The following is a 288,358-nucleotide window of genomic DNA, read 5'->3' as shown; positions in this document are numbered from 1 at the left end:
ATCAATATTAAAAAAAAACCCAACTAATATTAAAAAAGCTGAATTGAGTTTCCTTTCTTTGTACTAAATTGTACATTGTCATGTTGAATATGGTTTGTAAAAATTATTATGTAAAATACTTTTTGTTACATATCAGTTGTGATGCTCATCTTTATAATTGTAATTGATGCTCCAGACAAACATTTCTGCACAAACTAAAGTTAGGTTGTTTTTTTTGTTTTTTTAGATTGACCTAAAACATTTTTGCATATACACATTTAAAAAGTGAAATGAGTGGAGTTCCCCTTCAATTTGTGAAGAGTCAATCAGTCATGAAAGGTGCACATTTGCATCATCACAAGTTCATCGACTATAAACCCTCGGTCTTCAAAATAAAAATAAAAATGATCCAAAGTGAGAGTATTCTTAAAGTGCATCTTCTTGTGGGTTGAAAGTTTATGTTGAATTGTCGTTACTGTAAGAGCACCTTGTACAGTGTCAGCCACTTGTGGATGGTCACACATCGCTCCCTTCCCAGGATGCACCTGGCCAGGGACTAGCAGGAGGATGTGAGGGGCAGCTGTTTCCTGAACACACTTCCTGGTTTGCTTTGGGGGGGGGTTATAGTGAGAAGAGGGGGGTACAGAGGAGTACTTAAAGGGGGTGAGATTAGAGCATTTGACGAACCCTTTTCCAAACAGGAAATATTTGCCACAGCCTCAGGTGTGAAGGTGCACAAATATACTACATAAATATACATTTTTAAGAGATCAAAGCCGAGTGGACAGGAGTGTTTGGTTGAAATACATGCGGGGGGAAGTAGTAGAAAAAGTGGGAAAGTATAAGAATTTAAATAGAAAATAATATTGGGGAGACGCAAGGCAGCGGGAGAAAGGGTTCCTTTATTGTGTCCCGTCTCAGAATAGACTCGCCCAGCTGGGGGAGAGAGAGCGCAGTCGGCGAGCTAATCAGAGCATAATAGGTTCAATCAATGGCTTCCTTGATTGCACACATACTGTACATTCCACATCAACACTCACACAGCAGCCACAATAAGAATATAAAACCTGTGACGCAATTTCTCTGCATGATTAGTGAGAGATTTATAATGCTTGGTTTGGCCCACAAAATAAATAATAATTTTAAAAAAAACCTCAACAGGGTTTGATTGAGGAAATAATTCAGAAGATATCAAGGTACGAATCGGCCACTTTGACCTGTAACTGATGGGTCAGTGCGCCAAAAAAAAAAATTTTTGGATTTCCAAGACTGCAGTCGGAAGAAGATTTTTGCCGAAAGCGTAAATATAGGTTTTAACTTCAAAAGTCTGACAAATTGCTCAGATTGGAGTGATGCTCACCTGTGACTGCAATGGCGGGTTTGAGAATCTCCGTTCAGATGATAAACAGTAATGGCTGTTAGGATTGAAAGTTCAGATAAGCTATGAATTTAACATAATATACACCGATTTAGTTTGGTTAAAGTAAACATGATATTTGATCATGTTTTTCTTTGATGTTCAGACAGATTGCAATAAAATAATGGATCTTTTTCCCCCCCATTTTTTTTTTCTGCACCGGTTAACTTGTTCAGCTGCTCCTCTCACATTTGTGATCATTTACCACTTAAAAGAATTTGCAGTATTATATTAATTCTCGTCAAAAACCGCCGTCGTAAAAAGGCAAAAATAAGAATAAAGGCTCCGTGAAAGTCACACCCTGACACCAAGAATCAAGTGCAGTTGTTTTACCGCTGAAGGCCATTTGGATTTGGATGCAGGAAACGACTCCAAGCTTTCCAAATAAAGCTTGATTCTCACATCATTAGGACTGCATTTATGGAAAAGTGAGGAACGATGAGATGAGATGACAGCGTCGAGGGTCTGCTCAGTAACTCCCATCTCCTCGCAGACTGCTCTGACTCATTTGACCTTGAGGCCCCGGGATGACCTTTGACTCCGCCGCGTCAGTACGTGCAGGATTTTACGAGACCAGTGCGGCTCCTCAAACGGCCGACTCGAATCCACTTCCACGTTTGGCAACATCATTTCAAATATTTCCATCTGAGATGAGCGCAGACAATAGCGCGCACATATGCGTGTATCTATGTTTTTTAATAACTTTGGGGGGGGGGACCTTCATGTTTTGATAATTATATTATGCAGACTTTTCTTCTTCATGAGGACAGTTAATATATTTGTACTTGAGCTTTGGAGGCTTTAACTGCACTTTAGGGACTTAAATGTGTTTGCATGCTAATATTATAGAGACAGTCGAGGATGAGGTAATGCCTTTTGTAAATGCAAGGGGCCTCCGAGCCAAGGCTGTCTAAACGTGTGTGTTTGATGTGACAGTGTGTGTGTATGTGTGACCTGGACTTGTGGAACAACAGCATATTGTGTCTTCCTCTCTCATATTTCTCATCATCAGCACTGTGACCGTCCAAATTCCACTGATGGTGTTCACAGTGTGGCGGAGTGACTCGGCCCCGTTGTCAACCTCCATCCTGCAATAATAGGAAACACAGCATCACTTTTCCACTTTCTCTGCCTCTTTTCATGTCTAATTCAAAATATATGTGTTCCTGTTTGCACTTCTCTCTCTCTCTCTCTCTTTCCCCGTCTCTCTCAGGACTCAGCTATTTGTTTTGGATGAAAGGTGCAGTTTGCGTTTTTATCTAAAATGCAGTTATTGCACACAGTGTGCTGCTCTCTTAACTACTGTATATGCAGATGGAGATTGGAAACCATGTATAATTTAGCACCCGTCTTTATTGTTTCCCTGCCTGGTTCAATTCTCTGCCTGTTCTCCATCTGTATATTTTACTCATCCTGAATCATCAGTCAATAACACTGTGTTGTCATTTTCCATTCACATTCCTGGGATTAAGAATATTAATTTAAACTCAAACTTAGAGCAAATTGAATTTTTAGGAACAATAAATAATGTTCAACAAATAATTCCCTACCAGCAGTTTAAAACTAAACTTTTATTACTTAACTAAAAAGTATAAAACCACTTCGTTCAAGTCTTAAAAATCACGCTGCTATTTGGCTGTGTATTTGCTCTCTAAATTAAAATGTTGAACAAATAAGAGGTAGAAATTAAAAAGGGGCATTTTTAAAATCTGATTATTTAAAAAAAAAACACAAAATGTATATATGTTTTTCAGTATAGTAGAAGAGAAAGAAATATTCTTGTATTCAGTTCAAAGAGATGTTTCTGTCATGCATATAGCCACAAACTGTTGATTCTCGTCACTTGGTTACAAAGGCTGGGCTCAATTAAAACAAGATGTTTCTTTAAATAAAAAATAGACCAAATGCTATTTTGTCATTATGTTTGCCAAAACGAACCTTTCTTGTATATGCTAGGTAAAGCAGCAGGGTTATCTATATTTTAAATTAAATAATCCAAGTCAACATTTAATGGAGGTTTATGTCCACAGTGACGTTTGAGAAAAATCCCGAGCTCGTCGGTGATCCAGATGTCTCCACAGCTGAATATCAGACTTGAGACTGATTCCTTGCTTCATTGCTTTGCAGTGAGACAATTCACTGAAATTAAAGTCTGCTGTGTGTTGCTGCAGAGAAAGAAATGGAGGGGGAGGGCGCTATTAGAAAGTGACAAAGCAACTTGTTTATGTGTTTGCACTCCATGGTAACTGCTGGCTTATTATTTTGGGTTTATACAGTGTGTGTGTGTGTGTGTGTGTGTGTGTGTGTGTGTGTGTGTGTGTGTGTGTGTGTGTGTGTGTGTGTGTGTGTGTGTGTGTGTGTGTGTGTGTGTGTGTGTGTGGCTGCGACCTCTGATCCGTTTGCGTGTCTTTCTGCATGAGTTATGGCTTATTGCACTGTTGTGCAAGATTTGACAGGTTGTTGAGTTAAGAAGAGGAGCTGGTCAAAGTAGGAACAAAATCAATGGCAGAGAATTCACCAACAGATAGTTTAAGTCAAATTCAGATGAAAAATTTATTTATTTGGGTTTTTTTTTTTTGCATAAAGAACACTGGAGGAACTCCAAATATCCCTGGTTTGAGTCCACTGGAGGCTTTTCTGTGTGAAGTTAAGTTCAGGGATGGCTGTGGTATTTTAACAATGCTTGATCAATACTGATTGGCCCAATTTCCAAAAATAAACTAGAGTTATTATCTTCTTGATGCTCTTTTTCAGTCATGGAAGTGTCAATTTGAAAATGTAAAATGTATTATTGAATAAATTCTGCTTCCACTTTCATGAAAGTGCAAAAATAATGTATAATCAAAGAGCTGGGAAAGTGTAAAGTATTTTTTACACTTTTATTTTAACCAAGTGATGAATACAGGCGTGATCATTTTAATACCGTAAACAAAATATTTGTTTTCTGTGCTTTGGACTTTTTACCACCAGATGGTGACAAATACAAAGTTTTTGCCACTTTTCAGCGACTTTCTCAAAGCAAGTGGATCCCTTCATATGATTTGTCATAATTATAAACTATTTGTCCATCCATCCTTTCATTTTTCTCTGAAGTTCAAATCAATTTAGGCCCATACAGGGTTTACCTGCCATGAACAGCCACTCACAGGGAAAACAGAAAAGTAACAACTTAGCATATTAACTGAATAAGCAGGAGTAACAGCAAAAAAAAAAAATTTTTTTAATCCCAAAACAAAGTTTTAATTACTGAATAAGGGCTCATGATGAACCTTGTTAATGTTTATACCTTAAGCTTCTACATTAACCTTTAATTAAAAAGGATTAAAAAAACCCAAAACTAAACCTTTTCATACATATATACATTTAAAACTGCTTCAATATGACAAATACATAAAAATCCTTTATTTTAAATATTTTCCCTTAATTGTGATTATTTATTGTTTGGGTTCCTGGCGATGTGTTTCTTTGCAGAGCAATTTGAGAGTTGCAATAGTACTAAAATCGTTTGCACCATCTGCAATTGCCACGAAAATGAAATAGTTAAATACTGGAAAAAATCTTGACAAAACATCAAACCATAATGATCATCACATGTATAGTAGATTTTTCCATCCAGAAGCATTACCACCCATATAGCGTGTATGCAAGGAAAACATTGTAAATGGCTCTTTTTCATTTTCATATTTAATTCTACTTGAGGTCAAATCTCGAAAAGAAATATAACTTTTAACAGGACGGGAAAATCCCATCAGCTGTACATCATTTCAAATAACTATTATACACCTCATATAATCTCAACAAATTGTGTTTCTGTGTGAAAACAAAACAAAAACACTGCTGCAATCAGTGAACTCAAATATTTTCACGCAGATGTTTTTAAAGAGACACTAGTTGAGTTGCAAAGCATCCGAAACGATGACGCAGTTAAGAATAGTAAGTGCCGCGACATTTATAAGCGGCTGTTTGTTTGTGTGCTATTTAGAAACATATAAACAGAATGAAGAATAGTTTGTACACAAATGACTTCGATCCATTTCCACGTGCGTGCACTTCATTATTGCTCCTGAGTGAATCCAAGTGCATTTGACTGCACGGCAACACGCACACGCACACGCACACACACACACACACACACACACACACACACACACACACACACACACACACACACACACACACACACACACACACACACACACACACACACACACACACACACTTTCGCTCTGCTGGTGGGCCTTGCTGCGCTGCTCGGTGTGTGGGTGGTCGAGGCCAGGTGGAGGAGAGAGGGATTAACACCAGGCCTACCCAAAAGGAAAGAGAAAGAGAGAGTCAGAGAAAATGGGAGATGGAGGAGAGACCGACATCTGCCTGCCAGATGTGCAGTGCGGCTCACAGAGGTGGTTCATGAAATAGAGAGCAGGGGAGTAAAAAAGGCTTTCGGGTCATGAGGCTCACGAACAACTGGGCACATTGTGCCTGAAATAACGTCTTCCTCTCCTTGTTCAGTCCGTCTCCGTGAAAACTTCTGTGACTGTGTGTGCGTGTGTGTGTATGTGTGTGTGTCTGTGTGTGTGTGTGTGTGTGTGTGTGTGTGTGTGTGTGTGTGTGTGTGTGTGTTTGGCCTTGTTTGTCTGTCATCTGGTTATATTCATAACACAAACGCATCCACGTACACACAAACACTTGCTCTGTTTCCGTCTCTTCTTCCGTTCCTGCAGGAAAGTCTGCAGGCAGCAATTATAGCCCGTATAAACCAGCGATGACCACCTGTCAAAACACATCCCGCAACTGTGTGTGCTTTAGAAAGGTGTTGATGGGGGGATTAGACAGGCTGGAGAACAAAAGGATGATGGGGGGCTTTAATTGTGCGAAATTACTGGGTTGAGTCTTAGTGGTTAACTTGATAAAAAAAAAAAAAACGGGGGGGGAGGTAGTATTACTTTTTCAGGAGGGTCTAGACCCTGCTAAACATCACCAACATGTATTTTAGAAGGTTGTGTCTGAAATTAAATGCAAATGAAATCAAAAGCTAATACTTAGAAATCTTCAGTAATACTCTTGTTTCTGGAGCTTTGTGTGTTTTCAAAAAAAAATGTTATTCGAGAAATTTGTTATCCCACAATAACATTAACTGGAATCAAAAGTCAACATATAAGTTCTTGTAAACAAAAACATAGTTGTTGCTGACAGTTATAAATAAACCACCCTAAAGATGAGAATAAACAGCAATGTACAATAAAATCATCGTCCATGTATTTTAAATTGCCTTAGAAGACACAAAATCTCAGCTTCATAAATAAAATAAACACCTTTCCCCCAATTTCTTCGCAGCAGAAAGACTGAGGGCATTTTATTTGTTTCCAGAAAAAAAACAAAAAAAAAAAAAACTAGTAAAACTTGCCATAAAATCCAGTCTGAATGTTCAGTGAGAAAAAGAAAAAAAAAGTGATTTAGTTGTAAAGAGAAAACAACATTACAAAGTAAATGTGGAAACAGCTGCAGACATTTTGTTGAAAAGCTTTTGTTGCACTCATGGTCACAGATGACCTGAACATAAACACGAGGTCGACCAGAGAGTGAACATTTGAATATTTCAGCTTTTGTTCACGGTGAAACTTCAGGTGACAAATGCTGCACTGTTTCTTTCTGCGTCAGATAATTTTCCGCGTATGTGACTAAATGTTGAAATAATACTCGAAACCCAATAAACAAGCTTCGGTTAAATCAAGGATGTTATTCTTCGCGTGATTACAATTTGCACCCTGACTTTTAAACAAACCACCATCTGAGGGGGACTTTATTTTCCCTTCCGAGTTGTTTCCGGGTTTCATTTCAGCCTGCTTGTAATATATTACAGGACATTCACAAAATATGAAATACTTCCTCGAGATTCAGCATAGTTTTTGAGCATCTCTTTTTTCTTTTTCTTTTCTTTTTAGCTCCGGTCTCGTGGATTCACCGTTTCTTTTCTCCCCAGCATGTGTGAGTGTGAGTCTGTGTGTGGTTTACAGCTGTTTACATAGCTAACAGTGGGTGCACTCTGTTCTACAAGCCCTACCTCTGGGATTCAGGCTTTTTGAAGTCCAATAAACTCTGGATGAAAGCTGAAGCCAAATTAATAAAGTTTAACTGGATAAATATGTGGCTGGTTGCACAACAGGACATTGAAATTTCCCTCTTAAATGACAAGAAAACAACGTGTATTTATGAGTCCCGGCGATAAAATATTGTATTAAGATCGACGAATTTGCATTCACGTCCTGTTCCTTCCCGTACAAGGCCTTCTTTCTGATTCTTTGTGCTTCTCCTCGCTGGCTGAGCTGACCTCAGCACCCCCGCACATAATGAGATATTAAGTAAAACCAGCGAGCGCGGTGAAGCCAACACGAAAACTGAACCTCCGCTCCACCTAAAGCCACGACGGCGAGGTGTGTTACCTGGAACCGTTTGGAGTTATTTTTGTTGATGCTCTGGTTATTGGGTCCCATTAACTTTCATCCCACTTGGCGTTGTAATCGCCGTTGTTCTTTCGGACTCGGGCAGTGAAACTCCTCTCCTTCAGTCGATACCTGGTTTCTTTTAGAAACCCAGTGTTGTCAGATGCAATTACTTAGATTCTAAATATTGGCTGAGTTTACGAACGCAACATGTGTGTGGGCATTAAGGCCAGCGTGTGTACACATGTGGTACAACGTGGTGGATGACGTGTCTTCAGCACGCCTGCTGGGGTCTGAAAATATACCGTAGAGTGGGATTTTATAGCTCTGTTGCTGAAAACAGCCCAAAGATATGCTTTATTAGCAGTGACTGAGCATTAACAGTGAAGCTGAAGGTCACACGGATGAACAATGATATCCATGAAGCCGAGGGAAGCCACATATTCAGGTAATTATTTTCTTTAGGCTTGCTGCAGCCTCTTTACCATTGCACCTGGATTTCACGACGGCGTTGTGGTTGGTTAATGTGTGACTGTAATGCAGCGACATCTGGCAACAAGCCGCTCGTAATTGATTGCTATAGTCAAATTAGCAAAGCAGTAACAATTACTGCATGTCACTCATAACTTTTGCAGAGCTGCTCAATCTCTCTGTCCTGACTGGTGCCGATTGTTACCAGCATTAGCCAATGCTGTCGTCTCCAGTGAAAAGCAGCTCTGTTATTATTATTACACTAAGCTCCTGTTTACTGGAGGAGGAGCACCTGAAGCAACAAGACGAAGCATTATCATCGGTCTATATCTACAGTACCAATTGATCCATTTGCAGCCTTGAATGAACATTAGATTTTTCTGAATGTTGGCACTTTGCATAGGCGGTTTTCTTCTCATTGATTCAAGAATGTATTTTTGGCCACTAGAAGTCAGTGTGTGCTCATTATTAATACAGACCTGCTTAGAAGGACACAACAGAAATAATAAGATCTCACTTTCCACGCTGACTCAACTGTAAATAAAGTAATTCTCCTGAAAAGTGAAAAGTAGATATAATCAATTGCTCATTTTCACTAACTTGTGTTACACTGAGTTTGTTGTATCGTTCTTGAGAGATGTGATAGCTCCAGCCTACTCAACGGCTATTGAAAGAGAATGGATGGAATTGTTGTGAAAGCATTAATTATAGCTCCTTGAAATGAACTGTTTTTACGTGAATACCCACTTTCACAACTCAAAGACTTGGCCCAAACCCACACAGACTGACCTCTTCACTGTTAAAATCATTATAGAGGTAAAATCAAATGTAAATGAAGGCTTAATATTGAACAAAAAATTTGGGGCAGTCTGGGCAGGTTTTCAAAATGCCAGCTGTAATTTACAACATATCTTTGACAAATGTATATTAGCATGCTAATTAAAGGAAATACCAGACTTGTTCCCTACATATATGAGCACGAGAGCTGGTTCGGGCTGGGAGAACAAATCTGTAGTTTGCTTGAGCCAATAATTTGTGATTTCATTTAATGAACGGTATGACATTCAGCCTATAATAAGCCGGCTCTTTCACTGCTATCCGCGCGTGGATAAACATAGCGTGCAACAGGATTCCTTCCATCAGCTCGCCTCAAAAATGTAATGTCATATATTTTATTTCTGCCTAAATTAGAACTCCCGTTATTTTTAATATTATCTCTCCGCTTTGGCAGACAAATCAGAGTGAGATTAAGGAGCCCTAAGTTGTTATTAAGGTTGACTTGATTACTTTTTAAAGCCTTTTTTATTTGTAATTTTGCTCTCATTTAAGCCCATGAGTCATTACAGCCGCTAACGTTCCCAAATACCGAGCGGAATATTGAAGCATGTGGCTCAAGGACGGGATCTTTCCTTTTGGCTGAAGCAGCAAACTGATAGTTATAAAGCATCTATCACGGTGAAAGGAGCTGCCACTCACCGCACACGATCATACACACATGCAGGCACTTTGTCTGCCACCAGCACTCTGAAATGAAACAGGCTCCTTCACGTCGTTATTCACCTCCCATTCGTCCTCCCTCTCTCTCTCTCTCTCTCTCAAAAAAAAAACAAAAAACCCTGAAACTGTTGGATTTGCATGATCGAAACTCTGGTACAAGTCTGGCAACCATATGCCAGGACACGGTCTACTTTTATGTCTTCAAACACAGTCATTTCTGAAAGAGGCTGCTCCTCCACACATGTGCACGCATCGTTCTGCTTTCATTCTCCATTGTCTTTAAGTGAATCCCTGCGTTGTGTTGCTGCTGACAGTGTGCCGCCGTGCGATTCCCCCCCTCTGCTCTGTGTCTGAGCATTCGGGGGATCACGGTTCAAAGGGGGCTGTGCCGTGCTTGTACACACATCTGTGGTGGGCATTTTCGCTCATGTCTGCTACAAGTTGTCAATAAGCGGTGAATGAACTGCATATGGTTTCCATCGCTCCATTCAGTGGATTCTCTGACTTTAATATTAAGTAGACCACCAGTTATTTCATTGATCCAAAAGATGAGGCTCTGTCTGTTTATGAAGTATTATTCAGAACACAATCAGTGAGCGTTCATCTTATTTAGATTAGACCAAATTTTCCTTAACCTTCCTTAGAATTAAAAACAGGTTTAAAGCGCTTACAGGAAAATGTCACTTATCTTTTTCAATTTTTAAGTTTGGATGTGCCCAACTCCAACCCCCCCCCCCCACACACACTTTCTTTGCAAGGGTATTTAACATTTCCACTGAAATCTGGAGCATTCCCATGCAACACCCATGCATCTTCAACACTTCATCCAACTTAAGATCACAAGGGACTGGAACCAGATCCAGCTGACAACGGATGAAGGAAGGTTACACTATGAACATGTCGGCCACAGAGCAAAGAGAGAGCCAGACACACACACACACACACACAGTCACATTCACACCTACACACAATTCAGCAAAGGTCATTTCTTAACTGCGAAAGCAACACAGAGTGCAAGGGGAACATGCAATCTCCGCAAGGAGAATCTTTTAAAATCAAGAGCTCGAACCACTACATCACCAATGTCCTCTCACACAACATGAATCATTTAATCATCACTTCAATACTTTCAGGGGTTTAGTCAATCAGGTTTGGGGATGTTAAGCTGCTGATATTTAACCAGATATATTTTAAAGCAACATTAGGTAATAATAGTAATAATATAGGAATTATGTGGTGATAAAATTAAGTATTTAATTGTATTCATCAAATATTTAGCTTTACGTGCAAAGTGATCTTGTTTTCCTTTACACCTAATAAAAATGGAGAAAAAAACCCCATTAAATTTGCTACTAATTTACCTCCTGACGTAACTTGCGTGTGAGTTAAAGTGTTTTTACAGTTTGGAGAGAAAACAAACGTGATTTAAATTTAGTGGATTTGTGTGATGAAGGTCTGACAAAGTCATGATTTTCTTTTTTTTATTATTGTAATATAAACAGTGTTGACCAGTAAGTTCTGCATTGATTGTAATGCAAGGCTCAGGATGTTGTCTTTTATACCACAGATGAATCTTTAATTGGGCACAAATGTTCAATATTTATACCCCTGGTCTCGGTATCCATGTTGATATTTAATTTTTTAATAAATGTGTTGAACAAGTGTTTTACGCAGCAGAAAATGCTGGATAATTTGATTAGCTTCAAGAAAATCTACCAATTCAACAAATCTGCCAAACTAAAATGAAGCATTACTGAATTTATATAAAATATTTTAGGTCAACATAATGCGTTGAAAAATGTATTTTACAGTCCTGAAAGTTTTATGGAGTATAATTATTATTTTTATTCAAATGAACAGAAAGCTTGTGTTTCCAGGAGGATTGATTTGTGTGCAGTGGTCAAAGAAGCAGAAATGCATTGGTTCTAATCACATTTAATACCTTACTCTGCTGTGTTTTTTATTTGTGTTTGTTTTTCAAGGTTGTATTTTTATTTCTTGCCTTTTCATCTCTCTAACTCTCTGCCACTGAAATTCACTGTTTATAAATATCACTAAATGTGACTGTAGACACTAAAGCTAAGTTAAGTTTGGGCCAAAAACGATTTAACGATAATCAAGTCTGTTACAGATCCTTTCATCTCCCTCTTTTCTTGCTCTCGCATCCCTGGCTTGGTTCTCCAACACCTGTCAGCTCCACTTTTTTATGAGCACTGGAGTGAGTAGTGGCCACAGAGCAGAAAGAGGGGACAGCACTGCGGAAGGAGAGAAGTGGGAGGAGGAAACGAAAAGGGGGATATTTGTGATATTTATGGGCTGCAGGGTTGTGTTGTTCTGTTGCACTTGGGCACCAACTCAATTTCTCCCTGGTTTTGTTCAATAATGTATCCAGTCCGGATTTCGATAATGACGCTTATTATTCATAAAGACCTCAGGCCAGCCTGTCCTTTCAGTACAAATCTGACCACCAAACACCTGCATACACAGCAGAATTGACTGAGGGTTTCTTCGCTTGTAAACACTTGGGAAGCTTAAAGTTACTCTCCCAGAATCTTGTCGGCAAAAACGAGGACCCAGTTTTAGTTGTTGATGTACATCTCTAATAAATTGTCAATATCTTTGGGAAGGAAATGTGTATTTACCCTCACACAACCACGTATTTCCAGCATTTAAATGTTTGATTGTTTGTAAACATATCGACTTTGGTGTGATTGATTTGGAAAACTCCGGATTGGAAATGTTGAAGTAATGTAGTCATGTAGAAAAAAGTGGTTAATTTTTATTTATTGATTTATTCTCTGCGCAAAAGTAATACATTTTATGGAAAGTATATTTTAAAGACTTTTTCTGGTAGAGTAACTTTGATTGATTTAATTATCCTGTTACGCTGTCCAACAGAGTTGTTTCGTGATTTTTATCACCCATCTTAACAGTAATTGTCTAACATAGCTTTATAATTGTTAAGGAATCGTGGAGAGTGTGGTTTCAGTGTGGGACTAAGCTGCTGCTCCCAGGACTGGCAGACGTTTTGTGGGAGAGGGAAGAGGAAGAACGATTGAACTGAGTCACTCTGTGACCTTAAAGTAATCATTTCTGTGCATTTGCAGTACAGCGGATTAAAAGAATTCATGGGACCACAATCAACGGCTTTTCTCATTAGTTTTAAGGTTTTTCTTGTTTCTGGGGATTCACTTGTTACATGTGCACCTATGTTGCTGTTTAGTTTCGTTTATATTTCTTCCGTGTGTGTGTGTGTGTGTGTGTGTGTGTGTGTGTGTGTGTGTGTGTGTGTGTGTGTGTGTGTGTGTGTGTGTGTGTGTGTGTGTGTGTGTGTGTGTGTGTGTGTGTGTGTGTGTGTGTGTGTGTGTGTGTGTGTGTGTGTGTGTGTGTGTGTGTATTAGGAATCATTCCTTATACCAATGAAATATCCAGTTTGATTCCAGGCCTCTCTGTTTGAACTTTGCATATTCTCCTTGTTCCTTGAGGGGTTTCCTCTGGAGACTCTGGTCCCCCCCCCCCCCCCCCCCATACAGTATGTTTGGTGTAATTGGTGGTGACACTAGTTTGGAAATAATAGGCATGACTGTCTATATTGTCTCTGTGTTTGCCTTCTGATGGCATAGCTAACTTTACAGTTTGTATACCCTTTTGGTCATAGTCACAATGTTTGGAGGAAGAACACGGATGAGGACAACCCAAAGAACACCGTCCCAGCCATGAAACATGGAGGTGGAAACATCTGACTTTGGGGGTGCTTTTCTGCAAACGGGACCAGGCGACTGCAAGGTAGTGAGAGGAGGATGGTTGGAGCAATGCATCGGGAGGTTTTGGGCAACAACCACCTCCTTCCCTCAGTAAGAAGTAGATTGTTGCTGAGGCTTCCAGCATGACAATGACCTGAAACTCACAGCCAGGGTAAGGGTTCTATAGATTTATTTCATGCAAGAATCTCTCTCTCTCTCTCTCTCTCTCTCTCTCTCTCTCTCTCTCTCTCTCTCTCTCTCTCTCTCTCTCTCTCTCTCTCTCTCTCTCTCTCTCTCTCTCTCTCTCTCTCTCTCTCTCTCTCTCTCTCTCTCTCTCTCTCTCTCTCTCTCTCTCTCTCTCTGTTTTTATCAAAGACGTGTGATAAGATTGTTTGTAGTCATCACTTTTACTTCCTGTTGCACCACATATTTTTGGACTGTAATATACAGGAAGTTTCATTCCTTAAGGTTTCCGGCTGCTCTGAGTCATGTGTGATCTGCGCATGTGTGGGAAAGGTTGAGGCAACAGATCACTGAACACAGACACGCACTTGCAGAAGAGCAAATAAATCCCTGGTGAGTTATTTATTTTATCTTGTGCCATCTTAATGCATTGTTTCTGTTGAAAAGTTGATATCACACTACCATTGTCTTTACATGTTTGCAGTCAATCAGTTGAACTTGCAAATCTCTTTTCTAACTGAACTGTGGCGGTGAAGTGCTTGGTTTCCATTATCCATTAACCAAACAATTCAGGACTCGTTTGTTATTTTTGGCATCAAATTCTTTGGGAAAACTCTGACAGCACATAATCAAAAAACACACAACCAAAATCATTGGCCAAACTTGAATGATCAAACAGTTCAAATATAATTTTTTTTATTTGTTGTATTGTTAAGGCACAGACCTTTACCATGGCTATGGTTCTAGAGGCTTCCCAACCTGAAGAATCAGCTGTCTTCAAATCTGGACCATTTTATCGGATACCGGCTCTTTTCTACGAAAGACAAAGCAAAACTCTTCTCGCCTTCGCGGAAGAGAGAAAGGCTCCCAGTGACAATACCACAGAGATGCTGGTTATGAGGAGAGGAGAGCTGAACGTTTCTGAGGGGAAGAAAACTGTCATGGTGAATACTGTAGTCCAGTCTTGTCAAGATTGTGTGCTGTTTAAAAACACTTACTCCTGAACGATTTCTCTTTCAGTGGTCGCCCCATGAACCCGTGAATGAGGCAAAAATGGATGGATATCGTCCTATGAACCCCTGTCCAGTGTACGACAAAAACAGCCAAACTCTCTTCCTGTTTTTCATCTGTATCGAAGGCACTCTCTCTGACTGGGATCAGATAAGACGTGGCACTAACAAGACCCGTCTCTGCTTCATCACCAGCAACGATCTGGGAAAAACCTGGACCAATGTGATTAACTTGACTGACAACCTGAGCAGTGAAATTCAACGATGGGCAACTTTTGCTGTTGGGCCGGGTCATGGTCTTCAAACAGAAGAGGGTAGATTAATTGTCCCAGTCAGTGCTTATCCTATACCTGTCAACCTATTCGGTCTTAGACGGGTTGCATACGCGCTCTCTCTGTACAGCGATGACTCTGGTAAAACATGGGAGTTTGGCACAATGCTTGGGACACAGTCAGGTGAGTGCGAAATGGCAGAGTTTTTCGAGAATGGTCAAAGTTTCATCTACTGCAATGCCCGTAATGTGAGGGGCTATCGAGTGGAGGCCTTGAGTGGTGATAAAGGAAAGAGTTTTGAAACACTTGCAGATGGGATGCTGGTGGAAACGGGTAGCGGTTGTCAGGGGAGTGTAGTTGCCTTTCCAGCTCAAGGATCAGAGGCGGATTCAGGCCAGAACCAAAACAAGTGGCTGCTCTTCAGCCACCCAAACGACAAAACCACAAGGAAGCATTTAGCCGTGTATCTGAACAAAAGTCCCCGAAACCCAACAGCATGGAGCAGACCCTGGATCATTCACAAAGGGTGCAGTGGCTACTCCAACCTGGCTTATGTTGATGATGGTTGGTTTGTGTGTCTGATGGAGTGTGGGAGGATTACTGAACTTGAGCAGATAGCCTGTAAAGTCTTCCACTTCAGTGAGGTTGACAAAGGCATTGCAAAGCCCAACTACTGTCCCATATCGTGACCACAGCCGTAAAAATAATACGATTTCTTTTCAGCTGCTGTGGGCTTCACCAGTTTTTGTTCCACTTGTTCACATTTTGTTTGAATCAGTTCATTTGTAATTATTCTGACCATGCAGTATTTGTCATTGACATAATGATGGTGTGAAACATCCACAGGACCAAAGCAATGGAGAGTTAAATACATAAAAACTGAATGAACAGCCACCACCAACAACACATATTTAGAAGACAACTGATGGTAGACGAAGAAGAATGTTAAATGAAATGGTGATCACAGACACTTATCTATTTGTGAAGATCCGTAACCATACAGCAATCCTAAATACAACAGAGCCTGTTTACACGAGAGCAGCCAGATTTACATTAGATGCTGGGTTATGATTAAGGTGACTTAACTAAGATTAAAATAACAGTTTTGTGTTTTTCTATTTTTAATCCACGCCCCCACCTCCCACATCTTTTTCATACTGTCTCTACTACAAATGACAAGTTATGTTACATCAAGCTTTATATATATATAACAAGATTATTTGTTTTATTTACCACAAATAAATGTATTTAATCTGCAATAAGGATTTAACACATTCAGTTTATCCAAACGTTTAATTCACAAATATGCCTGCTTTTATCATATCCTTTTAATGTCTTGATTTTATTATTTTGTTATGATCTATGTTAATTGAATATATTGTGTATGTGATCCAAATGAATGTGTTTACATATTGATGTCACATATTGAGATTAAAAATTATTGCTAAGGAAATGAATGGTGTGATAATCACTGACGACATGATGACTGAATTATCAGTCCTAAATAAATAAAACAAAGACAACTTTAGAAATGTTTTCACCAATGGTGGGATGAAATGTCAATGAAAACAGGATACTCCCATATTTATATTTACTCCCAAATTGTATCTAAAAATAGAATGAGCCAAAGAATACCCGTAGGGCTTTATAATCATTAACATTTTAGAGAGACAAAGCTTTTATAAGGTAAAGATGGGTAATAGTTTGTCAATCTTTGCAAAATCACTACTTTTTTTAAGAACAATAAAAAAATGTTCCTCAAAGCAAAATAATTGAAAGTGGAATTAATAATCTCGGTGACCAATCGATGACTCAAAAATACAGAACAACCCGCAAAAGGGTGAGGAGAGGTCATTGTTGGATACTGGTGTTTATGAAGACCTCAGATTACATTGCATAGAAACCAGTCATGATTCTGTACTGACAGTTATTGACTCCAGAAAGGATTACTCGTGTGATCAGTCCTTCAAGCAATTTATTGAAAACTCTCTGAAGCACGATGAAAAAGTTTCCCAATACAATCAAAATTGGATTATTACTCTGACAAAAGCAATGGTAAGGGGTTGTAACTGTGTCTTTAGCATGGTAAGCTGACGTAAACGTGCAACAATTGCTCCAATCAGACAACTTGTCTTTTAGGAAAGGTCTTGCATATTTCCGTAGAACAATGAGGACATACTAAATCCATCACAACAGCATGGCTTCCCAGTGGGAGAGGTCCAGAACTCTAGTGAACATCAGATGCTTCATGTGCGTCACTCAGGTTTGGGACTGAGAAAGAGGTACAAAAAAAAATAAATAGAAGCAATATTGAACTTCATCCAGATCTGTCACTTCTTACATATTTAGACACAGAAGACGACATAGTGCACAATGGTCAACATGCCCTGTGCCTACTTTTTTCCCTCCCAAGATATTTCTTTGTCATCAAACTAAATACAAGTTCAGATTCTTCATGGAAAGGAAAACTGAGTAACTTTAGATATGTTGTTTTTGTTCATTCATGCAATCTATTTTTTTTTTTACCTTCTGAATATTGTCCTAACCTTTTTAAATTTTGAGTGCTCCCGATGCTTGTTGTTGATGTGCGACAGGGGAAAATGAGTCTGACTACAGTCTGGACTTGAAATAAGATCAAAGCATCAGTGAATAATGAGTCAATTGCAAAAGAAAAAAAAATGGACTCATTTTTTTTTTTTTCCTCATTTGTAAATAACCACCAAACAAGCAGACATTGGAAGCAGCCAGACAAAACATAATGAGCTCCCGCTCGCTCACCCTGAAACTGATCATTTGAAACATTTGTGTTTCTTAGGGACAACATAGAAGAAACAAGACTTTCAGATGAGAAAAAAAAAAACAGGTCTGGAAATGTAATCCAAGTGAAAACCCCACATGACATTGACACACAGATTTTAAAAGAATAAATTAAAAAACACCTACACTCAAAGTGTTAAAGTTATGGCATAACGAGTCTACTTATTAATGATTAGATCATAGTGAAATGGGCTTTTGTATATGGTCATTCAATCTTATAATAAAATCTTTCAATTTCTTTCCAGATGTGGATGAGAAAAGAGGCTCTGCTGCCGGCCCGGGTCTGAGAGATTGTAAAGAGGTTCACTTGTTACACACTCAAATCATATTTCCTGTGTCAGTGCTCATGCCACAGTCCATCTCAGTGACTCTGGCTCCCACTTCACTGACTGACTTTAATGGGTCATGCTTCATGGAGATCTATAGGCTTTTCTTTTTTTCCAGCGAGGGGAACAGGATTGTAAGTGTGCACGTGTGCTGTAATTGAATAAAACTCAATACGACTCGAGTGTTCCGGGACAAGCAAACTGCTCCCCGAGGGGTTATTTAAGAGGAAGGCAGCTGTTTAAAGATGAGAAAAGACCGGCAATGAGCCATGTCGCACCTACGCCTAAATCCTTGAAGATATTACATCTATCCTTTCCTTTTCCCTCATTACTGTCCTCAATCTTTAACTGGTTAAAGCCGATATATGCCACTTCTGAGTGCTTCTGCTGGAGGCTTCGCCTTCATCAAGAGAGGTTTTTTGCACCTTTGCATATATAGCTTAAGAGTGACTTTTATATCACGTGTATCAAGACAACTGTGCTCTAACCATAGATGAATAAATTAAACAAATATAAGTGAGTTGCAGGGTTGCTTTTCAAAGCAAGACATCTAGTTTAGAAAGTAATGGACTGCAGTCATCAACCATCAAAACATACAAAAAACCTTCATTGAACAATTATTCCACTTGTGTATTCATGTTTTGGAATAGAAGAAAAGAAAGTGGAAGGGATGAAAAGAAAGAACTTGCATAATTATTTGGAGTTGTTTAGTTATGACTTCTGGTCTTTCTGTGAAGTTTGTCATGAACCTATAGAGAAGCAGAGTACAATCATTTCAGGTTTCTTATTTGTTGTTTTTTTTCCAGTCAATTAATGCATTGAATCTTCCTTTTGGGATTTTTCTATGCCTGATGTCATTTGCAATCATTTCTGAATTATTTTATGCGATATTTCTTAAAACCTGAGACAAAAGCTTTACCATTGCTGATTTATAGATGTGACTTTATTTTGTTCAATAGAACTCAAGTACACATTTAAGTGGAAAAGCCTTTTTGCAGAAAAAAAAGACAAACGGTGTAAGTCAGATTGTGTATTTGCAGATTGTTTCCCTCCAAAACTCATCTGTGTACAAACAAACATCAACTTAAACGACACTACAAATAATCCATCACGGTCTAATGCGTAGTTTTAAGAGACACGTGAGCTCTCAGACGTATGTGACAATGTACATGACTGTGTAAAGCAGCATGTGCTGTGATGAAGACCTCCAGCAGGAACTCTATTAAACCTGCAACTTATTATACAAGACAACAAAGGGAGGGGAAGAAGAGAAACTGTGCAGATGTTTTTAATATACATTTATATCGAAAGAAAGAAGGAAAGAAGGAAAGAAAGTCAATGTGTATCGTTTGTTTTTTAAATTGCTCTCGTTCAACTGTTTGGTAGACAAATAAGACGTTTAGAACAATAAACAAATGTTCTAAATTTTATTTGTGGACTATAACTTTTCTTTTAACGTCAAACTTTAAAAATTGGCCCAAATGCTCAGTGTTAACAGAAGAAATAGTATTAGTCTGAAGTTAGCTTTATTGGAGTGTAGCTTGATATAATATCTAATTACATTGTTTTTAATATATATGTATATTTGGTTCTTTTTCAAATACGACATCCTGACACATTTTTCAAGTCTTGGCTACATTATTGTTTTTTCATTATTATTATAATGTTTAAGTTCAGTTAATGTAACAGTTGAAATATCTATGCATCAGGATTACTTCATTAATTTGAATTACATAGAAAGCAAATGTGAATCTAGATTCAACTACAAACAGCAAATGTACAATTAGTTAGAAAACTTCAACCCACGAGGCTTAAACTGTGGAGTTTTGCGCAGAAAAAGGACGTTGTCGAACTGTACCGTGCGTAATGGCAGCAGAAAGGAGGGAAATCTGTTCACAAACATTGTTGGGTTAAATTAAACCAGGCGACAACTTTATGATCCCTGTGGGGAAGATGGGCAGCTGAGAAACCGGGTAGTTGGGCATCATTCCGTGGACCGAGCCGGGGGGGATGAAGCTGGGAGCCAGAGATGGAAGCGCGGCGCAGCGTCGTGCGTCGAAATGTTCAAAAGTCTGACTGGAGGGGAAACTCTTGGACAGGATCGAGGAGAGCGCAGGTATGATGCTGCTGACAGGTGGGATGCTGCTGGGGCAAACGTGGGAGCCCACACGGCCTTCTATGGCCAGATCGCGGTAGAGGTCCAGACCGTGCGGGGCAGAAGCCATCCTGTGCGCTCCGATCAGAGGGAACGCTGCGGGAATGACGTTGCGCTCCGGCGCGCCGGACTCCTTCATCTGTCCCAGATAGAAGTGCTGCCTCTTAAAGCGTTTCCTCCGACGAAGAAAGCTGCCGTTTTCAAACATGTCGGCGGACATGGGGTCCAGGGTCCAGTAATTCCCTTTCCCCGGGTTCCCGGGCTCCCGGGGCATTTTGACAAAGCAATCATTTAAAGACAAGTTGTGGCGGATCGAGTTCTGCCACGCAGGGAACTTCTCCCGATAGTACGAGAACCTCTGGCTGATAAAGTCACAGATCTCACTCAAAGTCAGCCTCTTTTTGGGGCTCTGGAGGATGGCCATGGTGATGAGGGCGATGTATGAGTAGGGAGGCTTTGCAGACGCTGAAGCTGAAGCTGAAGCGCCTCTCCTGGTCGGACCTTCCTGCGGCCGCTCTGCAAAGTCGCCCTGTTCCCGCTTCACCTCTGAACTGAGGGAGGATCGCTCCAACTCCACTTTCCCCCCGTTGAACTCTGAGCAATCGATACCCCTCACATCTTCACCACAGTCCGTCTCGTCCATGGGCTTGCTGTCCAGGGTCATGATCCAGAGTGTCCGGTGGGACGGCGGCCCCCAACAGGCGGCGATCGGAGCCTGTTCAGGACAGAAAGGGTGGACCCCCTTCTTCTCCTTTCATTCACAAAAAAAGTTGCGCATCGGACTGCTGCTTTGACTTTTCAGCCTCCTCCTCCTCCTCCCCCCCCCCCCCTCTCCTCCTCCTCCCCTGCTACTGCACTACTCGTCATATAAACAGTCCTAAAAAACCCTCATATCATCTATCATGTACTCAGAGTAATATATGGATACCAAGGATGTCATTTCAGTAATTCTCCACGGATTTCAAACCCTCCAAAACAGTATTTTCTTATTTAAAGACGCATTTAATATGGATCATACAAACGCACTCTATTCAGGAGATGCCACCTTCTTTCAAATGCATAGCTTTTATTATTCATTTGAAGTATTTTACCTATCTATTACTGAAAGTGATCATGAGCTCCAAAACAAGCCCAAACACTTCTAGTGTGTGTTAGTTTTATAAGATGTTATTAATGTTTAGAAAACTTAAGTCGGATTAAAGTCCATAACTATGATTGGACCCTTAGCTAATTCTAATTAGACTGTAGGGTGAGATTGCTCATGTGAAATTTTAAAAGTGTCACACTGGTGCCACTTCAGTCTGTTCTCAACTCATGGATCATTTCATGCAGATTCATTAGCTTCACAAGTAGATTATGTTTTTAAAAAATTAAAAAGACATGATCACTATTGTCATCGGTTAAATGACTCCAGGAATCAAGATGTTTACATTTAAAATGTGTTGAAGTAGAAATATTAATTACAAAAAAAAAAAAAAAGTGTCAGAAATTGAATTTGTTTAAATACTGAAGTCGAGTTCAGGCGTGGTTACTTGCCATCCTTGATCATTATTATTTACTGTGAAGTGAAATACACACAACAGTCAAACATGTTACTCTCGCCTTAAAATGTATTTATTTTAAAAATTTGGGATCTTTTATCTTTCTTATCATAGTGTTAAAGTGACTTTTTTTTTTTTTTTAACAATGTAAGAATTTCAACAAAAATATCTGAGGCAACTTTAGTTTTTCAGTTTTATTCTTTTGTCCATCAATCATTTTTAGTTCAACCAACTTGTTGACTTCGCCACAGTTGACGTTGGCATGACCGCAGCAGGTGAGACTCTTCTATTACAATACACATGTAAAAATCCCAACAAGCATGTGAATTTTATTGAGCATGTCTTTATCTTTTATGTCCTTGGCGTGCACCGCGCTCATTTCCCTTCTGCGTTCCTGCTGGATGGTTCAAGCACATGGCGAAAACAGGCAACGCTCGAGAAGAAGACGTAATCCGTTTTGAAATAATAGCTGCACTGTATCAATCTGCGCGAGGCCACCCACTTGGCGAGTGAGCCCCCCTTGCAGGGTGGGCTGAGGAAACTGTGGGAAGCCCTATTACTGGAGATTTCTTCCTTCTTGCTCCAGTTTAATGTGACGTGAGCAAACTTCTGAAACAATCATTTTTATCATCCTTGCATTTTTAGGGGGGGGGGAATTTATGTCAGCTGTGGGCCTTGCTGAGACGCACGCGCAACATGAAAGACCAAACCAAACGGGTACATCTCACTCGATTTATTATAGACCCAAACCCATAGAAACTTACAAACACACAAACAGAAGTATTAGATAAATCACTGCACCAAAAACGGCGATCCAAACAAATGATACACTTCAGAGAGTTACAATGACTTTCTTCCTCTGAAAAGCAAACCGAACAAGTGCTGGTGTCTGTCGCACTAAAGCAGTCAAATTAATCTAAACACCTTAGTCGACACCCGTATGTTGCCAATGCTTCTCTCCGGATAATTTATGTATATGCACCTGTAGTGAACTGCACAGAACTGAGAAGCACGTTAAAGCCTGCGCTGGGGTTTCTAGGTGGTGTGTTTTCGCTGCGCTGAGGTCAGCTTCACAAAGTTTCCACACTTGAGGCAGTGTGAGTTGGAGTTGCCTTCTTTCCGAGGGATGTGCCAGCAGTTGACACAGCGCACTCTGTACTTCTTATACCTGTAAAAGCCCGACAAGAGTACAGTGGTGGGTAGGTGTCCTCTGAACATTTGGCTGCAATTATACGTGCAGTGACGTCAAATCTTCGTTAACGGACAGGTTTCTACATTTTCACTGTGGTAGTTTAGGACTGCCTGCTCATAGTAAGTGCCGGCTTCCTTCTCAAAGGTCGAGTTCAGCGTCGTCCGCCGAGACGTTCAAGGAGGGAAGCGCCGGCAAATGAACACAAAGAGTGTTTTGATAAAGTCATCTTCGGAACAATATGTGAAAACATGTGTGTGGGGCATGTTCCTGTAATGGAAGGTTTCTGTCAAGTATAGCCAGATTTCAGTTGATTACATTTCTGCAAGACATCTGCGTAACATGAGCAATGAAAGACGGCATCTTTCCACAGCCGAGGCTGGTAATGGGGCAAAAGAAGAGCAACGATGTCCGTGATATTCTTCTAGAGAATGTTTTTTTTTTTTTTTAAATATGATCAGGGGCCCAAGTCGACACTGCTACAGGACAGTTCTTGTCAAGTGATGCACAATTCGTGGAAATTGTGAAGTTGGAATTGTGCGAGGCTTCAACAGTCTGAGTTGCATTCATTACAGTTCTTCACTGAGGTTTCGTACTCAATTTTTTTATTTTTTTTTTAATTGACTATCATGTACACTATATAACAGATTTCTAATGTTGGAATCACTGTGATACACCAGTTCAGAAGCTCAGTGAATTACCTTATCCCGCAGGCATTGCAGAGTGGAGTCCCGTCCTCCGCGTCTCTCCACATGGGGGTTTTTCTGGTGCAGCATGAAGCGCACACTTTGCCCTCTTGTAAAACAAGAGGTGAAACACGGTGAGTTTGTGTTGCAGTCAATTTTATGAGGACATTCCACCATGTCTTGCTCAGCAGAAAATACGACACAAGCACAGAAATGTATGCAAGTTCAGTATTACTTTCAATGTTTTTTCCATTACTCAGAGACAATTGGAAATCGTGAATAATACCTGACTGAAATGCATTATTATTATTATTATTATTAATATCATTACAACAGGCATGGTTGCAAACCAGTGTGACCATTAATGTACTATTATGAACAAGACAGCTGAGCTGACACACCTGCCCTCACTCCAGATGTCAGTGACCTGTTTTAATGTTGTGGCGACATCTAGTGGAAAAGAAGGGCATTGACACTAACGGTGGAGAAAGACTTCACAGAAGTCAATCAATGCATTAATTATTCGTGCGTAAAGCTTTTTAAATAACAGTACTTAAATATGTATGATACATTCTCTATTTCAGCCGGCAGTAAAGCCTCACTTGACACACATTTGTGCTATTAAAGTTGATTCAGCTTAAATTCAGCATCGTGAAAATCATCTCTGTTACTTGGTCAAACTAGCAGCTTCATTGAAGTGTGCAGGTACTCACTTAAAATATTAGCCGTCGAGTCATTTTCGTCTTCCGAACTGCTTGTTTTATGGAGCCTGTGGGAGGCCCGTGTCCTCAGCCTCGGTTTTCTTGTGCTCTTGTGGACCTCGTTGCTGTAACGGGAACACGCGTAAACTATTCACCATGATTTTGTTGACAGAAAGACGCCCTCCCTACCTGTACTTTGAAGTGATGCAGAGCCGACACTGTTCCCTGGTGTCATCCAGCTGTGTGTCCATCCTGAACGCCACTCCCTGGAAGTCGGGATCGTGGCCGTCGGCACTGCGACAGGGATGGGGCTGCTTCCTGGGTCTCTTGGTTTTCCACTGGCAGGTAGGGGCGAGACCAACTTCTTCATTTTGCTGCTCCCAAATTTGTTTATGTGAAGATGTAGAGGGCAAAGACAATGGTGACCTCTGAGGGGAAACTTCATCAGTGAGAAAGAGTGTGCAGTCAGATGCTGTGATTTTGTCATTTTGTTGTAAATTTGAGTGGCGGCTCTCTGCGGTGCTTAATGCGGGCGTTGATGATTCCAAAAGTGGCGTGACGAAGCTTGGGGGTGGCGGGTGGCTATCAGATGGAGCCCCAGCAGATAAAATGTTTGCATTGTGGTCAAGTGTCATTGCGGGCTTGTACGGAGCTGTAAGAGCCTCGTCATTTTCATAAAGTGTCATCGGGGTATCAAAACACGCACTGTCGGTGTGTGTTTCCAAAGGAACCTGCTCAGTTGCGGAACGGGCCTTTCTGACCTCCTGGTTGCACTCCAGTCGTTTGCTAACAGTAAAATCGTCCCCTCTCATGAACCCATCTTGTGGTTGTAAAGCAGTTGGTGCATTGTCCTCCAGAAACTGTGTGTCCCCAACAGTGTGTGCTTTCACAACAGCCCCTGGTTGAACAACAGTATCTTCGTCAAAGTTTCCTGTGCACTTGTCTGTCACATCATCCACCCAACTGGCAGCCATCTGGTGCCCCTCAGGAGGAAGAAATGACGGCCCCAAAGTACATCCAGTCTCATCACGCTCACTTCTGACTCCTGATTCTGTAACGTCCGGCGCTGCAGGCGACAAACTGGTGGTTGAATTTATCCATTTTGTGGTAGAGCTGTGATTGAACTCCCCTTGGTTTGGATAAAGAAGCCTCTCACAGTGAAGGTTGATCAGACCGAGCACCTTCCAGGGACTGTTGCTTTCACATTGTGGCTCGTCTGAAGTCAAGACCTCGTCATCTCGACTTTCCTCTTTTCCCCTTTTCATCTGGCTGTGGCAGGAAATGTTTGACGATTGAAAAACACATGCGTCCTTCTCCTCGGTTGCAAGTACGACGGGATCCTTCCTCTGTACTTCGCCTGGCCTTTTCAAAGGTGCATCATTGACAGGAAAGCTGCTCTGGGCAGAGGGGGCGAGTTTAGAAACCTCTTGGAAAAGGTAGAAGAGTGCAGATGGAGAAACATCTTGTTCCTCCTGGCTCATTTTTCCATGAATGAAGGTGGCTTGTGCTCTTTGTTCAGTGCTCATGCTTTTAAGCAGTTCCTGTATCACGGGTAAAAACAAAAACAGATTGTAGATCAGGAGTCTCTCAACAGATGTCATGTCTGTGTTGTCCAGTTTTGAAATTAACTTATCAATCGCACCTGTCTTAGTGTACACTGTATCTGTAAATATTGAGACTATGTGTATTTTTTTTTAATGTAGGATCTACACTTTATTATTAAGTTTCTTTTATTGACCTCCCCTTGGTTAGAATTACTCCTCCACATTTTACCCATGTTGAAATGATGGAAAGATGCTGCTCTTCAGCAGCCAGTGGAGCAGCGAAACGTTAAGAGCCTCCTCGGAACTTTACAAAATGCTGCTGTCTGACTTTTAACTGGGACTAAAAAAAGAAAAAAAAAACAGGAGCGCATCACTCCACTGGCATCCTGTCTGCTTCAGAATTGTTTTTAATATTCTATTGCTTGTTTTTAAGGTGTTAAATGAGTTTCTACCTTTATATTTATCTGAGCCTCTACATGTCCATACTGCAGTTTTATCCTTGAGGTCGGCTCATCAGATGATCCTTAAAGTTCCCAGATCCAGACTAAAAAAATAGAGGTTACTGTGCTTTTTTACCATGGCTGCACCCAGGATGTGGAAGTACTTACCTGAAGCGCTCGGTCTCTTGATACCTTACTGAAGACACACATGTACTTTCTGGCTTTTAATTCTACATAATCACTGACAACTTGATATATGGCATTACACCTGTCAAGCACTTTGGCTGTTTTTAAGCGTGCTTTATAAATTAAGCGGACTTGACTTTATGCGATAGGTTTTATCCAGTATGTTATAGAAACCAATTCTTGACTAGATTACATTGCTTGCTCTTATTTTGTCTATCTTTTGAGCATTGTGGTGTCTAGTTTACTGCAAAAAGCAGACAAAATATTGCAAATATTTTAACCAATGCCTCCCAAAAACAGCCTAACAATGGGCCTGATCTTATCTTATAGCTAATTCATCCAAGTTTCATAAACAGATGTTACATTAAGTAAGCTAGTGCTGTGTTTGTTTGCGTTTACAAGCAGGATAGTAGGAAGCAGGATGTTGCACTGTTCCAAACATGAACTCAAGAGTTTGGAAGAACTTCCTTGAGATACGTGGCGTTTTGTTTTTTAGTTTACAAGAACAAACGTTGTAGGTTTCTACTGGACTTACAGTAACATGTCATAAAAAAAAAAAAAAAAAATCCTAATAACTTATTTCATTCAAATAATTTCAACATTCATTTGCCCTGTTGAAAAAAAAGTCACTTTTAGTAACTCACCCGAAAGAAAGTGATAAACTTTCGAACCGTCGGTGTCGTTTGAAGCGTTCCAGAACGTTAATGTAGCAATTTATGTATTTTTTTTCCCGCTCATTTTTAAGTTCAACTGTCACGAGCGCATAATCAGATACTTCCATGTGATGTCACATAAAACAGTAACAGTGAACGTGACATCTGTTTGAAAGTGATATATGTATATGCAAGTCGACCGTGACAAAAGTAAAGCCCCTGAAAATGTTAATAGTTTAGTTTTAAAATGTGACACGCTTAAAATAGGGGCAATCAACAATTTATTTATTTTTTATTTTAAAAAACTGTTTTCGCACTTCATCTGATCATATGTACAATCCCAAATCAAAGTATTCAGCCATTTTAAGATAAAGTGTGCCAGAATTACGTGGACACCGTCTTAAAGTTAAATAGTTTAACCCATGATCGATGATCTTACGTCACTCACTCCAAAGTTTTAACGTGATTTCACATCTTCAAGTTAATCGATCTGTGTATTTAGATCTGCCTCTTTGCTAACGTAGTCATCGTGAGGGCCTGGTGGCAACAACAGTTCAAAATGCACTCATGGCGCGGCTGAGACTTGCAGGAACACGTCCGGTCTGCTGCCACGACTGTCCACCACCAGTTAAAATACTCACCTCAGATCTGGAGATCGATCATCGATACGCGATCAGAAGTGAGTGGATTAAGTGAGAAGTCAAGCCGATGGCGACCTGTCTGTCTCGGGTTCAGGCCTGGGAGGAGCTGCGCAGGTGTTTGTGCTTTTCTAAATGGGATCTGCTGATGTATTAAAGCGTTTCCTACCCAGAGCCAGAGTTTGGCTTGGTAGACGCTGCAGCTCAGCAGTTTTTTTGGACGTCAAGTCTGTAGGGTAAAACACTTTTTTTTTTTTTTAATGTTTAATGTTTTAATCCACCAAGTGTCATCTAAATATCTTGTTCCCCTGAATGACTATAAATGCCTAATGACTGCTCAGGAATGACTCTTTCAAAAGATTTTTTTTTATTGCACAACTTTAAATATTTCTTATTAAGACAAGAAAATCCACAGTTCACTTACATTTGGGCACAGATCTGACAGATACAGTAGAAGCTGAAAATGGGTTGATTTGACCTCGTTATGGTAATGTGAAGTCAAGAAGCCTCAAAACAAACGTTTTCTTCCCCTCCATGATCGTGTGAATCTTACAATTTAACAAGATAACCTGTTCAAGTATCAGTCATAGCCACCAGAGATTAAAATAGGCTTAATCTTAAAATAATTTCCTCAAGTGTTTTGAAATGTTTGTAGTAAATGTGTGGTTTTAAGTCCTAATTCTGATTTGGTTTGTATAAACCTTCAGGCAAAGACACTTTACACTGATAAATGACTTCTGTCTAGTTTAGGCTGTGCTGAAGAGAAGTCCATTGTCTTACTATCATGGCATTATTTTCTTAACAGCCGCAACATGTAAAATGTGATCGTGGTACAAAAGTAAATGCTCTGCAAACAAAGTGAGTTAGGATGACGATAATGAACGGACTAAAATGACTGACACATCTTGGGATGTTTGTGCGTATAATAGCAGTAACAAGGAATGTTCCATTCAATAGCACAAAGAATGACTTCACAACAACAACAAAAAGCTTCTCCATCTTGTGTAACTTGTAACAAAAGCTTTGTGATATTGAACGGCATCTTAAAAGTGGCCCGAGAATGCTCCACAAAGATAAATACATGCTCGGTTAAGCCATCCTATTTGTTCTTTTCCTTTTTGTCCGAGTGGCCAGAGGTATTGGCCACGTGACACAAGTATAGTATCTGACAGTTGCATCTTGTCTGCAGTCAAGTCTTGTCATTAGTTAACTGTTTAAGTGCCACTGAGCAAGACGTCTTGTGAGTTGTTGTGGACTCTATCCTAGCTGTGCCGCTTCCTGGTCGTCCCCTGGCTCAACCAGCACACGAGGTGTGAAGCTCACAGCGATGCCTCGTTTTGTTTTCTTTAGGTCTCTCTCATTCATTCATCAATTGCTCCTCTTATCAGTGAGGTTTGGGAACATGGCCGTCGACATAGAAGTTCCTTGTAACTTTGGGCAGAGTGAGTTCAATGCCATCCAGCTCCGGAGTGAGAACAATCTGACATCCCAGTCGGGAGTTTTCCTGCAGCATGGGCGCCATGTCGAGCATGTCATCCTCCCTGAGAAACACAGATGTCGATCAGCATGTTCTGTAATTTCCTTGTCATAATCATTTGTGGAAAATATGGCTATATAAACGGAAGCAAATTTACCTCTCGTCTGGTTCTGGCAGTTTGTCGAAATGGCCACCACTCACATACACGTGACATGTTGAGCAGGCCAGTGATGCCTCACAGGCCCCTGAATACATCAGATACCAATGTTAAATAATTATTCCCAATAGTATATTTCACTTGCATTGGATGAAACCTCACCCTCCAGTTCAATTCCATGCTTGTGAGCCAGATACAGGACGTTGTCTCCCACTTTGGCTTTAACTGGGATCCTCTGGCCAGACCGATCAATATACACCACATTAACCCTGCACAGAAATAACAGCAGTGAAACGGGTTACAGAGCAATTCCACCGGCAACTGTAAATTACAATTGTGAGATATACAAGTAAATAAAAACATCAAAGATTTAAATCAATGTATTTAAAACGGTAAACAGACAAGGAGTAATTCGTGCTTCAGTGGGGCCTAAACTCATCAGTACAGCAAATTAAGTAAGCAACTATACAGAACATGGGATGTAGTTGATTTATTTACCAAACAATCAGTCTAAAAGTGTGGAATGGTGAACTTTCAAACAGTTTCTCATGATAAACACCCTGGCACGCAACACTAATCATGCTTCGATTCTGAAAACATGCATCTGTATGAGTCCGTGTCCACAGATGGTTGTAAATCTGAGTCTGGCCGTGGTGTCAAAATCCCACTTCGGATGTTTTTAAATGTGCAACAAGATTTAAAACTCCAGGCTGTTAATCTCAATGTGGTCCATTTCTATAGAGCACAAAGGTCATGTCGCAGACATGTCTGCAGGTTGGCGAGTAAAAAGAGAATCTGCCTTAGATCTTAATCACTATACCCTCTGTTTGTCTATGTAAACGGTGAGAGCTTTAAATACTGGCATATCTCATGTCAGGCTTGGGGGTGACGCAGGTGTGGGATGATTGACAGCCACGGCAAGTCAAGGATAAACGTTTCGTCCACAAAACTACAGCACAAGTTGCTGAGTAAAGGCGGTAGAAATCAACTTCGACATGTGCACCGTTTCACTTGACAGCTGTGGAAACGATCGAAGGTGACGGCAGCAGTAAACTCACACATCCTGGGGATCCTCTGCATTGGAGCCCCCCTCCTCACTGTGGTGGAGCCCTGAGAGAAACACAGACATCAAGCCGGGTCAGTGATTCTGATGACTGATATAACCTGATCAAGTGGGCTGCTCAACAGCCGTGGATGCTGATCCCAAGTTACACAAGTGTTATTGAGCGAACTTTGGACTCTTAACAACTACCGACCACTTTCTTCTCTCTGCTCTCACGACGACTCCGTTAAAATGATGGACTACTGACACTTTCGACTCTGTTTCGTGGTGAAACAGTTTCAGAATGAAGATCCAGCCAACGATTGAAGCTAGGCGTTAGCAAACAAACATCACTCACCCATACTCGTCTGCAAATGTCGACTTATCGTCCGGAAGCTATCGAAGGAGCCTCTCCTTGGTAGACTAGCGGTGCTGTTCACGCAGCTCTTTAATCTATAAAAAGGACACGTACTGCAGTCCGGTATAACTCGAGAAAGTCTCAAAGTCAGCCCCATGCTCGACCGGACCGCAGCAGAGGCCGCCATGACTCTATTGTGGTCACATGACACGAAACGGCCAATAGGAGAGAAAGACAGGGTGTGCTGTGGTGTGCTGATCCCGACAGCAGAGGGCGCTGTTGCTCTGATGTTCACTCAGAGGGCAACAGGCGGTTATTTACGACCCTGCAATTTCACTTTATTGATGAAAACATGGGAAAAGTAATGCCATCAACACCTAAACTTTTGTGACAATGTCGGCATAAAATGTTACATAAAGGATGGGATTTTTCATCATCCAAGATGAACACTCTTCATTGTAGAGTCTGCTATATATCAGCTGTAAATCACAGACATCAACAATAGAACAAAAAACACACACAAAACAACAAATTGAGCTCAACCCTTCCACCCTTCATTGAATATTATTGTCATATTAAGTACCGCACAGTGATTACTACCAGAAGCAGGGAATTTAGCCAGATATATTCTTTGCTTTTTATATTTAATGACCAATTTAACTACATTTCTCAGTAGAAGTACGGATTTCACGTATTGGTGTAGTTATTAGTACTCCCACGCCAAAGTATATTACAGAATGTTGTCAGTTGTAGTTTTTTTTCCTGACCTTTCTGTATGGAGTTTGTATGCTCTCCTTGCCATTCCCTCCTCTTACTCCACTTTTCTGCCACAGTCCCAAAACAAGCATGTGAGATTAACTAGTGAACCCAATTTTCTTTTATGCATGAATTAGAGTTTGTGTGGATGTTTCTCTGTGTATGTTCATAGTTAGCTGGCACCTACTTCAGTGAAAATAGAAGACTGATGGATGGATTATTGTGTTTATTCAAGTGAAATGTACAGGGCTCTGAAATTTCAATAAAAAAGTAGTCCTCTGATATATCCACTTGCTGTTTCTGTTCTGTAAGTGACAACTTCTGACATTTCAATAAGACAGAATGTGTAGCCGGTTCTTCATCTGCTTCACCTACCCATTCAGTTATTCATTGGTCTCTGTCAGATAAAGCACATTCAAGTAGCACATTTTCTTTTCAAGTCTCCTCATCGACTCTAATTTACCTCCTTTTGACTTCAGTGTTGTGGTTTTTTATTGTTGTCAGTTTTGCTTGAAAATCCCTCATCAATTTACAAATGGATTGCATCTTCCCTGTATTTTGTCATCCATGTTGGTTGAAATCGCTAATAAGGCTGGGAGTTCACATATTGAAATAAGACAAAATTACATCTCTCTCTTCAACTTCAAATTGAACACACTTTAATGCTGTTTGGACCGTGCGAGGAGTGCAATGTAAATGTTTGTTTTATGACGTTATGATTTTTTTTTAAAAAGGGCCTGTATTTCTTTATAAAATAAGATGTTATTACATTGTTCATTTTATTTTCCTAGTTGTAGATGTGGCCATTCCTAAGATCCCAGTTTGAGTTGGACAAGCCTCTATTGGATTTTAGATGCTCTCCAAGCATGAGTGTAAATATGTGAATACGATTGTATATTTCCATATGATGGACTGGCTACTTGTCCCAGTTATACCCTGCATTTACTCTTTTTTTATCCTTTCCAGTGCTCCACAACCCTTAATTAGAATGACGTAGAAAATGAACGGCTAGAGGTGTATTTGAGATTAGATAAAATTGTAGGTTCTTTATATACATTTTTAACAATTATTATCTTACTGTGGGTTAGGGTTAACCCTATTCATCAAATGTTTTTTGCGTTGTTATTATTATCACTAAACTGCCTCTGGTTCAGAGAGAAATGAGAACCTCTGGTGTGAAGTGGGGCTTTAAACAACACTAACAGAAATGCAAGATTAGCTGAAGTAGCAACAAATTGAAACAGTGAAAAAAAACAACAGGCAAACAGACACAAAAAATAGAAAAAAAATTCAAACCTACCACTAAGATTAGTCACACACCGAAACAGCACAAATGCAAAGTACGAAGATGCACAAAATCCAAAGCATTTAAAAACAACTTTAAAACATCAATTTAGAAATTAATTTGCAGTGATCGCTCTGTGAGTCAGGTTGTTTTGCGTCTTTATAGGACAAGAGAGGGAGCTTTTCACAAGTCTGTGTTCGTAGATCCAATGTCTCATAATCTAATTCATGACTGCTCTTAATTGTTTCCCACCAGGATACCGTTTATATAACCTCCAACCTTTAAAGGCATAATTAAAGAACTTATTGAAGTCTCAGCACAACTAATCCTGTAAGGGCTGTTTGTTTTTTGTTTTCTTTATCATTTATATCTTTGGCCCGTCCAAACATGTCCGAGATGTGTTTCTGGTTATGAAAACAGGCCCGTTAATTCTGAAGAATAATTAAAAGAAAATTGCTTCCTCAGTGAAAGCACCACATCACACAGTGTAATGCAGCAGAAGACTCAATTCATGCCTGGCCATGTTTTTGTGGATTGCAGTGCAAGATGAAATTCTGATAAGAAATCTGATGGAAGCTGAATGACTGAGCGCATCGTGTGGGAAGACAGTGGACTGTTGTTTTGGCTGGAGGCAGGTGAAGAGATCCAGAACTCTTTCTCAATGTCCAGCTCCCTGTGGAAGGCAAGTTATCTTTAAAAACACACACACACACACACACACACACACACACACACACACACACACACACACACACACACACACACAACTGAAACTTCTATAACACATAAGTGTTTTCATTGAGTGGCCTTGTGTTGACGTCTGAGATGTGATTTAGGAACTCTGGAAACCCTAAAAATGAGCAATGAGCGCAGGTATCTGTTGTTTTTATTCACTTATCGTTCTTGCTGTATCTCACAATGAACTGTGCTTTGGGAGAAGCCACATTTCATGTAGGTTTTAAAACGTGTCCTCAACCCCTCATCTGGATGTGGCTGCAGAGGTTCCTTCCCTGTGGATGGTCATAAAAAAGTAAATGGAGCCCTCTGTCTACTTTTTTTTTAAAACTTTATAGCAAGCACAGAGAGTCAACTCAACAGCATATAGATTATTACTTTTTATATACTCCATAATCCTCGTAATGAAACACGTCTACACTTTAGCACATGCATTTTCTTTCTGAAGCACACAAGACTATTATCCAGGGACCGTTTTACCTGTGTGTCGGTGAATATATACCCTGTAGGTGTTGGTTGGTGGAGGTTTTACATGCTTGACTTGGATATAAAGTGGCCTCTCGCACTTTGTTCCCCGATGACTACGCTGCATAAAATCTGTGACACAGACACACGTATATACCTCCACACACCTCCCTCTGCCACTCGCCCGGAAATATTTAAACACAGATGGCCGACACACAGTTAACACTCCTCCAGCTCTTGGAGAACCCAACAGCATTAGCTTGCTCAGATGCTGGAGGGGTGATGTAGTGGTCTGGTGACTCTCCAGAGAGAATACCATGTGTATGTGTATAGCTTGTGTTTCCAAGGACGGATAAAGCATGGAAAAACACAGTATTTCTCAACTGTCCCTTGGGTGCTTTTACTCACTCCTATCGGCACTGTTACCATTGTTGTCAAAAAAATTTTTTAAAAATGACCACAAAATGTTTGCTGGTCGCCTGTTATCATCTAAAGGTCAAACCCTCAATTATTAAAATGATTTAATGCAGCTTGAAAAAACATTTATCTTATGATACAAGGTGAAGTTCTTAATTTTTCTTAATGCCAACCACCTCAAAGTTAGGCAATGCATGTTTTCTACACACATGCATGCATTTCTACACATGCAGTCTTTGTTAAACAAAGACTGCATGTGCCTCGAACTGCCTGCGCCAATCCGGAAGCTCCTCAAACACTACATAGCTTTAAATACATATTTTGTGCCCGTTATACTTTTATCTGTAAATTAAAATTGTCAAAATTGCAAAATAACAACAGCACTCTGCTCTTTGAGGCAATTGCTTAAAATTATGTTGGTTCTGGGAGCAGATATAAACGTTTGGACAATCAGGATTAAATGGGACTTGAGTCTGAAAAACAAATTTTGATTTTATTTTTTTTTACAAACTTAACTAACAAAGTAAAATGCAAAGCAAAGTGGCACTTATTCCTCATCGCTTCTCGATACAGAACAGAAAATGGTAAAAACATGGCAACATGCCTTGTGTGGCAGCAGTGTCTCGTTTCCCACGTCACATCAGTGTTGTTATAGGCTTCACTGTCGCGACATCATCAATTGAGATAATATATGTTCCGGCCACCACGTTGAATGACGGCAGCAGTTGTGTTTGATTTCAAATGTTTTGTTGGCCCCCCTTTGGGAAAAGTCTGGTGAGAGTCATGTGGATGTCTGAAGGGCGGTTCAAGGGAGTGTCGATCTCGAATGATGCCGAGTGAATGGAAAAAAAGGAGATGAATTGACTTCTAAACATTTTAACAAGACGTCATGATAAAGGGAAAGTCCACAAACTTTACAGCTGCTCAACATGATCTGACATGAATCCTGTCAATAAGTAGAGGTATTAGAAATAAATAACTTAAATATGTGCACAATAAGTAGAGATGATACATAGAAATAATAGAGTAAATTGTAATGTATTCCATCTACAAATTAATAACCACCATAAACAAACATTGCAAAGCCAACACTGTATTTTGAGTACACACACACACACACACACACACACACACACACACACACACACACACACACACACACACACACACACACACACACACACACACACACACACAAACACAAAATAACAAAACAAACAGAAAGCAATTTAATTGAAAATGGAGCTTGAACTCTGCAAATTTAATGCAGAATTGTGGTGGTGATGGCATGCTTGCCCCCCCCCCCCCCCCCCCCTCTAAAAACCTCTGAATTACTGTAAATGACTTCAATTTAATCTTATCTGCATCTTAATGTTTGAGGTCATCGTTTGCTTGTGTGTGTTTTACCTGCATGTGCTTACCTGTACGCAAGTGCTGCTGTCGTGACTTCAATTTCTCAGATGAGTCAAACTTCTGAGACTAGTTAATTGGAAACGGGTAAAAAAAAAAGGACAATAAAAGAACACTAAGATGTCACATGTGTGTGGGATTAATGATTCTCAGACAGACAGTGCGAAACTTCCCATAAGTGTGAGTAAACACAGCAGCAGTCTATGAGCTGGCATTACTGCAGTAAAAACAGATTCTTTCTCAAAGTCTTGGCAATGTTTATTCTTCAGGACATGCTTTGTTGCGTCCATGTGAGCATGATTTAGGAATATCCCTGGGGCTCTGCGTTGTGTTGAGTTGCATGTAATTAATGACCTTTTTTCACACGCTCCACTAAAAACAACCGAGTGGCCAGCAAGGAAATGTTTGCTTAAGCTCGAGGTCTGGTTGTGGTTTAGTGGTTTCAAACGGAGGTCTGTGCCACTGCTGTCGTCTGGCCTGTGACGGACAGTACTGACCGCTGACTGCTGACCTCTGACACCAGATAAAGGAAAGTTGCGGTGGGAGGTCAAAAGTATGGGAGGTCATTGAGGTGTTACAAATCATGTCATCAAATCCAAATACACCAAGCAAAGCTAGAGGTCCATTCTCCCTGTGCTTGATATAGTTTCAGGTTACTTATTTTCCTAATGGTTGGAGAACCTTTAAAATGCAAATCTATAGTAGATTTGTGAGAAGGCCTGGTAATGTCTTGATCTCATGCTGCTGGTTGATTCTTCAACCTTCATCAAACATTGCAGGACAAATACAGCAGCAGCTTGTTGTAGATGAAGACACCTTCAATTTAGTGTTTTTCACAGTTTTAAACAGGAAGTAGGAAATATTTGTCCTTTTCTTGTTGTACATCACTGTTGGAGCTCCTGGTGAAAAATAATTATATTAGAAAGCATCTTGAATCCTGTGGATGCACACATTTTGATTGAGGAATTAACTACATTTCCCAACATGCATTTAGTTTTCACAGCAATGTCACCATTTAGGAATGTGGAGCATCACCATGAGTCATTTGCAGGCAGCAAAATGATACACTGTGTTTTGCTGACAGCACATAAAGATAATATAGAGTGCTTGTAGAGACTAATTGTGTGCGGATTAGTAACAAGTGGGAAAGTGCAGATTTCTGACTGGGGAAAAAATACATTTGAACACCGTCAAACTCATAATATCACAGAGAAAAGGTAAAGTTTTGGAGAAATTGAGAAGGCCATTTGACATCAGTCTACCTCAAACCATTTGTCTATCAGTAGAGGGATACATCTATTATGTAATGGTCTTACTTTTTGTCAGTGGTGAAGCATGAAACCACTCCTGCATCACCCTTAAATACCTCTCTCGTTTTGTGTACATTGTTGTATTATTGTAATGGTTCTTTAACCCATTAGCAGAGCTCTCACCATGTGGTTTTCAGCCTTAAACCTAATTTTCTCACAAAGTTAAAAGTCACTTATTTGTTGAAAGGCTCTCAGTTCATGGGGGAGAGATCACATTTGGAGACTCGCATCAATGAGGAGAAGCAGCAGCAAAACAGCTGACATAAGGGATCAACATGGAAAGAGTTGTATAGATAAGCCAACTGTGATTTAAGACTGCTAATGCATCACGGTTACTTTGGCTATAGGTTAATGTTATGGTTCCCTACAGTCGGACACTTTGTTCTCAGCAGTTATCTCAGAATTAATGATGGGCCCCACCGGCAGTAAAGGGGAGTTTAGCAAAATAATGACAGAACTTCTCAATAGAATATTCATGCATTGTTGCAATGTACTGCTCAAAGCAGTTTTCTTGTTGCTGTTCCTGAGACCACTGTGCTGCTGTTTTGCACAACTCCATATAACACTTGAGAGCTGAACAGAAAAAGTAAACGGTCCCTCATTCAGACCAATACTGAGATCACAGGAATATGCAGTCAGTGTTGGATGATTTCCCACTATATTTCATGTATTTTGCTGTTTTTGTTTACTTTTAGCTCCCAGAGCAGTGTGAATTAATACACCGAAGAGAGATTTCTTCATTGAGGGTCAAGTATTGGAGGATTCAAATGTCTGTAAAAACCCATGACCATTTTCTTAACGTCTACTTACTTTTTTTTTTTTTTTTTTAAGCAACCATATGTGTGCCTGCACTTATGTTTAAACGACACAGATTGGCTGACTTCAGCTGCGTGAGCGAGATTTGTGTGCATGTGCAGGAATTTCTGCATTCCTTTGACTTATGGCTGAAACAGTGACTGTAATTGACCCACCATGCTCAAACCTGGCCTCTATAAAATATTTTGTGGAGGTACAATGTCTCTCCAGGGACTGAGAGGTGCTACCTCTGCGACAAACCGGACTGTGTTTCACTCAACATGTTCTGAGTGCACCTTTTCATTACAGTGGTGAATTTGTCTTTATTTATACAATATATTTAAAAATGAACGAGGCCCTAAAAAACGTCAGCGGTCACAGTTAGTTTATTTTACATTTGGATGTAATTTCATTTAATTAGAGGGGGAAATGGATACTGGCCAGTGTGGACATCTTTCTCCGTCCTAAATTAGCAGGATCTAGTTTTAGGAGCATTAGTAAAACTGTCAGATCCTACTGTGTTCAAGACGATAATTTTGCTTTGGCTTGCCTAATACACTGAAGTGAACAATAGTACTTTTGTCTCTTTTGTGCATTTGTGTGATTTCGTTGCTCTACATTGAATTTCTGTATGGTTTCATCAACTCTATGCCCCGTTTACAGTTTTCAGCCACAGGACAGAGAGGAATTAAAGATCTGGTGGAAAAACTGTTGATTATAAAATGATTATTTCTAAATAATAAAAACTCTATAACAAATGAACAATGTAGTCTATACACAGCACTCAACTTGATATGTTCTCATATTTATTAGTAATTTTGACTTGTTGGCATGTTAGAAGTAATATCCTCCTGCCTCCAGAAGGCTTTCAACAGCATCAGTCTGTCAGCAGACACAATAACTTTAAATACATTATTCCTGCTTTTCCTGCCATGTTTCACCTCTTGTCCTCAACGTTTTCCCGTTCAGCTCTTGTCTCTCAGACGAACCCCTATCCCTCACGCTCCTCATGTGACCAAAACAAAATACAAGCAGCACTCGTTCGCTTTTATCAATGTCTGCAGGATAGCCAGTCTAAACAGTGTTATCAGTGCTGCTTGCAGACTGAAACGAGTCGAAGCACAGGGAAGCACACTTTGTGTGGTTCCAATATTATTTTATGGTTACATAACCTGATTGTAGACACTGGAGCATGGGCACAAAAACTGTATTCCTTTAGTTTTCCAAGAAAAGGTTTGGGAGTTTGGGTCGTCTATCATTTGTAAAAGTAACTTGATGCTTAGAATCCACATTGTGAGTTTAAGTTTAAGAAAGACTTGTGACTGTTTGGCACATTCTCATGTTGTTGTCTCCCGCTTTATCATTTTAAAGCGGTTGTGCTAACAGACAACTCCAGTCCCACCTCAGACTGAAAAGAACACTCGTCGATTGTTGAATGCTGCTAAATATGGCAAGTATTTGTATTGTAGTTACCCTCTAGTGGTCAGAGTACTGATGAGTGTGTGTGTGTGGGGGGGGGGGGGGGTTGAAGGGAGTTGAAGAGTTTGTGTTGGGACAGATGGCTTTGCAATAGAAGCCTCCTCGTTACAATAATCACCCAGGAATGACTCTACATGATGTGTCAAACCTTTACATTTATCTATTTGTCTGTCTGTGTGTTTGACCGGTTACTGAATAGCAACCTCCCCAGGATGAACCCTCCTTCCAATTCTGAGTTAGATGAAGCTGTGGAGAATCTACATGAGTTTTCAACCTTGCAAACATAACTATGCAATTATTTTTGAACTAAATTATGGCAATTATCACCTAGACCTCCCCAAACTGCAACCACTTCTACTTTGAACTTTTTTTTTTTTTTTTACTGTCACAATAAAAGCTGGATATGCCAGCCCTCTAAACCAGTGGTGCCCAACCCTTTGGGTCAGAACCTCTTTAAAAAGTAGCAGAGATTACATGGAAGGGCTGAAGCTTTGCCTGGTGAGGTTGTCCAGATTATATTTTACAAAGCAACCCTTAATATGCATTTTCAAAAAATTCACTGTGTACTTGGTGAACTGCTCATTGCTTTTATTTTGAAGGCTACCACTATCACAAGTGTGTCAGTATTTGGCTTCAGTGTAATATTTGTCCAATCCGAGATTGGAGAAGGGGAAGAAAGAAACAATAAGTTGGGGATCACTGTGGATGTGGATTTGAAACAGCTTCAATCATTGTTGGATTAACATTGACACTCGCCAACTATCACAAATTTTGAAATTACCCACTGTGTCAAAATATGGACTGAAAGCGGACTGAAAATATTTATATATGTTGTTGAAAGTCTGTGGATATTTGACCATGATTAGGTTTCAGTATGTTTTGGGTGACTTTGCCTGTCCTTAAGACACATTTGACATTTCAGCTGGTTGAACGTCTAATATGCTCATGAAAAGCACCGCGCAAAAAGCAGGTTCACTGCAATGTTTGTTCTCAGGATATAAATCTTTAAAGTGGTGATTACAGAAGAATTATGTGGGCGGCTTTTTGTCAGCCATCCAGAGTAAAAAGCCATTGATTCAGGAAAGATATATTGTTGCTGAATTTTATGCTGTGAGCGACACAAGTATACTGCCCAAGTACTTTGTATTTGTTTGCAGAAAGATGATTCAAAAGCCTGAACAAATGAATTCAAAGATGATCGGATTTTAATGGAATTTGGCTAAATTAATCCAAAACTCTGCTGACTGACAACGGAGGCGACTCTTGTGAACTAATCTGTATTAATCTTTAGGAAAAACACAGCATTTGTGAAAACATGTTTAAATTCCTGCATAAAAAAAACAACCACAAATGTCCTCCGTGAATTTGTTTTGCAGTTAAGAAGTGAAATCTGACAGAGCTTCAGCAACCTGCAGAGGATTTTTTTTTTCTTTGCGCCGCTGATTTAATCCGGGTCTTTCTCTGATGTTGGTTCCAGTACTGCAAGCTCTGCTGCGGTCCGAGACATGTGAGAAGATTAGCCTCTCCAAGCTGTTAAGAGAGCTGTGATGATTTAAAGATTTAAGCAGCAACTAAGTGAAGTTAAACAAAGCCTTCATTCTTTTTACTTCTACAGTATAAAGGGACAGATTTATAAGGAGATGGATCAGAGAGTCTGCAAGAGAATAACAGAAAAAAGGTTCAATTAAACTCAAGGGGGGTGGTTGTTTGAGCTGGCACCAAACTCATTAAATTGTGGGAATAAATCAGGCATTCCTCGTTTGCGTCCAAAGAACCAACATAGGTTCTTCAAGATTCCATTTTTTTTTTTAAGGAAATGAAGATGATACCGACAATAATTTGTCAGAATGTTTGAACAGACTGGAGATTATCAACCTTGCATAATATTCTGTTTGAAAATGAAGCAACACACACTTGTCCTTCACCAGTCACTTCCTCACGACAGTCTAAACTGATTACCCCCCCCCCCCCTTCTACCACTATCGGGGGCACACATGCACACACCCAAACACCCACTTTTACATCAGGACAAGGGAGGTCACGATAAAGGCTTGACAGGTGGCGGTTAAACTGTCTGGTGGGCTTGTTCCTGGAAAAGGGGGGCAACTGTGAGCAGCTCAGGATAGTGTATCTATACTGGGCATCGCAGCAGCCCCTTTCACCACCCTGAGTTATTGCTCTGGGGTTTCCTGCTGACACAGACATGCACTCACACTGACACTATATGATGTACAGATTTGCTGTAAATGCGTGAAACCGGGCAGTCTTTGAGTCATGTGTGCCTTTGACTCATCTCTCTCGACACCTTACAGTGTAGAAATCCCACAGACATACAGTATATCTGTTTTTAGACCTAATAAAAGACCAAAACTGAAGTCAGACACCTGAGGAGGTGACGTGGTGTGAACAGGTGTGTCTGGTGCTACTGTCTGCCACCATAACATTGGGCACAGGGCAGGTTTAGTCATAAGCATTCCAAGACACCGACGTTCACACCCACAGCAACACACATCCAAACAAGCCGTCAGACACAGACAGACGGAGAAATGACAAACCTGCCTCACGAAAATACATACACATACACATCGTCCTATAATTATCCCAATACTTTTACCTCATTCTTTCTCTCAAGTCTTCAAGGCAGCACCTGGTAGCATTACTTCATATCGTCTGAAATAGACTGGCACTCACATATATGCAAAAAAAACTCTGAGTAATACTTGTTTATTTATGGAGCAAATAATGGGCAATGTATGCTTAAGTCCTTTTATACATTTCTTCAGACACAGTGTAGAATAAAATTACAACAAATTAAGACAAATAAGTCAATTGGAAAGTAATGGAAAACAGAAATTGGGAAAGATGAAAGTGAACAAATTAAAAAAAAAAAAAAAAATGAAAGTAAAGCGTAAATCTTTACCGGATATTGCACCATAGAGATCATCTGCCAGACTTAAGGGTGCAGTCATTTGGCCAAAATCCATGGAATAATCCAATTTAATTGAAGCTGCTCCAAGGGTTTATTTCTCATAGTCTGGATAGATGAGAGTCATGGAGGTCCACTGACACAGATGATGCACAGTTTAGACAGATTTAATACTAACCTTCCAGAGAGTGGAAATTCCCAGTGTGCAAAGAATTCATCTTGCTTTCACTTTCCTTGGGGCATTTCCTCACCATGAGTGCCATAGTTTCTCAAGGTGACTTTACATTTCATCTCAAATTCATATATACATTTCTCCTTCCTATTCTTGACACCCATATTGGATCGTTTAGCAGGCGTCCTGACACTTGACACCACTAGTAGCATTTTCAGATTTTGGCTCATGGTTTTGTGTGTGTGTGTGTGTGTGTGTGTGTGTGTGTGTGTGGGGGGGGGGGGGGGGGGGGGGGGGGGGGCGTGTTGTAGGAGAGAGGATCAATGTGACACTTCCAGCTTCCACAATTTAAGAATTGTTCTTTACACTAAGCGAACTGAACAATTTTTACTTGTTGGGGCACATATCTGTGATAGATATCTCTATCTATTGTGACAAATAAAAATTGGAAGCTAAGTCTACTGTAGTGTACAGCTTATTACTACCTAGTTGTATAAATTAATTGCCAAAAATGTGGATACCAGCAAATCCCAGCTGAGAGAGTGTGAAGGCCACTACACATTTTGTAGATCTAAAGTTAATTACAAGACAATTTATAGCTGCCAATTACCTTCAAACATGTGTTTTTGGACTGTGGGAGGAAACTGGAATACCCAGAGAAACCCCACCACTACACCACTGGGTGGCCTGTTATATATTTCATCCACTGAAATGTTTAGTGTTTTGCTTGATAAAATGTTACTCCTCCTTACACAGGTCAACATCATTTATGGCCAGTTTGTTTTTGTTTCATTGAAGTTAACTGCAATTTTTCTTAAACTACAGGCAGAGTGTTTGAGGGCAGATCTATCATCATCGAATCCTGGGTTCTGTTTCCTGATTGTTAGCACTTTGCCACCCTAAACTTTCCCTCCTGACCTCTCTGACGCAAAAGTCAACTATCATTAGCACAAAGGGGTGGCGGCCTGTCAATCAAAGCGTCAGGCGCATTAAAAAAAATGCCCGAACAGATGGCTGTTTGGATTTTTAACATTGCACATTGATGATGCAAGTTTTCCCTTCAGAATTAAAGAAACCGTTTTGGTTTGGGTTGCCCCCACCCCGGGAGGGTTCAGCCTTGCCATCTGCGTGCAAGATGAGGACATGTTTGATGAGGGGCCACGGTACCGGGCTTGAAAGCAGGAGCAAAAATCTTTTTCACAGCTTCAAACTGTAACACTGTAGAGCGCTTATAATAAAAAGTCCATGTGTGAGAACTGGAGTTGAAGTTGTTCTGTAAACTCTAACTTAATGACTCATATGAAACCACAGTAAGGGAGGATATGCCAGTTGCACAGACAGCCCTCGCTCTTGACTCTGTGACCCCCCCCCCCTTTGTGCTAATCATTATGCCTGCTTTCTTCCCAACTCCCATTTCCACAATGTGTTTCATGTTGCTCTGTTGAAAGGCCTGTGCTGGAAAGCCCCACGTCAGGAGCAGAAGTCAACATAAACAGCCCAAAACACGGGTATCTCTTTCTCTCATCCCCCTCAGTCTTTCTTCTTCTGCCCAATTGATGAATGAAGTGTGGTGCTATATCCATCACCCCCGGACTGATCTTTACATCTGTACTAAACAGATACCATCTATAACTTCATTAGGCAGGCAACATCATCCATCATTGTTATCAACAAAGGCCCATTCCCATTCGTACCTCCCTCACAGACATCAAGAAGAGGGAATCTGCCCTCCCACACATGTAGAATAGTCATAAAGTGCCTGTGTGAGTGTGTGCGTCTCTTCCCTTACATCACAGGGCTCTTCTTCAGTATCGGTTCGTGCAGTTTTCCATTAACAATCCAAAGTCGAACACATATTGAAGCAGCCAAATATTCCCTGGAACAATTATGTGGAGCTACTTGCATTTCATTTCTGTTGGAGAATGAAAGGAAATGGAGGCTTAAGAAAATCAGCATGTGTGTGTTTTTGCTCTGGCAAGTGTCTGAACGTTCATGTGAGTTCGGTTCAGCGGGTTCTGCCTGTGTGAGGTAAATCACTCCGTTTGTGGTTTGTAGGCCCACCGAGCTGCACCTACAAACCACACTCTGGCTGGCTCACACACTCACCGGGGCGCAGGCCCATTGGAGTCCATACATCTTGGCTTCCTGTGTTTTCTCCCAAACCTTCATTGTTTCTCTCTGACATGAACTTTGGCAAAGCCTCTCCTTTAAAAAGAACCCCCCCAAAAAAACAAAACAAAAAAAAAAAACGTGAACGCCCAGTCCTGAGAAAGGAGAGAGGGAAGGGAGGAGGTCAGGGCGTCTTGGAGAGGAAAAATTGAGTGCTGCAGAGAGAAAGAGTTAGCCTCCTTTTTCTGTGACACCGAGCATTCGCCAACTTCAAAACCACAAGGAATGATCTCGAGACTGGAGAGCAATGAGTAGAGGGGCTTATGAAAGCCACTGTGGATGAAGGCAATCTTTAATAAGCAGAGAGCTTTGGGTTTCTGTGGTGGCTGGTAAAGGCTCCAGTTGTCTCGGAGGAGGACTGAACAACACAGTTTGTTTACACAAAGTAGTGGGACGCGCTGATGCTTGCATCACTCCCATAAATGGCGACAGCATAGATTGGATCACCGGTGATTTGTTTTTCCTCTGAATTCTTCTTTACCGAATTTACCAGCACAATACAACACAATCCACATTCTTCAGAAGTATCAGGGTAAGATAGTTGCAATGCACAATCAGGGCTACTGGTTAAAACATGCATAACTGGAAAAAAAACGAACAAAAAAACAAACAAACAGATGTGTGAAAAAGCGATGAAAAAAAACCTACTATAACCTGCATATGGCCTTTCTCAACTCAAATTGCAGTGTTTTAATTTGTTTTTTCTTGTGCTTTGACGTTTTTTGGCTGCAGGTATTGTTGTCAGTGCTTTACTACATGTAAATGTTTAGCCAGTATTGATGATGATGTTCTGAAGTGATAATTGATGTTAGAATTGCAGTGAAGTTATGTCCCCAAAAATCTACTCTTTTTTTATTTTCTAGAGCTAAATAGGTGATTCTAATCTTTCAAGTGAATTTCATGTTTTAAACATTATTGTAACTTGCACTGGAGCATGCAATACTTGCCATTAGCTGCTTTTCAACACTAGAAACCTGCTTGGCCAAGCCTATAGAGAAATACATTGATTTGACAGACTGACATTACTATAATATCAAAGTATTATGCAGTGTTTTTAACAGTATTGTATTTTTTTACTGACCTGCTTATTTGTTCATCATTTTTATTGAGCTATTCAGAAAATATCCTCGGACGCTACATGACTAAATAGCAGACATTTGCATGTCAGAGTTCACAAAAGTTGTTCACAAAGAAGTGGTGACTATGGCCTTCCCAGTCAAATTAATTTAATTAGACCACAGATTGCTGCTGTTGGACATGCTGGAGCAATTGAATCTTAGTGTTTAGCTAATGTGCGGACTCATAAACATCTTGACATTGTGTAGATTTTCTGTGTGTGTTGTGTCCCAGCAACAAGTCTACACCCAACAATAAGCTGCATTTCTGACAATGCAACACTTCAAAACATGTGCAGTTGGGCTATTCTTTGACATATATGGGCAACATGCCTTCATGCATGTGAAAACTGCATGAAAATATCTCAACTTAAAAGCAGAATGTTTTCCTTTTAGTTTAAATAATTCAGTCTGTCTGTGTGTATTTTCCTGAAGGCACATTGCCTCAATAATTCTTTTTTCCCTATTGGCTTCCAAAGCCAAACCCTTAGCACGTGAAGTCAGTGGGGAAATGTTGGTCATGTTGTCAATGTTCGTTACTTTGATGCTTTACTGGGGTTTAAAACTGACTTGTTAGTTGACCAATGGTAGGATTTAGAAACCTGAGAATCTGTAACCAACTCTGCAGCAGGAATGTGAGGCATGTCTCCCCCCAGTCTAATGTGCCTCTCAAGGATTCATTACTGGAGGATATGACATCACTTATAGACTGTGCAGTCTCTTGTCTGTCAACCAGCATGTTATATGCTTCATGTTATTGTCACGGCTTTAAAGCAACATCGAATACATTTGGATTACTTAGAGTGCCGTTAATGTAAACCACGAGTCCTGTGACACCATTACAGTCCCATTGCCTTGTTTAATGTCAGCCACAGTCAGAGGTCATTTGTGTTCTTTGTCTTCCCAAATGATGCTTTTCACGCTAAATGTGCAGACACTTGCAGTTTGTGAGAATAGGTGTTTATCAATACTCACCACCTTCTGCATGGCCATTGTATCACTACTGGGTGAAGAGATATATAAAGCTCTCTCTCTCTCCATAATTCAAGGCTTTCTTTGCAATGTATTTTTCATTTGCTTGGCATGTTGGCTGATTTTCAAAGTGTTTATACAAATTCCTCGAAACACGTCGCAGAAGATTAATTGGGCAGTCGCACTCTGTGAGACGGTGGAACGGAAAGAAGATCGCAAAGCAAGCTGCAGTTTCTGCATTTTATCTTTGTTTACATAAAACACACTGCACTCATTCAGTTCGTCAAGTCGAACAAGCAGATGTGAGCCACACGAGCATCACTAAGCACATAAACCACCCAAATGAGTGGATCATTGAAAAGTCCCCAGATGCCAATTACCTACTGCTCCAGTAGTGATGTGGCCAAACTGTTCTCTAGATTTGAGAGCTGCCTCAAATTTAGGATTTATAGCTGTGCTGGCTGCGTAAGGAGCATTTAGCTACAGAGATCAGAGCCACATAAACCAATACCACAAGAGAGCACAACCAGAAGTAACTAAGCACAGATGAGAAGATGGGCTCATAAAACCCACACACCGTGACGCAGAAAAAAATTGATTGATACTATGGGGGCTTTAAATTGTAAAAATGTCACAGTTATTGTTGGGGTTGTTTTTGGGACTGACTTGATAATCGATACTTTAAAAAAAGTTGTAAAATAGATGTAAGACAAAGATGCAATTTCTACACAGCCCAGGTTTAACTCACAGTAGAATATAAAGGTACATAACCTGGGCCAGTGAGTGTCTGTTCACCTGCACAAACCATATTTTATAACCCTCAGGGCATGCTTTTAAAATAATGCAAAATAACACATTGATTTGAAAATTAAAGACTGATTTACTTCTTGGAATGATTGTTTGTATAAAATTGTTGAAACTGTGATTAAAAACAAAAAGGTGTTTTATCTGTAAAACAAACTGTTTAATCAAATGATAAACTATCATGAGAGTTTATAAAACCATCTTTTAAATACTGAAGCATACTGAGTTAAAAAAAAAACAACAACTATTGATTTGATATGAGAGGTCTATAAGGTGCTCTTGCTGTTACTAAGCAGCCTTAAAATAGCTCTCTGACTCAAATTATTTGAATATCAGAAGCTGATATATATTTTTTTTTAATTACTCTTCTTCCAGTTTTGTTTATTGAAATTTGACTGGTGAAAAGGTAGTTTTACAAAAGTCAATTGTAATGGTCTGTGATGAGTTTCTTTTTTTGAAGATGGAAAACAAACATAACAACACAAGGTTCTGCAGTGTCTTATTGTTTTATCATCGATATATTGGAATTGAGTTCATACGTGCCAACAGAGGAAATAAATGAGTTCTTTAATTACTCGTTTTGGATTTGACAGCCACAAAATTCCTCAAAATAGCATAACATGAGGATTTTTGACCTGATTAATTGCCTACATATCAATAACATGAATGGGCAAAACAAAGATTATTTTCGAGTCTCTTATTGGTACAAATGGGCAGAGGTTCACCAATTTTAGAAAAACTAAGATTTTATGTGTTTTCTTGACATGATATGAGGTTATCATGGTAAAGATTCCATGAGGGGGATCTTTACAAGTATGAAGGCTCAGTTAGTTTAATGGGTAGTTTTCTAATCACAAGGTTCATGGTTTGATCCTCCCTGTCGATATGTCAGTGTCTTTGGGCATTATCCCAATCCCACAGTTTCTCCCACTATGCAGATACTCTGGAAGAAAGCCTCCACCAAGGATATGTGTGTGATTGTGTAAAGTGTGTTTAAACTGCTGAATTTACTCAACAAAAATCAGACCTCAGTGGCAGTGCTCTGGATCACAGGTGAATAATCAACTTCTAATCATGCAAATATGGGTAGATTAGCAGAAACAACAATCAAAACATTGTACAATAATGCATTTATAAGCTTCTTCCTCTTGGTTTACATTAACAGTGTACAACAGCTGGTAAAAAAAAAATAAAAGAAGCACTTAGTCATGAGAAAAAAGTTTGACAAGCTGGATGCACAAATTGAGATGAGGCTCAGCAGCAATAGCCTTCCCTTGAGAACACAGCTGTCTGGTTTGGACATTGTTCACTGGCAGGAAAGTCACATCCGTAGTTTGCATGTTGTTAAGGAGATGCTCATTTCTCTGCACAAACAATCTACATTTTCATAATTGGCAGAAATAAATTCTGCTCTAATCATTTCAGGACATGGCTTTGAGACAGATCCATTAAAAGAGAGAATCCGGAGTCTTCCTCGATCAGCTTTCCTCTTCAACGACCCAATACTGTTTACGTCCCTCCACCACAAACATGGCTTAATCCCAACAAGCATGCACACTTTCCCAGAACTCAAAGCATAACAGAGTCTCTGACGTGTTCTCATTTGGACTGCTCGTGTGCCACGATTAGTCATGAGGATTTGGCAAAGACCAACAGATTCATAACCGGTAAAGAATAAAGCCTCTCTTAAGGCATTTGAAGTCACAAGGGACGATTCTCATCCTTCTCTTGTGACAGAAAACACAACTCCTCTGCTGCCCTGTTGTATCCAGTGAAGATTTTTGTTCGATGCTGTGAGGAACATCTGGATCCAGTCACTCCACCGCTGGCTCGCGAGCGCGGCCTCTAATGGAACATGTGAATGTGCTCCGAGATCCGGCTTGAACAGCTGCGATTAGCTCGATTACATATTTGGCCCAATAGAAGCAACGTGCTAACTCTTCACGCATTCTGATTTAACTGGGTACATTGATGTTTTAACAGCCTTTAAGAGCCAATGCAAAAGGCCACTGAGGAAAACGTAACAAAACAAAAAACAATCATACATGAGAGTTGCAGGAAAAGTGTAACAGGATCTGGGAGAAGGCTACAGGGTGAGTGAGGTAAATGTAAAGAATGCAAACAAGGTCGTGGGGAATTACCATGAAGAGACTCTGGTGAAAGTCGATTGAGATTGCTGCAGAAGTTTCTTTCCTGAGAATTTTTCTTTTTTTTTTCTTCTAAGCCATGACACTACCTGTTTGGCTGGTCTGAGGCAGTGACAGAGAAACATGTCTTAGCACATGCAAACACATTTGCCAATACATGGGCCAAAGGTATCAGTAAACCTCCTTGAGCTCTACAATTTCCTGTAGGAACTTGTAATGTCACCCATGGTGGTGGTTATATCTTTATACAAAGGCCATAGGAAAATTACAATTAGTGCAAGTTTGACCCAGAACCAAAATAAACATGTAGCTTCAATTGGAAAAATACATAAACATTGCCTGGAGATGTAATCTGCTTTGTTCACTTAATCACTCTTCCATGTCTTGCTGGCATGGCGACCTGTATGTCTCAAGCAACCCTATTGGAAATGGGAGCCTAATAGGATCCAAAGCACTGGGGTAGTCTTGTCCTCTGGGGTTTAGCCTTTGTTTTGATAGACTGTGATTTTCGTTGTTTGCACAAGCAGCGATATTAAGCTGAAGGGAAGGATAATGGGATGTTTTGTACTGTACAGAAAGTGGGATAAAGCTGTCCAGAAATGGGCATGAAATTGTCAGCTGTTGTGGAAGAGTTTTTTTGGCAGAAGGCTGGAAGGAGATTTGGTCACCATCTGTACTCTGTTTCCATCGGACACATAGACAGACGTTACCAACCAATCCACTGCAGAGAGAGAGGTACAGCTAATCATTGGACATTTTTCCTCACTGTTTTTGTCTTAGGACAGCAACAGAATGATACGGTTGTTGTATTTCCTTTCATTATCAGGGTTTAGTTCCTCACTGTGTGCAAACAATCTTGAGAACGTATTAGAAAATGCCTGATAAATATGCCTAAAACAATGTGACATCTGAACAGTGTGTTTTGTTTGTTCTTTTTACATTTGTTCTTTTCACACATTGACGCAACAGTAAAAAATCAACAGACATCCTTCATAAAAAAAATTAAATTGAGTGAAATGCTGAAATGTTTGGACACACTGGTCGATAAATGTCAAATATTGGCGAGAATTCAAAAGAAAAACAATTTAAAATTTCTAAATTCCTTGTGTAGGGCCTTTCTGCTCGCCATACTCACTCTGATGCATTGTGTATTGTCAACCAGCAAAATCATATGAAGCAGTTTGAGCTACAACATCTTGTCAGTTTGATCAAATCACGGTCCAGCCTTCACTCCCAGTATTCATCAGTCAGCTTTAGTATTTTGTGACCATCTCTCAGTGCACTTTTAATAGATACAACTTCAGAACATCAACACTACACAAGAGCTGCAATTACGGATATGCTCTTATTCCAATTGTCAGGCCATCTGAACATGCTTGACAAGTTTGCCTATGTTTCCTGCTTGTAACACATCGACTTTGAGGTCAGACTGTTACATTTTTGCCTTATATATCTGGCCCATGACAGCCCTTTGACAGCAGTGGCAATAATGTTGTAGCTGATTGATGAACATGAAAAGATTCAGGAACATTCAAATGAGGTGAAAATAGAGACGTTAAAACAAGAGGAAAGAAATGGTAATCATTATACAGTTTGGTACAGTGTCATTTTTATAGTATTACACTCATTTGTAGACACAGGAAATGTGATATAAAGTGCAGATCATTCATACCTTCAAGATTACTTCAATAATAACAGCATATTGTATTTATAATACACTTTTCAATCCTTCGCGGACGAAAACGACTACCAAGAAATGACAAAAAGAGGATGAGAATGATATGAAATGCTGGAGGAAAGAGTGGGAGTCCATTCTTGAGCATGGATCAAGAAACGCAGCTGAGGGGTGGGGGAATGGGAGAAAGTGGGGCATTTGAATTTTTAAGAGAGAGCGGGATGGGAACGGAAGTATAGTGGAGTAGTGGAGTGTACAGTAAACAAACACTTCCCAACTCCCGATGTGGAAAGAACCCTCCAGCGGGTCCAGCTGAGTTCACACATGCACGCCGAACAGTGTCGCAGACTGCATGTCATCACGGCGCATTCCCATCCAACCCCCCACCGCCATATCGACAGCATCCATCTTTCTATTCCTCTCAAACATTGTGTCTCTGGACTGTTTCTGTCTCCTCTGCACACAGTCTTTCTGGAGGTTTCCAACCGACCATGCTGGAAGACGTCAGTGTTGTAGAGCATTTTTGATTTCCTGAGTAAACATAAACACAGATGTGTAAGAACAGACGTTTCACCCTTGAGCCCGACACAGGGAGTAAAAGCCAGACGAAACTGTGATCACAGAGAGACAAAGTTTTAGTTTAGAAAAAAAAAAAAAGGCACCAGTTGACTGTGTAAGGAATTATTGAAGGATCTTTTGCCCTCTCTTGTCTAAACAAGTTCTAAATAAGATTGCCATTCCTCTTCAAACACTGACATATTCCTGGCTATTTACTGGGAGACAAAGTCACATCTCTTCCCATGTTTTTATTAAAGCCGTTTCATGTGCGAGGCAAGAGAAAAGTAATGTGCCACTGACTTATGTTTAAATCAGCATAACATCATTTTCATTCTGTTTTTCTTTTTTCTGTTTCCAGCTTTCTCCTCTTCCCTCCTTCAAAGTGACTTCCTTTGTACTCGCCTCTAGCTATACTTCCCACGTCCATATACTGCCCCTCTATATCCCTTTTTCTTTAAGAGGAAGAAAAGTCCCAGATGACATTTCCCAGCGGAAATGTCGGAGGCACATCAGGAAACTTGTGAAATCCATCTCCCCTGGCCGCTTGTGCAGCTTCTCAACGTTAAAATACCTCTGTCTCTATCAATACCTTTCAATGCTAACATTAAACAAGGAGGACCTTGCAAACGCTGACTTGGCACACTGTTCCCATTGTCAGTCCGACAGTAAAATGGTTTATAGCCGCTTGCACAGACACTAGCCTCCCTAACATTGTGCCTCAACAGTTATAGGGTGGCCATAGGGACTCATCTGGGACCAGCATGCTGCCCAGTCGCTCGTATAATTGTGCTTCCGTAAACAACAAGGCCAATCAGTCACTGGGGAAACTAAAATACCCTCCCTCATGCAATGCACCCAAACAAAACACCAAAACAAGACATAAGGTTCAAATGCAGAATGACCCGCTGATCTTTGTAGTCCCACTGTGGTGATTGGTACTGACACACAGCTATGTGTAAACACAATGCTAAATATAGGGTTTCAACTATACTGGTCGAAGCTAATCTCTATTTTTTTTAAATAATACGCAGAACTGGTTTGAAAATGAGATGAAGGTGATTTTTACCAACATGGTGGTAGCCGGGGTTCTGCATGCCAACTTTTCCAGCATATTGCAGGACTACATTAGAATAGTAATCCAACTACTTCCTTTTGCATTGTTATAGCCACATTCCAATAAAGTTCAGTCTTGCGATATTATCGCTTGAAATGTTGGTCCCCTGACAAGACGAGAATTTATTGATTTATTGATTGAACTTCCAAAATGTCTGCAGGACTGATGTGTAATCTTTTCAATGTCAGGATGTTTAGTTGAAGCACAGCAGCGCTGCGATCGCCACATGATTTGCGACCCTTCCACTGAACTGATGAGACGACCTTGATTAAAGCTGTGCACTGCTGACAATCGAACAACCAACTGCAGGATTTGGATTTGTCTGCACAGAAAACCGCAAAGTAACTCGATTCCTCCTGTGGTCGTGGATTGCATTCAAAAGAAAACTGTTTAATCAAAAGTCAAAATTCATGAGAACAAATGAGAAACGCGCTGAGGTATGTTTGACTGGAAAGTTTGTGACTGGAGTTTTCTTCGGTCCTCTCCTGCAGTCACCTGGATCTATTTCTGATCTAAACAAAATAAACGAAATATGGCTTAAGAAGAATTTGCCCTGCTCCTTGGTGGAGGTGTGTGTGTGTGTGTGTGTGTGTGTGTGTGTGTACTTGCGTGTCCATGTAAGTTTGCAGGCCATCGTGATCATTCTTCCACTGCAATTTCTCACAGTGACCGTGACCAGTTCAATACGGGAAGACTTTCAAATAAATGAAAACTCTTTGCTTTTACTTCACTTTTCACCATCTGTGCAAATTAGCGCGAGAGGCCAGCTGGTTTCTATCTGTGTACAGTCGGCTGACGTACTCCCCAACTTAATGAAACCTGCGCTGAACGTGCACTGTGGCACACTGAAACAGGACCCAGCTGCTGCAGCACTTGTGACCTGATGTCTAATTGCCTGCAATGGAACAAGGAGCTCGGAAATGTGGTTTTCTGAACTGGGGGAGGTGAGTAGCAATGGTGGGGTAGAGACAGGGGGGCCCAAAGAGAGGAATGACTGACACGCAGACGAGAAAGCTCAGAAACCAAGGAAGACATTAGGTTTCTGCATTCCAGTAATTTCTGCACCGCACTTAATTGTTTGCAAGTCTTGAATGACTTCAGAGTGTCGACTTTCACTAATGGGCTTGCTACAGGAGTCTAAAGTGTCATTGGAAACAAAACACACAATTGGATATTATACATGAGATTTTATGCACCGCTCAGTGCAGACTTTATGAATGTTTGAAAAACAAACATTTGAAGCGTTATCTGGATGGTGTTTTAAAGTCTTTCCTGGCTATCCATTTCAATCTGTTGTCATGTCACGCATCAGCTTGGCAAGCCAGCAGTGTTGGAAACTGTGAGGTGTTTCTCGCACACCAAACTTTGAAAAGTCTTACCTGTACAACTGAATAAACCAGCTTCAATAGAAGAACGCAGCAGGTAATGTTTGCAGATAAATAATCAGCTGGCAAGATGCCAAACTCATAAATTGCATCTGATGAAACACAAGTCTCCATTTTTCTTTTAAACAGCTGTTTTAGCTTTGTCATTTTTACCACGGAGCATTGCTTGAATTAACGTTTCTGGCTCGTGCATTTAAAGATTGCCACTTTATAAGGCCTGTTAAACAGGAACATTGTGTTAACAGAACTAAAACAATTGAACCGTTGCACAAATCCGATCAGTGACCTACTTTCTGTTCCTTTAAAAGGCGCCAAGATGTATTTTCTCGCTTGACCTTATAAGAGGCCAAAATAATTGTTAGGAGTGTTTATCATTCTCCAGGAAAAGTTTGACATTTTTGAGAGATGGGGTTTTTATTTTCTTGCCAAGAGTTACTTTAGCGGACCGCTGGTTGTGTCGTGAGCCATCATTATTTATGAAGTTGTGACATTTCAGTAATATGCATGGTGAATTGAAGCCATATGAGGCACTTTCTGATTGAAATTGTAATCAAAGGCAAGTGTTATATTCACATTTTTAATTAATCAGAAATACATTTTAAAAAAGATAACCCTACATTCTGACAGCAATGTTGTTCTTCAAGGTAATGAAGGTTTGTGTTTGATTACACATACAAGTAACTCCATACATTATTTGGCTTACTTTACGAGTTAACTACTGCAAAAAAAGTCCCCAATTTCTTTGTAAAGTGACATAATAACTCATTTATCGGTGCTGTATGGGTCACCCTAATGACCGATTCACTCATAAAGCTCATGAAGTGAAGCTACATCCGTTTAAAGAGTCTCTATAATCTCAACATTGACACTTCTTGAAAGACCCCACTTATTAATAAGAAGAAGCGACACAACAGCTGAAGTGGATCCCAACAGGCCGACTGCGGCAGACAGTGAATTCTCCTTTAAGCCAAGTAAAAAAAAATGTTAAGATGTGTTGAGGGAACATATATATGGCATAGTGGGTTTTTGGTTTAACTAATTTATATAATGAAAGTAGAAATTAAGGCATGCATTATATTGCATATAGTGACATTTCATTATAACTCATGTGTTGTTCACGTATGCACATGTTTGAGGCTTGTGTTTGACCTTTGAGGCTCGAGTAGGAGGTGTTTTTACAAATGCGATGACTTGGCTGTCAAAAATAACCCACAAGACAGGTGCATTGGAAGTGCGTCGACAAGGGGTTAAACACAGACTCAAGTCAGGGAAAGGGAAAAGAACACCTGTTCGTCAGTCTGCATCATGATCTGACTCAGGTCTATTTCTGTGTGAGAATAACATCCATTTGCCTGAAGCTCTGCATATTTCTTCAGTGTTTGTTCACCAACTTTACTCCATGAGGATTTGTTTTAAGAAATAATCAGTAAAATTATGGTTAAGTGACACTATTTAGCCTTTTTTATGGTAGTCTGTAAGAAAAAGTCGATTTTTCTGCCATCTGTACTTTACATTGCAATTGATATTATTGACAGGTTTTACTTTTGCTCTTTGTTTGAACACAAATCTGTGCTTTCCACCTCTTGAAAAGGAATCATCACTATTTTAACTTTGAGGATGAGTCCCTCAGTCAAAGGATCAAAGAAACTGAGTAACAGTGAAGCTGCACATCTTAACAAATTTAAGAGTGAAGATTTTCAATAATGGTCCAGTACCAAACATTCTTTTTTTATTTTTAGTGCACTGGTGATTTCCCACATGTATAGACTGGGAATTCGGTTCAATTGGGTTCTGACTGCTGAAATTGTTCACATTTTTATTTGGTTTGGTTCACTTTCACACGGCACTTTTGAACGTGGACAAAACCATGCAGATTTCAGGTGTTTTAGGCCCAAACAAACATTCACTACAAATTTAAACATGAGGACAAAGAGAGTCTGGTGTATAGATTGGTGAGGACCAAATAGAAATATATCCCGTTCAGTACGACTCACACGTCCCCAAAAACTCACACACGACAATGGAGCGGATTATAAACATATAATTATTTATCAGGGTGGTCACAAGCACCTTGTCATCCCAGGAAATATTTTCCCAACTATCTTTGCTTTGTTCACTTTCCTCAGGCGAGCAATGTGGGTTTTGTTTTTTTTCTCTCTCCTCAAAATGCACCACATGCTCTACGATAGTTTTCTTTTGGTTGACTGTATATTCCCACGTTCTTAAGTGGACCAGAGTTTGCTTGTTTGATCTGAGCTTCTCCTCCCTGGATATAGCAGACTATCCAAGGAAGTGAACTTTGGTTGACTTATAGTTGCTGTTTTGAAGGCTTGAATGCATTGTGCAGTGTGAATTGGGTTAAGAATTCTTGATTTGTTCCTGATTCGTTTTGTAATAGAAAACCTGCACTTTTTTAATTTTAGGAGAGAAATTGAATATATAGATTTTTTTGTTTCCCAAAACAAGTATCTGTACTTTTATTTACGTAAAGGATATGAGTACTTTTGCCTCTTCTGTCTGATGCAACATCTTGTAAAACTGATTTCTTATTCCTTGTTTGATTAGATTAAGAATGGGAAACGGTAGTGCTGAGATTTTGAACCTCAAAAGAAAGTCTGTATCTGATTTCTGGAGGGTCGTGGACCACTTCAACACATATCGTGTCTTCAGGATGAAGAGAAACTTTTCCATGCTCGACAGTTGTCAGCAGAAAGCACAGAAAAATAGTCGACAATTTGAAAAGTTGTTTCTGTTAAAGCTTCTGAAAGCACTCCTGACAAAAACATCAGTTTAAAAACAAAATGTGAATAATGCTGTTATTCTATCTGTCAGTTAAGCTAATTATGTCATGGTTTTTCCTCTGTATTTGGTGCCATAACCAGAGACTGGTATTGTTCTTTTCATCTCGCTCTGAAAAGAGAGCCAATATATTTTCAATGATTCCATGAAGTGAATGTCATCCGTTTGAAATGACACCAGCCAGCCTGGTCTAAATTCTCTCTGTTAGTTTCATGGCCACATGGTACTGACTGAAGCACCAGGAGGAAAAAAAAAAAAAGTCTTTGAACCGTTGTTCCAGCATCACTTTGGTTTGGTTTGAGGAAAATGTGAGGGGCTAATTGCTCTGCTGAGTTCAGCATTTTTTTTTTTTTGTGCTTTCTTATTGAAGAATAAACGTTACATGAAACAAGGCGATAGAACCAGGCTGAAATTCAAATCACTTTTTGTCACGCTATCCTTATTGTATATTTAGCGTGGTTACACATGCATTTCTGCAGAGCTTTACTTTTTTATAAAACACCTTCTGGATGAGGTACGAGTTAAAGTGTCGGGTTAAAACAATATGAGTTGAGGTCAGAGTTGGGAAATGAAGACCAAAGCAGAAAAAGGTCTCTGGTTGGCGCTTGCCTCATGCCCTTTTTTCTTTTACCTTATCAGGGTCCCGGCTGCACGTTTTTACAAATTATTCTGAGAAACGGAGAGGAAAAGGGAGGCCAAAGCCAGGAGATCTGGCATTAATTTACATTCTTACTGGTTTATGCCTCCCCTGCTCTCTCTCTCTCTCTCTCTCTCTCTCTCTCTCTCTCTCTCTCTCTCTCTCTCTCTCTCTCTCTTCATGAACAGAAAGCAAGATGGAATTTCAATGGGCCAAAAAGAAACAGCGGGAATCGTTCAGGCAACAAATCCCAGAGTTGAGCGTCCCACAGGGATCCGTATGGCTGCCGTGCGGTTGCAATGTCTTTGTCCGCCCATCTCCTCTGATTACCATCGCTTCTCTGGAGAGGTCCATGAGGGCGATATTTGTGTGCATTGGAAAAGATGTGCATCAGCGTGTTGGAAAATGTCTGACAGATAAATCCACTACAGTCACGGTTATGTTGAGAAAGGGAACGGTCCTGTAGGTTTGTTATGGATTTTGAAACATTGCTGTGAAATCTCTTTGGAAATGTGAGATAAACTTGTATTTCAAGATTTGTAGGCCTTTCGCCAACACAACACAAAGGTGATGGAGTTTTCAAACGGTTTTTTTTTTGTTTGTTTGTTTGTTTTGGTTGTATATCAGAAATGTTGTGTGTGCTTAACGTTTGCTCTGGAACCTATTATGTTTTACTTCATGACATAAAATTTGGATAAATAGCAGTTGATTTGAGTAGCTTTGAACATCTAACACACCCACACTATCATAGGCTGTTATACCTTTCAGTATCTTGCATGTTTGAGTTCTTTTTTGCAGCATTATTAGGTTCATGCTTTTCCAGTTGCAAACTTTTTGCACCTCATTTTAGTTTAAATTGCACACTTAGAATTTTGCATATTTTGGTAGATTCTCCTTTTTTTGTAAATCACATTGAGAAAACATGTTTTGCATATTAAATGCTAAATAGATTTGACTTGTACAGTGCTTGTTAATCACATTCACACACATATTGACACACCAGTGGAAGCAGTTGCCATGCAAGCAGTTCACTCCATCCACTGGGAGCAATTTCGCTGTCAATTGAACCTGCAACTGCTCGATTGAGAAGCGATCAGTCTACCAACCGATTCACAGCTGCGCCAAATAGTGGATCCCAGTTTCTGAGCTTTGTTGAACATGTTTTATTGTTTATGTCATGGTCTGAAGGTAGCTTTTTTCCCCACCTTACCTAATGATTATATTCTGGTTTCAAAACCATAACAGATGGTTTCATGTGGTTTGAGGTCACTTGAAGTACATCCGTCAAAATCTACAAATGAATTAACAGCAATTGATTCAGCTTTTTATCAGATATCTAGCCCTCCATAGACAATGACACACCCTATGAAATAATAAAATCCCTACAACAATGAAAGCCATTATCAGGAATATCTCTGATCACAGGAGTGATGGAAATGAAATACTTAATGAAATTTTTTTTTTATCATGATTAACAGGTGTTAGTTCTGCATGCAGTTAAACTAATTTCTTGCATCGTGGACAGGTTGCACAGACAATTAACCACAAAATATTAAAAATGAATTCCACAAGCATTCAAGACGATTTGAAGGTTTATTGCTCAACCCAGATTTTGCCTCCAGCACAACCACTAAACTGAGGAAGCAATGCAAGCTTATGAGCACAATACAGCATTGGTCCCAACTTGAGATTGAATCAATTAAAGAAGGCTTTTAAGTCAATGGGACCCGCTTGAGATGTGAATGGTGATTCAGTCGGTCTGCCTTTGTTGGTGGATCGGGAGACTTTCTCAGGTTGCACTTTTGTGCAAGTTTTTTTTCATTGTTTGACAAAAGGTCTATTTAAAATAGTAGACGCTTTATGCAACACTTTCTCCAAAGTATTAGTTATTTGTCTGATTGACAAAAAGTCCATTCAGTAAGGGATCACCAGAAAAATGGAATTGGTTATCTGTTAATGGCTGAATCGTGTAAGTAAGTAATTTCTGTACATTCGATTAAGGATTTGTTTGAAGGTTTGCCACATATAGAATAAATATGTACTCAGGGTGTGGCAGTTGCATCAGAGTCATGTCTTCTCTCATGCAAAGAGAAAGCTGTGCATGTTTATCTAAAATTGTGAGCATATGGAAAAATTAACTGACAAAGGAGAAGATGTCTGCACAAATGCCCACAGCAACAAACCGTGATTGGTTTTGAAAGCTCTGACATTGCAGGAATGAACATGTCATGTTGATGGTTGAGTGATTTGGTTACAACCCCGTGGAGCCAAGTGGGGTGTCGGTATCGCACTCGAAAGCCAGAGGGTTCTCAAATCTGGATCTCATTAGGCCCTCCAGTCCGCCTGTGCTGAAATGAACACATCCAGACGGCCGCCACCTTCACCCAACAAAGCTGTGGTGCTGAGACACAGCCAAGCCCAGAGAAACATACTGGATCACCAATAGAGAGCTCAATGACCTGAACAACCCCTGCAGCTCGGGATGGAAACCACTGCAAATGGGTTCAGATGTCTGAAACAACACACAGAAAACAGATGGAATGACAATGCATGCACAAGTATACTTGCATGCATGCATGCATGGACACACACAGAGCTTGTCACTGGTTTGTCTAAAGTGTTATCTGCTGTTATCACTGTAATTAGAGCAAGAGGCCGCCATTTCCTGCACGAAAGGCACTTAGTTTGATGATTCACTGCTCATCATTGTATTGCAACTGCACAGTCATTGTCGGACGAAAACCAGGTCACTTGTACCTTTGTTTCCAAAATCCCTCCTCTTCCTCTATTACCTTTTCTCTTTGAACTCATTCCTCAAGCCGTCCCTCGTTCTGAAACCACCATGCCCTGCAAGCACCTCAAACGAGGGCAGACCTTCGTAAATCACCCACAAGTGGCCCTCAAGCCACTGAGAGTTGGCTGGAAAATCCAAACAAACAATACTTTGATGAGTGGTTTGGATGGTTTTGGGTCATGTGACAAGACTGTTGAGTGACTGGATACGTGGGAAGAAAACATTGCTCAGTCTATATGGAAATATAGACACAAGAGAATGAAGACTTTAAGACGAGACACAGGCTGCTGCTGCTCTGTGTGTGAGACAGAAGTAAACCAAAAAAAGAGAGGAATGTTTTCTTATCATAACAGACATGGTCTGGCTAGTCTGATTTAGGGGACTTATCAGTGTATTCAGACTGAAGCCTGAGTGGCGATAGATCGCAGAAGGGTCATCATCGGCATGATAGCCTCAGAGAGACTCCAATCTGAAGAGCGGAGAACTTCACAGGCTTGATCCTTCATGATGAGGTCCTTAAGCCCAGTGTGCCATGCTTGGATCTTTGCCTATTAGATAATCTAAACCTCAACTCCTATTAATGTCTGACAGATGAAGTTTTGAGGAAAAAACAACAAAAAAACATGTGGGTTACTTTAAAGCTTTTATTGCACTGACAGGAAGTATGTGTCAGGTTCATGTGTCGGCCAAAAAAGACCCTTCAGAAAGTGAAATAAATACAAGTATGCCATTACAGTTATGCCTCCCACTCTTAAAAGGTAGGTGGTCCTGATTTCCTAGAGTTTCCGACGGCAGTGAAGACTAACTTTAAACAGCTTCGTCTCTCTACACAGGCTGCAAAACATCGGGGATTAAAAATATTCAGACTGCAGCTGAAATGTAGCCAGCACTGCCAGTTTGAACCGGCAATCTCTCCTTTTGGTAGAACCAATCCATCGGAGTAGCTGTGGTCCACCAAGAATAAACCCCCGTGCACCACAAACAAGTCCTGTTGGTCACAGTTGTCCATAAGGTCAACTTTGTATCCACGCCCAAGGGGAGCTGACTCAGTTGAAATGCATGCAGCATCACAGCAGTGGGTGTGTGACCAACGCACATTCAGAATACCAGAGAGAGAGCAATACATGCAGAGTGTGTTTCCAGTGTTTATGTACAATAACTGGAGCGTGTGAGGGACAGAAACATAGGAGAGAAATGACCTAACTGAGAGGAAATTGTGGGGTTAAAGGGGAACTGGAGATACACAGACAGGACCTGGGCACCCTCAAATGATCAAAAAGAAAAGTTGAAAGAAAACAACTTTTCCTTCCTGTGCAGCAGCAGGAAGGAAAAGTAAGTCCAGTCTGTCTGTTAGAATACTCATCCTCAGTGTTGGAGGCCCTCTTCTCTCTCTGAGACTTTGATGTGAAACTTGTGCCTTCACTCCGGCAGGATATTACTTTTTAATGATCTCCTGATAAGACTCCCTTCTTACACTTGACAGTGCAGACAGCAGGGAGCGTGGGTGAAAACACAAGCAACACACACACTGAAGCACAAACATCACAAGCTGTTATGAAGAAAGTTTAACTTCAAGGCATTTAATAAGTTGGAAGTTGAACAACTAATGAAATTAAATGATGAAGCAGCTCAGCATAGTGTGGGCTTATGTATGTAGCAATAATAACAAGCTGCTTTTATTGTCATTCATTGTGTGTCAGACCATTTACTGTTGGCAAAAAAGACTTTAAAAAAAATACAAAGTCTGTTAGTCATTTAAACAACCTTTCTTTATACATGACATGCTCAAAACAGTTTTCTTCCTCTCTGTTCATCATAATATATAATATCAGTCATATATTACTTGTACCTCTGAGCACACTTGCCTCTCTAATAAATGTGGTGTGACTGACGTGCTGGTTGCCTGATGTGATCAGTATGCTGACAGTCATATTTCACTGACATTATCAGGAGCCTGAGAAGCCGCCACTTGACCCTGTCAAGACACAAACACAAAATCTGGATGGAAAACACGTGATACAGAAAGAGTCGGAGTTATATATAGAGGAAAGAGTGAGGAATGTAAAGAGAGGAGGAAGGAGCAGAAAAAAAGAAGGAAGGATGAAGGAAGGAAGGAAAGTGGCACGGAAAGGAAAAGGACAGAATGAAAGCAAAGACGGAACAAAACTTTTCAGATGCAGACATGCACAAAGAAGCCAAAGAGTCCTTTATATAAAACAGGTAATCCCACACGAAACAGGTTCAGTGGAAGGAGGTTTTTATTTGGATAGTAAAACACTGCAGTGTCATGTTTCAGATGAGCAACCGGACAGAGAGCAGGACTCCCAACTGCCACAAACACCATGGGTAAAGAAACCTTTGTCAGTCTGGGCTGTTTAAATTATCAGTCAGTTTGTTGTCAGATGTGCAAGTGTGTGTTTGAACGGCAATAATATGGGTGGAGGTATTTCAAGCCCAAAACCCCAAAACCTACATCAAATCAAGTAATAGACCCATTCGCTTCTCCCCTGCGTTGTCTTGAACATTCAGCAGTCCCCGCAGGCAAGGTATCACAGGTGAACCGACCGAGCGTGTTGCGGCACGCTACACTCGCTGACGGGCTCTGGGAACGAGGATGTCATCTTGCACATGAGCCCTGTGAATTAGATTCACTTCCCTCTGCTGACAGTATGATGGCAGTTGTAGAATAGAGAACCGTGGGAGCCATAAATTAGAATTTTAAGATGCCCAGGAAATGCAGAACCGCCATGCTGATGTTCCCCTTGGCTCAGGGAATTTGGGGGGGGGGGGGGGGGGGGGGGGGGGGGTGTTGCCGTTTCTGTTCAAAACTTTTTCCAGGAGAAAAAAAAATAAAGGAACTTCAAAACCATACCTTGCATTTCCTTCTTGGGAATTTGAAAGTACTGTTGATGACTTGTTCTTTTGCTTTCTTGCATTTGAAATTGAAATGCAATGCTGATGTTAACTGCTGTTTTATTTACAAGCCTCGAATGTTCTGCAATCTTTTTAGCTCCTCATTTTAATAATCAGCTAGAAACGAAAGCAGGCAAAAATTCTGTGTGTGTGTGTGTGTGTGTGTGTGTGTGTGTGTGTGTGTGTGTGTGTGTGTGTGTGTGTGTGTGTGTGTGTGTGTGTTGCTATCACCCATCTTGACGAGCCTGTTGATCAATGCCATGCCTCAGTGTCGTTATTCAGACTTGAAAAGTTCACACCTGCAACAGTTGAGTAATTACAGGCTGTAACAAGTGACTGACGATCATGTTCTCCATTGTAAGTAATCGACACTATATTTCGATAAGCGTTGCTGTGAGTGCCTGCAAAGAAATATATGTTAATGTATGCAAGTGCATGAGAGAGGAAGAGAGAGGGAATGTGTGTGGGAGAGAGAGGCTCTGGGTTAAGACCAACCCCCCTGAGCAGATGCATGTTTGAACTAAGGTCCCCCTTCACTCTCTCTGCTTTCGTCAGTGTGACTGTGACTTACTCTGCGCTCCTGTTAGGATTCCCCTCACCGAGGAGAAATGTGCGGCAAGAGAGACGCTACAATGATTTCGAGGTAATTTCTTTGTAATTCCAATGTTTCATGTTTCATGACAACTTGTCAATGTCATTTTAAAGTTGTTTATTGGGTGAAAAAACATATGGTTTCAAGAGTCATGACACTGGAGAAAAGTACTATTTATACTAATCAGTTTGAAAACTTAGTTTAGCTTTACTTTAAGTTTAAAACTTTTTTTTAGCTATAGTTAGGCTGCTGCAACTTCTGAATTGTACTTTAGAGGTGTTAAACTATACACAATGTGACAGACAATTTTTACTGCAGCTAAATATTTGAGTAAAACGCAAATGCATCAGATTATAGCAATTTATATCTTGTCACATGGAAATATATGAACAGTGTATGACAATTTAAAGGGTCTATATTTATATTTTTATTCCAATCCAAACAGAGTTGGCTCAGCTGACTGCCAATATGGACCATTTGAGTTTATTTCCCTAATTTGTGGCAACTGACTGAATAGGTGGAGGTTTCCAGACAATTTGTTAAATGTTAACATGTGACTGACAAAGTCAGGAAAACATTCTTTCACACGAAACAGACTCGAAGGAATGCAGGTCTAATCACCTCTGATTGTTCTCAGCCTAACACTGCAGTCCTTTCTGTGTATTTATGATTAAAGTTAACCAGTGCCATACACTTTGGCCACACTCTTTCTGCCTCGAACATTGAAACTTTAGAATGTATTCTCGTGTGTGTGGGTGTATGTTTTTGGGGTGAACTTCAAACATACCTCATCTACACCGTGCAAAGCAGCTGCTTGTGTGCCACATTCAGGGCACTTGTTGTGATGGTTCGTGTCAAACGGACCTTGGAGATTTTTAAGTACAAGAAAAACGTAATGCTTGTTTGACATTAAAATAATCTCTCTGCACTTTAGTATTTAACAGTTTTAGTCACCTGTTTGTAAAAAACAAAGGATCGGTTGACATTCATGACTCATGCCTTAACATTTTGCACAGGATGCCTTCATCCAATCTGCAAAAAGAAAATTTGCCTATGTTGGGAAAAGACAAAGCTTTTTGTTTCAGTAATCACACAATCCTCCTCCTCCCTGTTTCTGTGTGAAATTATGTCTCATGAATTATGGCTCATTGTGTGTTACACTGTCACGGTAATGAGTTGAAAATGTGTTCAACTCATAGTTTTTTTTCAAGTATCTGGTTCTACATCAGTTCTTTCCATAATTGTTGGGTTTTTTTTCCATGTTTTTCTGCAGCATCTGGGACATCTAACCAGCAGAGCTCAAGAGCACCGTCTTCTGGCAACTGAGAAAACATCCAGTGATTCTGACGGATTACCTTATATCAACTTCGTACAGACTGTTCACATATTGAAAGTCATTTGGGTATTTTTGTGTATCTTCACACATTCTTCACAACTCGCACTGGCAGAAGTACAAAGACAAAAATGACTTTATAACCACTGACTGCCGGCAGAACAGGAGAAAAGCAACATAAAGCATGGAGGCTGTGAGTTCTGCTCATGCAGGGACTTCCCCATCCACGTCCATGTTCCTGACCTCACCTACGCCCTCATCGCCAGGATACCTGCAGTTCTTCTGGGAGTATCAGGAAAACTCTGTCATTGTGGAGCATTACAACTTTACTGGCAAGCTGCAGAATGACCGCTACCGTGAAGGGCTCAAGCCCGAGGGCATCGCGTTTCTGGTGGTGTGTCTTCTTATTGTCCTGGAGAATGCTGTGGTTCTCATCGCCATATGGAGGAACAAGAAGTTCCACCTGCCCATGTATTACCTACTGGGAAACCTAACTCTGTCGGACCTGCTGGCCGGAATTACATACATGGCTAATATCATCATGTCAGGACCGAATACTCTGAAACTGACGCCGTTGCTGTGGTTCTTCCGGGAGGGAGGGGTCTTCATCACTCTCGCTGCCTCTATTATCAGTCTGCTTGCCATTGCAATTGAGCGCCATGTCACTATGGTGACGATGAGGCCATATCACGGAGCGAAGCGAGGACGGATGCTGGCACTAATTGGTGCCAGTTGGGCAGTGTCAGGTTTTTTGGGAGTGCTCCCAATTTTAGGATGGAACTGCATCCACAAACTGGAACAGTGTTCAACGGTGCTGCCGCTTTATGCCAAAAGCTACATTCTCTGCTGTGTGTCTGTGTTTAGCGCCGTCCTCCTGGCCATTGTGGTTCTGTATGTCCGGGTTTTTCGAATTGTGCGCACCAACACGCAACGCCAGCGCCTGGGCCTGTCGGGCAGCATGAGGAAGGGCTTAGCGAGGAAGTCACAGAAGTACATTGCCCTCCTCAAGACTGTCACCATTGTGCTGGGTGTCTTCATTGCTTGTTGGCTGCCCCTCTTCCTCCTCCTCCTTTTGGATTTTTTCTGTCCCACTCACAGCTGCAGCCTCCTCTACAAAGCTGACTACTTCCTGGGAGTAGCCATGGTGAACTCCCTCCTTAACCCCATCATCTATACGCTGACCAGTAAGGACATGAGGAGAGCCATTCTGAGGCTGCTCTGTCGGCCCTGTTTGATGACAAGCGACGGTCAGGTGAAAAAGATCGGGATGCCATTCCTTGAGTGCAGTTTCAGTAAAACGGAGGTGGCCTCGCAGAAGTTAGAGGGAGGATTGGAGACAACTGTTTCATCCGGAAATGTAATCACTACGCCATCTCCAATTAAAGCCCTTTACCCCAAACTCTTCAAGTCATGAAGACAGACTGAGACTGACTGAGTCCAAAAGTGTGTGAATAGGTTTCCCACTGATGGGAGGACATGTAGCACATCCTCTGTGGAGAAGAAGCAGCTGCAGTACGCTCAAATGTGGAGCAGAGCCAGGAACAGAGGAGGATATCGCATGTAATAGAGGCACATGTTTAAACATGTGTCAGATATTTGACAAGTCAAGAGTGAAGTTACAGCATTTTTTTTTCTGTATCAACAGACCTAAAACCAGAGTCCATGAAAATGCCGCTCAAATGTGAAGAAGCAAACAAAGTTTGTTAAGAACATGTATGCCAGTGAGATATTTCCTTTATTAATTTGCACTGAGACATCACAATAAGTACCAAGGCCACCTTGAACATGTTTTTCTCCCCAAGTTTAACAGTTTGTGTCACAGCCTGCAAAAAGAAAAGAAAAAAAGAAAAAAGAAAATACTTCTGTCAAATCAAAGACTGTCATTACTGAAAAAAGATCAATTCTGCAGCGTTTCCAGACCTGCTGGATCAGTCATGAACAAGAGCAGCTCATTTTTCCATGTTTCTTCCAGTATTAATACTGGACAAACACACGCTTAATATTTGTTTTGCATAACCTTTGCTTCTGCAGACACTTGGATTTTGCTGGTTCAAAAGACCATTGTGCTGCAGATTTGTTCATATAAAAACATATAGAGCACGTCTGTGCAGTTCACACAGTTGGTTACAGAGAGATAAAGCCCCATTACAGGAAAGGTGAGGGCGACATTTCCTCTAAACCTCTCACAAAAATACAGCTCAGTGAATAACGCTGGGGCAGAGGTGTGGGAGGAAAGGAGCAAAATTCATACTCAATGCAGTTTCGAAATGACAGATGGTTAACCTATCTGCTGTGGTAATAGAACGTGTCTGTGGTCTGTGTCCATTTTTTTTCTTTTCTTTTTTTTTTTCAAATGTCAATCTTGCATTTGCTGCAATGCTGTTCCAAAATCAACAAAATGTCAACCTGCCCATAATGTGGGAAGCTGATATGTAATAGGGTTTTTTTTCTTGATTGTGACCACAGCCATCACATCAGCTGCATTAGTGTAAGCTCATTAATTATTGCATGGGGGGGTTTGAAGTTCAATGTACAAATCAAGTTGAACATATTAATCATCCTTTTTTTTTTTTTTTTTTTTAGCTGCATGATGACTTTTAAGGATCAGACTGCACTTGTGAGCGAAATCATGTGGAAACGAGGTAGAATCATGGTGCATTTATTCCACTTTCTATTTACCATGTTAAAAGAGTGTAAGGTGCACAATTATTCTACCCTGAAATTAGGTTGACCTTTATACAGATTCCGAGCACATTGTTTCCATACCTTAGTTGGCATTTGATGTAGTGTTCTTTGTTTTTCTAATTGAATTCATGTAGTGAACATTTTGTATCTCTGAAGTTTTGTAAATTATATATTTTTTGTAACAAGAAAAGACGAGTAAAACTTTCCTTTTGTAAAAGGAATAAATCATTTTCCATAACTATTCCAGCGAGTTGGGGATTTATTTTCATTGTGCAACTGTAACATTCATCAGTATTCTGTGTATGCTTCCCCTCATGAGACTGTGGTTGCATGAAGAAGTACCACAGGAAGCCAGCCCCCGTGTCTCACATCTGGCAATGGCATTGGCCTACATACACGCATCAAGTTCTGCTCGTCTCAGAGCCGCCCGGGCGGCACACAATGCGCCTTGTATTAAAAACTGCACACTCATTTTTTTTCTTTCTTTTTCCTGTTGTCAACCTGTGGTTAAGATCCGCCATCACCTCACTCTAATCTGCTCTCCACGCCCCATGGCTAAACTAAAACAAAATTATATGAAATTCAATTTCGTGTTATTTCCAAAGGGCTGTATATGAAGACTGGTATATCAGTTTGTACAGCACTGGCTGCCAAATATGTCAATTTGGCATGAAGTGCAATCAAGCTTTACTTGAATTTATAATTCTTTTGTTTTTTTTTAAGTTTGTAAACTCAAATAAAGAGCAGTTTATTTCTTCAACTGGCATCTCATGAAATAAATTAGTATTCACTTTGGAATCCAACAGAGATTGATCTTGGGCCCATTATTTTGGGATTTACATTATTGACTTGCCAATATGTTATTGTCCCCTTCCCCTCGTAATTGCTGATGACACTCACCTTCTACATGATGAATTCAAAGTGTCAGTGATGATTTATCCACTCTTTCTAAATGCTTATGAATGAATAAGCTAACTCAAAGTGCAAAATGCACCTCAATTATCTGTTTGTAACAAAAGTAAATTCTCATAAAGACTAACCCATAAATATTTAAGACATTTTCAAATGTCACATGATACTTCTGAGGGGTGTTAACCAGGTTGGCTTCATGTAAATGAAGCTGCTTGGCATACGCACAAACATTAGTTTGAGCACCTGCTCACTTGAGTTAATTTTTTTTTTCCCTCCCCATACAATAACGTCACCAAAATAGCGAGAATGTCCCTGATTTGAGTCTGTGTTGGGCTTGTGGGCAATTTTTTGAGAAGTCTGCATTTCTTCCTGTACGTTGGTAGGTTTTCTCTCTACTCTGGTTTCCACCCACAGTCCAAAAATGTCCATTTTAGGCTAATTGTATATTCAAAATTTCCCACATCCTGTCTTTCTCTGTATTCATTGTCTGATGGACTGCAGGCCCGTCCACAGTGTATGATGCCTTCACCCATTTTCAAGATGGAATTGGCTTCAGTGCCTCACCACCTCAAGTTTAATGAAGCAGTATAGAAGATCTTCAAAATATGAAAAACATTCTTAAATAGTCATAATTTCAGGTGTATTCCATTTTGTCCATTCACAAACATAATTTTTCTTTGACGTTTGTTCGTGCTTCAACTCATTTTCTTTTTTCAGAACAACTTTCAAAATGTGTTTACTTTTCAATCAGCCGTCATATTTAACTTGACATGGTAAAAATCTAATTGGCTTTTTGATCAACATTCAATCAAGTTACCATATGTATAGGTCTCCGGTGTGACTTGGATGTACGGCTGACCTCAACATTGTCATAAACAACCTTCAGAAAGCTACTTTAAAAACATGACATCTTGTTTTCAATGCTCAAGGTTGTCTTGAGTGTTCATTTAAGAAGTGATTGGCCACAATGTATTCCTTTGAAAGTTATTTCTGACGTTACCTCTTCCTATTTGATGACATGCAATAATTACCCAGCATCGCTGTAGGCCCACTGTATGACTTGACGGGAATAGAGATACATTTTGAGTTTTATTCCTTCATTGCACTGTTTTTAAACATAGAACATAGAATCTCTTCATTTGTACCCATCTTTCACTGATCCAAACATCCAAGTGTGTAAAAACTAGTGAGAGATGACATTAGGATACCTTTGAAGAAGATTTATAGGTGTGCAGGTGTTCCTCCAGATGTTCAATGTATCCAGCAGTAAGCAGTTTGGTCCATGCTGACAAAGGTCAACAGTCAGGGAATCTTTCCTGCCCGGCTTCCTGCTGCTGAAATCATAAGATAAACTACATGTGTACAAGTCATAAGTCAGTGGACATGACCACTGGGGACATTTCCCGGATCTGGCGGAGGTTTGTACAAACTGATAGCTCTGATGTGAGTGATGAAGTGAGCAGCAATGAAGGTTGAGCCTTATACCTGTGCAGTTTTAACTTCAGGTTTGAAAAGCATTAAGGTAATCATGTCTGGCATTGAATATTTAGTTGCTCTGGGCAAAATTCAAAAGATTCCTTGAACTGGATCATCACACAGAGTGAAAGAAGAATCATCGTCCTACTGAGGAATTTAAAGTGAAGGCTTAATCAAGTTATGTGATTATATATGAGGGATTTCTTACACACTTAATCTGAGTTAATAGTGATATGCCAGTGATAATTATTTTGTGTAATCAGGTGTATATTCTGACAATAAAATATTCACTCAAATGTCAAATATTTTATTTAGGCAGCAAGGCCATAAATCCAATTCTCCTTGGGGGCTCCACAAATTGCATAAGACCAAAACAAATGTGGGTTTTTTTTTGCTAGAACTTTGAGTCAAAACCTCCTGGTTCTTATCTTGGATCTCCACCTATGTTTTTGCAGTTAATTTCCAAATGATTAGACCCGATCTGCTTGTGCATGCTTGAGGTTTCTCTGTGTACTTCGATTTCCGCTGACAGTAGAAAGATATGTTTGAGTATATTGGTGACTCTACAAAACTTGATCTATGAGAGGGTGTTGATTCATATCTGAACTCTCAATGTGGAAAATGAAACTCGGTCATATTTTGCAACAAACACTAGAAGAAAATACAAGTTGAAATGAAAGATTTTCCAAAAAGATTTGACTCCCAATGCTTCTCCTCACTTGATTTTCTATTCTATTTCTGTTTCCTCGCATGCAACACTGACGTACTGTTTGGGCTGCAGGCCAGACCGTGGTGTAGCTAACCATAGCGAGAAGGGCCCCGGTGCAGGCTGGGGGCCTTTCTGTATGGTGTTTACATTTACCCCCTCTGTGCATTCTCTCCAGGTGATCCACTTCACTCAAGCAATTGGGGAAAAAAAACATGCATTTCAGGTTATTTCATTACTCTAAATTGCCTGTCGATGTGAATGTGAGTGTGTGTGACTGTCTTTCTCTCCATGTTTGCCTTGATGTCCAGAGTGTACTCTCCCTCCACTTACAGTCACTTGGAATCCGCTTCAGCACCGCAAGATCCTGCGCTGGATAAACCGGTGTAAAAGACGGATGGAGAAACCTGATCTGTTAATGGGAAATACTACTTAAAAAGTGAGTCCTCGTGCACCTGCATTCCCACTGTGATCATTTGTTGCCCCCTTGCGGCAACAAAAGTGGCACGCCAGTCTGCGCTGCATTGGCCTGAATTACGTATTTTGCAATACGGGAAAAAGTTGAGTGTTGTGTCAGCGCCTCTTATGTAGCTGACAGCTGGCAGGAGCCATTCACAAGCAATGCAATTTGTGGAGAAACATGCGTGAACACAAAGGTGAGCTGCACTTGTGGAAATGTATGACATACCGTTTTTGTAATATAATTATGAAGCATAGAGTGTAAATTAATTTATTGATATAATTTTAACACAGGAATTGTGTTGTTTTAAGGGATTTAATTATCTCCTATGCAAATACTGTCCCACTGATTCTGAGGTGAGATGTTTCTTGAGGCGATTGGTTTTAGAAAGTCTGTTTTCTCTGCTTGTTGCTCCTTGCTCCTTTTTGTTGTTGTTGTTGTTGTTGTTGTTGCTATTACTGTAATATTTATTGATGAGGACGCGTTCCAATAAGCCCAATTGGCTCATTTGCTCTCCTGGACATTCAAGTTCTATTTCTTGTTATGGTTTAATCTATTATATTCTTAGTTTTTGTTTAAAGAAAAAAGAAAGGAAGCAGTGACGTTTGTATGTTATTCTAACATTTGTTTGACGTGATTATTTTTATTTGAATGTAATTTGATTGACTTTTACGGATCATTTCGTCTGATAGATAGTTGTTTGTTTTTTTGTAGGGTTTTTTTTTTGGCCCCGAGCCAACGATTACCCTCGTTCATCCTTCGTTCTGAATGCTTCTTCGCAATAAAAGCTCTCACCTCTTTCCGCCGAAACTCGAGAACGGAGGCCCCGACGGAGCGCTCTTATTGTGAAGGTGACAGAAGCTCTTCACAATGCTTAGTCATAGTGAGTTACAGCTCACCCCCCCCCCCCCCCCCCCCACTCCTCTTCCTCCTCCTCCTCCTCCTCCACCGCCTCCTCCTTCCTCGGTGTAGCACAGCTCGGCAGACCTGCGATGGAGGAATTGAGCTACGTGAGTTTCTTTTACTTTAAGCTTTCCCCATGGGGTAAACAGGGCGAAGCGGAGCAGCGGGCTGATATTATTAAAATGTCCCGCTGTTCGCTGTTTGTTCGCATTGTTGTCCGGGGCTCGGCTCTCCGCCGTCACTCCACTGTCTATTATTAGGAAGCCTTATTCTGCTTTCAAGCTCTTATTTCCGAAACGTTCAACTTGTTATTCGCGGTGCCTTTTCGCCTGTTTTACGGCGACACCGCTCGGACATAGAGCCTCGATCGGCGAATCAAAAAAAGGTTTTTTGTTTTTTTTTTATTAATTTTATAACGCGATTACACGCCGTGTGTTCGTGGCTCCACACGGCGGGTTATTTAGATGAAAACAAGCCGAGAGGAAACGAGGCTTTGTGTGTGTGTGTGTGTCAGGTTTAGATGGCGCGGGAATCGAACTTGCCCCATCTGGGTTTATGTAAGGACCGACCGCACTTCTGGGTCATGTTTTGGTACATCCAGTTCCACTGTTTGCTCGGTGAAGAGTTCACGATGAGTCACCGAAGCGACGCTCCGTGCCAAGAAAGCAATACCCGTTAAAAAAAAAAAAAAGAAAAGAAAAGAAAAACACGGCGCGATCGCCGCTTCGCTGCCCTGGGATCGCTGACACCGCCGTGATGATATTACTCAGACATAACTGTTCAAACTTGCCTGAGTCACACTCCTGGTCCCCGCTGAATGGCATCCGGGGATCGCAGGCCCCGAAGGGTGGTTCCCAAACTGGGGTGCAGGGAACATTGGGGGGTGGGGGGCATTGAGCCCCCTACCCTCACCAAGGGGGAAAAAAACAACACTTGACAGCCAGCTAAATCCTGTCACTGGTATTGCAACACAAGAGATCGTGTTTGTTTTTTTCTTATATTCTACCACTTTCTGCTTCATGGATCTAAACTTTGTTTCAGGTTCATGGCCGCAACCGAGAATTACTGTCATCTCTGGTTATTTAATTTACTTGGCTGAAGCAGCGTCTGGGGCTGAAATAACAGACATATTAATCTGTTTGTTTGTTTGTTTGTTTTTGCTTTGTTTTTCGGGTGTGTCACGATGTAAGGCTTTTATCTCAAAGTCAGTGTAACATAATGAAGCATTCCATGGCTATTTATTTATTTACACATACCAGAAATGCAGAATTGGATTACTCTGTCAGCTTATATATGTCTATGATTAAATGGTATACAGATGCAGCAAGTAAACACCAGAATAAGCAGAACTTTGTCATTGATTGTCCTTTTCCCCTCAGGCAATTTTCAAGCTAAATCGTCAATCATTTATTGTTTTTTTGTTCTTGCTTGTCATTCAGGAGGGTGTGTTCCTCTCTCCTTAAGGAATGGAGAGGGAAAAAAGCATCTGTAAAATGTTGTTTACTGTTGCAGAAGAGCAGCACATCTTCATATTTTATATTAGTGCGGAACAATGGTATTGAAAGTTAATATAAACGCTAAAGAAATGTCAAAATATGTAGCTTTAACTTGACAAAATTACAGTAAATTCAAATATCTTCTCAGATTGTACTAATCTATGTCCTCAACAGCACAACTTTTATTACAGCTCAAATGTTTGTATGTTAAGTTGTAGGTCAAATCTTAAACATATTCAGCAGGTGGGCTGAAAATAAATTGTTGGAATAGTTACCCATTAAAGATCTTCTTTATTTTTGGAGTAAAATTAAAAATGCATACTGTTTTCCATTGAGCACGTTGTTTTGGAGGACGTACAGCTTTTGTATCATCGAATATCACCACGAAGGTTTGTTTATTGTTGTATAAAACACAGGTTTTAAAATGAAAAGACTAATATCCATGAAGAAATATCAAAACACGTACTTCAAGTTTGATAAAGCTTAATAATAATTACGGTCAGCAATAAATACTCACAAAAACAAATTTGATTTATCAAGCAAAATCATAGTTGGCTGTTTTAGTTCAAGCTTGTTTGTGAGCATGAACTTTGTTAGGTGATGCTTAAAAAAAACAACAAAAGAAAAACAAAAGTGTGTTTACTGCCGTGCAAGAAAGTTCAAGAAATTGCGTAACTCTTCACCCTTGAGCTGCTTGCAAGACATTTGGGGTGGAACTTTATGTAAAGAATAAATTTAACCTTCAGTGTGATGAAGTGAGGCTATAATGTGAGCTTTGACCTTCCCTAATTGTTCCAGCTACATATTTTTTTATTTTTTTTTTTTTTTTTTTATTGAACTAAATTATAGCCTGTGTGTATGGGGGTAAATAAGTTTAATTGTCAGCTTCCGTCGCACTGAAAACTTTCTGTCTTTAGTTATCAGTCAAACATTAAACTGACTCACACTCCGGTTTGTCAGAGTAGTTTCTGTTCACCTTGTAGAGCGAGCAGGTTGAGCAATATGAAACTATTTTACCCAGGAGCTTGGAAGCGGGGGAGAAAGCAGGCCTTGTGAATTCAAATCGTGGTTTGTTTCACATGAACAGCAGGCCCATGAGCTTTGTGGAGGCCACTGATATGTCCCCTTCTGTTGATTAAATAACTAAAATGCACTGACGCGATCAATACCGTGTTTCCATCCTCTTCACCAAAAGTCAAACACCTTGTCCGGTGCATTGTAAACTTTTATCAGCTTGGGTAATCATTACTGTGTGTGCTGAAGGTGCTTTGTTATGTAACTGTTCACGTGCACAAGCATCGTTGCTGAGTAATCCTGACTGCGAATCACCGATAGATAAGTTCTGATTGATCTTTACAGTGACGGCCTGACAATAATGACAGGAGGGAGTGATTGTTTTCCAGCAGCCTTCTCAATCGGCTTTACATGTGCACCGGTATAAAACTTCTTCGTCATTGACTGGAGCCTAAAATACTCCCCATGGAAGTATTCTTTTCCTAACCAGTCCAGAGAGCCGGCTCCTGCTTGCTTTATCAGCTCCCGCAGTGGTTTTCTCCACGTCGTCCTGCAGGGTGAGAGAAAAAAATGTTGCCCTGGACTCTGATTGAAAGATTAGATTAGGTTTTTACATTTTAATGAAACTGTTACACTTCTGGAATGATCAGTCCCGGGGCTCCCAGATTTTATAGACCGTTGCATAAACTGTTCCACCTGGTCAACTCTCAGTACAGAGTAAAAAGATTGCAGTATTTTTTCATTTTTTTATGTGCAGAATTTGACTCTACATCGCTTCCTCATTGTTCACTCACTCGTGTATATTTTCCTGGTTTATGTGTTATGTCCATGGTCTTGCTGTTTTGCTTTTTTTGTCTTTTTATCTAAATCTAATATTTGTCCCCAAAAAATCACACACAATTTTTCACTTATTCTCTTTTTTAAAAAAAAGAAGTGGCGACACATTTGAGACGACTCCTCTTCGATTTACTGCTTTAAGAAATTTTGAATCCAATTGGAAATTCAGAATGCAGCTTCAGAGTCTCCTCTGAGTGGCTGAAAGTATCGGGCTTGTGTCACACAAATCCAAATCTAGCTGCTAGTATACCAGCCATCCATCCATCCATCCATCAATATTCAAATTCAAAAAGTTGAGACATGGTTGGAAGAAACATATCCATTTTCTTTTAGTGAACTGGACAACACTTGTGAGGTGTGGCTACAAAAAGTGCATTCAACTTTAAAAGAAGGAACTTCAACCTCAATAAACGGAATCAGAAAGGATGCGTGGAGGGTGTGAAGTTCATTGTGGTGAAGAGGAGAAACGGCTGTCTGAATCTCCATGTGTTACATTTATCGTCACACGCTTGTGAACGTTCTGCTTGCCGTCAGCATTGCTGTGTATGTGCACAGAGTAAAAAGGCAAAATGTGTTGTTGTTTTTTCCCTTACTAATACGCGCTCTGTTTTCCTCTCTTTAATTCCAGTCTTCACGTGAATCAACTGCTTCCTGGTGAACCCAGCTGGGCAGCCGACGTGGACGACGTCGCCGTAGCAAACCGCTCGCCTTCAATTCCCAGGGGCTCCACGTTACACCGCGGGACACTTTTGGCACTTCTTGCCTTTGAAGATTTCTATTTTCTGACTCTGCAGCTCTGAGCTAAAGTGTAGCGCCCCCCCCCCCCCCCCCCCCCCGAGAGAAGTTTCTTGTTCTTGTTCTTGTTACTTCTTTCAAGAATGATTTAGGCTTCCTGGAGGAATCGATATGCAACACTGACCTGCACTGTTGGTGAATCTTCCAAACTTTCCCCTTTTTTGTACTTTCAAAGTTGTCCGACGAGCCGCTGCACTGAACACGTCCGGATCAATGTCGATTAATTTAAAACCTCAAAAGAAAACGGTTCAATAGACAAGAGAGAGTAGCTGGACATACTGGATTGTTGTGGGTTTTTTTTTTTTTTGCCAGGGGTGAGTGGCAAGTTTCTGTCAACACACCAAAGTAGTGGAAAGCAAAACAGTCGTGTTTCCAACACAAACAGGAGGTCCCTGTGTGTCCTGTTAACTTTTCACTTTCATAAACGTCTTTTTTCCCCCCCCTGTCATTCTGGAATCTCGGCTCTGGGGATTTAGCCATTTGACAGCGCCAGAGGAAGATTTAACGACAAACATTTCCATTATGTTGGAACTGCAGCATGCGCCAGCGCACGCAGCCATGAGCGGGAACTTACACATAAGTCTGTAGTGATGCCGTAATGAACAGAATGGCTGGACTCAAGTACTGAGAAGAGCATGGAAATCCTCATTTCTTCATAAATCAGCAATAAATCATCCACGCAATCATAAATCAGAGATACCCAGGTGAGCCTGGAGGAGTCTACTTTCACTGTCTGCCACTTTAAAGCACTTTCTTCCATTTTACCCATGGCTGCATGCGGTGCAAGGATGCCCCATAACGCTTCCCGCTGTTCTTGAAGGAGAAAGAGAGAGAGAGAGAGAGAGAGAGAGAGAGGAAACGAGGAGACCGGGTGGGAAATGACAGAGTCTTTGACAGAATGCATAGCGCTGGTGACGCCATCCACGCGCAACGGCCACCGCGTCTTCAGCTACACGCTCGAGAGCCACACGTCGGCCGCCTTCGCCATCATGAACGAGCTGCGTCTGGAGCGTCAGCTCTGCGACGTCACGCTGCGGGTTCGCTACAAGGACCTGGAGGCGGTGGACTTCGTGGCCCACAAGGTCGTCCTGGCCTCGTCGTCGCCAGTCTTCCGGGCCATGTTCACCAACGGCCTGAAGGAGTGCGGCATGGAGCTGGTGCCGATCGAAGGGATTCATCCCCGGGTGAGTCGCCCGCTCTACCTTTTTTTGGAGGAGTTATTGAATAAACGTACAAACCGTGGGCTTCAACTCACAACACAAATGTCAAACCTTCCCTCCGTCCGTCTTTTATACCCTTTCTACACACAGAACACCCTGGACAGGTCGTCAAACACAGAGAGACAGTCACACACACTCACATTTGCTGAGAAATGAATCTAAAGCACGTTTTTCTAGGTTGGGAGGAAACCAGAGGACCTGAAAAATCCCATGCAGGCAAGAAGTGAACATGCGAAGTCCACGCAGAAAGACTCCCAACCACTTTTAAACCAGTGGTTGATGGGCAGACGCGGCCATTTTACATTTAAGGAGATGCGAATCCAACAGGGCAGGAATTCTTTTGTTCTTGAGAGGCTCATTTAATGATTAATGATAATTATTCCGGTTGTCAATCCAAGTAGGTGTTTGAAAACTGAGTCAAATATGTTTTATTTCCCATTTATAAATGATGTTATAGAACAGGATCGAGTCTATTTTTATATCTATATATTTTTTTTTTTTACAGGGTTTTATGAATCTTTATCTAAATAACATTTTCCACAGGCTAGTTCCAGAACATTTTCAGGAGTTCGCTTCAGTCACAACACTCTTTCTATATAGGTGCTTTTCTGTGTCTGTTGTGTTTTTATTAAAAAAAAAAAATTCTGTTTCGTTGTTGTTATTCCCGCCTGTCCGAAAAAAATGAAACAAGTGTGACATTTCAACCTAAACTCCTTCTATATATTTGAGTTCAGAGGGAACCTGTCTCTGCACAAAAAAAAAAAAAAAAACGGAAACAAAACGGGAGGTGTATACATTGTGTGAATCCACTTTTAGAATAAAACACAGTTCTGTCCATCAATCTTAAATGCCGCTTAAATCCAATTTGGGGTCACACCGCTGGGGCTGATTCAATGTGACAATGTTTTCGTGCCACAAGACCAATATTTGGTGTTGCCACCTCTGTCAGTAAACGGCTTGAATTATCCTCGTTCGCTGTCGCTCTAAACGGCTTCTGAGGGATTCCGGAGAGGCTGTGAACTTGATGACCTAAACCCAAATATTCATGTAGGCTAAGGGCGTGTCGGCTGCTTAGTTTGTTATTCCACTAAAGCCAAGCAAGGGAGCTGCTCCCAAAAAAGACAACAAAGAAGCTGCTTCTGCTTTTACATTTTTTTTTCCAGCTAACCTCTGCGTGTTGTAACCCTGATCTTCTATAATAAGTTTAACATTTTGTACATTTGGAAGTATTCAGTTCGAGTCATGTATGTATTTCTTTCATACCATGAAAATACAGCATCTTTAAAATTATATTGAGATAAATTGCACTGCTGGAATCCGTGACGTTGCCAAAACCTGCGTGTTACATTTACGTCCGCTCAAAACAATTTGTTCAGTTTGAAAAACAAAAACACGCGCATGTCATTTTCTGGAACACACCTGGTCTGAATAATCTCTTGCTTTGGTTGAATGTTTTCTCAGGTGATAAAGAGCATTAGTCATCCGTCAGTGAGACGCTAATCCATCTGTTCTTTGCCGTGAGAAATAAGCAAACACACAAATACTATTAAAAGCTTAGTTTGTTTTTTTCTCCTCCTCCATCATTCACTTATTCCTGTATGCATTATTCTAATCCCTCAAATTTAATCTGCTCCCTCTCCCTCTCTCTCTCTCTCTCTCCCTCGCTCATTCAGGTTATGGACAGACTGATAGAGTTTGCCTACACAGCGAGCATTTCCGTGGGTGAGAAGTGTGTCATCCACGTGATGAACGGCGCCGTCATGTACCAGATCGACAGCGTGGTCAAGGCCTGCTGTGACTTCCTGGTCCAGCAGCTGGATCCCAGCAACGCCATCGGCATCGCCAGCTTCGCCGAGCAGATCGGTTGCACTGAGCTCCACCAGAAGGCCCGAGAATACATCTACTTGAACTTCAGCCAGGTGAGGCTGAGGATCCATCCACAATAAGATCACATAGTTGGGAGTTGAGCAGGAAATGTGGAGCCAGCGGTGGCTTGACGGTGGACACGGTGTCCATAACCAGTGTGTTTTAATACACAATGTGACAAACGGCAGTGGACACATGAACGTATAAACTGCTTATTTATTCCGTGTCAATGATCCTCTTTTATGTAGAATTTAGTTTCGCAGTGAATTGATTTGCTCGTGAGAACAATAATATTTAATTTTTCATGTGATGACAATTACGTCCACATTAAAAAAAAAAAAAAAAAATGTGATGCAGCTTAAGCGCTGCTCCTGACATTTAATAAATGTGGTTGCATTTCAAATATCTAAAAGTAAAAAAAAGTTACATTTTCCACAGTCTAATGTGTGAACCTGGGTAACGTTTTTGTATGAGTAAATGCCATTTGACTTGTTACAGTGTGGTTTATGTCGACTGACTTTTCTGTTTTAGACTTGTGGCTTCATGCATTGAGAATGAAAGTGATGAGTCATGGTGACTGGTGTGCGGGTTTTGCTGTGGCCGGTGCATGCCAAACGGCTCGAAATGACTAGACAGTGCAACAAAAGAACTCTTTTTTTTTTTTTTTCATCTCTTGTAGGATGTACAAGCAGAAGCAGACTAGTTTTGAATTACTGAGTTGTGTTATTGTAAGTCTTGTGTTTTTTTTTCTACGTGAAAAAAAAAAATGCACATTTCAAACCTTGTCATTACACACATACCAGTGCCAGGTGTTTTTATCAGTGAACTCAGGAAACCAGCTTCCTTGACTCTTTAACTAGTATGTGACTCTAAATGAACCGCATCTTGTTCCTCTATTGTCTGGTAAAGTATCAGACACGGTGACTCACAGACTGAATAGGATTCAGTCATGCGTCAATGGTAATGTGACGTTTGAAGCTCACACTGATGGATTATTTTGGTTTGGCTTTTTTTTTTTTTTTTTTTTTTAATTTGGGACTTTTGTAATAACTACATGTAGTTCACATTATTTCCTACTGCTTCAAGGTGGCGACTCAGGAGGAGTTCTTCAACTTGTCCCACTGCCAGCTGGTTAACCTCATCAGCCGCGACGAGCTCAACGTGCGGTGCGAGTCTGAAGTCTTTCAAGCGTGCGTCGCCTGGGTGCGCTACGACCGGGAGAACAGGCGACCGTACGTCCAGGCCTTACTGCAGGCTGTTCGCTGCCATTCCCTCACCCCCAACTTCCTGCAGGCCCAGCTCCAGTCTCTCGATTTGGACCCCCAGTGTAAAGACTACCTAGCCCAGATCTTCCAGGACCTCACGCTCCACAAGCCCACCAAAGTCATTCCCTGCCGAACTCCCAAGGTGCCGCAGCTGATCTACACGGCGGGAGGTTATTACCGTCAGTCTCTCAGTTACTTGGAGGCCTACAATCCGTGTACGTCGACCTGGCTGAGGCTGGCCGACCTGCAGGTGCCCCGCAGTGGCTTGGCTGCCTGTGTGATCAGCGGGCTTTTCTACGCCGTCGGTGGGAGAAACAACGCGCCCGACGGCAACATGGACTCCAACGCCTTGGATTGTTACAATCCAATGAACAACTGCTGGCTGCCTTGTGCGCCGATGAGCATGCCCAGGAACCGGATCGGCGTGGGTGTCATCGACTGCATGATATACGCGGTCGGGGGATCGCACGGGTGCATTCACCACAACAGTGTGGAACGGTGAGCAGACCAAAGCCGAGCTGTCATTTATTGTCACATGTGTTCTAATTTCTCTCGGACCCGGTCAACAGGCACGTCACTTTAGTTGATGCTCTGCATTAAAAGTCGACTGATTTTCACCTTATTGTATTGTACAAATAATGATACCCTAGCTTGTTACGCTGCATATCTCGTCTAATTTTCTGCACCTCATCTGGTCATTGTATGGATTCATCGCGTGACTGAAAACAACCCAGGGAACTTCCTGGAAAATAATTGGCAGTGTTTCACTTCCTGCAGTTTATTTTTTAGGATTTATTGTCATTCAACCTATAGAAAGCTAAAAATAGAATTGTAGTGGGGGGTTTTTTTGTGTTTTTTTTGGTCTTCACCGTTTCTTCTGGAAAACATTTTCCTCTTGTGTCACGACGAGAACTTATGGATATTGTGACACTTGGCTAAACTCGCAATAGCAAGGTCTTTAATGTGCTCACCGTCCTGTCTGTGGAAATGTTTTCCAAAATTGAGTCAGACTTGCGGCGCAATCCTAGATCAGTCAGGTCAGCTGTGTTTCAAAATGTATTCAAAGCTCAAAAGTTTTTTTCCTCAACTTTGGGCTTTTGTTCTTAAAATGCAAAATACTTTACCAAGCAAATCACAACCTCTGTGAAAGAGGAACATGTCAAACCTGTCTGGTGGATGACATCACAAAAGGCATTACCACCGCTCGGTTTCACCGTGGAATGAAGCGAGTGGATCGCTGGAGTTTCAGCATCCAGTGGTTTAACGCACTCGTTTAGTAATGATATAGTGAAAACCATGCCACTAAGCTGTCTTGTGTCGCTTCTCCGCAGGTATGATCCAGAAAGGGACCAGTGGCAGCTGGTGGCCCCGATGTTAACGCGGCGTATCGGTGTGGGTGTGGCGGTCATCAACCGCTTGCTTTACGCTGTGGGAGGCTTCGACGGCGCCAATCGCCTCAGCTCCTGTGAGTGCTATAATCCTGAGAGGGACGAGTGGAAAACCATGGCCTCCATGAATACTGTGCGCTCTGGAGCTGGTAAGGAAACAATGGAAACTGCTTCTTTTTTTTTCATGTCATATCATGCAAGTCATTTAAAATGTTTCAATAGTACTCCAGAGAGAAAGCGAAAGAATTGTTTACGTTTTTTGCACTTGCAGTAAAGTTGTAGTTGTTAAAAAAAAAAAAAAAAAATGAAGGGTAATTGCAGAGGCAATTTAGATTGTTTCCAAAATATGGAACATGATGTCTTATTGCACCAATATTTCAACCTTTATGTCCGTGATGACACGTCAAGATTCTTAATGTTTATTGTCACAATTCTGTGAGCGGAAATAGAAAAGCCAGAAGTTACTAAATGAACCTCTTATTTAGGGGAAGAGAAGCTCGGCACACAGAGGGGGTTCAGAACAGTGGAGACGTCGGGAGTTAAAGGGTTAATGTGCTCCATGCGCCTCCATTCCATTCAAGAAGAGCACCTGAGAGCCACGTTGCTTTCCCTCAGTATCTCATGTTGGTTTTTAACGGCGTTTATGAACTTTGAGTTTCAAAAGTCGAGACGCTTAGACTTTCGTTTTATACAATTATCATTTAGCTACAAATTGAATTATGTGCTGAGCCACGTATAAAAGGTATTTTGTGCATTTAGCAAGCGAAGAGAAGTTCAAAGGTTGTGTGTCTTTCATCTGTGTGTGTCATAACAATAGGCGTGTGTACGGCAAGAAGCTCCGTCTGTTTGTCTGCACCTGAAAGTGTTTCATCAGATCTTTGCTAATGCGGGCGCATGCTTTTGAAATGCATATTTTAATCATGTGGACTGACAAAAAAAACCCAACTTTTGTTAGGAGTTTGCTCACTGGGTAACCACATCTTCGTGATGGGCGGCTACGACGGCACCAACCAGCTGAACACGGTGGAGCGCTACGACGTGGAGACTGACGTGTGGACCTTTGCCGCCTCCATGAGGCACAGGCGCAGCGCCCTGGGAGTAACTGCTTTACATGGACGCATCTATGTACTGGGTGAGAAGCACGGCGAGAAAAAGCACCGTGTGTTGTTTTGTCTCGCATACTTTTTTCATAGTGAAAAAGTATCGGCCTGATCTTAAGACTGGATCACATGGAATCGTCCCTAATTTCAGGATTGTTTTAAATACTGATGCAACACATCGGCCAGCTCTTCTGACAAGTGGCTCGAACCTTCAATCGTGTTTAAAGACGACCCGACCAGTCACCTTATGCACGTATATCTTTCAACTTATCCCTGCCGCAGTTTAAATGAGGTTTTCTAGTATGGAAATCAACCACACGAGGAATTTAATATATGCAGTATCATCCCTTCATCAGGTATAACTCAGAACAACAAAGTGATTTTTTGGCAACAGTAGTGATCTCTATTGGTAAAATAAGTCATTTTTTCTTTGAATTTTTTTCACACAACGTGTCCTGCGGGCTCGATCAGCCCCGTGGCGGGCCGGTTTTGAACCCTTACCCTGCTGTGCCTGATTTGAATGTCACTGTTGGTCTTACAGGAGGATACGATGGCAACACCTTCCTGGACAGTGTGGAGTGTTATGACCCGGAGACCGACACCTGGTCGGAGGTGACGCACATGATGTCTGGGCGGAGTGGAGTGGGCGTGGCCGTCACCATGGAGCCCTGCCAAAAGGACCTGCCACAGCGTGAGAAGTCCGAGAGGGAGGGCGGCGCCGCGGCGCCGGCCGGTCAGCCGGCCGGCTCCGGGTTTCACCGCGGTCAGCGGCACAGCGGGAGCTTTGGCAAAGACGCATGAGGCTCGTTGTCTCGCTCCGTCTCATACCTGCGTTCTCAGACGAACACCCCGAACCCCGACTCTGTTGTCCCCAAACAAAATGAATGAAGTCCCCACGAGTAAAACCAAGCTGCCACATCGATTCTGGAGATGTGGAGGGGGGGGGGTATTCAGTAGCATTTTTTTTTTTTTTAAACGTGTTGCTGATATTCCTCTCTGCTGAAGTGAAACTTTAACTTAAAAAAAAATAGTTTAAAGCACTGAAAATAAACAAATCAAGTGCAACCCTCAGACAGTCCAGTTTCTGCAGTTGTAAATCCGATTCATTTGGTTGTCGTAAATTGTGTCGAGCCAAGTCAGACAAACAGAGTCGCATCATCATTCACTGATTTAAGAAAAGGGCTGCATAGTCAAAACATTAGTTTACTGGCTCAGAGGGTCATTGGGGGGGCTCTTAAAGGGGGACGAAAAATCAAACGGAGAAGGAAAATAGATCAAATGACAAGATGATGTTCACAAGACACACACACACACACACACACAAAAAAAGTAGTAGTATTTGTCAGTTCAGGCCGTAGAGTACAAAGTGCCATTATAATGCCTGTGGGCATCCCTGATATCAGTATATTGTTTTGAGGTTCTTGTGTTGGAGCGGCACAGCCAGAGTCACTGTGTTGTCTGGAAATTGATGAAGTGGACCCAGACAGCCACACAGCTGTGGGTCTCATGCAAGACAGTCTTTAGTTCCATGCGAAACTTTGTTACAGATACCCGAGACTCACTTATTCCAAGAGCTATTGATTAAATCGGTACCGATGCCTACGGATGCAAAGATTGACGATTTCGTCGTGCCCGTTGCAAGATTAGATGTGAAAAAATAAAACTGGCTCTAAACTGAATGAGGTTTTCTGTATTTTTGTCCTCAAGTTATAAAAATACTACTTTTTAAGTATTTGGCAAAATTCAAAAGCTGAGTCTTAGGCTTCATATCCGGTTTTTGAGAAACACTTTTGCACAATTTTGACATTTCGATGACGAAATGGCTCAATTATTGAAAGATTCCCTGGTAACGTGAATTGGGGGGGGGGGTAATATAATTAGATATTATTTCAATAATTCTGAATTGTAAAATGAGTCGCGAACCTTTCAAGTCGTGTCACTTTAACATGTGACACACGTCCCCAGGAACATGTTGCTTGCATGAGGCCCACTGTCTGAAAGTGTTATGCTCCAAGAGATGGAGAACCATACAGATGTGTCCTTTCACAAACGGCCACTGTTTGGTTCACAATTGGTGATATTTTATGAAAATGTGTAGTTAAACTATTGTTGACGGAGTCAGCCATCTTTGGTGTGCAGGATGCCAACAGTATGAATAAAGAGTTGAGACTTCATGTGGAGGACACGGATCACTGTAGCATTTAAAAAAAAACATTTGAACATCTCACTGAATGTGTTTTATATTAAAAACACTAATATCTGACCGAACTGATAACCTCTCACCTGCAGTTGACTTGTTTTTTTTTTGTTTTTGGTTTTCACATCCACGAGACCTCGAATACAGAAGTGACCATGTTTGGGCATTAGTGTTCAAATATTGTATGCTAATGGCGCCAACTTGCTTAAAAGAAGTGTATTTGTAACAGCAATTTAAGCTACAAAGGTTTTTAAGTGATGTTTTGTACATTGATATTCTGAGAAGTCTTGTACAGAAATTCAGAGCTCACTTTTTTTATTTATTTGTTCAGATCCTGTTTGGGTTTTCTTGTTCCTCCAAACTGACATCAGCTTTGTATTGAATTGGACTCTGGTGTAGTGTTTTGGAATAACTAGCATGCATTGTAACTAAGTAGGGCTGCCTGTTAATGATAATTTTGAATGTTTGTTTAAAAAAAAAAAAAAAAAATGAAAAGAGAAAAAAAGCAACAACAAAAAAACTTTGAAAGGGACTTTTTTTTTTCCTTTGTCCAGTCAGTGGTTGGAATGGAAATTAGACTATTTAAGGTCTGCTTTGTACATTTTTTTTTCCAGCAAAAAAAAGAAAATACTCTGTACAATAAGACTTGTAAAATAAAATATATGTTTATTGTACATTTGTTCTCTTGTGACCATTTTTTTTTTACACTTTACATCTTTGATCCTCACATCTTTTTTTTTTTAACTGTTGAAGTTCAAGGCAGATGTGGCCACAGGGAGGCACCAGGGCACAACCAAACCTGCTTTCATATTTTAATATAAGAATCTAGAGTTAAACTTCTACAAATGTTCAGTTTCTGAAGCCTCTTTTTTCTTTTTTGAGCGAGTTTAAACTTGCTGCCGGTCTGCCATTAATCGACCACCCATGATAGCTGCTTACACATCTAATTTCCTGACAGGTGGCCACAAGAGACCCATATTATTATTATCCAAGAGGAAAAGGTCTCTGATTATATGGACTTAAATCAGTATGAAGCCTAATCCACCAAAGAGAGACCAGTCAGCCCAGGACGGGGGAAAACACTTTTGTCAGGGAAAATTGAGCTGTAAAATCTATGTCCAACAGGAAACACGATTTTGATATATTTCATATGAATACAGGCGTCTTGAGGAATTTAGGCTAAAATATTTATCTAAATCAGGGATGTCAATTATAAGGCTCTAATCCAGCCAAACCACCAAGTAAATTGTAAAAATGTTAGTGCAACAATCTTTTATTTGAAATTTCGTAATCAGAATATATATCATTTGGTGACAAAAGATTAAAAAAAAAAAAGTTTAGTATTTTACATATGAGATTAAGATAAAATGTGAGTATACTGTACTTGTTTTGTCAGTTGTTTGTACATTCATAACATATAAACTAAAAAAGGTTCCAATATCTTTTAAAGAATGGTTTTCTTGATTATTGCCCCCCCCCCCCCCCCCCCCCCCTTTATGTTTCTCTGGGATTAATAAAGTATGTTCTGTTGTATTCTAGTCTTCCTTATTGTAAGAATGTATTACAATATGGAAAAGGTGCTGTTACCTCTTTTTCCTTGACTGGGCTTTATTATGAAAGTTTGGTCACGGATGTCTCGTCCCATTTCCCTCCACCTTCGCTCCGGTGAGCGTGTCCCGTTCGCGATGAGAAAAACCTTGCAGCTTCTTCCTCCTCCTCCTCCTCCTCTTCCTCCCACTCCTCCTCCCCCTCCTCCTCCCGCACAGTAGAGGAGCGCCCACAGACGCAGGTAGGAGAAACTCACCTGTCCCACGCTTGTTTTTGTCCACTTTATTTCTCTCTTTAATGTTAATCCTGAGACAGAAGTTAATGTATCGCTGCTACCAACACGTTACTCATGTTGTTTTAAATTTGATCTGGTAAAATTTAAAAGGTTTCTATAACTAGAAGAGGAAAGTAACTTGGGAGTAAAGGTTTGTAGCAGTGCTTCGTTTATGTTTGTCAAATGTGTAAAAGAAAAAAAAAACTCCCAAAGTAACTTTAATTAATAACTTGTGGTTTAAAAGGACCTGTGTGTTTGTAGGGTTTATTGACGTTTAATGTGTATCTAAAAAAAAAAAAGTGCTTTCAAGTTCCCACCACGTTGTGTTGGGTGAGTCACTTTTGTTGTCAGACCAGTTTATCCACTTTGAATCCAGCCTATTCAGCCATTCAAAGCCACAGATACCTACAGCCGTGCACTCACTGTATTTACAAAGAAATCAGTATTATTTTTTCAGAATACGCAGATTATAATGTGTGTGTGTCGTGTAACTTTAAAGCTCTTGTCAGGAGATCCCTGTGAGACGGCGCGGCGTTGAAATCGTCAGTGTTTTAAAGCCACTCTTTTCTTCCTCCCGTGTGCAGCAAGCAGCCAGAATGATCCCGGTGGGGGAATTCAGAAACTTCGCCACAGAGCAGAGGGAGAAGTACCGGGTCCTCAAGCCATGGTGGGATGTTTTCACAGAGTACCTGTGCATTGCTATGCTCATGCTCGGAGTCTTTGGCTGCACCTTGCAGGTGAGGCGTGTACAGACCAGCCCCTCCGCGATCATAAGTTTGGTCGAAAGACATCCTTAACACGTTATTGTATTCATCTCTACTGTCAGATGTCAGGGCTGACTTGATGGAGTTTTGTTTTATTCCCACGCCTCCTCTCCTCCCACTTCCTATAAGTCAGACCAAAAACAGAGGCGGTATTACTGAACTACCTCGCGTCCTCTGACCCACTTACTGCTCATCCAGATCACTAACATCCTGCTTAATGTGTCTCCCTCTACCTGATTATCATTTCTGTGTCATATTAAAATAGCACGGAAGAAAAGAAAATGACTCGATGTGCAATCAGCGATAATGATCTTCTTATTCTCCTACTTGGTTGCTTCTAGAGCAGCACCCTGCAAACAGAACTGGGCACACTTAAGTGTTGCTGTGAACACATCTCTGGTGAGTTAGCATGCAGCACAAAAGAAGAACATCTGATATTGTTTTAAAGATGTTCAAGCAACAACATTAGCCCATTAATGCCAACTAGCCTAACTGTAGAGACATGGGGGGGGATGAGTAAGCTGGACCTTAAAAGCCCATGAACGTTTTTTGAAGGCACGTCAGCATTTCCTGAATCAAGAGTGTGGCTGATTAAAAACCTACACAGCACAGGACTCGAACCAGGAACATTCTCACTGTGAGCCGACCATGTTAACCGCTACGTCCAACGCAGCCTTGGAAGAAATACGTCTGTTTCACATGTGTTAATTTGGCCTTTATTTTCAAAATAACAGCATGAGTTTCTTGGCTTCATGCATCGGCGAAAATTTCCTTCAGAAATAAATAATTGTTGACTTCAATATTTCTAAGTAATATTTTTCTCTTTATGCTGTATGTGGTCATCAGAAGGCGAGTTCAGCTGCTCCTAATCTTCAAAGCATTACCTTTAACTGTTAACCCAGTTATCAAAAGTTCTTGAACAAACTGATAGAAAGAAAAAAGTTTGTGAAACACTTTGGTGTGATATATCTGGCTGATGACCTCAAAACAATAAAATAAAGTCAAATTGATATTTTCCTTGTAAATAAGGAGAAAGGCCATGAGCTATAAACACCCCCCCCCCAAAAAAAAAAAATCACATCAATTTAAGGAAATTATCAGTGCAATATACCATGAAACAGTCTTTGCATGGCAGCAAATAAAGCAACACGACTTTCCTTTTATATGCAAGTCTTATTTCACTGCGTTTTTATATTTTTTTGTAGCACAAGTAACAAGAACATATTCTGTGTTTAGGATTCACTGAAAGATCATGAGAACAGCTGGAATAAAGCCCTTAAAGTCTCTGATATTTTCACCAAGAAAGAGACACAGAGAGACGAGACAAGTGGGCCTGGTTGATTCAATAGCTTGAATAAAGTCTGCATGACCTACAAGCACCAAAATACAACCGCTCCAAAAATAAAGAACCACAAACAAAGCAAATCTGTTACCCTGATCTGGTCCTATAGGATCAAATACTCTACAGTTGAATCCCAAGACAAAGCTTGAATACGTTTGAGCAAGTCAGTTGGCCAAACGTTGGAAATAAATACAATAAGTATATTTGAGATTTAGACCTTCATTGACGTATTGCCAGATACAAGCATCTGACAATGACACTGATCAGTTTGTGTCCAATCAAACAGGAAATGAATCTTTGCTCTCCTCTGATTGTCTACGGCAGATCGGACTTCACTCCTCAGAAACTTACAAGTGTCGCTTGTTTACAGTATTTATGCGTCGTACTACATATATCTGTTGCTCAGTTTTCCACAGCACCTGTATTTTATTAAAACTATCAAAGCTGATTGAACAATTGTGCATTTGGATGCACAAGGAGGAATCAGGCGCGTCTCCTCCATGTTGGAGGACATGCATTCTATGATTCTGTGATACAAACTAACATTACAGAGTTCTTTTGGATTCCCAAAAAAATTTATTCTCAAATTTTCTTCCTTATTTCATTTGTCCACAGCTCACCCAAGACAAGATTTCGTGCGTGCCAAGCCCGTTCACCAGCCCCACACCTGAAGCAATCGACTGCAGCCACATCCGCAACTACAGGGTTAATGAGACGGGGCAGCACTCGCTCGCCACCCCTGTGAGCCCCCTCATCCGGGAGGTCTCGGGCCGCAAAAACAACCTGGACATTCACCAGTATGTGTTCGTCAACCACTATTGCTACGAGAGGTTCGTCCACTGGTTTGCAAAGTTCTTCCCGTACCTCGTTGTGATCCACACCATGATCTTCATGGTGGCGAGCAGCTTCTGGTTCAAGTTCCCGGGGACTTCTTCTAAAATTGACCTGTTTGTCACCATTCTGGGGAAGTGTTTCGACTCGCCCTGGACCACCAGGGCCCTGAGTGAGGTTTCTGAGGAGAGAGGGGAGGAGAAGCTGGTGAGTTTGCGGAGAAACACCATATCAAAGGATCCCGCCGAAAGGCGAGCGAACGAGGAGGAGACGGTGGGGCTCCTCCGCTCCTCCTCTGTCAAGTCGAACCCAGAAAAGAAAAGCTTGGAGCCTCAGTCTTCACCTTCGGTACTGGATAAGAAGGAAGGGGAGCAGGCCAAAGCTCTTTTTGAAAAAGTCAAGAAGTTTCGGACTCACGTGGAGGAAGCAAGCATCTTGCATCGCATGTATGTCTTACAAACGTCACTCAAAGTCTTCAAGTTCATAGTAATTATGATTTATACTGCATTTCTGGTACAACACATTGAGATAGTGGTGCGCTGCTATGTCCCGCCTGATATCACTGGTTATGATATCTATTGCTGCAACCACAATAGAGCTAATCTCTTCTCCAAGCTTGCGTACTGCTATATCTGCTTTGTGGGAGTATACGGACTTCTGTGCATCTACACCCTTTACTGGCTGTTTCATCGACCGCTGAAGGTGTACTCCTTCGATCAAGTCCGACTGGAGACCGGCATAAACGACATACCGGATGTAAAGAACGATTTTGCATTCCTCTTTCACCTTGTGGACCAATATGATGCTCTTTATTCGAAGAGATTTGCTGTCTTCCTTTCGGAAGTCAGTGAAAGCCGCCTCCATCAGCTTAATCTCAACCACGAATGGACCGCCAAAAAGCTGCGCAGCCATCTGGCGAAGAACTCCAGTAACCGACTGGAGCTGCACCTATTAATGTTGCCAGGACTTCCTGATACGGTCTTTGACATTGCTGAAGTGGAATCTCTCAAACTAGAACAAGTTAATAATGTAACCATCCCACCGAGTGTAGCAAAGTTGAGCGCTCTTCAGGAGTTATCTCTGGTCTACTGCTCTGCCAAGCTCCAGCTGCCTGCGCTGAACCATCTCAAGCAAAGATTAAAGGTTTTACGGGTCGATTTTGAAAATGTGGAGGACTTGCCGGTGTGGATGTACACTTTAAATAGCCTCGAGGAGTTGCACCTGAACGGCCCCCTAGCCAATGAGGTGTCCAAAAGTGGCAGCCTGGACTCTCTCCGGGAACTGCGAGCATTGAGGGTCCTCACTCTCTGCTCTAATCTTGCAAAGATCCCACCCTCCTTAGCAGATGTTGCATTACAACTGCAGCGATTGCACATCTACAATGATGGAGTCAAGCTCCAAGCCTTTAGCATCCTGAAGAAGTTAATCAATCTGTCTTCACTGGAGGTCGTGGGCTGCGGTTTGGAACGTATCCCAAGTGCCGTGTTCAGCCTGAACAGTCTGCAGGAGTTGGACCTGAAGGACAACAAACTGAGCACCGTAGAGGAGATCCTGAGCCTGCAGCACTGCCAGCGTTTAGTGACACTCCGACTGTGGCACAACAAAATCACTTACATCCCCGATCACATCAGTAAGCTGCACACACTGGAGACACTGGACATCAGCTGGAACAAGATACGGAAGCTCCCCTCTCGGCTGTTCTACTGCACCAAACTGAGGCACCTCGACGTCTCTCACAATCAGATCACCCATCTCCCTTCGGAAATCAGCATCCTGCAGGGCCTTCAGTTCTTTTCCGCAGCATTCAACTCCATAGAAGCTCTGCCAGAGGAGCTGTTCTCATGTAAAAGGCTAAAAACCCTGGTGCTCAGTAACAACCGCTTGTCACATATTAGCTCCAGAGTGGCCAGTCTGGTCCAGCTGGTTCGACTGGATATTAAAGGCAATCCCCTGGAGTCGCTCCCTGTGGAGATAGCGGACTGTCCCCTGCTGACTCGCAGTGGATTGATAGTGGAGGACAGCTTGCTGGATCTGCTGCCGTCAGATGTACAAAACGACTTGGCTCAAGCCTGAGTTGGTCCAGTGGACACTTGTCATGAGAGTGCCTTACATCGGCGTCGCGTGGTGACTGAAAGTGAAATATTAACCCAGGAAAACCTGATGCAATATTATCTGTGTTACTCAGTGCTATAAACTCACACTGAAAAAAGGGTTTTTTTCTTTCCACAGATGATTAAAAAAAGATCTAAGAGGTTTATTGTACATCACAATGAAGGTTCTTGGGAGGTAATTCTACTTTTTTCACCATTAAGCGCCCACTTGAATGCCAAAACAAGGTTCCTCTATTTTTGTGAGGAACTGCGTTACCATGACATTGGGTGGACCAACACATGTTTTATCACTGAAAGGGACATTGAGTCAGTTGGTAATACAGTATATCAAAATAGCATTAGTTTAGCGTTGGTTTAGAGATTACCAATCCTGGTGAGATTTTTGTTTTGTTTCATTTTGTTTTGTTTTTTGAAATAGAATCTACTAAACTCTCACAGACAACAGGATAACCAAACTTACCTGTGGTGACAAATGTCCTGAAATGTATTTTGAGATTTTAGATAGAAAAATGATTTGTACATAAATGTGCATATTTTAATCTTTTTTTATTGATGTGTTAATTTCTGGATTGTGAATACAGAACTGTTGCCACAGAACTTTTTTTGGTAAATTCCAAAGGCATCTCGAAAGTTTTGGTCAGATTCCCATGAGCATTAGCACGATACAAAAATCATCTTCCAATGTTACCAGCATTTTTACTCAGACTCAAGTTTTGTTTACTGGCCATTTTGTGCTGTTTCTCCTGTTGAGCAGGTTGATAGTGCACGAAGAAGTGTTTCCCACGGTGTGGTGGCTCATGTTGCTCCCTTTCAGGCTCCAGCCGAGACGAGGTGGGAGAGAAAAGCCTTTTCATAGCTGCATAAAAGCTGCTCATCTCCCTGTTTACGTTTTCACTCCAACAAGACTTGCCTACATTCATCGGCTTATGAAACAGACAAAAGTAAACTGACAATGTTTAGTGTGCAAAACAGGATAACGTATTTAATCGTCTGCTATGAGAAAACAAAAAAACTGTTTTGTCTGGTTCAGGCCCAGCTTCTTCTTTTTTTTTTTTTTTTCGGAACAAGTTACTGACTTTTCTAAAGTGGACCATGCATTTTTTTGCTCTGTTTTCTGTTCATTTCCAAGCAGATTTCAACGTTTAAAAAAAAAGGTGGGGGGCCATGGAGGGGTTGTATAGGAGACTTGAAAAAGACACAATTTCAATAACTGGAATTAATAAACATAAATTCTCAAAACAATTGTATTTTCTTGTGTTGGATGCTATTTATATGTTTGAAATGATAAGCAAAAAAAATAAAAAAATGTAAGAAATAAGCTCATTTTAACAGGATTCACTTTACCTAACAAACTCATACTTTCAACATTCTTTTGCACTTGACGTGACGGTTTTGGTCTTGAACTCATAAGCTGAACTCCTCTGCAACTCATTCCAGCATTCAGTTGGAGCTGCAGTGTCGTCGTGTCCAGACCTGCAGCAGATTCTGTCTGTCAGTAAACAAACACGCCTCCGTACTATTCAAGCACACACTGAAGGATCCTCATGTCAAAAACTTAATTTTCATAAGAATTTAACTTTTAGAATAAGAGGAAATAATTTGCATGGCAGGAATTAAAGCCAGACTTCTGATACTTGGTTAATCATTTTCTTGTTCCGTGCCTTCGGAGTCAAGATGGCAGTTAAATGTTTCCCCTGTGCTGAATAGCAAAATGTTACCTGCTCAAGACAGTTGCTTTCAGAGGCCATAGTCCACCACCAGACCTGCTTGTCCAAATGTCATATTTATGTTTGGAAAATGAAATCATCAAGTGTCTAGCTGTCATGGTATTGTGGGGGGAAAAAAACAAAACATTAGCTTGCACTTCCTGTGATTCAGTTAAACCTGGTGAAATAAGTAAAAAAAAGACTTCAATAACCAGATTATGTCACTTTTAATAATATCATTAATACTTACTTTGTCCATTGTTTTGGAATTGTTCACTGTTTAGTAAAAAAAAAAAAAAGATCAGCAAAATAATGTTTTTAAAAACATACATAATATCTTGTTCTGTTTGATTAATTAAAAATCCAGGCCTCATTTGGCTACTGGATAACCTTTTTGATAGATGAACATCTGTAAAAATGTCTTAAGTGATTCACAGAATGATGACACTTCTGCATCATAACCTATTTATTGAAGTTCAAACTGGGAGGTAATGACATATCAAAGGATATTTTATTGTAAGCATGTAGCAACCTAACTTATATAAAATATGACCTGTATTATTTAAAAGCTGCAACAAAAGAAATGTAATAACAAAACAAAGCTATAAAAGGGATTATTTAAACTTTACATGACTGAAACTGGCAAGAACCAAACTACTAAGTTGACTGAGTGAGACCAGGGATCCAGACAGATAACAGAAATGGACTGACGATGGTAGAATGGCAGATTCAAGACTTTTATCCACAGGAAGATAGGAAACCAGAAGCAGGTGTGACATGATGGGTGGTGTGAATCACCATGAGGGAGGAGCCCAAGCCCACAGGCGCACACTGGGTAATAGGAGAAGGAGAGACAGGTGACACACGGTGATCAGACAGAAACAAGACTGATCGGAAAAGTACTGACACAAGCGGAAGTGAAGTTCACATAATGCACAAAAATAAAACAACGAAAAGGATGTGTGGATTAGACAATCTGAAAGGAACACGAGCAGGGAATAAACATGAAAAATAATGGCAAATGGGACATTTAGAAAGTGAGTTCATTAAATGTCATAAAGATATAATATTGACCATCTGTGTTATCTCTTAACTCACTAACAAATGAAGCCAAAGAAACATATGTCCAGTTTTTGTTCTTAAAGGAGAGAATCTAGTGATCTACATCTAGAATCTGCTCAAGTTTAAACACTATTCATGACTGTTATAAAATGCTTCCAGCAAATGGGGTTGTTTTTTTTTTAAACTGATACAATTAAACTATTAGTAAAGTGATATTGTCGTGTCGTGCATGACTGTAGTCAGATGGGTGTGTTCAACACTCTGACTTCTCTTTTTGTTGACAGGAACCAAACATTTAGAGTGAAAAACTTTATGAGACGATGATTTCCCTCCTGTGTTTTCATCCTCATCCGTCAACACTGAGTGAGGACGCTCATTGTTCCTGTGTGCTCCTGTCTCGCCGCCGTTGAACTCCCAACCCGCAGAGCAAACCTACTCCAACCGAGATCTTTCAGGAACTACTTCCACAGGCAGCGGCACACCCACAGTGAAGTCACTGAGCTCGACCTCGCGGTGGGGCCTTTGTCGCCAGCGCAGATTGGAGACGGATGGAATTTGTAAGAAAAACAAAACATTTGTCTTCAATGTAAACTGTCGTCGCAAAAGATAAAGAAGCAGAATCCAGAACGGATAACTCAATGCACAAGACAGTATAGAAAAAATATGGGTGGGAAAAGTAAAATATTTTTTATTATTTGTCAAACTGTACTAGTTCATTAAGTGCTTTCACGCAATCATGGCTGAAAACAAAGTGCTGATCCAAAGATTAAAAAAAATGTAATAGACATTGCCAAAAAAGAAAATACTTGAGTGTATGTGAGTGAAAACAGAATAACTATTGTTATTATCCTGCATTCAAAGTTTAAAAAGCTATTTTCAAACATTTTTGGTAGCATAAGTGAGAAAATAATAACAGCATGTTTTAGATTGATCTATAGTCATTTAAGATGTGAATATTTATCCAAGTTACAGTAGAAATGATGCCAATGATAGACATATTTAGTTTAACTTTTGTAACCAGGTGAGGTTAGAGATTGCGATGCTTTCCATTGGGAAATTGTGAGAAGGGCTCTGGGTGGAATCAGGACTGGAGAGATTTTACCTGGAAAACATTGTATGGATGTCGAGGAGCCTGGGCTTCTTCACCACCAGGCCAACATGTGGACTCAGCAGGAAAGAGGACGGTGTGATGGATTAATTGGTGTCAAATTTGTATATACAGTATTTCCTGACAGTGAAATCCAGAACTCGTCAGCTACAAATCCTTTAAAACTGCATCACATGAGCTTCAACTGCTGCTGGCTATAACTCAAAATGGACATTTATGTTTTAAGAGCTCGGAAAATGTTCAAATGTCTCTCAATCAACAAGCTGACATTGTGAGACATGAATACCACGCTAATATCCACCATCTTTCTGTGACATCATCCACCTCCACACTGAACAATGCAGCACAGTAGCCGAACTGTATCTCCGTTCTTGACAGGGGAAGTTGGCCGGCGGAGCACAAGAAGACAAAATAGTCATTGTGCCATGAGAGCCAGAGGATAAAAAAGCATCAGCAAACTGTGTCACCGTTACCTACGGGCCACCGCAAACAGAGCCCTCATTCAGTTTCAGTTAATGTGCTGCTATCTGTTTGACCTTTGAGAGGGTTTTTTATTGTTCTCTGCATTCCAGCACGACAATGAATCACCTGAAGGAGGCGCGGGCCAATTAAAGAAAGCATAAAATCATATTCAGCTCAAAGAAGTACATCGAGGGTCACGTCAGGTGATCACGTTTCTTCAGAGCTTGGCTTTGCCTGCATCACTGTCTGCACTCAACTTTTATCGACTGCCCCTGAGGTTTGCACTGAACTTGGCAAACAGGCTTTTACGTTCTCTGCCCCTGCAGCCTGGAATAACATGCAGGTTGAACTGCAGCTACAAGAACCGATACCGGCTAGGAGTCTTAAAAACATGGTGAAAGTAATGGAGGCAGATCCTGTGGGAGTACATGGCTGCTTTCCTTGCTGCAGGTTTTTACAATACATTTTAAATGTCTGATCTAATTAAATATTCAAATATCAAGAGGAACTGAACTGTTTTCGATCTTAAAGAATGGTGTCGTGGTCAGCACTTTGGCTTCTCAGTGAAAAGGAGTTCGGTCCTGGGTTTGAGGGCCTTTATGTGTCGAGTTTGCATGGTCTTCTTGTGCATGTGTGTTTCATTTTGTGTTATTGGTGACTTAAAACTGTAGGTTTTAGTGTGTCTGCTCTGTGATGGACTGGCACACACACACGCACACACACACAATAAATCCGAGAAACAAATTCATAACTTCAAGTTGAACATTTTATTTTGTGCTTTCTTCTTCAAATAGCAAAGTGAATGAACTCACTTTAGTTTTAAAAGTATTTGTATAAATAACATCTCAACAAATCACAATAAATGTTACAACAAAGGAATATTCATACCTATTCCCAAAATAAATAAAGAAGCGTAAAGTCTAAGTTCATCTAATCAACAGAAACACAACTATGCAAAGCAATCAGGGTGCACCATGTCAAGTTTTGTAAAAATGATAAACATAAGATGAATCAACTGTTTCAATTCATACACAGTGGAAACACACAATATTAAGAAACACTGGGGGGAAATATCTACAAATGTGCACTCCCAGGGAATAGGGAAAACAGATATATATGTATATATAAAGTGCCTAAACTGCACTGTGCAAAAAAGGTGTCTACAGTATATAGCCACCCATCCACTGAACTTAAGCTGCCAAGACAATATGTCCTGTTTCACATATTAATGCTGAGAACCTATCAACACAAAATAACCCTTTACACAGCAATAAATTCAAGTCACCAGGTTTGAAGCGAAACAACTTGTGAGGTTATGGCTGCGAGGAACACACCCAAACGCCCGACTAACTATGAATGTGAGCAAAAATCGACCATATCCGGCACACCCGAGGCCCGCGCCACGTCTATCGCTGTCTGACCGCTGATGCTGGCGTGCTTCAGGTCAGATCGCGGCGCTAAGAACTTCACGACGTCCCGGTGACCTTCCCGGATGGCGATGTGGAGTGGCAGGGCGCCGCTCTGATCTGGGATGTTCACGCAAGCGCCGTACTCCACCAGGACCTGCACAGTGTCGAGGAAACCTGTCCGGGCTGCGTCGTGGAGAGGAGCTATCCCATGATTGTCCTGGATGTTGGGGTTGGCTCCTTTTTCTAACAACAAAGTGGCGATCTTGAAGTTCCCCATCATCATCACCTGAAGGAGACATAAAAGAAATGATGGGATCTTTTACAAAATCCTTAGTGACTACATCTTTATTTCGGCTCACCGAATAACTATAGGCCAAATAACTGAAACATTTCAATATAATTCATCACTTTTGACCTGGAGTGCAAACTATGGCTTTTAAAATGACAGTTAAGGTAATTAAAACAACTTTCATGTGAGGTGTGTACTTCGATATGACAACATAACCACAAAGGCCTAAACATACAAGACAGAAACACACAATTCTTATTCCCAGCCCATGTGACGATCTGTGATATCCTGTAAAGAGACAAGAAACAACCACAAAGAGACACAAAAGAGGAAAAAAACCAAAAGAGACAGGAAGCAGCTGAAGAGGCTACAGAGAGAGATAAAAGCACAGCGACATAATTAAATGCAACTCATATGGCACAGAGCATGGAGACACAAAAACGGGCAAACTTGGGTCACAAAGTGAACCATGAAAGGAGGCAGTAATCGAATATGGTTAGGAGGACAGAAAATTACACACAAAGACAAATGTGACAGAATGAAACAGTGGAAACGACACAAAACGTGACAAAGCTACCAGATCAGACAGGAAATCACTCAAATAAAGCAGAATGTGGAGGTTTGTTGATGGACGAGCAGGGTTTGTACTGGTTTTGTGTCTGGCTGTCTTGGGACAGGGGGTGGGGTGGGGTGGGGGGCGCCATTGAAGAGCCGGTGTCCCGCAGCCCGGCTTTTTTTTTTTTTCTTTTTCCCTCCCTCTCGCCATATTCTACTGATATATTTCAGCACTTGGGAAAAAATGGAGAAGGAGTGACAGTGACACACTGAACAAAAAGCAGCCGTGTACGAACAGCGGTCTCCGTCACCTGCAGCGCCGTCCTGCCAAACTCATTGACCGTGTCAGGATGCACTCTGCATTCCTCCAGGATCCGCTGCACCTCCATCGTGTTCCCTTTGGCCGCCTCCGCGGTTAAAGCTCGCCCGGCGTCCATCTGACTCAGGACCATTCTCGCCCCGCGTCTCTCCGTCTGCTCCGCGCGAGATGCGCCACAAAAGCAACCACAACAACAAATATGACAAAGAGCGTAAAAGAGGCAGAGTACACGGACTGCGGCTAGCATCCGGCTAACGTAAACTGTCGTCTATCCCCTCCCGGCGCCATGCTATCAGACAGAGTCCGTTAGTTACATAGGCTCGATTTCATTCAAGTGGTGTTAAAAAAAACAAAAAAAACACGCAGAAGCCGAAATATTTATTCCAAGTGTCGCGTCGACTGACCGTAACAAACAACTAGCATCCCGGCTAACCGCTAACGCTGTGGCGCTCCAACAACCTACCTCGCGCTCCGTTATTATCCACTCCGTCGTTGGGCTTTTCCGAACCGACCGCGTCTCCGAGCTGGTAATTTTTTCAAATATAATCCAAGAAGAGTGTATTTGGAAACATTTCAAAATACATTTGCGCGCTGAGATCCATACAGCGGTGTCTCCCGACTACAATTTACAAACATTGGCCCCCAGCACAGGTCGACCAATCGCAGCTCGCGCCGAGGGTGTTGCTCGTCCATATATGGTGAAAGAAGGCGGCGCTACAACTGTGTTACTACGCTATCACTGTGGTAACGGTCACCGTCGACCAATCAGCGGGCGCAGCGCAGAAAGCGGGCGATTTGGATTCGTTGATGTCTTCAAAGGCAGTTCATTCAGATTTGTAACCTTAAGTTGTATTTCATGCACAGGCAAGTGTGGGGGAAAAAAAGGCGGGTGGGAGTTTTAATTTTAGGCGGAATTTAGCGACCGGGATCACATAACGCAACACACTGACACATTCTCTACTTTTACATGCTGACACAAGCTCGTTCAAGTGTAATTTAAAAACCACAAATAAGAGAAACAAAAAGGCATTCAAAACTATTATTTTAGAGTTATTTAAGGCAACATTTAAATAGATTGCAGCAGTCTCACATTAAAATTTAGTTGAACACACATTTCACCAACAATCATTAATATTTCAAAGAACAAGTCCTATTTTAAAAACATTCAATTTGTCCTCTTGAAGTGATCATTTTTGCTTCTGTTAAAGTCCTGGAATCGTCGGATGTATAATGAAAAGCTCCCCTGCTTTCACACATTTGTCCTCAGCTGGTAATCTAAATGAAATAGAAAAAGAAAAAAATCATGAGGCCACTAAATTAATCTACCAAATCAGAAATATTATTTAATGCTATTATAAATTACCTCCACTCTGTGTGATGTAGCGCACCCATGGTAAAGCCTGGTAGCCACTTTTTTCTATGATCTTCATATACCTCACCTGGAGCGCAAGAGAAATACGTTGAGGCAAGAAGCATGCAGCATGAACGTTCATCATCAAATTGAATTTGATCCAGTCTGTTGGTGGTAAGCGCTCCAGTTTTTACAGGACTGGAATGTTCAAATGCTTCACAACATATTTACAGAATAATGATCTTCAGACACAAGAAACAGTTGCCACATCACAGCAACTTTGAAGCTCCAGAATAATCAAGAGTTTTCTCCGGCAATATTCTTAGGTCATCCAAATTATAGCAACTCTTACAAACCTGGATTCCTGACACTGTGAAGTAGGGGATTTCAAATTTCACAGTAATGGGAGGCTTGCCCTCGAGCTCATCATTTTCCACACTCGGCAAACCAAAATGAGCCCTCATGAGAAACTCTTTACCTCCCTGCATGGACAGATGCACACACAGAGAGAGAAATTCAACGGGCAAATTGAGAGGCAGAAAATATAAATTTAGGTTGATATCATTTGGATATGAACTGTTGGAATTCCTTACAGGAAAAGACTTGATGGTCCACACAACCACGTTCTTCTCAGGCACATACTTGGCATTGCCTGTGCTGGTTTTAAACTTGGGTGAGTCGGCATCGCTGGGGACAGGAACCCTGACCTCCACATTATTTGCCACAGACTGTTTTTTGAACTGTCCTTTTGCCTGAAAATAAAGTAAAGTTGGATACGTCTTAAAACCTTCATGCTGGCTTAAAGATAATTCATTCTTGGCAATAACCGCTTCAACTGCCACTCGAGAGGCAGTGCAAAGATATCGCTGTTCATTAGCAAACTAAAACTGAACATGCAACTCTGGAATAAGAAACTGCACAAATATCTTTTTGCATTGAAAACCACTTACAGTTCCAATAATACATCAAAGAGGACAACACATAAAAAACAACTCTGAAAAGTCCAATACCTTAACCATGATTTCCACTCTACTGTGAGAGAATTTTTCGATAACCGATTCAATCCATATCAAAGGTTTAACCTGCAAAAGACACGGCGAAAGGTTTTATCGCACAAATACTTTGACAAGTCAAACGAAGCAACAATGTCAACCTTCAAGTTCATTTCATTCATATAGTTCATTTAAAGAACAGATGGACAAAATTATTAATAGTATATAGAACTATAAAACCATAGTATATTGTTTCTTTCCAGTAAAAGGTTGAAAAGGTTTAAGTTGATCAATAATAATGCAAATGTTCCAATTTGTACCGACACTGTACCATCGATAATCAGTCATGAAATATTAACATTTGCACAAAAATGCATTACCTACTTGTATATCAGAATAAAAAAAGTAAGAGACACAAAATTAGGCCGTACATGAGTGTTGATGCGGTAGGACATCAGTTCAGACTCCCCATCTGGAGGAATGAAGGAAATCGTGCGATCGCTCTCGAAGCGCGAGAGGCGAACACACTGATGAAACTTCACGTCCTCCATCACCACTGTCTTCCCTTTGTCACCTGAACAGACCGGAAAGCCTTAGAACCATTTGGAACTATTGCACTTTGAAGAACTGAAATGAAAAACAAGAATTTAGGTGAAGCGGTGGAGGCTGGCGTACGTCCAGTGAGCGCAAAGAGCACTCGGTCGTTGAGGCCCAGGCGCAGTTCTGGCATCCCAGACAGCATGGTCTTCAGCTTGATGCTGCCCACAATGTCACTGCTCATCACGCTGCCATTGGCATTCACCTGAAGAAACAATAACATCAAGTCTCGTCACACGACTTCTTTATAAGCCCATTAAACCAGTAAACCAACAGCTAATGCAATAAAATAATGTAACATATTATATATATATATGTATGCTGAATATATTTCAGAGAGAAATCCTGTTTTATAGTCAATTACCTATAACAAAGCATGCTGCAATTATCTCACAACTTTACTTTTAAACATAGAGCCTGACGAAGTAGTAGTAGAATGAGAACAGATTTGTCATCAGTTTCCCAAATTACAGAAATCCTTCATTAAAAGCGTCCATCTCAGTGTTGTTTCTTTTAAAAAGTAATTACATATTTGTGCTTCTATGACTTTTATTAACTTACAATAATTAATTTAGGGAAAGAAATGTCCAAGCAACAGCTCACATCCTGGAGTTCCCCTTTGACCCAACAGCAACATCTCATAAGAAATCCAACTCATTTTCTCTCTTACCAGTACATTAATCGACTCAATAACATCAATGAAGACTTCATTCTTTTTGTATTTGATGCCCTCCGACCGCCAGGACACGGCGTTGGTGACGGTGGTCGGCACCTTTGTTTTTGCCACCTCCAGCTTGGCTCCCTCCTGAGTGATGTACCTGAAAGAGATGGAGGAAAGGAGCAATGTCATACGGCAAAGGCAGCAGATCACTCTTAAAACAAACACAACTAATGGTATATTTGAATATCCAATTCATATCTTTGCGAGCAAGTGGAGGTGTCTCACTCCTGAAGGATTTTGCTGTCAGTCGTCTGAGGAAATCCAAAGTCCATCAGCTCATCCAGCAGCTCATAAACCACCACAAAATTGTCCTGGATGCTCTCCTCCTCCAGCTCTTTGAAGTACTCTGTGAACACCTAGTGACAGCAGCAGGACGATTTAAGTACTTCTTATTTAATTCTCTGGTGGTTACCTCTCACAGACTCCCCTCGCCACTCCACCACTGGATAAATATCCACAGGTACTTAAATGACAATCCATCGTCGTGTGACGGCACCAGATGATGAGTCACTCACCTCGACCAGTTTGTAGAGAAACGAGTAAACAAGGGAGGCGTTGGAGTTCTTGTTTGTGGTGGCCACAACTGCATAGATCCTGTTCAGGAGCATTTCACACCTTGACTGTGAAATCTTCACACAGCCACTCGGAAAGATCGTCACGTACGAAACCATTATTTGTCTCTTTATCCAGATGGTTGGGGTCTCACCTGTATCAGGCTTCAAGGTGTGCTGTGTTGCGAAATATTACATTTCACAATTACTTTTAATCATGCGATTGTGAAATAAATTAGTTCCACAAACCACATTTTAACTCCAGATACTTTTTGGATTACATTTTTACAGCAACATTTTGCAATAATTCTCAATCATAGTCTCAGGGTGGAAAATATAATCTTTAAGGCATAGCCAAGAAACAACCCATAATTAAGTAAAAAGCATAAAAATGCAGGGATTGCATCAAGGAAATCTTTGAGGTCCTCAAAGTACCCACAACTCTGCACACCAGAAGGACGTTCTCAATGACGCACGCTAAGGAGATGAAAATTCAACTGTAGATGATGATAATGCTCCCGATTAGACGCAAGTTGAAGTCAAAACGAACGAATAATGAAAAGAGAGGAGCGACAACAATAAATCGGCATTCTCGTGTTTTCTGAATGCTGGGATGGAGTTTTACCTCATCCCCCAAAGGTCGAGCCCGGCTAGGGACACATTCTTGAGCCCTGTAATCGCCTTCTGTCACAATCTGACCCACTATCAGTACAAGGATACGGTAGAGGTTGCTGTGTTTGATCCACATGAAGTGAACGTTGCCACGAGACAGCACGGGACACAGCAAGCCTTCCTCTTCATGTTGCATGAGCAACGGCAGGAAGTGGTCGATCTCCGCCATGTTCACATCGCCTTTGTAGTTCCGACAAATCAGCACCTGAACAGGGGGAGAAGACGGGACGGATGATTGAAGCTGCTTCAGGCAATGGTGCGAGATGGTGTTCCAACAACTGATCAAGCATGTGTTTATTTCCATTCAACTCAAGTGAATTTTAGGAGGGCGACCTGCAACTTTTAAACACGTTGGAGCTAAAGTTAATCTGCCAAAATAGGAACTTGTCAATGAGTTTAAAAAGAAAACAACATCTGAAACTGCCACTCCTGTTTCTCTGGTGTTTCGGGTTACAGCTTCTTCTGCCGCAGAAGAAAAGAGCGTTTGTTCCATGTGCAGGCCAAACAGCAGCAGAGGGACAGGTCATGCCTGGAGGCAGAGGGTGGCCAGAATCTCCTCGACACTTTCACTTGTGTCATTTGGGGCAGAAGCCCGCGTTCCCACTCACAGCCAGGTATCCGGAAGTGTGAAACTGGGAAATAGCCAATGAATGAGTCTGTAGCCCTCTATTAATTTTTAACTACGTTTTTTTTTTTTTTTTTTATGTTATACAGTTAAAGGAACAGCTAAACCTTAGATGAGGGCGATTAAGAGTTTGGTGTTAATGCGCAGTCTGACTTGTGAGAGACAAAAGCTGAATATGTAAACATCAGTAATGAGGTCTAATATTGAGCTCACCTTCCCCTTCAAGTCCAGCACGAATATAGCGGAGGCAGACATGGTGGTGGTGCGACCCGAAAAAGCAGGAAAAGTAAAGTAAACACGCTCAGTGTAAAGTTCAGCTGCAGCACTCGACGCTAAAACTTCAGTCTGTCCATAGAAAAGCGAGACGATCTCGAAGCTGGATCGACCGAGGAGTCCAACGTCGGGTCTTTCCTGACGGTGCTCTGACGTCACCGCGCACAGGTGAAACATTTACCAGCTCACCTGAGTTGGATGGAGGCCGAATGGCAGGCTGCGATGATCGGTCTGTCCGGTAGAGGGAGCCACAGACATGTGAATGGAAGCAGCGTCGTCTGAAAAGTATCATCCATGTCCTATTGAAGGCTGTCTTTCTTTCTTCAGCGCAGGAATAGAACGACCTGAGGGCATTAGTAAAAAGACTGTCTTTGTGATGGTTTTTCCACAAATAGTGGCACGTTTGGCCTACTCGTGTGCACTCAAACCTTACCAATAAACGGTTGTGTGTCACTTATAACACCAGTAGCCCCCTAGACCTGACTCGTAGTACCAGAATGCCGACTTGTATCACTCGTAAGGCATTTTTGACCTCACTGCTACTACTAGTAAATGCCAAAATGTCCACAAGTCGAATAGTAAGGTATGTTTTATCTCACTACTACTAAAGGCAAAGATGCCCACTCGTGCTACTAGTAAAGGCCCAACATGTAAACCTGTAGTGCTAGTAGACATTTTGGACCTTACTAGTAGTGCTAGGACAAACACTGATAATAATTAGTACTAGATAGTCCATCATACATCAGTCAACAAATAGCTTTCTCCAGTTAAACTCAATAAATGATCACACATAGAACAGCGGCTGTGTAAGACACACCGGTTTTGTCCAGAACTGTACTGTATATTCATCAGCAATGTCTCACATGTTGGAAGATAAAACATGAGCACGAGCAACATGAGCTGACTTCAGGTACACAATTACAGCCACGATCGAGTTACAGCGAGTTAAACTGTAACATCGTAATACAAAATGAATGTCAGTGAGACAAACATGAATTTCTATTTCTGTGGAAGCACACACATCTCAAATTTGGATAAGCTGGTTTTATGATGTATAGACACTCGTGAATATGAATGATCTGGTATTGAGGAGAGCCAACAGTACCAGAAATCATGCTCTTTTTGAGAATCAACCTTTGGACCTTTAACTTCTTGTACATTTCAATTAATGTGTTCTTTGCATGACCTTTTCTTTGAATCCAAAGTCATATTTTATTAACACAATGCATCATTTTTTTTTTTTAACTGTTTAATAGCTTTACAGTCACAAGTTATATTTAAACACTGGCACCTCATTTGTCCATTTATTTTGTAATCCCCTGTCAAACTCTGGTATTGTTTTTGTGCAGCATGTGTGATTATGGCTGGTATTTTATCTTTAACACACACTTGTGAACAGATTTCAAAGACCTTGTAATGATACGTATCTGTCAGAGGTATCAGTCACTGAGAATAGGTGAACAGCGGTGACCTTGGCTCATTGCGTCATTGCTTGATTATCTAATGGAAAACTTTGCTTTTTGAAGAGAAACCATTTCTATTTTTTTCTGTCACCAGTTATTTAAATAATGGCCCTTCAAATATGGGCCCTCTTATATTGCGTTATCCACAGTGTACGCTCAGATTAGTTTTGAGGTGTAATTTTCCTAAATGCAGAAGTTATTTATAATAGATTAGCCAATGAATCACTCAAGTATCACCAAAGGAACAAGGATGTTCTCCATGAAAAAAATATCAAACACAGGACATGTCGCTGGATGAAGTTTGCATCTCAACATTAAGTATTTTTCTCCATGGTTATGTCGAATACTGCAATAAGACTGAAAACGGAAGGGCTTTTTCTATCTTGAAACTCTGCTTGTCAAGCGCTACAGTGAATAGCTAAATGTACGTGATGTAAATTTCAAAACATATGGAAATACTGTGGAGTGAAACAATGTAAAGTTTAAAGTTGTTTTTGAGTGCACGTTCAAACCATGCAGGACACATTTACTTTTTACAGAATGTAAATGTTAATGGATGGATGGATGGATGTATCAATATGAAATGAAAGGAACCTGGTGGCCTAGATTTTATATTAATCAACATACTGTACATTCCTCCTTCCTTACTTGGCTGAAATAATCAGCAGTTCTGGTAAAACCGCCGCACATTCATGGATCTGTAATCACAATGAAAGCCATCATCTACAAAGGTGAAACAAACAATTGACAATAAAAGTTGATTACATTCGTCTGAACAAAGCAAAATATACAGCATCTGAGTAAAACTCGTTGGCTCTTGACTCCAGCAGAACATTGTAGTTGGGTCAACATGACTGGACAAATGCAGTTCCTGGAGCACAGGAGTTGAATGTCAGTGAAGAAAAACAGCTCGAACAAAAAAAAACTGAGAAGTGAGACTCTAAACAACTCTCTTAGCTGTTAGCACTGTCTATTTTAAAGTTTAAGTTAAACCAGCAGCTTTTTAGCTTAAGAGTCATTGAAACATTCACTGCTCACATGTCCGGTGAACATTTTAAGCCATAAATCCCTGTGGGCCCCTCCGTGAGGTATTGTGCCCCAGATCCAGGACTCAGCTCCTTATCAGCCGTGTGTAGGAAGGCTGTGACTTAGATTAACACTCGATCAAACGAGAGGCGTGTGAATGTGTGTTTCTGAAGGCCAGCTGCAGTACAGTCTTTTCCAAGATCCCCCTCCTTTTGTCCATATAGTTTTGGTGCCTCTTATCTGGGTCCTGTTTACCGAATGAGACATGCCTATCTCAGTGATATAGGGACAGCTATACCTCAGACTTGTTGTCTTCACACAGGATATGAGCTGCAGTAAAACTCATGACAGATCCTTTGGTCATATCCACTTGTAAATATGCTTTTACTCATTTTGTTGGAGACATTTCCCCAAATCTGTCTTCCAAGGTCTGTAGGAGGTTTTTGTTATTTTTGTCTTCTTCGTGTTATCCGGTCTCTTGAAGTGGCCGGAGTCCAACACAAACATAAGAAAATTCTTCTTACACATGGAGAGAGAAAAAAAAAATCTTTACATCTGCAGCTCCTACTCAACTGACCTACATTTGACTTACTGGAATGTTAAACATTAGGTTTCCTATACAATTCCTCAGGGGTGTCCAAGCTCGGTCCTGGAGGGCCGGAGTTCTGCAGGGTTTAGCTCGGTCCCAGTTGCAGCACACCTGATTGCAATGAGGGGCTTGTTACTAGGCTTTTTCACAACCTTTCTGATGACATCATCATTAGATTCAGGTGAAACAGGGAGAGAACTAAAACATGCAGGACAGGGACCCTCTAGGACCGGGTTTGGACACCCTGCTCTATTGTATTCAACTGATTAAGCATTTAATATGATCCCTATAGAAACTGAATTCATGGTATTTTAACAAACACAATTCACAGGATGAATGAAGCAACATCAATCTTTTTAATCATGAAGCTTAAAATACTAAAATATCTAATGATACAGTTTATTTTTATATTAAATGCTGAATGTTTTTCCTTGACTCATACTAAATCTTCTCACGTGTGAGAGGCATTCTGTGGTTGTGAATGAGGTGAACTGGGTTTCTCAAAACATTTTAGAGTTTCAGAAAGTATCGTATAATACAAGACAAAGAAATATAAGACGTTGTTAAGGTTTTTTTATGCAGAGAAAAGAAACACAGGATAGATGGTCCTGTGAAAAAGTGAGCAATGCTTTGATAATCAGAGCAGCAGAGCTCAGTGTGATGCATCTGAGAGAAGAGGATGTCAAGGAAACCTAATGTGATTAACAATACCCTGAGACTGCTGATGTTGGGGCAGATATGTGATGTCCAACAGAGCTGTGAGGTCCAACAGAGAACTTTTAGCATCTTCAGGGCTAGATACGATAGATGTCACACCATACTGTATTACACGAAAAATCAATATTTCAAATATCAGGTGAATCCCCCCCCCCCCTCCCTGCTGTTTTAGCGACCAACCTATTGGTATAACCCTCAGGTTGTCAAGCAGAGGCCAAACATAGCATTGTTTTTATCTACTCATGAGAACAATATGTCCCTTGTTCGTCGACAAGGGAATATCTACTCTCCATCCACATTCTCATCCCCGCCCCACCGTCAGTTTTCAGACACTCCTCTTCGCTTACGAGTCAGTGGTGTGAGATGCCACCTGGCCAATAGGAACAAAACAAACATGAAAGAGTAATGAGAGGATGCCAATGACAACCAGCAGGAGGTAAGTGTCATTTGTCACAGGGGTTTCCGTGCCTCATGGGTATTGCATATTTAGCACACTGTAAAAGTTTCAGAGTGCCAGCGCAGGTGCTGCTCCAAATGAAGAAATAAAATAAGATTAAATTCTCCAACATTTCAAAAAGGAGTTGAGGAAAACTAAGAAAACTAAAGATGATATATTTGAGCCTCGTGGGATGTCGGTCTACAGGGTGTGGAGTTTTTTCTTTTTTTTTGTGTTTTTTTTTTTTGACAGTGCTGTTCCCATTACCTGATAGACGACATACCACAGATTCCCGCACACAAAAATGATGTCCCTGACTAGAGCCAATCACTGACGTCAAACCTGAATCTATCGCTGGAGTGTATCTGCGATGTCTCCAACTTTCACAACTCTATCAACAATTCAAGGACATTTCCTTAAAAAAAAAAAAAAATCAAGTTAAAGTTGATGCTCCACTTTAAACTAACCAAGCAGTTTCACCCATAATTCAAGGCTTTGTGACATTCAAAATTGTGCTTCATTTCTATTTATTTTTAATGAAGACTCTATTGTTCCTAAATGACTTCTTAGTTCATGTTGACGCCCGACCACAGCTTCCTCAACTAGCTATATATTAGACATAGTGTGTATCATAACATGGAGAACAGCCAATACTAGACATGAATTACATAGGATGTTTATGAAACCATACATCAACAATACACCATAATCAGATGAATGAGTCCTCCGTTCTATAGAAAACCTGAAGGCGAGCCACTCATTACAACCAGGTGTGTTGGAGCAGAGAAACATTTAAAACATGCAGGGCCAGGACCAGGCAGCACTTAACGAATGAGTTGTGATATATGCTTAATTTACCTTTGCTGCTATGTATTCTTGTCGGTCACTGTTTGGAAGGCCCAGTCACAACTTTTAAGAGTAGAAACTGCTAAAAAGAAAAAGAAAAAAGAAAAGAAAAGAAAAAAGATCAAATAGAATCATGTTTAGGTGTCAGTACTAAAATCAGTTAATCTAAAAGTCAATTTTTAGATGAACTGTTTATGAAGGAAAAACACAATTACTAGTGATCACCTTCATTAACTGCTGCTGTAATGGGACCAAATCACTGTCTCCATCTCTTATCGTGAATGGAGGTAATTGTGTTGTTGGAATCGTTTTACAATGAAGGCACCAGAATAGAAACCAGATTGATCAAATGATAGGTGAAGTATTGGTTCTTGTTGGCTCAGAAACACAATAAACTCTCATCAGGCCATTGACCAAACAAAACAGAGGAAGGACGAGAGCTTGGTGGTGATTGGTCTGAAGCCTTTGTCCTTTCTAGGTTTTATTGTGCTGCAGATAGAGAGTCATACCCGCGTTTCCAGGATACATAAGGATAAACAGGTTTTATGGACCATTGCATGTTAAAATATTTAGTTTTTCTCACTTTAATTTAATCAATTAATTAATTGAACCCTATTCACAGTGTACTCACTCAATCACTCGAAAGTGGAACATTTTAGCCATTATCAACTTATGAAGGTTCTTTTAAGGGTGATTATTTTCAGAGACTTTTTGAAACTCACAAAAAAGGTTAAAAAAATAAATATATATATATATTCAGGAGACGTTCATTTTTAATGAGATATGTGGAAAAAGTGCTTGAATGACCAAAACAGCAAACGTCATGATTTATAGTTTAAATGGGATATGTTCGTCACTGGATTTTTATAATGTTGTACAATCTCATTAATGCATGTTTTTTTTTTTTTTTATTCATTTATTTTTGGCTACAATGTGTGTATTACTTTATGGTCTCAGTGATCCAATGTGGTGTCACATTTCTTTTGTTGATAATCGCATGTTGAAATTGAAAGCTATTGAATAACCTAACACACTAACTTGAAGCAAAAGGTGATTTCCAAAGGCAAGGAAAATAACCCAAGAGTTCAAATCAACACACAAGAAGTTTAAGCGTCAAGCGATGTAAACAACTCAGTCAAACTAAAACTCCGACACAAGCCTCAAGGCTCATCATTGTTGGTTGGCATCCATGATTGTCTTTTCTTTTAAATGAAGATATCCTCGTGTGTCACGTAAATACTTCCCCATCAAGAGAGACGAGTACTCTTATACTTTTTATTGAAAAACAGAACACAGCCATGAACACGGAGATGTTGAGGCCAACTGCAGTGCTTCACACACTCAGCTGCGAAGAGTAACATTATACTGTTTACACACAACCGTGCATGGTCAATTACCAGAAGAAAAACACCAGAGCAAAAGAAAAAAGAAAAACAAACAAACATTGTGATAACAGAGAAGCAGAACCAAAATTAATTACATGGTGTGCAGAATAGACATTCTCTTCAGGACAATTTGCACAACACTGCAACAGGCTGCAGGAAACCGAGCAGAAACCCGAAGGCTTAATTGACATTCAGTAAATAATGCCTGCACAATGCACAAGCTGTCGGGTACCCTCTTGAGAGCTCACTTACAGTAATCTGTGGCCTTCTCTTATATATTTCCATATTTAAATAAAACAATCTTACATATTTACAATATTTCCTGATTAAAATTTCCACAAGTAAAAAGACGACACCAGAGTGAACTTAAGTGCTTACAAAACTATTTACACAAACTATTTACAATCAATTTAAGGAGATAAAGTACAATCATTTTTTATCTTAATTATCTTCACACAGAAAAGAGCATTTTCTTCATTGTTTTTGTTGACTTCAGAACACTCAGCAGCTTTTAAATTTACAATGTAAACCATGTGCGGTACTCCACACTCACTGACGTGTCTTATTTGGGGATAGAACACAGTAGGAAAACTAATAACACAAGAACATTGATTCAGAAGTGGGATAGGATATGAAGAATGGTCGTAAAGACAAAAAAAAAATACAAAAAATCTGCTGGTCTGGAAACCAACAACATGTCAACTCTGCATCCCAGGTGAGAGAACAATATGAAACATACACAAACAGGATTTTACTCTCTGCACGACCTTTAAACTTCACTGTACATCAGTGTTAAATGAGCAAAGCTTGGAGTCTTCAAGTGTAACTTGTATTAGGTAGTCAACTGCACAAGGTGACATTTTGGTTGCAAACTAATTAACGAACTGCTCCTATCAAGGACCTTCAAATAAACAATTTTCAGACAGCGTCACATAGAGTCAAGGCCCCGAGATTAAAGGCATCATCCAGTGAAACGGTCATCCTTCATTCTACAAAACGGTTTCTTTTTGCTTTTCAGTCCCCTTGCAGACTTGGACGGCACAGTGCTGAGGTCAGAAACACAAGCCACAAAATGAGGTCACTTGAAGAAGGCAAAGCGGTTGTGAAGCAGCAGTAGCAGCAGAAAAAGAAGGCCTTGAGTTCACGTTTTCCTTCAGGGAAGAAAGTTTCACTGTTTTTTCCTTCATATTTAGGTTATGGGATATCCATGTCATCCATGCTCACAATTTGCTTCTGCAAAAAAAAGAAAGAAAATCAAAAATGAAATGAAATGAAACAAAAAATGTCAAACTTGTTGTCATTCTCGAAAAAAATCTTTACTGATTTGATACCTGAGGATAAACATAACCGTCAGAGCCGTTCCTGCAGATGTGCACCTCGTCCTCAGTGGTTTTCTGGTACACCGGATTATCAAAGTGAATAGTGTTGGTGTTCTTCATACGCCAGTGTCGCCACATTAATCCCGCCCCCAAGACCAGCAGGCACATGATCACTGTGGAGCACGAGAGGAGCCGAGGGTCATTCGGTGAGCTCAGAAGGAGCCGCAGTGAAAGCGAAGGCAGATGAGATTACCTTGTATTAATGTCTGCATGGGTGAGCAGAGTAAACTGACAGTAAGAGTACTTACTGAGAGGCACCACAACGTAGAGAGCAACAGGATGGGATGAAGGGGCTTCCTCCGGGGAACCTGCCAATCTTGCACCTGAAAGGAAATAAAAAAAAAAAACCTAAAATATTAAAATACCACCCAAGAGCAAAACTGACAAAACTGTGCTGAATATTGTGTTTGAGGTATTTTGTAATGACTTCATCGAACATTCTAGAGCTTCTTGGTGTACCTGTAGCAGTGGCAGCAGGCGGCTGTGTGCTCGGTCTGGGCCGGACAGACGAGGTCGTCGGCTTTTTCTGAGGAGCCTTAGTCGTTTTGCTCGGAACGCGCTGAGTAGGAGCTTTCGGTGGGAGCGGGGCGTCAGTTTTCTTTTCAGTAGAGGGTACGCTTGGGGTTTCTGAGGAAATAGAAATTACAACAATTGTATTCTCGATGAGAAAAAAAATTTAAAATCCGGTGAAAACCGCCAGGTGCAGGGGGACGAATTACCTCTCACACACTGCCTCATGTCAGCTCCCATGGTCATGTTGTCGGGACAGACGCAGGTGTATTTAGGGGACTGAGCGTTGATTTGAGGAGCAGGCAGACACAGAAACTCGCATCCGCCGTTCATATTGTTCGTTTGTTTGCACCAGTTTGTACCTATCAACAAAACAGCAAAAGCAGAGAACATTGGCACATTGCAGCATGACCTTTTATCTTTTTATGTGGTTGTATCATTTTAAGATGTGCCTTCGTCTATTGGGACAGGTTGAGACTCATTCATATTTTTGTCCACTGCTGAAAAAAAGCGTATGAACAGGTCTTATAATGACAATGTGTTTCTTTACCGATGGGTTGCTTGAGGTTGTGATGCAGCACAATGTCCTCTGGCTGCACCAGGTCCTTTGCCAGCTCGGTGATGTCTTTCCCAGACAGGCGGTTGGCACTGAAAACTGCACTATTTGCCATGTCAGTCCAGAATACCTTTTCCTGTTTGAAAAAGAAATGCAGCTTGAGTGTCGTTTCTCTTTCCGACTAAATGTAAGCAGCTTATTTATTAAATAACAGCCATCCAGTTATGATTTGATGGTAAAACCTCTTTAATATTTCGTCATTATTTAGTCAATATTTCATAATTTTCCGTTGCTAACCTCAAAGACAGTCAGGGATAGGGGATGGGCGAGCTTCTCTGTGTTGTAAATGACGACGTGCCGGGTCCCTCCATTCACGTCAATACTGGAGAGAGTGTGCAACTTGGAGTCCACCCAGTACAAGCGCTGGTTAACCATGTCTGTCCCAAAGAGGAAAAAGCAAAACCCACAAAAGTAGGGTTATTATGATCCTTATGCAGAAAATGGAAATGAAAGGCTCCTATTATAGTCACTTATAAAGTTGTGCCAACCGAGAGTGATGCCATTGGGCCACACAATGTTGTCAGTCACCAATGCGACGCGGTCCGCTCCGTTCAGGCCGCTCTTCTCAATCTTAGCCTTCTCACCCCAGTCTGTCCAATACATGAAGCTGAAAAGGACATGGCAAAACAGATAAGAAAAGACTGAAAAGCACAGTAACTAGTCCAAGTATTGCCACACAAGTTGTCTATTAACTTACTTATTCACTGGATCGACGGTGATGGCTCTCGGCTTTTCCAAGTTCTCCCTGATGAGCGTCCTTCTCTTGCTTCCATCTGTTCTTGCCACGGAGATAGTTTTCAAAACGCTGTCCGTCCAGTAGATGTTTCCATGGATCCAGTCCACGGCGATGCCCTCGGGAGCTTCAACCTCACTGCCAATCACCACTCTGTGGTAGGAGGAATTACCAGCCACGTCAAACTTCGAGCTGTCAGAAAGGAGGCAAGAGGAGATGGATTCACTTTGGAGACGAGACAAGCCAAGACGAAATACGGACATGTGTGAGCGAAACACACGTGTTCGGAAAGTTCCAGACTTTTTCTTACCAGAAGATTTTCTTCAGAGACAGGTCAGACCAGAAGATCATCTGGTTTGGAATATCGACGTCCAAAGCCACCGCGTTTTTCAGCCCCGGGATCAAACGTACATATTCTCTCTGGTCCACTGTCAGCTTCCGCACCTCATGTCTGTTAGTGAAGTACAGGGTGGGTAGCATGCCTGCAGGAGACATCTCAGTGTTAACGGTCCGTAATCAGTTTCTTAGGAAGTAAATATCGACAAAGCTTTCTTTTAAATGTTGACCTGAATCAGCTTTGCAGGTTTTGGTCATGGGGTCGATCGTGTAGCCCTCCTCGCAGTCACACTTGTAAGTTCCAGGCAGATTGTTGCAGATCTGATCACATGTGTCAGGCTCATCGCATTCATTGATGTCTGCAGCCGAGGGAACAGAAAAAACATGGTTCGCATTCAGAATGAGAAGCCAGGACATTGTGAACGATTCTTGTTTTTCTTGGAATAAAGCCTGTAATATTGTGGGCCTCTCACCTTCACAGGTTTTCTTGTCCATCTTCAGGACGTAGCCAGCAGGGCAAGAGCAGTTGTAGCCAATTTTCAGGTCATTACAATGATGCGAGCAGCCGCCATTTCCTGTCAAACACTCGTTGGTGCCTGCGGAGATGAGAAGCCACAGAGTACTCAAACACTATACATGACAAGACAATTTCTAATGGCGCTGAGATCAAGAGGAAACCATATCATTCAAACAACAAACTATCAAGGCTCGTGAGTAGAGTTTGCTCTATTGCTCATTTTTCCATACGGGAACGTGGTTATGATGCTTATTTTTCCTCCAAATTGCAATCCAGCTAAACTTATGCTATTTTTTGGGGGTGAAAAAGAATTGCAGAAGGTGTACACACCACATTCTTTCAAAGGCTCGTCGGACCAGTCCATGCAGTCTTTCACCGTATTGCACACCTTCTCCATGCCGATGCACTCCCCGCTGCGACATTGGAACTTGGTTGGGCCTTCACATACATTTGCTATTAAAAAGAAAAAGGGGTTACAAGCTACTCTATAATCCAAGATTATGATAATGTTGCACTGCTTTCCCCAACACTTTTTCATGGACCTCAAAGAAGAAACAACGAGTGAAAAGTGATTTAATCTTTGTGAAAGTTACCAGCATGGCAGTCTTGCTCATCACTGAGGTCAGTGCAGTCACGCTTGCCGTCACACTGGAGGCTGCCATGGATACAGGAGCCGTCTGCGCATCGAAACTCATCAGGGCGACAAGTAGGGCGACCTAGAACAAGAAAACAAAGGGTTTAAAACATTCTGGATTGCACCAGATGTGACCAAAAAAAAAAAAAAAAGAACGCTATGGTGTAAAGATTGGAGGGGACAAGCATTGCCAACATGATTTACTGTGCAGCTTTTGTCAGCTTTAATGGCACAGAGCATTAGCAGGCGGGGCTGAATGGCAGCAGGATGTATGCTCACGAGTGAACGGACTGTTCGACCCAGCTCGACTTTAAAGTAAACACTGACTACAAGTCAAAGACGATTCGCCGGAGCCTCGGTTTACAGAAGAGACAATCAGTGGAATGAAAAATTAAGAAAGCCCAGGAACTCACTGCAGTTGGCCTCGTCCGATCGATCGTCACAGTCAGCGCTTCCATCGCACAGCCAGTTGTTGTGAATACACGCTCCATTAGCGCATTGAAACTCGTGAACGCTGCAGGGCTTCTTCTCCAGGACTTTCCCGTTGCAGTTTTCTGGCCACTCGTCTGACCCGTCAGAGCAGTCTGGGTCTCCATCACAGCGCCACAGGTTCGGCACACACACAGTGTTGTTGCACTGGAAGGACCGAGAGCTGCAGGTGGGTTTGGGGCAGGAAACCTCATCTGAGCCATCAGAGCAGTCGGCGTCTTTGTCGCAAACAAAGGAGGTGGATATGCACTGGCCACTTGTGCAACGAAACTGGCTAGCAGTGCACTCTTTAGTTGCTGTGGGAAGTAAAAAAAATTGGGAAAATGCCAATTTATTATTGTTGACAAGTAAATTCCTCCTGTTGTCTGCACAGGAATAAAACACATTCAAGTTCTGTTTTCATGTACAGCGATAGCAAATCAGGTAGTTTATTAATCTGTGCCTCACTATACCATAAATGCAGTTTATTTCCATTTCTCTCTTCATGTGAAGTCTATGTAGTTGAGTAAAAGCTCATATAAGATATTTCAATTGTTGTGTATGGATTTGTCCATCCTGTTGCTGATGCTCAGTTACCACATGTGGTCAGCTGCGTTTCTCCTTTTGTTTAGATTAAGCCTGCTTTTACTGTTTACGTTGAAAAACTTACTGCAGTTTTTCTCGTCAGCTCCATTGGTGCAGTCAGCTTTGCCGTCGCAGTGCCATTCTTGAGGGATACACTGATTCGTGGGGGCGCCACAGTTGAATTGGGAAGATCTGCAAATTTTGGCCGCTACGGAGGGAAACATACCTTTTAGTCTGATGTCTCATCAATGTATTACAGGTCAGTGCTGTGCTGCGTTTGGCCATTATTACGTTACAGTACACGTTTCTGAGGAATGTCTTAAAATGACTTCTTTTTCCTTTCATTCACACTTCTTTTCATTTCACGCTTATTACCGGTACTCAATTTTTTTGGCATATTCTCGAAAAGTGCACTTCTATCTCACATGTTAACTCATTTGAATTAAAGCAATAGAAGATACATAAAAAAGCAGACTCAAAAGATCTTTTTTTCATTTTCAAATTCTCTTTTCAAACAATTTTGACAGACAATTCAAAAAAACAGTGACTAAGTGAATGATTTGGGAGAATAATTGTTGGAAAATTATACGTTGATAACAGCTGAAAATGCAGATTTTTACATTCAGTCCGCCTGGAAAAATACAGATTTGCTCGACAATATGATGTACCACAGGTTTCAGGGAGTTCGTCCGTTCCATCGCCACAGTCGTCGGTGTCGTCACAAAGCCACTTGGAGGTGATGCACCGGTTGTTTCCGCACGTGAACTGAGAGTCACTGCAGGTGTAAGCTGCATCTGTAAATGATAAAAACAGGACAAGAGGTCAGTGCGACAAGAATACAAACCAACCTTGTCAGCGTTTAGTGTTGAATCTACACCTTATCCATCACGTGCACCTCGTAGTAAAGTGGGGTCGTGTCAACACACATACACACATAGAAAAGGCACTCCTGTGAAGTTAATGTTTGACCAAAAAATATACACAGAAAAGAAATTACAACCCAAGGCCACTGAAGTTCAGATAAGTGACCGTGTGAAAGCCAAACCTTTGATTTGCCGCTTTACTCAAGGGAGATCGTAAAACGAAGTTTACAATAGTGTGTAGTTCCACAACGGAAGTCAGAAGATGATAAAAAGTAATCAATTAGCAGAGAGAGGAAGTCCAACAACGTTGTTTTTCATTTAATGCACGCAAGTATATATTACAGATATGAGGCATTTTGGTCAAGCTTGTGTGATTTTGAATTTTTTTTGTCTTTTAAATGTTTTTAGTCATCATTATTTTGTACCATCTGGTTTAATCAATATGTTTCAAGGTGGGTTATTATCAGTTATATTTATTGTGATTTAATTAGGATATTTCTTATACATTTTCCTTTCTCTTCGTAGAATATTCCATTTATTCATCAGTCATCCTTGCAACCCAACATTTCTAGTCACAGTTGTGCCGAGTTTCAGTCAGCATTTTGGGGAGGCATCGTTTCCTAAACTTTATCATGTGACTGCATATCTGAATGTAAACACAACATGTTCATAATGTAACTGCACAATCTGCTACAAATTCATTATCATCATTCATGATATCAACATCACAATAGGCTACAATACAAGATACAAGAAGAGGAAGAGCACTGTTATTTGGAATCAGAAAGACATCATATGATGAAGTGTTTGTTTATTCATGAATGTGTCTCTGTGCAAACAGTTTTTCTTTTACCGTTTGTATTAGTCTCTTCTGGTCATGATTCAGCTGTGTTAAAGGTACTATACAAATAAAGATCAATGGTAGAAAGAATCTGGTGATAAAATGAAAATTGACGCCAAAAAAGCATTGAAAAAAAGAATTCTATTTATTATTTCCCCCCGCGAAAAAGAAATGATTTTTAAAAGTTTGTGAAAAAAATCTAGCCAATGCCCATCCAAAGATTTCTTGTGTGGAACTGGATTTTCTTTTTTTTTTTTTAACAGGAATGTAGCAGTAGTTTTTCTACTACGGTACATGTGACCTCGGGGTGACTGTGTGACTGTCGGGTTCAGAGGCCTTCACCCCGGATCTTCACACCTCAGTGAAACAGCCCATCAAACAAAGACTCCATTGACATCAAATCACATGTGAAATTCACACAAGCCGCTCCGGCTTCTATTAGTAGGTGCGTTTCATCCACCCCCCCAACCAACTAACCCACCCACCACCACCACCATCACTTCTTGCACCGTTCATCTCTCCTGTGACCTGGAGGCTGGGGACATTGTCAGACTATCGCTTTAAGACAATAGCATGGGAGGAGTCCGACAATCACCCCACCAGTTGCTCATTGGTGGCAGGGTGGCATTCCTCACTGCAGCATCACCACAGTGACCTGGAGGCAAGAAGCTGAACAGAGGGAGGTCTGTCAACATGAACGTGCCACTGAGTCATGACAGAACAGGAAAGGTGGGACAGGTGACAACTGAAGACTGATATTTGTAAAATGACGAGAGGATGCTTTCTTAACAGTCACGTCCTCTATTTGAAAACTGCATCAAAATGTTTTTTTGTTTTTTTTTAAAACCCAAAGAAACAGTAAAAAACATAAGTGGCAAGTTGACTTTATCTCCTCTTTTGTTTTGTTTTTTCCAGACTTCAGACTGGGTTTTTCCAAAGAGAGAAAAAAAACATTTCCTGTGCAACCCATACGTACGCGTATGCTCTCACCGAAACCACCAAACAGCGGGCGTATGCAGAGGAAGCCAGGCGTTTCAACCAGCCGGGGCTTCCAGGAATACAGTTCACGAAGCATACACGAGCTGCATCACAGGATAAGCAGTGATAAACTAATAACAAAACTAAAAGACTCTCCATTCACTTTCCCTTTTTTTGGACTCAGCCATTTATGACACTTGAAAGGGTCCAGAAGTGGGTCAGACGCTGGCACTTGTTGACCTTCAAACTCTTCACCTCCTCTGGTGAGGCTGGAAACTATAAACTGCTCAGGCCCGTGTTTTCATTTTCCACTCTTAATCTTTCCTGCAATCTCCACATATGGGTCAGGAGCCTCTCTCGACGTCAGTTTGTTGAAATTAGGTTTCTTTTTTTTTTCTCTCTTTACTGTAAATCTTTCAGAGGAGAGAACAAAAAGTAGCTCTCACTTGGCTAAGTGGGAGGTTTGAACATTCATATGGAAAAATCATTTCAAATATATTGAAGAGCAACCGCGTGTATCTGTGATCATCCAAATTTTCAGTTTAAATGTGTCATCAAAGCAGCAGGTCTCTTTTCAACTCCCCGGGAAAGTGAACAGGTTCACACCCAATGACCTGCAACATTTTAATCAAAAACCTGCAAAATTGTTGACAAAGGGACATAAATAACCACAGTTGCGAACACCACCGAACAAGAACAATGAAAACACAATGTGCCACTAACATCAATACCTGCAGAAGGATAACACCACAGATGGCAGGTAAGAGGATGTTAGCAAGGAAATAAATCCTTTAGGTTCCATTTATAGCAGTGTTTCATAGGGTGCACCATGTAAGGTCAAGTTCAGCCTCAAACACAGACACGCTCCTACTATTCAGTTCATATTATGTTTGAATGATGTTTGACAGCAGAAAGAGGAAGAGAAACCAGATACCAATAACGGGTTCAGTGAATTGTCATAGTGCAACATGACAACAATCCTCTCCTGAGACCTGAGACATTACTCTGTTCTCTAACAATGCATTCTTGTCTTTTTATGCTTTTATTCATTGAAACATGCAACTGTGCGTTAATAAATAGCTGGGATTACGAGGGTTGACACCATACAATGGTTCAGTAATTCAGTAAAGTCATCTTCTTTCGCATATTGCAAGACTACCTCATTTCAGGAGTTTTATAAACACAAAATGAATCCATGTCAGATGTTTGAACAAAGAAACACTTGCATGCCAACGCTACTAGCTAATCTAATGACTGTAAGTGAGCACTATCCACTGGAAAAAAGTTTTAATCTGAAACACTCCTGACGGAAAGTGAAAATCGTTTGGTTTGAGAATGTAATGAAGCTCAGTGTTGGTCTTTATTCCTTGATTCACTATGATTTTTGTGATGAACAGAGGGAAATAAATCAGCTATGCCAATTTTGTCTTTGACTGTGTTCATTTGGTACTTTGTTTTTAGGTTTGACTGTTTTTTTAATGATGTTTTGCTTCATTGTAGAATGTAAAATATTAATTTAAGTTTGTGTTTTATTTTTTACCTACCTCACACCCACGTGAAGTGGTTTTATAACCCCCTGGAAGTTATTTTGTCAGGCAACATGTGACGCCCTTGTTCAGTGTACAGTATGAATGCCAAGAGCGCGCGCGCGCACAATTAAATATTCATTATGGATCACGCTGAGCAGCTAAAAAAGAAATGCAGACTTTCCGGCACCCCCCTTTTTTTATCTGCTGCTTGCGGCAGGGAAGAAGACAACTTGGCGTGTCAGCCACACCCTCCCTTCCTCGTTGACAACCGCCTGTTTCTGCGTTTGTTCCGCCCACCTTGAAACTCTAACTCTGCCGGCGAGGGTCTCATCCTGACTGGTTGCGGCGCTCCGGTCTGGGACGCAACGAGCCAATCACAGTGTCGTGCGTAATTCCATCCATTTATCACAAAAATAATAACAATAATAATTATAAAAAAAACCTACACTCAGATAGAACTCCAAATGATTATATGTTCTAATATTCGTTTCTTTTCGACACTCATGATAATCGCCGATTTCACAGGCGTATTTTTAAAAATTAAATCGAGTTAAGTCATCCTGCTGAGTTCATGTGACGCGCAAAAGCCAATTGAAACGTTTGGAAAATGTGTCGTATGAACACACAAATTACAAAGGGGGCAGAATATCACTGACTTTTAAGTGCACAGTTTAAAAAAAAAGAATGTGTGGAGACAGATCTACGAGCAGCAGAAAACAAGAAATGGACACGAAATGAAATGTCCTACCTGCTTGAGCCAGACATTGAATCAAGATGAGCAGACAGCAACATGCAGGCAGCCCAGTGGGTCTCCCCGGCATCCCAAACATCTCCACACGGCTTCTTTTTTCTTTTCTTTTTTGTCCCTTTTGGCAGCTAAAGAAACGTCAGTTCTGGGTACAAATATGAACTTGTGTTGACGTTAATGTCAGAGCCTGTGCGTAAAAGAGGAGTGTGGTCCAGGCGGAGAGGACAGGCTGCAGAGTCACGCTGAAAGTGCGCACAAAAGCCAAATACGAGCAAAATGATGAGGGCTCCGAGGAACTTTTGACTTTTTTTTCTTTCTTTTTTTTCCTGTGATGCTCACAGAAGGGCGGTCCTAGAGTAGTGGTGTGATATTTTAAATTGTACGTGAGCAACGTCAAAGGGAGGAGCCACAGTGTTGCTGCATCATTGAAAGGCTCAATCATCATTATCATCAACCGCATGTTTCCTCCCAAACCGGTAGGTTTTCACATACTTGTGTGTGTGTGTGTGTGTGGCACTGACACACAATTAGGTTATTAAGTCAATTATTGAATTAATCCAAGTTTTACTCAAATATATCCACATGGATAAACGCATACATTAAAGTATGTAAAATAGTTTACACTGAATGTTGGTTTACACTAACCTCCACGTGTAGTCAGGCTTACTGTACAGTTGAGGTTTGGTTTTGTACATTGAAATAGTAGCGGAAACAAAAGCTTCTGCTGCCATGAGACCACATGTGAGCATGTGCTGCCTCACCACACACGCTCGTTTGTAACAGCAAAGCTTTATGAGTGCAAACAGTTACAACAGTAACTCAAGGCTGTGACTCACATGTGGAGTCGCTTTGTTCTGCTATTCAACTTCCTGGAGGGAGGATTTGTACTTAGACCCATAAAATCATCTTCACATGAAACAAAATGAAATAAGGCTTTATTTGACATTCACTTGAAATTGTTGGCCAACATTGTTTTCTCCTGTACTACCCACTTTCATATCAACCAGAGCAATAATGGGAAAACTCAGTTTAGTACAGAGAGTCGAGGAAACAGACACTCACACTAAATATTATTTCTAAATATTAAGTAAAATCAATCCAACCAATGATCCGTCCATCTTGTTTCTCCATGCGCATTGGGAGCCGGGGTGTGAGGAATTTAAATGGAATTATGGTGGATTATGTTAGCTTTATATTGCTATTAGTGGTTGTGTTCCTTGGCCACGTTGTTCACGCTCGTGACGTTTCCACCAATCCAGTAAAGGTGGCTGCAAGCTCCCGAGGCCTGGCCTCGTACTCCTCGTGGTTTGTCAGAGGCTTGGCCACCATCGCCGGTCCATTGCGCCACCTCAATTGACAAAAGCCAGCCGTTCAACTGGGCTGACAACTGTGCAGCAGCTTTCACCCAACTCTGAACAACTCTTACCGAAGCCCTGGTCATGGTTTACCCTGACGCTGAGCAGCACTTCATCGTGGACACGGATGCCAGCAACGTTGGCGCTGAGGCTGTCCTCTCGGGGTGGACATGGCATGACTTCGCTTTGAGATTTAAAATTCACCTGAAACCCATGCAAATGTTAAACATTACGATAAACTTCTTTCTGCAGTCCACGGAAAAGTGAACAGATGATTTGCAATGGAAAATATCCTCATTATGAGACATGCAAATTGTTTTCCTGTGAGCCACTACAGAGAGAACTGCAATTTACAGGAACTCAATGGAAACCTGGGAGGCAGAAGCCTTTTTCACATGTATCTTTTCCTGGAAGTGACTCTCACTGGGAGGTGCTTGACGTTAACCGTCTCCTCATCCCTCCCTTTCACTTCCCAAAGTAGAATATGTGTCTCCAATTGCACAAGAAAGCCATCGAGTGTGTTGATGGTGATTTGTTATATTAAGACCGTGGGATCACAGTAAAACTTGAACAAGATGTGACGAGTTTGCTGAGTGAACGTTTACCGAGATCAAAAGAGCCGTGGTTTTAGTTTTAAATCGTTTGTGATCGGGGAGCCGAGGAGAAAGTTAGTTCAAAGGACACGGAAATGAAAGCATGAGAGTGAAATAGACGGAGACTCTTCGCGTGCTCGTGTGCGTTGTAGATGTGGGAGGCATCCCTGGAATGTCAAACAAGCAGCTGGATTATATATTCTGCACCACACACAATGTTAACACACATGTTGATGCTCACTGAAAATGGAGCTTTATTGTACCTGTGTGCTTTTTTTTCTCTTTCAAACTCCATCTGCCACCTGTGCACAGGTTAGTAAATGATTAACTCACTGTCTTGTGAAGACGGCAGTGAGTCACATGCAAGCCATTCTATTCATGTGTGTTTCCATAAAAGCCTTCTTGTGATATCGGTGATATCGTATGTTTACATTGTCACACTAAATTGTTTGCACTGATACATTTGCCAAAACTAATTTTCTCTTTTTAAGTTTTTCACTGTGAATCGGTTGAGTTGTCTGAATAGAAAAAAACATTTCGAGCTGCATTCTGTTGGTGTTGTGGCACTGAGTCAACTAAAATGTAACAAATAAATTTGATAAAATGTTACCAGTAAAGCTGTGTTACAAAGAGACAAATCTAAGTTATATGTCTTATGGGTTCCCATTTTAAGTAAACTTTTATTTGATCTGAGAGCAGCATTATGGAATTTTATTGCTTGCAATGTATCTTACATTCTTTAAAGGTGACGTGGAAAACATGTTAAATTGCGACAAAGTGTATCTGTTCTGCTCGGCTACCGATCAAAATGTCTTTTTTGCAATATCTGAGGCAAGTTATACAGCAACTTTGAGCCTTTATATATATATATATTCAAGTCAGCCTTCAGGTTGTAACCCAGAATAGAAATCAAACTGAAAGTCATAACATCTTGCAATGGGGCAACACTGCAGAGTGCTTCACCACTTAAACTGCATTGTAGGAACTGATGTTAATCAACAAAAACAATTAAGTTCACAATACTAATTGTGAAAAAGGACCAGTGGCTAAAAGTAGTGAAATACATCTTCTTAATGGAAAAGGTGACACACACACACACTCAAGACTACAAGAAATGGACTGTATACAAGACTGGAAAGGACAATAGTGGATCCTAAACAAATGAGCAATGTATAAACCCATCTTTAAGGCTTGTATAACATGAATACATATCCTATGTGCCTTTGGTTTTCTGGCTTTATGTTTGTATTTATGTTTGTTTAGGAAAATTGTTTTATGTTAAGGAAAAAACAAAGTTTAACGCGACTAAATTGGGCCTCTTTATTGCAAAAGCTAAAATTTTAACTTTCATTCCCCCTTGATAGTGTCCTTGTGCAAATATCAGTCTGTCCGTTACAAACAAGTTGTGAAAATATTCAGATATTTCAAGTATATTACAAGTATGAAGGGTGATATCAGTGTTTGTAAACCAGAGAACAAGACAAATGAAACGATCACAAAGTCACTACAGTATCAGCTCAGACGATTAGAAACTGTCACAGTGTCGCCCTGTCGGATACGTTTGCACAAGCTTTTGTAAAAGGCGATAGTGATATCCTCATGACAGGTTTTGATAAAATTAAAGCCAGGGAATGTAGATACAACCACACATTTCCAAATGAGCTTGCTGTGCTGTATTTAGAGCTCTTCTATTATCCCATCTGTGTCTAAAAGTCTGTACGTCATCGGAGAAGAGAAAATCTGAAGCAAGGCAGATGAAGCCTCTGCCGTCTACAAACACAGAATATCTTCCTTAAAAATGATCATTCATCAGTATGCAGTGTTAATCTGTACATTTAGTACTGTAGCACTGGCATTTTAGGATATTATCCAGGCAGAAAAGTGAAATTAATTCATTTAATTGTTATCTGTAACATGCTGTTTTTCGGTAAAAGAATAGATTTCTTGTTTTACCCTGGAGCAGCTTTACTTCTTATACCAAAGGCCTCCTTTTAAATGTGACATATTTATCACAATGTTCTGTATAGAAACACTGACTGCTTTTCTTTCCCTGCTGCCTCGGTTTGTGCTGTTTTGGGGAACCATTAACGTTTTCCTCCTTGGCCAGATGTTAGCAGCTGGTTTTGAGTATCTGTGGGAGGAGTTTAAGAATTCCTAGAAATCACGAAAGCACTCGGGTCAGTATAAAACACTCGACTCACTGTCCAGGCTGTGTTTACACCCCCTCCACGCTGTACATTTAGCATATTCCTGCCCGTGCCAGCCAACATGTTTACAGAGTAAACATAAACATGTGGGTTAGAGAAATGTTGTTGATGATCTGGATAAAGAGTTACTGTTTGCATTTATCAGTATGACCTTACCAAGAATGGAGTGTGGCAAGGTTTCCCTCCGAGGCCAAATCTAAGTTGGAGGTTGTTGGTTGCTGGATGAATGAGGTCAGACAAGGTCAAAACACTTCCTCGATACCCAAAACATGCTCAAGTTTTGCCCATAGTACTATTTTTTGATTATAAAACAATTACAGGGGCAATTAAAGATAACTGTGGAATGAAAAAAGCTTTATTGATTTTCTGCTACTTGAGATTGAAGGGTATTGTCGGCTTTAGTGGCCCATCTTCACAACTTCTTTGGTATTTATATGAGATCTCCTCCCTGTGGTCAGGCAGCCTCATTACACCTGGTTCAGCTATTGTAAGGTTTTCTGGAGCCAATATTTAAAGGCCATTCGTGTAAAAGTGTTTGTATCAAAGCAAATCCAAGAATAAATATGCTACAGTGTGGATTTGGATTTTTTTTTTAAACTGTCTAAACAGTTAGACTCATTCTCCTCAGTCGTTTGCACACGTGCTCGTCCATTCATCTTTCTTTACTGCTTTATTGAACGTTAGATTGTGTGAAGGTGGAGCTGAAACCAGCAAACTAAGGCAGGGTCCACCCTGGAAATATCACCTGTCTATCACAAGACAAACACAGAGAAGCAACTCAGTGTGACCAGTTAACCTTGTTTTCAGACTCGGGTAAGAAATCCACACAAACACGATTAGATCATGTAAACTCCACAGAGAAGGACCCAGACTCAAGCCGGGATACTCTCACCATGAGACGAGTGTGCTTACCACCACCTCCCTTTGTAAATACTCAAAGTCTGTATTTATCAAGCCTCGAAACACAAATTTCCACTTTAATAAATGCACAACGTCACGTGACGTCATTGTTTTATTGTCTTGTAGCAGAGACAGTGACACAACACGACACACAAGGTTGAGATAATTCACTGGAGGGAACACTGATGCTTTGGTTGACGCTAGTTACCTACCATAATGAGAATAGTACAGCACTGAATGTGAAAAGCTGTACACGCGCGTGCATTGACATTGTACTCTAAAAAATACTCTTTACAGCATATCCAACACCATACAGCCACGAGGCATTCACAAGCAGAGAGGAGCCACTGTCCCTCTGGTCCTTTGTCTTGAAATTGAAAACAGAAAAAAGTGCCAAAGTAGATCAAACAGGTTTGAAATCCTAAAAAAAAACAGGAATCACCACACAACAACTGAATTAGAAGCAAGTAAAAGTTACAGTGTTCATCTGATGAAATAACATCTCATGATTCTTTAAGAGTACAATCAACAGGTATATTATATTGGAAATACAGGGAACAGGAAAGCAGCAGCACGGTGATCCAGGTTGATTTATACCATATATATGATATTAGAGAGCGGCCTGGCCTCAGCTCTGTCAAACCTCAGTCAAATAACTGGCCAGTTGCGAAACGGCCTCGCGGGAGTGTGGAAACACCCACAGGAGGCTGCGTCTCCAACTCAAATAAGGAAGGTAACAAACATGTCATGTACACACACCTCGGCAATCACAGTGGCTCCAAAGAGGCGAAATGTTGCTTCAAAACTTTACCCACAGTGAAGCAGAGGTGAAATATCAGAGCTGTTTATGTCCAGTGGGTGAAAACATTTTCTGTTTACATTCATTATTTCTTCACTCTACGACCAATTCATCCGGTCAGTTTTGTCCAATAATTAGAAAAAACTTGATAACAGGTTTCACAGGTAAAAACATCTTTATAAATGATGGAACGCGGTTACGTCGGGAGTTACATTAAACAAACTCGTCTTTCCGATCAATAGCAAATTTGTCATTTGCTTTTAGAAGCCGCCAACATTTCAGAAATGTTTCATAACACCATATAATGCAGTTGTATTTATGTCATAACTTATGTGGGAGGATGCTGGTATATAAACAGACAATAAAAATGAACATAATTCAAGAAAATTACATGTTCATGGAGAATTTGTGATGACAAGAAAAAAACTGTACCTTAAACGTACTTTAAAGTTTCTGGACACAACTACTAAATATGATGCTATGGACAATTTCAGAAATGTGCAGTTTCTGAATGCTTCAGACGATTTAACAAAAAAGCGATACAGACTAACGATGACATCAGTTATTTAAAAATTCAAATAACACATCACTACAGGGAATTTCCATTATTCATATTTAAGAAACACTTTAAAAAAAACGGCCCATCAGTAGATTTTATGCTGTGATAGGCCGTTTAATTTATCTACCAGCTTCTCATTACCTTTCAATATTCCCAATGACTGTATGTTTTTTTGAGCCACTGTATTTGAACATGTTAACAGGTCATACTGATAAGCAATTATTTTCTTATTTTATTCTTGTACTCATTGATTGATAAGAAACATCAGAAATGGCACAAAAAGATTAAAAGCTCACTTTGATCCCATTGCGAGACTTTTTCGACTTGAGCCTCAGCAGAATAGAAGGAAAACTGAAAACTCATTAGCATGTATGTAGTTTATATTATGTAATAATAAATTATGTGCAAATCCACCTGGTCGGACAGTGTTCTAAATGTTCTTCATTGTTTTCGACTGAGGGTGGATGGAGTTCACTGAAGCATGTTTTATCACCACGTTTGTTGGAGTTCCTTTATTCCTCCTCTCGATCCGACACCCGTTCAGACCTCCTCATCGGTGGCACTGGGGGAACGTTCCTAAACAAGGAGGACAACAGAGAAAGACAGACAATCATTTTTTGGAGGGGAATGAAGAGATTAAGAACAGATCAAAAACTACAGCAACCTGCATTCATGTCTTGGCGACGGCCGACAACAGGAAAAAGCCCCGGATGGCTGAAAACTTAAAAATTACCGCCCCACTTTAAAACTGGACGTGACGTGATCTCACTTTCTCCTGCTTGTGCTGCAGCAGTTCTCAATGTATTCAGTTTGTCATAGGTGTGAGCAGCATTGGCTTTACATACATCTGATCACTGATGCGATAATCCTAATAAATAAAAAGCAAACAAACGTCTTAAACACCTTACATTATACTATGGTAACAAGTTTCTAAGAATATGAAAAAAAAAAAGGGAAACGAGTCAATAAAAGTGAACCTTTAAGCTGTAGTGATTAAACAGGAAATTGCAAGACACCCTCACAACACACACACACACACACACACACACACACACACACACACACACACACACACACACACACACACACACACACACACACACACACACACACACACACACACACACACACACACACACACACACACTGCTTCACCTCTTCCTGCTCGTCCTCAGAATCATCATCACTGACGACAGGCTTGGCTCTGGTGCGTCCTGTTCGCCTGCTGCGCCCTTTCCCCCGATCGCCACCTTTATCTTTTCTGCCCAGACGGATTTTCACTTTGACAGAGCGAGCTGGAATCAAAACGCACACAAGCAAACAACGTGTTTACATCTAAAAACCTCGAGGTAAAACCGACAGACACAATATTTTGGGAGCGTCGTCTTGACTGAAGCGCAGTCACCGCGAGGGAGAGGAACTGAACATCATCGCAACAAAAGCAACACATTTCCAGGCAAACCGCATAGATTAGTTTCTTCATTCTTCACACAAATGAGCTCTCACATTCAGACTCTGATCCTTCCTCCTGCTCCTCCTCCTCTTCCTCGCTCTCCTCTCCGTCACTTTCTTCTTCCTTCTCGATCTTCTGCCTCAAGCTGGTGAACACCGACTGCAGCACGATCGAGTCTTCGTATATCTGTGTAAATGAGATGTGAAACTCAAAAGAAAAGAACGAGACGCGCAGCTTCAACACAGAACAGGGGGTATATGGAGAAAATGCTTTGGCAAGTGTTTTGATAACAAAGATGTGAGTGGCAGCAGAGATGAAGAGGAGCAGCTGTCTGTCTGTGTCTGTGTCTCCGTCCCACCAGTGATCCCTCCAGGTTGAAGGTTTGAGCGTTTTGGAAAAGCAGCATGACGTCCCTCTCGAGATCACCCAGACTGCGGTAGCGGTGACTTCTGATTCTCTCCTGCAAGTGAAGACACAGCCGGGACGTCACAAGAGGAGACGACGCTTTTCCAGAGGAGCAACCTTCCCTGCTCTTACTTTAATTTTCCTGAAATCCACCGGCTTGCGGATGAGCTCGTAGTACTCGGGCAGCTCTTTTCGAGAAGGCAGCTGGATGAACACCTCGCTCAGCTGACGACCACTGGCGCTGCAGGAGGGCAAATCAGAGGCAAAATGTTCAGTTGGCGTTGCTTATCGTTTTAGCCATCAAAGTGAATTTCTTGATTCCAATCCATGTATTCGATACATAAAGTTGTTGGCTCTGAACATGAACTAAAATATTATAAACAACACGCAGTTTACTCCTTATCCTGATACTCCGTATCAGATGAGGTTAGACTTTCCTCATGCCAAAATTACCACAATAAAGGTTTTTAGAAATACTAAGAAAAAAAAATGAAACTTTTCACTGATAATCACATTTTGAGATGATTCTGTACAACAAACTATAGCAGCCGCACACATTTTGTACATGTTTAGTACCAACAAGAAGAACTGATCGAGCTGTGTAATAAACTATATTTACATGATGCTCATTTACTGTTAACACCAAACTGAAAATATTTGGGTTTTTTTTCTCCATTTCGCATTACAAACATGCTGATAACAAAACACGTAGAACGACTCGAAGTGCAAAATGTTCCCACAGTCCGTATCACCGTGAGATATTGTAGTTTGGCTTCAAGATCCTAATACATGCTCACAATAACCTCTTAAACTGCTCCTCGGAGCAGAAACCATGGTTGAGTGGAAATATCATGCAAGACCACAAAATGCATTAATCACGTCTGCTAAGCTGAAATTATATACATATCCAGACACTATAAATGTCGCTAATTTGATATCTTTGTCTTGAATTGAACTGTAAATTTAGTTGAGTATTGCATTTGCGTTTTTATTTCGATTTCACACATCATCTCAACCTTTTGGGAATTGGAGTTGTGATTCAAGTTCGTTGTCTGTATTAGGAGCCTGGTAAGTTTCAAGTGTTGAGCTGTTGTAAGCATTTCTCCTGAATTAGTGGGAAGCCACTAAGTGACGAATGAAAGTGGATTTAACTTGTTAAAAATTTTAAAACAATACTCAAACAGCACATAGATGCTACTCTTGAAACTCAAACTTCTTGCCTGTCTTTGTATTTGATGACCGCATCCACAATTTTCCTCATCTTCTTGGTGAGGGCAGGAGGGTTTGGGGAGAGCTTCTCAGCAGGAGGTCTCCCTCTCTTCCTCTGTCTTTTTCCATCGTCGTCTTTCTCTCCGCGCCCGCGGCTCCCAGAGGAAGACGAGGGCCCGGGGAGATCCAGGTCACGGTCCCTCTTCCTCTTGCGGGTGGTCTTTTTGTGACGTACCTCTTCCTCCACCTCCTCCAGTGTCCCTTCCTCTATCGCCTGCATGCAGAAAGCGCCATGGCAACACATGTACTCAGATGAATAATGAGGAAGCACACTTAAGTATATGAATGTAAAAAAATGAAAAAAAATCTGTGTTTCAATTGGAAGTCATGTTTTGAAATCTGTCCGTCGGCTAGGCTCACAACAACCTTGAGCCACTGCTTCTCCGTCAGCGAGTCGCTGTAGTCCACCTCCTTCCGCTGCCGAGAACCTCGTCCAAACATTTTCTCCTCCTCCTCCTCGCAGGTCAGCCTCTCCACCTCGGCGTCGTCCTTCATGATCCAGGTGGGCAGCTCGTCCTCCTCCATCAGACGAGGCTTCCTGCGTGGGTTGCGGGCCTCCTCGCGGCGCCGGTCCAGGTCCATACGCTGGGAAAGAGATGAAAAAAGGTCGTTCCATTGAGGTTGGAACGACCGATTCATGTTTGAAAAAAAAAAAAACCCAAAACAAAACAAACACTCACCATAAACTGGTCGAACTCCTCTTCACTCCTGGCAATCATCTGGTTGACCGTCTCATCGTCCGGCACCTCGTCCTCCTCCTGAATACAGCAGACACACATTGGCGTGGAGACCATAGGAGAGAACTCACTTAAAATCCTGTGTTGCTGGTGCACGCACACACGTTTATACGTAAACAGACTTCTTGACCCCAGACCTCGTCTTGTTCCTCGTGCTCCAGGATGGCCTGCAAGAAGGCCCTGCGCTCGTGGCTGGACGACTTCTGGTCGAACATGCCGGCCTGGATGACTTTTTGATCCACATTCAGTTTGTATTTAGCTGCTGCCAAAATTTTCTCTTCGACACTGTTGACCGTACAGAGGCGCAGCACTCGCACCTCGTTCTGCTGACCGATGCGGTGGGCTCTGTCCTGAGCTTGCAGGTCCTCAAGAACAGATGAGCAAAGGGATTGATAAATATTTTGAGTCGCAGCACTTCTGTCTGCCAGAGAGGTGAATAAATCGACCGTTCCTGCCTTAAGACTTAACTTTTCACAAGAGCAAACTATTTTGACAGGGAAAATAAATCCTGCTCTAGAAGTTCCTCTTAACCCAATAGACTTCTACTCTATAAATGTTATATTCTCATAATTTGTGGATTCTCCATTTTAATTCGTTTTTTTTTGTAGTTTCTGTGTGTGTGGCATAAATGGACACAGTGTGCTACATGGATTTTCACATCTGGTCATTTATTTGGTTGAGGTTAATAATATCATCTGTAATATCACTATATTTGTACCTGATTATTGTCTATTTTTATCCTGTATATGGGAAAGCTTTGTATGACATATATTGTTGTTCATTGTATATTGAACCGGTTTTTATGTGTCGCTTTTGTAAAACCCTTTGTGTAAATTTAATGTTTCGCACATTACTCCAGTCAAAGTCATGAAAATGTAAATCTGACATACTCTTTTGCAGGTTCTGTTGCACTAACCACTTTCCTTTAATTTGTGGATGGAGGCTAATTAACAAATGTGTTTTTAAAATTTGTGGGTAAAAGCAGCTTTTGTTCATCAAGATAAAGGTTCCTCACACCTGATGTGGGTTCCAGTCAGAGTCAAAAATAACCACAGTGTCAGCAGACTGCAGGTTGAGGCCCAGACCTCCAGCTCTGGTGCTCAGCAGGAAGATAAAGTAATCAGACTCTGGATCATTGAAGGTCTTCAGTAACATTCCTCTGTCTTCAGCTTTCGTAGTGCCTGAACAGTAACACACAAGGAAAGGAAGCAAGTGTGAGAAGTTATGAAAGAAAGATAGAAAGAAGAAACTGCTGGGAGTAACAAATCACATTCGAGATCGTACAAAGAGGAAAAAAAAACGCACAGATACATTCATGTGGCTTACCGTCGAGGCGAAGATACTTAAAGCTTCGGTAGGCGAAGTAATCCTCCATGATGGTCATGAGCGAGGTCATCTGACAGAAGAGCAGCACTTTGTGGTTTGTAGCGTTCAGCTTTGGCAAGATCCGATCCAACACCTCAAACTTGCCCGACGCCCGATACAGGTCAGCGCTGACGGAGAGGCAGACGGACTCGGTTACAGACAGAGCGCGTACGTGTGAGCGTGACCCAAAATCAAATCATTGCTCACCCCTGAACGATCCCTCCAGAGAATCCTAAATGCTCTGAGAAGGATTCCTACAAAAATACATTTAAAAGGACACCAAAAACTACAATTTAATCAATCTGTCATGTCTTTTGAGATCAATTCAGTCATGAGTTACCTGGCGAGTCCTCAGAAAGTCGTCTTTGTGACAAAAATGAAATGATGTGCTCTCGATAGTTGAAACTGGCTCCCCATATACAGAACTCCCCTCTCGATAATGAGCATCACTCAAAGTGTGTCATAAGCAATGCTTTTAATGCCTCGATCTTACCTCTATTTGTTGAAACATATACGGGTGGTTACAGATCTTTCTCAGCTGCATGATGGTGTTCATCAGTGTCTTGGTGCCTCCTTTACCCTGTTAACAGAAAAGATTACAGCATGCAAGCAATTCCTTTACCCTGGATGGGGTACTGTCAGTATGTGACAACTAAACCTAAGCCTGGATGATAATACATTCACCTTCTTGTCTTTTTCTGAACCGTCAGTGAGCAGGACACCCTTAGCCTGCATGTGTCTGTACAGGACCCTCTGAAGAGACGACATGTCACACTTGATCACGTATTCCACCTAAAGCAGACAAAAAAAAAAAAAGGATCCATTAGAAAAGTGTAAAACTTGCATAAATTCTATAATGATAGCGGACTTATTTTAATTAGTCCTCTCTAATATGTGTGGCTATTCATCTGGGCTAAGACCTGGGAAAGTATATTCACAAGAGTGAAAAAGGTTTTAAATTTTTTTCATTATGATCGCAAATGCAAATAATACTCCATATGAAGTTCATGAAAGACGGACTCAGGTTCCGTGTCTTGCTTAAGGACACATTATATGATGGGGGTTCAAACCCACTAAATTGTAAGAGGACCCGCTCTACCAACACAACCAGAGGACAATTTGAACTTGCAACTGCCAAAGGTGGTGGGTGAAGAATTCCTAAAACATATATGACTTAAGGCATGTAAACCGATAATAATTGGTATAAATAGTTAGCTGGGGCTAACTATAGTTTCTTGTGCAGTATGAAACATCTTGGCCAGAACTAACCGTTCCTGATCTTCCAAATTAGTAGGTTTCCACCTTTAATGTCTCTATATATGAGCATGTGTGCTGAATGAGGTTTGGCTTGCCTTCTCTGGAAGTTGTGCTTCCACTTCTTTCTTTAATCTCCGCAGCAGGAAAGGCCGGAGCACTTTATGGAGACGGCGGATAATCAAGATGGTCTCCTCTTCATTGAGGTCCACCTTAATACAGAATCAGAGGGATATTTCACATGCTTTGCGGAAAGAAAGAGTCCTATTGCAACCGACTTAACATTTTTGGGCTCCGTACCTTCTCTCCAGTCATAGCGAACGGCGCGTTAAACCACTGCTCGAAGGTGCTGCAGCTCTTGAAGATGGTGGGCAGCAGGAAATTGAGCAGTGCCCACAGCTCGGGAAGCTTGTTCTGCAGCGGCGTCCCTGTCAGCAGGACTCTTCGAGGAGCAAGGTAGTGTGTGTTCAAGACCTGGGTGAGTTTACAGTGATGGTTCTTCATGCGGTGGCCTTCGTCCACAATCATGTACTTCCAACGGATCTGGATTGAAGAGGACAGCGTATTCAAATAAAGCTACAGATCGAGTGTCCCGCCTCAGAATTTCTGTCCGTCCCAACCAAACTAAAAGCAATCAAGGGAAGATTTCTTGTCCTTTGTTCTCATGAGTCAAACCAGCCCCAAACCAGAGCCTGGAGCCACCACATGGGAAACCCCGGCCTGGACTACAACACCCACCTGAAAGCACAGTCAGGAACCCTATATGACAACATGAGTGTGCATAGCAGCATGATGGTCACAGAGGACAGTGGGAGACGAGGTTTACAGGCCGTGTCAATGTGTTGCAGTACCTAGGGGAGAGAACTGAGACGCAGTACAGCGGGGGGTCAGATTGGCCAAACTCAAATACTTTGAGAGGAATTTGGGGGATTTAGGGAGCCAAGAAACAAACAAACCATGAAAAACCTCAGAGTCAAATGAAAAACAGTGAAATATGATCATCTGCATGTGCGGAGGGGAAAAAAAACACCATCAACCCTCTGTGTATTTGTGCCTGTTTTTGTGCCCGTGTTCCTTCATTCACCTTAGCCAGCACTTGCTTGTCCTTGATGATGTACTCATAAGTAGTGAGAAGTACATTGAACTTTCCACTTCGCAGCTGTGGTACAAAAGCTCTTCTAGCAGCTGGAGACCCCTGAAAGACAAACGAAATCAGAATCACCTATTCAACCATCAAAGTAACAGAAACACACGTATATATGTATACAATTGTGACTGGAGAAGAATAGAAACAAGTGATTCACTTCCTTATGACAAAATCAAAGTCACTTTTCTATACATGGTTCTAATCTTGAGTAACAATAAGCACAGAAAGTCATCAGTCAATGTCAGCTTGTTTTACGAGGCCTAACAGACCCTGAACTCTGACTTCTAATCTGCTCATTTTTAGTTTGTATTAACATTTATGGCATATTCCAAGTCATTACCTTCAGGCTTTCTGAGAATATTGCCTTCAGAAATGACATGTGTGGCCATGGTGAAAATGTCAATCAGCATGGAGAGCTTACTGTGCAGATTTGAGACAACTCCTTGAAAAGCCATTCCTGTTGTAATAATTCTGTAAGAAGAGGATTGAAGGTGAAAGAAAAAAAAAAAATGAAAGGTTGCTGCAATAACTCACCTTGTAGGACACCTTCACGACAGTCGGTGCCCACTTGTCAAACTCATACACCCAGTTAGAGAGAGTTCTGTCAATCAAAGATGGCTCGGTTGTCATTCTGCTATTTCCGTCATTTCATTGTGTAAAGAAATAGCCTCAATGACGACGTAGACAAAACATCTAAAGTATTGGTGTGATTATCTTACGAGAGGGGTACAATGATGAGGTAGGGCCCGTTGAGACGTTTAAGCTCCATGAGGTATGTGATGAGGGCGATCGTCTGGATGGTTTTTCCCAGGCCCATCTCATCAGCCAGGATCCCATTCAGGTTGTTGTTGTAAAGAGAAACCAGCCATTCCAAACCTTTAATCTAAAAGATATTACATATGAGATAATAATAATTTACTGACCTGAAATTCAATGAAAAAATAAATGTAATTGTCCAGAAATATAAATCAATAAACTGGAATTTGGGGGAAAAAAGAACATTTCTTTACAGGTGCATCTTTACCTGATACTGCTTCAGTTGTCCATTTATCAACAAGCTGGACTGTTTGTCCACCCTCTCTGTAACAGCGTGGGCCACTGAGTAATATGACTGGAGTCCTCGAGCGAACGCCGCACCACTATACTCATCGTCCACGTCCTGCTTTGCATTCCTGTAATATAATTAATTCACCCACCTAACTAGATCTTGCAGTTAGGAAACTGGTTGAAGCATTAAAAGTTGGGATAAACTGCCCTGAAGTGGCTAAAGCAGCGGGTAAAATGGACATGCACATACTCAATGATGTGTCGGACATCCACCTCCGACACATCTTCGCTGTCCGGATCGCTAATCTTCTTCTTTTCCTCCACAGGAGTTGCTGAAGGCTGCGGTTCCTCCTCCTCCTCCTGCCAAGCACCAATCACACTCTGCGTTTTCACTCGTTAGAATAACAAGTAGGACAACACCTTCAAATCTGTGCGTGTCTCCGTGTCAGGTAAACCGACCTCCTCTTCTTCCTCCTCCTCGCTGTCTTCGCTGTCAGACCGAGGAGCCACTTCATATCTGAAGAGACAAAAAGCAAAATAAAAATACATGAAAACAACTGAGGCAATCGCCGAATATCTGCTGATGCATTTGCCTTCCAAAAACCCCTTTGTGGGGAAAACTTCAATACTTTTACATTATATCAAATTGTACAAATTGGCATGGTAAAGGGACCAGGCTGAGAAAGATGTAGAGCACGTTGGGCTGATGGAAGGATGTTACTGACAAGTGGCGAGAGACTGTGATGAGAAGATGGCAGGAGGACGAAGAGGACATTTCGAACAAGGACAATGAGAAAGCCAAACAGCAGAAAGTGTAAAAGAAGAAAGTGCAGGCAGGGTGAACTGGGCAGAGACGAGTGTCAGGAGTGATGTGTGACAGCTTGAAATGACATGGCAATTCTAATCCTAACCCTGACATGAAAGTCTTTCCCACACAGATTAATTTACACAAGCAACAGCTCTCCTTCTCTTGAGTCCATCTCACCCAGGATTCATCTCCAGCCAGGTCTCCAGCTGTCCAGCTTTGGGAGCATCCACCCCAGTCAGGATGTTGCCGCTGTCCACATGGATGACTTTCACAGGAAGGTCGCTCATCTGACTCGTCTCGTCCAAGGGCTTGCATGGGGAGGAAAGCATGTTTCAGATTGAGCAAGTTCGACTAAACTCGGAGGTTTTTGTTTCACACATCTGTAGAAACATTTGAAGAAGTACCAAAAACGTACTTTAAGAAGCCAGAGAAAAACAGTCTACCTCAAACTACTGGTCAATATCTAGATGTGCGAAGCTCACCTCTCCGTCAGGCCCCATGGCCGGAGTCTGACCCTCAGCGTTCTCCATCTGCAACAGAAAAGCCCGTTAGCAAATAAAGTACTCGTATCCACATTGTCCGAGAATAAAGTTGACCCGATTACATCGATATCTTTGTCCATGTTATTGGTCTTCTCATCTTGACCAGCTGAAATCACGTTCTCTTTTCATTCTTGCGGCTCCAGGAAAAAGACCAACAGTGAATCCAAAGATGCATTACTTGAATGGATTTCTTTTTAAAGTAAGGAAATAAAAATCCATATTTGACATCTGGAGAGTCAACAACGAGAGCACAAGACCATGCTGGTTTGCAGGGCAGGAGTCTCACTCCAGCTGGAGTTGGTATCCAGGAGGCAATGATGTGCATGTGGAAACCCAGTCATGAATAGAGGAAGAGGTTGGTGATTGAGGTGTTTACAACTGAACACGACGGTTTCTCAATTACTGATGATTATGGTCACATCGGTCAAATTACATCAATCACCATCTTCAGAAGAGATTTTTTTTCCCCCCCAACCATAATATGTCCTCATTATGTCTTTACATTTAGATCTGTGCTTTGAGGTCGAGATCAACGTCTATTCAATTGCCTAAAACACAATCAAGTGTGAAATATACGGTATTTTTGGTAGAGAACCAGTGGAAATCGTTCCTGCTATCCTTACCTTCTTCTTTTTCTTCTTTTTCTTCTTCTTCTCCTTGAGGGCCTGAGCCGCTTTGTGGGCTCTGACGAGCTCTGTGAGGTTAGCGACGTACTCATCCGTCTGCTGCAGCAAGTAGGCCAGCCGCTTGTCCTTCTTCTGGTCAATCAGTTTACGATAGCCCTCCTCATCCTCAGCCTGTTCAAACAAACGGCATTTATATGATAATGAAGAAGTTGTGTAATCGTGTCGGTAGACGTGCATATTAACATGTTGTCGTTGTTGTTTCTACCATGAGCCTCCTCATTCTCTCTTTCTCGATGCGCTCATTCTCCTTCTTCTGCTCTCGTTCAGTGTTGGCATGATACGTGGCCACAGCTTTGGTCAGTTTCTGAATTTTGCCAGTGATTGAACGGTGGTACTCCTTGAAGTCTTTGGCATGCTGCAGGATGCTGTTAAGATATTCCTGGAGGACAAAAAAAAACAAAAAAACACAAGAGTTACTCACAAGAAACACATTCAACAAATCTAAATCAAAACCTTTTAATTATGCTTTTACTACATTCGTATTTGTCCATTCACTTATTTCTTAATTTTCTTTGATTTTTGTTGTTTTCATGGATATTGTTTTATTCACCCTTATTTTCCAGTTGCCATCGTTTCAAATGCATTTATTGATTTGTGCATGCGTGTGTGTGTATGTGTGCATGGTTATGTATAAGGCCTGATATATTTATACAATCAATCAATATGTTGATTGATTAATAATATATGGCTGGAAAATAGAAAGTCTTTCATTTGAAATGAAGGCTTCCAGCATGAACACTCAGTAATTCTGCAGTCGGCCACTCTCCGCTCGTCGTCTACCTGATGTTTCTGTCTGCGTTTGCGCTCCTGTTCGATCTTCTGCTGTTTCTCCAGCTTCTCAGTGATGCGAGCCTCTCGTAGAGACTGACGCTTGCTTCGCTTGTAGGCCTTGGCATCGAGGGCGGTCTCCAAAGCCGTGTCACGCCGCATGCACACCACCACCTCTTGACGCAGCTGTGGAGAGTGAGAAGAGCCACTTCCACTGAAAACACACGCAAGCTGTGAAGGTCGGATGCGCAGTGGCATGAAAGGAGGTTTTTATTGTTGAGGTTCAAGGTGAAGGTGACGTAATATACCTGTCTCTGGAAGTTCAGTAGTCGGAGAGCTTTGAGCTCGATAGTAGCTTTGGTACGTAAATCCCCCGCTAGAGAACCTGGTAAGTTCTCAAGCTCAGCAATGCGATGGGTTATACGAGCCTGCAGCCTGAAGAGAAGAGCACAGTTAGTCATTCACTGGGAATCTAGAAAACTGTTTTTCCCAGTGATTCTTCGTCTCGAAGAACGAAAGGTGAGCAACGTGTATCGTCAGAGGGCCTGCTGTACCTGTACTCCCTCTCCTGCAGTATCTCCACCGGGTCGAGCCCGCAGGGTTTCTGAATGGGGGTAATGCGATTCTGCTTGGCGTGGTAAGGCATCATGGGAGTGGGCTGTGCCGGCTGACCAGGAGACTGCGTCTGTGGGGGCATTACCGGCGAGGCCGCCGGGGGGACCGAAGGGGGCGCGGGAGAGGGCCGACCGGTGGGCTGAGGGGGGATCAGCTTTTGAGGTGCGTTGGACGGGGCTGCTGCATTCACCAGAGGGCCTGGATGAAGGTGAAGAACAACCGTCAGTTAAATCTCAAGCTGAAAGTGGTGATGGGAGTACGGTCGGTACTATAATGTTTAAAGCAGCCAGGACACCAACACTGAATATTCTGCACTGCAATTCTGCAGCTACGAGCTAATCTTGATTAGACTTACTTTATACTGCTCAATATTTTCTCACTATGTGACACCATGAGAGAAGTGTACAGTTGAAATAAATATCTTTATCTTTCAGATATTCTATTCTGTCAGAACTTTATTAGACACATGTATTGTGAATATTACTATTTTTTGAACACTGCAAATAAGAACAAAAATATGAAAGACCAGGTTCATTAAGACTCTTTCTGTTGCTCACTAAGTGTGTCTTACATCAACATTTGAGCGAGGTTTTAACAAAGGGACTCCTACAGGGTTAGATCAGGTTTCATAAGACTTTTCAGCAGCATAACAAACCTTCAGGCCAGGATTTGGGGGGTCCATTGGGGTTTTGTCCCTGCATCCCAGCTGGGGTCCCTGATGGGCCTGGAGGGGGCATGTTTGGACCCATCATTCCTGAAAAATGTTTAAAAAAACACACACACACACACACACACACAAAAACAGTGTAAAAGTTTAGAGGCTGCAAGTCACATTCGGGTTGAGAATATCTGCAAATGAAACGTGTCTTTTCTTTCTTATTCACCCATCAGCCAGTGACATTTTGATCCGTATTTCAGTCACGGTCAGTGCATGCTCACCATGAGCTCGGCTGTAGCCTGATCCCATTGGCCCTGGTCCTGGTCCTGCTGGACCACCTCCCGGCCCTCCTCCAGCTCCTGGAGCCAGGGTGGGCATGGGCTGCTGCTGCTGCATCCCCGGCATGGGCCTCTTTCCCTGGACAGCCATCTGAAGGTGGTCTGGCAGAGGCTGTCCCCGGGCCAGCATCTTATAGGCCATGATCTGGGCTCTTAGTTGATGGAGCTGGTTCTGATTGAAGGGAGTTGGGCCCCCGGGACCTCCAGGGCCAGAGGGCCCACTAGTTTCAAGGCCAGGGCCAAGGCTCGGGACGACAGAGCCAAGGCTGGGTCCGGGGCTGGGGCCTGGTCCAGAACTGATCGGAGGGCCGGGACGATTGCTGGGGCCAAGTGAGTGTTGATCTCCACTGGGGCCATCTAAAGGTGCCGAGGCGGAGCCAGGACCACCAGAGGAGGACGAGGAAGACGATGACGGCATCAGGGGCCCGGAGGGGGGGCCATTTGAAGGAATGGGGCTGGAGTGGTCAGAGCCACCTAATGGAGAATGATAACCTGGAAGAAACAGAAATGTTAAGAGTGTCGCTGTGTTGACGCCCTTAAAATATCAAAAACATAAACAAACAGAGTCATTACATTTGTGTTTAGTTTGTTTCTTTGACTTAACGACCCTGACAACGAAGGTTATGTCACTGAAAGACCTGTTCATTTTCCAAATCTTCTCCTCCTCCTACGCATATAGCGCCTTTCAAAATGGGAACGATCAGGCCTTCCAGGCCTTTTTTGCAGAGAAGCAATTTTATGACAAGGAAATAATTTAATAAATGTCAAGGTTCCTACACTTTGTGCATAGTTTCTTTATAAGCCTTTCAGCTTTCAAACTGAGCACAATGATCCTACTGCATCTGGATAGACACTATTCCCACCTAGAATCCTATTAAAACCATGGCTATTTTTTTATTATTTTTTTTTTACTTTTTTGTCTTGCTAACCTGGACACAATATCCATCTTTATGCTTTGCATCCGTATTCTATACCACTTAATCCTGTACACTGGATGAGGGCAGGATACAGCTTAGACAAGTCTCCAGTCCATGACAGGGCAAATACACACAGACAGACGACCACACACACTCACAGTCACACCTCGGGGCAATTTAGGGTCACCAGTTAACCTCACATGCATGTTTACGGACTGTGGGAGGAAACCCATACATAAACCCATGGACACAAAAAGTTTTTGGGGGTCATTTTAATGAACTTTAAACTGAAGTTGAGAAGATCTCATTTACAGACACGGTGCTGATTTAATCAAAGCATGCCTGTATTGCTCAAGTGGAGTTGTATCGTCTCAAGGAAACAATGTTAAGCTTATTTCCCAAACTGCAAAAGATTTGCCTTACTAGAAGCCACAAACAGACGATGAGTAACACTAATCAAATCCAGCAAGGCAGTCATCGGCACGGCTTTTCAACTCAACTCTGGTTCATAGTTTGAAGCCTCGTCTCTGTCCGCCACGTTTAAACCTCATCACATCTTCACCACTGCAGCCAGCAAGAAGAGGCCAAACTGCAAAGTTCAACATTCAAGCCAGAATAATTCAAGCTGTTCAGCCTGTGACTCTGCTTGCTTTAAAAGATTTGATTCATCAAAACAATGTGAGGAGCTATTAGTTCACCGATTGTGACAGCAGGAACACTCCCCGTGAGGGAATCAGGCCACGAGACCATGTCGCCTCAGATCAACCTCAAAACCACACCAGTTGTCTTACACAATGCTGGAAAGAATGAAATTGCTTATAGAGAATTCCCACCTTGCGAGTGTTGGTCTAGAGGGCTGGGCGGGGGGCCCATACCAGTGTGCCCGCCCTGCCTCATAGACAGTCCCTTCATCTGGCTGAAGCGGCTCTCCTCACTCAAACTCTTCTCATGCAAGCCTTCCATGGGCTATGGGAGAAGACAAACAACACATCAGCTACAATAAAACAAGAAATCTGATATATATATACATGGGAAAAAGGAAAAGTAATCTAATAATAAAGGAAAAGTAATTAATAATAAAACACTGCATATTATTCAAATATAAAGAAATGACAAGAGTATTATAGTATTATTCATGGTAGAAAACTGATATGAGTGCAATTGGCTGTGCAGGCCTCTCACACTATAATTATTTTGTTCATCATTTGTTGTATGTTTTTATTGTCATAGTAAACTGACTGTGCAACATAAAGGGGCAGGTTACAGTTCAATTCATACTTTTGGTCCCTTTCATTCATAAGTTTGGAAACTTTTGCAACGCATTGTATTGATTTTCTCTTTTGTCAATGAATGAAATAAAACTAAACTAACGACATCAGATTAATTAATTTTCTAATTCTACAATGATGATAACAAAATATTTTGACCCAGTCTGGCTTAATTGTGTTATAATAATAATTTGAAAATAGTTGAGGGAAAACATAAAAGATGCAATACAAGAAAAAAGACAGTTCTTTAACTAAAAAAACATTACAGTATAAAAAAAACCAATGTACTGGAATGTCTTGGTTTTCTTCTTGAGATAACATTTCTTAAACTGTAAGACATATAGTGGCTCTTTAAGTAATTAATAAAATACGGCAGTTAAACTACAACATCTTTAAAATGCTGTGTGAACCTTTGACATGATAATAAAAAAAAACAGAAACAGCAGATTAAAGTGAAGAAAAGTGAAGTGAGTGCAATATACTGTCTGCAAGTTTGAGATCTTTCTGAAGCATGAATCACGTTGAATAATGGCTGCGTCCAGGAGGATGGGATCCATCGGCAGAGCTGGATGTTCTCAGCAGGACTGCTGCTGTTTTTAAGGTCCTTACTTTGTGCAAGGGATGCATGTTTTCCGCTCCGTAACCAGATGGCCCTGGCTGGGGGTGTCCAGAGGAAGGGGGGCCAGGGCTGGGACCCATCATGCTGTGAGAGGAGCCTGGGGAGGGACCAGGGCTGGGACCCAGCATTGCACCAGGGGAAGGACCGGGACCAGGGGACGGACCTGGTCGAGGGGTGCCTCCCATGGGGGGATCAGGCGTTGACATCGCCCTGGATCTCCTGCTCCAGGATGAGCAGAATGGACCTGAGAGAGAGAGAGAGAGAGAGAGAGAGAGAGAGAGAGAGAGAGAGAGAGAGAGAGAGAGAGGGAGAGAGAGGGAGAGAGAGAGAGAGAGGGAGAGAGAGGACAAAGGGAAAATATTTCTGCAAAAACTCAGAAATATGGCATGGCATCTCTGCTTATTAGAATAACGTTTTAGAAAGAGGGTTTATTTATTTATTTATTGGGAAATACATTTTAAAATCTCAATGGCAATACGGTTCAATATTTCAGTTCAACTGTGCTTTTCTTATTTGTGAACGGGGAGCACAATATTTGCAGAAATATGGGTGAATTTTGTGCAACGCGTTATCAGAGGAGGATTCTCCATTCTCCTGCTGCGCTGCACCAAAATCACCTTTTGCGCGCATATGCAAGAACGCAGCTGTCCACCACTGGACGTGGCCTGAACACGGGGAAACACAGTAAATTATGCACATGAGTACCTGCAGCGGAGAATTCCCCCATCAAGACCATAGGGGAGGGTAGTCTCGTTAAATATAAAGGATGGAATGGCGGACTGTGCTTGTGCAAACTGACCTACCCGCATCTACAAAAATCGCACTCCTGCGTGAATTTCTGCGCTCCCGGGCTGATTTTTAGGGGATATCAAAGAAGACTGAGCAGTTGTCGCAATTAGTCTACTCACCCTGTTTGTAATCTGCCTTCAAGCGTTGATTTGTTTCACCGACGTGGCTCGAGCGCCCCCCTCCACCGCTTCTATGACCGAATGTCTAGTCACGGCTGCGCGCCACTGCGCATGCGCGCGCGCAGCTCCGGCAAGCCTGTGTGCATCAAGCCTGGACTGTGGCTGGAAAACGCTCTTCTGAAAAGTTACCTTGGATATAAAGTGAGACACTGACCTTAAAGCTTTGGGTGTGTGTACCAATAAACAACATAATAATGGCCGACGACGAAATACCTGTTAATAACGTAAGAATTTTGGCCATTCAAAAGTAAGAAAACCACTAATAAATTAAATGATAAAAGTTACCACCGTAATTGAGTGCTGTATAGTATGTAGCTTTAATGAGTGAATAGGACAAGTATGGTATCCATTTATGCAAAGAAAACTGCCAAATAACTTTCATGACTTTCTGTTTCACGCTATTCGGTGCTGTGATTACAACATACAAAGCATATTAATGCTACTTCAGTAGTGTAATAACTTACTAAATTAGTGGTAAATGTTATAAAATTGTCTAAAATAGTTTGTTATACTGTTGGCAAGTTATTTCATATACCAGTTAAAAATGTGGAAATTATGCTATTGGTATTACATAATTGGTTACTACAGTTTGTGTCAAACTCATGAGTAAGTGAGTTTCTGTCTGAGTGGGGCAGAACACTAAAAATGGTGTCAGGATAACTATTTTTTTCTCAACGCACAATATGATCCCCAGAGAATCACATAAGAATTATGAAATACAAGATCTTTGCCGTTTTTTGTCTGTCATTTCTAAACTTTGCAATGTCACACTCGAGTTGCTTGTTTGACAAGTCTGGCTGAAACGTAAAAAAAATCAGTTTCAATTCAGGGTACACGATGGACAAACACAAAAAGACTGACAATCACACACACTCATACAAAATCAACAGCACTATTGCATTCAACTGTGATCAAAAAGAAAAGCTTGTCGCTGCATCTCTACATACTTGACAAGATTGTTTGTTTTTTTTTATCTTGGAAAAGTGAGCTCCCCTTGTGCTTCAATTATCCTGGAATGCCGAACCAGCTCAGACGCAATGGACATAATCCTCAGAGGAAACGACATCCTCATTATAGCGAGCATGACAAAACGGCACCAACAAAGCAAAAGACAAGAAAAATGCAATTCCAGTGATTGTTTAATCAGACCAGTAAACCCAAACAGTAGTAGTGCAACTTGCAGTAGTATCTTTTTATGTGTATAAAAAAAAAGGAAACCAAAAAAAAGAAAGAAAAGGAGAAACAGACACTGCAGCAAAATGTTTCATGAGCAAAAACTCCATTGAGCTCCCGTCAGTCTTATTGCCTTGGTTGTATGACTGAAAATAAAATCTAAAACCTGTGCCTAACCAGAGAAGATGTTTTGAAGACACGTCCAGTTACCTCTGCTTTTCTGCTTTATGAGACAAGCACACAGCTTCGCCGGTAAAGAAACACTTCTACCTCCAGCCGAGAGGATAATTTCTCTAACAACCAACCGGGGACTCTGATTAATTCTTGAACCAGCAGGAATGAAGTAACAGGAGATTTCTGGGAGCGTTTCATTTTCTTAATTATAAATAACAATGAGACAAAGCTGGAGTTGTGTGGAGGAGAGGCCCTCAGGTCATCTGTGTGATATTCAGGTAAAACCACAACACCTGGAGTGAACCTCTGGCTGTTTGAGACTCCTGCAACACAACAGATGTCAACCCTGTACAATTATAGACAAAACAAATAAATTACACAAACCTGGCACTCACTCGCATACAAACACAAGTATTCATGAACTAGATAAATAAATTTAGAAAGTGAAATTAATAAGATGTACAGCAGATGGCATATAATACAAGTAAAGAACAATATGAGGCAGCCCACCCACTCCATCTGTCCAGTATACTCAGGGAACATGTAGGCGAGATTTTTTTTTTTCTTCTTCTTTCATTTTTGAAACTGAATCACAAACACTTCCAAGTATTTGAAACACTTCAAACCACGATCCATATCAGTATGACCCACAACGCAGTAAAGCAGGGCTCCGCTCGGTAGCCATAAAGTCCTGCTAGCTTATGATTCCAAGTGGTGCTGCGGTGAAGACAGCAGCCGGGACGACCAGAGAGAGGAGGGGGGGGGCACAGTTCAAACAGTCACATCAATCTCACGGCTGTACCATCACTGGATTTGTCTTTTATAGAAGAAATAACTTGTCCACTGCTGCCCCCTACAGGCAGGAGCTGGGAGAGCGTCCCCCACCAACCCCGCCCCATGAACTCTAGAGAAAGACAAACTCGTCGCTGCTCCTTCTGTTGTTACTGAGGCCCAGTTTGCCCGGAGGCAAAATGTGTGCTGGGGGGCTGCTGGGATTACTGCCATGACCCTCAAGTCCATAGTCCTGACTTTGGCCTTCAACAAAGGTAAAGATGGGGTACTTCTCTTTTGATGAGGAGAGAGCCTGAGAGGACGAGAGAGGCAAATTAAAACATGTTGTCGAAAAGCAACACAATGCAACATCTATGTAAGGAAAGACAAGTGAAGAAAAATCTCAACATTTTTTAATCCGCATCGATTCTGTTTTTTGTTGCAAGTCCACAGATTGTTACAATACGTCTTAAAATACAGCCTCACAGCTTTATTGAAATTGCTAAATAAAGAAAAAAATAAAAGGACAAAAACTATCAGTTCAAAAGTATGAGAAAAATCATGGAGTGAACACTTAACACCTTCATGGCATTTAAGTTTTGAGGCGCATTTTCGACCAAGGATGATGAAGGAAAGCCAATATGGCTCTTTGTCATAAAAGCAAAAATATTTTTTTCCAATTACTTCCGGATCAGATGTTGGTTGATCAGTTGACCATCTTATCTCATGTTAAAATTGCAGCATATTATGCCTGGACTAATGCACGGACACAAACACACTTTACAGTGCAATTTTGTCCAAATTGTCAAATATTCCCTTGTTAAAAAAGGTTTTGTATGCAGCCTACAGTTCCCAGAGTCCTGAACTCATTCTTCACAGGCTTCCTGCTTGTCTGGCGGCGTCTATTTGCCTCGGCCATCCACAGCAGCATTTTAAAGTCTTTCCATGGCTTGTTAACAACAATGTCAAGTACCTGTAGCTGGCTTATAGAACATCCAGCCAGTAACTGTTTATTGAAGTGCACCTGATGACTCAGCTAGGTGTCTGTAAATCACAATTAACATGTCCTTGTCGTTTCGGAGGATCTATTGCAGTTGTTGTGACAAAGCTGAAAATAAGACAAGCCCACACATTTGTTTCTGCTCCATTTTGGGACTTGAGGTTGTAAAGACTCACCGTGCTAACAGCAGAGCAAAGCGACTCAAAGTCCTTCTTATTCTTGGCGTAGAAACCAATGGTGCAGCTGGGGTCCATGCGAGTAAAGGGCATCTTTTTAGGAGAGCTGCAGTGGAAAGACTGCAGGATGACAAAAGGAGATTCAGGTTGTATAGTGAACATTTAACATTGTCAGGTGGGCATGATGGACAAAACATAGTCAGATTACTACTGAGTGTGAAGGTCGCCTTGCTGAACTTGTGTAAGGACGGAGGACAGAGACAAGAGTCCTAATAGGAGGAGTGAAAAACGTAATCAGACATTTGGAACGACAACAAACCTCCAGTGAGAAGTTGAGTTGAGACACGTCCACCACCGGCTGGCAGTAGTGAGGGTCCAGATACAACAGCTGCTCATCTGTAAGGGAAGGAGGAATTGAACATTTAAGGTATATAATTAATTCATCCAGTGGCTCTGTGATGCCATCATCCCCTATATTAGATATATATATTAGAAGCAAAATCCCTGGAAGAAATCGCAGCAGAAGCTAAGAAGTGACATTTTTCTTCAATAACAAAACAGTCCTCGTTTTGAAATGTTTTGTGTTTTTTTTTTTTTTTTTAAACAAAAATACTCTCACTTAAAAACAAACAACGTAATCAGGTTTTGTTCTCTAAAGTTGATTCCTTTTTCAGGCCCATTTAGAGAATCATTGTTCCAGGAGGAAGAAAAAACTAAATCATCCATTAGCTGTAGGTTGACTTTGAGAAATGTTTGCTTTGCAGACTGGTTTTATGCAGGTTTCTCCTCCTTTAAGCACAAAATCTACCACAACCATTGACGTGTTTTCTGTTATCTCGGGACAGACGATTGTGGTTTTAACAATATAATGTGCTAGTGCACAAGAACAGAATGTTACTTATTCTGCCTCACAGCTGATTGATCGGTTCAAAAAAGAAAAAAAACCCATCAAGGAACCTTTTCTTCCTGTAATTCATCCGAGAACAAGGAAATGTCTTTTCTTACCTTGGAAGCCGACGAAGTAGAGTGAATGCTTCGGCTTCCCTCCAATTATTCCAATACAACAATCCAGTTTCAGGATGTTCTAAAACGAACCGGATGTTTCCATTTTAAATTGTTTGTATTCCGAAAGAAACGTTAGTCTAGAGCTCACAGGGGGTTGGATGATTAAGAGGCTGTGAACATAGAGAACCACGAACCTTGACACATTCGATGTATGACGGGTTGAGGGCCTCCCCTCCCAGGCGGACCGGCACCAGAATGATCACAGACTTCCAGCCGGGGCTCGACGGATCAGCAGGACTTTGACCTAGTGACGCGTCACACAGACGTGCCACATCCTCTTTGTACACTGGGGGGGGAGACATTCAGGACAGAAATGTGTGAAACTACACACTGGACCGACGAAATGACTACTAATTAATGTGAACACTCAAAATGAATGACTGTGCTGCACAAATACTCCATACAGAAATCTTACCCGTGCAGTCCTGAGCCACATAAACTGTCAGGTTTTGAATCACTGAGGTTTTAGCCATCGCTTTCCTGGCAGAAAAAAAAAAAAAAAAAAAAGAAAGCGGGAAAATATGTGAGAACTTTACAAATGAAATGTGTAACTCATAACTGTGTGGTCGGGAAGTCATCATGATTGTGGAATGTCTGTGCACCTTATGTAGTTTACTACAGCTGGTTTTTCCACATTAGATCACTGTGCCCTGACATGTAAATGCTGTATATCAACTTGTAAAACACAGAGAATTTCTAAAGGTTTTAAAATTAGAAGTGTTGTGTTGTTGTGTTGTATGTGGGGCTGCTGAATGCTTGAATTATCCATCAATCGAAATGCTTTCTGCAAAACCAGCCCCCCCCCCCCCCGAGAACTACATCCTCAGTAAGCAAGAAGCCCTTACCGTAGTATGTGAGCCACTATGGAGGGGCCGTACCAGTCACCAGCCTTCTTTCCTGAACCTTTGCCAATTTCCACCAGCTGGTGAACACCAAAAGGCGCCGGGGGCTGATCTCCAAACCAGGTGAGCAGCTTGGAGTGAACGGGCTCTGCCTGCCTGTCCTTTACAGACTCGGGCCTTTTCTTTTGAATGGTTTTCGGTGCCTGACCGTGCGACTTCTCTGGAGTGTTTGGTGCTCGTATCGATCCAAAGGAGGGGATGGGGACCCCCCCAGCACGGGCTGGAGATCGTGGTCGAAACACCTCAAAGTCCACGTCAGTTAGCTGCTGAGCATCTGGCCACGCCCAGTCTAGACCAAATACAAAAAAGGCTCACATTTAAAAGTTGAGAGAAGGCGGGATATACTTGAACAGCAGGTATTTAAATGTTAGCCAAACAGAAAAGTTAGTAAAATAACAATAACAAAAAAATAATACAGCATAAATGTGTAAATAAAAGTAACAGAAAAAAAATAAATAGAAGATAGAAGCAGTCAAAACCATGCCGGACTATGTAAAGACTCACACCAAAAAGACAAGAACTGGAGTATTAGTGAGAAATACATGAGGGCATTGCTTGATGAAAATATCCAGATTTGTTTAAGCAACAAGCTCATCCTCACCGCGAGACGGCGCTGCCCCTCTTCGTAATCTCATCCCAGCTATCTAACATTTGACTGTACACAAAAGAGAAGCATGCGTGCAAGAAATGCAGACACAAACCTCTGGGCATTAAGTGGACCAGGAGCCCCTGCGCCAGCAGCATCTGCCCGCTGCGCAGCATGCAGCCCCAGCCGCAGTCAGTGGTCCAGGTGGAACCCTCCAGTTGAGGGAACTCCCGCCTGTAGGTGAGCCAGATTCTGGACACAAACGCCAGACGAAACCGCTCCACCTCATCTGAGACAGAAGGGGAGAAACAAAAATAACTTTTATATTTAGTTTACCGAAGTAGGTTCTCATTTGTGCCGTTTAGTTAAAATGACAATACTCAAGTTTCATTGACGAGTCGGCTTGAAATCGAAGAAAAGGGAACCAGTCCATTTTCCGCTCAGTGCTCAGTTTTATTTTAATCCAAATAAGCTCTCACAAAGGAAAGAGTGTCTGTACCACAGTTGTTCCCCTCAACACCTGCTCGTCTTGACGTTTCACTTTTTCACGAGGAATACAGCAAGTACCAGCTGGAGCTCACCTTCACTGTTCAGCAAATAAGAGTGTCCCAGGACGATGACAGGGGAAATCTTATTGAAGGAGGTCTTAGACTTCACTGTCCAACCTGCAGAGCCAGAACGGGAAAACTGAAGGTGGTCAAAGAATCTGCAAAAGCCGCAATTCTTCTTGTACTCCACAGTTCTTATTCGTCATCACCGACTACAAACCATATTTGACGTTATTCCACGCCGACATCAGCTTGGCTTTAAGTTTGTCCATCTCATCTGGCTCTTCGGCCGCCTCTCTGCCGCCATCTGAAGTTTGAGGCAGCCGGAAACCGAAACTGCCCTGCCGCTCCAGAGGCTGCGGCCTCCGGCTCTCCACCAGCTCGTCCTGCATCACTCCCCCGACGTACTGCACCGCACTGGGAGACACCGAGTTCATATCACTGAGCCCTCAGAGCTGGACTCGGGTACTTCTCATTGCAACCCAAAACTGATGGGGGGGGGGGGGGGGGGGGGGGGGCAAAGACAGGAAAGAACAGTTAAAATACATTTTCATTCTTGACCCTAACACTATGACACACTTCAACGCCGCACACTTCTTTAAGCCACGTTGACTTTTTTCTTCCCGATACTTCTTTTGTGAATGAGTGTTTGACCCCCCCCCCCCTGAACCTTCTTGGCGTAGAAACCAATGGTGCAGCAAGAGACTGCACCATACTTTTAAGACAAATCTGATTAGATTTGAATGACTGTGGAGAAGGTTCGGTGTAAAGCACACACAATGATTGATCTCTTTGCACTTTGCACAGGGAGCTTTGTCTCATGAATATTCATCCTGCATCAATCCTTGAACTGCTGGTTAACGCTTCAGTGACGTTAGAGACCAACACTGGGCGAAGGGAAGGGCAGCGGTCAAAGCCTAACAGAAAAACAATAACACTAACTTTGGGACACTTTATGAATCAAAAATGAGACAAACGACACAACATCATACGAGCGTGTCACTGTGTTGACAAACGAAACCAGATGTTAGGAAATAAACTCACTGAAACACAGAAAAAAAATGCAAACCTTAACAGGTGACACTCCTACCACAACATACTGCCACCTGGTCATTGTGCAATATTCAAATATTGATATCAAAGTGTTTTACCTCATCAAGATTGCCTGTCCCTCCCTCCTTTAAAGCTACAGTCAACAGTGGGGATTATTAGCATCTGGACTGAAACTCGGAAAGTAATTATTGACATGTATAATCAAATGTCTTGATCAGTTGTTTGTAATATTGATAGTGGAGACCAAATAAAAAAGTTTTAAAGCCAAAGCTGTGGCTTCCTCAGATAAGTGTCTCCGATGGTCAAATGAAATGTGACTTTTTAACTCTTTGTTAAAACCTCATGAAATAAACTGCAAGTTTCTGTGATAGGGTTGACTTCTTACATCTGCAAGCCAAACTCAAGTCCCCACTTCCTGAAAAAAGTGTGAGCAAACTTCACACAGCCGGTGTCTTAGTGGAGTGATCCGTTTAGAACTACTGATTTCACAATGCGTGAAAACACTGACGGAGAATACAGTGATTCGTTCAGTCTGCACTGAAACTGATGATTAGTGGTTTCAAAAGGGAACACACACACACACACACACACACACACACACACACACACACACACACACACACACACACACACACACACACACACACACACACACACACACACACACACACACACACACACAGTGTGTAGTCAGACAGAGTGAGAGAACAACACACGTCATGTGACTAACATTTGACAACCGGTATGTCAGGCTCTTTCAGTCTTTCTTTCTGACCGTAATTTATTCTTTAGAGTCGATAAAGCTCGGAACATTTGTCACGACAAAGGCAGTGTGTGTGTGTGCGTGTGCGTGTGCGAGAGAGAGAGAGAGATCTTTGAACATGTCAGCTCAATTTCAGATCACCATTCTCACTTGTTAAAGCGCATTCACGCGTGCAACACACCCTTTTATTGCATATTGAACTAAAATAAACTTGCAGAATCCAGAAGGTACGTACCAGAAGCGAAGGCGTGTCAATGTAGTCGCAGTGCTGTCGTATTTTGCCTCATTTCGGAGGAGATTCCCACCGTCTTAATAACGCCGGACCGTCAGGACTGGAGTCACACAGCGAGCCGGACAAGCTAACTTTAGCCCCGGTGTCACCTCGATGACTTTTAAACCGGGCTGCTCGCAGATTTGACCTACTTCACCGCACAAATAAGCTCCTCCCGGCTTGGTACGCCTCCCAGAATTTCACAAAGAAATTAATATCAACGCACTGTGCGGAGATAAGCCTCCACGATAGCTGTCTTTTCCGTTGCTTTTAGCATCTCCCTCTGACAGCAGAGCTTAGTTACTTCCTGTTGTCCTTTCCTGGTGTTCCGTGATTGGCTAGAAAAAAAATCACTATGGGAAAGCTGATTGGTCAAAATTCAGATAATGGCCATCGGCTATGCCCTATTGGCTGATTGTAACTCTTACGGTTATGCAATCTCTCACCTGGGTCGCAAACAACGCGATAGTTCAGAACGAAGGTCTAATCCAGAGACACGTTTAGATGCTTTCTAAGGCTGCATGATATTAGGTGAACATCCCATATTGCAATATGGTGTTTGCGATAAATACCAGCATATAAGCAGATTGCGTTTATGTCTGTGTGATTTGTTCTTTGAAACGACAATCCTTGTTCTCCTGTCTAACAACTTGAGGACTGCAGGCACACAGGCACCTCTTATAAACCAGGCCTTAATACATTATTATTAGCAAAGGCTTTCCAATTAACAATAGACTTGACTTTTTTTTACATTTTTTATTAATAAAGCTCATACTCTATTTATTGTCCTTTTTATGCCTTTCTTCGTGACTTGCATCAATATTTTTCTGAATCCTAATTGCTTAAGATTCAGATTATATTAGATTAAGAGCATGGATACACAGTGCATAGAAACAATTGTATCAACAGTTGTCAGTCTTCAGAGATCTCTTGAACTAAAGTATGATATATACTGTGGAGCTCTGATGTTTTCCCTTTGCTTATCTTTTTTTCCAAGTACTCAGGTTTCATCCTAAAGCCCAAGATGTGTACATTAGGATGATAAATTACTTAAAATTAGCCTTCAATGATTCCCGTGACCCTGACTAAGACATGGCAGGGAAAGGAGATGAATGGATTGATGTTGAAATATGAAAAAAAAATAATGCTTGAATAAAAAGTACACTCATTGTAAATAGTTTTAAAAAAGACAAGGCAAATTTCGGAACAAATCTCTGAATTTTATTCATTTTACTGCACTTCAGGTGTCTGCATTTGAACCACATCACAAACAAAAATGCTCCAGTGGAACAACGAAATACAACCGCAGTGAACAGAGAAATGTGGAATGTTTTTATACTTGGACATTTGTGGTATTCTTTTTTAGTAATCCATATCAGTTTACAAGATAGTAACAATACAAACAATAGCATCAAATGAAATGTTTTTTCAAATAAAGTGCATTTCTCTCTGTCAATCACAAAAAAAAGTTTCAAACATGGAACACTAGTAGAGACAAAGCAGTTTGGAAAAAGGTCTGAAAATGGACAGACCAGCTGTATAATTTTATAGGTGTATTTTTTTTTTTTAATCTGGTGATTAGAGTTGACCTGATGACACCTTTATTATTATACCAAGATATAAAATGACTCCTTCCTTTCAATATAATACATATAACAGTATAATCAAAAATGTAATCCCTATTACCAAAGATAGAATTAACAGTCACGTGAAGACAATAAAACAAACAAAAAAAAGTTTCAAGTTTTGTTGAAACATTTGACTATTACTGCAAATAATTTGTCATCTGACATATAAATGCATATTCAGTAACCCTATGGCTAGTAACGTCCATTCTGCAAAATGTGTGGCCTGAACTTTCAATGCAACAGATTCAAGGTTGTCCAACACTCCATATTCAACACCACTGGGGGGCAGTAGAGTACTATAACGAATTAAAATAATAATAATAATAACTGGCTGCTGTTTGAATGTGAGGGCACATTGTATACAGAAGTCCAGGTTTTTTTTTTTTTTTTTTAGGAAAGATCAAATTTTTCCAGCTCCTGACTTAAAAAAACCCCAAAAAAACAAAGCATCACCCCCCACCCCCTTAAAGAAAAAGCAAAACAAAAACCCAGCTCCCAGGTAAAACTGTACATTGAAAAACCCAGTGAAACACTATCAAGGGCAAAAGCTGCATAAATGACATTTAGCAAGAAATATCTGCTATCCAGAATATACCAGCTACTCGAGGTCCACTTTCAACTTCAAATTTCAGACTGTGAAATGCATCTTTAAAAAATAGCAACAAAAAAACCCCTATCCGTCAATAATGACTTTATACTGATCCATTTAAGAGCTCCCAAGGGAATGTGTCAGAAAACCAGAAAACAATTTCGACTGACTCTTGAAGGCCTTGTCATTTGAAGGCCATTGTCAAGCCTGTTTTCTAACAGGGCTGAGCCGCCCAACAGTTAACACTGCATGTTTGGAATTTAACATCAGCCTCACTGCCTGATATAATATGGATAACCATATGGGAAATGCCAAACTGAGCGTTCACAGCAGCCTGAAGCTCAAGTTTGCTCCTCGGAGTGGTGACTGTAACTGTAGGGTTAACATAAATATTTCTCTGGAAAAATGTAATATGAACATATGTATTATGTGACACATGTAACAGAAGACAGCAAACATAAAAGGCCCCTTTCAAACAGACTTCAGAGCTTCAAATCTGTCCTTGCTGTAAAATGCAAATGCTGTTGATGTGTGAATTTAATTTCCTTTCACATTTATTCAACCTGGAACAGACCCAATAACTCTGGATGAAAAATTGTTGAGCTCCCTTCCTCTAATTCACTCACAGCTATAAATAATTTGCATAAGTTTATGTACATCGGATATTTAGTAAGTTATGAACACTAAGGAACTAATTATGAGCAGTGAGAAAAAACTTAAACTGTTTAGTCCAGTGAACATTTCTTAGCTCTCTGCTGAGACGATTGATGCAAACACCTTTATGAGTACGTTACACAGCAAAGTTTGCGCATTGCAATCATCAATCCTACCTACCTAACCATAAGCACCTAACTACACCATTATTCTGATTATACTGTAAATTACCTTGTTTTTACAATAACGAGTTCACTCTTTATATATGCACAAACTCTACTGTAGCTTTAAAGCCCTTCAACAAATAAATTTGGATATGCTACATCCACGACTGACTGCTTTTCCTACTTTTGGCTCAAAACAACACATGGATTAAACTGTATATGTGCTTCTAACATGTCCGTAGGTCTTCACCTGCTTATGAAAGCATTGATACCTGGGTGATCTGTTGTTCAAGCAGGGGAGGACCTTTTTCCTGTTAATGGATCCTAATTACTTATTTCTGGATGCCATCAGTCATGACCTTCGCTCAGTCAATCATACAGAGTGTGAGGATCTCTATGAAAGACAGATAAATGCTCACAACTGTCTTAACCTGCCTGCTCATAAGCACACTTGTGTCCGAACACGTGAACCACGGGAGTATGGATTTAAATGCATGAGAATCAGCTGCTGACTCCTGCGGCAATATGAGTGTGTTTGTGCATGTGGCTGCAGTTGGTCCTTGGTGGGGGGGTGGGGGTGGCGGGTAAAAAAAGGGCTGTGGTGGCAGTCCTGCAAAGTGTAGATAAGCACTGAGCCTGAGCTGTCAGTCCCGCTTTTCTCTGCAGCAGGACACTGCCTTCAAGAACCATCTGAATTAGGCCCAGAGAGGTCACACGCTCACTCCTGCGACAAACAGCTCGTCATTGCGCACTGACGTCCACAAACGGTTCACCTGCTCTGCCGACCACGGAACTTCGTCCTTCAGCTTCATCCACTTGCTTCCAATTCACTGGAGACTTTTGTGTTGCTTGAGACAATTGTTACGGCTTTACCACATCACTGGCCCAATTAAGAAGCTGTAAAAAGAAGAAAGGGCTCGCAGAGAGATAAGACAGCGACTGATTTGGTCTTCACAGTATTCAGCATGTTTTGATCGGTAAAGCACTTTTTGACCTTCTTGTACTTAATATATACAGTACATACCATATGACATGCGTTCACATAGACCCACACATATACATCTGATAAAGTGTATCACGTTACATTGAGAGTCTTCTTATTAAATTATTTATAATAGAAAATCAACAGTTATTAATGCACCTTTACAGTAGTTTTTTTTCACTCCTGCTTTTAAGTTCGAGTCAGTAAATGATTGGAATTAATAAATAACATTTTATATACTCTGAAACTGGAATGTACATTGTTTTTAAGTGCTTGTCTTCTGTTGCATTGTTCTTTCAAAAAAGGCATCTTCTTCTTTTTCTTACTTTTCCAGTGAAGTCCCATTCAGGGACCCGAGAGGGTCACATTTTTGGCGGGCTGCTGCTGCTACCCGTTGCAGCTTTCTCCAGTGGTGAACCGACAGGACTCTGGGTCACCACTGCAGCCCCGGCGGCCACTCGACCGCCAGCAGGAGTGTCAGACTTCCCCGCTGTGCCTCCTTGTTTCTCTTCTGCTGCCTTAGTCTGCTGCTCTTTGCTCTTGGCCCCCTCCTGAGAGCCAAGCTTGATTGGCCCGAGAACATTTTTGGCCACGGTGGTCAGCTGGCTGACGAAGCTCGTCTTGTCGCCGGGGGAGACGGGCCGCGACTTACAGAGTGAAGGTCCGCAGAGGGAGGGGGTGACCGCAGTTGGGGACGGCGAGGGAGAGGGCGAATGCTCCTCCACCACCTCCAGGCGGCATTTGTCCTCCCAGTCGAGGGTGCCCCGGTAGCAGTTAACGGGGCCGAGTCCTTGTCTCACCTTTCCCAGTGAGAGCGGCTGCCCATGCGGAGGCACGACAGGAGCAAGGACCCGAGTGGGGAGTTTGGGGCTTTTGGAGCCGAGGTCCGGAGTCCTTGAATCATTGCTGTCAGCCTTTCTTAGGCTGTCGCTCATACCTGATGGTTTAAAGGATTTGTTGAGACCCAGAGGACCTCCACTCAGTCCTGTGTTGATGCCAACAGATTTATCTGCAGCAGAAGCAGAGTTCTTGTTGAAAGTGGCACTGGATAAAGCAGACCTGCCTCGGTTTTCTGCATCCTGCTTTGGTTCAATTTTGGTCCCCAGCTGCTGCCCTTGTGCATCTTTACTTTTAGATAACACACTTTTTGCAGCCATGGAGTCTATGTGTTTCGGAGGTATGTCTGCCTGACTATGGGACATTTTCTCGGGTCCCTTTTGAGCACCTAAACTTCCTGTTACTTTGGTGGCGGTGCTGGGTGTTATAGCTTTAGTGGTTTCTGCACTCATTCGGCCTTGTGTGTTTAAGGGCAGATCAGATGAGAGAGGTTTTCTTGCTAAAGATGACTGCGAGGCTGTTGCTCCAAATCGACTCGCACCGCTCTCCGTCTCTCTGTCTTTTTCCCTCTCTCTTCCTCTCTCCCTCTCCTCCCTTTCCCTCCCGGCCAAAAGTGTTTCCCTGCTCAGCGGTGACTCCTGTCTCCCAAGTCTCCTCACAGGTTTCAACACGCCGGTTTCGGGGAGAGTCGAGGATGAGGGCAGGGGTGGAGGATTAGGAGGCAGGTTCTCCCCTTCTGTCTCCAGCAGACTCTGGAGCCCGAGCTCACAGAGGAAGGCGTCCTTGCGGTACTCTGAGTGCTGCACCTCCAGGCTGTGCTTCCTCAGCGGACCCCCCAGCCCCCCTGTAGAGCTGGATTGAGTCAGAGGCGAGCCCAGTTTCTCTGCCGACTGCACCCGCTTGAGAAGAGGCGACCGCGGGGGCTCTGCACTTTTCGGCCTGGGACGGACGACAGGCGGGGAGGAGTGGAGCTTGGCAGGAAAGGACTGGGTGGTGTTGGAGCTTCCGATGGTGTGGCCAGGCAGAGGTGGAGGAGAGGACTGGGTGGGGGATGGCGTGTGTGCCAGCGGGGACAGGGGGATGTTACCAGCTGATTTGCATCGTGCAGAGCGATACTGGCGGTGAAGCTTTGGGGAGAGACCATGCAGGGAGCTGGGCCTCATGTGCTGAGAGGGAGCGGGGGAGTTTGGAGTGCTGGAGGCTGGAGAGCTGCTCTGGGACGAAGCACCTAAAGAGAAGAAGAAGATGAATAAAGATGGAAAGAATCCCTGAGAAAATGGTGCACATTCAATTTAAAAGTAAAATGCATTTTGACTTTAAAAGCTCACATCCCAGGCTACATGCTGTGTGAATCTGATTAGCTTTCATCTATATGTTTAGCATTTATGTGCCCCATTTCTACAGAGCTGTCGTATTCAAGCTGACTCTGTCTCCATTTGTGCAGGCCAGGTTATTTTCAGTACCCAGGTACGAGGGCTCAGGGGTGGACCGGTATCCCTGAGTTGGGGAGCGAGCAGACAGGCTGTGGGTCGGGGAGCCAGGAAGACTCTCACTGGAGGACAGAGAGCGATTCAAAGACGATAAGCTGCGGCTGGTGTGGAGAAGATTGGATTGCTTCGTGATCTTTCGGAACAATGAGTTGCGCTTCTTACTGTGAAGTAGAAATAGAGCAAAAAAAATTAATACAAAATAAGAAGTTGAAATTTAAACATGGGACTTTCTGGAACAAACACCATGCAGATCTTTGAGTCACAGGTTACATAACTTAGCAATAAATTGCTGCTCCCACCTCTCCTGGCCATCTTTCGCAATCGTCCTCTTGTTTCGTCGGGCCATTTTACACTTGTAGCTGGCCTTACGGGCGGGACCCACTTTTATGGAGGTGTTCTCAAAAGGGGTAGTCGTCACGGTCACCTTGTTTCCACTCTGCACACACCAGTCATGGTCATATTTAAACACAAACAAACAGTACTGCACAAATGTTACAGGCAAAAAACGACCAAATGTTGCACAGTAAGAAAGCTCTCAAAAATAGTGTGTCGCAGTTTATTGCTATCCTTTTGCACACTGCGAAGGGAATACACAAAAAAGGTATTCAATATTTTGAGTTGCCACTCTTTTGACCCAAAACATCCCAAACTCAGATGTTTTTTCATTGGTATTACATGAAGGAAAACTAAGTTTCAGAAGACTTTTATACAGCACTGTATATTGTTGCCTTGACAATATAAACCAGTGATTTATATCATCAATGCAGTACTTCAGAGAACAAACAAGCCTGCTGATGATGACCTTGAGGATGAGCTCGACCACTTCGGTATGGACCAGGCCATGGACGGGTTCCCCGTTGACATGAGTGATGAGGTCACCAGCACACAGGCCAGCTTCCTGAGCCGGGCCACATTCCTCCACATGCTGCCGATACACAGAAAGTGTTCAAGGCCACAAGAGATTAGATCATTTACAGGTAAAGATTAGGCACACAGTTTGTAATGACCATGTATCATCCGAGTTGAGTATGTGGGGCTTTTACGTTGAACAGTGGTATCAATTAGATCAGTGTCGTGACACAGGAGCCACCTCTGCTCTGTAGATAACAAAGTATATGTTCTTGGTTGCTTGCTTAAGTAGATGAATGAATGAAACAGAGGATAACAATAACAATAGTTATGTATGTCCACTTGTGCATTGACGTATGTGCACGCATGACTGCTCTCCAACGGCCCTACCATCACGTTAAAAAAATAATATAACATGCTTTTAAAATCCGTATAGTGTATTAATGAAATAATATTAAATTTCAAATTTTGTACTTGAGCCCATTTCAGAATCTTTACATTGTTGTTTTAACTTTCACTTTCACCTCTGCCAAACTTATTTTGAATAAGATTCTTGAAGGAACACAGGACAAACTGATTCAATTTAAACTATTTGAAATCATTCATATACGAACATTTCAATAAGATCAAAATACTAAGTGTACCAACAGCATTAAATAATGATATATTCATGTTGTGCTTAATTACTGAAGACTGTTCTTAGTTGTCTTGTTTCCTTTATAATGCTAACTTCATTTAAATGCATGCTAAAAAGACCAAACTCTTTACCAGAGGTTCAGCAAGATTTAATACAAAAACTTTAAGCTTCAATGGATGGGATTTACTGCAATCTTACCCAAACAATGTGATGTACACTGTAGACATCACTGTCCCCGATGTAAACCCTGATGGCCCTGAGAGTAAAGCCATACTTCTTTCCAGAGCGGTGGATGGTGATGGGGGAGCGCAGCACGCTAACTGCTGGAAAGAAGTCTCTGCTGGGTGAGGAGTCTCGTGACGAGGGGTTGGAGGAGAAGGAGTGGGGAGACATGGGGCTGGCCAGTGGGGAGAAGCCACCATGCTGCTCCACTGCGGGCAGAGAGATGGAAAATAAAGAAGTGCGATACTGGACTTGTGTGTCATACATCAACATTTCCCAGAGCGTGTCATTATCATCTGGAGTCTCACCTGATGGTATGATAACTGAGAGCGCTGTGGCAGACGCTGACTTGATGACTTTGTTGCCTGTCCTGGAGTTTCGTTTCTCTCCATCACCAGACAACTGCTGGTGGCGAGCCCTGCGGAGCACCAGGTCGTTGGTGGCCCGGGGCCCCAGAGGGTCATACAAAGGAGTCATCACATCTCGGCCTGCTGCGGCTGCGGCCGGACCTGAGGATAACGTGGTGACAGCCGAAGTGGCAACTGCCGTCTCTCCTGGTCGCGGGGATTTGTCTGTGATATGTCGAGTCAGGAGGAAATTACAGTCATTTCATTCCTAAGTACCATTAAAGGTGAAAATATTAGGTGAAATAGTGCTCAGCTGCTCACTGACTTAGCAGTAGACATTTCAGGTAGCTTTATCACCTGGTCCTTCCTCAGCACCCTCTTTAGTTTCTTTAATGGCATTTTTATTAGCTGTCAGTTTCAGATTCGCCCTGTCATTTATCTTCTCTCCTTTCCTGCTCACCTTTAGCTGACTCTAAGGTGTGTACCTGCTCCGTTGATCTCCTTCAGGCTGCTCCTCTGTTCCAAAATGTTTGATGACGAGGGGACGGTGGTCCCATCCAGTGAGGTTCCACGGACCCTCAAGGGATTCTGCCGAGTCACAAATTCAGTTTCACCTTCTAGAGGTGAAGCAAAACGATGCGTGTCCATCAGGGCGGAGAAGCGTCGCCGGGCGCCAAGAGGAGGGCTCGCGTCTCCCTCCATGTACAGGGACTCCGAACAAGACAGACGCTTCCTGCGGGACAAACCAAGTCAGGGAGGAGAATTACATCGGTTGCTGCCAATGTAAGAATGATTCATCCAACATGACACAAAGGCCACTGACATGCTGAGAGCCTGTGCTGTTTCTGTGCATAAGAAAAAGCAAGTATACTTACATAGACAAAGATAACATTTGATGTTAAGCAAGCATGATGTTTACCATGGTGAATATGTGTCATTTTTGCTAAATACCATTGAACACACGAGTCTGCAATCTTCATGACAAAAAAACATTTTTTCCCCCCTCTCAACCATGTAAAATTGGTTTGGAGCTACGGAACATATTTAACCGTTAAAACAATGATAACACAATTTTTACAATTTATAAATCGCTTGCAAGAAATACCAGAACTGTAGTTTATGGTACATTTTAAAGCACTCCAAAATGTTATTACTTTTTACATCCAGGCAGTTGGTCATAACAGAGAGTTTTGTCTTATGCACAGTGCAAAACCACAGACGCATAGTTGAAGTAACGAGTAACTAACTTCACTAGTTTCACATGCATACAGTTGTTATTTTGTCCACAAGAGGCCTCTAGATGTAATGAGCCACATTAGCTCAAAACTACAGCAACCTGCATTAATGTCTTGGTGACGACCGACAACAGGAAAAAGCCCCGGATGGCTGAAATCTTAAAAATTACCGCCCCACTTTAAAACTGGAGGTGACGTGATCTCACTTTCTCCTGCTTGTGCTGCAGCAGTTCTCAATGTATTCAGTTTGTCATAGGTGTGAGCAGCATTGGCTTTACACACATCTGATCACTGATGCGATAATCCCAATAAATAAAAAGCAAACAAACGTCTTAAACAACTTACATTATACTATGGTAACAAGTTTCTAAGAATATTAAAAAAAAAGGGAAACGAGTCAATAAAAGGGAGCCTTTAAGCTGCAGTGTTTAAACAGGAACAACAACAAGAATTGACAGCACATGGAAGTGTTTGGTGTTCTACACTTTAGACAGGTGAGTTGTCACATAGTCACATTTTCCTGTCCTCAGTATTGAACTCTATTACAATATAGGACTCTTCAAAATAGCGAAGGTGCTTGCACACCCAGCTCCTGGCTTAATTTGAAATGAAAGCAACTATGCCTTTGAACGAGCAACCCAAATACAAATCGCAAAATTAGTCCTTGATATTCCACAATACATTGAGTTTATACTGTTTCAATGTACAACATGGGGCTCTGTTTTTTATACCACTTTTCATTTATTAATCGTAATCATAAAAAAAAAGGGGAGGCACGTACACAGACATGTGACTGAGAAGATGGAAAAACGACAAGGACTACAAAAGCAATGGGGGGAGTAACTTTGGGGGATTTGAGAGAATAAAAATTCGAGACTCTAGAGGGTTAGAGAGAGATCTACAGAGTTCTTCCCAGAAGAGGATGCATGAATCTTTTTCTGAGGCCAAACTGGTAGACCTGTGCAACTGTAATGATGAGCAGATTCTGATGAGGAGATGAAATCACATGGGGTGATCAAAGTAATGCTATTGCTCAATTATTTCTGAATCAATTCGGTAATGAGGTGGAAGCAAAAGTGAATTGGGGATGAGGAGATGAGTCAGATGACATTTATTTGCCTTGTAAGAAAAGAAAACCTAATATGGAAGATATTGAATGATGAGCCTCCTTCACACCATTTTTATCCCGGTAGAAAAGGTAGAAAATGAAGGATTTTACTTTATATATGAATGTAGGAGTTCATGCTCGACATAGTAAAATGTAGTCATAATAAGGTAATCTGATTTCTCAGTGTGTTCTCCATCAGAAATCGTAGTTCGTGAAATCGCAGTCTGCATGAAGAGCAGAAAATGATATTTATATCAATCCAGTGTTCAGAAAGACTTAATTTCTTATTCAGGTGGATCAAATCTAAAAGGTCTGATCCAAATGAAACATGTGTATCTTCAAGGCTGGAGTGTAGGATTGAAGAAGTCGTGTCTGTTCATAACACAAGTAAAGCTGTGAAACACTCAGTAATTGTGTCGAAAGTAAATGGCTTAAGATCGTTTCTGAGGCAACGGCATATGGAAAAACAAATAGAAGAAAAATCTAATCAGATATGTTTACATGATGTAATGACATTGAATTTACACCGAATTGAATTCATTTGTGTTCAGTTAATCTAGTTTAGGCAAATTAATTGACTCGGTTTCAGAGGAGAACCACATTTCCATTATTTTTCATGAGAAGGATGAGCCAGCTCCTCTTTCCCACTCGAGTTTTCAAACTTTGGCGAAGGTGGATCTGTTGACTCAAAGTGAGTGTGAACTCTCACACAAAGTTCTTTTTATACAAAAAGTGTCAGAATTGGTGTCAGTGAGACAGAAAAAACATTTCTCCAGGAAAGCCGGGACATTTGACACCTCGACTGCTAGAAATAGGGAAAAAAATTAAACCTTTCAGGGAATAACCTTCTAAACACCCTCACATCTTAGTCGTCTGAAGAGTGACCCACCTCGCTGACTCATACATACAAAAAGCACAAACAAGCGTTTAAAGCCCATTCATCCACTGCCGCCCGTCACACTCACATCTCAGGGGATCCGGTCCTCCAGCCCTTGTCCCTCATGCTGAAGCTGCCGAGGCTCTCTCTCTTGGTCACCTTGTCCTCACGTGAGCCCCGGTCCCGACGAGACACGGAGGTCGTAGCTTTTTGCTCCAGCTGAGAGAGATGCTCCATGCTGCTGTACACCTGCAGACGCATTCAGACCAGACATCGATTGATCAACCATCAGTAAAATGCTCAGAGAGCATCAGGAATCATTCATTTACTTATGGGGCCGCACCATGGGGCAGTGGTTAGCACTCTGGCCTCACGGCGAGAATATCCCCAGTTTAAGTTCAAGTTCACACTTGGAGGAATTTCCGTGCAAAGCCTGAATGTTCTGACTGTGCGTGTGAGTTAAGTTTCTCTGGGTACCCCAGTTTCCTCTCACAGCCCAAATAACATGCATTTGAGAGGAACTGGCAACTAAAAATTGCCCAGAGGATTTTCACTGTCTCAGTAGCTTCAAAGAGCTTTACACACACACACACACACACACACACACACACACACACACACACACACACACACACACACACACACACACACACACACACACACACAATGGCAACTGATGAAGGTGGGCAATCTTTATTCACAGGAACTTGGGATTCAGCGTCTTGCTCAAGGACACTTCAACAGCGATCAAAGCTAACTCACCGTCAAATGGAACAAATCTCTTCATATCAATGTATTTTAAAATCCAAGTAAAACCGCAAAACTTCACTTTCAAACTCTGTCTTCACTCTGTTTCAAACTTTGTCTCACCCCATGCTTACTCATCATTATGTGTTATTTCAATAAAAACTGTCATTTTTATTCACCATCTGTAGTTTTCTTACTGCATTTAAAAACTGTCCAGTCCTTTGTTGTTGTTTCTCACAAATTGCACCCTGAAAATGGAGGGGCCAAGGTCCAAACGGAAGCCTAGAACTTTTTCTGTTGCTGTCCCTATAAGCTATGGAACGAGCTCCCACTGCGCATCAGATAAGCCCCCTTACTCAGTGGCGCCGCCAGGATTCAATTTCATAGTACACACACAGTACTATGAAATTGAAGAGGGGGGGTTACGGAGAGCTCGTCGGCAGGACTGCAACCTCGGCCCTTGGGGGCTGTGTATACAGAAACAGTAGACCAGGCTTTAACTGTTTTTTTTTCTTTTTTTCACACCTTCAAAAAAATTGTACACATGGTGCATACAGGATTCCAGCTGGCGGCGCCACTGCCTTCACTGTTCATTTTAAAAACTTATTCATAAAACCTATTTTTATTCCTTGGCTTTTAAACCAGCTGAAGACTCTGCTACTGTCTATTCTGCCTATTCTATTGTTGCAATTATATTTTTTTAATTGTAATTTTTGTTGTTTGCACTTCACGTTTTTATGTTTTAATGCCTATTTATGTTGAGCACTTTTGTTCTGCTGTAGTTGTTTTTAAAAGTGCCACATATATAAACACATATATATTGAGTTGAGTTGAATACAATAAATACACATAAGCAGACTAAAAAGCTCAGATATTTGATTTCTTTCTGTAAACCTGTGTTTGTGACTCGAAGCAGGACACTTTTCTTAAAGGCGAATTCATTCAACTTTGCACATCAAAGTTTGTTTACTGGTCTACTGTGTATAGTGTCAAGAGGAGTCAGTAGGTTGTTGAGATCCCAGCACAAGCCATAGAGACGGGTATAAGGAAAAGACTGAAAGAGAGACTGTATGTATTCAAAATGATTGTAATTTAGTAAAGCTTTGCTTAAAAGGAAAGGAATGATTTGATGTTTGTAATGACTGGAAATATGATTAAATGAAGTGACACACACGCACGCACACCTATGTATATGGTGTGATGTTTTGGTAATGAGATGTTTCTTTGACAAGATGTTTTTGTAATGAGATGTTCTTGTAATGGGATGTTTGTGTAAGAGTCAGTACAGCCTGGGCCTGAAGAAAAGCAGAATTGAAACTAGGTAAAAGGGGAGGCACGTACACAGACATGTGACTGAGAAGATGGAAAAACTACAAGGACTACAAACGCAATGGGGGGAGTAACTTTGGGGGATTTGAGAGAATAAAAAGTCGAGACTTGAGAGGGTTAGAGAGATCTACGGAGTTCTTCCCAGAAGAGGATGCCTTCCCGAAGAGGAGCCAGCCCCTGAGGAATCTCCGGAGAATTGGACAAGCCCAAGGTCCCGGCCTGTCTTGGGTCGATCTCCCTCGGGGGTCGCAGGAACTCAGAACAAAGTTTCAGTCGTCCGAGGGGGAATACTTCCATCAACAGGGAGAGTGACTCAGCCTCGATGCCAATCTCAATACTGCAACCGGTGAGCTGTGATTCTTGGCCGGGTCTGCAAAGTCCCCAGGATACCTCTCGGTGTTGATCTTGCCGTTCCGCAGCGGACCCGCGGAAAGCCCTGGAATTGCCCAACTCGGGCTGTGGGGTCTTCTCCTTTTCTCCTTCTGCTGCTTGGCTGTGACCAATGTTTGGTCAGGGCTCTTCTCCTTGGGTTGGTTGCAGATCGCTCGGGCTTGTCCAATTCTCCGGAGATTCCTCAGGGGCTGGCTCCTCTTCGGGAAGGCATCCTCTTCTGGGAAGAACTCCGTAGATCTCTCTCTAACCCTCTCGAGTCTCGAATTTTTATTCTCTCAAATCCCCCAAAGTTACTCACCTGGTTGCTTTTGTAGTCCTTGTAGTTTTTCCATCTTCTCAGTCACATGCCTGTGTACGTGCCTCCCCTTTTACCTAGTTTCAATTCTGCTTTTCCTCAGGCCCAGGCTGTACTGACTCTTACACGTTATAAGAACATCTCATTACAAAAACATCTTGTCACAGAAAAATCTCATTACCAAAACATCACACCATTTACGTAGGTGTGCGTGTGTGTGTGTGTGTGTGTGCATGTATGTGCGCGTGTGTGTGTCACTTCATTTAATCACATTTCCAATCATTACAAACATCAAATCATTCCTTAACTTTTAAGCAAAGCTTTACTAAATTACAATCATTTTGAGTACATACAGTCTCTCTTTCAGTCCTTTCCTTATGCCCGTCTCTATGGCTTGTGCTGCGATCTCAACAACCTACTGACTCCTCTTGACAATAGGGAAAAGACACGTTAAGCCATATTTTCCCTCAAGTCGAACAACAAAAGAAATATGGCGGTACAGAGTTATAAAGAAAAGTTTCTCAAACTTCTGTAGAGCTGTGTTCTCTGCTTTAGTCTCAAGGCTGCATTAGCTTCTGCATAACAGACCCGAACCTCTAACTAAACTCGTACAATTTGAATACGGTAGGTAATTTTTTTTTTTTTTATTTCAGGAGTGTAATGCCAGTTTGATAAAACAGTCTTTACTCTAGAGGTCCAAATTCATGGCTTAAAATGTGATGTGGAAGCTGAAAATGGTAAAAGGGAAGCATTTTTGCTCTGCTCGTTGCTTCCTGTTTTGCACTGAGGGCTCGTGGGGTTTAGCTTTTCAAACATTAAGCGACTTCTCCACAAGGAGCTCCAAACGGTTCAGGTTTTTGAAGAAGTGAGTTGTAGTGTGAAACAATGCCTCAACATCTGATCTAAATACTTTCACACACTGCGGAGAACATTATGAATTTTGGCACGAAAGTGGTCAGAATCACTGAATTCATTTTCATGTCACCCTGTGTTGTCCATGAGCCACGATAACAGAACAAATATTGACTGTTCTGATTGCAGTGTGTAGTATTTCATCATGCCCTAGTTGGTATAATGTCATCCTGGGTGATGTTGTGTTGTCATTTTATGTAATATACATATTTATTCTTAAGACGTACAACTGATGTCACTATGTTTATAGATGTACAACTATCTATAATCTAGTTCTACACAACTGCCTGTTCAATTCCTTCTATGCCAGACAAAGTGACAATAAAAACAACAAGTGTGACTCTGATTTGAATAAGCGAGACATGACTGTTTTATGACACAGCCCGGTGGTGACTGAGCCTGATGGAAACCTCTTGATTTTGCTGCATTACAAATACAATCGACTGGATTCCAGTGGCAAACCTTGTGACAATAAAAAAAAAATCTCACAATAAGAAAGTGTCATTTTCTTGTATGAAAAGATGGATGATGCAGTTCCTCATAAAAGCAAGTCAAAAACCCTCCCATAATGGTTGATTACAGAAGAGGTTTAAAAACTCTGCTGCTATGATATTAGAAGATGATAGCAGGTGAAATATATTTTCTTTTTCTTCAAAAATGGCTAAGTCTAATTACATAGTCATTGTAATAGCATATTTTCCCTTATACATTCAGCTTTTCTAATACTGGTAATGCCATAAAAACTGTGAAAGAGCCTAAACCGTTTAGTCTGGTGTGCAGACGCAGATTTAAAATGATTTACCAGCTTGAGATGGCTCTGTTAGTGTTTTAATTTTCTATTAAGAGCAGTGTTTGGAAGAAAAGAAGTAGCAGTCAGTATTACCCAGTCCATAATTACTAAATGAACTATGTTTCAAGTCTTCTGAGAGATACAAAAGAACTAACGTGTCATTTTTATAGTATCCTATATACACCACCCATCAGCCAGTCTTTTAGATCACACTGGACAACACACAGTCACACCTAGGGGCAATTTAGATTCTCCAAATAACTTCAAATGCATGCTTTTGGACTGTGGGAGAAAACCCACATGCGCAGTGGGAAAACACGCAAACTTCACACAGAACAGCCCCTAACCAGACTCAATATGGTAATATTCACTGCATGAATCAATGTATTTTTTTTATACTTGTGTACTGTTGGAATACGAGGGAGAGAATCTGTTTAAACCCATCCAAGAGGGATAATGCTGTTAATGCAAACCGGCAAATGGAATGTATTTGCCCTCAGAAGCTCACTCGCAGTCCCACTAATACATTGAATGTGCCTTTTTGTGCAGAAAAGAAAGAAGATGAATTTGACTCCCAACCATCGAATCTGTACCATAACATATAAAAAGATAAGAAAAAAACATGACCTGCCACACCAAAGCAAAACACAGCTTTTATGTTCTCATTGTGCATGCATGTGAGCATTAACACGACACGCACGCAATTACGCTGTACTGCAGGACTCTCATTATGTGCAGAGTAACTGAGGAAAGCTAAGCTCTGTGTGGGGGAGGACAACAAGATGATCTGCGTTAAGGAAAGCCTAAAGAAATCTCAGCAGCGCACCATGGAAACAAGTATCAGCTGAAGACCCAGCTGTCTCCTCTGGAGGAAAACCAAAACATCATGAGCAGTCAGAAACTATTTCACCAAGCTGTGATTTAATTTCATCAAAATAAAGAGGAGCAGAACACATTTAGGAAAGGCTGCTTTAAACTTGGATGATTACTCACGGGACATTTGTGACTTTTATGTTTTGGAGTATGATTATTTGATGGGAATCCTTTGGGGATTCATTACTTCACCTGCACAATGGAGTGATTTACACTTGCCCTTTGTATGTCATGGTTCAATTTCTTCTTTGTTGGCATTACTAGACGACGTGACTCTACATTAACGCAAGACAAAGTCAGTAAATTTACGTGAGGTGATGCTCAATGAACCAACTGATTAAACCACAAACCGTGTCTCTTTTTATAACGAGCAAAGGAAGGATAATGAGAACAAATGTTCTCCTCAGAGAATCATGAAGTACAGCACACACACACCGAAAACAATATGCGTGTGAGCAAACGGGCAATAAAAGCAAGCACCTTCCTGTGCCTTCACATAAACTTTAGGGCACAAATCATTGCTTTTGAATATTTGACGTGCAATAAGAACTCGACAAAACTTCATGAGGTTAAAAAAAACCTTTGAAGTTCAAATATGAAATGAGATGTAATGTCAATATGGTCTTAAGAGTTTCAACAAGGGATATGGGGTGTTTCTTATTTGTTTTGTATTATCAGGTTTCCAAATGACCCTTCAAGAAAGTCGCCATTTAACTCAATGCTGCAGCGAGAGTCGTGACAGGTGCTCACATGAGGGGGTCGCATGTCCTCTTCATTGGCTTATTGTTACATTTTTAAACATACAAAGTTCCGAACAACCAGGCTCTATCAAATCTTAGAAGTTCCTACGTTTTTTTTTTTGAAGTAGAATGGGAGGCAGAGACTTTCATAGTCTCTACTTTTAAGATCAGGACTAAAACATTAATATTTGATCCACATTATAGTTGGAGCTCGTTCAGGCCATCCTGGCCCATGAAGGTTTAGGCTGCTGTGAGACCTTCTTTATTGCAATGATCTTTCATCCTATTCTTAATCTGCATACGTTCATAGAATAGCTTGCAAAAGTATCCATACTCCTTGAATGTAAATGTATTTTATTGTGGCTTTTTGTGATAGATCGACAGACAAACATTTTGAAAAGCATGTTGTCAGAACTATGCAGCATGTTGTGTTGGTCTATTTTGGCAAACCACTGTATGTCACCATTATGTGACACTGACATTCTGTCTGTTCCCGGCAGTCTGCAGTCTCTCCTCTCTTTCCTCTTTGTACTTCCCTGCAGAATCTCTGACAAGGGAACTAGACTGTGGTTCTAACTTCGAGTCTGCAGTGATTCACTCATCTTTGTTGTTTTTCTTTTTGTCCTTTTCTTTCCCAAAGCCCTCGCCTATATTGCTCATGTGGGATTGTTTGTTTTTTCTCTATAAAGGTGCTCTGTTGTAATCAATGCAATACAAATAAAACTCAACAGCTTAAATGTAATGTCTAATAATTTGCACAGCATTGCAGTTTAGTTTTACTTTCAGTTTATACAGCTTAACAAATTTTATGGAACTAAGGTCCCAAATATAATTTTTAAGACCTTGATTTAAATTTTATGCTACATGTTTTTTGTCTTTCTTCATCTCGAAGGATTTTACAATAACCAATGCAACAACAGTTATTTGCTTGTCAATTTCTACAATAAGAGAACTTCATGAAAAATTATTGTCAAATACTATCAAAGTGTTGGGTCTAATACTAGAAAGGTCAGATATTAAATCTTTATCTTTTTTTGTTTCATGATATTGAATACTGGCACAAATTCTACTTGATCACTCAACTACATCCTGAAATACATGTGTTACTTTAGTGTAGTTCTCAATATGTTTGCCACCTGCTAAGATTGAGCAAAGCAACTTAATAATCCCTCCTCCAAACCTCAAACTTTACTGAAATCTGACTCTTAATGAGACAGTTTCAATACACTGCAGAGTTCTGGGCTTTGTCGGTCTCTGTAAAAAAAAAGCCGGAAGGCTGAGTGAGCTCAACAGACAGAAAGTAGAAGTCCAGAGTTGAGTGCAGAAACAAGACATTACAAGCAGAGAAAATCCCACCCGAGAGGAAAAAGTGTGACAGGAAAAGAGTTGTAGAACAGAACTGAAGCCCATTTGGCAAAAGAAGTCGAGGATGTGAAGAAACGCAGGATGAAAAGGCATCTGGGTCATAACACAGACAGAGCAAAAATGTAGCACAAGACCTCAGAGATGAAGTGGCTTCAAATGAAAACTAGAGACATGATAAAAGTAAAATCAAAGTGTTCGAGAACTCAAGTTAGACTTTATTAACTTCAGGTTTAAGACCTGGCTGCAGTCTGTCCTCACATTTTGACCTATTCCTTTTTAACTCTCCTGTCTCTTCCCATCTCTGATCCTGTCAAATAATTTGAAGCGTGCGTGACAGGGTGACACATGTAGCATGAAACCCGCAGTAAATAACAAGGAGAGCAAGACAAGAGATTAAAGAAGAGCGGGGCAAAGTCAGACCTTGCTGAAGCGAGGAGAGCAAGACTGGAACTGTCTGATCTCCACCGGCTCGTCGTCGTTAGTGTCGTCTTCGTCGTAGGTATTGATGTGGTGATAGCGATCTGAGCGGGCTGGCAGAGAGGAAAGTAGAGGAGCGGTGAGTGTAGGACTGTCATTTTGAGAGAAAACATGCAGTCCTGACGGGTGTTTATTTAAAAGAACATATTGCATAGCCCATAAACACATACTGTCAAAGTAGCTGGTGTCTTCCTCTGACTCCAGGTGAGGGATGAACTCTGCTTTCTGTCTCAGCAAACTGTTCCAGTCCAGCTCGGTGAAGAACGGATGCTGCTTCACCTCAAACGCTCCCCCTAGTGGCGGGGGCACAAAAAGCAGAACCATTACCAACTGATATGTGAATGAATGGGGGGATTAACAGAAAGCTCCATTGTACCACATCTACATTCATTCATTAATAATTTTGTTGTTTCGTGCTGTTTCTCATTCTTTGTATTGTTACAGTCTGCACTATTCACTGAGGGATCTTTTGTACCTTAAGAACCAGCTAATCACAGGCATTGTGAAATATCTCAGACTATAAATGCTACAAGCTGTGACATTGATGTTTGCTTCATATTTGATTACCTACTGACTTTTTTAATGTTCATATGAAAGTTTGAATATTGCCTTTCAGCTGCACCAGAAGCACAGACCATAAATCGCATTTGGCGAATGTTTTACATTTTTTTCGCCATAGTGCAAATCAAACCACAAATTCTGACTGCTGTTCAAATGACGTTAGCTCTTTCAAGTACTCTAATTTTATTGCCAAACCTGATGCTTCTAGCTGCAGGTGAACTATTTTATTTGATCAAGTAGATGCAAAGATCAGTACCTGTACCCACTCTGACCATTGGGTTGGTCTGCAACAGGGCAGAGATGAGGTCCTGAGCATCCGCAGGCAAGGCATCATCACCATCTGGCCAAACGATGTCATCTACCGGAGGCATGAAGGAAAAAGCAAAGGTTTTGAAGAACAAAACCGCAAGAAGTGACCTCCTATTTTAAAGGAATAAATTAAAGAAAAACAGCAAAAAAAAATGTTTTTCTAAGATTTCACTCAAGCTGGACCTGCACTCAGAATCGTTTGTGCTAATAATGTTAATAGTGACACTCATCGAGTTTTTTTTTTTAATAATTTGCTGTTTGTCAGGGTCTTGACACGAGTCTCACCTGTGATGACCTGTCCAAACAGCTCCTCAGGCGTGTCCCCAAAGAAAGGTACACAGCCCACCAAGAACTCATACAAGATGATGCCCATCGCCCACCAATCCACCGGCTTCCCGTAGCCTTGGCGGAGAATCACCTCCGGAGCGATGTACTCTGGAGTACCGCAGACCTGTGTCGAGTGATGAGGAGGAGATTGAGGAAGTTAAACATATTAACAGACGCTAAAGAGCATGCTCGCCATAAAACATATCAAGATTAATCATGACTTTGTATCTTTATCTCGACCCACGTTCAACAATATTTATATGGTGTAACACACCGACATTAAAACACTTAATTTTATGGTTTGTTGACTTTTTTTTTTCCATTTGCAAGCCCTTTTGATTATATTAGAAATGCAAAGTGTGTTCTGGCCATACCAAACTTTATTAACTCAGTTAAGTTTGAATCAGGTGAGGTCATTGCTTCTGGTGTCTCAACTTCAAGCCCGTCTGGGACTGGACTTGTGACTATTTTACTTTTTTCAAAGTTGTCAGACATATTTATTGTCACCATTTCTTTAATGGCCATCTTTTTATGACACTATAATGCTCTTCCACTGGCACCATAGCAAACTCCGATGTTTGGTTTGGTTTTACCACAGAGTGTTTATACTGAAAAATGGTGAGTCAGCTTCTCCTCCATGCCTCAAAACATATTACATAACATGGTTTCATGCCTCTACTTGCAGGAAATACTATCCGAAACATCTTGTACCAGAAAATCTCAAAGCTGTGGATCCCCTTCATTGTAGTGGAAAGCAAAATTGTTATCTAATTGCATTGTATCTTTGCAAGTTATGACGAGACCAGGGTGCCCTTGTCTGGCTGCCTTTCCGGACACTGACCTTATCTGGAAACATTTCTAAGTCAGAATCAGGTTTGGTTTGCGTTTCTCTAAAAACACTGATGTCAAATATGACAATAAACCTCTCCCAAATTACTAGATTACACTAAGGTAATTTTCAAATTCATCTACAAACATGAATTAAACACAGTGAAAACAGAGCGTAAAACAACCTGAAATACCGTGGAGGATGCTTTTCTCACATGTTTATATGGAAGCTGTCTGTACAGTCAGGGTTATATTCTAATGTCAGTGTCCTGTATTTAGTAATGATAAGCAGTTAAGGAGCATTTTGTGTGAATGAATGTGTCTGTGTCAGTGTGTGAGTGGCTGCACATGTTCACGAGGTCTTACACAATATTACATCATTACTGACTGAATAGGACATTTTCTCCTCATTAGAACCTCCACTACAAACACAAAAAGCAAAGCTGTGGCCTGTTTCATCTGCAGATGTGGGATGATTATTGGCAAGCAACAAACAGATGCCTGCTTCCACCCAGAAGAGCCAGAGGACATGCGGGCCAATCCAACTGATTATCACTGGTTTAATTCACAGCATAAACAATAACCATAATTGCAAGATGGGATTGTGATGGAGATGCAGCTCATTAACGATTCAGTAACTCAGACTCAACAGGAAACATTGTAATGCAGGGTCTTTATTTGGAGATTATTGATTTTGCTGGATGACTGGTTGAGTTTGCATGCATGACTGGAGAAGATGTTTTAAATGGCCCTCGACTGACGAGGCACCATGTGTCCTGTCTCCCACTACTTCTGCACTGCACACACCTCCTTCATGGGAAGAGATCTGTCATCATTTAGGCAATAGAGATTAAACATAAAGGGGTGTCAATGGGTGACCGACATACCTGCTTGTCCAGAAACTCCCTGGCGTCTTTTTCGATGTGTCCTTCATACAGATTGGTGGTGAGGCTCATGAGACCCATCTTTGACAAGCCAAAGTCTGTGAGTTTGATGTGGCCCATTGAGGTAATCAGGAGACTGTACGGGGAGAAGATAGCAGGCTCTCATTAGATATATTTTCATTAAATCGAAATACAGGCAAATCACCAGAAAAATCCTCAAACTATGTGATGATTTGAAAAGCCACAGTAAAAGTCATGCATTGTTCATATTCAATTCCACACCTTTGTTCTGGTGATCAACCGTTTGACAAGTGGTTCAAATCAATATTATATTTGCTTGGTATGCTTTAATAGTCTAGAAAAACCTTCATCAAATGCTGCCTTGCCTTAGTCACATTCATCCGTTCATACTCAGACACCACTGGCCACAGAGTTGCTGGGTAAGGTTTGACACAATGTGAGTGAGGCATCACTCAAGACAACCAATCTTGGGATTAAAGAAAGACCATCTGACTCAACTTAAAACCACAGCCGGGCCAACATGGAAAGATAACTCTGATATTAAAACCTGTACACTGCTGGAAGTTTTAGCAACTTGTATGAGTCCAGAGCCTCTATGCCAGACCCTGGATATTGATTTATATTGGTTATGAAAAGCTGAGAAAGTTTTATAGTATGAAAATTAAATCAAATTAAAATGTTTAGAAAATTAGAAGCATATAGTCAATACTGTATATCCTTGTGTTCTCGATCCTTGTGGCCCTTGGGTAGTGAGGATAACGATTTTGTGGAATTAACTATAAGCAGAGGTGTCCATTCCTGCTCGATGTGGAAGCATTCTCAAGCAATAATGAATTAACAGGATACTCATAAACACAAGGAAAAGTCCACATTGCTCACTTTTTGAGGTCACCTTTATAAAAACACCATATTTTTTATGCAATATAATAGAGAAAGTTGAGAAAAGTTTAAAAATCTTTCCTTTGATTTTGGGAGGGGTTTATCACTCAGGTGTGACGTCAGGTCTATGAGAAAGACCAGTTGAGAAGCAGCAGCTTAAAATATTTGATCCAGGGACAATTTCCTGTGACTTCATCATTTTAGTAAAAAAACTAAAAAACAAGTAGTTAATTCAGAAAAACAGAGCAAATTCTCTATTTATATGCAAATGCAATATAGATGCTTTCTAACCTTGCAGTGTGCACGTGTTGGCAAACAATTACCAGCATTGGCTCATATCTTCACAGGAGGCGTTGCAGGTGTGCAAATGTGTCTACATGGCAATGAAATGACTCCACTAAAACTCTTTTTGGAAGGGTTTCTACATTGTTGCGCTAACCTACTTCATTATTAAGTCAGTTTCTCTTCCTTAGAAAGAGTCGACTTTCACAAATGGAAGCAAATCGAGAGTTACTTTTAGTGAAATGACTGTGAAACAGCAAAGAATGGTGTTGGAGCAGGTGAGCACTCAGCCAATTGAAGCAGAAGAAGGGAGAAATGAGCAGCTGCAGTGTTAACCACAATCTTTGTGGCTTCGATTGCTTGCGGAGGGATCAGACTATAGAGCAGAGAAGTATATATCAAATTGTACACATCAACACACAAATTATGGCAACAAAATGAGCTGGAAATGGATGTTATTGGATTCGCCTCTGTGTTGGTCTTCAATATCTTGCTTTAGCTGCTAAAAGCTCCCCTGTGTTCACCGCTAATGTCGTCTGTTTATTGTTCAGCGGTGAGCTCGCCGTGTGTTCAGCATTTGGTTTAGCAGAATTCAATCACCAGACAACAACCACTGGGTGTAGCCATGAACTAAATCTGTGAGTCACTTAAACCAACTCTTTCGCAAGCAGTCTTCAGCACTCGCTAATCTAAAAATACAGATTAGTGCAGCTTCAAACACTCACTTGTCGGGTTTGAGATCTCTGTGGACGATGCCGTAGTTGTGCAGATACTCCAGGGCTAACACAGTCTCAGCAAAGTACATCCTGGCCAGCTCCACCGGCAGAGCTCCGATGTTCTTCAGCAGAGTGGCACAGTCGCCACCTGAGAGCACAGAAACATGACGGGTTATTAACTGAGTTCAATTCCTTTGTAGTGAGGAAACATAGAGTCAAATAAAAAAAATAAAAAAATTAAAATAGAGCAGAAGCGCAAAGACTCTGCAGGGTGACTCTGCATGATTCATATCAACAGACCTTTCCTATTCATCAGATAAAACCAGTGATTTTGGATAGTACAGAACTTTTAGTGTTTTATGTTTAAATTTGTTTTTCTGCCTTGTGGTCCAGTTGCACTGCGACTAATCTATGTCTGGCATCAACACTGCACATGAGTCACTAATAAACGCCTACCTATGTTCCCTCGGAATCTCTTTGCACCAAAAGCAAACACAAGCAATGGCTGCAGCCGGCGCCACAACGCTGTCCTGCGCTGCACTCCAGAACAATCAGTTCAAATAGAGATGGAGAGCAACCGTGAGAAGATTATGGGTTCTACATTTGAGAATGACTGATCATTTTATCCACCGAATTGGAAATGTAGGAGAGTGATTTTATTCAAGATTTTATTATTAAAGTCCTTCATACTGTTTGGAAGCCAAAGGTCATTCATTTTTTAAAAAAAAAATTGTGTTTAAGTGCTTAATACAGTTTTATACTGAATCAAGTAACTGAAGAGCGGAAATTCAATAAACCGAAACTTCAAGGTTGACAATACAGCAAAGTAAAAGTAGTTAAAACTGAATAGCTCACGGCTGTATTATGTGGAAGAGTAGAGTCTAAATGAGCCAGGTGGTGAAGTTTAATTCACAGTTGTTGCAGAGGCGATTAGTCAGAAGATGAAAAAAAAAACGAAAAAAGGAGCTCAATTCAATGCAGGCGAGCTGCTGAACCAAGCTGACGATGGGCGAAGGCAGAAGACATTGGCCCTTGACAGTACAGGTTTATGACAGGATAAACTACACTGCATCAGTAATCAAAACTATTCATGTGTTCACAAAGACGAATATACTTGTTTACTTCAGGACAACACACGTATAAAACACACGAGTCACAGCACATTCACCCTCTAATTACTCTCATCTGAAAAACAGTGTACATCGAAAAATTATAAAGCTGAACAATTGATGCGCAGGACAGGAAGAGCAGCATTGATAGGTTCAGGGACAATCTAGTATTTTAATCTGAAATCAGGGATTTACTATTTCTCAAAGGAGGTAAAGTTGGACTTTCTTGCTTTTTGCTCTGTCTCTGTCTCATCCCCTTCTCTCCTTCTATCCTCAAACCTCAACGTGAACAACAGAAAGACTCCACTGCGATTTTTGCTTCCGCAAAGGTTTCTGCCTGCGAGTTTTGTCTTTCCTACCGTTGCTTATGCGTGCTCATTTTAAATAGTTTTTATCTGTGAAAGTGCTTTGAGATGACTGTGTTGTTATTTGGGCTACATAAAGAAAATCAAACTGAAAGAAGAAAATCAGGTACGCGCACAGTACAGCGATTTAATGAGCCACAGTATCTTAATTATAAATGTCATACCTGAGAATCCATCTGGAGTTGAGTAATTCTTTTATGTTTCTGTGATTTTATTAGATTTTTTTTTTTCAACCTCTATTCCCACAAGCAATATCTTTTTTAACAGTTCCTATATCTATTCACCTTCTCCTATTTTACAGAGGTCACCACAGTAAGTCATTTCAACCTTCTTTTGAGTAAATGTGACCAGATATATCTTCCTGCACCATAATAGAGATGCTGGTAGGAAGGCATGCAGGCTTCCATGCAGCCTGCAGCCGTACCTTCAACATATTCCATGACCATGCAGAGGTGTCGCCGTGTTTCAAAGGAGCAGAACATGGAGACGACGAACGGATTCTCCGCAAAGGTGAGGATGTCCCGCTCCACAAACGCCTGCTGGATCTGGTTCCTCAGTATCAGATTCTGCTTGTTGATCTTCTTCATGGCGAAGCGCTGACGTGTCTCTCTGTGGCGCACCAAGTAGACCGCACTGTGAGAGGAAAATGAAAAAAGAAAATCGTAACAGATGAAAGGGGGAAAACACAGCAGGGGGTGAAACAAATAATAGCAAGAGGTAAATACAATCTGCTTTTAGATGTGAACTCAATATAGTTTGTCATGCCACCGTGGATATTAAGACTTAACAACTACTGGCAAAAAATGTCAAGCCTCAAGCAAGTAACCTTTATTTTCTCTTTGATGCTGAACTGAATTTTTGAAGCGTACCTGAGAAACATCCATTTTCTTTATTCTTGGTAGGTAACAGTGTAATAATAGAGGCTTGGCAGGCACCACGCTTTCTTTTTCTGATCTACAGCTTGAGAAAGCTTATATCATGCCGCAGCATGTGCACCAGTCAAGATCAAAAGGAGACTGTATGTTAGTCCAGCTTTTAAATCCCGTCTGACTAATTATTTATTGCGGCGCACATTTTAAATTCATACCACTTTCTTTGGAGTCACTGAATGAACCAGAACCAGAAAGCATGTTGAACACACACACACATCCATCCAAATCCCTCAGCTTCTCCTTTACTGATGTTTTAATTATTCTCTGTGCCTGAAATGGGAAGGAGACCACTGCTGTTACTGTCTGGACCAGTTTGTTTCTTTATCTGCGTCATGTTACATATATGGCCCATCAACACGGCGTGTTGTAGAAGAAACAGAAATCGAACAAGGGATCTTCCACCAACATATCGCAACAATTAAAATGATTGAGTCTCTCTTATCTGCAGCATTTTCTAGTGACGGGACTGAAATCTAAAGAAAACTCCAAAAGATACAGACATCCAGATTTACAGCAATTACACAATCCATCCATCCATCATATTGATTAAACTAACTCAGGGTTGAGGGGGTGCTTCATCTCAGGGCCATCATCCAAAGTCAAATATAGGCCTTTTTTTTTTTAACAACCTACACTCTCTTGTCTTCATTAAAAAAAAAATACAAAATCTAGAAAGCAGTTACATTATTAGTTCAGGTGAAGCGATCGCTGAAGGTTTTGCACAGTGTTGCACATTTGGTTATTGGTTTCATTTTGAGGAAATGAATCAAGAGTGCAATTGCTACTATTTTTATTAAATATTGTAGTAATAGACATTTGGTTAATTCATTTGTAATTTGTATGGATAAATGAACTACTGATAAATCAAGGGCCCCAGTAGGACTGATTAAAACTTGCGCTTTTAGGTGTCATAAGCTTTGGAGGCCGATCAATTTGTTACATCCTCATATTGAATTATATTAGATTTTTGTCGGGAACTAATAAATATGATTTAACTGACTAGTGCCACGTTTGCTGCTTGAACACTCTCAAAATATGTTACATGGGGTTCAATGTCTTGCCCAAGGACACTTCAACAGATGGATAAGGTGAAACAGAGGATTGAAGTGACAACCTTGGCAATGGAAGACAACCTGCTCCATCATCTGAGCCACAGCCTGCCATAAGATAATCACTTCCTGTTGTCATGCAGCTCTTCTGTACGTCTTCAGCTGCGGAACAAGGTTTTCCCAGCTGTGTTTTATTTTTAATGTTTGAACTTACTGCCAACTGTGTCACTTGGAACTCGAAGTGTCCTAGAAATCCTGTTTGATACCGCCTCCTTGTTTGTCGAAATGAAATACATATTTTCTCTTTGCTCTCGAGGCGGCTATTTTTAACTCGCTAATGTTTGCGACTCAGCTTGAACACTCAAGTCATTGATTTCTCAGAAGCATCAGTGCACTAGGATGTGTTACATACCGGTGAGCAATTAAAACCATCAAACCATATGAAATACAATTGGACATGACTAAGAAAAATGCATACTGTCACTTTGAACAATTTCGTTTCTTTCTTGTTTTGCCATTCAAGGTCACTCGAAGGTTTCCCAGTTAATACTAATATAATTTAAAATTTACATTTACATCAAATAAATAATAATAATAATAAACGCACGTTCAAATGTAGTTCGTGCTTATGACCAAAATCTTAAATAATCTATGTATTTAAAAAGCAATGAGTTCAATACTTTCCTTAATATTGTGTATTTTGTTAAGGAGATCTTATTATTTATTCTTTAATTTCCTGAATTCCTGGGTTATGTGGCACACACTAAAAAGATATCTTTAATTGGGTGCATTTTTCTCTGAATGTCATCCTACAAATTTGACTGCACTACATTTGTGCAAAATATGTGCTCGCTTTACAGATTTTATTTGTGTTATTTTGGAAATTGTTATTAACCTACAAAAGATGATTGCAATAAAGAGTTAAACATTCTTTTGGTGACAGTATGTACTGGCAAGAATCTGGAAATGTGATATGAATTGAAGTACATGGTCAAAATGTTAAATGCAAATAAATATTGTGATACTATAAGCATTTTTTTAGATGCACAAACTGTAGGAAAGTATGTTATCTAAGAAGACCGTTACCGTGAACGTGTTCCTGTGTGATCGGAACAATGGGAGATACCCTACGATTTCAGTCTCCCTCAAATATCCAACACTACCACATGTTGTGCCTCAAAGGAAACCAGCTGCCTTTATCAAAGAAAATCACAATGATTCTCCCTTAAGCGTTCTGCTTTAATCTCAGTCATTGTTGTAACAGCAAGTTTTAGCACATCCGGCTAACAAACAACCAGTGGCTGAATTGGAAACAAATCAATAATAGAGATAAATTTCACAATTTGAAAGACATTTATTTATGTGAATCACTACACCTTTATCAAACGCAAAATCCAAATATTAGGCTGTCGATTCTATTTTCTATATCACAATACATTATTACTGTAAGGAAAAATCTTTCTCATCAAACAAACTAAATATTGAATATGTGATGATTTAGGTTTTTATCCCCAGAAATGAACTGAAGTACAAAACCCCTTGATGACGTCTTAAAGTGTGTTGATTACGGTTTTGTTTCTGTGAGAAATCAATGAGATGAAACTTCATTATTTACCCATAAGCTCCATTGCTGATCAGTTTGATGCTCTGAAAGTCCTCCTCAGTCGGTGGCTTGATGGATCTCCCTTTGCCCTGTTGACACCCAACAAAGAAAATTGCAATGCAAATTTAAATAAAGTGATTTTTTTTTGTTTGTTTTGTTTTGTCTGACTTTCTGTAGGTTTATACAGAGATGAGCACAACATTATGACCTGGGACCAGTAAAGTTAATAGCACTCTCTTTGTCACAACACATCTCAGTTGTACTCAATGTTGAAGCGTTAGAAGCAGAAAAATGAACAATTGTAAAGTTTTAAGTGATTCCGATAAGGCCCAAACTGTGAGCATTTTGCAGCTGTTGTCGGGTGTATGTGGTCTGCAGGAGGTCAGTATCTGTTAAAAATGGTCGAAAAGAAAACAAAATACAAATGAACTGACCCATGCGGTCAGACGCAATCTCCAAGCTACTGCAGCTTGAAGAGCTCTAAACATGGTCGCTCTGATGGAGAGGAATCAGAATACATTAGCCTGCTGCGTATAGTGCTGCAAAATGGGGGACTTTCCCAATATTATCCAGGGGTTACAACATTATGGCTGATAACTGCATTGAAAAGAAATATCCAATGAGTGTGAATGTGCATCAGCACAGCTCATGGGTGTATGTCTGTTCCTTACCTCTGTGGAGTCATCCGTCTCTGGAGTGTGTGGACCCTCACTGTCGTAGCTGTCAAGGCTCACAATTTCTGTTGGAAAAAGGTGTTAACAATCAACCCTGGTGTCACAATGAAGCCAAAACGTTCAGCCTCCCCCACACTGCTGGGAGCAGATTAACGATATGTTGCGACGCAGACGTCTTTAAATGAAACAGCTATTCAGGTTTCACAAAACATCTGAAGGGACAAACACGCCAAATCACCAAAAAAAAACCACCCAAAAAAACAAAAGACCAAATTGAAGAATTTAAATAGCTTCTACCCTTTTAAATCCTCTTGTCTCCTTCAGCTTCTCCCCACTTTGTTCTTCCTCCATCAATGAGCAGCACTGGCAGATATTTTCCACTGTTCTCGCGCCCATGTATGTGACAGCTGCTTGAATACACTGATTATACCACTGTTTTGTTGAACCAGGGAAATCATCGAACGATAATTAACTTTGCAAACGCTTTTACAAAGCTGCTCTGTAGATATTAACGTCATGTAAGATAATAATTCAGTGAGCTGAGAATCAAATACCCTGTCAGCTTCTGTTTGACGCAAAAAGAAAAAAAAAACCCCAACTGATCTTGGTCTCCATGAGCGACCGAGAAGAGAAATGATAGTGTGAGAGTGTGGACGTGCAAGCAGCTAATATGTGGGCGTGTATGTGTGTCCATGCATGACAATGTAGGCGCTAAAGAGAGCACAGAGACGAGACATCAGGAGGAACATTGTCAGCAGAGATGAACTCAGAAAAGACCCAATCCGAAATATTTCTCATGAATTCAGACACAAAACTGCAGTGGTTTATTGTCAAGAGTCATTCCGAGCCATTTAACACATCGGTTAATGAGCAGCCCTTGATGGATTAGACCAGGAGCCGACAAGCAGATGTGAATTAGACCTGTGAGTTCGGGGGCCGAATTTAAACCATGATGATTAATGAATGACAGTAATGCCACTGCACCACCGGCCAGCCAGCAGTCCAGACAGTTTAGCCGTTACATCTCAATTTATCTCCTCTTGGACAAACCAGTGAAGACGATCAGCTGATTAAAATGACGATTTCAAAAGTTGAACAAGGTTGTCACTTTAAAATATTTAAACAAAACTTTGAAATGTCACCCTTATTTTTATTTCAGTTCAAATTTTTGAGGATCTATAAGGAAATCACTTTTAGGGATTATTAGTACCTTTAGGTGAATATATGTCGTTGAACTGATGTAAGGCAATGCAGTGCCCATGAAAGTCATGAAAAAAAAGACTTTATATTGCAATGATGGAATATAAAGAAATGGTTCAACACAGAGATTGACTAGATTACATACAGTCTAATACACTGATGAATAAATAGTTCCAAAAGGATTACTTATACTGGCTTAGTATTTCACCAACTACTAATCCATAACCAAGTCAGTAAAACTGCATGAAGGATCTTAACAGATCAGCACCTTTTAGTTCTTTTCCATTTGAAAACCTCCCGTTCAAAGATTCTAGTCTGGTGGCCTAGGAATGCATTGGTTTGCTAAAATGGTGTTTTCTGATTAATTGCCGTGTGACGCCCGTGCAAAGTGGTGATTAGGGTAGCTTAGCTCACAAACTGAAAGCCAAAGAGGAATGGAGAGCCTGGCTCTGATCCTGTTTATTTCTCTGCTCACTCTTCCTTGACTGGGAACATATTTTCCCCCTGCCATCATCGAGGAGGGTTCTTGACCCTTTTTCCTTGGAGCCCCTTTCAGGTTGCCTCCAAGAAAGATGAAGGACCGCCCTTTTCAATTCCTTATTTGCCAAAACATTAGAGAGAAGCGACGCTTTTCCCGACAGACAATTCGTCAAGACCCGGCAAAGAGGCCTTAACCTCAGTTTGAGAACCGCCGTTCTCCCTCAGTACTACATTTGGTGAATCGAAGGTACGAGTATTTCAGTTGATGGCCCACGTCCAATCACACCACACTGAGATAAATGATACAGCAGAGATGGTAAGAGGAGCTTTTTAAAGATGTGCACAATATCCAGAACGGTTGAGGAGACAAGAAGCAGAGATTGGAACCGTTAGCAGCAGGAATTGAAACTGAACCACCACTTGTGGTTTGCAGCTTTCTTTCTGAATTTTCATACTTAATTTCATCTCTCTCATTCAGAAAACTACCGCAGTCTGGCAGCACCACAGGGCCGCAGTTATTATTATCCGGTCTGAGGAGGATATCACACCAACTCCACCTCAATAGATTTAAGAAACATATTGTTTTTAGTATTTATTACAGTTTATATTGCTCCCTTGCCTTTGTTTTGTTCTGTTTTATGGAGTAATAACATTAATAATAAAACACCAGTCAACAGGCACAAGATGCTGCCTTTGATTGTTGCTTGGAGAAACATTTCAAAGTTTGTTTCTACACATTTGCGACAGTTTGGATGTCGCGTATCACAGGCAGTGGCCGTCTCTCCCAAACAACGCCAAAGGCAATACGGGCAACCCGTATGGTGAAAACGAACTCTGAATGGAGTTTCTTCAGTTCATGTATCTTATGCCACATTAAGGGATGGGGGGAACTGAATTGAATACAATATAATAAGAAACAATAAGCAGGTGGCAGTAGGAAATGAATGAAAACAAACTCGGAAGGACGGATGACTGATTGAAGAACTTGCTAAACAAGTTCGCACTACTGTTTTGTTGCTCTTGTAAATCGCTGTTTCCTTCTAGTAAATTGGTCTAAATTACATATTTATGTTGGAAAATATAAGCAATTTTTTTTAAACAAATAATGCATTCTATCGTAGGACAGCAGAGTTTAAAAACATGTTGCCAATCATCTTTTGCAGGACTACACACACAAACAAAATATGTCATTATTTTCCAAAATAATGACATAGTTTGTAAGCACATAAGGGTGTTTTACACTGACTTTTAGGAATGTAAATATCTGTAGCTAACACTATGGAGTGGTATTTCAATTCACTCCCTCCAGAGTCAGGAGTCTGTATCAGTAGGTGGTGGTGGGCTGATCCTTGAAATCATAGTTGGTCTTTGTTTTTTTGCAGTTGGCCAGTGTAAATGTAAGAAAATGCTCCCAATCTTTCACAAATCAAACTTCTTGCATCTAAATAATGATAGCATACAGATAAGACATGTTAAAATTGATTTAAAAAATAAATAAAAAATGACTGCTTCCCACAAAGAGTTAAAGTACATAACTCCTAAAACTATAGTCATTTGTATGTAATCACTTCTGATTGTGTAAATTAACGGTCAGCGTGTTAACCTGTGATGTGTTGCTTGCTGTACATTTTCTACATGGGAAAAAACCAAACCAGCTACTTCCAATCGCTCTCAGCCTTCATTGTGGCTTTTTTAGGTGCTGCGATGCTCCTACCTCTCACTTTTAAAATAATAATAGTTCAAATAAAACTTAATCCAAGTTGTTCTGCATTTCAAATGCTTCTTTCTTTCTCCTCTCTGTACATACAGGTGCATTTCAAAGGAGAATAGGACGATGGGGAAGTGAAATGTTCATATATTTAGATCTATTACACAAAGAATTAGGTAGTGCAAGACTTTTTATTTTATTATATTCTTAATAATTCTAGCTTCGAAATAAAAGTGAAAAACACAGTATCTTACATAGGAAATATGATGTATTAAATGTAAGATATTATTGTGTTTTTTCTTGGAGACCATATTTGAAGAAATACTTGAAACCCTTTAGTTAATTTGTTGCAAAAATGTACTTTTCAAGTATATGCAATTTTTGTTTTTGGATGTCTCTGCATTTTTACATCAAAGGATGGAATCTGAAACACATATTTCTTTTCTTTGTCCTACCCTCCAGAGGGTCCCTGGTCAGACCCAACTGACTGATGATATATCGAGGGATGTCCGTCTTCATCAGTTGTCCCTCCTTGGCGTGGTCCTCTGCCGCCTCCAGCAAATGGTAAAACTCTTCCGGGTTGAACTCCTGTCATTAGAAACACAGAAATATGAGGAATTATTGACTGCTACAATAGAAGATGATGGTTTGAAGTAAAAAAAATCTGGTATCAGGCCCTAAGAGAGACAAATTAGAGTGGGATTCATTGACCGTGTGTTTGGCTGGTGGAGCAATCTGATCCAAATGTTAATTACAGACAATAAAAACAACATAAGCAAAATATTTGAGATTTTAAACTGCTAACTGGTGACTGGTTATGTGCGCTCAGGCAAACAACAATGATGTGCATCAGTGAAACAGAGATAATCATCACTGCTGATAATTTCTAATCAATAATCAATAGACGAGACGAGTGTGCCATATCAGCAGTTTATCTTTTTTAACGTTTCAATATCAATATTTGTACAGATAGCATAGGTCCAGAGTCTGCCATGTGCCAATATGTGATGTTATAAACACACAAGAATGTATTCTGAAATATTGATCATTTTGTGCAGCTGAACAGCTGGATACGAAGACTATTGACCAGTTAGAAGCACCGACTGCATAAATAAAAATCATGTTTGTTGTGCGGAAGTCATGACAAACGATCGCTGGTCACGAACTGGTGTTATGTTGTTTCAATTCACATAAACCTTTCAAAGTTTTCATAAAAGCGTGCCCAACTCATAAACACTAAAATGGAATTTTACTTCAACCTGCAGCCGATTCAGGACCAAACATCTCTACCGGGCTGTCATACAAACACAATCAGTGTTAATACACTTCCAAACTTTAAATTGCTTTCTGGAAAACATCCCTTCTTTTTTCTGATGAAACAGGCTTTTTGTTGTGTCCTTTGGGATTCTGTTTCATTCCTGTTCGTGGAATAACATTTTGATTAGAGAGCCCGGGGCAGCAGGGATCATTTCCTTTCCAGCGCCCTCATATCTTCGACGGGAGAAAAAAGAAGGAGTACAGAGGGGGAGAATTAACCTGGCTCTCTGATAGCTTGCTCTGCTCGGGGATAATATTCCTGCGGCTAACAGCCGACTGTCTGTGTGACATTTTCACCAAATCAGACCTCGCAACTGACTTGAATGCTGAATGAACTCTGCGGGCCGCCGACAACATTTTATCTCCGTGCGTCTCTTCCTCTGTAACCTCCCGGCCACGAGGATCTAAAATCCTCTCAACATCCTGCCTGACCCCATCGACCTCTTCTGACTGTCGCCTTGGTAACAGAAAGATGATCCGGGGGGGGGGATGAGAGGCGGGACGACGCAGACGACAACCATGGGAGGCCATCAATCAGCCGGCTGATATTCAGGTGTGGCGCAGCCGCCTGCGAATACTGAAAGGCTTTCTATTACGAAGTAAGTTGAAGTGAATTATGTTTCAATATGCCAAGGACACAGCTCCATCTCCCACCTGATCCCATGTGCTTCACACTAAACTAGTAAACTGAGGCGCGAGTAAAAGTACAGCGGAGTTTTAAGTTGAAGTTGGAAAAAAAATATCCTATAGCAATAAGCATGCAGTCTGCCACTGGAGAGCATGTCTGCTGTACTGAATGACACGGCTTAAAGAAAACCCGGGACCCTCTGCTGCATAATACAGTGTGTTCCTGCAGCCGAAGTGCATCTCATGTATTAAGAATGCTGAAGGTGAGGAAACATTTAGTGAAGGCAACGAGTGAACATTAGCTGTTATTTCTATATGCAGCATGAACATGTAAGACAAGTGCAGGTTGGGGGGGGGGGGGGGGGGGGGGGGGGGGGGGGCACATCCACCGGATTTCAATGCACTCATTGACCTTGTAATTGGAGCGCAGCGGCCTCATGTCGCCAACCTCCAAGGCATTACAAGCTTTTATAAAGTCTTCTGTGGGTTGGCATTCTGATCATTTATTTCGGATTACACCTGTGTTACGTAATTTTGTTGAATATATGAAAGGTTTATTAGGTGTAGGTATAAAAATTGTTATGTAGGAGTATTCAAATTAGCGTTTTACATGCATTAGGCCTGTTTACATGAAAACAATTTTGTTACAGCATAAATTGTATCCTTATACATTATACGAGAAATGATCTGGTAAGGAATATAAAAGAGAAAATGCATTATAATAAAGTATCCAACTAGACGTCAATGAGAGACAGCTGAGTAAATGTCTCTCACCAATATGTCAGCAACATCTTTGTGTGTGTGTGTGTGTGTGTGTGTGTAAAATTCACAATGCACACTAGACACTAATCTATTTGAATACACTGCTGCCAGTATTTTGCACAACCTGGAACACATGCCTGATATTCCATAAATGATGTGTGAAATCAAAAGTGTATGTTGCTATGCTTTTTCAGACAAAGCAGTGTGTGTGTGTGTGTGTGTGTGTGTGTGTGTGTGTGTGTGTGTGTGTGTGTGTGTGTGTGTGTGTGTGTGTGTGTGTGTGTGTGTGTTTGTGTGTGTGCATATGCACGACCCTTTAGTAGATCAGGCCCACAGTGGTGGGTAATTTATGAGATAACATGTAAATGTTAGCGCTGTCAGTGTAATGTCTTTTGTTGCCTTGAGTCTGCACCAAACCTTGTCTCAAACACATAAAAAAATGGCAAATTGTCTATTTACTTTCATTCAAAACAAGAACAAGTGATGGTAGAAACATTGGAAAAGCTTGAAATCATCCCTCTGCGGAGTGACACTAAAGCTTCCAGCTGTGACACGCATAAAAAAACCCCCCATGTTTCATCAGCTCGGTGCGAGTGCACTGCAGACTCTGCCCCACTTCTGCTCATTCTTGAAAGCCAACTCAGCGTGAAGGAGGTGGCTCTCCATCTTCCACGAGGGAGGACAGGTCACTTTCAGATGAGGGAGAAGGCGCCCAAACATTTGTGATCAAGCCCCAATCTGACGCACAGTCGGGATTTCTTTGACTGGTTAAACAAGCTGGGAAGAGATGTCATCGGGTTGCAGGAGCTCACCAGACACTCCAGCAGCCGAGCGGGACGAGATATGATGATGAAGAGCTTTTTGACGAGCTCGATGACGAAGGTCAGCTCTGAACTCTCCGATCGCTCGTACGCCTGATAAAGAAGGACACAGAGAGACAGACGGGGTCAGTTCGTGAGGCGTGAAGATGGCAGACGTCACCTCAGCTGCATCACCACTCACGTCATGCAGCAGCTTCTCCAGGTTTTCCTGCAGCTCGCAGAAGTAGACGGTGGTGATGAGCCCCTCGCGGGATTTGGTCAGGCAATCTCTGGACAGCTCGGCGACCTGATGGTGTATGAAGCTCAGGACCCCGTCAGCCAGTGGGAGAACCATCTCCGGAGAGTAGTTCTGGATGAACTCTGCCAACCTCTCCTCCATCTGAGCTGTGGCCTGATCAGGGGTTTAATGAAAACCAATCAGGGGAGGACCTTGCAATCACTCGTCGCAGACTTCAAAACACATTGCTGAATATTTATTGATATGATCTGAATCACAGACTTTCTGATGGACACCTCAATATGTGACACTCAACAGTTGTTATTTTCAGTTACTTTGACTGAGATATTCTGTCTTTCTTGCATAATAAACCACTTTATGCAGAGAGCTGTGCTGTGTATGTATCTTTGTATGCCGTGTGCAGCAAATGCTCATGTAAATTTAAGAAATTGAACATCACTTGAATTGCATTCAGGTCTTTGGTAGGTACGATGCAAATGATCCAGCTTATTTAAATACAGTAAAATACATGAAAATTGTTTTTCTTTTTGTCCAAGGACTTCAGAATGCATGAAGGGGTTTTAAAATATCTTCTACAGCTAGAATACCTCATTTGTTAGTTTGAAAAGATAATATCACAATGCATCCCCCATTTAGTTTCCTTTAAACACTTGCTTCCTGTTTAACTTTCAAAGCAGCTAATTCTGCTGGAGAAGCCTGTGAGAGCACAGCGATGTTGAACTTGTGTTCATCATCCCAGGTCATGTACGTGGGATGACTTATTAGTTCTGCTTCACAATGCAACACTGGCAATAGATAAAGCATGGTCGCGTGTGTCTACTTGCAGGTGTTTAACACCTGTCTGCACACTCTGCTCATAAAAATAGCAGTTGCTGCCTGACAGAGTCATGTACCCATGTTTCCGGATACAACAGACGAAAACAAATGTAAGACATGAGCTCTAGTAACATTAAATGATCATAATCAACGTGATCATTTAAGACGTGGCTGACACACAGAGTTGTTGCACACAGCTGTGTGAACGTAAAAACGAGACGTGAGCAGTACATGAAATGCCAAGCGATTACAGACTTGGACTCAAGTGCTGTCTTTAGTCTGGATGTCAGAGAATCATCAGCCTCATTCAGAGTAACAAGTTGCAGAAGGCTCGAGGCAGCCACTTGTTCAACAGTAGACCATCAACACATAATCCACACAGCTCAGTTTCATTCAAATTCAGAAACTGTTACCAAACTGCAAACTTAATCGACATGATATTTGCTGTGATGGTGTGTGAAAGGGGTTATTCAGTAATTCTTCTCCAGTTTCCTTAATGGCCAAATGTTAAAGTGTTCTTGGTCACTGGACAATGGAGGGGCCTCCAAGGTCGGCGAGCACTTTGCATGTCACCGATTCTGTCTTGCTGCCATCAATACAAAATGTTTTCAGGGCTTTTACAGTGATTATATTTTATTTGAAAAACAGCCTTAGGGACTAAGAGAGTCGACAGTTTCCTGTACAAAATATCACCATTAAAAATCGTTGCCCTATAAAACTCTCTGAAACATTATCGACATTAATAAGACGTCAATAAAACCAGAATATGAGAAATTTACAGCCAAATGCCTGCTTTCAGTGCCGGCATTTGGCTATGACAACTTTCTTAGTGTGTTGGGTGGTAGCCTCACACATCCTGACTCAGATAACAACTTGTTTCTGCAGGTTTATGCTTCAGGAGGCAGGTTTGACACCTACAGTTGTTGCTTCAGGCTTCTCTGGGTCACAGTGTCCCGATGTCAAACATTTTCATACAATACACTGCTACTGACATAACCTCAAACACCCTGCCTCATGCCATCTCACCATGGCAATTGCTTACGCAGAAAGAGTTTTCCAGCACCTGCCTAATTCCCAGGCTGTACCGAAACCCTTTTAACTTTCACAATGATGTGCAGCACACCTGGAGTCTTCCTCTCACAAAGGCACTCTCGAAAAACGCCAACGCTGTTCTTTGTTCTTGTAGTTTTTTTGCGCTCGATCCCAGTGGAGAGCTGCAGCCAGATGTCTCATGTGTGCGCAACATAACCTGCTACTTCAAAAAGAAAGTGTGAAGAGAAGATGTGCACTTCACACAGACCAGCCCAAATGGACATCCTGTTCTACAGAAAGCTGCAGGGGAGATTTTAACAAAGACTTCATGTCTAAGATTAAAGAGGAAACCGCTTAGGAAATACTTCTTTAGGATTTTTTTCACCAATTCCCTGACTTCTGGAAATTGTCAGTCAAATGTTGTTGTTTTTCACTCATGGTTTCCCTATTTTTGTTTTATTGTTGTTTTTAAACTGTGAAACACTTTGGTCAACATTGGCTGTTAATGTAAAATGTGCTATACGAATAAAGTTGGATTGGATTGTAAATGTAAAATGTATACAACAAAACTAAAAAACATTCAACACAGCAGATCCCCCCCCCCCCCTTTTAAGCCACGTTTCCATGTATGACTGAACAGATCCGTACTTTATTCGCAGTCATTGTGAAGCACTCTGTAAGAGCACTATAAACTGGTCTTTGATTATCTTTCTGACATTTAACACCAACGTTAGAGATGTCACTGAGATAAGGATTTATAATTATATGTAATAAAAGTGTGATATGAGCTTTATGACTAGCCAGAGCAGTTTGTAATGGCCAGGTGCATTAAATGGTTATCTGGTGCTTCCAGGGTGACATACTGCAAATGGACAACATACTAGACATGGCTTAATGACTGAATGTGACATAAAAAGAAAATGCAAGTCATTAAATCATACACATTTTCTATGCATATCAATGTTATTTGCATCTTGCTCTGATATTAAAGCAAACTCAACATAAAAATCTCCTCCAGGCACATTTACCATGTTAGTTAAAGGTGGCTTCGTTGTATTTAATGCTTTTGTATAAGTAATGAAAGTGTGATGTTGGTACCTCCAGGAGCTGCAGCAGGTTCAATCGGTGATGTTCTTTTAATACTGTACATCATTGCATTTACTTGCCAGATTTGGAACCATGTTTTGTGTTTGGTGTTAACGACTACAAACTAAGGCTTTGTTAGACACACGCTGCTTTGTACTTTATTTTTTGCTGACTGTACATGCTCAAAATCCCTCTTCTGAAAATAGTAATGTAGTAAAGAAACACAACATAACTTTATATCTCACTCAGATAATGTGAAAACAGTGCAGAGTAAACAGTGAAGGGATTTACTCTGCATACATGTAATTCTGCACAGTGGAAAAGGATTTTAAGACCAATTTGGTCAATTTGGTTTGTTTAGTCTTTCTGTCATTATACCCACCACTTCCATAGCCCCTCTGCAAATAAAACTTTGACTTTCAGGATTGAAAAAAAAGGAATAGAAAAATAGGTCCATCCTATTGTATCATATGAAGATGAAACGTGTTCGAGGGAGCAAATTTCAACATCTTTAATTGTTCATAAATATTCCTGCTCTGCTGTCTGAACATATATTTTGCTGTGTACTTTAAAGATATAATTCATGCAAATAAAGAGGCACTTTCAATAAAACAACATATGACCAGAGGTGCCATTCTGCATATTTTTTGTGCAAGCTTGTGTGTGTTCGTGTGAGGAGATACAGTTCACACACTTGTCTATTTGTTTGTGTGAGCCTGACCTTGGGGAAGCGCTCCTTGTAGACATGGTTCATCATCACTATTTCATTGTCATAGCAGGATGGAGAGCGCCCAGGGCTGAGGAGAGACAAACACAGAGAGCAGGAGTGTAATATAAAACACCGACAGAGAAAAATCAAAGCAGGCAGGGCCGAGCAAAACAGAGTGAGGGGAGGCAACCTGGAGGGATGCAATTCTCTATTTTTCAGATGAATGGAGGTACAACTCGCTTTCCTTCGTGTCCATCTTGTTGGTATATTATGTTAATGGACTGATCAGAAATTCAGCACTCTCAGTTTCTCTAATGGATCGAGCCATCTGGTTCACCTCAATCCCAGCCCTGGTTTGTACATCAGAAACAAGCGCTTAACCATTGCAGTCGCGTGTGTCCTTTTCCCCCATACATGCACGCACGTAAGAGGAAGTTCAAGAGATGTGTGGCCTCGACATAGCACAAAAGAAATACTTTCAGCAACTAATCCTTTGCTTGATATCCACATTTACAAAAGAAATTCATGAAAAGATGGTTGCGGGCAAACACAATAAAGCTTGGCTTCACAGAATATTGCAGCGATATGAATGGTGATAATGAAACATGTCAAGGTACACAAAAGAAGCATTGTGTGTGCTGAAACCACAAGATATTATCTAGGTCTACTGCTGAGAAGCTTAATATGGAGACTGAATACTGATAGGAAGTGATATGTCGTATGTAGTTAGGGCATGCTGCATCCAGAGGGGAGGCTATAATAGGTGTGGTTGGAAGGAGCGTACACCAGGGGCTTCTGCTAATAGAGAAACTACAGCACCCAGGAGAGGCTGAAAGGTTTCCGTGGAAGGTGGATACTGATATTCTCAACTAGCCGTAAGAACATTCATTCAAATCCTGCTTGTCCTCCACTCCAACAAGAAGTCGATATAGTACTGTTTACTCTTTTATATACATATATATACACACACACACACACATATATATATATACACACACATATATATATATATATATATATGTGTGTGTGTGTGTGTGTATATATATATATATATATATATATATATATATATATATATATATATATATATATATATATATATATATATATATATATATATATATATATATAAATATATATATAAATATATATATATATATATATATATACAACCCATACAACATTTAATGAACTTGACAAGATTAATCTCGGTACTATCCATCTTCTAAACAAGCTTTATTCAAGCCACATTTCTCCTTTCAAACTCACTGCTTCTTATCTTCATGTCAACATCTCGTAGAAATACATGAGAACAAACCAAAAATGACTTTAAAGCCAATCACCAAGCAGGGGGCGATTTAAAGAGTGGCCCAAGTCTCATCTATAGAAAATGAAGCAAATACAATTCAGAGCCCATTGTTAGTTTAGACATTTTGACAGAATTACAGTATAGTATTTCATGGGGGGGGGAGAAAATGTCCTTCTTGATGCCTGGGAGGGCGACATTCTTGGCACCTTCTATTGGCCAGCTGCCACTGCGTGTAACAGTGAAATAACAATTAATTTATTCAATTTGTGTTTTTACTTTACTTGACTTTTTCTCATGTTGTGGTTAGCACTCTTGCCCGTAACTGTGAATGTGAGTGTTTGTCCTGTGACGTGTCCTGGGTGTCCGTCACTGTTCTACCTTCACACATAGTCAGCTGGGATCAGCAACATACACTCACAAGCTTAGAGCAGTGTGGAAGATGGATGGATGGATGTGTTTCCCTGTTCGTAGTTGCCACATGACCTAAATTCAATTTTACAGTTTTTCAGTCATCTCTTCGACATCTGGATTCTGAAGTGCCAAAGGTTATTTCATTGGATAACTGCCATCATGACTGCTCATGCAGGGACTTATGAGGCTGAGGGTATTTTGTTAAGATCACCAATGTAAACATCACAAGTTTCATATACTCCAGATGTGAGGCTCATTTAGTCTATCCGGTCTCGCTTTCTGTCAACAAAGCTCATTAAAATGTAAATCGCTTATACATCTTGTAACTTTCTCTCACAATCAGGCTTAGTTTTTTTTAATTTTCACTGACATTATAATTAATTGAAATCTTGGCTAACATATTTACTTAATACATTTGTACTAACAACTTCCACAAAAAAGAGCAAAATCAATAATGAACTAAAGCATTAAGCAGGTAGAGGCTGAGTTGCTAATGCTTCGTAGACCTTAATACTCTGAATTATAGTATTTCACTGTTGAATGAGTAACAATGGGGCACTTTCTACTTAGGAGTGCTAAATCTGTATTTATTGGTGATTTACAATACACTGCTGCCCTCCTATTTCAAAGTTACTGAGCAAAGAAAGTAGGTATTTTAATTCTTGTTTTTCCGCATTTGAAGACATGCAGAATTAATTTTATAGAAGCTGTACCACAACACAACTTTGTTATGGATGAATATACACTAAAGAAACAAATCTATTGGTAATATATTTCATTTTTAGAAACAGATTCTCCTATATAGAGCGAACTGGACCTTTACTCCATTAAAGGATAGCTCATGATTTTATAACCATATCTGTATTTACCTGGCTGCTTTTTGTCAATCTCAAATCTTTCCAGTTGAGGGAATCCACAATCCAGCTGATTGTTTCGTTTGAAACTGTAACACCAAAGACACTTTCTTCTTGTCCAGATTGTGATCAGACTGATCAGACAACAGCTTTGAGAGCACTGTTGTGTCCTGATTCCATGAGTTGTGCTGACATTTTTTTAATTTAAATTTTTTTAACCTAAACTACTTTGTGTCTATCAATACTTTTTATGATTTGTCACAATCTCGCACGCACCAGTGGCGTGGGCTGGATTTGTATGATGAGCCACTAAACCAACTGATCCACAGCTGCCCCACATTAACAACATGTAGCAAGTAAATAGTATCCAAAATTGCAAAATGCCAATTTAATATTAAATACAGTCATTCAGCTGAAAAGCAAACATAAAAAAGGGAGTCTCTTCTAATTGAATGGTTGCTACAGTGAGTAAAAGCCTGACAGACCCACGGAAAATTAATCACACAAGATTAGTGCTCTGAATAAAAGATCGAGAGCCCTTTGCAGTTCGTCATTACAGAAGGAAGCTCATCGTGTACATTAATGAAAATGTTGCTTTCATAAACTTGAAGTGCTGCTAAATATCTTTTTATAGCCGCCTGGCCGGTTGAGCCTCGGTGCATTTTGTTTAGTTTCGTGTAACAGATATTCTTGGTTATTCATGTCTTTTCAACAAATTACAAAAAAGGAATAATGAAAATACCACCACATAATTCCCGAGTGTAAAAAGCTAAATATTTAGTTAAAGATGAAGCAGTGGCTTTGTCCTGGGGCTGAAACCCCCCCCCCCTGCAAATACAGAGTGTCCTCATATGACTTCTCCTCGACATTTATAAAAATAAGCGGCATCAAAGTGGGACAGAAGCCTGGCGGTGGGAGCTCCTCATCTGTTTCAGCCTGATTTTGCCCGTGCCCCACCGCGCTCTCACCTGAGGCTTCGGGATCGAGGGCGGACATGCGGCGAGCGCCGCCCCCCGTCGTCGTCTGTAATGCTCTCCGTGCTGCCAAAGTGCTTGGACAGGAAGTGCAGCTCATCCATGGTCGGCTGAAAGGGCAGCTGGTGCAGGCGCTCCTGGGACGAGCTGGATGACTAGAAAGAGAGAGAGAGAGAGAGAGAGAGAGAGAGAGAGAGAGAGAGAGAGAGAGAGAGAGAGAGAGAGAGAGAGAGAGAGAGAGAGAGAGAGAGAGAGAGAGAGAGAGAGAGAGAGAGAGAGAGAGAGAGAGAGAGAGAGAGAGAGAGGCCAGAGACATGAAAGAGAGGAGAGGTTAAAAACTCAAACGTGCCATGTTTGATTTTTGCTTTTGAAAACCTTTGTATGAGCTGCAACATCAATGGTGTAAAAATAGATAGTCATACAGAAGAGAAGAGAAGAGAAGAGAAGAGAAGAGAAGAGAAGAGAAGAGAAGAGAAGAGAAGAGAAGAGAAGCGAAGAGAAGAGAAGAGAAGAGAAGAGAAGAGAAGAGAAGAGAAGAGAAGGCTTACTATTATTTGAGGGGGTGGGAAAAAAACAAAGAAGCAAATAAGTTTAAAGGAGAGAAAAGAGAGGTGGAGAATCAAGGAAAAATATCCAGAAGGAGTTAAGTGTAGGAGGGTAAACAGAACAATGTGGACCGAAAAACACGAAGAAGAAAAAAAAAAAAGACTACGGGGAATGAAAGAGTCACCCCAAGTGAAAGTTGATTGCTGCTTTGAGCGTTTGATGTCTTTGGGGGGGCAATAACGGCAGCTCTACTTGGTCTGAAACAAAAGATTTTTCTTCAGCACAGGAGGGAAAAAAAACAGCCGGATCAATGAGAGGCTTAATGAACACTTCTCCCAATGGGGCACCGCGGCTGGCTTTCGTCACCGAATGATTTCCGTCTATAAAAATCCATTAGAAACTCCATTCAAGTGTTGGCTCGTTGCAAGCCGGAGCAAAAACACTAAAATGAGGATGTGCATTCTGTTTTCGCACATCTGGACTGTTCTTATGAGCTTGAATTAAAATCAACTCAAATAAACTGCATACAGTTAAAAAAAAAAAAATGATATGTGCAATTACAGGTAGTATTGCTATCATATTTCCCCCTTTCCTTGCAAATGGTCGAAGAAACCGTGACATTGAGATCTACATGCGTTATCATTCGTTTTTGCATAAAGTGGAAATTTAAATCAAAATACACTTAAAACATGGATTGTTTGACGAATTCAGCAAACACTCGTCTTCTTGTTTAGAGCAGAAATGAGCTCGAGTGGGACTTCTCTGTTACTGCGGTTAATTTGTGGTAACGTTAACTCTGCTATGCTAAAAGTGATGCCCACCAATCAGAGGCCCCTTGAGGCCTTGATCTGCTAACAAACAAACAAACTAACTGCAGTGTGGCTTCTTTTTTGAAGTGAGAACAAAACACAGAGCAAAGATATCTGAACCAACTAAATACGAGACATGACAGCGGCACGTATTTCATGCCACGATATCTTTTATTTCTCAATCCCTCAGGATTCTGCAATAATAATAATAATAATTCACACATAATCATCATGATTGAACATTATTTGAGAGGCATTGCAATTCCTCCATGATGTCATCAATAAATAACCTGAAGTATATGCCGAACTAGAAATCTTCCAGTAAATATATAAAATATGGCTGCATGATGCAAGTGAACTTTAATGAAAAATTGAGTTTATATAAATACGAGTTTGGAGACGCTGGGGAAATACGGAAAGTTGTGCCAGTAAGATATTGATTATTTATATCTTTTCATTTGTTCTAAGAAAAAGCTGATCTTGTGAAGTGACCTCAACTAAAATGTTTCCCCCCCCCCTGCTTTAGTCAAAACCCCAAGTATGAATCTTCTTTGTGACGAAAAAAATAAGCCACCACACAATTTCAAAGGAGGTTGCTCTTACTTTCTTTGGGTTTCAAACCTTCAGTTAACAGATCAGCTCACTTTAAACTAGTCGGTAACGTGAATCAAACAAAACAAAATCCTAATACGGGAGCATTCTGACAGCTCTGGTATGAAGCTGCTGTGTTGTGCTGGCACAACGTCAAACAAGCACAATCGGCTGCTGATCAATGGATGTCAAAGACAAAAAAAACCCCATTGGAATCGGGATGCTCTGACAGTGTGCAATCTCCTTTAATCACACTTCCTTTATGGTGTACTCCACTTTCAAGTGTTTGCACTCCTGTTTCAGCAGCTTTGCTGCATAAATTTAGCTCACATCTACGTCTTTATATAGAAAACTCCTCCTTACACACACATCTCTTCCTTTCATCTACTCTGTTCAGTATGCAAGGGTCCCGCTGTAACTAATGAAGTGAGTAATGGTCCATGTATGAACCAGCAGAGCACTGCAGACTTTTTGGATGGGGTTGTGATGAAGGTGGAGGAGACTACAGAAAGACAGGGGGGGACCTTCTTCAATCTCATCTACCTGTAAATAGATGAATGGTGCACCAACTGGGTGTGTGTCTGTATATGTACAGCTGTGAGAGGATGCATGGGAGGCAGTTAATGAAGGAGATGACGTGTGAAAGGCAAAGGAGCTGCAGTGTTAGCAGTTGTGCTCGGGACACGGGGAGTAGATTATGAGTCAACACCTCCACCTGAGCATTATACACATTGAGGTCCACGTCACAAATGGAATATTTACTAAATGGTCCTTGGCAGTGCTCATTTTTCTCAGTCGCCTCTTATACTCCAAAATACTTGCAGAAAAGTGAAGACTGCTGTCGCCTCTCTGTTTGCATCAAATCATCTTTGATTTCCACCCACACTCTCTTGTATTTGGCTCCGTAGCCCCTTTTTATCATCCCCCACTGTGGATAGCGTGACGGATTGAGGACTAGCTATGGGAGCAGCACATTGAGTACATTTTATTTCAATTATCCCTGCTCAATATTTCCCAGAAAGTCATAAGTCGTAGGCTGCAGATAAATCAGGTTGATCATATCTTAGCAGCTGATTAGTAATATTTAAATGATGGTTTACATGTGCTGCACGTTCCTGCATCTTAAAGGTTTGAACATAATTGACTGAGACTCAAAACAGTAAGTACAAAGTCAAAAAAAAATGTCGGTCTGAGTGTGTGTGGATGCAGGATATATTGGCCGCAACTGTGGCTCGTGAAACATTTCAAAGCGAAATGGAACAAAACAAACACAACGTCAGAGCGTTTGGATTCACCAGCCCCACAGCTGCCAGACAATACAAGGAAACACTTTTTTTTTTTGCATTCAATCCATATTCATGCAGAGGATACAAAAACCACTTCATCAATTACGCAGCAGATGAAAAACCTCAAATACAGTTTCTGCATAATTTTATGACTTAAAGGCAGAAAAATTAACAAAAAGAGGAATCTCACTTGAGATTCACTAAACTTCCTCTTTCCGTGTAAAGACTGAATGAACAACACTGTAAGTCTTGAACCGCTATATGCTTTCACTCTTATATTGTGGAAAAGGAAATAAAAAATTATATAGAAAAAACATCTTTTGAACTCCCATAGAAACGTGACATTTTATTTCAGTGCAATCACGCAGCTCATACAGCAATATTGTAATATTTATTTGACAGCCACATGCTTTGTGATAGAAGGACACGTTTACACAGCCTCAGCCCACAATAAAGAAGATTAAAGCATTGTAGCAGCTGCAGTGAATTCAAAACCAATAGTTGATAGAAAGTTGTGACAGCCAGGTTTATTGTATGATCCGTTTCCATTTTCCTCACTGTATTTATCCATGGATATATTGCATACACTGAAAATGAGTGTCCTTGAGTGACTATTCAAGCCTACTTAAGCTGCATCGACCACCAACTTGCCATTAATGCTTTTCTCCCTCTGTGAACCGGAGTTGCTGTCGTCACATGATGGTTAAAGCCTCTGTTGTCTATAAATGGTAGATGAGCTGCACTTATATAGTGCTTTTAAAACTTTGTAAGAGAGAAATTGATTCATAATTTGCCTCCTACACTTCTTTCCATATATGCACAGCCATCACGGCACAAAGGCCCAGCGCCAAAGACCGCTTTATGGATATACACGTATATTGATCGCAATATCAAGTCAATGACCTACATTTCAAGAATCTGAGTGCAAGGGCTGAAACATATTTATATTCAATATACTGCTTAAGTGGTATCATGAGTAATGACCGGATGGTCTCCGTGCAAACTATAGATATTATGGAAATATGTTGATTAATTTAAAATAATGTGTTTCAGCTATCACATGAAGTCAAACCAGCCTCTGGTGTCTTTAGGAGAGCAGCACACGTTTTATCCTGCCAGAAGAATACAGTTATTACAGTAGATTAAATCATCTACTGCTTCTTTTTTTAATGGGATTCACGCACTGATGGACTTTGTTCTGTGTGATACGTAGCATGTGAATACATCAAAGCCATGGATACTATTTTCCCTGTCCACCATTAATGATGAATGGGAAATAGATGATTTTCTTAGTTAATGCAATTGAATTTCTAACCTACGTCGAATGCATTTAATGTAGGCTCCATTGCTACAGAACACTCAATATATAGTTGTATAGTGGTACAGTGGTAAATGGTTTTAAGGTAGAAATAGTGAAATCTGAGCACCTGTGGTCAATTTTACCCATGTCAGCATATTTTGCACAATATAAATTAAATCGAAGGTAATCAATTTATGTCACAAAAGTAAAAAAGAAAAGTCTTGACATATGATTCAACAACGTACTAGGTTATAAATGTAGAAATATTTCAATGAGTGCCCTATATAAGGTTCAAATAAGACCTTGATTCCAATGCGCTCCTCTCTATGCTTTCTCACTCCTCCCATTAACATCCTGTCTGTCTCCTGTGGCTTGAGCCATCTTTTCTCTGTCGTCTTGTGCCTCCTACCCCCATCTACTTTGTAAGACAGTGGGTTAATTTGTCACTGAATATCAACTTGTTGGCGTCTTGTCTTTCTCTGAATCTGGCTCTGTACAGTTTTCATCCTGGATCACATTGAGTTTTGCCGCTCTATCATGGCTCTGCTCGCTCATTAGGGATTGTTGCGTTTTTAATCAGTGAAAGTCAGATGACATGACCATGCTGAACTTGGTGTTATATAAACGGAATTGGGTTGAATTGAACAATCCATGTATCCGGAAAGGCCTCATAAGAGAACGTACGTCTCTCGTAAGTGGTAGCAGGCACAAGCACATCTGTTAATGAAAATATATAAACATGCAGGTAAGATGACAGGCGATGAACATCTCACAACTATCAAAGTTAATTATGGCCAAAAAGTAACCTGTGCAATTCCATCTTATCTCCAACAACAGGGCTTTCACGTGAGCTTTTCTCAGGAGTTCAATCTTTTCTAAATGCCTCCATCAGGCATTAATCAAGGAAAGAAAGCAACTGCAAAGGCTCAGGAAAGAAAAATATAGTGGAATGTAAACAACGCTGGGCTTTAAACCATTTAAAATGGGATTTACAAATACATTAAGGGTAAAAGCGCCCGATAAAATTAATTAATAAATGACTTAAATTATCAGTATGGAATTGAAATTGAATTGCATTCAGTAGGTTAGGAATTGTGTTATTAAAGTAACTCCCTGAATCAACTTTTTGTAGTCAACCTGATGTGGTAGCTGCATGGACGTTCCAACTGTGCAGATGACTTCTTGTGGTTTAACATACCGTTGAACTGGGCGTATTGGTGCCATATCCTGAGGAAGGCAGCGAGGCCAAAGACCATCTTCGACCATCAGCTCTGAGAAAAGAGAAATCATGTGTTATAAGAAAACAAGGCAGTTTTTCTTCATTTCTTTAAACAGCCAGAACTCAAATGTCAATTCCAATGTCAGTTTCTTGAAACACCGCAGCAATCCAAGTTAACTTTGTTCCAATCTATCCAATTACACATGTGCTTCTTTTCTTCCCTCCGTCCTGAGACCTCCTACAGCAAACTCTGCGTCTGACACTTCTTCTTGACTGAGTGATGAGGGGGTATGCGTTTGGGCAAAGTCCCGTCACCTCGCCTGATTCATCTTTGGCCCAGTGGGGCACCTGTCACAGTGTCACAGCGGGAGCAGGCGGGGACAGAGACGGGATAATAACGGGAGGTTTTATTTTGCATACGTCTAAGACTGAGTGGGAGCGTTCATTAAAGACTTCCACTGTGTGTGTTTGTGGGCAAAAATACTTGCAACAATTACACTCAACCCAACTGTTCTTGCACCGGCGCATGTGTGACTTATCGTGTGAAACAAAGGAGGAATGCCAACCTTCGGGAGGAGGCGAAAGAGAAGTGGGCAGGTCCGCTTGGTGAGAAGTTGCGCGGGCTGTCCAACGGACTGCTTCCTATTGAAATACATATGGAGAGAAGAGCACGGGAAACAAGACACTGTGGGTAATCAGACTGGATAATGAAGCAACACTCGGTAGGTAAGTATGAAAGTCGGCCTGTCTCGGAAGAAATCCTTCCTTTTCCTCGCAGGTAACGTTCAGCAACATTCGATGGCATAAGCCCATGAGCAGAACTGATGTAAACAACAGATGTGTTTATTCACTGTAACACCTACTTTTGTGACACCTACAGAAAAGAAAAAAAAGTACATCTCAGTGCTGATCCATCTGCTCACAGCTCGATGCAGCAGTATTATGAGGAACAAGCTCTCATTTCATCCGGATGCAGGTTTCTGGGACATTATTCAGTGTTGTGTTCATCATTTGGTGGCAGTGTGACAACCTTTGTGAGTGCAGACTCAAATATCAATCTAACTCCACTGGATCTAAGGAGTTATTCAAAAGTAACATTTGGCCTCCATTTACAATAAAGAAAAAATAGAATTGATTGCGTTTGTACTGACCTATGTGACCAGGCAGTGGCGAATGCGGCCTCGGCAGGGTGGGCGATGTGCTGGTCAAAATTAGGCTTTTCCGGTTACTGGTTCTGCAACTGGAACATAAAAAAATACAAAAATTATGAATTAATTAATGAAAAAGTCAAGTTCAGTATTTCTCTTTGCTGTATCAATAGAAATGTTGACAGACAATCGCTGGCAGACAACTTGGAAACCCCCAGTTTAATAAATACACCGTTTTGAGCCATGTGCTGATTTATTACACGACGTAAATATGGAATAAAACATGTGTCTGCTTTTCATCATATGGACAGTATGTATGTCTGTGTTTATGTGCACATGTGTCAGGACATAATACAGGATTTTATTGACATCAGCCCATTCTGTGGGGAGAGCAACAAAGATTTTTTAATTTCCTCCTGGTCCATCCCCACGACGGCTGCTGCCATAGAATATAATGGCACAGGTGATTGAGGGATGGAGGGAAAGACGAAGAGCACCACAGAGGATAAGTTGAACCCATAATGAATTACTGAGCCATAAAGAGCCTTTACATGCAGCTGCTGCTGCCAGTATCACCACTGGATGTGTCATTGAACAATTTGAAGGAGAACACGTAGAGATGAAACACAGGATATTGTCTTACATAACCACTCATGAAGTGGGAAGTGGGTTTTTTTGCAGGTGTTGTTCCCATTTGTGTTATCAGGTTTGTTCACAGGCCATTGCATGTCTGTGTGAGTGCCTGTCAGACCAAATTTTGCAGAGCAGAACCACATCTGACAAACGGTTTGCTTCACATTGCATCAGCCAACATGCTGCTCTGCATCTGTGCAGGAAGTGGATGAAAAATCCCGGTGCTCGCACACTGGGGGGGAAACCCCCCCCCCCCAAGAAACCAAAAAAAAAGCATGGTCTCACAGAAGACACTGGTTATTTTGAAGTATCCCAAATAACACACAAACCCTGTATCTATAATCTATACCCCTTTCTTGCAGTAGTCCCACACCCTCCGTTATCTTTCCTTCTTTTTGCAGTCCGAGACATCAAACCCCTGGCAAGATTTTTATCGGTGGCAGTGTGCCTCTGTGGGCGCCGGCTGGTACTCAACCTTGCAGAACAGAGAAGGAGCATATTGAAATATTTAAGAGAAATGCATTAGCTTTGGACAGAAGGCTGGAAGTGGCTTCACCGAGTCCTTTGCTTCAGTTCTCAGAAAATGAGAGCAGAGTGGTAAGGAAGGGGGAAGGGTGACGGAGGTGAGATGAAAAACGACGCTCAAGTGAAGAAAGTCGAATAAACACCTTTTACTTTTCCTCATCCATGGTTGCGCTCTCGCGTTCGTTTTAGTCGCGGGGAAAGAATAGAAAGAATAAAAATCACATTTCGTTACTGCTCTTTCTCAATCAAAAGCTGAGTCACTTCAGCATACCCTGCACAAGCTTCACTCCAGAACATATTCTTAGCTTTTGATTCATGATTCATTGCATCCACAGAGCGCCAGTATACCAGCCAGCTGTCAAATGGCAGTGATTCACTTTCAGGTGAAGTGTCGAACCACATCTTGGAGGGAAGGACATTTAATCCTTAATGTCGAGCTTCTGTGACTTTCCCCGTTCTCTCAGTTATTCTCAATTACAAGAAAATTCCTTTAACATCATTTGATGATACATCACTCGTGTGGTTCTCCTTCATTTCTTCCATTTCCCCCCACATTCTGCTTTTTTTTTATGCTCATCATGTATTCTCTCTTCCCCCAAATTAACTCTCTAAATGATGAATAATTGATAAGTGTGAAGTCAAGAAAACTGATTCTTTCTCTCCAACTCATCTTTAAAGCATTATGCACTCGACTGGATGATTAAAGACAGAAACAGAATGGTAACCCACTAAAAGGAAAAGCAATCTAATTTTCCCATGAAGCCAGAAGTCCTTTTGCTTTACAGCATTGTTATCTAAAATGAATGCTGCAAAAGGGCATCTTGCCCAAAGCAATTGGACTGTAAAAAAAACCAACAAGGGTTAAATAGGGCCTCTGCTCCTTATTCTGTATTCGAGCTGCCAGTCACACCAATAAAGGTCAAACTCAGAGCTGTTACTTGATTTCTGCTGAAACTGTAAAGAGCACATACAACAGACACAGCAGGGGGGCAAGTATAAACATCACTCTGTTGGTGATCAATTATAATGCATGTGCTATTTTCTCCTGAAAACTATATTTTTGTAAAGAAATATATCCAGTTTCTTTCAGCCTGCCTTCAGACTCCTTGTTGACTCAGCAATTTAAAAAGCAATTTTACACAAAGCCCGCCTCAAAACAAGCATGACCAGATTATTTTAAGCAGCAGCTCACAGTCGCGAGAATGAAGTTTTTGAGCTTGAACAGAATGAAAATTATACCATTCAACAGAGAACACTGTAACTTTGCTGGGTGCTGATTTAAGTGGTTACTATTGCACCAGAAAGACTGATATGCAGACAACTACGTCTGGAGAGACCTTTCGAATTGGTTTGAGACCTCCTTTTCTCTCAGGATTATCTCACATGCCAAACAGCACCACGAAATGATGGATAGACCTGTTATCTCATTGGATGAGACTGAACAGCTGAAGAAAAGCATTGTAAAAACTAGATTTCTCGAATTATTTAAGTTTCCCTGTTGAAATGTCACGTTGTTGCAAGTTTTAGTGAAAGGTTTGAGCGTTTCAAGGTTCAGCGTGTTGAATCTGCCATGTAACATGATTATCCTCCATTGGGGATGCTCTGGTCACGTCCAGATGGGAGATTGAACTACCATCCTGTGTATCAGAACCACTATACTTGAGCCTTTAATGCCATTACAGTGAGCTGCAGAGCCTGAAAGTGGACAAAGATATAGCAAAGGTTGACAGTAATGGTTGTTAATCTTAAATATCCACCAACTTATTGCAATAAAAATATGAGACAATTATTTAACAGAAAACTACTGATCAGCTAGGGTAAGAATCCAGCTCTGGAAATTATTAGTACTGGACTGTTGGGAAGATAAAATGATCAATTTCAAGATGCAACATCTGGCAAAATATAGAAGACAATATATCTTTCCAAATAATGATAAAAAACACAAATGAACGTCTTCCAGGAACAACAGTTACTGCCCGACTTCAGTTAGAGAGCAATAAAACTCAGAAAATCACAGGAAAGTGAATAAAATTGTGTTTCCACTCACATCCTTCTTCAGCTAAGCAGAGATAAGGTAAGACAGTTTATTTGAACTGCAGGTAACATTAATCTCGCTCATTCAATCGTCCTGCATGTCTGGCACCGAAATCCCTTCTTGATTATTAGCAGCAGTTGGTCAGTGGGGATTAGAGGAGGAGCCAGAGGGGGCTGTCAGGGCTTTTGACCAGTGTGCTACAGATTCACTTGACTGGGAGAGCAAAGTAGATAGGAGTGTGTGTGTGTGTGTGTGTGTGTGTGTGTGTGTGTGTGTGTGTGTGTGTGTGTGTGTGTGTGTGTGTGTGTGTGTGTGTGTGTGTGTGTAGGAAATATGTGCGTGAATCTGACTTTAAATCACTCTGTCACGGTTGTAGCTGTGCAGCCTGGGTTCATCCTCATCCAATCTGGTTAAGAAGGTGAGCATGTGTGCATGTGGGTCTGGGTGTGTGGTGAATTGAAATAGAAACAGTTTGTATGCAGTATGCTGTCATCCTTGAATCATAAATCCAAAGCTGCCTCAGTTTGGTGGTCAGGCACAGACACGTTGTCAGTTTACAGCCCAACAAAACTGCACGACATCATGCGCTACCTTCTCTGCATTCTGACAGATGGTGCTATTTGGACATATTCAGTCATGCACTCATGCATAAATGTATTTTAAAATCCAAAGTAACCCGGAGATTCATTCCAAACAGGACACGTTCCTTTGAAATATGCAAGCCAATTAGATTAATCAAGAACAAAATCTCCGTGTCCATTATGAATTGATCAAGCAGAGGAAAAGATGAATTGCAAACGAGAGAGGAAAGTGCATTGTTACTATAGCAACGCATTGAGAGTTGCACTCACAAAAAGTGAACGCTGACATCTCCAACTGTTTTCTGCTATACCCCGAGCACGCAGCAAGAAACAGACAAGTTGTGTCAAACAAATAATGAAGGTGAGGAGTAGACTGCATCGGCTCAGAACTGCAGCCAGAAAACACAAACAACGTGATCTCACTCTGCAGTGAACCACAACACTGTGAGTCAGACTCTGTTGACCAAGCCAATGAGGGTTTGTGTGTGTTTTGATATGAACGCCAGTCCTCTAATCCATCATAATCCAATGTGTAATCCATCACCCAGGCTCGATCTGTGTGTGACAGGGGAGTTGTGTTGAGGTGTGTGGTGCTGTCATTCACACACACAATGATTCACTGGGGTCAATGGCGCATGCTGGTGTTGTGTGGGCCTCTGTCGATGGCCACAGGAGCCAACGGGAGAGCCGTGAGGGGTGACACAGCGTTTTAATACGCAGCGGCGTGAAGAGAAGTGCATATGGTGTGATGGTGTCAGCTGCATCCGGGTGAGTTTGTCAAATGATGCGAAGCAAAATATGCTTTTTGTGTTTCTTTCGCAGGGTGCAGAAGGTGTTTGCATCCAGGTGGCCTCGAAAACAAGTATCACCACAATGGCAATGGAGAGAAAAGGGAAACGGGTCAGAGCTGTGAGAAAGTTTGCTAATTAATTGTATATATTGTGCAGACCATCATGCCACTGTCACATCTGCTTCATCTTCTAATTCACGGTACCTTAACTAAGGTTGGGTGGCGCTGAACCATCACAGAGACAGAGACGCCTTTAAACATTATAAACTGACAACATCATGTATACCTGTTTTTAATGCGTCACTAAGAGACGAGAGTTACTGCTCATGGTTGCACACCGACACAACTCAGTAAAAGGGACATAGATGTATGTCCACACTCTCAAATATGTTTTCAAGTTTTCTTTTTTTACAAGATGATCACAACAACAACTGGCCACTAAAACTTAAACAAATCATCTTTGACTGAGACAATAACAAAGAACAAAATCTTCAGAGAGCTTAAAAGAAGAGACGAAATGGCTGCATGATTCTATGGCCTTAAAAGGGAAACAAGTATTTACAGGCTGAAACAACATAATATAAGACAAGCAGAAAGGATGAGGATCAAGAACGTCTCTCTGAACTCTTCCTTAGATCTTCTTGCTCTGATTGTGATTCACTGCAAAAGCAAAAACCTACTGAAATGGGCAAAATATGATCACACTCCATCATGAGATAATATCAAAGTATAATGTAAAATGATATTGTGTAATAACTCGCATCATGGTATATCGAGAAGTACTATCACAGAACAACACAAAATAGAAGAATTTATCATTATATTTTAACATCATATAAGTTATTATATTTGTATGAAAAAGAAGAATGCTTTATTTGTCACACATACATTAAATAAGTCGTGACATTTGGGGGATCCCAGGAAGAAGGTGGTAGTCAAGGGCCTGTTACTACAGGTCCTTCATACCAGCAACTGTCCTTTAAAAAAAAAAATAATACGGTTAATTAGCATGATTTAATTTATATTGTTTACAAGTATGTATTTTTTCTGATTATGTAAATAACATATACACAATTCCAGTTTTCACCCACAGTCCAAAAAGGTCAACTGGTCACTCTGAATTGCTTGTGATTGTGAATGTGTCTGACTTTGTCTGACATAGTGATGGATTAACAAACTGTAATTTGCCTTCACCCAGAGTCTGCTGCGATTTGACTCCGGTGATTCTGAATTTGGGTAATTTGGGTCACTTATCTTAACATAAAAAACAAACAACACAACATAATGCAAAGAGCTTTCTATTATCACAGGATGCCAAAGTGTTTTGTTCTGTGTGGCAGCAATGTTAATCAAGTTATTTTTGTTTGCTTTGCCTTTTACTAATAGATTTATACTCCATGACTAAATCTGCAACACGAAGAAGAAAAACAGTTCCATGCAATAGCTAATGGAATCCGTTTGCTGTAAGTTGGGACTAATATACCACAGTAACACTTAACGTGTTGCTGATGTCTATTTTAATTGTCCACTGTATTGTTGTATAATGTATTTTAGTATTTTGTATGAATTTTATGAATCCAGGTGTTGAATTTTAATGGTTATTATTGATGTTAACAATAATGTTACTGATTTTACTGTAGTTTATATTCATAATGTATATTATGTGTTTTTCTGTCTAATGTGTTCCATAAGATTTTTAATATATGTAGTTATTCTTATGAAAGCAGGTGTTACATTTGAATGGTAAGTGCTAATGTTATACATTTTTACTGTATGTTATATTTGTACATATGTATTATTATGTTGTGTGCCTGCCCGGGGACTGCAGATGGAAATAAACTACGGCTAAAATCTGTACGACTCATCTTTTCTTCAAGATGAATGTTTTTGTACATAGTCCCTGAAAAATAAACTAACTAACTAACTAACTAACTAACTAAATAAATAAATGTGTTGTATACGTGCTGTGACATTGATATGTATAAGGTCAACTAGTCTACAAACTGTAATTGAGGAAAAAAATGTACCATGATAGAAACAAAGTGTATGAGGTGCTTGTGTATCGCCGCAATTTAAATAACTTGTGCGCCTGCAGAAGTAAGGTCTAAAACCACCTCAGAAGTTGTTCCACGATCAAGAATGTAGGTTTTTAGTTTCTGCTAAGTGCAAATATTAGTTGTGAAAGAAACACGGAACTCTTCCAGGCAGATGGAAGCTGACAAACACAGAGGGACATTTACCAACTAAAAGGATCTGACAGAAACTAAACAAGTTTAAGTGACAATGTGTAACAAGACACATGACTCCATGATGTGTAAGGAAGCCAATGAAACATGTCAACGAGATGAGCCCACACTACAGACACACAATAACTTCTTATAGCTTCTGATACCGATAACTTGCTTTTTGTCATGGCTGAAGCTGATATACTATCTATACACACCTAATGCTAACAATGGATCAATATAACACTGCTCTTGACTCAGTAATTAACAAAATTATTATCAATATAACAAAGACTTAAAATTAAATTAAAGTGACGAATCCGAATTCAACTACATCACAATAAGTGGAGTATAATCCCCGCAACAATTAGGATGCCCCCAAAAGTATGAGAAAAACAACCTGCGATAACATCAATGTGGTAAAATTAGGATTTACCTCCATTACGACCACCATAAATACAGAGAAACTGAAAAAAAGCCCATGTCCTGCTTTTCCAACAACCCAAACCAACTGCTGTCATTGGTTGTGAGGCTCCACTGCTGTAGGGTCAAAGGTTAAATCTGTGGTAATGACTCGTACAGAAGCTTTGATGTGCAATTATCCCCCCCACAGGCCTCTGGCTGGCGTCAGGCCATTCGTCTCTCTCTCTCTCTCTCTCTCTCACACACACACACACACACACACACACACACACACACACACACACACACACACACACACGCACACGCACACAGTGTGAATGGACACACACACACACACTCTGAGGAAAGCACGAGGTCAGACGCCTCACGCTGCCCCAAAACTGTCAAAAAGGGTCTAACAATCAGTACACCAATAACCATGATACCAACAATAACAAATCCATAAAAGGTATAAAAACAACATTTTTAATGCTTCAGTTGCAAGGACACTCACATGAAGAAACTGTGACACACAAAAGAATTGTCACATATTCTGTGTAATGGTTGTCTGTGAAGGGTAATTTGAGTTAATTAAAATTCTTCACTTGGCTTACGAGAGCACAAAGAGGTCATGATTGAAAACACAACAAAGCAACAATAGGATTAGTGACAACAATGCCTTTTGATTATGATGATAATATATTTTAGACATATAGATCACAGTACTTTTTTTATGTTTCCATATATATATATATATATATATATATATATATATATATATATATATATATATATATATATATATATATATATATAAACAGTTCATATGTAATTGTTTCCCATTTCCAAACAGCTGTAGTGTATATAGACCCACTCCGATAACACATGCCCACATGATAAGAAAAAATATAGAGAAAAAAATAACATTGAACTGTCATAATTTGATTTCATATCACAAGATAAAGGGAATGCAGTAAATACAAGAATTTATCATCAATTCATGAGCTACTCACTCATAAACACAATGGCCCATTTATAACACGAACAATCTTCAGACATATACCATGTTCAAATTTAAGCTTAATATTGAAACAGTAAATATTGTATCTCTTACTTTTCAAATGTCTCCTGGAGTCCTGACCAACAAATAAATTATTTGAGTGTAACAGCCCAATCTCCTTATAGAGTCAGGTGTGGTCGCACCTTAGTGCCTTGCTCGTAGTGAAGCAGATTATCGAGCAGTAGAGAAGAAGGCCTCTCTGCAGAAGATATAGATCCTGTTAAATGTCTGAGATCCTTTAGTAGTTGTCCGATTTTGCTGCTCGGGCTCCTCTGTTGTGAAACTCACTGCTCAGATGGGAAATTGGTCTCTTCTTTAAAATCTCTTCCTAATATTGAACTTTCTCAGATTTTAGGCTGTGTTTTATTTAAAATCTTGATAATATGGGCCTAACTTGTGTGCTCAATTGCACACTCATGTACTTTCAGCCAAGAGCATTTAAATGCATTCCTATGACCCAGTTTACATGACGATGAGCCGCTGGAAGCAAGACAATGTCATTGTTTTGCTTTTTCGTTGTTGCCGGTGGTTACCATAGAGTGATTGGTCAGACGTGACGGTGGTGATAGCAATCTAGCATAACACGCATACTGTGATCATGTCAATAACTATGTATATTATGGAGTTACAGTTGCTGTGCAACATGGAGAAAACTGTCCAAAGTTGAAGTTGAACATGAAGATCCTGCTGTTGTCTGAGAGTACATGTAAACATGTAAAGACACTGCGAGCTACCAGTTCATGTAAAAACTCATCATTCTGCATGCATACCATAACAAAACATTCTGCTATTGACCTTAAACCTGATATGAATTATTCTAGTCAACTCACACTGAATTGACCAGAGTTAGAAATAAAGCGCACTAATAATAATCCTGGCAACACTTTATTCGCAGAATAACCCGTGGGCAAAGAGATGGGTGTAAGTAAGTAGGTTTTAAACGTACCCACTGATTAGTGCTCGATTTAAAAACGGTGCCCTCGATGTTTCCTCATGTACTAAAGCAAAAGCATTTCAAAATGATGAGCTGATTAAAGTAATAACTCTGAAAAACACATTCAGGAAAAGGTTTAAGAAATTACACCAGTGATGTCTTCTAAAGCAGTCCAACGGTAGAGAACAATCTTTAAATGAGGGGTCAAAGATGAAAACACAGCTCCTTATAACATAGCCAATCAAAGGAACAAGCTAATTCTGAAAAAAAACACCCAATACATCTTAATGGTACTTAATGAGAGAAAGTTCAACAACCTGGTGAACAACATGTGTTGTGTGTCGCCCCCCTCCCCCCCCGTGTGTGTGTGTGTGTGTGTGTGTGTGTGTGTGTGTGTGTGTGTGTGTGTGTGTGTGTGTGTGTGTGTGTGTGTGTGTGTACACTATATGCACATGCTGCTGGACCATGACTGATTATCCATTTGCATGCACATGTGAGCTGGAGACAGAGGAGAGCGAGTGCCTGTGCATGTTTAATGTGTTTTACCCCAGCAGATTATTAACTCAGCGAGTGTGCAAGTGTGTATGTGTGTGTTTGTGTGTGTGTGTGTGTGTGTGTGTGTGTGTGTGTGTGTGGTGTCAGTCAGTGGTGTCATCTTCTGCTCTAAGTGCTGACTCACAGGACACTGACCTTCCTGACGGTTACACCATCGATCCGTCCAGTCACACTTCCTGTCAGGTGACATCTTCCTCTCTCTTCCTCTCTACATGTTTACAACTTGGAGAAATGGGATGGGAGTGCATGGGATAAAATGCCAGCCCTTTTAAAAAGTATCCTTCATCAACAAGCCTGGTCCATGTTATTGCATCTGATTGCATAACTTTCGCTGTTCTCACATCCAGGGTCGGAAAGACCTGGGTGGGATGCCAGACTTGGAAACATGTCCAGCTAAAGCCATGTGGGCAGATCTATTAAGCATGAGACATTTAGATGAAGACTGAGAAGACAGCTGGGAGAAGCTGACTCAGGCACGCAGGTAAAGCTAAAAAGAAAAGATAGCAAGATAGCAAAGAAGATGAAAAATGATTAAGAACTTCTAAACTAGGAAACGAGGAGGAGAAACGAGACCACCTTAGTGTTAACTTCAGGAATGCTGCTGGCCTCAGTCACATGACATTATTTCTGCTAAGCCCAGTGGTACAGAAAGCCATAAATAGAGGCTTTTGGTGTTATTCTCAAAGAAAGAGAGGCAAGGTAAGAGGAAGGAACAATGACAAAGCCAAACAACACTGTATCTTAACAGTCGTACAAGGGAGATTAAAAAAACCAAAACAACATAGATAGAGGAAAAACAGAAAAAGAAGATGGTCCGACTGACAAAACACAAGAGCATGTAGAAAATAACCTGTCTTTCTTTTGCAAATCAAAGTGGGACTAAGTGTTCTCTGTGTACAATAAACCTGAGAGTTGATTCAATAACCAAGAAAACATAGTGTGTTTTGCCATTATTCCCACATACAGTAACAGATTATGTAATGCGCTGCTGTGTGATTGAATACAGAAGTTGGCTGCCAAACAGAGAGGCCGACTGCCTGAATTACCCAACAGTTGGCTGAATGATGGATTGACTTCCTGGCTGACGTTCACACGGACTTTCTGGCTGAACTTTTGACTGCGGCTTGCTCACCTGGGCAGCATATTTGAGAGCGAACTGACTAAGTGCTCGACTAATGAATAACAAAGTGAGTCAAGCCTGTCTGAGACCTGGGATGTTGTAAATCCGCACACAAGGGAGGCCATCTCCCATCAACGCAACTTTCCTGAACCGCTTCTCGTAACCACTTTATTTCTAAAGCCTGCAGTGTGGCATGAAGTTTTGTGAGGATGTTCCTGGCGAATCATTTCTTTTTCTCGAACAAACTTTCAATTCGAACTACTAAAGTAGTCTGAATAAAGGAAAACGGTGAAGAAAGCGATAAAAGCAATACAAATTATCTATTTTGAACACTGTCGTGGGCTGTGATGAAGCTTGATAGTCATCATTTTGCATCCCAGCATAGTGTATTTAGGCTCAACATACAGTACTTTACCTTCAGTCTTTACCTTCAACAAAATTGAGTTGAAGCAGAAGTTAACAGCTAAAATGATGTCCAGACGACAGTGAGCCTGGCTCAGCACCGCTCACTGCACCCGTGTGCAGGTTAATGTCCACGCGCAGGGTGGAGTAATACACCATTTTAACGTGCAGACACAGCCAACATGCCATCTAATTTTAATTTCAAAGACAAACTTTTGTTAACTGTTAATTGTTAAACTGCACTGGTATTGCACTTTTTTTTTAAATTTTCAACCACAATGTTGTCCGACATTGTTTTAGCTCCAAACAGTGGTGGACTACTGGATGACGTTTAAGCGCACCTCATACAAGAATATTATTTAAATCACATTTCTGGGGTCCACTAACACTTCAAAAAAACAATCTCTGATTTTGCTGAGACGAAACATAATTGGTCAGCTATTGAAAGACACTTTTGATCATAAAACAGGGTTATGTTTCTCTAAAAACACACTTTAATCTTCATAGGTATGGACTCAACAAGACACCAGGCAATTTGTTTGAGCTTGTGTGCAATATTACTTGACTGCGTCGCACATTTTGAGCAGATTTGTCAAACTGACATCCATGCCACTAATCTCCACCACCACATCCTAATGCCCTACTAAATTCAAAGCTGGCCACTTGAGACAGCACTGAATCAGCCCTGAATTAATTTCATGTCCATAAAACATGACTGTTTTCTTTTCTTTTGACAGTACGCTTTATTATAATGACAGAAATCATTTGGTGATGTGTACTTTCAGGCCATAAAGGGAAAGCAATAACACTCAAGCTGGCAAGAAAACTGATCAATTGGTATTTAGCAACACACAATGTATTTTTTTTTTTAAAAAACATTTTTTTTCCACAATAGTGCACCAAAAACATGGGGCAAGTTGGATCCGTTGATGTACCGCGGTGATGCCAAATGATGAGCCTGCCATCTGTGTGTATCAGCAGAAATGGAGCCTCATCAGGCCGGGCTACAACCGTCCTCCCGCTAATCCCAGGAGATCAGCAGTTCCAATTACTCAAACCAGCCAGTCTGGCACCAACCATCAAAGACTCACCCAATTCATGTGCCATTCTTATATTTCCTGTGAAAATTAACCAGTGATCCATAACTGTATCTAGATGCTGCTATATGATTGGTTAATTACTGTACATGAATTGTCGAAAAGCTCCCAATGAGGTGTTCATTAGGTGCATCGGGGTATTTTCAGTGTCATTTTCAGAGTATTTTCACTCTGATAAAGCTGATAAAGTAATTAGTAGCTGACTATATTGGTGAAATTCCTGGAGTTCAGTGGGGTGGTTGGATGTTAAGTTTGTTATTGTTGATCTGTAGAGCAGCTGTCTCTCACTATTGGCTTCAAAATTTGCATTTCTTTGAAGAAATATCTCCATTGAGCAGCAGCTCTCTCCCACTAAACTGATCTTTGCTCTAAATTGATCCTAATTGAGAGAAACAGCTAGAAATACATTTGCTGTTATTTCTATTTTCAGTGAGTTTAGTTTGTACCTCTTGTAACCGGAATCTACCTAACTTTTGTATCGGCAGGCAAAAGATGTATACTCATCTGAACATGGGTACATTTTGATATATCGTATGTTCTGAAATTGTGTGAAATAGTTTAGTTTAGTTTTCTGTTATTTTAATACGTGGGAGGCTATTCCAGAAAGCGGGTTTTCTGGAATTGAAATATGTAACTTTAATGTAAATAAAAAAATTTTTAGCATGCAGTTTTAGACTATTAACTTATTAGTATGGCCAGTTTTTACTTCTCATTTAGCTGTTGTTTAAACTCCAACTCTATGTACCACATCAATAAAGAAGATCCAATATAAAAGTGCTTCACAAAAAAAATATATAACCTCTCTAACCTAACCTCTCTGACTACTATGTGGCAGTGATTTTACCCAGTTGTATGAACTTGTCAGTCAAGCTGAACTGTGTTCCCAATATTAGCAAACAAGGAGCTGACGGATGAAGAGAAATTGTGCCAGTGCGTTAAATCTATAGTGCTTTTTTTTAATGTATTGATTTTTACTTACATCCTTAAACAGAGGAGAAAAGCTTAAAACAAGGAACAGCACAGCCAAGCTCAATAAAGCTAAATAATTCAATATCTGATGGTGCAGAGTGGTGTCCAAAGGTTGAATGGGCCGAGCACGGATCGTAAATAGAAGCCGTCAGGACACAATAAAACGTCCAGACATCTATTTTAGTCCTATCACTTTCCTGCGGGTGAAGGTGTTGGCAGATGTCCTCGAAAGGTGTGAAAGTGTATCCTCAGGCAGTGGCATGCATCAGGAAGTTGTGTTGACACACAACTTTTCTGGACATTTCTGCTGGTATTCATCAATCTCTGGTTTTCTAGTTTCTTGTTGGCACTGCGTCCTCCTCCCTGGCGTGTGTGTTCGTGTCTGAGTCTGCTTCTTGCCGTCGCTCCTGAGACCGCAGAAGGGCTCTGAATCACCGCAATAATGACATTTCACTTTGTTCCCACCGTGACCTCATTCACATCAAACGATCTGTAGCCATCACCTCATAAAGAGTAAAAACACTTCTTTTACTGCGCAGAACTTATTTGCATAAGTGGAGAGTGTAGCAGCATGGCTGACACACATTAGGAGTGTCCGATTATGGATAATGCATTTGGATTCACAGGCGAGCACGAGGCAGCAGTAGGAGGCCAAACTCAGAAAACTGTCTGATGTGACAACTAACAGGTTTAAACAAACTTCAAAGCCCTCAGCTCCTAAATGAAACGGTTCTGAAATTTTGTCTCTCGATAATCATTTACTAAGTGGCAAATACCTTCTGTGTTCACTTAACACTGGAGCAACACCCACTATAAAGGGTGAGGTGTCATGTGTTTCATATCTGATGACATTAAACAAGCATGTGCTGCCTGCAGATCTGAGCGTAGGCTGCAAACAGGCTCGCACAAGTCTACTTTTAATCCGTATACACTGTCAGATAATGTGAGAGAAATGCAACTCAAAACCCCACGAGTCTCTGAAACTCTGTTTTTTTTTTGGGGGGGGGGTGTTGATAAGTAGAATCAATCCTGTTGCTCATCAGAAAGAACTGGATATAAATGCTTAATGTTACTGCAGGCCATTTATATTGTGACAACACCCACGTAAATCCTGGTGAACAAATAACTGAGTCTGTTTGAAAAGCAGTTCTCTGTCCACCTCCAAACCAAGTGTGGTGAGGATGAAAGTGTCAATATTGTGCAAGCCAATGGCAGAATCCACATGATAGGCTTAATCCTTCATAGGGCACTTTAGGAAACATACTTGGAAATGCTAAACATTTGTTACAGACTGTTATTTGAAGATATTTAAAGTGTAAATAAACTCTATATATGATCAAATATTCTCTAAATCTGATTGCAAAAGACTATCACTGGTGAGTACCACTGTTGTTTGACCTAGATACCTCTTTAATAGAAGCGTGAGGGGAATCCTGATTCAACTTCACATTTCTTGCTTTAGAAGACAGCTGAAGAAATGTGGATGTTACAGAATATTGCCACTTGCTTGGTAAAGTGTTAAGACTCCTTGTGTGGTTGGTGCACATTGTAAATAATGTTCACAAACAAGGTAATCCAGCTGCTTTTTTGACACCTGTACACATTTTATAAGTTGCTGTTGGGTTCTTAGCTTGTTAAAATACCATCCAGTTAATCCAACATGCAGTGTGTTGCGTCTCACCCGGCATAGCGTATTGTGACAGTTATATTGTTGAATTTAGGTCATAACAGCTGTCGTGGCAGTGTTTTATTAACATGTTTTGGTCCAGCGTTAAGAATGCTCATGTCAGTGCAGAACAAATTGGACTTTGGTGAGGTATGGGCCAGGTTTATGAGCAGGAATCCACTTCTAAATTTCTATGTGCTTAGTCTTCTTCTGCATTCCAGGTGTGTTTGGTGAGTCACAGCGCCCCTAAAGGCCTGGCATGTGTATATACATGCCCTGAAGCCTCGTGTTGAGCCGTGTTCATAGTGAGGTGTGGACAGAATTTCTTTGGAGAAGGCTGTTGTGTGGATGTACCCTATATCTGCAGTGATAAACAAGTGTTTGCATCCAAATATCCCAGTGAGATGTTTTATGGATGACGAGGTGTCAAACAAACCAAAAAAAAAAAAAAAACCACTTCAGAGGAAATACTGAAGTGTGCCATGCATTCACATTACAGCCTCATCTGGTAGCAATGGTACAAAACGCGCATCACACATTATGTACAAAACACACTGAAGAAGACAGTCACATCAAGACACTACATCATTGGTAGTTAATCAAATTATGTTTATACAGGAACTAAATATGTGTGTATTTGTCCTACTATGTGTGCATATTCTTTCATGGTGGAAAGCACTTCTTTACCTGAAAAAAGCACATTACGGAAAATCAGCTGTCAGCATGAGTCCATTTAAATTGTTCATTGCCTTGTTGTATAATGTATTTTGTATTCTCTATGAATTTAGTGAATCCATGGAATGGGTTTTAATGGTAATTACTAATGTTAATAATGTATTAATAATGTTATTAATATTACCATAGGTTATAATTATAATGTGTATTGTAATGTGTTCCTGCTCGTTGCCTTGTTTATATAATGTATTGCATAATATTGTTAGTATTCTGTGTGAATGTTAGGAAACCAGGTGATACACTTTAATGGTTATTACCTATGTTACTAATGCTACTGTTGGCTATATTTGTAATATGTATTATAATGGCGTGTTCCTGCCTGGGCACTCCAGATAGAAAACTAGCAAATGACTAAATCTGGCACAAATCATCTTTTCTTTAAGATTAATGTTGTTTCGTCCATGGTCCCTGAAAATTAAACAAATAAAGTAAACTAAACCTCTGGTGTGTGATCCTCGTCTTTCCAATGTATTCACATTGAAACCAACCCGTGCGAACTAAAAGGGCAAAAAATTGTGTGCTGGACCTGAAGGAACATCTACTAATTTCTAAATTCATACATAAACTTTGCCACAAACAGCGACTGAGCTCAATACTCCTCCTCAACTCCATTACAGGTTTTTGTAATTCTGGCATGTAGGGGATTAATAATCGAATAGGTCATTACTGCATGAATTCTTTATGATTACATTAGCAAAACAGGATGACTGAAACTGTGACTTGCCCAAAGCTTTCCTTAATAAAAAGAATTTAAATATTAACTCCAGGATAGATAATGAATAATACATAGACCAGTACAAAAGGAAGACTATATCTGGAGGTTGTTGTTGTTTTTTTTTTCTTCCCATGAGGCCCCAATTTCATTTTTATGCAACTCGTGTTACCAGGTTGTCATCCAACTCAGGGCTGAACATGATTAAGTTGTGTTATCATGTCATGGTAATATCAAAGATAAACCACAAACAGTCTGTGTGTTTTGGTTCAGGCTACCCTGAACACCGGCCAGTAACAGATGGTGCTGTCATGGTACAAACAACAGGAGAAGAGCATAGAGAGGAGTTACCATGTTTAAGGCTGAACATTTTCTCTGCTGTCCTCCATGCTACAGCTCGCTCATTAAAAAGAAAAAAATAAGTTTAAATATATATATATATATTAGATATGAGTAAGAGGGGGAGAGGATATTGGATTTTTGCTTATTTGCGTTCTTTCATTCAGGGAGTTTTTGTTATGAAAACCCCCCTGATTTTTCAGTTGTTTTAAGTAAACTAAATAAACAACAAACCAAGAAACCAGCCAAGCAACACTTCCATTTAATAAGGAACTTAATCTACAAATGACTTGTTTTTATACTGTATATCTGCCACTGGAAAGATGCATTTAAACTAATATATCTACAACATGCCAACCATGCGTTAGGAGAGAAACGTTTGATCATAATCCTGATGATTTTGTTGAATAAATCTCTTCTCTACCCTGACCTTTCCTTACGTTTCATTATTGTGTAAAAATAAAAATAAAAGACACAAGTTGACACAACAAAGGGCCTGAGCTACAAAAGGTTTGCAGGAATGAAAATGGGTGCAAACTTGATATTGCACCCATTTGCGCGCTGATCCAGTATTGTGACATACTCAGAATCATTTCCACTCAACGAACACACACAGTATTCATCAATGCATTTTACTTCATAAATATAGAATATCATACGAGTGCTTCAGATCACGCAAATGGAATAATGTGCAACCCACAATCTGATTTACTATGTCAAATGATTGCAGGTTTTTTTCTTTTTATTCTCTCAAAAAGGAGTTGCATGCTGCTGTTATTGTGGTGAGGAACTATGGGAGGAAACTGGACTCCCGCGAAAAAACAAAAACCAAAAAAAACAAACAAACAGGTTCCCACACAGGGAGAACATGCAGATTTCAAATGGTTCCAGGCAGTTATTCTCACTATGAGGTGAGAGTGCATTTATGAATCTGCTGTCATATTTCCTGTTTATCTATTTCTATTACGTATTTGTTTTGTTTTTTTATTGTATGAAAAGGGCTCTATAAAAAGACAGTTAATTAAAAACAAGTGATGGTATGTTTTATTTTAGCTTATTTGTTTGGTGCTGCCCTTTGTACATTACATTCATTTCCTTTTCTGGGAATTTAACACATGTCCTCATTATGCTATTCATTCATAAGTCTCTACATCTGAAAGAGAAGGAGTGCTTCACTATCAGGTTCGCCAAAGCAGATCATGTTTGATGTGGGAAGTTTGTGTGCTGCATCCTGCTCCTGAAACAACCGGAGCATTTGGGGGGGGGGGGGGGGGTCACAGGCATCGTTCAGGATCAAACAGTGAATTACAAGATTGTTTCTTTAACCTCCAGGCCACCACTGCCCCTGTTATAAGACTTGATATATACAGGCAAATAAATGTAGAATTTCTTTGTTTTATGCATTTGCTGCTGGAAATAGGGACGATATCCATGTTACCGTTTTTAATCTTACATATGAGCCATACACTGACAAAAAACTAAAATGCATGAAGCATTACCCTCATTTACTGACATCTAGAAGCCATAACACCCCTGAGTGTGCTCTTTATTGTAGCTATAATTCATGCAGTGACGCTTAAGTTGATAACTATGTCGGGGCTTCAGTGCCATTAGTATAATGTATGCTGCACTGAAGCTTTATTAATTACCTGTCACAGAGGCTGCAGACACATCAGGAGATGTCAGGTGTGTACAGAATAAAGGTACTCTTCAATGTGGTTCAATAACAATGGGGACAGTGAAAGCGGCAGTCTGTCGTCCAGTTTTACAAAGAGACAGAACAAGTACCGACGCACCAAATGATCATTATAATGGGAAAATACATTCTTATGGAGGCTCTGGTGAATTATGGGTTTTATGTTGCCTCACGACAAACATGAACTATAACAGCCAGGGCGGATTGTAAGTGGTATATAATGTTTTGGTGGTTGTGTAGGTCATCAGTGGGATCAATTTCCGTGCTGCATGTATGAAGGCAATAATGTATATGTGTGGGATAACACTATGCGCTGCCCGTGAGTGGGAATAATGTTCTTGGCAACAAACCCATTAAGAACTCCTTCACTTGTTTGTCATGGAGCCCCGAGCTCTCTTAGTCTCCTCCAGTTCATCTCGTCTTCACCACCCCGAGATTCAAAACAACAAACCAACATTGTTCACTTTCAAGTGGAGGGAACGTGGAAGACGGGAAGGAAGAAAACAAAGACAGAATCTATCGCCATAAGTGCGTTTAACCCCGGCGGGCCACTCCTAAATGTAGGCTGAGGCACTACCTCAGGATCTGCCTTTAATCCCACCCCACTCTCTTCTTCCTGCAGCTCGGCCACTGTCTCCATCTCTCCATCTCTCTCTCTCTCGCTCTCTCCCTCTCTCTCTTACTCACACTATTTTACTGTCTTCCTATAGCTCAATCTGTTTGGAGTGGACACAAAGCATTATCTCTCTTAATTGCAACCACCAGCCAAGAAAAAACACGCACGGTGTGCAGGAAAGCAGAGAGAGGGAAAGAAAGCAAGATCATTTTAAAAAGGCACAAGCAGTGAACATGATTTGATGATATTTATAAACAGTGAATACTGAACGCTGAGTGAATACTGATCAGTGCTGCTGTTGATATGATATCTGGGTTTCAGGCTCAGCACCTGAAAAATGCTCATTTTTGAAAGTTGTTTGAGGTTGATGAATGAGCTTATAAATCTAACCAGGCGTTTGATGCCAGCTCCCAGTATTTGACATATTCCCAAGTTCTGTTTTCAGCAAATGCATTATGGTCAATGATGATTAAATGAACAAACATACAGACTCAGATTAGCCAGTTACATTTGTAAAAGCTACAATTTTTATATTCAATGTCAAAAACAAGTGGAGCAAAAAATAATAACATTTTCTCCTTCCAGCTATACAAATATGAGCATTTCCTCGTCGGTTTCATACAAACGTAAATAGACTTGGATTTTACAACAATCAAACAAACTACTTTAAGATATTGCGGAAGGCTGTGGAGGATTATGGGGGATATCTTTCACTGTTTTATTACCAAATAATGCATCACTATGATACCAAAATGACAGATTAGGCAATAAAGACAATTATATTTGAGTGTTTTGGAACTACAAATATTGACATAAGACTTAATCCTCACACAGGTGCACTATGGATCGATATGATGCTGCAGATCACCTGACCATGTAAACACACCTGCACAGCAGACACATGGAAAGAAAAACAAGGTAATCACACACACACACACACACACACACACACGCACGCGCACTGTCTCTTAAACACACACAGTGACTAGCGTGGCTGACAGTATACAGAGTATCCTGCTGTTCCTTCCACGCACAGTGAGAGTGACAGTGAAGACTCAGACTTAATCCCCCTGAGATCAGATGAGATGAAGACGGCGAACGGCAGGAGGGGACCGTACAGACTGTCCACGTTTGAGAGGCGAGGGGAGGAGAGCGGATGGCAGAAGAGGAGGAGAGGAAATCGAGGGGTGATATTAGTGACAGGAAATAAAGACAGCAGAGGTGGTAGAAGAGAGGGGAAAGAACTGACAGGGAGGAGAGACGGAAACTAAGGACTTGTGCCAGGCAGACAGCCCTCCAGCACTGCCCACTGTTGGCTCCCTGCTCCACAAGCACTCCCTGGGCACTGAAAATAATGCTTTCACTTCATAATGCTATCTCTGACACACAGGCTGCAAACTCAGCACACGCGCACAATCACACACATGCTCTATCCACTGTGTCTGTGCGTGTGAGAGAGACAGGGACTAGCTGAGAAACTATAATCTAATGAGGACTAAATCCTCCTTCCCGTGTACATCTTCACAATAAGAGCATATCTGTCAGGTCTTTTGCTGGACTATGTCAGAATACACAGATGAAGAAATGCACAGTATGCACAAACAATCCAAGCCTGCACATTAAATATGCCAAGTGCATTAAGTTGACAGATCTAAAATCACATTACATGCACACACACACGTAAGGGCACACACCATATTGTTGAAGCTAAATGGAGACAGGGACACAACTGTGAAACAGCATGAGAGCTGGCAGGAACAATGGAAACATCATGGAAAAACACAAGAAGCTCCTCTGATGAATCCACACATACTCACAACAGCACGGCAGCACGCCGGTCACAAAGACTGCACGTTGACAGATTGTTGCCGTTTACCTTTTTGTGCGTCGAAACATGGTGCTAGCAGCAGAGGCTGTGTTGGCAGACGAACATGAGAGCAGCTGATCCTCCACACGTAAGTGCACAGGAATAAACACACACACGCGCGCGCGCACACACACTCTGGCACACGCTCACTCAGACAGTCGAGAAGCAGCGATTACGCTCCACGCTGGCATGTCAGCTTCCTCTGTCCAGTGGAACACAAACACACGCACACGCACACACGCACACGCACACGCACACACACACACACACACACACACACACACACACACACACACACACACACACACACACACACACACACACACTCTCTCTGATGTCTCGCCGTGAGTCTGTACACGAGAGTCAGCCGTCAGGAGTGTGTGTGCAGGAGAGAGGAGAGAGATGTGGAAATGTCATCTGTTATAGAAGGAGAAAATGAGAAATGAAGTGAGAAAAGAAGCACGGAGGAAGAGAGGAGTGATGGAGGAAACAGGCTTCACAGTATACCCTCTCAAAAAGACAGAGGAGTGTGGGGCTGCTCTCAAGGGTATCGAGCAAAGCCAGGAAATGTGCAGCAACAAAGCAAAGGGGGGGGGGGGCAAGAGAGAGAGAGAGACAGAGAGAGGGGGAGAGGGAGAGGGAGAGGAGAGGGGGGTCAACGCATGTATATGCAGTATGAATGAGAGCATGAAAGAAACAGCATGTGGGAGGAATGCAAGCGAGACTGCAAGAAAAATGGAGAGGAAGCCAATCAGAGGTGGAGAGATGAGGGAGCAGTGAAGCGAGGACTAATGTGAATGACAAGACAGAGAGAGGAGGGACGCTGCAAGCTGCTTTAAATGTGCCACACTGTTTCAGCTTTCACATTAGAGCGATTCTAATGACTTTTTTTTTCTTTTTTTTTTTTTGCATTAACAAATGGTGAAACATTCTTCCTAATAACACCACCCGAAAGAAATATAATAGCATCCACATTATGCGTCGCCACTTTTTCACTTGGGAGCACATTTCTGCTCACAATGTCCAACCTTGTACAGTACAGTGTCTTCACACTGGGACACGACTCCAATTATTAAAGGGTTTTTATAGTCATATTTAAGGATCGGCTCGCAAACCTCACAAGCTGAATTGTGTCACAGTTGAGGATCATGTTTTAACACCCTCATAATCCTGCTGACAGGATTTGACACAAGTATTTCTTAGATGTAATAAAATTCCTGGAAGTTATGATTACAAAAAGCTTTGTACCCATACTCATTACGGCGGGCCTGAGGACTTCCTCAAGATCAGTCAATCACAGATCAAATTTACTGTCAGAAACACAGTAATATTCAATTATCGCAAGATTTTGACAGTCGAAGCATTGATGCATTGCACAATTTTTGACAATTCTATCACCACAAACTCTAGATAGATCCTGTCAAATGATGGTGATGATAATGCATGTAGTCACCTTGTTACCCAATTAGCATAAACAAGACCTGAAGACCTTAATTTAAGTTTCTATTTGAAATGGGTTTTTGAGCTTTTGTAGCTGATTATGATTATAATATTATAGTGTATTTTCATTATTATTATTATTTTAGACCATACTGAAGGTTTACGAAAAAAAGTAATAAATAATACCAACCTTGATTTTAGTCTTTTCCTAAATTTATGAGTAGCATGAATATGAACTGATGACAGAAGATGAACACTGTTTATCCACCAAAAGTGGAACAATGTGTCCTCAAATACTCATTTGCCGTTTTAAAAGAGTGCAAAACAAGAATGACTTACTCCATGTTTGCTTACTCCAGCAGGAAAATACACCGTAAAGCCACATTATTAGGTAAACTTGTACATTGTAATGTGATCCCATGCAAAACCTTTGCCATCATTTTAGCCTTTTCAAAAGAAATGTTATAAATTTGCTTATTTCAATTTAGTTATAACAAATATATTTATGACCTTGTAGTTTGCAATGTTGAACTGGACTGCCTGATATTGAATTGAATTAGAAAACCACATCAATCTAATCCTTCCACAAGCACTGAGATATGGTTCTATTTATCGTTTTCTTTTTTTTTTTAAATGCCACATTGGGTGAGCTCTGACATCATCTATTTGTCCTAGATATCCCAGGAACTGCTCTGCGATGCCCATCCAGGAGAGATGTCATTTCTCAGAGTGTGTGTGAGCACATATGTGTTCGCCTCCCCTTCGTCCCTTTGAAACAAATCCACCAAATGTAAAAGCTGACGTGGGGTGACAGTTGCACAGTAGTGCTGAGGGGAGTAATTCAATAATGGATGCCGGCTCTAATGTGGGATGAGTCTGGATGGATAAAATATACATGTGAGAGAAGAGACGGAGGGGGTGGGGGGGGGGGGGGAGGTGATATCACTGAAACACTGTGGGGGGGTCACAGACAGGGATGGGATGGCTGGCATGATATCATATAGAGGACAGGAAGAGACTTCTTGTGTGCCATATGGACAACTTCCAGGCTTTTACAGAAGCATATTTAAGCCCTCTGCTTTTTAGTATTTGGTGACCTGGCTGTCCTTCAGTTCACTTTCTCTCATCCTCCTACAAACCCCGAGTCATTAGCGGCCATAGTGCAAGACACCAGCTCCACCCACAGGAGGAGAAATTCAACAGCAGCACCGAGCAGGTTGTGGGGGGGGGGTTGTGGGGTGAGGGGAGAGAGTGAATCCTGAGCTCCGGCTCCAGTGTCTACCGCACGTCATGCTGTGACATCTGCCACCCCAGCACACGGGTCGAAGGTCACGGGCAAAACACACCAGATGACAGCAGTCAGGGACACACACACGCATTCCTGCTTCACACGCAGAGTGCACACACACACAAAAAGTATGTGGCCAAAGCGTGTATGGCTGTAAATTGTAATTACACATGGATGCAAGATAGACATGCAAATTAAATGCTCCAGGCATGTGTAAGCTTTGCATAGGCTGACTGCTTCTGGCAGACTGTACCTCTGCCCAGAGTGAGACGTGTATAGAATACTAAGCAGACAAGTACACACATAAAGAAAATGGAGTAAAGTAAAAACTCGTTCCACACGGGGAAACGAATGCCATGCTTCATACTTGCAACACTCTGACTTGCAGGCAGCGTCAGTACAAGTGACATGAAAAACCGACATTTGTGACAGTTCAATGATTCATATTTCGCTCACATCGAACAAAAGTGGGAAAGTTGAAAATAGGTGGTGAGGTAAATGTTGCTCTGGACTACAGGGATTGCAGGAAAATGCCAAGGGTTTCAAAACTTGAAATGACGTTGGCAAAGTGTAAGCATTTTGTGGAAAATTACACCACCCTCTATGTTCAAAGGCATCTTCAGACAAGCAGACCGAACACTCTTTGGAAGATCTGCCTTATTTGTGGAGTGCTTTCAGACGCAGGAGCAGTAAAAGAGAGGATGTGGTCAAAATCTGAAGAGTGATTCAGACAGAGCCAAAAGCGTGATGCTTCAAACTAAAGTCCCATAAATGCTTCTACCATGCAGCAAATTAATAATGAATAAAGAGGTAAAACAAGACTCACAAGATCATTGAAATGAAAAAGAAAAGTGTCCTGAGAAGGGACGGATGATACACAAACATTGCAGGGAAAATAAAAGTCATAAGAAGTGATTTTCAGCACCATGGACAGAGTCACACGCGGTTTACAGCAATTTTACACATATTTGATCCAATCCCTCTTCTATAAAAGGCTATTAAAGGTCAGGGCAATACCAAGTCAAAAGCAATAGCCATTTATAATAACATCTCATGTGAAGCACCCTCAGCAATCCAGCATTCAACCCAAACAATTTACAAAAAAATCTACCAATCCAAAATGAAACAAGGGACATGTGATGTGAGAGTTATGAGAGTGGGATTTGTGGGTGAGGAGCCCAAGTTTATCCAAGTTCAGGTTGAGGAGGGGCTGGAGCTAATCCTCAGTGACAATAGGGGAAGAGAAAATGACTCACTTACAGGCGACTCGAGAATCCAAAACTAACTTGACATGTTTTTGGAGCATAAGAAGGAGCCAGGGGAGTTGGACAAAACCAGAGTCAGAGCGTGAACCACTACACCACCATGCAGCTCAGTTCACAGTGGAAACCTCTTTATTTCTTAAATGTGAGCATTTATCCTGCATGCAACACAAATTAAGACACTTTAATCAGTTTTGTCAAACCTCTGTGGATCATTCAATCCCACTCACTCCCGAATGGCACAGAAAACTGACTCCAGAGGCTTCTAATTTAGTCACTGAACGTAATCTGTCGGCGAAGACGCCAGCTGTATCCATCTCTTTCTCTCTTAGAAGTCAGTCATGTTTTGTGAGTCAGGCTGTGAATGTTAATACGTGGCTTTAATGCAGATACTTTGGAGGAATTTCCATTAATCATCTCATTCGGGAGTTCAATCACAGCTGAGATGAAACATGAGAGGTCTGCTTCCTCCTACTTTCTCCTTACATGATGTCATCTAGAAAACAGCACTTAAAATAATGACTAATAATTGGAGGTTAGTGAGGTCAACTGCAACCGTGATTGATTGGACTGAAGCATTCTCAATTAACTTTTAACAGTTCCTGTTGGCATTGCAGCCAATGATGTGCAGCGAAATCAAAACTGAAGAATGATTGTGATGACTTTTTGTCATTTAAGTAGATTAACCAACAAAGCTCATTGGAATAAATAGCTCGACTGTAAAATTATTAACAACACACTGGGGCACTTCCTACTGTCTGGTACCTCATCAGGATGACAGGGCAGAAAACAACACCCGGATCATCATTGGTTCACTCCGTTCACTTAACATTTGATAGCTTAAGTCAGGGGTCTCAAGCTTGCGGCCCGCAGAACGATATTTTGTGGCCCCTCACCTTGATATGAAAGTACAACAGTAGTGCGGCCTGCCAGGGGAGTGGTCCTCTGGCGCGTTATGTCACCCTGACACCACTGGCTGCAGCGATGTGATGTTGGTTGTTGTGAAATGCATCTATCAAGTCGCCTGCACTGGCCACAGGAGGTTCCACGCATTCTAACGTATGTAGCAAACCATGTGCAAGAAAAACTCAAAAAGTTAACTCCTCATAATGCATTGCAGCAATGAGCTCCATGAAGCTCCATTATGTAGCAATCATGAGCTGATCACTCCGATGCAATCACGGGAGTTTTCGTCCATCGTGTTTTAGATGTAATTATTGGGGGTTATATTAGGTTGGTAGTGTTGGTCATGATTGTGTTGTGTTGTGTTTTTGTTGCTTAGTTCATGTAGTTAGTTAGTTCATCTAGTTTAGTTTGGTTTATTAGTTGTGGGTTGGCAACCAGGAGTGAAGAGGGGTTTGTGTGGGGCGTCGTCCTGCCATGGTGTTCCTGCTGTTTGTTGTGTCAAAATGAAAAGCCTCTGCTGTGTACAGCTGGCATAAAGGAAATTCTCAATCTTACAAAGGATTCTTCCTCATTGTGATCGTTATTGTGCAATTCACCATTAGTCATAGTTAAAAGAGTATTTGCCGGACAACCACGACGACCGGGCGGCCCATCCCTGTGCAAGACATTCTGAGGGTCTCAACTACTTCCTCTCTCAAGCTAAATGTGGCTCAGATATGTGAGAAGAAGCACTGCCAAGCCTCTGGCAGCAAGTAGACAGGAGAAACCATGTTCAGAAGAGCAGTTCATGATCTCCCTTCAATGTTCCATTCATGTTCACGACACGTCATGTTCAGAAGAAATCATTAAAACTGCTAATAATAACATTTGAGGATTTTTTGTACAACTTTTGTTGAGGAATCCCTGATGCGGCCCAGCCTCACCCAGACTCTGCCTCCAGCGGCCCCCAGGTGAACTGAGTTTGAGACCCCTGGCTTAAGTCATGTGTCACACACCATGTACTGCTCCGTTCTCGTCTTTGACCCCTCCTTGCCTTCCTCCGCCCACAAAGGGCATCCACGTCACAGCAGCGTTCTCCTGGAGCTGAACTTTCATCGCACAGCTCACTGGTCCAACAGATTGGACCGACAGAGAGGCTCTATGAGCGAAAGGGCTCATGCCAAAGTGAAACAGGCTGCAGTCGAGAGACAAGGCTCCCACCACACAATAGCATCATTGACCATGACGTCCTATAACAAAACTGGATAGACTGAGAAAAGAGGTTATTCCATCCTCTTCCAATGCCTTCAGTTAGAAAACACACAGCACAGAAAAAAAAATGTCTCCAATTTTTTACATTATCCCACATAATTACTACTTCAGCCAGAACTAAATTACATAGATGCCGCAATAAAAACTCCCATAACATCTGTAACTATTAAGAGATATACATAAGCTGCAGATACATAAAAACATAATTTCATCCTCGACAACTTACTTCAATAGCTTTTACTACTCAATAAAAGGAATTTATTTTGATCGTCAAAACATATGCAATGAATGCCTGTGCTCCTTTTTCCAAGATAACTTCATCGTTCACTATTTGCCAGTTATTCAAATATTTCAGTTTTTTATAGTGCTGACAAGGTCATGTTACAAATGTGTCACAGGCTGATGAATTTTATCTGTGAATAGATGATTCTAGGAATTCCACTGACTATGGACACAATGCTCTATACTTCTGCTTTCTTATACTTTCTTCATTTTTAAAGATACCATAAATACTGAAGGGTTTTTAGTTGTGAGAAAAAATGCATGTCAAATTGTGTCAATGGTGACAGGACAGTACTTAGAACAATTGAAATGTTAAAATCTAAAGAAATAACAGTGAGATCTGAAAAAGAGACTTCCAAAAGGAAAGTGGCTTTGCTGGCCTGCAAAACGTCAGGCACGCCCTGGACTGGATGCTAATGCCCAGACAAAAAGGCAGACAATGACACATTCCTTTACAGGCAATTGAGAAGCAGAAATCAACCTGACACCCGAGTCTTGGTAAGAACCCAGAGATGCCACAAAAAAAAAAAAAACCTGGGTTTTTGAATTTAACATCACCATTTACCATTAAATACATGTTTTTTGGACAGCGGTGGCAAAACCCACACACACAGCATGCAAACTCTGCACAGCAAGGCCACGTGTCTCAATGTGAGGCCAGGGCATTAACCACAACACCATACATTGAAATCATTTATGTAGATGTACAAAGGAAGTAAAGAAAACAGACACAAAAAAAAACATGTTGAACTTACCTGCTACTTTTTCGAGGCAGAGGTAGATCCTTCTGATGAGAAAGAGCAACCCGAAGACAGGAGACAAGAAAAAAGGGAAACACAAAATTAGAAAACAGATACTCATCATTCTGCTTGTTTCTGCCGTGTTGTTTATGAGTAGAAAACCTGAAGAAAAGGTTATAATTTACTCTGTGAATGAAATACACATTAGCATAATAGTACCTGTAATGTGTCATTATAAGCACTGTTATAGCAGCAATTCATTTTGAGACTGAATTGTTCCAATAATATAATTACATTACGGAGAAATGCAATTAGTGAGTTTTCTATCACATCAGTGATTCAATTAGATGATTTTCTTTCCACCACCTGCTGTATTTCATTGTTGTGTATTCACTGTTCACTGTCAAAACCATAATTTCTTCTCATACCACAAAGGGTTGACATCATTGTTGGTTGAACTTTAGACTGACAGCGTTGGCTACATGGAAGTGTTTCTTGAGGTCGTAGAAATATATTCAACATGTGGTCATGTGCCGGCTCAAAACCTTTTGTGATCATTTTTAATATTGACAGTACACACACTGATATTCAGCCGAGCCACTCAAGTTCTCCAGTCCTTGGAATTTCCTCAGACTATTTGCATTCAACAAAGTATTTGGACTTCATGTGAAGGACATTGTGCTTTCAGCGGGGTTTGTTTGCAGTTTGATTACTGAAGCATAGGTAGTTTTAAGATTTTGACTTCTGAAAGGTCGAGGAATTGTCCATTAATATTGCAAATAATCCAAATCGCAGAGGACATCCAAGAATTATTTTCATGACACATTTCAGTTCAGACAACTTTAAATATCCCTTTAAGAGGAACTGTTTTGCTTTCTCCGGTTCACACAAACCATCTTTCCCAACAACAATCACAAATCACTGTTGTATGTTATTGAGATATGCATGTTACGATGTTATTGTAATGTAATTCTTTGCATCAACATAAATTACATTGAGCAAACATTGTGAAAATGTCTTTTTGTGTTTTTAATGAAAAGGTCTGCAGAACAATGGTGTGAAATGTATATAATTTGTGTTCTTCCAGAAAGTTCTGTGATAATTAGACACCATACAACGATTTCCAGTGTTACCAGAGGGTGAAATGGTTCTGTGTGCACGAGTTCATGTCAAGGCAAAGTGAAAAGCAGTTTGTAAGCTGATCCTGCCTGAGTGCTCAGAGACTTCAGAGATTCAGGAACCGGCAGGTTGAGTGGAGCCTAAGTCAATTTAACAAATGTTGCTGCTATATTTATGACACTGGGACACAACAGCAAGGCCACTGACGTGATTAAAATCTACTGGGATGAATCTGTTGCCCATCTATTACCAATTTAAAACCATTTAACATTCGGTTTAGGTTAGATCAGGTTACCGTCAATTCCTATCACCAGATCGTCCAGCACTGCTTATCAAGCTATTTTCTACCGCTCGATGGCTTCTCAAGAAAGATATTATCAATGGGCCTTTTTTTTGTTTCCTCTCAAGGGAGGCTTAATGACAAGGAACCATGTGAGTGAACAGAAATAAATTTAAATGACCAGAAACACAATTCATGGACTTAAAATAAGATAATAATGAGACTGCAACAGAGAAACATAACCATCTTGAGACTCTCTCTTAAGTTGTTTTTGTATAAATAAACAGACATTATAAATACATAAACAAAACCAAGCTGATGAAACATAACTTGACAGCTCGAGCTCCTGTTCCTCGAACAGTCTCAAAACAAGCAACAGAAACTCACCCCATTCAAACACTGCGAGTGCATTAATCCTTAGCCACAATATGAATCTAGTAATTACAAAGTCACAATTTTCAATAGTACACATTGTACTGGGATTAGTTTTGGGGTACACACTGGCCAGTAACATAGTCAGTCTAGATCATATAGTGTGTTTTTGAAACAAAGATGCTTGTGTGATCCAGTTTTAATGTCCAGTGACTAAAAACTGAAAATAAACACATCAAGTTTATTCTTTTGAGAAAAGATTTTAAAATCTAAGTTTCACTGCTCACACTTGTGATGAAGACACTGTTTCACAATAAAGTTCCATTCTAATTTCGGATAAATGAATCTTTCTCTGATGTGAGAGGTACTTGTATAATCTTTGTGGCATATGCCAGTTCCACACAGAAACTGACACACTAAAATAGACAACCGACCAGGCTTCAAATCACAAGTGAAAGGTGACACTTCTTTCCCTCCCTCTGTTACGAAACTTCAGATTTCTAAACAGTGGTGACTTTCGAGGACTATTGTGTGTCCGATCGACCCATCAGTCCGTAGTCAAAGTGGCAAAACTGCTGTCTAACAGTGTCCCCCGTAACTTGTCAAGAATTCTCTTCCCCGTCGACGGGTGAACAAAAATGCCCTTGTCTCTGTGTGTTGCCATGACAGAACCACTTTTGCAGATTTGTCAATACAATCTACTCGCTGCTTGTGGCCGTATTTCTATTGAAAAAAGTTGCTACGTTACTGTGTAAAGTTTACGTCTCCCGTCTCAGCTGCTGCTTAGCAGATTCCAACTGGCTACCAGCTCCTGGAAGGTACGCGAGTCAATTGACTGATGTCAAGAAAACTCACTCACACTGACCCCACTGGATAGGTTAAGATAAGCGGGTTGTCTGGCTTGTGTGGAAAACAGCCTGAAAAAGTAAGCTATACCACACCAAGGTAAAAGGCAAATCGCGACAATCGGGATTTGTCCACTTGTCAGATTTGCTCTGATTAAAATGTGTCGCTTTTTGATATTGCTCTATTATTGCAGTCCATTTGTGGAGATTGTTGCCATCTGAAACCTGCTGTGTGGCGGCACAAACACCCAAGACCATCTGATAAGCACAGGTATTGATCAGCCAGCATCTTCTCGTGTTAGTAGAATGAAGACAAAAAAAAGAAAGGAACAGAAACCTCTGTTACGATGTACTTCAGAACATGCAAAGCTCTTTATAACCCTCCTCACCCGGGATACATTTCTTAAACCTGCTCAAGGTTCAGACTGGAGTGAGGATTCATTCCAAACAGCAAGTGGTGTGTTCTCCCATCACAGCAAGACAGACTTCAGTTTAATTCAGGGTTGGCCTTGAGAGCCGTTGGCACCAGCACCCCACGAACTCAGGTTGGACAAAGCAGTTTAGAAAATGGATTGAGAACATATTCAATGCACTGTTCTCTCTTTAACCACCATACCTTTCTATGCCGCTGCATACAAAATACTTTGCCTCTGTCCTATTGTCCAGGGTCTCTGGAGTGGGGAGAAAACCAACTGTAATTAAAAATAAAATCCCACTTATGTGGTCCCCTACTGGCCCTATTCAGCCTTACATTTAATATGACTGATATTTTCTGTCCATTCTTGACTCTTTCAAACCTCGCCCAGACCAGATGAGGCATGCTTCTTTGCTTGTGTAGGAGTGTGCATATATAAGGCGCTTATGTCGCTATTTTGACTTCTTAATAGATTTATTAGCACATTTGGTGAGTACCTTGTGAACAAAATATGAGTCAAAATAGGTATATCTATAATGCACATGCTTCTATAATGTTGTTGCTGTTTTATATTAAGTAGAGAGAGGGTAGTTTCATGTATCTTGATATTAACCATAAAGAAGTAGTTGGAAGTAAAGCATTGGTGTTCTTCATTCAACTACATTTGAGTACCCACATATTTAAAAGAAAATTGAATTGCTGGCCACATCATTTGGAGAGTTTGGATTTCAATACAGTCAAAGCACTCAATTCTTTCAATGGGAATGACATCATCGGTCATACTGAGCTCTGTCTGGAACGGTGCAGCATTATCAAGAGGAAGTGAGCCGGGCCAGGCTGACTCACAGAGCCCCACAGGAGCCTTGTACGGGTCTGTGTGCTTATTTTGTTCTCTCAGAGAGCATACCACACGTGTGGAGTCAGACCTACATGGTGAGTATCAAAATGTGGGACACCACAACATTGAATTTTATTTTTCCCCTGCATATTTTGAAGAAGTACGTTGTGCTTTTAAGGCTGAGATTAGAATTAGGTCAAGGTTAGACAACTGTTTGGTATGGTAAAGGAATATAAGGCTGTATGTCAATAGGCAGGAGTGTGCGTGTGTGTGTGTGTGTGTGTGTGTGTGTGTGTGTGTGTGTGTGTGTGTGTGTGTGTGTGTGTGTGTGTGTGTGTGTGTGTGTGTGTGTGTGTGTGTGTGTGTGTGTGTGTGTGTGTGTGTGTGTGTGTGTGTGTGTGTGTGTGGAGACACGGGGTGATGAGAGTGGCTAATGGATAAAACCTGAACACCTGCTCCCTCTCACTCTCTGTCCATTCGACTGCGACTATACACACAGTTGCCATGTTACTCCAACATTTCTTAAAATGACAATCACCTCAGTCTGAGGTGAATACGACATCCTGTTGAAAGTTGCCAGCAATATCACATTGCTGGTGACAAAAAACATTGACAGTCAATGAAACAATTATATATTGATGAAAGTAATTGACGTAACTCTGGCATTTTGAAGGGCAGTGCAAAGCCTCACAAGTGAAACCTTAAAAACTATTTTAAGATACCAACACAGCAGTAATCTTAGCAGCAGTGAAGCGCACGCACAGCGAAGCTGTATTATGTTCTCAATTGTGAGAGGATTAATTTTTGCATCAATTTATGCCCACAGCTTTTGCTTGACAAATCCAGTAAACAAAATTCTCCAGGTTTTCAGCTTTTCAAATAAAAACAAAAAAATTATGTTTCAGCAAAATGTCACTTTAGCTTGTATAACATCGGAAACTCATTTTAGGTAATTACAGTGTTCCCTCCGCCTGTCATGATTTTGAAATGGGTGTCATTCATATGGGCTCACATTTGATAGCATGAACTACTAAAAATACATTTAGAAAAAGTCTACATATTGGAAAAATTTATAATCTTGTTTCCATTTATTTAATCTCCTTGTCATTCATTTAATGTCCTCATCTTTGAAATTGGTGAGCTTTCTCTCTGGCTGATTTTGTACATTGGAAGTGGACGTTCTGAAGTGAACTGTGCAATCTCAAGATGTGATATGTAAAGACTTTAGGTAGGTGAGAAAAAGTGCTTAAAAATAGATATGTTAGCTATTTTTGTCAATTCAAAACATGCAACCTGCACAAAAGAAGAGAAATCCGTTAGATCAACATGGGTGTGACTATCATTTGTCTCATTTTGCGTCATTATTTAAATCCCTCTGTCTTCTATACTGGCTTAATCCACGTTGGTGCCAGGGGCTGGAGTGAATACCAGCTGGCAATCGCAAAAGACAGGGTGGTTTAGAGTCGCCAATCAACTTCAAACACGTTTTCTGACTATGGGAGGAAAACTCTGTATCCTGAAATAACCCACACGCACATAAGGAGAGCATGTAAAAGTAAATATTAAAAAAAATAAAAAATTACAGGGATATTCTGGAGTTGGGGTGAGAGTGACATTACTATACTGCTCCTTTCGGTGGTCAGCAAAGGTATTCATTTGGTCTCCAGGGATGATTTGGCTCAAGTTTTGAGGCAGATGCCCTTCATGGTGAGGTCTGAGCAGTTTAAGGATTAAGGCCCTTCCTCAAGGATGTAGTAGCTGTAGCTACATGGACCAAAATTAACCCGATTAACTGCTGACCCGATTAAATTTGCACCATATAAACACTTCAATCTGATCATGTTTGCACAATCCAAGTGAGATTTTGATCGGATCAGAGGAGGTGGTGCAGTCCGGGTTTTGATCGGATCATGGTCCATGTAAACAGTTTATTTCAGTTTATTCCCTACAGTCAGAAATTTGTACTGATGTATGTGACGTCAGTTTACCGAACGTCATGACGTGACCACGTACACACGTCAGTGTTTTTGAAAAAGCACTAGCGCGTGGGAGTAGGTGGGACATGCAGAAGCATAATCTGTGCGACTAAAGTGACTCTTCTCTTCCTGATTATACTTTGACCAAGAGAAGAAATGTTTGAAGTCGCAGTTTCGAAAATAATGGAGAAAAAAAAGCCCCACAAGCATAATAACTCTGGCGGCCTTCCAGGTAAAACCTGTAGTGGGATTCTGTGCACATGTCACAGACCACAGACATCACAGTGCAAAGCATTGTGGGATTGATCCACTGAAATTAATCAGGACACATCTTGGTGCACATAAACTGGCACAATTGGTCGCGATGCAGCAAAAGTAAAATTTTGTATTATTTGTGAAATTGTGGCTAATTTCATAACAAAAAAATACACACATACATGCACTCAAGAGCAAAAATGACTTCCTCAATTTCAGGGCTGAAACACTGATTAGTGGTGGTCGAAAATCTATCACTTGGAACACTTCCATTAACAAATAGATTTCTAGCATTTCAAGGATCTTAAATGCTTCTTGCAAAACAATGTAATATTCATCTTGGTAGCCATTACAAAGCTTGAATATGTAATCAATGAAACGATGACATAGCGATGAAAGTAATCGATGGAACTCTTCCATTTTGAAGAGCAGTGAAAAGCCTCAGAAGGTAAACCTTACAAGTTATTTTAAGATACCAACACAGCAGCAATCTTAGTAGCGGTGAAGCAAACATCACAGTGCAAAGCACTGAAATTAACCAGGACACATCTTAGTGCACATAAACTGGCGGAATATTCAGCTTATTTTATTCAGTGCTATGTAAATGGCCCAATCTGATCTTTTAATCAGAAAGAATTTAATCTGATTGACAAAGGTCTCCCTGTGAGGTGTTAGCTTTACTTGGATATGCTGATGTTGGTGATAGATTGGGGATCCATCTAAAGGCAGTTCTCATAAATATGAGTCATAAAAAAGTCATAAATATTCCATGTTTGATAAAGATGTATTTTAAAATAGATAAAATTAGCAAAACAGCAAAAAACTTAGAAGGAAAAAATAACACATCTAAAATTCACATTTCCAATAAGTATATAAGCAATAAGTTTCCAGCTGATGAGGTAAGCCTCCACTACTGTATATTCAGGTCAGCCTAAATGGTAGAACACACTGCAATGTGAAAAGTTTGAGAATCCTCACTTAATGTCAACCAAGATGAGCTCGACAAAATAGGGTCTGGAAGCATGATGGAGGCATGAACTGTATATAAAGAGGTATTTGCTGCAGCTGATCACAGCTGATTACAGACACACTCATTATGTCAGCAATGGAAAAATACATCTTGGAGGAGAGGCTCGCTGCAACATGACTGAGTTTTAACAGTAAATCAAAAGTCGACATTTATTTGGCTTTAGTACTGAATGTGTTGATGAATTTGTCACATGATGCACCATCACAGATAGTTTTGAGTACATTCATAGCAACCCACCAGTTTACAAATACTTGCTGGGTGGTATGACGGTGACATCCAAGGATTGGCTGTACAATAAATATACGGAAAGTAGTAGAAAATATTTTCTCGTGTGACCTGTGTGACCTGTGTGACCTGTGGAGATTCAAATATCTTGATATGTTTTTGCAGTGATCATGTAACCACACAGACGCCTGCACACGCAAGCATCTCATTGGTACATTTAATCCAATTTGCACAACTTCTGCACGACAAGTTAGAGCACATAATTCACGTTGTCCTCACCAAGCATGCTTGTTATGACACGATGGTTCAAACAGATAAAGCTATTGGACAACTTGGCCTGGGAAGTGACGACAGGGTGTCACATGGTTTTTCTATGGGGGGGGGGGGGGGGGGTTCAGTGTATATTTACCCAAGGACAAAGCCAAGGCTGACTGGAAACTAAAGAAAGGAAAAATGTTAATATGCTGCTGCTCTGGGCAGCGTCGTGAGGCTTCTGTTCTGTTTCCATTGCCAAAACTGACAGCAGATTGCAAGGCAAATGTCACATCCTGTATTTTTCAGTTTAACAGCCTTACCAGCCTTCAAGTTAGAGTTGAAAGCGTTGAATTCAGAGGTCTGAGATAATCTCAATGAAGTGCACAGCTCCCTCTAACCTTCATGACTTTCTTGATACGCATGATCGAACAGGTCAAAACTTCCAAGTGCAAAATCTTTCTTAATTTCTGTTTTAGGGATTCATTTGGACACACTCCTTTGTGCTTTATTTGTGTTTGGCATGATAATTCAAGCCCTGCAAAAGTAATTCAAATATTTGAAGCTTTTCCCAAATATATCCGCACGCCAATCTGCTGCTTTGATGTACACTTTTCTCCCTCAGCATAAAAGCTACCCTTTCTGAATGATACTGACATCTGAAGACCATGATGGGGCAGAACAAAGCAGTGGGCATGGCAGTGAGTGACAGGACTTGGCAAAGAAAGCTGGATCTTCTGCAGTGATCACACTCTTATCCCTTGTGCTTAGCATATTGGAAATGGGCACACTGCCCAGAACAAAATATTGGACAAATTATGCCGCTGAGTATGTGCGTGTGTGTGTGTGTGTGTGTGTGTGTGTGTGTGTGTGTGTGTGTGTGTGTGTGTGTGTGTGTGTGTGTGTGTGCGTGTGCGTAGCGTACTCCTACATCAGAGAGGGATGAGGCACGCAGCACGACTTGTGTTTGTTTGTGCGAGTGAGTGTACAAGCATATGGGTTAAGTGTAAGTATACTCCACACACCTACAAGTACAATGGCTTGGGAAAGCACAATAATCTTCACTTAAGAAAAATCTAAAAAAAAAGAAATAAATAACATTCATCTTCATGACACGCTCCCTCCGTCAGCAAACAATGCAGCGACAGACATGCAAAATGGGGCTTTGACAATGCCGACAATAACGACAGTAATTTTTTTCAGCTAGTTGCAGAAAAAAGCAAATGACGTGATGGTTTTGTAGGAAAATTCTACTTTCCTACAAAACCACGGCTGCAGGAAAAGAATGACAGAAAGCTCTTCAACAACAAGCATCCAAACAACCGCGACTATTTAAATTACAAAAAAAAAAAAAGTCACATGCACACAATTAGTTGAATGAACATCTTTCCCCTCACAAGTCAGCGTCAGAAATTACAGAAGTACCATAGAACAAATGCACTTTTTCAGTCCTTTCATGGAAAAAATTGTAAAAACTTTCTAAAACTTTGTGGTCCTGTGACTGGGGGGGCCACGAAACTGCATGTTTTGAAGTACCGTGGCTCCAGCACACCTTTACTGCAAAACTTGGGCTTCTTATCACTCTTTCAACAGAGCTTGAAAAAAGAGACGGTGATTAGATTACGTTGTGCCGTAGTGGAAGAATGTGAACCACGCAGGATGTCGGCTGTTCAGTGCAACACTGCAATAAAAGGTTCACTTCACTGAAAAAGTTGACCTCACGTATTTCGTTAGTGATAACTTAAGGCCATTCTCCTCCATGTTTTAGACGTCTGCCTGCTCCGACACACCTCGATCTAATGATCACAGTTTGAGGGAATCGATAAAAAGAGCCTCTCCAGAAGCAACAGACCTCCAGATCATACAGAACAGTTGAACATACAGAACATACAGAACAGTTAATGAAAGGGGAACCCATTCCTAAATTGCAAGGGTCTTCAATAGTGCATTATATCATAGCATTGCAACTTGTGACTTTTTTCATTCTCAGCCATTTGTTCCTGCGGTCATTGTTAACTGTGTTGCCCACACTTTCTGCCCACATTCAGTGAAGCAGACTAAAAAAACAACAACAATGTATTGATGCACTCATGAACATAGCTACTACAATTCTTCCTCTCATTTTTTTAACATCTGCTGTAACCACCAGCAACCACCGAGACTGTTGGAAGGTGGTCAATAGTAACCATGGAAACCAGTAGATCAGCGACATCGGCTCAGTCACATCTCCGCCACACTTCTTTCCTGTTTACTTGTGACGTCACCCTCTCCACCACACAGCCCGTTTCGGCAATAAGCGCTTTACAGCACAAATCCAATGTTAAAGTTGCTGTCGACACCGTTTCACTTTTTCTCATTTTGACTGCAGCTGCACCGTGACTTGTGTCCCGGAGTCGGACACATCTTGTCAATCAGATAATAGACAACTTACCCACATCCCTGCAATACATAGTAAGCACACCCTCACTGTACTGGCTTATACTAAAAATCTTACCGAGAATAATCAGACCATTCATTCACATTTGAATCACAATTTGATACATTTTCCACCTGTTTTTTTTTTAAGTTTGTTATTACCTCTGATAAGACAAAACATGAAGTGACGCAATCAGTTCACTTTGGGGGTTTTGGAAAAATATTAGAAGACTCAGCTAACTCAGTTCAACCTCAGCATCATTTATTAGATCAGTGTATAGACCATTTATGTATATGTGAAATATACAGTATGTGACATGAACACATGATAGATGCATACAGTCCTCCTCCCTTCTGTCTGGTGTGAAAGTTGATCTGGGCCGAACAGAGATCCACATATCGTAATAGCCACTTAAATGGGGTCTCCTGTAGCCCACAGCTGCTGCCCACTTCTAATCTATGCAGCCCCCCCCCCAACCGCCACCCACCCAACCCCTCTTCCCCAGCCTCGAGTCCTTTCAGCCCGTCCTGCTGCTGGTGGTTGGTCTTCCTCCCTGAGGGTACAAAGGGCTGTTAGGCCACCATTAGTCCTGCTAATGGGCCTGACAACTGCACCACATCCTCAGCATTTAGACCTCCTCTGTCTGAGATATGGATATCGACCACTTCAAGGGAGCTGGAGAGTACAGGCTGGGAGGCTGGAGTCGATTTAATGTGTATATCAAAGTATGAATGTGATGCACATAGACACACACACACACAAACAAGCTCAGACATGATACTCAGCGTAAGCACAGTACTACAGTACAAGCACTAATTAACTAGTGATTTTCCTCTTAATATGTGTGTTAGCTCCTGCTTTTAGTTGGATACGACGTCCATTGTGTAGGAGTGTGGGTGTGTGTCTCAGCATGCACTTTACATTCAAGCCTTTATGTTCACATCAAATTATCCCCTGTTTCCCCTCCTGCCAGACGGCCCGCTTTCAGTCGTCCCGGATGGTGTCGATATTCATGTATGAAATTCAGATACAATTAACTTCTGAAGAAAGATTTCAGTCATAAAAACTATTGAGCTCAGCAAAGTGATTGAATGGCTTCTAATCCACACAGTGAACTCTGCCAAACATTTAGTCCATGAAACTGTCAGTGAGCAGAACTGAAGTTTGATTTGAACAAGCTCTGGTCATCGTTAGCAGGAAATTTACATTTCATAATAGATCTGAGGGTCTTTACTTTTAAATTGTACCAGGTCTATGCCCCAGTTTGAGGAGTGAAGCTAGTTTGAGTCCAGTTTTGAAGTCTATGGAAGGGAATGTTTTTTTGATTGGAGCTGAAAGACTTACAATAGTTTTATGAGGTAATAAGACAAATGTGTTTTGGTTGAAACTCGCAGGGTTTTGTTTCTTTATGCAAATTTAAACTGAGTAGAAAGTATGTAAATTGTGGATGCTTGGTTTGGGATACTTTGATATTTCATTTAATTTTGCTATTGTTCAGACATTTCAACCAACAATAACGACTTGATCATTCTGATTATTACAAATGGTTGCGAGATTGTGCCAAAGATAATAAATCATTTTTGCCTTCAAATATGTATAATTGCTCTTTTTCTTCATCAAATAAAATTTTAGACTGGAAACACTGAATTACTCAAGTGTGGCTTTGGGAAATATGATGATGTAGTTACTGATATAAATTAATGCGTAAAACAATTAATCCAGACAATATTGGGAAAAATAATCAATGTTCAAATAAAAGAATGCTCTGGGACATAATGGCAATTCACTTGCAAATGGAAGATAAACCTCGGGTGAGAAGTGGACACAAACATCATATTACTGCCTCAGGAAAAGTACTGTGTCTTTCCCTGCACTTTAAACAGCTCTGGAAAGGGAGCAATTATCAAATGGCTCAGTCTAAATGTCACAGAGATACAGATGAGTGGAAATCTCCAACATACAGTTCAATAAGTCCAGTTCAATGAAGGCAGAGCTGGCAGAGATAGCCTGGAGTCTTGTCCTGAAAATGACAGTATCTAGACAAACTCCATCATAGATGGGCATTTTATCATTGCATCTTTAATTTATTGCAGCCTTACAGGAAGAGCACAGGACCTGTAGGGATGGAAACTCCAAAGCCTGGAAGATATATTGCTGCACTCTATAAACTGAACAATACAATTTGAGCAGGAAATCCACTGTCTGCATTTCATGAATGATGAGAAATCAAGGAGGGCAGGATATCCTGGCACAATGCGCAGCAAACTACTTGTACTGTCAATTAATTCAATGGAAGCTGAGACAGACTGGCAGACAGTGCCCCGGCATAGTGAGCTCTGCCTGCCTCAATTGATTAATTTCACGCGCCCACCACTGAGGAAAGCCTCCAAGGAAGCTTTACCAGTGCTTTGGCATGTCAGTCACAGTGTACAAAATATAGGCAAATTGATGAACTGACATGCAAATGTGACTGAATATTGTAATCCAAGTACTCACCCCCTTTGAGGTAGCTCACATTCAATATGGGACTGGTTATTGCAGCCTTATGACCATATCAATGAAAATCCAAACGCAAAAAATACATCCACAATAACTTCGGCTATTTGTGCTGCCATTTATAAAAGGCGAAATGTCTACTGCCAAGGATTCCACTAAAACCCTCTAATATTGTTGACACTGTGGAAGACATCCCTTCATCATCTCAGACGTCAGGCTGCAGAAGACAATGTTACACATAAGTAACCAGGATTTCAAAAAATTAGGATTACTTTGAATCTGTCCATCATCAGTTTGTTAAATTAGCCAAGTTGATAAAGTTCTATCTATTATCTCAGCTCGCTCAACTGTTTTTTATACCAATATTGGTTCACCGTCATTCTCACATATAGTATTAAAAGATATCTTGCAACACCTCCCAATAAGAGCGCAGTCCTATCTACCTTGACTTGTAATTTCAATAAAAGGTAGATTTTATGGCAACAGCGTTGAATTTTATCATGTTCCAGTGTACGAGGTGTACATAGTGAAGTTATATGTTAACTTTAACATATACAATGAATATGTGTGGATCCAGCACAGAGTCCTGTGAAGATGTATAGGTCTTCTCCAAACAAATTATTATATATGTAACAATAATCAAATATTTTAGATAATGAACACAGAAAGACAACCACGCAGACACTCATATTAAGGTCGACTGTCAAATTAGAAATACTTATTCACCCAACTAATTCACAGGTCTTTGACCTGTGGGAGGAAACTGAAGTACGCAGAGAAAACCAACACAGTGGCCTTGCGAATAACTACATAATCATGCAGCCTGTTTCTTTTGTCATTATATATTGCAAAATGTTAAATCTTACCTGCATTTGTCTAGTTTCATTTTATAATATAATGCCATTAATGTTAGATCAGGGGTGTCAAACACTAACGTGGGCCAGACCTGTATTATAGTGCCATAATAACATTAAAACTGAAACTTTTAAGTTTTTATGGGTTGTGGTGTGAAGTATAACTGATGAAAATATCTAGATCGTTGCAAAACCCAAGCATTACTCGCAAAAATGACAACAATCTCAACCTAAAGTCAATTTCAATAAAACATTCCGGTGCGAAATACAGTGCAATGTAAAAAAAAAAAAAAAAACCCAACCTGGCTGTTGCATTAAGGATGTTTATACAAACTTAACCTGACAGCATGGCTTTAACGCTTATTTGCAATAAACACAGCAACTGTCTTTCAGGGCTTTCATATTCTTGAGTTGTGTCCACTATTCTCAAGAGATGTATTTTTTGAAACAGCTTTCTTTGAAGATTTTACAATGGGCTTGGTGGTTTGGCAGGTCAGATTGGAGGTCAGGTTCTTGCGGGCCTTGTGTTTGACACCCCTGCATTAGACACAACATTAGCTGGGATGATATTTGTCCACCAAATATTTACATATTCTGACAATTACTCAGCGTGTAAATAGGTCAGGAACTGTCAGAGAAGCATGAGAAATTGACATCGATTTATTTATAAAAAAAATTTAATCTAACCTTTTCATCTGGCTTGTTTTCTATAAAATGCTATGGTGTTATGTTTTTCCTGAGTACTTTCCGTGGTGAACGGTTTGTTTGGAGGCAAATCTAGACTGGAAGAGTAATACAACTTGTGTTGTTTTGTTTGTTTGTTTTTCCTTGTAACAACGTGTGTTGTGTATAATTTGTGATCGCATGTCGTGAAGCGTCCTCACCTGCAGCCTCCTCCTGCGGATGATCCCAGAGTCATCCATGGCGCGTGTCCGGGTCACACCTGCCGGAGCGTCTCGTGCCTTCAGTGGTTTGAGAGAGTGAGGAAAAAAAAAAAACCCACCTAACTATCGCGTGTTTTTCTGCTTTACAATTAACTATCCCGATAAATCCCTAACTTCACTCTGCCTTACAAGCCCAGACCTCCGCTGTGTGAGCAGAGTGGAAGAAGCGGACTCCAGCACACGCCTCATGCTGGGGATTGATGGTGGGAACTCGTGAACTGAAGAAACCCCCCCTTAAGAGGCCAGACCGTCAGACCTCAGGTTATCGCGCCACAGATTAGATAAAGCCGACAAGTTTGCACACATCTCTCCCTCCTCCTCCTCTTCCTCCTCCTCCTCTTCTTCCTCCCAGAAACGACTAACAACGATCTCCTAAACCTGTGAGCAGCTCGATGCACCAGTAACAGCCGAAATAAATCACCTCCACTACTGTCATCATTTGTTAAAACGATTCGGCGACTCAGTGCAGCTCGGAAACCGGAATCCTCCGCATGCCTCCCGGAGTGCACGAGCAGCCAGACCGCATACAGCCGAGGCTACGAGCCGTGAACGCACCGCCGCATGTCCGGGACACGGTCCTTCCCTCAGCGCGAGCACGCCGCACACCGACCGACAGATCGCCGCTGAATGGCACGTCCACCCGCTGCCGTTTCTAAAAAAAAAAAAAAAAAAAAAAAAAGGCACGACCGAGGAGGATCTGCAGCGACTCTACTCCGGTGAAAAATACAAACACATAATCGGTTGGCGAGTGAAAGAGGGAGGGAGGGAGGGAGGGCCACTTCTCCGGTCGTTATTCGTCCCGCAGGGTCAGTCCGTTTTCGGTCACCGGGTGCAAGATGCGATCGGCGTGTTCTCCGCGGGTGTATCGCCGCTTTTCTGGTGGGGGGGGGGGGGGGGGAAGAAAAAAAGAAGCGATCAGCGGCTGTTCTACTATACTGGATCCATCCTCGGCTCCTGCCACCCACCACTTCCTACTACCAGATGAGGGTTAACCCCTCCGCCACCGGAGGCTGCGAGCAACACCGAGACCGTGCCAACTGGCGGGGCTTCACACCTCCATCACTTTGTCCTGGGATCGTTAGGTGGAGATCCGAAGAGGAGGGATGAAGATGAGAGCAGGAATCCTGAATTCACTAGTGTCCCACCATCCTTTTTATTGGATCTGTTTTTTTATTTTGCTGTGAAGCTCCAGATATTATTTTTATGATGATTATGATTATGATTATGATTATTATAGACAATACTGAAGATTTATGACGCAAAGTAATGCTCTTAATCCATTTAACACCACAGCCTGAGCCCAGCAGCATCTTTCCATGACCCTGATTGATAGAAATTCACAGACAGTCACTTGATTATTCTTATATTTTATCTTTATTTTTCACTTTGGTTTGAAGCCTTGGCAGACATACAGCAGTGGCTCGTCAACTCATCCTTACTATTAAAAAAAAAAGAAGAAAACTTGTGTCAAAGATTGTCACCAAAAAAAAAAAAAAAAAAAAAACTATTAAACTTGACCGTTACAATGTGTTCCTTGGGGATATTGAGCTCAACCTTGATGAGGAGTTCAAGTATCTCGGGGTCACTCTGGATTCAACACTCTCCTTTAAAAATCACGTTAACCTCACTGCTAATACAAGAGGAGGTCAGTTTTGGAGCAGCCTGCTGGCAGATATAAGAGAATGCCTGACTTACATCTGTTTAAAAAAAACAACTTAAACATTATATTAAAATAAATAAGTCCTGCACTCATTATATGTAAATGTATTTTTTTCTATAGTTGTTATATTGTGTTATATAATCTTCTATACATTGTATTGCTTGTGTGACCTGCCTCGCTACTACAGATGTAAATGAGCAGTTTTGCTAGGATCTGGCACATTTACAATTTGTGTACAATTTGTACTTGTATATGACTGTTCATTAATATGCATTGTCCTGATGAAATAGATAAATAAAATGAAATAAATAAATATTAAAGTGCATCACCGCAAAGGAAGAGCCGCATAGTTTTGTAGTGATTAACACTCTCGCCTTATGCTTCTGAAAGTCCCCCTTTTGAGGCAAAGTTGGATTCCCGGCCTTTTCTGTAAGGAGTTTGCATGTTCCTCCCTGCATTGTTTTTGTCTAAAATTTAGAAAGTAAAATTACGACTTATATATTCCAATCCTCATTAATATCCTAAATAATTCCAACCCTTCTTTTAAACTAACTTGACATCCTCAAACTACCAACAACTTTCACAATTATGTTTGCCAGCAGTTATTAAGTTACTTTTAAGATTCACGAGTCAGTGGTTCTAGTGTATGAGGCACAAAAACATGCCCATGAGTCAACACATCCAGCTGTCATGTTCCAGTGCTATTCCAATTTAAAAAAAGGCAGTGAGCTTTATGCATTATTCAACATTCACACCTGTCACGCATGGGATTCATTGCCACAGAACATTTCACAGCTCTTCACCCTTTAGTTATCCACATTCCTGATCAACATACCAATGAATGAATGCTGGGATGGAAATTCCCACCACTGTGCTTTTAAAGGGAGACACATTTTGGGATGCAGCCAGATGAACTGAAACCACATGTTTTCTGTTTGCTTAATATTCATATCTTGTGGACTGTTCTGTTCCCGCTGAGTCTGTAAACACGTGGAGTCGCCGTCAATGGAAAGGCTGCACACTCTGATCGACACAAAGGAAATCAGTGCTGCGCCACACAGGAGTAATCACTGACTGGAAGGCAGATTTAAAGGGTAAAGTCCGTGTTTCTGTTCACACAAAGTTTCTGAGTGATTTTACGCTGTTAAACATTCTCACACGAAACAATGCCAGACAAGGAGGAATGGTCAAAGGTGGCCAGTTGAGAGAGAAACTCCTGAGACCCTGCAGCTAGTCCACCTCCTGGGTGTGTGTGTGTGTGTGTGTGGGGGGGGGGGGGGGGGGGGGGGGGGGGGGGCGACCACAATTCAGTGGTTAACTTGTTCTCCTTGTGCTTTGGCTTCCTCCAACATGAAGAAATGCATGTTAGGTTACTTGGTGAATTTGTTTGTTGTTGTTTTTTGTGTTTTTTTACAGTTTTCTTTAAGTTCATGTGAAATGTGATCAGGCTCTCTTGCCACACAATGACAAAATACCCAGTTTAAGTCCGGGGGGGGGGGCTTCCTGTGTGGATTCTGCATGTGGTCCCAGTGCAAGTGTGGCCACTGTCTGGGTCATGAAGTTTCCTCTTCAAGTCTACAAACATATGTTAGAGTTACTCTGAAATTCCCTGTATTGATCTGATATTTGCTTTCAACCATGCCCCACAACAGCCGAGAGCAGCTCCAGCAACTTATTGTTTCGACCAGAATATCATGGTACATGTTGCCCCAAATGAATAATGCTGCTTGTTTTCATACTGCTCACCAATGGATTCAATTGAGAGCAGAGCTGCCATAGACTGCTGTTCACTTACTTTCTATTTTAGATATAAGGGAGAGAAAGGAAAACTTGAACTTAAAAAATTAAGTACATGAAGAATGCATATTAGCCAAATAAATTGCACATAACCCTGTTGCATTTTTTTGTTGAAAGAATACTGTTAGGATTGGACATGGTCATATTGCCCTTAGCCTGCTTCCTACACCCTTTCGCAATAGTGATTAAAAACACACAATTATAGCTCCTATATTTATAGAGAACATTTGCAGTGATTGTCTTTCATCCAAAACCAATGGTTGCTTTGTATTGAAAAGTGTTATTTTTAGGAAATATCATCACAGATAATAAGCAGAGCCGGTGTATCAACAATCAAAATGTGCTAATCCACATCACCTAACACTCCTCCTTCAACCTTCCACTCCTGTCTGTTTTCTGCAGGCATGACACATTTAATTAGCACATTTCAAAATCCAATTTGGTCCGTGTTGGTTTTGTAGGCCAGGGCAGCCCTGCAATGAGCTCATACTAAGAATCATAAAAATCAGTGGCATATTACCGAGGACCATATCTTTCACAAAGAGAACGAAAAAGTGAAAATATCTTTTTCATGTAAATGTGCTTTAAGTGTCAGCAGGTGAAGAATGATGTTTTGGGGAATGACCCAGTTACCGGCTCGCCTGACGTCTCCACCGCATTCAGCTTATGCAGCTTTTTTTTTTTTCTCCCCTCATTAATATTAAATAATGAATGAAGGCACATGAATTTTACATCTTTTTCTTCATTAGTTGCTGTGAGATTTGAGGAGGGGAGGACGTGGCGGCTGACTGAAGCTCGTAAAACGCACCGTTATAACAGGCGGAAACCTTTTTTTTTTTTTTTTCTCATTCGCTCTGCTCAAATGATGTCATAGTTTTATGAAAAGATGCCCCGGGGGAGGTCACGCTGGGTCGGCTCCCTGCAGCCAACAGCTTGGCAGGGCTGGGATTTGAAATATGCCTGCCACTCGTGTGAATCCATTTCCCGTCCCGGTAAGCCAGTCTCACAAGAGCCACGTCAGCTCACATCTCTTCATAGACTGCAAGTGCCTCCCCCTGCATTCACATCCACTCTGCGTACGTGTGAGAGCGGCCAATACAAACTGGAACATGCAGACAACTGATTGTACTGGGGGTTTTTTTTGTTTTTGTTTTTTAATGCGGATGCTTATAGGATATATCATGTTTACTCCAGTTTAAAATCCCTGCAATGAATACTGCAATGAATAAAATTGATAAGGGGCTGTTTTCTGTGTGTAATTATTGTAAGCTTGTATTTGATTTCAACTACTCCTTTATGAGAAAACAGTCCATTAATCATTCTCATGTGATGAGTAACAGTTATTTGGGAGTAAAACCATGAAAAATAGAAATTTTCCTCAAAGAGTCAAAAAGATTTACAAACATGGAAGAGGGAAAAAATCCAAATACGGAAAAATATTTACGACCCTCAGGGTATCAACAGAGCTGTATCCGCAAGAACGTGGTTAATTGATAGGACTTCTGCATTGACATGCCACAACATGAGTTACACGTTTCAGCAGAATTAGATCACATTTCTCCTTCAGAGCTTCCGTTTCTACTTTGTGCCATTCAACAAGGTGCTGGAAACATCCCTCAGAGATTTGGCTCCACATTAGCACGGCAGCATCGCAGAGTTGCTGCAGACTTGAGCTTCACATCAAGTGCAACAATCCTGTGCGTCTCAAAAGGGCTCTGCTGCTGGATTGAGATCTGTTAACCGTGGCAGTAATCTTAGGTACAAGGAACTTACTCTCAAGGTCAAGATACTAGTTTGGGATGGTTGGAGTTTTTGTTGTTTTTTTTTTTTTTTTATTAAACACAGTGTTTGTGAAGAGTTGAACATAAAAAAGCAAGAACACTCAGGTAGGCTGTGGTGTTTTTATCAAGTCTCAGTTGGTACAAAGAAGCCCAAAGCGTGCCAAGAAAATCTTCCCACGTTATCACACCACCAGCAGCCTGCGAGAGCCACTGAGACATGGCAATGTGGATGCACGCTTTCATGGTGGCCATAGAAATAGAAAAATATGATACCATGCAAGGTTGGGTCCCCCCCCCCCACGTGTATAGTGTGATTTTGGTTAGCTTATGTGAACTGTGTAGTTGACAATGACACTGCTGGAGCCTGTTTTCTTCAAGATTTAACATTAGTATTCAGAGATGTTAATGTATTTAATTATATTGTGTGGTTATGCGAGACGTGCTAAAGAATTTCAGGATTCCAGAATATTTTGACATTTTCTGCCCATTTTTTAATGGTTGTGCAAAGCAAATCTTACCAGATCAGTCTGGCATCTACACACACACAATGTGTTTATAGTACCGGGTAACATAAAACACCTTTTTATCCCATTGGGCTCAGTCTGGAGTTTAGTAGATTACGCTGGCCATGTCATTAAAGCACAGTCAGTGTATGTAGCTTGTATCTTGGTGGACAGAAATAGGCTCTGGCTGTCTCCTTTACTCTGACAGTGGAACTCGTGACCTTTTGACATTTCAAAATGACACAAGACTAGATTTATACATCTATCGCAACGGCTGCAGATTATATTTCAATTCCCTGCAGCTGATACTGAGGTGAACAATGTCGCATGTCACATTAGCTTTGCAGCATCAAAGCAGAGAATTAGACTAACTCCTATAATCCTCTGGCATCCCCCTTTCACAAGCACAGGATAAATTGATTGAGGGTCTAATTGCTTTCACTTTACATCGTATAATGTGTTGACATTTCAAGTAAACTGACCTACAAAATACGAAGATAGAAGTGCATTTATTCAAAAACTATTTTGAACAACACACGACAAACCCTCATCAAATCTTCAGGAAAGTAATATCTTATTTGATATCAAATAGGTAGAGGTACTGCAAACATTAACTGAAATGTCAGTGATGTGTTCTTAGACCTCGATTCTTTAAAAAGCCACAGCAGCTCTCACCCTCTTCTCATTTGGAGCTCTCGTCTCCCTGGAAGTGGGTCACACAACTTACAAGCTGGGTTAAAAGCCTCGTCTGGGAAGAGGAGCTTCTCTAAATAAAACACAATCTACAGTCTCTGGGTGAATTATCATACATATACAAACCTACAAAGATGGAAAGAAGAGATGATGTATATGCAGCTTGAATACTTGATTGGTAAAGAGGATTGTTTCTTTTTCTTCTGCTCCTGCAATGAAATATTGAAAGTCTTTATCATCCACCTTATGGGATTTTGTCTAAAAAAACTGTCACAACATGAAAAAAAAAAACATATTGATAAAACATGTCTGAACAACTGTGTTTGCAGAAGATAAAGGTCATAAGTCAGCATCATGTATCACATCACATCAATCTGTTGCAAAACAAAAAGAAAAAACTAAAAAGAATACACCTCAAACTTTCATTGGTTTTGCCTTGAGAAACATTCAGTAGAAAAGACTTCAAAACAAACGTTCAAAACATCCATCCCAGGGAATTATTTCATTATTATTGCACAGTGAACAAGGATGCTTGCTAATGATGATAAATTCATCACACATCTGAGATGCTTTTGTTGTTTCCGTATGAGACCGTGCTGAATATTTTTCTTAACGTTAACCTCCCTTCATTGCTTTAACAAAGATACATCATCATATAAATTCCAGAACATTTTAGCCTCGGGTTCCTTCATTCTCCCTCCGTCATGAATGATACCACACACACACAGACAATCATGCACACGACTATGGGCAACTGACAGTGACCACTTGACTTAAAGAAGTATGAACTTGAAAACTCTTCGCAGGAAGGCACTGAAGCACATAATTATCACTGTGAATTCCTGTTGAAAGAGTTCCCAAAATCTGTTTTCATGTACTTTGCAAGACCTTTAGCCTGTAGTAAATACAGTTGATAGCAGAAAATCAATTTGGAGATCTCACTGGATCAGTTTTGGTAGTACAGTACTCATATTATTATATCAGCTGGTTGCAATGTTGTTCAAACATCTCAAAGGGGCAAATCATTGTGCAGAATGACTCCTCAGTCATCAGTGAATATTAATCCCACTATGGTCTGATCATGGTCTCCTGCAGTGTACAGAAAGGTGTTCCATGTCGGAATAGCATTTAGATTACAGGCCAAGACTAAAGATAATCTAATGAAAGACCATTCAAAGCGTCACAATGCCTTCCTGGTCAATAACAAGATAAGCAACATCCATCTGAACACTTCTGACACTCACATTTGATAGTGAGTATCAAATGTGAGCACACAATACCCTGTGAAATCATTGTGTACTTACACCTTTCTGTGGTAGCGTCTCCATGAGGCCTGCTGCTCCCTGTCAGTCATCTCGCTGTCACAATTTGTTCTTCGACCGGCTCATTTTCCTTTGCCTCCAACACACACACACACACACACACACACACACACACACACACACACACACACACACACACACACACACACACACACACACACACACACACACACACACACACACACACACACACACACACACACACACACACACACACACACACACACACACACCTCAAGAGCGAGGTTCACTTGTTGCCTTATATATCCCGGCCCTGACAGGTACCAGCATGATGAGACATTCTGTTTTATTCAGTTAAATCCATCAGAGGTTTTCTATGTGTGAAGGAATATTATGACATCTGTTTGTCAGATGGTTGTGATATTATTGTTGCTGGTCCCTTAGCTGTCACTGAAAGCTGGTGCTGGATAGGAAAAAAAAAACAAAAAACATCTCTGTAGAGAACTTAAAAAAGGAACTATATTATTAATTATTTATAATAAATAAATAAAAGAAATAACACTGAAAGTATTTAAGGGAGAAGTCCTCCAGTCATGCTGGAGGGGAGGGGGGGGGGGGGGGGGGGGGTGGGCAGCCTACTGATCATTCTGAGGCAATGGGGACACCATGTGGTCAGGACCAGCTATTCCAATTAAAAGGAGCCACCATATGTTGAGTGAGCCCAGTGAAATGCCAGACCTCCCGAGGCAGCCCAGCAGAGATCGTTTAATCTAAGTTTGATGTACAGCAGCATCCACGGAGAACACGGATATCGTGGCTGGAGATCACGATGCGTATTCACAGAGAAGCAGCGGCTTTAAATCAAACGACTCCGGGCTGCTGTGGGAATACAGTGCAGTGTGTGACATTCAGCATAGATTTGATGACTGGCGCAGAAACACCGCTAAAAAAAAATGTAGCGCTGAATTATTTGCAGGTTCATCCTCATGCAGAATAGAGTCTATTAAATATATATATATATATATATCAGGTGATTATTTCTGCAGAGACTTGAAGAGTGGCCACAATTCAGTCGTCTGTACCAGTTGGCCCAATTGTACAATTATTTACTGAAGCATGGGAGATGAATACATGCAGTCAGTGATATCCACCTTAAAATGCATGCATTTTTGCAATATTCACAGAATTTTATTTTATTTTTTTTTAATTATGATTGTTTGATGTCTTGATGTTTTTATGCTCTTAATTCTCTGTAAGGTGACCTTGGGTGACCTGAAAGGTGCCTCCAAATTAAATGTATTATTAATATTATTAGATCTCACAGGCTGAAAGAAGGCAGACGGGGGTCTTAAATGGCCCCCGAGCCAACTGTTGAACCATGTCTGTCCTACAGGGCATTCACACAATGTTTGATATTTTTGGAACTTGCTTATCCTATCCTTTGTCTACACAATAAACTGTGCAACTGTTAAAGTACGCGAATGTACTTGATCAGGAGCAGATGTTCCTATTAAACAGTGTATTTGATCACAAACAAGACAAAATGCAATTGTGGAATTATTATGAGGCCTATCATGAAATCTGTTGATTAAATAGATGTACGAGTATCTACAAGTGGAGCACTTTTGAAGTCATATAACAAATATCTTCCTTGCAATAATCTCTGACTCATTGTCGATGTACAACTCCTGGCTTCATTCATAAAAGCTTTCTGTGTCAGTCGCGGAAAAGAACCGGCGCAATCCAATTAGCAAAAGGAGACACCCTGAAAAGAAACTGGGGCTGTGTGTGACAGCTGCAGGGATTAAGAGACATGCGGACCTCTTTAACCAGATTCACGACGACACCGACCTCGGTGCTAAAAACGGCGCACGCAACACCGCTGATGGGACAAAACCATGTCTTGTGGATGAGATGGGAGGATCATATTCACTCAAATATCTTACCAATGTTAATATAGTTTATGACGAGGCTTTGAATAAATAAATAAACAAACAAATAAAATAAAGCAATTATATTTTCCTGGTATGCATTTTTTTTTTCATTTCAGTCTACAGAAAACAGGCGTACTCTCATCTCGATGTCACAATGAATGTGTGTGTGCATGGCTTTTGTCCACTGTAAATCAGGATCAACTGCATGTGGTACAGAAAATGGATCTCACAACGAAACGGGAGCATGTGTTATCGATTAGTTATTAGAAGTGCTATCGTTTTCTGATGAGGCCCTGCAGACAATCCCCGTGTTATTACACTGAACAATATTTCATCTTTTTTCTTAAAATTAAGCGATTTTACACATGATCACACAAACAAACTCGCAAGAGCAAAAACATAATGTTGAATTTAAAGATGGCAGATGACTTAAGATAGGTCATGTTGTGACCTACAGTTGACGTTTCATCATCATAAAACTTTCAGGTCAATGTGTGTAGTCATCCTGCAGTGTCCCAATCACATGTACTCTGTCCTCCACATGTGTCTGTATCTCAGTGGTCTTTTCACACCATGTGCCGTCTTATCTTATCTAAAAGAACAAACAGTGTGCGCTCAGATAAAAATGCGGCAGCCCTGGCTGGACGCTCGGTGGTGACTCATTCTGGCAGTTCTCCTGGCATCAGCCAGGGACGCTAATCAATGGAAAAACAGACGTGCTGCCAAACGTTAGGTCCTGATCCGCTTCCGCTCCTGTGCACCTTGGTTCTTACTGTCTGCAGACACTTGGTCAGTTCATCTGAATGCTGTTTGTGAACACTTGCTTCGGCAGATATTCCCTCTCCAACGAGTGTTTTTCTGTAAATTTGCAATATTACCCAAAGTGCAGAATATCGGTATATAAAAAGGGATTTGTAGCATTTTGGCAGAGAAACTTGGAAGTATAGAAATACCTGGACAGCTACAAATGCTTTTAGTGTCGTCACTTCTTCGAGACCCTTACTAATTATGTTTACAGAGCAAAGTCAACAAGCCTCTTTCCCATAAACAAGTCTGTTCCTTCACCATGTAATAGTGCCAGAGTGATCTAATAGCATTAGATTAGACCGTCTTAAGCTGAAATAGATCACCACCCGACGCGTCTCGAGGCGTGGACTGACAACTTTAATCCCTTTGACGCAGGAGGAAGCCGGGCTACTCGGAGGAATTAGCTGAAAAGGTTATAAATGGACGTCTAAGAAGGGATGGAGACGTGATTCAGACAGGACACAACGGATCAAGACCTGCTGGTCAAGGCAGAGAGATACCAACGCTTCCTGCAGAAGCTCCAGCGGACAGCGGACCTCCTGGGACCAGCTCACCTCCTGCCTCCAGCTCTCGGACATCACAGCAGCAGCTACAAGCATGGAGCCCATGGCCCCGACGATGACCGCCGCCACCGCCGCCTTCAACGCAGAGAGCTTCGCCAGGAAAGCCCTGCGAGCCGCCCCGAGAGGCGCTTCCTCTCACTTTGTGGGAACCTCCATCATAATTTTGTCCTCGTTCGCCGTCTCCACTTCAGCAATGAACTGTGGGAAGAAGATCCAGGAGTCCAGACACAAAGCCAACGACAACTAGCTACAGGGGACACACGCAGAGACCTTTTATAGCAAAATATTAGAACATTGACATTTTTTTTATGAAGACCTTCTGTGTTCCTGTGATGAAGTTTGTGTCAGCCAGAAGAAAAAAAGCCAAGAGAGTCTGATGAAGACGGAGCCCATCAGGACAGAGATGGGCAAGGACTCAAGATGCTTCTGTGAACAGTTTGTTGGTTTAAACTACATTCCAGAACAAGGAAATTCAGCCATCAAGCATCAATACCATCAAGCTTCCTCTTGCTTCACAACAGCTTTCTTTATTTTATTATTCTTTTTCAATTATTGCTCAATGGTGTAATGTTGCAGCTAAGAGTGGAAAACTATCTAAACATTATTTAGTTCAGAGATTCTGCTGCTGTAAATTGTCAGACATGCTTTTGAAGAATGTAGATGACTAATAGTTACACCTAAGCTTTGCACAAAGTTACTCTAAACTTGTACAAGTGAATGATTGTTGTTATTTCCCACATTGTGCCCAAAGATCCTTCTTTGATGTGTAGTGATAGTGTGCCATCTACTGTCCAGGAAAATTACTTTCAAGATGTATTTAAAAAAAAAAAAAAAAAAGTTTTTAAGAACAAGTCTGGACTCAACATGCAAAAATCCACAGTCTGATTATTTTTAAATTGAGTGGTAGTCAGAAATGTACACAATGATTGTTTTTTTTATTATTTGATGACTGAATTAAATAACAGTTTGGGATTTTGATTGTTTAGTGTGTGAGGCTCCTTTGTTTTTTTTAATTCAACAACCTATGAAGAATAAAAACAACAAAACCATTGCATTACTTTGGCTAAACTCTCAATTCACTGATTTACTGTCCTATTTTACACCAAGAATAGAAATCAAGACCTCACAACGTAACAAAGCAGCCTGAACAAAATGAAAGTTGTTTGATACAAGAGACTCTAATCAAGAGCGACGTGATGATTTTTAACAGCTTTCGGAGGTACTGATGAACAGTATTTACAGAGTTTGTTATAGACACAGCAAGTTAAATGGTGTGAAAGAGCTCAAGAAAAAAAAGCCTAATTTTCCTTCCTCGTTAACAGATTTGAAGTTGTTATGTTCCACATATGGTTTTATCTTCCTGGTAATGGAGCCTCTTTTAAATTCTTACAGCTTAAACCTGTACAAGATGAATACACATTTTGGATTTTGAACTGCACAAATTATTTAAGTGTTTGAAGGCCAAGTTTCTTTGCCATGATGAAATTATGAACAGTTCACCTTTCGTGCTCCTTTTGCAATGCCACCATTAGATGGCAGTATTGGCTTTCAAACTGGCAAAGTGAGCCATTGACTCCCTCTCCTCCAGCCATGAGGAAGATATTTTCTCAGTTTTGATTGTTCCTGATAAGAACTCACTTTTTTTTAACAGGTGCTTTGCTTCAGAAAAAACAAACAAACATTAAAACAAGCTGCTGAAGCAACCGCAAATGACCGAGACGGAAAAACACTGAAGCAGGATTTAAAAAATATAGCTTTCATAAATGCAAAGAAACCGTGTTAAGTAAAAAAATTTTTTATGTAAGCACAATGAGTACAAATAAAGACAGATTATTGTGATCAATCAGGTCACATTTGTTGATACAAAAATGTCAGGAATGGTTAAGGGATTCATATCACCTGCGCCACCGTGTGAAAAAACAGCCGCGAAAGAGCTCACATGAACGAGTGCGTCCTCTGAGTCTTCACAGCGTGTCGAGGCTCTTCAGCCTTCGCTCAGTAAAGAAGCGGTGCATCTGGTGGGTTGGGTTGTGGCGTTTACCTCCAGCGGACGTGCTGAAGTAGGACAACATGGACCTGTTGTTCCGTCGCTGAGCCGCCTTCTCCCCGGTCTCCTCGTCGTCATCGTCCCTGAGGAAAGATTTAACAACTCAAGACGGGTTTTCACACTGCGGTTGAGCCTCGTCCCCTCAGGTCAAAACGATTTACACAGGCATCAAGTGTGATCTGAAAATCAAAGGAGTTGCGGTTTTCACACACCAAACACAGGCAAGCACTCTAATCCACACACAAAATGAAATGCGCTTCATTAAGTTTTCTGTTCCTTTGAGTTCTGAAAACACCTGGAAACCATATTCAAGCTTTGGGAATTAAAAAAAAAAAAAATGTTTTTAAACCTCCATCTAAATCCTTGAGAACAGCAGAGTTGCTCATTTCTTCCGGAGCTCAGTCTACTGTCAATCACGCTTATAAGCTAAATTATGTCCTTGACTTCTTCGAAATCAACCCTCTCATTTCATCCATCCCAGAACTGCAGACACTATGAAGTACGGAGGCTCTTTACCAATTAACGTTCGCTGCCTTGTTGTCCATCAAGGTTTGTGCCGTGCTCCAGCTGAATCGAACAAACTGAGGGTAACCAAACACAGGATCCAAGTGCTTCAGCAGCCATGCTTTAGTCTTGGGGTCTGGAAAGGGGGGGGGGGACAGACATCAGTGTCATTTTATACACATATAGCCGTTTACATAGCGTCTCGCAAAGTTAGGTACACCGGATGATTTAAAACACGTTTACCATTAAATCTTGACAACCTGGGAGTAATCAGATAATTGTAATGATCCAATCTGAGGCTTACAGGTACTTTGGATATGTGATCAGTGAAAAAGCCATGGTTGACATGTTTCAGTCAATTGTTGGCTTTATTTTACAAATCGTGAAGTATGACTTAAAAGTTTCCTGCTATTCCCAAAACACAGTTGTGTTGGCCAAACGCAGCCTTCAATCCAGCCGAGTTAAAGGTTTTCATTACAGTTGACATATAAAATTGGTCTCCTTTCCACTCCAGAAGTGGCTCAACATCGACGTTCCACTGCTGCATGTCATAGTTGTAATTGTTCTTTAGTTATTTTGTTGTTTTAGTACACATTTGAAAGAATGAATTAAAATCAGATTAAATAGTTCACATGCACAGAGAGATTGGAATATTGGTTGAGAAATGTGTCAATCAGATTTTTCAGAATTGTGCCACATTATACTTTTACGTGATCAATAAACTAATAGCTCCCGGATTTAGATAATGATCTCATTATTATCGGCCATGTAAATGGTCTCGCTCTCTACGTAGCCAACACACTTGCTCCACAGAAAGCCAATACACTCTAAATCTATGAAGGGCTGTCGCCCTCCAGGTCTGTTTCGTACCACAATCGTTTGTCCACCTTATTTAAATACTTAAATAGCATTGTGAGGCATACAGAATTTAACCGTGTGGTCAGTAAACGCTTCTTTTGCGCAGGACATCCAAGGATGTTCCTGTGGGACGATTGAATCAGCTGTGTGTTACCATTGGGGTATCCTGACCCGTAGTCTGTATCCACCTCTCCCAGGTCCTCTGCAAACTTCCAGTCTCTGACCACACGGTCCCTGGCAACCTGGAATATAAAGACGGAGACATGAGCAAAACACCAAGTAACTGAACGTAGACATCGAGCTTTTCAACGACAGCAATGTGAAAATGACCAACAAATTTTATTTTTAGGTTCGAAGGGACAAAAAGAAGATCCAGTTTTTTTGTTTGGCCACCTACCTTTGCACAGATACTGGCTGCACTGACAACGGGGAAGAGGGAGTCAGCTTTGGGCCTCACAGTCACCTCAATACCCGGAAAAAGCCGAGAGAGTTTTTCCTCATACTTCTCTGCAGGGCCGACTGTGTCCACAAAAACCTGCATTTTCAGAGAGGACAGGTGGAGAAGAAAGGACAAAAAAAAAAGACTCATTGCAAGCAAATGATGAATAAAAACTATTATAATAATAATAATATGTAGAAAGACTTTAATTTCCCAGTTTTTCCAAAAGCGAATGTCTCTCTTTTAAGAAAAGAATTAACAAAATATGCTAAATCTGGTTATTTAGCACATTTTAATAGACTGACCATTATATAAAGAGCCAGTATATACATGCCCGAGAGAGAAAATGACAGAACATATTGCCTTGTCTGTTCATATTCCTGCAATTAACTCGATGACATACCTCTTTAAGTTGGACGCCACTGTCCAAGGCATACTGCACGAGACCAATGGCGGTATCATGTGAAAGAGCGTTCAGGTTGTATTTCGTCCTTGAGGAACAACAACAGAATAAGTTAGTGTGTGTTTTACAGCAACGGGCATCCCATACGTGCTCAGTGGTCAGTGTGTCAGGTACCTCTGCAGCATGCTGGTAGAGATGGTGTTCGGTGAGAGGATTTGAAGAGCCCAACCAATATAACTTTTGGATTCATCCAATTTTTGGAAAAGATTTTCTCTTTCAGTCTCTGTCAGGGTCTTTGAATCTGGTGAATTAGACACACATTACTGATAAATAAAAAAGCTGATTTACAACTATGCGAGTACACAGGGAATTGGTTTGTATCGTGATGAGAAGTCAGCAAGGAGCTTCTTTTGCCGCTGTATTCCATCGAGAAGAGGATTACCTGCCACTTTCAAGTCCTTCAGCGCCTCTTTTTTTGAAATTGGACAGAAACATATTCCATACACCATGGGACCTGCATCACAAACAACAATAACGCTGTCAGCAGATACATCACAGGGCACGTCGTAACAATAATGTTGAGTTTAGAGATGGAAAACGATTGTATTAGGAAGCGGGGGGACAGGGAGAAAACTAATCAATGCACTTGGACAACATGCAAACTCTATACACTTGGCTTGTTGAACATGTGGCCCTAAATATTTCTATATTAATGTAGAGGCAAACATTGCCCATTTCAGAATCCTTATTAAATTCCAATTTACACCAAGGGGTGTGATCAAAATATAGCCTAATCTGTATAGCAACATGGAATACAGCCATTCATGGCCCATTCATAAACATGTTTGTATGAAGCTTAAAATACAGGTAAAAACCAAAAATAGTGATTGGAGATTTCCACTGGACAATCTAGAACTGAGATATTTCACTATTTAATGACGAACGCAGGTTAATTTTCAAATCTGATCACAGTAACACATCCCAAAACAACGGGAATCACTTTGCATCTTTGTACTTAAGGGGGAATCCGTTAGTCAGCAAAGTATTCTCCATGAATCAAACGTTTAGGAGTGAGTAGCTTGGCATCTGTATAGTTTATAATATCTGATTTGTTTGTATACCTTGTGAGATGAATGAAGTCGAACATGTTTTGTGTAGGAGGGGAAGTTGTGAAGACACATTTTTTTGCAACACACAGCAGATTATGGCTATAGATGTAATAAATGAGGCCGCATACCCAGCACAGGCCCCCGGCCCGCCTCGTCGATGCCCAGACAGCAGTCCTCGGTTCGACACACCTCCGGGATGTCAGAGGCCAGCCGGCAGCTGGACGAGTTGTCCGCTTGGAACGGGACGAGGTCCATGATTGCTGCAAAGCAACGACACACACTTGATCGACAACTGTCTACTTCTTTGTCTGTCATGTCAGAGATAAAGACCCTCCCTGACAACCACTACAAGACACAACACGGACCGTCTATGAATCACTCAGAGGACCGAAACATGTTTCATCTCCGTCGTTCATTTGTAAACACACTCAGGCTTCAGCTAAAAGCGACGGTCTTCACACCACAACAAAAGAGGAATTTGTGACGTGCGCACCCTGATATGTATTGTTTTCACCTATTAGTCCAGGCAGGGGGGCAGCAGATGACTTCGAATATGTGAATAAAGGTATTTCTGACCTGTTTCTGTCTTTCAAGCGGCTCCGAACGTCAACTTCCCACTTCATCGGTCTCACACGCATTTGGCGCCTTTGGCTGACGTCATGCGCTACGACTTCTTCTTCCATTGGCCTTGGTGCGCCGCAGCGCCTTCAGTGGCGTAGTAGGGTAACGCACAGTAAACACTGAGCCAATGGTCGGTTCAGCAAGTACAATCTGATGTAATTCATTGCAGAAGGTCTCCAATAAATTCAGGTAATAACGTTTGACTTCTCACGAGATTCTCTGAAAGGTGTTATTTAAACTATTTGTCCTGTGATGGACTGGTGACCTGCAACAGTGTATCCTCTCTTCAAACATAAGCTGCTTCATTGACCGTGCATCCCAAAGATGGATGAATGGAAGGTGGGATGGATGGATGGATGGATGGATGGAAGAAATCATCAAGAAATCATGTTATAAAAGGCACAATTGAGTTTTGAACCAATATTTTTTTATTGAAACAAATATTTCATGATCTAAATCTTGTACAAATGCAATGAAGGCAAATTACTGTCGGACGATATGTAGAGCAGGTCAAAAAGGTGCAGGGCTTTATGTAAATACTGTATTGTTAATTATCTTTATTTGAGGTTTTAGTATACTTCCATCAGTCTTTCTCAGTCTCCATAGCAGATAACAGTATAATATGTCAGTACATACAGATAGTCTAACCTTCAGATATTTTGGTTTTTTTTTATAATACTGTTTAGAGTTCCTTCGGGAACCTTCACAATGCATGACAATTTCCAGCCCTCGTCTTAATTAAATTTTAAGATTTTTATTTGAATGAAGGGAAGAACATGTACATTTTCCCTCCCCCTTCTTCTATATTATATGTCAAAATACCAAAACAAAGATTAAAAAAGAATAAGTACACAAAGAAAAACTCTTTTTGGTTATGATAAATGTCATTAATAATCATTTATTAATACTTTCTGTTGATGGTTTAGGTTTTTTGCTCATTTTGAGTTAAAAAAAACCCAACAGCAAACATAGTTTTGTTGCGGGACTGATGCTGGTTTAGTGGTGAGCCTGGACGATAAAGCAAATACACCAGCATGCTTTAATGCCGGTGGACCATCAACATACTGTATAAGAACAGAACGTATACACACAATGTATAAACAGTGTGCATCGTTTTCATTGAGCTGGTGCCTATCTATTTCAGCCCTTTTAAGCTTGTAGATTGGAGTGATATTTAGCTGTGTGTTATTATATGAAGAAATGTTGTATTTTGCACATGTGATGGAGGTGGAATATCACAACCACCTCACGCTTGGATGTAGCTCAACAACTGCAAACTTAACTATAAACATATTGTTAAATTCAAACCTTTCTGACGCCTCTCCCAAAAACATGATAGAAAATGGATAACTTTTTCAATTCAAACTTTCTGCCTGAGCTGTGTTTTCATGCCGGTCACTCGTGTACCGTCTTCTGAAATTTGCCATTTCTTGGTTGCTTAGTTTGTATAACACCCAGGAGGCGGTTCAAACATTGGAAAAACAGTTGTGAGTCAGCAGTTTGAGGATTTTATTTTACTCTCAATGTTGCTGGCATAATCTTTTATCAGGGCTTGTGTCATCTGTTTGTATGAAGTCATTCAAGTTCATTGTAGTGCCTCTACTTTTTAAAATTCTCAAATATTGTATTCTATTTGGGAAAAAAAATGTTTTGGTACCTATTTGAATGCCTTAATCCACTCAATAACTTTACATGTAGTCCTTCTATCTCCAAATTGTTGCCTGTAATTTCATCGTGTGTTTTGCCCCGTTTGTTGGGATCGCCACTCAAACACAATGCCAGTAATGAGCCTGACACTTTTGTTTTGGATGCCCCCAGAAAGGGTTTAAACTGCAGCTGAGTGTGGAGGCAGGGAGGGAGCCTCAGGTGGAGACGAGAGGGCAGCGCAAAAGGAAAGCCATGTACAAAAGTCCAAGTGTACACTGGTTACTGAGCTGAAATTGGCCTTGCCTCTGGCTCTTTACACCCACCCCTTCTTTCTGTTTCTGTCCGTCGGCCGTACTGAATGGCTCTCTTTGTCTTTCGCAGTAACACGCAGTCCCCAGCCGATTAAATGTGGGGAATTAGTAGTCAATTTTAGCCTACCACACACACAAACACACTAAACAGCTTAGGTTGGTGGGGCTCTGATTGTGTTGTTATTACAGTTCACACGTCAGCAGCATGGTTTTAATTTATTATTTTTCACCCTTCGCTTACTAACTGCTTCACGTCTTGTCACCGAACCATCACTGTTGCACAAAATAAGTCCAACACAGAATTATTGTTTTTTTTTTTGTTTTTTTTTATAAATAAATTGATTTAATAGATGACAACAATAATATTTCAACATTGCTTTTCTTGTAAGGAAGCAAAAATATGCAAGAGAATGTATAGCAAACACTTTCCAAAACTATCCAGAATTATACAAAAATGGAAGAAGCAAAAGTGTGACACACAACACGTTATTACTTACAAAAAAATAATAACTACAAGGTAAAAGGGTCAGTATAAAATGAAAAAGTATGTGTCACGTGATAAAGGCAACGCCGTGGTAATGACCATTTTTCACATTGGTGAAGAGGAAGAGGGCTGTATAGACAGAAACATAGGAAGAAACTGTTAAGAGGAAAACATGGTTTAGGCCTACATGTGGCGTAAAACGGCTGTACATGTGATTCTAATCCTTAAGTAGAACCCAAAGCTGGCCAATTATCTCAAGAGATTTGTTTGAGACTTTGAACTTATAGATTTGAACTCATTTACTGGTTTATCAAAAGTAAATCAGCAAACTGTTAGGCACTTGAAATGCAAGAAAAGAACAGAGTGAATGCTCTGTAATAATTTAATTAAGTCGATTAGCCCCCCAGGGTCATATTTCTCCTTTTCTAATGGCACAAAATGAATAATATTGAGGTAAATGTCCAAGACTGAGTTGAAATGCATCTCTAAAAGCTCTCTTTCCCTCTCATTTCCCTATTTTTCCCCTTAAAAAGCTTCATTATTAAGTTCACTACAGTCACTGTAAAGAAAGGACAGAGAAACACACAGAGCTATCTACATAAAGAAAATTAAAGATGCAACTATTCTTTTTGCTGGCCATGAAAACAACAACTTATCTTCGTGAAATAAAACATGCTCTTTTCCCCCCCCAAAGCAGTGGTGCTGATGTATACATGTAATATCAAACAGTCACAATAAAGTTACACCCTAGATATCAACAATGACAATAAACTTACTACTCATATAAAATGACAGAAAACATCCTTTAGTTTGGTTAATAAAAACTGATTATGTCAGTTTAAACCCATCACCTCTGAGTCCAATCAGAGTCTTTCATCAATCTGACGTTCAGTTGTCCGTACACATCTGCATACACAAATTTATGATGGCACACGTTTGTCTTATTTACAATTGGCTGTTGTAAAGTCACACTCTATGCTGGGTGTGTGTGTGTGTTTGTGGCTGTTTATCTGACATCTGACTGTGTAAGGTCCCGTGGGCGCGTCTCGCATTGTATTGGCTAAAAAGAAAATGTAAAAACCTCTAATATAACGTCAATATGGCACGGGCACACACACGCACACACACACACAAACAACAATTACATGCTTACATATTTTCGCACACAGACACAGTGATCCACTCACACGCTTCCCATATTTCCTCTGCTCAGCTGGTCTCCCTCAGGGTCTTGTGAGTGTGGTGTAAACAGGCTGCTCCCAGTGTGTGGGGCTGTGAGAGGGGGCCACGCTGGAGGGGTCTCCGATGGTAGTGTACAGAGGCCTCTGTGTAGGACCCATGTAGGAGAAGGCTGAGTACAGCCCCGGGGCCTGGCTGGAGTGGGCATAGTACGCCCCGGGGGCCTGGTGCTCGCCATACTCAAACTGAGCCCTGGAGGCCAGCGAGGGGAAAGCAGAGCCGTAGTGAGGGAGGCTGAGCGGAGTGTAGGTAACATGGGCGCCTGAGGAGGGAGAGGAGGAGGCCTCGGCGTAGTGGCTCGCAGAGGCAGACTCGATCTTGACCTGAGCCTTGGAGGGGTCGGATGAAGACGGCGAGGCCTGAGGCTGCTGCTGCTGTTTGGAGAGCCAGGCCGAGTGGCCGCTGGCGGCGGCGAGCGCATAGGCATAAGACGAGGCCGAGGATCCTGCTGTGGGGGCCCCGGCCCCGCTCTGAGGGTGGCCGTTTGGGGGGAGGTACTGGTCAAACTCGTTTACATCAAATGGTTCGATGTTGGACATCACCTCGTGGCTGATCTCACCGATGTCCATAGTACCAAAGTCGATGTGGGGTTTAGCACTTGATGATGGGCCCCCGGATGCTCCGTCAGCCCCCACTCCGAGGGCTCCCCTGGACCCCCCTGATCCCCCAGCTGCTCCTGCTCCCCCCTCCCGCTTGGCATCTGACAGTTTCCCAGACTGGAGCTCTGTCTTTGGGGTGGTGGGGGGTGTGGGTGGGCTGTGACCCTGACCTAGATACAAAGGAAGAGTCAACACCATTTTCAAATAAACTTATACGTCAGATTTTTTTTCTCTTTCTTTTAGATGGATACATTTTAGGACTCTGACAATTGTATTTTTTTTACACGCCATCCCTTTTTTCTGGATCATACTATATGATAGGCTTAAAAAAAAAAATATTTCCCTTCTGAGTGGAAAATCAAAGCACGAGAGCCACCTACCAGCAGGATGGTGGTGGTGGTGGTGGTGGTGCAGGTCGCTCAGGGGGGACCCTGCCCCTCCGTTGTGTTCCAGATGCAGGGTCTTGTAGTGTGACTGGGAGTGGCTGGCCTCGCCTTCCCCCTGACTGTCGGACTCGCTGGCAGTCGTCAATTTGCCATTTTTGCGTCTCCGGGGCTGGTACTTGTACTCCGGGTAGTCCTTCTTGTGCTGTTTCCTCAGCCTCTCTGCCTCCTCGATGAATGGCCTCTTGTCGTTTTCGTTAAGCAGCCTGAGGGAGAAAATGGGGACTGGTTTAGTCCTACTTGCCTTCAGGCTTGATTGGAAAACTTTTTTTTTTTTCCTGATAATATGTTTGGAAGTGAGAAAATGCTTTTCCAAATGATGCCGTGTGTAATAGACCAATACATTATGCACGGCAGAAAAAGGCAAATCTGCTATTTGCCTTTTTTTTTTTTTTTTTTGACACATATATTTGGTTTGAGCAATACAATTAAACTTATCCTGTTGATAATGTTTTATGAGCTGTGTTTGCTTTCAATTACCACTTTCATCATTTTACATTTTAGCTTTTACGCACGAGCGTAGGGAACGCGTTACTGTGCGGTCACACCGCTGCTCAGACAAACCTCCACAGTTTCCCCAGGGTCTTGCTGAGCTCCGCGTTGTGCAGGTGGGGGTACTGGTCGGCCAGCTTCCTCCTCGCCGCCTGTGCCCACACCATGAAGGCGTTCATGGGCCTTTTGACGTGCGGTTTCGCTTTATTCCCGTTGTTCACGCGCACCGGCATGGGCACAAGTGTCCAGTCGTATCCATCGAGCACCTGGCTCACCGCCTCCCTGATGCCGATCGGGAAGCGATCGTCCTCCTCCTCCGACTTTGCTCCGCTCCTGCTCCTGTCGTCTCCCTCCGCGACGCACAGCGCGGTCAGCTGCTGCGGCGGCCCGACCAGAGGCGAGTCCTGACCGGGCGGTCCTCCCGGATGAGTTGGTGACAGTGAGTGAACGTCGTCTGACCCTCCGGGACTCAGCTCCGCCTCGGACAGGCTGTGCTCCTCACCGGACATCTTTTTTTTTTTTTTTTATTCCTCCCAAAAAATGTAACTAATAATGACAAGACAGCCCTCAAATATTATTACGAGAGTCCAAACTCTTCAGTGTAATTGGATGATTTTAATCAACTTGTGTCGTCTCCAACTATTCCGGTTATTGCTGGTTCTTCTCAGGCAAAGCCATGCTGCGTAAAAGTGTCCAAAGCCTCTCCGTCGGATGAAAATCCTCCTCAGATATAGCAACTATATCTAAAAATCGCACACACACACACACACAACAGAAACGACTCAGGAAACACAGCATTTACAAAAGAACCTATAAAAAATTTTTTTCGTGGGTGTCAGCCTAATTGTGTAAATAACGGGCCACCAAATAACATTAAGCAAATCAAGTGATGAAGCGCAAGCCACCCATACTATGTGTGTAATTTTTGTGTTTGTTAGAATAAGCTAAATCCGGAAAAAAAAAATTATTCATAGATGATATGACTTTTTTTTTTTTCAAGCAAACTTCAATTCAAATAAAGTCTGATTTATTTAAGTAATCTGGGAAACAAATTAGGCGCAGCGAAAATACCAATACAAAATATTCCGATTTGTATTAGAAATTTTGTTTTATAGGTAAAATTACATAACTTACCAATTTAGATGGCCAGTGGTTCAGCATAGGAGTGTGTGTGGCTGACTGTAGAGCCGATGAATGGCTGCTCTGTGTGGCAACACCGGAGCTTAAAGAGCGCCTTGTGAGAAGGACTGGGACGAAAAAAAAAAAGAAAAAAGTGATTGAAAGTGGAAAACATTCCCAGAGAGGCGGCATTCCAATACAGCGTCAGCCCCGCCCCCCGTCCAAATCAGCGCCCCCATTGGTCCGTTAATTATCCAGCTGCTCTCCGATTGGCCCGTGGCGGCGCACAGTTATTGTCCGTCCGTCCATCACTGCAACGTTTCCAACGGAGAAGAGGTGAGAGTTTTACCTCGGAGTGGCTTAAATGACTCTACAGTGCGTCCATTTAGAGGCAGGAGAAGGCCAGCTTTGTTGAGACGTGTTGACATGTTGTATCAAACAAATAAACAATCATGAGGGGAGTTATTGCTATCTGTGGTTACATTCCTGAAAAAAAATAATGTCTTCCGTTACCGGAAGTGTAACTCCTATAAAACTCATCAGACTTATGCGTCGTGCCATCTGAAACATAAAAAAAAAAAAAAAAAAAAAAATGCAGCTTGGATGGGAATTCAAATCAACGATCTCCAAGAAGACCTGGCTTTAAGCTCGCATATTCTCGTCACCTCATAAATTAATCATTACAGCAAAATTAAATGCAATTTTTAGTCATGCAGAAATCACATTTTGATTTTTAAATAAAGTCAGTTTATTGATCTTTGTTCAATACACGATGAATGGATTGACGTTAGTCACAATTGATAAGTCATTATTTATGGATGAAAAGCGTAGATGTGAGTCAATAATGGGGACACACGAGCTCATAAAATCAAAGCGACATTATTTCCAAGAAGTCAAAGCACAAGTGTTTTTATATCAATGAGAACATAATTTATTGATCTTGGCTTTTTAATCACTTTCCGGTCTTTATGTGCATGTGGGCCATTTGTTTATTGGCTGTGATTTTTAAAGCATGGCCTGGTGTGAGAGCCGACTTTAAGCAGCATCTAGCACACACACACACACACACACACACACACACACACACACACACACACACACACACACACACACACACACACACGCACACACGCACACACACGCACACACACACACACAGACACACACCCACGCACGCACGCACGCACGCACACACCAAATGATTTCAACAATGACTCCTGTGTCAGTTGCCTCTCATGTTGAGCCTCACTCCGGTTCTGTCCCTCTCCCTCTCTCTTCTCTCTTTGCTCTCTTTGTCTCCATCTCAGGTGAATTGTAGCCATGTGATCAAACGCCCAAGCCTCTATCCATTAACCCTCGTCAATGAAAAAAATGGGGAACAAAAAGCAGTTTTGTGTGCTGCAAACATGAAAAAAAAAATTGATAACAGAGAGCGATGTGTGCGTCTTTCTCCCCTTATGTCCGAGCATAGACACTAGTCGCGCACACATAGAAAATACCCTGGCGCGGACGGGCCGCATGGATCTCTGTGTTCCTCCAGCTCCGAACCTTTTCTGTCCCTGAACAGACTCTGCAGCAGCTGGATACAGGCTTCGGAGATGCTGATGGTGGAGCGGCTGTGATTGGGGATGAGAGGGTGATGGGTTGTTGTTGTTGGTGGTGGTGGTGGTGGTGGGGGGGAGACACCTACATGCCGCACCCCATTATAACCAACAAGCAAGACTGGGATCCTGCATGAGGCCTCCGAGGTTTGGAAGTGAGTTTTTTTTTGTTGTTGTTTTTTTGAAGAATATGTGTTAAAAGATGTAAGGGGATTGCGCTCGTTTAATCGGCCGAATTCTGTCTGAATTTATGTCTGAATTCTGTGCATTTGTTCTTCAATTTTCACATTAGGGCAGATTGAGGGTGGAGGGATAACACTGCGGTTTTACGCAGTAGCTTTAGTTAGTGCAACTGGATGTGCAAGGCCCCCCAGGGACTGAGCCTCACAGAGCAAGGTGCTTTTACCAAGAAAGTGCCCGATGAGGGAAAAAAATCCATTCGTCGGTATTATTAAGTAACCAAATGTGGTTTCGGTAAAAAAACAAAACAAAAAACAACACGATTGTAATCTTTAAAATGAGTGCATGCTGCATCTTTTTACAACCATAACGTCAAGTGTCTTCAGCGTCACGGTGATTGCGTTTTATTATTATTATTATTATTATTATTATTATTATTATTATTATTATTATTATTATTATTATTATTATTATTATTATTATTATTATTATTATTTGCTGTTATTTCTCACTGTTCTCTTTCAAGTTCGATTTGTTAAAATATTAATACAGAAAGTTTGAAGAAAGTCAAAAAAAGTAAAACATAATAAAATCAAAATTGTTATTATACAAGCTTTACTGAAGTGTTTCTTTCGTTTTGTGATAAATAACGCACAAAACGAAGCTCGTTTTTCCAATCCAACACCGGACTTTTTCTTGCTATTATTTTCAAAAACAGAATCACCATGGAAGAGAACATCGAATCAAAATGAAAATTTAAATAAACAAACAAAACAAACAAACACACAACTATACTCAATATACAGATATATGAAATAATCCTCAGCTTTTTGATCTTTCACCTCTTTGATAATTAAAAAAGAGACCGTCATGGCCTTGAACCCACCCTAAAATCAAAGTTCGGAAACTTTATTAAAATCTCGTTCATGAGTATAAAATCATGTCATTATTATTACTTCTGATATAACTGGTCATGTTTCATATTTTACACAAGGAACATAAAGAAACATGAATTCATTTGACCGCAAAAGCTTCGTATTTTCAAGTTGTATTGAACTTTAATTGTGACTTTGGCCGCAAATTGTTAAAACATCTGAAACGGGCATTATGTATGACACATTTAGTTTCGTCTATAAAGATGTTTCCTTTGATTAAAAGGCTTTGCAGTTTCCTAATTCTAGGCTTATGCCAAATTCTCAATGTTAGCCTGCAGGCTTTTCGACCAGAATAAATAGACAAAACTGTGTCTGTATTTTTTTCAAACGCTTATACAAACATTGTTCTTTTTTACACGATCTAATAGGTTTTATTGACTAACTGCAATGGGAAAACGTGTTGAAATGTATAGAAATAAATGTGTTCACTTGAACGTCTATTCTATGCTATTCTATTCTATTCTATTCTATTCTATTCTATTCTATTCTATTAACAGCCTCAAACACCTTTAATTAGTTCTTTTTTTTAAAGATACACAACATTAGATTTGTTGCAATAAACTGATAACGAATATTAATTTCTTCAAGTTGGTCAACAATTTAATGTTTTAAGATTCAAGCAACTAATTCCATCTTTAATGTATATTTTGAATTTATTTTTAACAACAGGGTTTAATCTTTAAAAGCTTCACGGATGCTTTTGTAAGCCAATAGTTTACTTGTAGTCTCAGAATCTAAGGACATAAATATCACCTGCATATAGGACGAATCAAAAAAGAGAATGGAATTTAATCTCTTGTTCATTTCTTTACTGATTTGAGTTGTGTCCGCCAAAGAGGCAAAATAGAGGAAACTTTATCCCACATGCCATGTATTTTCTAACATTTTGTGCGCCCTGAACCATCATGAGCCTCGGGGCAGCTGTAACTTGTTAGAAAATAGAGCTCACATGGTCGCATCAGTCTCTGCTAACCTGCCATGTGACTGCTGTAATGGGCCTCTCCATGACTGCACAGACCACTGTGTCACAAGAGCGCCTTTCCTGCCGCTCCTGGGGGAGAGCGGGGAGAAGATGGGAGGACAGTCAGTCTCATGATCAGGAAGGAGGTCAAAGATCCTGGTCGCTGGCCGCCAGGGAGGGGGAGGGGGGGGGGGGGGGGGGGGGGGGTCAAAGAGTCAGTCTTCAGGTGCACAGTTTCTCATGGGCTACCAGTTTCATGTGAAACTGAGCCATCATGTGATGGAAAGCATTTTTTTTTTTTTTAATATGAGAGACCTTGTTAAGGAGGAACATTAAATCATTAGGTTGAGGAATGACACAAAACTATAGGAAAAGATGGTCAACACTTTAAATTTGGCCATAATGTATGAAAAGCTCCCAGAGGGAAATTCCTGAAATCTGACGATGGATGGAGAGAAAAGGCAAGAAAGAGGAAAAGAGACAGAAGTGGAGAGTGTCAGAGAGAGAGAGAGAGAGAGAGAGAGAGAGAGAGAGAGAGAGAGAGAGAGAGCGAGAGAGAGAGAGAGAGAGAGAGAAAGAGAGATAAGGGAAGCATGCACTGCGGTCAAATATTCACATGCTGGGTCACATTCTGTATTAAACTGCTGTATAATTGGTGGAAAGCATTCACTCCCATGTCAATAGGCACATTTGACCCGAAATGAATGGCGTCATTTGTTCCAAATGATGACGAACTTGACTAAAAGGATCTGAAATTATATGACAGAAATGGCAGAGATCCGCCCTGTGGCTTCATTGTTCAAAAAAAGAAAAAAACAAAAACAAAAACAAACCTTTTTGTGAGGCTGAAGCTGCAAATACAAAATTAAATGATCAGTTCAGCTTTTCTCATGCTTTTTTCCCCCTGCATTTACTGAACAACAGTGCACATAATTCATAAACACAATTTCCTCTCAAGGCGTCAGCAAAAAGAGTCGAGGTCCAGGCTCTTCCTCGGGGGAATTCCACCCCTCTTAAGTAAAGTCCATCAGTAAAACTGAAGCTCATGTGACTACACATGTTGGTATCTGAAACTTGCGGAGTGATTTCACTCAGAAATGAGACATTTCCAACATCTCGCCATCACTGTCGTTCCTAAACAGGCTGTGAGATTGACTATCATAACAAACATGTTCATGAAGACAGAGAATTGAAGGAGCACAAGGCGTCACGTTGAGTTGATGAAGCAGTGAGCCGACGGGCACCATAAAGTGGGTCAGAGTGTTACTTCTCAATTCACACTGCTCCTGGAACAAACCGCTGAAATCAATGGCCGCAGGTGTTTTCTGGACTTATCTCCCGATTTATCCGTTGTATGCAGACTGTGTAAGTGGCGATGATGCAGCGACATGCCATCCGTGGTGATGAATATAAAAAGATTCTGCTATCTGACCTCTATCACTCCTTTTTCACCCAGTTTCATCCAGTGAATTAGTGCAGCTGCACCACACTTAAATGGGTCCCCCTCTTTTTTCTCTGAGCGCGTATGTGACTGAGTATGAATCCTCTCTTTGTGCTCTGTCTGCAGAGTTTCCCCCCTCTATAGTTTCTTGCCTTCTTCATCTTTTTTTTTTTCTTTCTTTTTTTTTTCTTATTTGGGGAAGAGGGGCTTCGGTTGCGATGGCACTGGCGAGGCGGTGGTGGTAGAGATGGTGGTGGCGGCAGCAGGGAGGGGAGGCAGGGGAGGCGGGTAACTTGTTGGACCACATTCCTGTGCAGCTGTGGAGGCTGGTGCAGGGTTGGGGGTGGTGGGGTGGGGTGGTGGGTGGGTGGAGGGCAGAGCAGGATCATCATTGCATTGCAGGGCATCATGAATGGTCTATTGTTCGGTGGTTTGCTGTGTCCGCATCTCTTCTCCGCCACAGCTTCAGCTTGGCTGAGAGCAACCCAGGAGAATAAGATTAAACAACAGGAGGAAAAAAAAAACAAACAAAAAACAAATCATTTGTTGAAATTATGTAAAAGGGAAATTACCCCCCCGAGAAAAAAAAAGACAAGCTAAGGGTTGAGATAGAGGCTGAAAAGAAGTCATAAACATGTCTGACTGGGATGCTGAACCTCTGAGCGTCATGATGGTGATGAATATGGGGATGATGGTGACTGGGACAATAGTAGCATTCATGTTGTGACTTTACGACAATTTTGCCCTTCAGTCATAGATGCCCCTTGCTGTTTAGTCATGCATTTATGCCGACTGTTAGCTATGCCTTATATTCTGCCCTGCAGTGCTGCGAAACCAAATGTTGTCATCAAATCATTTCTGGGACAAATTAGCTTTCACCAATTAGTTCATTTTATCAGATTTAATTCAGAAATTGGTTCGTATTTGTTCACATAAGATGTCCCCGATGGTTGCTGTGTCTTCACCAGAAATATATTTCCTTTAAAACGAGGATGAGCAGATAAAAACGGACAAAATTAAAGTCACACCACAAGTAAATGGGGGCCAGGTGGATTCAGGTGAAGTCTCAGGTCAGGCCCCTTTTTGTCTCCGAGGCTTTTCCTCAATCAGCATCCAGCCGAGCAATTAAGCTCTTAGTTCTTCATATGAGAGGCTGAAGACAGGCTGATTCAAGACTTCTATAGGAAATACAGACATGGACATTTATTGCATTATGTTTTGGCTGCTGGGAAAGAAATGAGAAATTACCTGCATAAATAGGTAAGCAAATAAAAAGAGATTCACAGGAAGGAAGATTACTTTAATCTTCCTATACTGATATTCCACAATGTAATATGTATTATTAGAAATTAAGTAGTGAGTTGAATAAGGCAACATACAAACCTTTAGAAAAGCCTTTGTGAGCAGACTTCAACTTCATACAAATTCCTCATAACCTTACCACTCTTTTAATTTGTTTTTTTTAATATTTTCTATTTCAATAACTTTCAGCTGTCAGTCATTCATTTCCAGAACAAATTAATAAACTCACCCTGTTATTTTGGATGATATAATTTACCTCCAAAACCTCAAATAAAGTGATGTTTTTAAAAGTTTTAAAGGAACAAAATCATCTGTGCCAATATTTCTGAAATGCCACAAGGGACATTTACTAATCTAGATTTTACAGTATCCTTTTCTTGTTTAAATTTATGAGGGGAAAAAATTTGATAAATAGGGGAAAGTAGCCAGTGTAGACTTTCCAATCATGAGGTCCTCTCCGAACATTTAATTAGTCTGTGTGAACGAGAGAGAGCGAGCTGGAGAAGGCCTGAGGGTCTCAGGAAAAGACAGCTTACATGAAAGAGGCCGTTGTTGTCCGAACACAGGCACAGATAAAAAGAAAAACGGCAGAAAGATGGATGGGACATTTGGCAGTCGAGAGTGAGGAATATGAATTTTTTTTTTTTTTTTACCCTTCTCTGACATTTAGATTGATTCTCCTTTCTTCTTACTTTTTTTTTGAAAGCCAGAATTATTTGAGTCACGCTTTTCTTGATAATAGCAGGTGAAGCTTGTGAGGAATTATTAAAACGTTAAAGACCAAACTCAACTGTCCAACTGAATAACCAGTGACAGTTTGTCAACAATATAGACCTTTGACAGTTCATCCAAACTGCACCTTTAGTATGAAGATTTAACTTTTTAAGTTAGTTCAACTTTATTACTGTAGTGCCAAATACAAACCAGTCATTTAAAGGCACTTTTACAGATAATAGAAAACATTAAGGAACAAAGACAAAAAAAACAATATATGAGTATAAAGAGGCAGAGAGGCCATGTGAGAGCGAGCTGAAGAAGACTTTTATATAGACGTCACAAAATAAGATATATCCTTCTAACATAGCTGCTGGAGTCACATGTGTGTTTCCCTCAGTGTATCCATGCAGCCACTGTCCTACAACAACAGAAGTGTTTATTGTCGGCACCATGGCAATGAATAAATGATGTTGTTCAGTGAAAATAAGATTGCTGTCTCATAAGACCTGGCGCTGAGTCGTCCTTTATGATGAGGGGGTGAAGGTGGAGCTTCCTGGCCAGTAGCAATGGGACTGATATGAATTGACAAAAGTTGAACTAATTAGAAACTCATGCAGAGTTTTAAAATCTTTTTTTTTTTTTTAAAGTCAGGCTTCTCTAGATTCTATGAGTGACTTGTTAAGTGTTGTTCCCTCTAAATTTATGTCAGATAAATGATATAAACCAGAGAAGAGAAATGGTTTACAATAGAAAGCATTGATTCTAAAAGGCATCAGCCCTCCTCTGACAAATGTAGTGACAGAGTATTTGCAAATGTGTTTAAAATGGTCTTCATTGACCCATTATATTTGAAACAAATGACTTTAAAGATATCGGGAAATATGCTTGTTGACTGCAAATAATAGGGATACGGGCTGTATGTAACCTGAGGGCTCAGTTGTCCATGTCTCAGACATCCGACATACCGGTATTCTCTTCCTTGCACTTCAGTGGCTTCCATTCTTGAACCAGAACTTTGCTGTCTTATATCCAAGTAGTAACCTGCATCCATTTGGGCATATATGTGTTATCAGTGAAGATAAAAGTTACATTCAGAGTTTTTGAGTTTTTTTCATATTGATCTGTGGGATTATTTGCCCTTCAGGGATAAATAAAGTAATTGTACTGCTTCTGAGTCTGACCTGTTTTTAAATGAGTGACGCACGCACGCACGCATAGCACGCACGCGGGCATCCAGGAGGTGTTTGCCCTGTGGTGCTTCTCAGCCTGATTCAGGCCTCCTCTGCTGAGCGACACACAATACTCCTCTGTCTCTGCAGTGAGCTGCTTCACAGCTCCACAACAGACAACAGCTCATTATAGAATCAAAGATGGCTCAGCCTCGGCTCCCGGTGCCTGAATACTGTCCCCTGCTGAGCACTCACGCTGTCACCAGCTCCGGTCGCAGAGCCTCGGGCCGCCAGCAGCCAGTGAGGCCAGAGAGGGCACACAGACGTACGGGGAGTCGCGCACATGAAAGCACACGCACACACTCACACACTTAACCTACATGAGGATCAACGCACACCAACTTATTAGGCAGGATCCCAGTCAGCTATTAGCGGCCTTAAAACAGGCCACAGAGGTCACCCAGCTGCTCTCGCTCCTTGACGTTGATGACAGGGGGATGTGACGATACGGATAATTACCCAACTTCTGAAAACAGGCGGAGAGTAGGATGGGATGACAGCAGGGGGACAGGAGCATCTCAATGAGTGGAAATGTCTTGTTAGAGGAAAGGACGCAACATTCAACCGGACCACTTTTCGTCTGCTTTGGTTTCGCTGAAGCAATGTGGAGACATCAGAAAACAAAAAAGACCTGCAGGGATGAAATTAGAGCACTTATGAGCTGTAATTATATTGATCCCACGTCAAGAAGAGTCTTCTAGTGTCCTCTTCTGGGTTTCCTCTACAAATAAAAACTCACCCTCCTTCTGCACTATGCCAATTAGATTTGGAGCTGCGATAAAAATCTTGGCATTGGAAGTCACCTCGGAAATATCCACAGATTAGGTGATGCATGCCTTTTTAAAAAAAGCTAAAATCTGATAAACTTTACTTTAAATTTCAGGCAGTAATATGAATAAGCCAAACTTTCTATATCAGGTTTGGGAACTAAATATCTGTAATCTGGCAAAAAAAAACAAAAATGTCTTAATATCATTTGTTGTAATTTTGTGTTTCATGCACAAATCTGTGGAGAAATTGTACTTTTATCAGTTAATTTACTGAAACACATAATGAGCTGCATACATTCGTGAAATATTTGTGAAAATGTTTTCATGTGTTCACTCAGAAACAAGTGGTTTAAAAATTTTTTCACACCAAATATTTGGAACAAAAGGTTTCAATTGTGAGTTCTTTCAAAACAAGGCAAAAGGCCTTTCATTTTGCTGTTGCCTTTCAATAAAGCAATTGTTTGTTTTCCGTGTATTTAATCCTTGTATTGCATTTACATTGTATTCCTCTTGCTTGAACATTTTTGACTTTTGAATTATTGTATTTCCTTTTGATTGTCAATAGTCATTTTTCTGTATTTGTGATGTCAGAAAACTGTTAATGTAAAGCATTTTGAATTGCCTTGTTGAAATGTGTTTCATAAATAAAGTTGTCATGCTTTAAAGGGTGCAGCTGTGGTTACTCTTTGCAGCAAACATGTCACATGTTGAATAGGCTGACACTTTATCATTTCACAACAACTGTTACATGAAAATGTAGTAAGCATATTTAAATGATTTGTCTAACATTAACAATTTGCGTAAATAGTGATAGTTGTCAATTCAAAACGTTGTATTTAGAAAGAAAACTAATTATTCTTTCTCATCTCATCAATCGCATTGTGGCCATTTTATTCTATGATCCCACACTTTCGGTCACAGTTTGTATGGAGTTTGCATGCTCTCCCTGTGCGTGTGTGGATATTCCACTTTACCTGTAGGAATGAATGGGGTCGTTTGTCTCTGTGTTTGATGGATGGGTGGATGGACAGAGCTTCACTGAAAACCACAGCGCACTGCAGGGTTGCACTTCAGCCACATGGTGGCGGCCTCACAACAGCCAGAGAGTTTATTCTTTGCGCTAAATACAGGCCACTTCATTTCATCATAAATATCCACCGCTTCTTACACCAAAACTTCATTTGGTGAGACTTTTAAATATAGATTAAAGCACATGGAAGTTGTAGTTTTGGGGTTGCAATTTTTTGGGGGGAAAATAAAAACACAATTTCTGAGTCTTCTTTCTTGAAAGTATACATTTGCAGTTCATCTGAAATAAGAACACGAAGATAGATGGATGAGAGAAGTCCATATTTACTTGTGTGGGCAACAAAAATAGCACAATGGGAAAGAAGTTGACTTTTACGTTTTCATTGATATTTCTATTGTTTATTTCAGATCTTCAGTGCTTCTCAAAACAACAAACCTTGCATCAATGAAACCTTTCAGATGAGAGGGAATTCACTATGACCTGGGGGACCGAGAATCTCCTCAGACATTCCTAAAATACTCCAATGTAATACAATTAGAATAATTTTTATACTGTTTATGTTACTTTCGTGACATTTTACTATGTAGCTTTCTGAATTAACCAGCAATATAGTTTTTTTTCCACAATTTGAAATAGATAATGACATAATGACCTAAAATACCTGCCCCACCTCACTCATCAATGCATCTCTAGTAAAGAATGTTATTCTATCCCATCATGATGACCACCATCAATTTTGTCTCGATTGCATTGGATATTTTGTACTGTATAAATAGTGATTGAAAGCAGCAAATGAATGCCTTAATTATTATTTCAAGCTGATACCCTAACGAGAGTATAGCATCTTTTAGGTGGCTGCACAATAATGTGAGGCATTCTCTAAAAAAGTGAGAAAGCAATGAATGGATGAGATGAAAAATACTTAGAAATCTAAGAATTGTATGTAATTTGTCCTGTTTGTCATGAATAAACCATAAACTGCAATTAGCAAATGGCTAACCTCAAAATGTAAAGTAAATGTGTAACAGACACAGAACAGAGATATTTCACGTTTTAACAGTGTTTTCTGTTGTTTATTAGGTGTTTCATTCATACAAAACATAACACAGTTGTGTTTAGTATCACTGATAAAAGTAAAGTGCTTGTACTTCAGTTGCACAGGTTCGACGACGTGTTTGGATTCTGCTGCATGGTTTCTGATTTGTGCTCATTTACTTTGCATTTATAAGAAAGAAACTGAGCGGAACCTAGATTACTTTCAAAATATTAAAAGTGAGAGTACTCAGTCAGAAAATAGTTCATACAGAAATTCAATTTTTTTTTTTACAGAGAAAACACATGTGTTGAAGTTTGAAGCATTTGTGAAAAAGCTTCATTTGTTATGGAATAAATTTCAATACCTTAAGACTTATCTGTTTATGATGTAAAATCCCTTTAAACTTAAAACAAGATTATGTTATATTTACAAAACTGGAAAACAAAACAAAAGTTGTATTATCGACAGGTCAAACTGAATAACAGAAGTATTAACTGAAGGATACCTCATGATTTTAGAGTATTACCTGTTTACCATCAAGTACATGAGCTGTGTGTTTTGAAGATGCTGATGTTACAACATTAACCCAAAACCAGATCACGTTTCAGAGCCGAAGCTGTATTGTTGTTTTGTTTTAAAAATTTCTGGCAGCTCCAAAAAAGGATCCTTCTTTTCTCCATGCATGTACAGTCTAAATTGTGTCCTCCATCTTTTTTTTTTACACAAGTTCAATACTTTGGTTGGATGCACACAAAGAGAGGGAGCAAATGGAAGGGCAGCCATTACCATTGATTAGACCCCTGACTCTCTGCTGATGTACAAAGGTAGGCTGGGCTGTAGTCTATCAAGGCCGACCTGGTTCTCTGTGTCCAGAACGCACAGCATCTCCACCGTCTGCTCCTCAACAAAAGTCTCCTTGAAACCCAAGTGAATGTCATCTCTCATCTTGGCCTCCCTGTCACTTCTCACATTGAGTTTTGCCATCTCCTCTTTCACGGTCCCTTCGTCTTCGTCGTCCCCGCAGCACAAAGCCACCTCGTTCTCGTAGCAGAAGGCGCTGGGCGAGTGGGACCCCAGCAGGCGCCGGGCTGCTCTTGGGGCAAACGGTGACGGTGACCGGGAGCAGCTTGAGCTGGAGGACGAGGACTGCCCACCACGACCGCTCATCTGAATCAGTTCCCTGGCACTGCAGTGAGGCGTAGACGGCACTTCGTACGTCTTATGGAAGCGGGAATAGTCCACGTGGTAGCGGTCGCCCTTCTCAAACACCACGGGCTCGAAGCGGTGCCCCCAAAGGATCTCCTTGGCCAAGTAGGAGCTCCGTGCCTGAGTGGTCATCGCTGTGGCCTCCACCATCCCCTCCAGGATGACCACGATCTCAAAGTCTTCCTTCTGCAGGTCGGCTCGGCTCAGGTTGTACAGCGGGCTGTTCTTGTTTATCTCGTGGACCACCACCAGCGGCGACACCAGAAACAGCCGATCTAAACCATCGTCGTAACCCACATCGATGTCCGTTTGCTCCAGTGGGAGGTACTCGCCCTCCACAGTCATGTGCGGCTTAATGAGCTGTGCACGAACGTGAGCCTCAACAATGTGGCTCTTACGCATGTTCCCCAGGCGCCACATGAGGCACAACTTGCCATCACGGAGTGCAATGACAGCGTGATGAGAGAACAGCAAGGTCTGTGCACGTTTTTTGGGCCGCACCATCTTTGCCATGATGGTGCCGATCATGAAGGAGTCGATGATGCAGCCCACGATTGACTGCACCACCACGGTCACCACCGCGATCGGACACTCTTCAGTGACACACCGGAAACCATATCCAATGGTGGTTTGCGTCTCTATCGAGAAGAGAAAGGCCCCGATGAAGCCTTGGATGTGGAGAATACACGGTCGCCATTCATCTTTCCCTTCCTCTGTGGCACTCCGAGGATCACCGTCCTTCACGGGGGTGCGGAGGTTAAAGTCTCCGTGCACGAGCGCCACTCCCCAGAATATCAGGCCAAACAGCAGCCATGACAGAAGGAAGGTGGTGGTGAAGATAAGCAGCAGGTAGCGCCAGCGTATATCCACACAAGTGGTGAAAATGTCAGCCAGGTAGCGTCGCGGCTTGTCCTCCATGTTGTTAAAAACCACGTTGCATTGACCGTTCTTCTTCACAAAGCGGCTCCGGAGGCGTCCTGTGCTCAGATCCAGGCCCAGACGACATGAAGGTGAAGCACGGCAGCTGTTGTGGATGATGGGTTCGTTGGTTACCCTCAAAGATAAAGCGCCTCTGCCTTCATCCCTTCCCGGGAAGTCCCCTCCTCCACCTCCTCCTCCTCCTCCTCCTCCTCCTCCACCCTCCTCAGTTCGCATGGCCCCAGACAGAGTCTGCTGAGTTAGAGGACTGTGGCCATTGTGGAGGCCCAGGCTGGAGATCTTCAGGGCATCTTCATCTGTGGAAACGATGCTGTATCTGGAGGAAGAGAGAGAAAACTGTGAGAAATATGAGAGTGTAGAAAAATACCCAATCTCTTTTAAAAATATATCAAATCATATTAACTGCAGTAAGCTGATTAATCAAGAGATAAGAACAGCAACTTTATACTGGACGGTTCCTTCATCTTGACATCAATGATGATGACGTCATTCAGCTAATAAATCTCTCCCATCCACCTGGCTAAATAATGAGACAAGTCTGCTTGTATTTTTCAACTTAGTCTTCTCACCTAAGTATCTAAAATCAGAAGAGTGGTGCTGAAGACTTTCTTACACGAACAATTGTTGTGAAAAAGCATATTGTTCCCACTGGCTTTTTGATAAGGACGTCAAAGTGACACAAGCCTACAGAAATGTGCACTTCCTGCAGCTTTCTATGACAACATACATGAACTTGTACAGGAAGAAATTGAGGTCATGATAATTAATGATCATGTTTTTTTAAAAACCACTCAGCAAATGTAATACTAATGTTGTTTAATGTAGCTCTAGTTATTGGAATGCAAACCTCCTCCTGAAATTCAATAAAGAGCAAGTAAAAGCTGAAAATGCAAATCATAAAAGTTGAACGGGTTTACGGCTAAATATACAACCAGAACTAATGTGAGCATCATGACTGCCAGTAGAGGGCTAGCCCCTCATGCTAACTGTAGCATCGTTTTTGTGAAGGTTAAGAAAAAGTGTTTTAAACCTAGCTTTGGTCAATTCAAAGAACAATTCTACAATTGCATGCTACTATTATGCTGCAGCTCTTGTTCAGTTATTTGGCAACTTAAACACTGTTTTGAATATAACTAGGATATATTCTCACAAAAATGTACTGATAAGAATTAGTCATACCATTTCATACATCTTTTAAAAAACTATATATGATCCTATATTTTACTTTTCTTTTTACTTTAAGGGGATACATGAATGACAAATTCTGAGGTCAGTCAGAATAGCAACGTGAAGCTGAAGCTACAGGCATTATTTAACTTGTCATTCAGGTTACCTGTTGACTCGCACCGCTCCCATGGCACCAGTGATCATCAGGCTGTGTCTGCGGGGGCAGTAATGTAGGTTGGGGCGGGCGGTTCCAACCATTAACGTACTGTTGCTGGACAGGATGGCAGTCGGTGCTCAGGTCTATCTTGGATTTGTCATTAGCACTGATATCTCATGATACATTTTCTGTGGTTGAGGACGACAAAGAAGACCTTTTGGTTACGTATGTGAAAATGATGCCAATGAAACAAAGTCACACCTGTGGGCATTTTTATAGTAATTATCTCTTGCTTTTTTTTAAACTAAGTTTGACTTCAGAGGCAGGGTTTACCATGTTTGGTTAATTTTATCAAGCGGAAAATGGGAATATCGAGAAAATTATCTTTTCAAAATACACATATGTGATAGTTTTCCCACAGTTATAGCAGAGATATGAACAAAATACAAAATAATCTGTTGTAAACACAGAGTTATATATTTTTTTATGCCACTTTAATATGTGGTTCTCACTCAGGTCCCTGGGCAAGGCTTTCCATCTCCATTTTGAAGGATAAGTAGAAAAGGCACCTTCAAATGATATAGTGTTGTTATTAGATTTAATTTAAAGTCCTTAGCTTGGGGAACCCAAGAGTTCTCCACTGGTTCATATTCGATTTAATGTTACAATAGCCAGCATTCCATAAAAAAGCCTCAGGTGGAACAATAATGCCAGGTAACCACTCAGACTTCCACTGTGGACCGTGAGTGTCAGTAGGACATTTCTTTTGCAAATGATCACATGATTGCTGAGATATTTCTTTCTGTATGAAAATATTACATAACCAAATAACCTTCTACAAAGAGGTGCACTGGCTAAAAAAAAATCACAGTCAAAAATCTTTCATTGAAAAGTTTGGCCTTGCCCTAATGCACGGAGCAGACCAGACAGTTTTTTTGTAATGAAAGCCTATTGATCAGGTCCGTGCTAGTGATTAGCCTTAGGGACCTTCAGGCCAACCAGGATTGGAAAACTAGACAGGCAGTGGAAGGGACAAAGGTTTAAAAAAGAGACGAATCAGTGGTAATCTACTGGTAGAGGAACAATTGATCTGCTGTTTGGCCTGATGACAAGGTTGGAGGGTGATTTTGCTCGGCTTATTATGTCAGCACGCTGGGAACCAGGAGGACCAAAAAGCAGCAGGTTGCATAACCGAGAGAGGGCCAATTGCACGCAATACAAGAGGGCATTTGTGGTTTATGCTTTATTGTACATGAAATAACTGCAGCTGACAGCCCCCGTGTTAATGACAGGTAGTAATGGATTGTCTTGGGAAAATTCTGACAACTGCAGTTTAAAAGCCTTAATTCGATAAAACACTGCCAAGTCAATAATAAACACAGACACTGATGCACACGTATTTCGCTCACACACACACACACACACACACACACACACACACACACACACACACACACACACACACACACACACACACACACACACACACACACACACACACACACACACACACACACACATTTTGATGGGATTTGTCGTCATATAACCTGGGCTCTGTGCCTCCCTCGTGCGTGTTGCTTTCAGACTCGTGTTACACCAAGGACAGATGTTAAGGACGGGCTGCTGAGTGGCCAGATGAGGGATGATCTTCGAATGGATAATCCCCAAAAGGGCAGATGATTACGTCAGCAGGATAACTCTCACAGCTGGGGGAGCGTCTTCCACCATGAAATCACAGCCTTTTCTCATTGAAACACGTCAGTCAACACGTCAGGTCACTCAGGTCTGTCTCGAGTCAATGTCAGCGGTGTGGGATCAGACCGACACAAGGCGGCTCACATGCTGCCTGCTTTCTCTGAGATTTCCAAATGGAAACCGACAAATATATAGTAACTACTCTGGTGCACTACTTGTTAAATGTTGCTTTTCTCATTCCCACTTGTATTATCAAATTCAGTTGGTACAGCAATACACACCGTCACCACACATGTATTACAATGTTATTTGTGTCTTTGTCTTTGTAGGATTAAAAGCACAGTTTCATTTGTGGAGGTGTCAGACTTTC

The 288,358-nt window shown here is 41.1% G+C and overlaps 15 protein-coding genes across 18 annotated transcripts; 4 read left to right on the top strand and 11 right to left on the bottom strand.

The window, feature by feature from the left end:
* The first annotated feature begins 13,460 nt into the window (after positions 1-13,460).
* Positions 13,461-16,222, top strand: LOC308149212 (sialidase-3-like). Of its 2 annotated transcripts, none has more exons than XM_080520886.1 (4): positions 13,461-13,590; positions 14,016-14,123; positions 14,447-14,674; positions 14,751-16,222. In XM_080520886.1, the coding sequence occupies exons 3-4, from the start codon at positions 14,462-14,464 to the stop codon at positions 15,699-15,701; spliced, it is 1,164 nt and encodes a 387-aa protein (XP_080377012.1). In that variant the 5' UTR covers positions 13,461-13,590; positions 14,016-14,123; positions 14,447-14,461; the 3' UTR covers positions 15,702-16,222. The 2 variants fall into 2 exon arrangements, with proteins under 2 accessions (XP_080377012.1, XP_080377011.1); XM_080520885.1 differs by having other exon boundaries at positions 13,584-13,719.
* Positions 16,223-17,012: 790 nt separating this feature from the next.
* On the bottom strand, positions 17,013-21,051 carry LOC308128688 (forkhead box protein D3-like). Its single transcript, XM_080494348.1, has one exon. It carries the CDS (start codon positions 20,972-20,974, stop codon positions 20,066-20,068), a length of 909 nt encoding a protein of 302 aa, XP_080350474.1. The 5' UTR covers positions 20,975-21,051; the 3' UTR covers positions 17,013-20,065.
* Positions 21,052-28,282: 7,231 nt separating this feature from the next.
* Positions 28,283-31,109, bottom strand: fdx2 (ferredoxin 2; the record flags this gene model as incomplete). Its single annotated transcript, XM_080520591.1, has 5 exons — positions 28,283-29,429; positions 29,523-29,610; positions 29,685-29,791; positions 30,581-30,632; positions 30,923-31,109. 5 exons carry the CDS (start codon positions 31,107-31,109, stop codon positions 29,273-29,275), a joined length of 591 nt encoding a protein of 196 aa, XP_080376717.1. The 3' UTR covers positions 28,283-29,272.
* Positions 31,110-64,315: 33,206 nt separating this feature from the next.
* On the top strand, positions 64,316-68,605 carry s1pr5b (sphingosine-1-phosphate receptor 5b). The gene is made up of 2 exons (XM_080520938.1): positions 64,316-64,397; positions 65,620-68,605. Exon 2 carries the CDS (start codon positions 65,864-65,866, stop codon positions 67,091-67,093), a length of 1,230 nt encoding a protein of 409 aa, XP_080377064.1. The 5' UTR covers positions 64,316-64,397; positions 65,620-65,863; the 3' UTR covers positions 67,094-68,605.
* A 3,273-nt stretch (positions 68,606-71,878) lies between these two features.
* keap1b (kelch-like ECH-associated protein 1b) lies at positions 71,879-86,673 on the top strand. 2 transcript variants are annotated; one of them, XM_080520555.1, is made up of 7 exons: positions 71,879-71,897; positions 76,797-78,147; positions 79,857-80,102; positions 81,136-81,812; positions 82,646-82,851; positions 83,658-83,834; positions 84,344-86,673. In XM_080520555.1, the coding sequence occupies exons 2-7, from the start codon at positions 77,842-77,844 to the stop codon at positions 84,601-84,603; spliced, it is 1,872 nt and encodes a 623-aa protein (XP_080376681.1). In that variant the 5' UTR covers positions 71,879-71,897; positions 76,797-77,841; the 3' UTR covers positions 84,604-86,673. The 2 variants fall into 2 exon arrangements, with proteins under 2 accessions (XP_080376681.1, XP_080376680.1); XM_080520554.1 differs by lacking the exon at positions 71,879-71,897 and adding an exon at positions 72,895-72,928.
* Positions 86,674-88,417: 1,744 nt separating this feature from the next.
* LOC308147301 (volume-regulated anion channel subunit LRRC8E) lies at positions 88,418-94,076 on the top strand (the record flags this gene model as incomplete). The annotated part of the gene is made up of 2 exons (XM_080519408.1): positions 88,418-88,558; positions 90,543-94,076. The coding sequence occupies 2 exons, from the start codon at positions 88,418-88,420 to the stop codon at positions 92,829-92,831; spliced, it is 2,430 nt and encodes an 809-aa protein (XP_080375534.1). The 3' UTR covers positions 92,832-94,076.
* A 4,477-nt stretch (positions 94,077-98,553) lies between these two features.
* cdkn2d (cyclin-dependent kinase inhibitor 2D (p19, inhibits CDK4)) lies at positions 98,554-100,731 on the bottom strand (the record flags this gene model as incomplete). Its single annotated transcript, XM_080520978.1, is given in 4 exon segments — positions 98,554-98,575; positions 98,577-98,902; positions 99,772-99,933; positions 100,243-100,731. Coding segments are annotated over 3 exon segments (489 nt in total). The 5' UTR covers positions 99,913-99,933; positions 100,243-100,731.
* Positions 100,732-100,841: 110 nt separating this feature from the next.
* On the bottom strand, positions 100,842-105,662 carry ap1m2 (adaptor related protein complex 1 subunit mu 2). Its single transcript, XM_080520977.1, has 12 exons — positions 105,502-105,662; positions 104,712-104,868; positions 103,956-104,023; positions 103,666-103,796; positions 103,390-103,537; positions 102,798-102,924; positions 102,554-102,696; positions 102,141-102,212; positions 101,724-101,882; positions 101,487-101,612; positions 101,143-101,218; positions 100,842-101,054 (listed from the first exon to the last, which is right to left on the bottom strand). Exons 1-12 carry the CDS (start codon positions 105,541-105,543, stop codon positions 101,029-101,031), a joined length of 1,275 nt encoding a protein of 424 aa, XP_080377103.1. The 5' UTR covers positions 105,544-105,662; the 3' UTR covers positions 100,842-101,028.
* A 6,244-nt stretch (positions 105,663-111,906) lies between these two features.
* On the bottom strand, positions 111,907-122,977 carry ldlrb (low density lipoprotein receptor b). Its single transcript, XM_080518875.1, has 18 exons — positions 122,761-122,977; positions 118,470-118,595; positions 117,887-118,009; positions 117,162-117,533; positions 116,708-116,830; positions 116,445-116,567; positions 116,071-116,193; positions 115,828-115,956; positions 115,572-115,743; positions 115,226-115,453; positions 115,017-115,135; positions 114,766-114,905; positions 114,463-114,604; positions 114,122-114,274; positions 113,862-114,029; positions 113,651-113,725; positions 113,355-113,515; positions 111,907-113,256 (listed from the first exon to the last, which is right to left on the bottom strand). Exons 1-18 carry the CDS (start codon positions 122,840-122,842, stop codon positions 113,218-113,220), a joined length of 2,598 nt encoding a protein of 865 aa, XP_080375001.1. The 5' UTR covers positions 122,843-122,977; the 3' UTR covers positions 111,907-113,217.
* A 4,996-nt stretch (positions 122,978-127,973) lies between these two features.
* On the bottom strand, positions 127,974-146,054 carry smarca4b (SWI/SNF related BAF chromatin remodeling complex subunit ATPase 4b). The gene is made up of 34 exons (XM_080520598.1): positions 145,978-146,054; positions 145,060-145,313; positions 144,016-144,148; positions 142,209-142,757; positions 141,925-142,023; positions 141,209-141,467; positions 140,963-141,089; positions 140,667-140,840; positions 140,092-140,265; positions 139,824-139,997; positions 139,141-139,188; positions 138,836-138,966; positions 138,310-138,367; positions 138,101-138,231; positions 137,828-137,975; positions 137,523-137,686; positions 137,338-137,404; positions 136,741-136,851; positions 135,957-136,199; positions 135,755-135,868; positions 135,087-135,194; positions 134,896-134,982; positions 134,610-134,656; positions 134,364-134,530; positions 134,055-134,218; positions 133,142-133,402; positions 132,981-133,058; positions 132,667-132,885; positions 132,252-132,514; positions 131,164-131,272; positions 130,985-131,086; positions 130,680-130,812; positions 130,329-130,468; positions 127,974-129,749 (listed from the first exon to the last, which is right to left on the bottom strand). Exons 2-34 carry the CDS (start codon positions 145,273-145,275, stop codon positions 129,714-129,716), a joined length of 5,034 nt encoding a protein of 1,677 aa, XP_080376724.1. The 5' UTR covers positions 145,276-145,313; positions 145,978-146,054; the 3' UTR covers positions 127,974-129,713.
* Positions 146,055-147,158: 1,104 nt separating this feature from the next.
* On the bottom strand, positions 147,159-154,792 carry atg4da (autophagy related 4D, cysteine peptidase a). Of its 2 annotated transcripts, XM_080520941.1 has the most exons (11): positions 154,484-154,792; positions 152,653-152,920; positions 152,466-152,549; positions 152,000-152,173; positions 151,242-151,587; positions 150,812-150,876; positions 150,531-150,682; positions 150,337-150,415; positions 149,651-149,727; positions 149,332-149,451; positions 147,159-148,468 (listed from the first exon to the last, which is right to left on the bottom strand). In XM_080520941.1, the coding sequence occupies exons 2-11, from the start codon at positions 152,867-152,869 to the stop codon at positions 148,289-148,291; spliced, it is 1,494 nt and encodes a 497-aa protein (XP_080377067.1). In that variant the 5' UTR covers positions 152,870-152,920; positions 154,484-154,792; the 3' UTR covers positions 147,159-148,288. The 2 variants fall into 2 exon arrangements, with proteins under 2 accessions (XP_080377067.1, XP_080377066.1); XM_080520940.1 differs by lacking the exon at positions 150,337-150,415.
* Positions 154,793-156,736: 1,944 nt separating this feature from the next.
* Positions 156,737-248,265, bottom strand: mast1a (microtubule associated serine/threonine kinase 1a; the record flags this gene model as incomplete). Its single annotated transcript, XM_080520216.1, has 27 exons — positions 156,737-160,601; positions 160,837-161,024; positions 161,163-161,299; positions 161,666-161,788; positions 162,548-162,780; positions 162,880-163,143; positions 163,404-163,651; positions 166,227-166,387; positions 174,003-174,112; positions 174,230-174,352; positions 174,877-174,978; positions 175,215-175,380; positions 176,972-177,104; positions 178,876-179,014; positions 180,765-180,973; positions 183,937-184,013; positions 184,596-184,663; positions 188,442-188,574; positions 191,505-191,606; positions 191,695-191,904; positions 195,407-195,482; positions 198,937-199,097; positions 204,673-204,745; positions 205,260-205,331; positions 205,841-205,933; positions 233,985-234,016; positions 248,227-248,265. 27 exons carry the CDS (start codon positions 248,263-248,265, stop codon positions 158,899-158,901), a joined length of 5,175 nt encoding a protein of 1,724 aa, XP_080376342.1. The 3' UTR covers positions 156,737-158,898.
* Positions 248,266-261,086: 12,821 nt separating this feature from the next.
* rnaseh2a (ribonuclease H2, subunit A) lies at positions 261,087-265,309 on the bottom strand. Its single transcript, XM_080520499.1, has 9 exons — positions 265,244-265,309; positions 264,796-264,927; positions 264,001-264,072; positions 263,733-263,859; positions 263,559-263,646; positions 263,114-263,251; positions 262,871-262,958; positions 261,871-261,994; positions 261,087-261,437 (listed from the first exon to the last, which is right to left on the bottom strand). The coding sequence occupies exons 2-9, from the start codon at positions 264,920-264,922 to the stop codon at positions 261,272-261,274; spliced, it is 930 nt and encodes a 309-aa protein (XP_080376625.1). The 5' UTR covers positions 264,923-264,927; positions 265,244-265,309; the 3' UTR covers positions 261,087-261,271.
* Positions 265,310-267,606: 2,297 nt separating this feature from the next.
* Positions 267,607-271,745, bottom strand: LOC308148931 (transcription factor Sox-10-like). The gene is made up of 4 exons (XM_080520512.1): positions 271,638-271,745; positions 270,576-271,246; positions 269,949-270,217; positions 267,607-269,738 (listed from the first exon to the last, which is right to left on the bottom strand). Exons 2-4 carry the CDS (start codon positions 271,010-271,012, stop codon positions 268,954-268,956), a joined length of 1,491 nt encoding a protein of 496 aa, XP_080376638.1. The 5' UTR covers positions 271,013-271,246; positions 271,638-271,745; the 3' UTR covers positions 267,607-268,953.
* An 11,871-nt stretch (positions 271,746-283,616) lies between these two features.
* Positions 283,617-286,394, bottom strand: LOC308149033 (ATP-sensitive inward rectifier potassium channel 12-like; the record flags this gene model as incomplete). Its single annotated transcript, XM_080520664.1, has 2 exons — positions 283,617-285,285; positions 286,303-286,394. 2 exons carry the CDS (start codon positions 286,392-286,394, stop codon positions 283,617-283,619), a joined length of 1,761 nt encoding a protein of 586 aa, XP_080376790.1.
* Between the last annotated feature and the right edge of the window lie 1,964 nt (positions 286,395-288,358).

Source organism: Blennius ocellaris (genome assembly GCF_963422515.1).
Source record: "Blennius ocellaris genome assembly, chromosome: 3".
NCBI classification, from domain to species: domain Eukaryota; kingdom Metazoa; phylum Chordata; class Actinopteri; order Blenniiformes; family Blenniidae; genus Blennius; species Blennius ocellaris.
Note: the sequence above shows the minus strand (reverse complement) of the source record. Positions and strands in the feature narration are given on the sequence as shown.

Bases quoted from the DNA above. Each gene is read 5' to 3' on its own strand.
- LOC308148931 (XM_080520512.1), bottom strand. From the start codon at position 271,012: ATGTCCGGTGAGGAGCACAGCCTGTCCGAGGCGGAGCTGAGTCCCGGA. The intron at 270,218-270,575 runs GTTTGTCTGAGC...TTTCTCCCTCAG, and splicing joins ACCCTGGGGAAACTGTGGAG to GCTGCTTAACGAAAACGACA. The intron at 269,739-269,948 runs GTAGGTGGCTCT...CTTTGTATCTAG, and splicing joins CCACCACCACCATCCTGCTG to GTCAGGGTCACAGCCCACCC.
- keap1b (XM_080520555.1), top strand. From the start codon at position 77,842: ATGACAGAGTCTTTGACAGAATGCATAGCGCTGGTGACGCCATCCACG. The intron at 78,148-79,856 runs GTGAGTCGCCCG...TCGCTCATTCAG, and splicing joins TCGAAGGGATTCATCCCCGG to GTTATGGACAGACTGATAGA. The intron at 83,835-84,343 runs GTGAGAAGCACG...TTGGTCTTACAG, and splicing joins TGGACGCATCTATGTACTGG to GAGGATACGATGGCAACACC.
- atg4da (XM_080520940.1), bottom strand. From the start codon at position 152,869: ATGAACTCGGTGTCTCCCAGTGCGGTGCAGTACGTCGGGGGAGTGATG. The intron at 149,728-150,530 runs GTTCGTGGTTCT...CTTCCCTTACAG, and splicing joins CATACATCGAATGTGTCAAG to ATGAGCAGCTGTTGTATCTG. The intron at 149,452-149,650 runs GTTTGTTGTCGT...GTCATCCTGCAG, and splicing joins AACTCAACTTCTCACTGGAG to TCTTTCCACTGCAGCTCTCC.
- ap1m2 (XM_080520977.1), bottom strand. From the start codon at position 105,543: ATGTCTGCCTCCGCTATATTCGTGCTGGACTTGAAGGGGAAG. The intron at 103,538-103,665 runs GTGAGACACCTC...CATCTCTTTCAG, and splicing joins GACAGCAAAATCCTTCAGGA to GTACATCACTCAGGAGGGAG. The intron at 101,055-101,142 runs GTAATTTATAAT...TATTTCATTTAG, and splicing joins CTACATCACACAGAGTGGAG to ATTACCAGCTGAGGACAAAT.
- rnaseh2a (XM_080520499.1), bottom strand. From the start codon at position 264,922: ATGGACCTCGTCCCGTTCCAAGCGGACAACTCGTCCAGCTGCCGGCTG. The intron at 263,252-263,558 runs GTATGTCATCGA...CTGAAAATGCAG, and splicing joins GTGGCGTCCAACTTAAAGAG to GTTTTTGTGGACACAGTCGG. The intron at 261,995-262,870 runs GTAACACACAGC...CCCCCTTTCCAG, and splicing joins CGGGTCAGGATACCCCAATG to ACCCCAAGACTAAAGCATGG.
- smarca4b (XM_080520598.1), bottom strand. From the start codon at position 145,275: ATGTCAACGCCTGATCCCCCCATGGGAGGCACCCCTCGACCAGGTCCG. The intron at 138,232-138,309 runs GTCGGTTTACCT...GTGAAAACGCAG, and splicing joins AGGAGGAGGAAGAAGAGGAG to AGTGTGATTGGTGCTTGGCA. The intron at 130,469-130,679 runs GTGAGAGCTCAT...TTTTGATTCCAG, and splicing joins GGAAGGATCAGAGTCTGAAT to CTCGCTCTGTCAAAGTGAAA.
- LOC308128688 (XM_080494348.1), bottom strand. From the start codon at position 20,974: ATGACCCTGGACAGCAAGCCCATGGACGAGACGGACTGTGGTGAAGAT.
- LOC308149212 (XM_080520886.1), top strand. From the start codon at position 14,462: ATGGCTATGGTTCTAGAGGCTTCCCAACCTGAAGAATCAGCTGTCTTC. The intron at 14,675-14,750 runs GTGAATACTGTA...TTTCTCTTTCAG, and splicing joins AGGGGAAGAAAACTGTCATG to TGGTCGCCCCATGAACCCGT.
- ldlrb (XM_080518875.1), bottom strand. From the start codon at position 122,842: ATGTTTGGGATGCCGGGGAGACCCACTGGGCTGCCTGCATGTTGCTGT. The intron at 116,194-116,444 runs GTGTGTACACCT...TCATCTCCGCAG, and splicing joins CGAGCCTTTGAAAGAATGTG to GCACCAACGAGTGTTTGACA. The intron at 113,516-113,650 runs GTAAGTACTCTT...CGTGCTCCACAG, and splicing joins CTACGTTGTGGTGCCTCTCA to TGATCATGTGCCTGCTGGTC.
- s1pr5b (XM_080520938.1), top strand. From the start codon at position 65,864: ATGGAGGCTGTGAGTTCTGCTCATGCAGGGACTTCCCCATCCACGTCC.